At 38.4% G+C, this 288,358-nt stretch overlaps 3 long non-coding RNA genes across 3 annotated transcripts; 2 read left to right on the top strand and 1 right to left on the bottom strand.

The window, feature by feature from the left end:
• The first annotated feature begins 41,048 nt into the window (after positions 1-41,048).
• LOC309659453 lies at positions 41,049-66,694 on the top strand. Its single transcript, XR_014262818.1, has 2 exons — positions 41,049-45,813; positions 45,919-66,694. It is a non-coding gene; the product is annotated as an uncharacterized lncRNA (long non-coding RNA).
• Positions 66,695-80,103: 13,409 nt separating this feature from the next.
• Positions 80,104-205,716, top strand: LOC309659456. Its single transcript, XR_014262821.1, has 2 exons — positions 80,104-94,786; positions 194,929-205,716. It is a non-coding gene; the product is annotated as an uncharacterized lncRNA (long non-coding RNA).
• LOC309659449 lies at positions 189,923-224,362 on the bottom strand. Its single transcript, XR_014262814.1, has 2 exons — positions 219,338-224,362; positions 189,923-206,575 (listed from the first exon to the last, which is right to left on the bottom strand). It is a non-coding gene; the product is annotated as an uncharacterized lncRNA (long non-coding RNA).
• Positions 224,363-288,358: the final 63,996 nt, after the last annotated feature.

Raw genomic sequence — 288,358 nt, 5'->3', positions numbered from 1 at the left:
CATTGATACCAGCTGTTCTTGCTACTGTAATTATGGAAATTAATTAAATATCATGGGAACCAATGAAATATTAGTGTGAAAAGGAAAAGTTGTTTATATGAAAACTGAGCCAAGTGCTTTGAAAAAATTGATAAGGCTGAGATGCTTTAAAAAATTCTGCCCATTTAGATGTAGGTGAGAGAACTGTAGAAAATTGTAAAACAAACAAACAAACAAACAAATCACAAAAAAATATTAAAGGGTTTAAATTTTTCTGTGCTAAAAAAAAAACAAACCCAATAACCTAGAAATCATATAGGATTTATCAAAGATGTGCTTTTTGCAAGAAAGAGAACAAAACATGTACCTTGGTCTCAATCCAAAGACTGCCAAGTGATTGTCCTTTTAATACATTTTAGCATCAAATAAAAAATTTAAAATATAATATATAGGTATCTTTTTTTTTTTTAGTGATGCTTAACTCTGATTTGTTTTTTCAGTTAATGGGTGAAATACCAGGCTTCTACTGTAGATGATAAATGATCTAAATTCATCTGATAGTAATATCATTGAGTACACAGTTATTTTATTCAAAATGGTACCATGGACAGGTGTTTCAGATGCTTACTGATATCAAAATACAGATATAAGTTCTCTAGTATTTTCCTTGCTCTTAGTAACTCCAGAATTGGGGATGTTGCAGCATGGTCTGTTCTTTGTAAACTCTTTTGTTCTGATTGATTTCTCCTTTTTTTTCTAAAAAATCACTTTTATAATGTGTCGGGATTTTCAAATCCTTCTAATAGAAATTATTCTAGTCTGAGATGCTAGGCTTCCAGTCTAGAAATTCTTCAAGTCTGGGATGTTGGGCTTCCATTCATTGGTGTGTCCTCCATTTGTGTATAGTAATTGGTGACATCTATATGAAGAAGTTACACCAACATGTTTGGACTAGTATAACACCAAGAATGCAATTGCAGAGGAAAGGAGATGCACTAAAATGCAAGCTCTATAGGGCAAATGATTTTTCCCTGGAACTTGACTGTACATAATGTCAAGCTATTGGTGAGTAGATACTTAAGTGTGTCTTTTAACTTAAAAAAAAATTGGAATAGTATTTACTTGTTTTCATTCTTCAGGTCCCCATTTCTAACATTGAAAGTGACCCTGAAATGATCCTTGCCTGCCTATAATTCAGGATTTGGAGACTTGAATTCAGATTCACTAAAGGACCTAGGGCTTTGTTGCTATTTCCTAACTCATTCTAGACATAATTACTTTGTGATGTTTCTTGCTTTTCACTTTCCATTTGAAGAGAATTCCACTTTCTGGTCACTTTGAAAATAAAACAGACGGTGTGATACAGTGGAAAGAGTCAGGAATCAAGAGTCAGAAGAAATGAGTTCTATTTCCTGTTGTTTTTGACCATGAAAATTTCCCGGTAGGGCCCAGAAGTTAAGTGTCCATGCCACCGCTATGATTGCGGGAACACACTTCATGAACAAAGCAGGCATGGCTCTCCTTCAGATTTTCTTCTTTTGTTCTCCTTAAGAAGACCCCCAATCTGTTGTAAGCTCCCGTTCTCTCAGTAACTACTGGCTAGTTTTCCCCCCCATGTTCTGCCACTTCTGTATTCTTTGGCCTTTTTTATTACCTCCTTTAAATTAGCTTATCTCTGGCTTCCATTCTGGCTATTATTATACTTCTTATTGTTTTCAATCTTATTATAGTGGAGTGAAGTGAGCAAAACTTTACATTTTTTTCAAGGAAGAGATAATGCCATGTAAAAGATATGCACTTACACTGTTTCTCTGATGTATATTGTCACCTCTTCTTTCTTTCATTCTTTTTTCCCCTTCTTCCCTCCCTCCCTCACTCCCTTCCTCTTTCTTTCTTTTTTCTTCTTTCTTTTTTCTGTCTTTCTTTCTCTTTTTCTTTCTTTCTTCCTTCCTTGCTCCCTCTCTCCCCCTTTCTTCCTTCCTCCTTCCCTCACTCCCCCTTTCTTCCTTCCTCCCTTCCTTCCTTCCCTCCCTTCCTTCTTTCCTTCCTTCCTTTTATTTTTGAGAAGAATGACTTGAATGCCTCCTATAGTTTATTCATTCATTTAACAACTATTTACAGAGTTCTTCCATGTGCACAGCCTTGTGCTAGGCACTGTGATTACAAGAGTGGATGAGACAGAGCTAACCTTCATGGGCAGAGGCAGATAACAAAGTAAATAAACAACATAATTACAAAACAAGATGACCTAAAAACATGAACACAGGACTGTGAAAGGTGGGGTGGAGCAAGTCCACTTTAGATGGCATGGCCCATGTAGCTGGACTGAGAAGGAGATGAGATTTAAGGTAAGAAAAAGTCAGCCATGTGAAGAGTATCCAGGTAAAAGGAATACATTGTGATGTCCTAGGAGGGGAAAGAGGTAGATATTTTAGGAATGGACCCAAGACTGATGAGGTGGGAATCCAGTGAGTAGAGTGGGAGACAAGGCACAATGATGTGAGTGGGGTAGAAAGATAGGGCCAGATAAATCAGGGCAAGACCATATTCATATCCCTGAGGTATACATAGACACCTGTTACATTCCTAGTGTATCACACAAGAACAGCTAACGTTTAATAACAGCTAGTGGCAGTGGAGCTCCTCATGATGTGTGTGGTGTTGTCCTAAGAGTCCCTATGAGACAGGTACAGTCATTATCCCCATTTTGCAGATAAGGAAACTGAGGCATAGAGATAACTTCCCCAAGTCCTACTGCTAGTAAGATTAACAAGTGAAATTCAGACCTAGCCAGTCTAGCCCCAGGGCCTGTGCTCTAAGTTACTTTGTTCTACACTACAGCTTCTGAAGGGGTCAGTTGCCCTGCCCAAGTGGTTAAGAATGACTTTGACCAAGTCAGTTGCATGTGGGCAGCATGGGACTGGAGGTTAGATTTTAAAATTTGATGATTCATGTTAAAGAATTTAGGCTAGAATGTATCACAGGTGATATATTCATAGGGGAAAAGTTCCTTGACATTGGTCTTGGCAATGAGTTTTTGGATATGACATCAAAGACAAAGGCAACAAAAGCAAAACTATACAAACAATACTACATCAGTCTAAAAAGCTTCTGCACAGCAAAGAAAAAAAATCAACTAAATGAAAAGGCAACCTGTGGAATGGGAGAAAATATTTTCAAACCATGTATCTGATAAGGGGTTAATATCCAAAATATATAAGGGACTTATACAACTCATTAGCAAAAAACCAAATAATTCAATTAAAAATGGGCAAAAGATCTAAATAGACATTTTTTCCAAAGAAGACATATAAATGGCCAACAGGTACATGGGAAGGTATTCAACGTCACTAATCATCAGGGAAATGCAAATCAAAACCACTATGAGAAATTACCTCACACCCATTAGCATGACTTTTATCAAAAGACTAGAGATAACAAGTGTTGGGAAGGATATGGAGAAAAGGGAACCCTTGTACACTGTTGGTGGGAATGTAAATTGGTATGACCATTATGAAAAACAGTGTGGAAATTCTTCAAAAAATGAAAAATAGAACTACCATGTGATCTAGCAATCCCACTTCTTGGTATACACCTGAAGGAATCAAAATCAGGATCTTGAAGAGATATCTGCATTCCCATGTTCATTGTGGCATTATTCACAATAGCCAAGATATGGAAACAACTTATGTTTGTCAATGGATGAATGAATAAAAAAAGTGATATATATATATATATATATATATATATATATACACCATATATAAAAAATGTGATGTATATATCATAGAATTTTTTATTGAAATATGATTGACTTATAACATTTTAGGGGTTTTAGGTGTACAACATGATTTGATATTTGCACATATTGCCAAATGATCACCACAATAAGTCTAGTTAACATCCATCATCACACACAATTACAATTTTTTTCTTGTGATGAGAACTCTTAAGATCTCCTCCCTGAGTAACTTTCCAAATATATGACACAGTATCATTAACTGTAGTCCCCAGGTTGTACTAACATGGAATATTATTCAGCCACAAAAAAAGAAGAAAATCCTACCGTCTGTGGCAACATGGGTGAACCTAGAGGGCACTATGCCAAGGGAAATAAGTCAGACAGAGAAGACAAATATTGCAGGGTGTCGCTTATATGTGAGATCTAAGAAGAAAAGTTAAATTCAGAAACAGAGAGTAGAATGGCAGCTGTCAGGGGCTGCGGTTGGGGAAAAGAAGGAGATGTTGGTCAAAGCATAGAAATTTTCAGTTATGAGTAGCTCTAAGTTAACAGTACTGTACTGTATTTCAATATTTTATTGAAATTTCCGAAGAGAGTAGATCTTAAGTGCTCTCACGATAAAACAAAAACAAACAAACAAAAAAGGTAACTAGGTGAAGTGATGGATGTGTTATTTAACTTGATTGTGGCAATAATTTAACAAAGTATACATATATCAAATTATCACATTGTACAATTAAGTACATGTAATTTGTGTGGTGAGGGGGGCGGAAATCTTCTCTGTCCTTAGATACCCTGAGTTTTCATAAAAGCTGCAAGTCTTTTTAAAACTCCATCTAGTTCCCACTTCCTTCCCCTGAACCACCCTCTCCAGCCTCCCCTCCAGCCTCTTCCCAACAATACTGTTGTTCCTACTTCAAAATTTATTCTGTTTCCAGTTCAGGATTATTCAAATATTTACCTAAATCCTCCTCCTTGGTTGTGAGTTATGACTGTGTCTTCTGAAATTTAAGAAAGATAGGGACTTCCCTGGTGGCGCAGTGGTTAAGAATCCACCTGTCAGTGCAGGGGACATGGGTTCGAGCCCTGGTCCAGGAAGATCCCACATGCTGCAGAACAACTAAGCCCATGCGCCAGAACTCCTGAGCCTGCACTCTAGAGCCCGCGAGCCACAACTACTGAGCCCACGTGCCACAACTACTGAAGCCCACGCACCTAGAGCCCATGCTCTGCAACAAGAGAAGCCCCACAATGAGAAGCCTGCACACCACAATGAAGAGTAGACCCAGCTTGCCGTAACTAGAGAAAGCACGTGCGCAGCGATGAAAACCCAACACAGACATATATACACTAATATGTATAAAATGGGTAACTAATAAGAACCTGATGTATAAAAAAATAAATAAAATTTTAAAATTCAAAAAAAACTGAACAGAAAAAAAAGTAAATAAAAAGACCAACAATACCAAGTGTTGGTGAAGATAATTTTTTTAAAATTAATTAATTAATTAAAAAAAAGAAAAGAAAGATAATATGGCTCAACATTTAATCTTTCATTATTACCCAGTAACTCATTTTTCTCTTAGAAAACATATGTCTTTTCAGTTTAGAGATTTAAGTAGTTTGTTATTACTGTTATAAGTGAAGTCTGAATCCTTAAAGAACATGTGTCTAAATCCACACCCAGTCTCTTCTTTACCTTCCCTCTTTAAATGTGCTTCCTATGCTGTTTTGTGTGTGTAGATGAATGTGTTTCTTAGGGCAGCGACACCCCTCCATTTTCTGGTTCCTGAGGACGGCAGGGAATTCTAGTTAGTTAAGCCTTTCCAGGACATGCTCTCTCTTTTTCCTGGGCCCAGGGCTGCAGGGCCTCTGGTGAAGGCTACTAAGGAAACTCCATAGAGAATTAAACTGAAGGAGCCTCGGACTAATGAGCCTGATCCTGAGACTCTGTTGGTCTTCATCACCAGCACCTTAGGGGTGATGTTTGATGGGTGGGTTGAAGTTGCCAGGGGGCTGTTTCACTAAACTTAAAGAAGTACAATGGATTACAACTGGACAGACGTCTTTAGCAAGACCAAGTAACACTTCTGGGGATAATGTATCTATTAGGAATTTTGCAATTAATTAGTAAGGGTCTGGCATACAGTCTGGACTAGGAGCAAGAGTTAGAGGGGCCAATAATAAGTGTGGAAAAAGACGTAGGTGAGGCCAGCCCTTCTCAAGATTGCAGCAGTGTAGGTGTCTGTAGTGGGAGAACACTACTCTCTCGAGTACTATGACTACCTTCACTGTATCCATCAACTTCTCTTTCCTCTCTAATCAATCACCTTTTTGGCCCATGCCTTAAATGTCAATCCCTAGGTGTTGTCCTCAGGCCACCTGTATCCTTAGTCTGCACACTCTCCAGGGGCTCTTTATTCACACATTGTTTCCAGAGCATGCTGGTGACTGTTATATGTTCCACTGCCTGCCAGACTGCTCTTCTGGTTTGCCTCTGTACCTTGACCTTAGGACATCAAAAGCTAAGCATGTTATCTGCTCTTCTCTCCTCCTCAAATCTCTGTTCCTCTTGTATTTTCTATCTTGGATAAATGGCACAAGCCTCTACCTGGTTGCCTAAGCAACGGTCTCCTTTACTCCTCCTTCTCCTGTCCCGCAAGCTGTCTATTGTGCCTCCTGTTTTACCTTCTTAACCTAGAAGTCACTTCTTCTGTGAAATCTTCCTGAATTACTGGTTGCTTTCAGAGTTAATCGCTTTCTGCTCTGCACCACCTGTATGACTTGTGCACATTTTTATTATACAATTAATTACACTATGTTGATATTGCCTACTTACTTTTTTGTTTTTCACAATAAACTTTGAGTTTGAGGCAAGGGACCCTGCTGATTTATCTCTGATATTCCAAATCACACAGGTACAGAGGAGATCCAAGGGGGCCAACCTACAAAAGCAATTCAAGGAAGCCATAAGAACTGAATAGAGATATATCAACTGTAGCACGTAGTACAAGATACAAAGTTTGCAGTTTGAGTCCAGGCATAAATGGACTAATGAAAAAAAAAAAATCCAACAATTTCCAACTCAACCAAATCCAGAGTTGCTATAATGTATTATTTACGACGTCCAGTTTTCAACCAAAATTATGGAAATGCAAAGAAGTAGGAAAATGTGGCTTGTACTGAGGAAAAAATAAATAGAAATTGTCTCTAAAAGGGACCAAATATTGGACTTAGCAGACAGACACCAAAGCAGCTATTATAAAGATGTTCATAGGATCAAAGAAAAACATATTTTAAAATTTAAGGAAAAATAGTTTTTTAAAAACATTTTTATTGGAGTATAGTTGCTTTACAATATTGTGTTAGTTTCTACTGTACAGCAAAGTGAATCAGCAATACGTATACATATATCCCCTCTTTTTTGGATTTTCTTCCCTTTTAGGTCACCACAGAGCATTGAGTAGAGTTCCCTGTGTTATACAGTAGGTTCTCATTAGTTATCTATTTTATACATAGTATCAATAGTGTATGTATGTCAATCCCAATCTCCCAATTCATCCCACCTCCCCCTTTCCCCCTTGGTATCCATGTTTGTTCTCTACATCTGTGTCTCTATTTCTGCTTTGTAAATAAGATCGTCTATACCAATTTTTTCAGATTCCACATATATGCATTAATATATGATATTTGTTTTTCTCTTTCTGACTTACTCCACTCTGTATGACAGTCTCTAGGTCCATCCATGTCTCTACAAATGACCCAATTTCATTTCTTTTTATGGCTGAGTAATATTCCATTGTATATATGTACCACATCTTCTTTATCCATTCCTCCGTTGATGGACATTTAGGTTGCTTCCATGTCCTGGCTATTGTAAATAGTGCTGCAATGAACATTGAGGTACATGTGTCTTTTCAAATTATGGTTTTCTCTGGGTGTGTGCCCAGTAGTGGGATTGCTGGGTCATACGGTAATTCTACTTTTAGTTTTTTAAGGAACCTCCATACTGTTCTCCATAGTGGCTACATCAATCTACATTCCCACCAACAATGCGTGAGGGTTCCCTTTTCTCCACACCCTCTCCAGCATTTATTGTTTGTAGATTTTTTGATGATGGCCAATCTGATGGGTGTGAGGTGATACCTCATTGTAGTTTTGATTTGCATTTCTCTAATAATTAGTGATGTTGAACATCTTTTCATGTGTTTGTTCACCATCTGTATGTCATCTTTGGAGAAAAGTCTATTTAGGTCTTCTGCCCATTTTTTGGTTGAGCTGTTTGTTTTATTGATATTGAGCTGCATGAGCTGTTTGTATATTTTGGAGATAATTCCTTTGTCAGTTGCTTCACTTGCAAATATGAGGGTTGTCTTTTCGTCTTGTTTCCTTTGCTGTGCAAAAGCTTTTAAGTTTAGTTCCCATTTGTTTATTTCTGTTTTTATTCTCATTACTCTAGGAGGTGGGTCAAAAAAAATCTTGCTGTTATTTATGTCAAAGAGTGTTCTGCCTATGTTTTCCTCTAAGAGTTTTACAGTGTCTGGCCTTTTATTTAGGTCTTTTAATCCATTTTGAGTTTATTTCTGTGTATGGTGTTAGGGAGTGTTCTAATTTCATTCTTTTACATGTAGTTGTCCAGTTTTTCCAGCACCACTTATTGAAGAGTCTGTCCTTGCTCCATTGTATATTCCGGCCTCCTTTGTTGTAGATTAGGTGACCACAGGAGCATGGGTTTATCTCTGGGTTTTCTATCCTATATCATTGATCTATATTTCTGTTTTTGTGCCAGTGCCACACTGTCCTGATTACTATAGCTTTGTAGTATAGTCTGATGTCAGGGAGCCTGATTCCTCCAGCTCCAATTTTTTTTTTTTTCTCAAGGTTGCTTTTGCTATTCGAGGTCTTTTGTGTTTCCATACAAATTGTAAAATTTTTTGTTCTAGTTCTGTGAAAAATGCCATTGGTAATTTGATGGGATTTGCATTGAATCTGTAGATTGCTTTGTGAATGAAAATATCCCAATATTAACAGAGAAATGGAATATATATGAAAATTTAGGAGATGAAATTACAGCCACTGAAATGACAAATTCACCAGATGGGCTCAACAGAAAACAGGCTCAACAGACCTGTGGGAGAATATAAAGTGGTACAATACATGTCATTGCAGCCCCAGAAATAAAGGTTAGAAAGAGACAAAATATTTAAAAAACAATGACTAAAAAAGTTCCCAAATTTGATGGAAAATACTAATTCACAGATGCAAGAAACTTAACAAACCACAAGCAGGATAAATACAAAGAAAACTACTCCTAGGTACATTATACTTAAACTGCAAAGATAAGAGAAAATTTTCATGGCTGCTAGAGAAAATGATCCATTACATAAAGGAAAATAATGGTATGACAAAGAGCTGACTTCTCATCAGAAACAGAGGCCAGGAGATATCAGAATAACATATTCAATGTACTGAAAGAAAACAATATTAATTAAGAATTCCATATCCAATGAAACTATTCTTTAAAAATAAAGGTAAAACAAGGACATATTTATCTAAACAAGAACTGAGAGAATATACTGCCAGCAGACCTGTACTCTAAGAAATGCTAAAAGAAGTTCTTCAGGATAAAGGGAAAGTACACTAAATCTCTGGGAAGTAAGAGAGAAATGAAGAATGTATATATATATATATACACATATATATATATTTAATATATATATATATAATAATATATATATATATTTAATGTACCATTTTTTCACCCTAAAAGTTGATAGGAACAGAAGATGCCCCAATAGGTTTTAAGAGACCTTGTAATCGGATTTATTCCAATTTTGTATTAGATGTGTTTATCTGGATTAAATGTTCTTAGATTTGAACATAACAGAATAATTTTTTAAAGACTATTTGATCTCCACAGTTTCTTGAGGGAGCAGGAGAAAGAGAGGAATAGGGATAAAAAAGGAGAAGTGAGAGAGAGCTGGCTACAAACAGATATGGAAGGTGCCAGAGAAGTCTTGGATGCAGGAAAATATATTTTCACACACATACACACATACACACATGGGGTGGGCTGTGTGTGATGAGACAGAGAGAGAGAGAGAGAGAGAGAAAAGAGATTGAAGCTACAGCTGATTTAAACAACTCAGGACCTTGATAATTCCATGAGGACCATATGAATAAAAGCTGATACTTACTATTTCCCAAAGGAGGGTGATCTTTTATATTAAAGTGATATGTCTTTTAGTCAAAGCAGAGAATTTCCTCACAGGGGTTTCTTCCCTTTTGTAGTAAGGCACCCATTTCATTTTTGGGTCTCCTGAGAAGCAGGCAGCAAAACTGACTTAGATGTGAAAATATTTATTGGTAGAAAAGTCCTTAAAGGGAGAGCAGGCATAGACAGGGAAAGCCTTCAGACTGCAGTGTAAGTTTGACACATGTGAAGAGAGGGAGGGAAGGTGGGAAAATTGTGTATAAAGAGCCTCACCCCACAGTACAACTCTAAGAGAGTGTCAGCCAGGCAATGGGGGTGTCCCAGAGCAAAGATTGCCTGTTAGAGGAGTCCTATGTTGGGCAGGAATTTCCCAGGTATCCTACCTCAGCAGTTCTAAGTTATTGGCTAGAAACTACCTAGGGAATGTGGTGGATCTTGAAAGTGGGGCAGGTCAGTTGATTGCATTCCTTTCAGAAGTTCTGTCTTAACAGGAGATCTGAGCAGCTCACTCTCATGTCTGCTGCAGAACCTCTCCAGTGAATAATTTTGGTTGCCAATGCAATTACAAATTGTCCTTGGTGTACTTATGACATTTAGAAAGATAAATGCAAGACTTAGAATGCATAAGCCAAAATTCTTCCAGGAGGTAGCATAGTTTACTAAGACATGGCTGACAGTTGGTTTGACCCTAAGGTCAAGCTCATCTTAACTTCTGACTCAAGAAATCAGCAGCCCTTTGCAGGTCAGAGTGTATGGAGAGAAGAGCTCTCCCAAAGCCATAGTCTCACATACAGACCAGAATGAGAAATGTTCTTAATAGCTTTTGATGGTGACCCAAGGCAAATTTTGTCTTAAAAAGAATGCTAGGGCTTTCCTGGTGGCGCAGTGGTTGAGAATCTGCCTGCCAGTGCAGGGGACACGGGTTCGAGCCCTGATCTGGGAAGATCCCACATGCCGTGGAGCAACTAGGCCCGTAAGCCACAACTACTGAGCCTGCGCGTCTGGAGCCTGTGCTCCACAATAAGAGAGGCCGTGACAGTGAGAGGCCCGCACACCGCGACGAAGAGTGGCCCCCGCTCACCGCAACTAGAGAAAGCCCTCGCACAGAAATGAAGACCCAACACAGCCAAAAATAAATTAATAAATTAAAAAAAAAAAAAGAATGCTAGTCTATCAAGACCTTTTACTCAGTGGTTTTCAGGGCCAGATTGGAAGACAGAATTATGAAACCTGTATCCATTTTCTACTCTCTGAACTCCTTATAGACATAAAATAGTGTAGATAACAGATGGGCATACAGAAGATTAATGGCAAATTATGGCTTTGGAAGACCTTTACCAATAAAGGCTGTTTAAAGTCAAAATTTTCCCTATACTTTTTCAAAAAGTTTTAGTTTTGAACTTTATCTTTAATTCACCTTGAGTTTTGTGTATGTGCAGCTAGGGATTGAATTTATTTAATAGTACTTCCTTTCCTTAGTGATTATCAGGGCCATCTTAATCATATACCAAGTTTCCATGTATACATTGGTCTGTTTTTGACCTTTTTCTTTTGTTATACTTGCATAGCTGGCTGTATCTGCACCAATACCATATTCTTTCAACAATTCTCATTTTAGAATCTTGAAATATGATAGAGCAAGTCATTCTACCTTGTTTTTTAGAAATGTCTTGGCCATTTGTCATGATCATTTACTCTTACATATAAATTTTGATTGAAGCAATTATGTTTCTTGGAATTTGATTTGAAATTTAATCGAATCCATCGATCAATTTTGGGAGACCTGGCATCTTTACAACATTTAATCTTCCTATCCATGAACATAGTATAACTCTACATTTATTTTATTCTCCTTTAATGCCTTTCAATATCATTTTATAATTATCCATAGACAAAATTTTACAAGTCTTTTATAGGATTTATCCCTAGCCTCACTCTTGTTCTTTCTCTCTCTCTCTCTCATTTTCCTTTCTTGTATTTTATTTGCTTAGTTTTAATATCAAATAATCTCACAAAATGAGGTAGGAAGTATTTCTTCTTCTTCTAGTCTCTGGAAGAATTTGTGTAATTGATCTGTTCCTTAGGATTTTGTTAGGCGTGAACTATAAAATCATCAGGTCTTGTGTTTTATCTGTGGGAAGATTTTAAACTATTGATTCAATTTCTTTAATAGATATTATAAAGTCTAACCAGGTTTTCTGGTTCTTCTGGAAACTACTTTTAAAAGTTATAGTTTTGAAAAATGTGTAAATTTTAACTCAGCTTACTAATTTATTGGCATAAACACATCAATGGTATATTCTCATTATTTTAAATCTCTGCTGATTCTATTGCATCTTCTTTTTTATTACTAATATTTAATACTTGTGCTTTATTTCTCTTCCCCACCCCCAGATTAATCTTACCATACATTTGTTCTTGATTAGTATATTCAAAGAATGCATTTTTGGCTTTGTTCATCTTCTATATTTTATTTTCCTTTCTATTTTATTATTTCTGCTCATATCTTATATTGTATCATTCCTTATACTGTATCATTCCTCTTTGAATTTATCTGGATGTTCTTTCTCAAACTTCTTAAATTCTTAACTTTTAAGTGGGATGCCTATTGCTTTCTACTTTTCTAATATAAGCATTTAAGGTTACAAAATTTTCACTTAGTACTGCTTTAGCTTCATCCGATAAATTTGATCTGTAGTTTTTACATTATTATTCAATTATAAATGAAGTAAAAATCACATTTCTATTATGATTTTTTTTTACCAAGGAGTTATTTATAAGAATCTTTGTACATTTCCAGGTGTATTTTCTTTTGGTAAACTGTCTTATGTTATTGATTTCTAACTTAATTGCATTGTGGCTAACAATGTGGTTAAATGGTATTGATTTTTTAAAAAAATTGTTGAGACACTATCACCTAGTATATGGTCAGTATTTAAATATTCCATGTGTTACTGAAGAGTAGGTGTTCTAATTTTGAGTGCAGGGTTCTATATATGTCTAATGTTAATTTTATTTATTGTGTAGTTTGTATCTTTTGTATATTTACAGATGTTTTAATCTGCTGACCTGTCTTTAATTGATAGATGACATAATAAAGGCCATATATGATAAGCCCGCAGCTAACATCATACTTAATGGTGAAAAGCTGAACGCATTTCTTCTTAGATCAGGAACAAAACAAGGATGCCCATTGTCACCACTTTTATTCAACATAGTACTGGAAGTCCTAGCTACAGCAATCAGACAAAAAGAAATAAAAGGAATCCAAATTGGAAAGGAAGAATAAAAACTGTTATAGTTTGCAGATGACATGACACTACATAGAGAAAGTCCTAAAGACACCACCAAAAAGCATTAGAACTAATAAATGAATTCCATAAAGGATATAAAATTAATACATAGAAATCTGCTACTTTTCTATACACTAACAAACTATCAGAAAGAGAAATTAAGAAAACAATCCCATGTATAATTGCATCAAGAAGAATAATATACCTAGGAATAAATCTATCTAAGGAGGTAAAAGACCTGTACTTGGAAAACTATAAGATATTGATGAAAGAAACTGAAGATGACACAAACAAATTGAAAAATATACCATACTAATGGATTGGAAGAATTAATATTGTTAAAATGACCATACTCCCCAATCTACAGATTCAGTGCAATCCTTATCAAAATACCAATGGCATTTTTCACAGAACTAGAACAAATACTTCTAAAATTTGTAAGGAAACACAAAAGACCCTGAATAGTCAAAACAATCTTGAGAAAGAAGAGCAAATCTGGAGGTATCCCATTCCTTGGTTTCAGACTATATTACAAAGCTAGAGTAATCAAAACAGTATGGTAATGTACAGATTTAGACACATAGATCAATGGAACAGAATAGAGAACCCAGAAATAAACCCATGCTTATATAATCAATTAATCTACAACAAAGGAGGCACAAATAAACAATGGGGGAAAGAGAGCCTTTCAGTAAATAGTGTTGGGAAAGCTGAACAACAACATGCAAAAGAATCAAACTGGACTACTTTTTCACACCGCATACAAAAATAAACTGAAAATTGATTAAATACTTAAGTGTAAAACCTGAAACCATAAAATTCCTAGAAGAAAACGTAGGCAGTACACTCTGACATCTTCCATCTTAGCAATATTTTTTTGAATCTGTCTCCTCAGGCAAGGCAAAAATAGCAAAAATAAACAAATGGGATTACATGAAACTAAAAAGCTTTTGCACAGCAAAGGATACCATCAACAAATGAAAAGCCCAACTACTGAATAGAAGATATTTGCAAACAATATATCTATTAAAATTTAATATCCAAAATATACAAAGAATTCATACAACTCAAATTTTTAAAAAATCTGATTAAAAAATGGGCAGAGGACCTGAATAGAGATTTTTCCACAGAAGATTTACAGATGGCCAGCAAACACATGAAAAGATGATCTACATCATTAGGCATCAGGAAAATGCTAATCAAAATCACAATGAGATATCACTTCAGATCTGTCAGAATGGCTATTATCAAAAAGACAACAAATACCAAGTGTTGGTGAGGATGTGGAGACAAGGGAAGACTCATGCACTGTTTGTGGGAACGTAAATTGGTACAGCCACAAAGGAAAACAGTATGGAGGTTCCTCAAAAAATTAAAAATAAAACTACCATAAGATCCAACAATTCTACTTCTGGGTGTTTTTCAAGAACAAACAAAAGCACTAATTAAAAAAGGTATATAACCCTTATGATGATTGCAGCATTAGTTACAATAGTGAAAATACAGACGCAATCTAAGTGTTCATTGATAGATGAATGGATAAAGATGTGGTATATATCTACAATGGAATATTACTCATCTATAAAAAAGAATGAAATCTTGCTATTTGTGACAACATGCATGAACCTAAAAGGTGTTATGCTAAGTGAGTAAATCAGCCAGAGAAAGACAAATACCATATGATCTCACTTATAGGTGTAATCTAAACATCAAAACAAATGAACAAACATAACAAAACAGAAACAGACTCATAGATACAGAGAAAAACTGGTGGTTTTTAGAGGTGGGGGGTGGGGGGGGAGGAACAAAATAGGTGAGGGAGATAAAGAAATATGAACTTCTAGTTATGAAATAAATGTCACTGGGATGAAATTTTCGGCATGAGGAATATAGTCAATAACATTCTAATAATTTTGTATGGTGACAAATGGTAACTAGACTTACGGTGATCATTTTTTAATGTATAGAAATATCAAATCACTATCTTGTACACATGGAACTAACATAGTGTTGTAGGTCAAATAGACTTCAGTTAAAAAAATTGATAGATGTGTAACAAAATCTTCCACTGTGATAGTATATTTGCCAATTTCTTTTTATAGTTCTATTAGTTTTTGATTTATATAATCTGAGCATTTTTGCTATGTTTATTTATGGTTAAAATTATTATATATCTTCCTGCAAAATAAAACCTTTCATCATTATGTAGTGATCTATGACCCTAGTAAATTTTTTTGTGTTAACTTCTATTTCATTTGATATTACTATAACTAACTCTGGCTTACCTTCATTTTGAATTTTCTTGTAATGCCTTTTACCATCCTTTTGCTTTCAGCCTTCTAGAGCCATATGTATTGCATTTCTTCTCTTGTATTTAATACTGGTAGACTTTCTTTTTATTTACTGTGATAATCTCTGTACTTAGCAGATGAATTTATTTATTGTGATTACTAACATATCTGGACTTATTTCTGCTGGGAGACAATTCTTTGTAAGTTTCTTCTGTTTCTGCAAATCTTTCAAGAGAAGTACTGAGTGCCTTTTGTTCCAAACTAGCTTTTCAAGGATGTTTGTGTAGTGAATAGCCTTAGAAGAGAGAGATAGTGTCTCCCTCTGGAGCAAAGGGCAATTTTACTTACAGCCTTGGAGGTTAGAGATGGAGTCTCTCTCCAGAGCAAAGAGCAAGAATGCTTACTATTTATCATCAAAGATTCAGGTTTCCTAAGCTCAAGGATCCTCTCCTGTAACACAACCCACTTCAAGTGCAGGTGTCATCTGGCCATCTCCTATCACACTGTGGGAATTGTGGTTTGGAGAATAGGTACAAAAATGCTGACACACTGGCTACTGCTTCTGCTGTGAGTAATAAATCGTCTCTTGTCTTGGACCAAGGATTCTTGTGTCTTCTACCAGTATCCATGAAACTGGCAGGCTAACTTGTTAGCTTTTAAATAGGGTAAAATCTCAGTCTCTTCACTATCCTTGACAATTTTTGCTTTATTATTTAGTTTTTTCGCACTTGCTTTTCCCATCCTATTTCCCTTCTTCTTTGCCTTCTTTTGGATCAGTTAAGGTATTCCCCCACTCCCCCACCTTCCTTCCTCTCCACTGGCTTGAAAGCTAAATTCTCCATTGCTATTCTCTACTCTCCTCCTGGTACTTAGAATAATAACTCTGATCATCCACTCCTGACATGTATACTATTAATGTTACATATTTAATTATATTTTGTGTTTTTTCTCAACCTCACAAATTAAACATCATCATCATTTCACAGAGTCAGTATTTGTTTAGGTCTATTAACACGTTAACTAATTTATTCACTCATCATTTCATCCTTCATATCAGGTCTTCCTTCCTATCATCACTCCCTAGTGAAATTACAAAACATCAAGGATAAAAATTTTAAAAGCAGTCCCAGAAAAATGGGAGATAACCTCAAAGTGAATTAGACATGAATCCATAGACATAGGCAGAAAACCCAACATATTCCAAGCCATACAAATGAAAAGAAGTCCTTGCTTAGACATGGGTCTGAAAATGTCTTTTCAAAAGTCTTTATTTGAAAATGTCTTTGGTCCTCATTTTTGAAATAGTTTTTTTTTGGCTATTCATTAATAGATTGATAAATGTTCTCTCTGAACACATTGAAAGTATTGTTTCACTGCTTTCTGGGTTAATTATTGATGTTTAGGAGTGTGCTATTTGTATAATTGTAATTCTTTTGAAGGTGATCTCTCTTTTCTTCTGTTGCTGCTTTTAAGATCATCTCTTTATCTTTGGTGTTTTATAATTTCACTATAATGTGTTGAAACACAAACTTCTTTTTTATTTATAGGCTTTGGTATATGTTGGGCTTCCTGTATCTAGATTCATGTTTGATAACAGGTCTGGAAAACTCATGTCTTTGATTTTTTTCCATCTCTCCCATTCTGTTTTCTCATTCTGGAACTCTGGTTAAACATTTTCTCTCATATAACCTCTCTTTCACAAGTTCTACTTCCTTTGTTTCTCTGTGCTGCAATCTGGGTAATTTATTTTGATCCATCCTCCTATCCATTTTCTTTTCAGCTGTGTCTAATCTGATTTATAATCCGTCCAGTGAGTTTTCAAAAATGATTAAATTTTAATGTTTTATTTGATTCCTTTATTAAATCATTTTTAATAGTTTTTTATTCTTTGACCATTTAAAATTTCTGTCTGATTTTTTAAACATTTCATATAGAGATACCTCATAAACATTATCCAAAATTTCAGTAACTGAGGTACCTGTGAGGAGGGATGTCTAAATTTGTGGTTTGTTTTTTTTTGCTTCATCTCCCTCATGGTGGCTCATTTCCTTGTGTAATGCTTTCACCTTTAATTGTGAGTTCATGTTTGATCCAACTTAATCTGTGTGATCCTGAGCAGTTAGGGAGTGTTCACCTTTATTTTTACCAGGTGCCACAGGGTTTTATTAACCTTGAACTACTTTAATTTCAGACTGAGTGGATTCCTGTCCGATGAGTATCCTACATTTGAACTCTAGATCTGAGTGTGAGGGCCTAGGATAGCAAATTTTCTGGAGAGACTAGTATAATTACTATGATTATTGTTATTGCTGCTGTTATGGTTCTTTTCTACATAGAACCATCAGAGCAAAAAGAATTCCTCCAGTCTCCCATTACCGACAGGTGGATAATTTACCCCTTATTTCACCGATGGTGCTACTCTTTTCAAGGGTTTTGGCTTGGGATGAGAAAATTTGGCATATTTCCCACATTTTTCTTGAGCCCAAGGTTTATTCTTCCATTTCCCTGCATAGTAGTTAATCCCCAAGGCTTTGGTTCCTGAATTCGCATTTTCTTTTAGGGCCTCACAAGATTTTGTTCTTCGTTATCATTTACGTTTTGTTTTCATTTTCAAAAAATTTCAGCTTGTGCTGTTTTGTTTTGACTTTAGGAAGAATTTCTCTTTACTATTAATTTTTTAAATTGAAGTCTTGTACAGCACAGATAATTTCTCTTTATTTTTAGCTCAGATGTTAAAATATATGTTTGTTGGAACATATTCAGGATCTAGGCATGTTATTAAAATGGGAAGGCATTTTGGAATTTCTAGTATTCCAAGCGGTCAGAAAGGAAATATCTAGCCTTAGACTTTTTCATTTAATAAACCATATCTCCTTTATTAGCTTCTTTGTTGAAGCTAAATAACAATCTAGAATCTTCGTGTGTGGATGAAAGGCAGGGGAGAAACCATTTCCAAATAACCAATTTGCAGTTTCCAGAATCTATTTTTTTAGTCAAAATTGAGACCATATAAGTCCATCTCTATTTAATCTCTTGACAACTTTCCTAGTTTCCATAAGTCCATAAAAATTATCAACTGGTAAAATTGTTTGGCATTTTCCTCTCTGTTTTTTTAAGCTCCTTCTATGTAATTCATTTGGATCTGGAAGCATCCTCATGCTACCTCTCACCCCTCTTGGAATTCAGCTTTTCTTACCACCTGATTGAAGATTATTTCTTTTAATAGAGAAGGTAGAAGCCTTGTTAATACGCAAATTGTAGAAGAGTTGGCAGGTGAAGGATTACCTTATGAGTGGCTTATCTTGTCAATAAGAGAAATCCATAGGCTATGAGTCTTATGCTCACATGGCTCTAAGTCATTTAATTTGGTGTGTGTTCTTCCTACCTTGACTTTCTGCATGATGTGGACATGTGGGTGCTTTTCAGGGGCATCTGCTGCTTCACGGCCTCTCTTTCTGGGCTTTCCCTGCTACTCTTGGGTGAGTTTCTCCTAAAGGAATGTGTGCTCTATTCTCCTAATGCCTGAGCCCCATTGCCAAGCTCTCTATTTTATTGTAGTCATGGAGGCTCTTGGATCTGAGTTTTACAAACTGGGGATCCTGCTAAGTATTACAAGATCCTGGTCTGGGGCATATAGTTGAAGCTTTAGAGGTAAAATACTGGTGTGTGTGGGCAACTCTGGGCTGGCTCTGCAAAGCTGGGCAGCAGAATAAGGATGAAGAAGTCAACCTATGGTCCTGGACTCTGAGGTTAAGCCCCACCAGATTTCAGGGAGAACCAGCCACGGAGGTGCCTGGATACCATAGTGATGCCCTGAAGTTTGAAGTGATAGTCCATTGTCCAAGGCAGGAGCTCTGTGGTTGGTTGAGGCCTGCTGCAGCTTTTAAGCTAGTGTTTTTTGGTTTTTGTTTTAGCTTTATGCTTCACCCATGTGCCTCTAGTTTAAAAGCAGTGGCCACACTGGTTTCCTCACGGCCATCACTCCTTGGCAAAGGCAGCCAATGTGGACTGAAGGGAGGGTCAAGAGGCCTCTCCAGGGACCCTGGCCTCCTCCTGTCATCTTGTTATTATTGCCACATAGAATTGGGCAGGGATCCTGCTCACGGGCCCCCAAGGGACAAAGGTAGATCACATTTAGGTAATGGAGGGAACATTTGCGTGAATTCTGTTGGGAAGTTATGACATCAGTAAGGGGAAGGAAAAGAAGAGGAAGTGTTTTATCCCACTGCATGTTTTTGCAGCTGCAGCAGTAGATGCATGCTGGCGTCTGGGTGCAGCGCACACGTCCAGCAGTACATGCCATGGTTTCAGATTTTCTGTGTGCTTGTCTGTCTTCCCCAACTAGAGTAAGAGTATTTTTAGGGCAGGGACACTGTTTTATCTTTAAATCCTGACAGCCCCACTTAGTGGGTGTAGGGCCTTGGGCAATTTCCTTATTCATTCCAAGTCTTTGTTTCCTCATCTGTAAAATGGGAATGATAATAATAGTACCTACCTCAGAGTGTCATTTTGAAGGTCAGAGCATGTCAAATGAATGCACAATGAATGAAGTGCATTTTCCTTCCATTTTTATTCCCTTTCAGGAAGTTCAAGCCAAATGGTGTTAATGTTGTTAAACGGTGTGGGATTGTGTGTAATGGTCCAAGTTCTCCCATCAGGAGTGCTTGGAAAGAGAAGTCAGTAACCCATCCTCCCTTGACCTCCCCACTTCCCCTCTCCCACCTGGATTCTCACGGGTTGGGAGTTGGGTAGGGATGGGGAACCCCATGCTGCTGAAAAACTGCCTTTAAAGTCTTCGGAATCAAAGGCAAGGAGCCAGAATCAAAGATTACCTTGTTTTTTGGAGTGTATCACTGGCTATTGTCCCCATCCAACAAAGCCCTTTCATCAGAGGTTCTTAAAACACTTTTTTCCCCTCCTTTATTTTGCTTTGAAATAAGCTGGGCAACAATTAATTTCAGAGAGAGAGAGAGAAAGATAATTCAACAAGGATCTATGACTACTCTCAGCTTCTATTGCTGTAATGAAAATCTATTTCCTTTCCCTTTTGTGTCCCATATAATTTAATGCCCATTTTATTAATGGTCTGAAATAATTATGGAACCCTTTGTGATTCTCAAGTATGTTTCATTTAATTGTGCAATAAATGCCTAATCTCTTTCTCCATCTGAAGCTATTATGGCGTTAAAATTAACAATTATGCAGCAATGCGCCGGGGTCCATAGAAATCACTCCAGATAACTAGACATATATAAATCATTCATGAGAACAATTTCTGAAAAGAGACGGAGGGGAAAAAAATTGTGTTGAAAATGACATTGGGAAGCCAAGGGCCCAGCCTGTAAGAAGATAGCAACACCTTTAAAAAATCTTTTTTCTTTCCTTTTTTGTTATTATTATTTTATTAATTGTGTGGCACAGCCCCTACCCCCCCACTTCTATTAGCCTGACAGATATTTTCAGAATTAATTAACTGTTAGCTCTGAGGATAAATTGTTCATTATCAATTTCCCCCCCTCTTTCTTTCTTTCCTTTTATAGTTTTTCTTTTTCTTTCAGGCCAGCAATTACATTCCCTGCCTTTCTCCAACAGCTCCTGTTCTTCACAGCTATCCAAATGGGGAAAGTGCTTTTTCTTTCAGCCCCATTCACTCCTCCTCTTCTCCCTTTTGTGGGATTTAATAACCATGGCTGATAGGCTCACGCTGGACCGAGAGGTTAAGTTTGTTGTCTCAGCACTTTGCTGACAGGGGACAGTGCCGGAATTCTGTAACTTCTAACCAGCCCTGTGGGGCTGCCTAAGGCCTGGCCCACACTGGCATAGCCTGTAAACAGTGTTCAAAAACCCTGCAGCCCCATACATCCTGCTTACCTAAGAGCACTTCCATTGACGCTGCTAAAGCCCGCCTCCATCTTTTAAAACATTCTTGAATCCTAAGAGATTCCCAGCAAATATCCTCCAGCCCACGTCCTGCCCCAGGGCAGGTATGTGCATACGTGCACATGCACATACACACACAGAAATGCTTGCTGTGGAGCAATGGGCAGGGTCAGAAAACCAAGTGCCCTCAGGGCTAGGTAGGAAATATAGGTGAATGAAGTGGGTGGAATGGGGAAAACTGGGCAGAAAACTGCCCTGCCTGAAGGGGGCAGCTGTGACCCAGCTTCCAGTGATTGCTGCCTTCTGGGAATGTGGGCTCGATGTGGCCAACTCTTTTGATACTTCAGGAGAAACCTGAAATTTTAATGTGTCAACTAATTGTTGGCAACCAATTTAGAAAAATTTAAGACAGCATAGGCTAAATGGGCAGGATGGATTCTGGCTGGGTCTGCTACTTTTGGGCCCCTGCTATAAAGGATTGATGCTTATTTCCCGAGTTTGGTCCAGCAGAAGGTTCCTGGAAGGGACAGGCTGAGCACGCTGTCCCTTGGCTGTCCACACTTCACAGGGTCCAGGCTTGGGTCTTTTGGGTCTGAGGTTGCTCTGAAGGTTGAGCTCCATAATGAAGAGGGTATTGGGGGAGGGGAGGGGTCACCTTTGATTTCCTGTCAAGTGTCACCAATTCTAACTCATCAGTTTAAGTACTGAAGAATCATCAGGGTGGTAGTTAAGTGTGGCAAGTCCATCTGTGCTCCTGTTCCTGGTGACTTCACAGGTGATTTGGCTCCGTATTAATTGAGGGCTCATGGGATTTAGAGTCCAAATGTGCTTGGTGTGATGATGCCAGAAATTTGGGCTCTGTTGATGATAGTTAACATTTATGGAGAGCATACTACCTATTAGGCCCTAATCCATGTAATTGATATTGGATTAACTCACTCAATCTTCTTTGTAACCTTATTAGGTAGGCATTATTATCATTCCCATTTCTCAGGTGAAGAAACTGAGAAGTTAAGGAACATGCACCAGACAGTTTAGCGTAAACAGCAAAGGCAAGATTAAAGTCATGGCCATCTGAGCCCAGAGCTTTCTTGGCACTTGGTAGAACTAAGCAAGATCGAACACAAAGGTAGGACATGACTGGAGCAAATTTAGTAAATGATAGCAATCAAAGCACATCTACACAGAACTAAACAGTTCATAACATGTTTTAATGTTCATTATCTAAGTGGGAGACAAGTTTTAACTACTATGGACAGCACACTGATAAACATCTCAGTATCATTGTACTTCTTTTCTTTATAGACTGACAAGATCATTTTCTTAAAATTAAGTCATGGAGATGGAATTCTTTTATCAAAAGATATGGAAATTTATAAGGATTTTTAATATTGTTGTTGAATTGCCCTCCAGATTATTTGTATGTACATCCCCACCAACAGGTCTGCCATCATTTTTATTGGTTGCATAGCATTCCTTCACAAGGTGGAGCTATACTAATGTCAGACTTCAGGTTTTCATCTAACTTTTATTTAAACCTTTCTTCTAAAACAAACTCTGATTCTTGCGCCCAAGGTTAAGTGAAAAGCCAACTTGATTCATGCTGACACATCCTCATAGAATAAAAACATTGACTGGGCTGGCACTTTGGGACATCAGGGAAAGTTTGACACCCAAATCCCTAATAAGTGTCTTTCTACCATGTCAATATTCTTTAATTAACTGCTTATATGAATAAAAGAGCAGGAGTTAGTTCTTAGTACTTCCAGCTGGTTGTTTTACTCAGTTTTGGTCTCTTTTTATAAGTACTATCCCTGGTTTTCTCCTCCAGCAAAAAAAGAAGCATCCTGTTTGCAATTTGCATGTATGTAGCCTGAAACCACCTGTCGCAATGTTTCAATTCAGAATTTTGTGATTTTCCTGGTCAGTGGCATCTAGACTACTCAACAAACAGCACTACTCAATTTTGTTACCAAACTCCTGACTCAGATTTCTAACTCTGTAAATTTAGCTTGCAGATAAAATGTCTTTTAGGGAAACACATTAAACATTTAAACAGAATATCCACTTCTAAACAATAAATCACCTGGGACCTGCTTTCGGTAGTAGAACATCTATCTCACCCCTGAAGACCTTTAAAAAATAGGATAATAATAAAAGCTGACATTTATTGAGCACTTATGATCTGTGAGGCACTGGGCTTTGCAAACATTAATTTATTTGCTTTCACAGTAATCTTACCAGGCAGGGTTTTTGCTATTTTTCTTTTTTTTACCCTATTTAACAGATAAGGAACCAAAGCTTAGAGAGTTTAAGTAATTTGCCCAAGATCACACAGGTAGTAAATGGAAGAGCCTGTATCCCCCCACAAGCCTGTCTCTTAATCACTGTGTTACAGCAGTGTCTTGATTGGTGTGGAAACTGTCCCAGGAACAAAGACATCAGGACTCCAGGCCACAGAACATTCTGAAGTGAGTGCAGAGGCCCTTACCTATGTGTCGCCCATGCATTTTGAGGAGTAGATATGTGGTTTTGAGGTCATTTAACAGCTTGACGGGACACCAGCGAATGGACATTAGAGCCACGGGGCCTGCCCATCCCAACGCTGCAAAGCCCTGGTGTCCAGAGGGGCTTCTCTGGGCCTGCTGTGATCTTGGGGATGGTAATATATTTCTCTTAGAGGCAGAATTCAGGGGTGACACGTTATTACCTTTCCTTGCAATTGTTTTTTTTAAATTTCCATTTGAAAATTTATTTCCTGTGAGAATGAACTGACTAGAATTCATTTGTGCCCGGGAAGGAAGGTGAATTTCTTATTAACTCTCCCAGGTAATGGACAGCTGCAGCTTGGGCTGTGGGGCGGACTGGAATTGCTCAGGGCTGGGGAGGGCGAGGGAGGGCTTGTGTCGGGTGTGATGGATGCCAGGCAGCCCAGAGGGGAAGCAGTGTGCTGTGGGCCTGGGTGGTGTGGTCTGCAAGGCAACACACTGGTTGAAGTTTCACACAAAAATGTAGAGGAGGCAACTCCTTCAAATGGGAAGAGAATGTTGTCTTTTCCCCTGGCTGAAACAGAGACCATATTAAGGAAAACAAACAAAATGAATGTTTTTAAGCAATTATAAAAATCCTTTTTTGAAACAAAATTTATTTCCCTTCCTATGGTTGGCAAATGTGAAGCTGGTGTCGATTGAGACTGACATATACACACTACTATATGTAAAATAGATAACTAATAAGGACTTACTGTACAGCACAGAGAACTCTACTCAATACTCTGTAGTGACCTATATGGGAAAAGAATCTAAAATAGAGTGGATATATGTATAACTGATTCACTTTGCTGTACACCTGAAACTAACACAACATTGTAAATCAACTATACTCCAATAAAATTTTTTTAAAATTTTCTCCAAAAGAGAAAAAAGGAAAGGAGTTTTGTAAAGCAGCAAACGCAGGGAAAATGTCAGGACATCTTGCTCATGCCTTTGTCTGTGAACATGTCTGAGTGGGACCCTGGGCAACTGGACGTTTATTCTACAGTGGCCTTGGCACTCCTTTCTCTGATGGCCTTATCCTTGGACAAGCTGGATGGCTCAGACCTTGCATATTGAAAACCTCAGAGCCTACCCTGTCAGCACTGCCTGCCAGTGAATGGCCAAGTGCCATCCACCCTCCCTCCCAATGTACCTGGTGTCCATTGCTTCTGCATCTACTGCCCGTGCTTTGTTTCAGTCTCTCATCCCCTTGTTCAAGAGACCCCATTCTGAGCCTCCTGCCTCCGGTCCATGGCCTTTGAAACTGTTTTACATGCTGGCACTAGATTCATCTTTCTAAAGCGTGACTTTGGTGATATCATGCTTCTTTAAAACTTTTGATAGCTTCCCATTGGGTAAAACAAATGTCTTATCTTGGTATCTAGTGATGTTTCAGCCATATTTCCCCATGATCTAGACTCACCTGACTCAAAGCAGCTGCTCCTCTTGCCAGCATCCCTGAAAATGCCCCTGGCTGTCATCCTCTTAAGCCCAGAGGCAGAACTGAAATATCTTCAGGGGCCAGGCAGACCAGATAAATGGTATCTAACACTTGGTCTCATGTTAGGGCAGAAGAAGAAAAGCTGTTGTGGACTCTGGAGAATTAAACAACACACATCCCACGTCAGGGGGGGCAGCTGCTACTCAGACCCTGGTAGTCTTTCCATGTAAGTATTTTTTTCCAGCTTTTCTTAGAAAATGTACATGTTTCTCTGGATCCTGAATCCTGAGAAAAATCAGTCAAAAAATCAGGAAAATAAGAAAAAGTGTTAGAATTCTTCTGCAAGAATTGAAGTTAACAATCAATATGGAGACATAACTGGTTCAAAGGAATCCACTTTTGGCAAGTTGAAAATAAACAAGAAATGGTGACATGTGGAATTGAGGGTTAAGTGTGTGTTGGCCCTGTCTGCTGCTTAAAGTGTGTCAATTTGGAAATAAAATAAATATTAAATTTATATGAATTGTATATTTAATACAAATCCTATGAATGGTGTTCCAAACAAGAACAAACTGAGAACAAAGTCAATTCTAAAACTGGCAGTTTTGACATATGATTCTGTGTAGTGTCAGTAACCTTGATAGATCTACTTGAATACTACCAATGATTTCAGCTGCTCTTTACCAGTCTTTATTGTGGCCTACATTTATATGTAAATATTGCCAAGCTTAATATTTATTATTTATTGAACAAAATGTTTTAAAATATCCACAATAATAAGTAGTGATTTTGAAGAATTGTGAAGATATTTTAAGGTTAACTTAGGAGTTAAAGGAAATAGTCAAGAATTCCCAGGGATTCTAATTTCTCCTGTTCTTGAATCCTGAAGATTAATATCTATAGGGAATTTTGAAACCTAGACTCAGCTGATTGTTGCCAGATCGAATAAAGTGTGGGCTTAGTGCTGTTGGATCTCTCCTGACTTTATAAGAGATATTAGAAATATGGACACTTATGTAAAAATATTAAATCAAAATATTTTACAATGTTCAATTTTTATGATCTAAGCTGTTGATCTTGTAGACTTAAAGAAAAATGTACAACGTGAGAGTTATGAGTTTAAGTTTTATTCAAGGTCTTACTGAGGACTATAGCTGGGGAAACAGCTCTGAATAAACTGCTCTGAAGAGGTATGGGAGGAACCAGTATATGTATGAATTTTTTGATTAGAAAGTACATGTAGTCAAGTATACTTCTTGATAAAAGATTATTGCAGGATACTATAAAACTCCTAGAGGGAAAGATGGGCAGAACAGCCTTTGACATGAATCGCAGCGATATTTTTTTGGATCTATCTCCTAGAATAATGGAAATAAAAGCAAAAATAAACAAATGGGACCTAATTTAATTTAAAGCTTTTGCACAGCAAAGGAAACCATAAACAAAATGAAAAGACAACCTATGGAATGGAAATATTTGCAAACAATGTGACCGACAAGGGGTTAATTTTTAAAATATACAAATAGCTCATACAGTTCAATATCAAAGAAACACACAACCCAATCAAAAATGGGCAGAAGACCTAAATAGACATCTCTCCAAAGAAGGCATATGGATGGCCAACTGGCATATGAAAAGATGCTCAACATCGCTAATTATTAGAGAAATGCAGATCAAAAGTACAATGAGGTATCACCTCACACCAGTCAGAATGGCCATCATTAAAAAGCCTATAAATAATAAATGTTGGAGAGGGTGTGGAGAAAAGGGAACCCTCTTAAACTGTTGGTGGGAATGTAAATTGGTGCAATCACTATGCAAAACAGTATGATGTTCCTTAAAAAAACTAAAAATACAGCTACCATATGATCCAGCTATCCTACTCCTGGGCATATATCTGGAGAAAACTCTAATTCAAAAAGATACATGCACCCCAATGTTCATAGCAGCACTATTTACAATATCAAGAAGTGGAAGCAACCTAAGTGTCCAGGGATAGATGAATGGATAAAGAAGATGTGGTGTATATATATAAAATGGAATATTACTCAGCCATAAAAAGGAATGAAATAATGCCATTTGCAGCAACATGGATGGACCTAGAGATTATCATGCTAAGTGAAGTAAGTCAGACAGAGAAAGACAAATATCATATCAATTATATGTGGAATCTAAAAAAAATGATACAAATGAACTTATTTACAAAACAGAAACAGACTCACAGACATAGAAAATAAACTTATGGTTACCAAAGTGGACGTGGGAAGTGGGGAGGGATAAATTAGGAGTTTGGGATTAACATATACACACTACTATATATAAAATACATAAACAACAAGGACCTACTGTATAGCACAGGGAACTATATTCCATATCTTATAATAACCTATAAAGAATATATATAAGAATATATATATATTAAACTGAATCACTTTGCTGTACACCTGAAACTAATACAACATTGTAAATCAACTATACTTCAATTAAAAACAAGTAAAAATAACAAAAAAGACTACGGCTAATCACAAAGAACAGATACCTCAAGTTGATGATTTTAGTACTTTTCTGTATATGGGAAGATGCAAGACTCTGGGGTCATTGAAATTTTTCCTGAGATAGGATAAGGGGGCCTTTTATCAAAGGACAGAGTGCCGCATCCTGGTTTTCATCCTGAGTTCCCCTCAGGGTGCACTGTCTGTAGGTGACTTCTGTGGGTTGAGACTTAACCCTTGTATAACTGGTTGATGAGTGACGTGCTGTTCTTTTTTTGTTCACAATCTCAACTTTCCCTCTACTTAGTACATCTTTTCTCTCTCCACACTTCTAGCCCTACAGACAAAATCCTCCCCATCTTTCAATCCCTTTCCTCTCAACTGTCACCCTCTTCAGGAAGGCTTCCTCTTTACCCTCCACCCCTCAACCTTTAGAGCTACCTGGGCAATTTCCGTGGTCCCACAGGGCATTGCTGATATTTGGGTCCACATCTAACAGCAGGGTTTAGATTCTTACCTGGCTGGAACTGTGCTGTCTTTGTATTTGGATAACCCACAGGCCCAAACACTGCAGGGGCTCAATAAATATTTGAGTAAATGGGTGAAAGAATATACGAGGCTTCCGACTGCCCCCCCCCCCCCCGCAGGACTCATCATCAGACAACATATAATATTTCAATCAGTGACCTCTTCCAGGGAATGAAGATTGGCCAAAGGCCAAACAGGGAATTGCAATTAACAAACTCATGAATATCTTGTTGACATTTCAAACAAGCTCATAGCTTGGTTTCTGCATCTAAAGGATTGTGCTTTATTTATAGACAACTAATGACTATTAATAAGTGGAACTGTGGTTGAATTTCACAAATGTTACAAACATTGAGAACAAACTCAATCCACCTTGTTGTATGGAAATTACTCTGATTAGAGCATAATGACTAACTAAAGAGTTATTTGTCTATTCAATTGCAGGGCAGAGAAGGGTAATGAGTTTACTGGCTCAGGCTCCATTCTTCTAGGAGTCAGTAGGAGGGAACTTTTGGTCTTCAGACACAATGGTCCAATTGTTGAGAAGTCTCAGCTGACTTCCCAAGAATCCACTTCTCTGGACCCTCTCCCTATAGGAACAGGAGGTTGATCATCCTTGTGTTTCACTCACATCCATCACAGAGCCTTGAACTTAGTGAGTGTTTAAGAAATGTAGGAAAGAATTCCAGAATCTTATATTCTCACCCCCATTTATTTGGATCAAGCATTTACTATGTCCATACTGAGTATAATGGGCTAGGGATACAGAGAATAACAGGATATGTGTTCCTTGCCTTAAAAAGTTTACACTCTCGGGGCTTCCCTGGTGGCGCAGTGGTTGAGAATCCACCTGCCAATGCAGGGGACACGGGTTTGAGCCCTCGTCTGGGAAGATCCCACATGCCGCGGAGCAACTAGGCCCGTGAGCCACAATTACTGAGCCAGCGCGTCTGGAGCCTGTGCTCCGCAGCAAGAGAGGCCGCGATAGTGAGAGGCCCGCGCACCGCGATGAAGAGTGGCCCCCACTTGCTGCAACTAGAGAAAGCCCTCGCACAGAAACGAAGACCCAACACAGCCATAAATAAATAAATAAAATTTAAAGTCAAACTAATTGAATAACAGACATTAAAAAAAAAAAAAGTTTACACTCTCATATGGGAACGGACAGATAAACAAATGGTGGTATGTAACTCAGTGAGGTAAATGTTAGGACTGTTCAGGACCTCATAACTTGGGCATTCCTCACTGTATCTTGTACATAACTTTAATAAGACCTTCAACTGCTCTGTACTTCAGTTTGTTTTCTCATTTGTTTCCCCCACTACACCAGGAGCAACTTGAGGGCAGAGAACGTGCCCTATATCATAGGCTTTCCCTAAGAGTTGAATGAATGGATAAACGAATGGGAATGTCACAGAGCTCTGACACGGCAAGCTCACAATGCCTGCAGAGCATGGAAGGAGCAGAGCAGCCCTCCTAGAAGTCTGCCAGGGATTGTGTGTCGGAGGCGGGGGTGGTCTATCAAGGAAGCATGCTTGGTCTTACAAGGAAGCTTCAGGGCCCGCTGCTGAGAAGTGGACATGACCGCTAGCTTGCTGTAAGGCATGTGCCTCCAGACTGGAAGTCCTGGCCTGAAATGACTCACTGTAAATTAACATACCAACATCCTAGGGACTCTGTGTCAGCTGTGACATGAATTGGTTTCCCTGAAGCCCCTCCACTTCCGACTCTGATCAGGTCAAGTATCCAGGCTGGCAAAGCTAAGGACTAGGTTTTGGACCCAGAAGAATCATGGGAGCTGGAATTGCTTATATTTCATCTCACATTGTTGCCTGAAGAAGAAAACCATTTGCAATAGGAAGGAATGAGGTCAACAAACAAAGAAAAGAAGAATCAAGAGTTGGCTCCTTGATAACATTGTTCCTGCATCTAGGTGTGCCTGAAAATAGCTATCCTCTGGATTCTTCAGTTATGGCAACCAATAAATTCCTCCTCCTCCTTTTTTTAGTTTGACTTTCTGTCTTCTTTGACTTCTTAGAAAATACCAGTAGAGGACCTGTGCTTTGGATTGAGACAAATCTGGTTTCACCCTCTGACCACTGCATTGTTGAGTCGCTCTATTACAGCAGCTCAGCCTCTTACCCTAGCTAAATACACCAAGTGAAAAATGATTCAGGCCTGAAGTGAGGTGGTGGCAGAGGACAGAAAGAAGGAGCTAGATTTGAGTGCCTTTAAGGAGTTAGAATTGACAGAACATGGAGTAGTAGTTTATTATATGTGTGAGAGTAAAAGGGTGAGGGGAGGACTTGAGGAGAAGTCTTGGCTTGAGTGACTGGTGGACAGAGTGCCCAGGGCCACTAACTCCATGGGCATGTTTCTTTCTTTTTTTTAATTGAAGTACAGTTGATTTACAATTTTGTGTTAGTTTCTGCTGTACAGCAAATTGATTCAGATACACACACACACACACACAGAGGTATATATATATATATATATATATATATATATATATGCACAATCTTTTTTGTATTCTCTTCCATTATGGTTTATCACAGGATATTGAATATATTTCCCGGTGCTATACAGTAGGACCTCGTTGTTTGTACATTCTATATATAATAGTTTGCATCTGCTAACCCCAAACTCCCAGCCCATCCCTCCCCAACACCCTTTCTCCTTGGCAACCACAAGTCTGTTCTATATGTCTGTGAGTTTGTTTCTGTTTCATAGATAAGTTCATTTTTGTTATATTTTAGATTCCACATATAAGTGATATCATATGGTATTTGTCTTTCTCTTCCTGACTTACTTCACTTAGTATGATAATCTGTAGGTCCATCCTTGTGGCTGCAAATGGCATTAGTTTGTTCTTTTTTATGGCTGAGTAGTAATCCATTGTATACATGTACCACATCTTCTTTATCCATTCATCTATTGATAAACATTTAGGTTATTGTGAATAGTGCTCCTATCAACACAGAGGTCCATGTATCTTTTTGAATTATAGCTTTGTACATGTATCTTTTTGAATTATAGCTTTGTACATGTATCTTTTGTATTATAGCTTTGTCATGGGCATGTTTCATATACTCCTGATCGGTCCTGTTGTGACAAACTTCCTGATGAGCTACTTTGCTCCTTCCATTCTCTAAACTCTTGAAAAGTCCGAGTTCTGGAAGGCCCATGATACTCTTGCTCTTTCTTTTCATTCATTCAACTCTTATTGAATGCCTACTGGGTACTGGTTTGAGCTTGCACCAGGACACAGAACCGATTAAGGCATATTCTCTGCCTTCAAGTAACTCACAGGGTAGTGGAGTCAACTGATGAGAAGACAATAAACTCCAATAACAGAGAAGGTGAAGGTCATAATTAAAGTCACAGGGCCTCACACTTGGTTTAATGCTCTGTTATTCCTGTCTTGAAATTCCTAAAAGTTTTTGAAAGAGGGGCCCTACATTTTCATTTTGCACCAGGCCCCACACATTATGGAGCCCATTCTGGTGTACCATTCACTTGGAAAGGGCGTGATGGCAGAAGAACAGTTTAGGGGTGAAAGATACTGGATTTGGTTTGGAAGTTTAAAGGTTAGAGGCTGACAGGAGTGGTCCGGGATGGCTGAGTGAGGAGAAAGGGCAGCAGTGGGAGCGGTCAGACTTCTAGAGCTTGAGGGGCAAGTGCTGTGAATTTCATGTGGGCCAAGAGGATGTGGAGTCCCTGAGCTGTTGTCTTGGAAACATGGGGATCACAACCCCTGTGGCTCCTGAGAGTGCTTCCTCCAGTTTCTGAAGACCCCATGGACACGTAACCAGACATGCTTATGGGAGGCAGATCAAGAGACTGAGGACAAAAACAAGGCAGCTTTCCGGATGAAGGTTTATAGAATGAAGGTTAATAGTCTCAATATCTTGCTCATACAGATGCTGTGAAAAGAACAGAAATGACTGCTCTTAATCTGCTGCTGTATTCCTTGGCAGATAATATTTTGTTTGTTTTTGTTCCAGCAATTTGACAGTTTGACTGTGGATAATGTATCTCTCTGGCAGCAGGGCTGGAAGCAGTCCTATGCAGCTCATGGGGGAGTGTCCAATATTTTATCTTGAGAATTTTTTTTAAAAGCCTTTTGACTGATTTAATTTGATGTGAGTCAGAACGTTCTGAAGCATAGTGCAAAGGGTCCTGGCTCTGAAGTCAGACATCTCAGGTTCAAATTCAAGTTCCACCAGGTGCAAGCTGAGTGAACTTGGGCAAATCTCAGAGCATGTTTCCTTACCTGTGAAAAATACACACCTTGTGGGGCGTGTGAGGATTGGAAGTGAGAGTGGCTGGATGTTGAATGGTTGACAAAGCTGGGGAAGATTTTAAGTGATCTTAAAGATCTTAGAGAGCCCTTAGCAGAGAAGGGCTTGCTAAGAGGTGGCCAAACTGATGCAGTAACCATCTCCTCCAGTAGCCTAAACAGTAGAAGCTTGGAGGGTGCATTGTGGGAGAATCTTGGAGGGGAATTTGTAGGCATAGAGGATGCAGAGGGGAGGGTCAGGGTGCTTTTATCCTACCTCAGCCAAGTGAGGAGCACCCCGAAAGAATGACTTAGCAAGATTGGGGGTGCCGAAGAGGAGGGGAGACCCTCATTTCACTCCCTGCACTGCTGGCAGAGTGTGGCTTGAGAGAGTTCTTGGGAGACCCTCATAGGTCACCTGAAGTTCAAGGGACCTGGAAACTGCTGGCTGGAGAGAGGGCAGCTGAGGGAGGGATTTTCACCTCACATGATGGCCAAGGGTTAGTGAGCTTCCTTATGGGCTATGAGGATGCCCCAGGAGGTGACCAGGCAAGAGCTGTCTTGAAAAGACTACAGCAAGAGAGCTATTTTCTAAAAGGGGAGTCCCTTGAACACCCTAATGCTTTACCATTGAAGCAAGAGCTTAGGATGTTTGCAGGCGGTCAGGTAAAGAGGACATCATCCTCATCAGGAAATGAGATGGTGCACAAGTCCTCATCTGTGTGCTGAGCACTCTCTGAAAAAGGGGCAGGACTTGGACTCCTGCATTGAGAAGGAATTGACAACAAAAGGAGATTTACCAACGGTCCCATGTAAGGTAGAAAGGTATTTGCCTATGTTTCCTCTAATTCCTCCTCCCTGATCTGACCTCAGGGAGGTTTGAAGGTGGAGGGGATCAAAGAAAATGTTTTAAAATATCAGAACTTGGACCTAAACTTGGAAGTTGGGAGCAGGGAGGTAGAAGAAAGGGTATAAATGAAATAACACTTAAGTTGCACTAAAGATTTTATTTAAATTGGACTTGACTTCTTTTCATTTTATTTTTAACTGTGGAAAATTTCAAACATATACAAAAGTAGAGTGAAGAGTATAATAAGCTCTCAAGTATCTATTTCCCAGCTTCAATAATAATCAATTTGTGGCCAATCTTGTTTCATTTATAATCCTAAGTACTCTCCATCTCCTGTATTATTTTGAAGCAAATCCTAGACATCATACCATTTCATCTCATAGTTTTCAAGTATGTCTAAGGTATAAGAACTCTGTATTTAAGCATTACGACAATATCATTATTATACCCAAATATTTGACAATAATTCCCTAATGTCATCAAATATCCAGTCAGTGTTTAAATCTCCTCATCTGTCTCATAATATTTTTTATAGTGAGTTTGTTTGAATGAGGATCCAAAATTCATACATTGCATTTGGTTTATTGGTCTCTGTATTGGTTTCCTAGGTCTGCTGAAACAAAGTACCACAAACTGGGTGGCTATAACAACAGAAATTTATTCCCTCATAGTTCTGGAGGCCAGAAGTTCAAATTCAAAATGTTAGCAGGGCCCTGCTCCCTTTGAAGCCTTTAGGGGAGGATCCTTCCTTTCCTCTTCCAGCTTCTGGTAGCCCCACGCTTTCCTTGGCTTTGGCAGTTCAACTTCAATCTACCTCTATCTTTGTGTGCCTTTCTTCCCTCTGTGTGTGTCTGTCTTTGTGTCTCTTCTCATAAGGACACAGTCATATTGGATTAAAATGACCACATCTTAACTTGATTACACTGTAAAGAACCTATTTCCAAATAAAGTCACTTTCACAGGTACCAGGGGTTAGGACTTCAACATGTTTTTGGGAGAGACACAAGTTAACCCATAATAGTCTTTTAAGATATTTTAATCTATTGATTTCCCATCCCTTTTTTTCTCCCCCCTTGAAATTTTTCTGAATTTCTCACATTCCAAATTTTACTATACATTCCCACAGTGTCATTTAGCACATTTCTCTATAAACTACTTTTTATTTTTTATTTTATTATTTTATTTATTCATTTTTGGCTGCGTTGGGTCTTTGTTGCTGCACGTGGGCTTTCTCTAGTTGCGTCGAGTTGGGGCTACTCTTTGTTGTGGTGCGCGGGCTTCTCACTGTGGCGGATTCTCTTGTTGCAGAGCACGGGCTCTAGGTGCGTGGGCTTCAGTAGTTGCAGCTCGTGGGCTCTAGAGCACAGGATTAGTAGTTGTGGCTCACGGGCTTAGTTTCTCTGTGGCACGTGAGGTCTTCCCGGGCCAGGGATTGAACCCGTGTCCCCTGCATTGGCAGGCAGATTCTTAACCACTGCACCACCAGGGAAGTCCCTAAACTACTTTTTAGATCTAGAAGCTTGATCTGATACAAGTTTGATTTTTCCCAAGAAGTGTTGTATTGCAAATGTTGTATTCTTCCATCAGGTGCCATGTAACTTTTAGTTTGGACTGGACTTTTCAATGTTGGAAAATAAGAATTTTATTATGTGAAAGAGACTAACAAAGTATAGAATTTGCCTGTAATGTCATCCAGAGGCTGGGAAGGAAGTTCTGATATGGAGTGTGAGGGAAGTGGTACAAAAAGAAGTGTAGCAGTAGCCTTGCCGCATTAGACCAGGGTTCTCACCTCAACTCTGTCATAATCTACGTTAGTGCTCTTGGGTAAATCCAGGCAATTCTGTGTTTTTGTCCTCATTTGCAAAATGACAGAGTAGCATAATTTCCATTCTAAAAATTAAATGCCTTATCAAAAAGCCTGTAACAGATCCTCACTCTGAACAAGCCTCATGGTAGACTAGGAAACTTGAATAGTCACCTTAGACATACACCACCACTTCCCCATTAAAATATGGCTCTTCCTCACGCCTGACAATTTCTCTACCCTCTTTCTAGGATGACTCAGATCTCCACTTCAGGTTGGTAGTGATGTCAAGACCTGGGAAGAAGAGGAGGTAAATATCCCACATAATGATCTAGTCTGAATGCTAAAAATTGATTTCTAAAGCCTTTTATTTAAATTTATTTAATAAACACCTATGTTACATTTATTTTCTTCCAACCATGATTCAAATGCTTTACAAATATTAACTAATTTAATTCTTACAACTACACTCTGTGATAGGTACTAATTCTAATTTTACAGATATGGAAACTGAGACACATAGATTTTTAACATGTAAAGTCACACAGCTAAGGTCAAAGTATACTTAAAAACGGTTTAAAATATCTCATATAAATATAAAGTGGATATGTATCAAAATTGGACTCATTAATGAGGAGAACAGCAGGATGGTAAATGTAGTTCAAAGAGCATTTGGAGAAGAGTTATTTATATAATTAGTTGGGAAAGCCCAGCTAAAGTAAGTTTGCTAAATTACAGACAAAGCTGGTTAATGTCTTATAGGGCAATAAAACTGTAACCTTTGGAGTTATCTTCTATAAGACAGAAATTGTTTGCATCTCTGCTGACGATTTGTAAGTTAGCACATAACACAGAGAGTCTGGGTCCTAATAAATAAAAAATAGTACTTCAAACAATGGTTGTTCTCCTGAAGAATTAAATAGTCCTCTGGTCTCCTGTTAGGTGAGGCTCCAGTGTCATATCAAAAAGAAATGCATTTCTCCTTATGTCTCAGTTCCAAGTTTTGGATTCAAACCCAGCAGTTTGGTTATTAGAGCTCAAATTGGAACCACTGCATTGCATTGCATTTCTAAATGACAGGATTCCCCTCCCCAGTTAAGTCATGGCCAATAAGAATATGTATGGTATAAAAAAGAACACTATTTTGTTTTTATAATCTTAGTATTGTAAAAGCACATCCATGTCCAAAGACCTGCATTTTTAAGAAAACTCCTTTCTCCTGTGATTCTTCTTTTCCATTGGGAGGGGAAATGTAGGAGGGAGGTGGGAAAAGTCTGTTCCTGGGAAGATTAACCATTCTGTAAATTCATGTTGGCCTCTGACTGGAATAGAAGCTGGTTGTCTTGGAAGAAAATTTGGGGACAGAGAATCTACCTAAGGGTCCCTCATGCCTGTCAAAATTATCCTCTTCTATCTAGAGAAATGGACACTGACCTTCAGTTTCTTAAAAATATTTATTGTGATTATAACATTGCATAAACAACAAATTGATAAATATTATATAAAAGTATCTTGTTGGCTGAAGTTTGACTGGTGGGAGTGATGGTAGATGATGTGAGTATAGAGTTGTGTACTAAATAACAGTGAATTATTTATTTGTGAGAAAAAGAGGTCCACCGAGTACCTTTCAATATGCTCCATTCCCTAGAGATTTTTCTAAACCCAGACTCCTTAGTGAGCTGCCCTTTATCAGCTTAGTTGTTTAATTCCTGCTGCCCTTTTATTGATTCTAGGCATGAGTTATCTTCATAAGAGCTGATTTCTGTCAATTTCTTCTCACTCATTGTTACTGGGACTATATTTAAGATCTTCCATTTCTCTGGGCTTATTTGGGACCCACCACCAATTTCATGGAATAATTATCCCTTTCTTGACTTCTCTGTTGCTAAGCGCCTAACACAGAAAGGTAAGTGTTCTGTATCTCAAAAAGGGGGTAAGTCACCACTGTTCATTGCCATATTTTCCAGGGACCCTGATTTCATATTACAATTTAGTCTTGAAAATGTTTCCTGACAGAAGTGCAGATAGACAAAAAGATGACTTGATCCATTTGTAGAGGCCTGGAAACCAAGGACATAGAAGGAATTAAAGTTAACTTAAGAGGGAAAAAAAATGAATAGTAGGTGAAAAAAGGATTTGAGGAAAAAATGTAAAAGATGAAATACTGTAATCATGGGCACAAGTTAAGTTATAGGACTCTAAGCAAAAATACAGAAAAGGTTCTCTGTCCCTTGGTAAATAGGTAGCCGTGGTAGAGCTGTACTGTTTGTAAAAAAACAAGCAAGAGGTGAGCATGAGCCATTCTTCTTGCCTTGATTTGGGCTCACTCTATTTATTTCTCATTTTATTCATTTTTCATTTATTCATTCATCATATATTGGGCATTCAGGTATAGTGCTAAATTCAGAAGGTAGCGATGACCCTTCTGCCCTCATAGAGCTCATGGTTTGCTCCTTCTCACTGAAATTTTCATTTTGTCCGTGCACGGCAGAAAATAATTATCAAAGAATTGGTCAACCTATATTTAAAATAGATAACCAACAAGGACCTACTGTATAGCACAGGGAACTCTGCTCAATATTCTGTAATAACCTAAATGGGAAAATAATTTGAAAAAGAATAGATACATGTATATGTATAACTGAATCACTTTGCTGTATACCTGAAACTAACACAACATTGTTAATCAACTGTACTCCAATACAAAATAAAAATTAAAAAAAAAAAGAATTGGTCAACAAAATCCTATTATCAGGCTCAGTAATTTTGCTGAAGTATTACTTCAGCGAAGTAATGCTGTATATATGTGTATCTATGAGTACATAGATACACATATATATATATGTGCACACATATTTATAATGTATAAATATACATTTATAACATATAGTGCTTTATAAAGTTGTAACCTTGCAATGAATTGAATTTTTATTGAATTATTGATTATTGTTCCCATTTGCTCCCCATTAATTCACTCTGTTAATCTCCTGTGATATGACCATTGAGAGGTCATGACTTATTTCCTGGTTGTCAGATGCAATGACATTTTCCAGTTTTCTACTGTCCTTGAATAGGGGACATGTTCTCTGAAATGTTTTCGGAGCATTTGACAGTGTTGAATACCCGTCCTTCCTAACCCCTCTTCTCCCTTCCTTGCGTTCCTATCCTGGGCAGGATCCTGGGCTTTAGCGTCAGGCCAAACACACTTTGAGTCCTTGCTCTGCCACTTTCTGACTTTATGACCAAGGAAGCAGTCACTTCATCTCTTGTGCTTCTGTTTGCTCATCCATCCAGTAGGAATGACATTACTGCCTATGTCACAGGGCTTCAGAGGGTGAGGATGAAATGAGATAACATATATGAACAATATAGTGAGACCTCTGGCTCAGTCTTCTTTCTTCCCTCCAAGTGCGTCCTTTGTCTAGGTCCTTGAATTTGAGCCTCAGTCATCAGTCAACAGCCTGTCTTTCAGATCCCATCTTTTCCTGTGGCTTTGTTGCCTGCCCCCCCCATATGAATGAGAATGACTCTCCAATCATTATCTCTAATTCTAACCTCTATCCCAAGAGTCAGTTTCCACCTCACTACCCAGAGTGCTCAAAGATAAGGACACAACCTCCATTTTTCAGAAACAACCTAGGATAGTGTTAGGGTTTCACCCCCATTGTACAATGATGGAGGAGGGGAAACCAGGCTGAGTATGATGGGCTAAAGCTAGGGTGGCCATCTGTCCCAGTTGCTCAGACCAGTCCTGGATAATGCATGTTGTCCCAGTGTCCTGCCCTGTCCTTCCACTCTCACTCTCAATAGCATCACAGTTAGGAGAATAAATTATTTGGGCACCTTAGTTAAGAGGCTAATGTTTGAACATAAATTGCTGGTTGAGTCACTCATTTACTTGCTTATTCATTTGGTCTTTTACTCAACAAATATTGAGCTTTTCCTCTGGGTCAGGCCCTGGGGCCAGAGAACTGAATGACATGTAATCCCCACTTAAGAAATTCACAGTCCAGTGGATGGGACATATAGTAAGGCAATGATTATAGAATAGTGTGATCAGTGCTGTGACAGGGCTTAACCCAGAATGCCACAGGAATGTGAAAGAAGGAGAGACAGACAGACAGACATAGCCTGAGGGGTGTGTGAGGGGACCAAAGGGTACCGATGGGTCTGGGGAGGGGACAGACCTCTTTCCAAAAGAGGTCCCAGGAGAACAATGGCATTATGAGGTTGATATACTAGAGTAAAGGTTTAGGGAAGGGAGATGGGAGAAACAATTTGGGCATTTACAAAAACTGGGGTTTTACCGAAATCACATCCCAGGCTGCAGAGAATCCCTTAGCAAAAGAAAAAGATTGCCACAACCCCAGGGATGTTTCCTTCCCTTTACAAGGCTCTTCACTTCCTCCTGCTTGATAGCAATGCCCCAAAGAGCTGCCTTATAAAGAGAAGTTTAAAAATGGCCTTCCAATTAAAACATAATTTCCACACCATTTGGAATTTTTTGTTAATTTTTAATGTAGTTTGTCATCTAAGGGATTTTATTTTGCCAGTTTTCTCTTCAGAGGGAATAGGTGCAGCAAAATGTCTTCAGCCATCCCGGGCGTTGGTTGGGGGATGGGGTAACGAATGAGGTTTTGTGCTCCAAATTGGCCACTATCTCACATGTGGGTAGAACCCCATGAACTGGTGCTTTAGAGGCCAATTAGTCAGCGCTGCTCCAGCAGCCTCCATCCCCACCACACCTCAGACAGGCCTTGCATTAGCTGCCTCCAGCCACAAAGAAGCCTGGGGAAATGTTTGAGAAATGCTTGAATTCCACTGAATGAGGATACGTGTAACTCGCCAGCTTTCAGTGGGCATGCAGTTTTCTTTACTGACATTTTGTGGGGTTTTGATCTTGCTGCTTTTACCAGACAGAATTCTTGATCTCAAACAGAACCTGAGTTAACTGTAGCAGAAAAAGAAAATTTATTGGAAGGATATTGGGTAGATCACAAAATCTATAAGAAGGCTGGAGAACTACACTGAAAACTTGACAACCAAGGCCACACTCATGAGTCTGCTAAGGACACCACCTGACATAATGGCTAACAGCCAGCTAGTCTGTGCCATTGGATTGCCCTGTCCCAGAAACTCACCCCTGTACTTCTGGACCCTTGGCTCCCTCAGAGTCCCGGTGAACTCTCTCTGATTCTCCCTGTGCCCTTGTGGCATTGCCAACTCATCTCAGGCAGGATCATCTGACTGACTAAGCCTGGACTGCTCATGTTGTAGCTGTAAGCAGGCTGGTAGAAGAAAGATTTTCTCTTCCTTAAGATCTATCACCCACCTGCCTTGGGATTTCTCCCCCCAATAGGGCTGTTTGTGATGTAGTAAAAAGAAAGAGAAAAACAAAAAAAAGATAATCCAGATGTATTACTGACCTAAATATGAAAGGTAAGACAATAAGCCTCCCAGAAGACAATTTGTAAAAGTTTCTTCATGACCTTGGAGTAGATAAAGATTCCAAAATAGGACACAACAAGCAGTAACCATAAGAATAGGTTGATAAGTTGGACTTCAATAAAATTAAGAACTTCTGTTCACCAAAAGACATTATAATGAGACTGAAAAGATAAGCCACAAAGAAGAAGTAGAAGATATTTGAGATATTTGCTATATATGTGCCATATATATAATACATATATAATACAAATGTATATAGCAAATATCATCTATCTATCTATCTATCTAACATATGCAAATAACAAATAAAAGAGAGACAAACAATTTTTTTTAATGGGCAAAGATTTGAACAGGAACTTCACAGAAGAGGATGTCCAAGTGCCCAGTAACATATTAAAAGGCGCTCAACCTCATTAGTCATCAGAGGAATGTGAGTTCAAACCACAATGAGATACCACAATATATATCAGAATGGTTAAAATAAAAAAGACTGAGAGTCGTGGGTGTTGGTGAGGATGCTGAGAAACTGGAACACTCATATATTGCCGATGGGATTGATACAACCATGTTGAAAAACAGTTGGCAGAATCTAACGTTCACCTACCTTATGACTCAGCAATTTCACTCTTAGGTGTAGAAATGATGTGTACAGATGTCCACCAAAAGACAAGTGCACGAATGATCACAGCAGCTTTAGCAGCATTATTCATAATCACCCCAAACTGGAAACAACCTAATAATGTCCATCAACAAAACATAAAAATACATTTTGGTGTATTCATACAATGGAATGCTGCTTGGCAACAGCTACACACACGACATGAGTTAATCTTACAGACATGATAGTAAGCCCCCCCCCAAAAAAGCCAGAAACACAAGAGTATACACTATATAATTTCAGTGATGTGATTTTCAAAAACAAGTGAAACTGTTCTATAGTGATGGAGGTCAGAAAAGTGGTTCCCTTTGGGGTATTTGAGAGAGGCCAAAGGGAAATTTCTAGGGTCTTGGAAACGTTTGCTATCTTGATCTTGAGTTGTGCACTTGAGACTTGTGTACTTTATTGTATGTTAGTTACACTTCCATAAAAATATTTTAAAAAGTTGGCTCACAAAAATGACAATGCTCTGTTTGGTTTTTGTCAAATAAATATGTCCACATGGTAATAACTAAAATAGGACAGAAAAATCTACACTGAAAATTGACAGTCTCTTATCCCCAACTCTCCTTTTTTCTAGTACTTATGGCCAGATTTAATTTTTAAGACAATTTCTTCTTTTAATTCTTCTGCCATAAATATAAATAAGTGCTTACACTTTAATTTCTTGATTTATATACTTTAGATAAGATATATGGATATTTCACTGTGAATAAAAGATTTGGATCACATACACAATTTCCTCCTTCACTCTACCTAATATTTTATAATTTCAATATTATTATCTCTTCTTGTATTATAACTTTAAATAATATAGTAAACTGTCATATCTTGTCCTGTCAGCATTTGACAGCATCTCTCTACTACCAACTTTATAAGATAAGGATAATAACAGCCTACACTTTCTTTTATACTTTCTCCCCAATTCTACCTCCTTCCATCAGCTCACTTTTTCTTTTTTATTGTCAAGGTTGCTAAGGTTTACATTCTGTCCTGCAATCACAAGCAAGTCTTCTGTGCTTTGTTCACAGACAGACACTAAACATTAAGCAATAAACATTATTAATATTATTACTACTAGCACAGGAAATTATAGCTATTATCTTGTAACAACTTTTAATGGAGTATAATCTGTAAAAATATTAAATCATAGTGCTGTGCACCTGAAACTAATATATTCTTATAAATCAGCTATACTTCAGTTAAAGTTTTTCAAAAATGTTACTACATAAATATTGAACTTTGATGGTCCAAGTAGTGGGCTAGAATTTTATTTCCTTCTGTATAGGTTCAATGCAATGATCACTATTGAATTAGATGAAGGATGAAGGATTTTTGGATGAAGGGTACTTCTAGCATTAAGATAAAAACAAATGATTACACTCTATCAATCGCTTTAAAACATGCCTCCTTATTCAGAGATCTAAGAGCTAAAAAAACAATATGTCCTCTGCTATGCCCAGTTAACAATGATGACACACATATAGGATAATCAGAATACAAATTGCCATTCAATAAGAGGAAAATTGGGAGCACAGCAAACACAAGTCTATAGCAATCCTGAAATCCTGTTGGTAGGTGCTGCATGGGATCAGACTCCTGGGGGGTGAGTATGTTCCTGATCCTGTGCTTAGGGAGGAGCTCCCAGCCACTTTTCTCTGAGGTTCTTTCCCTTCCTCTATCCTTCTTGGCCACATCTGAAGTGGGCATTGGAGAATACGTCCTCCTTATTCTTTCAGCAGCTTTCTCAACCCACTTCCTTCTATAGAATATTGGAAACCCAAGTGTTGATTTAGGTCTTTAGCAACTCAATATTTTGATCTAGCACATTTTGGGGAAGGGGGAAATAAACACAGCTCTCTCAAGAATTTAGTCAGTTTCTTATCTATTTGATTCTAATTAGCATTGTACGCCAATACCTACACCCAAAATTAAAAAAAAAAAAAAGTTTTCTCCGACCTCGTCCCCCATGTCTCTTTCTCTTTCTCTCTCTCTATTTATGGGTGGGTATCTTGAATCTATCAGGCTTAGGTGGGAAAACCTTACCCTTGTCATCTCTCTGAGTCATTTTGACCAACTGAAAGGATTTACTGGTATCACAGTCTTGACTGGGTATTTGCTGTCAGACATAATCCGTTCAGAGGTTAACAATGGGTATGACAACCATATGTTTTGATTTGCTTCTCTCTTCTAAGCTGCTTGTTCTCCTCTTTGCCTGGAGGTCTTTGTCTTTCTGTTTGTTCCAACAGGAAACCTGACTAGGAGCTCTGAATGTGGTGGAGGATGATGGCCATTCCTACTTCACTTTAGGAATTCCCTATCATTCCCAAAGGGATTGACAAATCAAGAGATATAATAAAACATTATTAAGAATACTTGAAATTCTGCACCCAGAGCAGTAAAGTCCATGGGGATGATACATGGGATGTGTGTTTATGGTCATAGTAGCAGTAAAAATGCCACCTCTGATGTGGTCCCTGTTTCTTTGTGTTTCAGCAGGAGCCCTGGTTGCCCACTGACCTCTGATTTGGGGCAGACAACGAGGCAGAAGGGATAAAGATAGGTCAATAAGCTGAAGGATGGTTTGGCACTCTGGTAGTTCAATACAACCCCACAAGAGAGAAAAGACATTGTGATACAGTGGTTCTGTACCAGGAACAACAGACCAGAGAGAGTGGTGGAATTTACACATTCTTGACACTGAAAAGAGACCCACTGTTTAGGGATAGCCTGGTGAGGATCTGTGCTAGTTTGTCAGACAACCAGAGACTGGATGTGGTGGATGGGGACCCATCAAGGTAAGGTGGTACATCACAGTAATCTCTCCACTCAGGAACCAGTGGGAGGAAATCTGCCTGCCGTGGGACACTGCCTTTGAAACCCAAGACAGAATTTATAGGCAGTATCCTAATGGAACCAAAACACAACTCCAGGGCCAGACACAGGGAGGTGAGTTGAGAGTGGAGGGCAGTGATGGGACTGGCCACTCTTGGAGGTGGGGGAGGCAGTGATCTATGAGCTGGGGGGTTGCAGACTCTCTTTTGTGGAACTATGTCCAGAGGGAGTAGTATTTGAGTCCATGGGACACGGCCAGTACTTGTCCAATGAGGAAAAGGGTATTGTTGAGGAACAGATGGTACTTATCTCTAAGCAGGGGTTGATCCATCTCCTGAGGGAGAGGAACAAGCATCCACTCCCCACTGGGGGTACTGGGAAATCCACCCCGCCTCTCAGGGGGTGTGTGACGTCATGGCCAGGGTGGTGGGGGGCTTTCAGGGCCATAAACTGCCTGGTGTGTGGGAAGCAATGGAATAGACTCTCGTCCCCCACCTGTGGTGGAAGAGGCTGTGTATCAGCCCCTACACCATCACTTGAGTGTGGTTGGATGGGATTGTCACTGTCAGGACAGAAGAGAGGAAGAGAGTGATTTGGGGTTGGGCAGCCTGGCTCCAATTCCAGTTTCAGGCCTTTCTGGTTCTGTGGCTTTGGGCAAGAAGCTGAGGTCCTCTTGGCTTCCTGTTCTCCACCAGTGAAAAGCAGATAATAATATTAGTACCTAAATCATTTCACAATATATACATTTATCAAATCATCACATTGTACACCTTAAACTTAGTGTTATATGTCAATTATATCTCAATAAATCTAGAAAAAAATAACAGTACTTACATCCTCAGGATGTAATGAAGGTTAAATGAGGCAGTCAATGCAAAGTTCTTGGTACAATGCCTACCACATAGTAAATACAAATTAAATGTTAGCTGTTATTAATATTTACCCCCCTACCTCCTGGAGCTGTGTATATCCTAGGCTAAAGCAATGAAAGGGTGCTGTTTGTAATTCAATTCAAAGCTGAGAAGGAGACAGTTACTCTCTTGGTAGGAAGGCAAGTCGAGATGTCATGGTTTTTCAGATGTGCCACTGGCTCACTAAGATAGCCTCCCTCTATTCCTCTCTCCCACTCTCCCCTTAACTGGCAGAGGAACTAGTAGGGGCAGAGAATGGCTGACAGCCCTTTCTGGGGTCTGTGGCACAATTGGAGGTGGGAGCTGGATGCAGGGGTTGGAGAAGGGGTTTGGGACTGGAGGGCTGTGGGACAAGGGAAATGACCCAAGGAAAGGATTCATGAGTGTGCTGAGTATCTGACATCTGAAAGGGTGGCCACAATGCCTGTCGGGAGGCCCTGAGCCTATGAATAGCACACTGAGGCAACCTGCCTCTGCCAGGGACAGTACTCAGAGGAATAGTATCCAGAGGAACAGTACCCAGAGGAACAGCACTCAGAGGAACAGTACTGAGAGAACAGTACTTAGAGGAATGGTACCCAGAGGAACAGCACTCAGAGGAAGAGCACTCAGACGAACAGTACTCAGAGGAATAGTACCCAGAGGAACAGTACCCAGAGGAATATACCCAGAGTATCAGCACTTAGAGGAACAGTACTAAGAGGAATAGTCCTCAGAGGAATAGTACCCAGAGGAACAGTACCCAGAGAATCAGCACTTAGAGGAACAGTACTCAGAGGAATAGTCCTCAGAGGAATAGTATCCAGAGGAACAGTACCCAGAGGAACAGCACTCAGAGGAACAGTACCCAGATGCAGCCAACCTCTACCAGGGTGGTCCCCAGGTTCTGTTACCCTTGGGTCTCAGAATGCAGTGAGGTATATAACCTGTATGTGAAGGAAATCACTGATGGGACATTATCGTGGCTGTCACAGGACACGTTGGTGCAGAGTGTGGTTCGGTGGCTGCTCTTCCTCCTCAGATTCCCCCAGCCACCTACGAGGATTTCTCTCGGGTGGAAGGCAGGTTACAAAGAACCTGTATGGGCCGACATAATATCTATTTAAGTTACTGGATCTACCGCCACGTCTTCGTACATGAAAGGAATGTTGAGTTAACACAGGGAAAAGTACAGTCAAGGGAGCTTAATAGAGAGTGGGGACCAAGAAGGGAAGGGAAGCTTCACTTAGGAATGGGACGTGGGGAGAGAGAAGGGCAAGCAGGAGTGAAGTGTGAGGTAGGCGGGGAGTCTTATGTCCTCACGGGGGTGTAAGGGACCCACCATCCCTGTGTGTTTCCTGCCGGTTGTGCTTAGCAAACATGTTAGCTTCAGGGCCTAATTTCTGCAGCAGCTGAGCTGCCTGGAACCACTACTGCTATTTATTTTCTTTGAGCCTGTGTTTAAGGTGTGATGAAAAACAACTTAACGGCCCAAGCACAACTGCCCCATATTGAGAGACCATTAAGATAAAGTCTCGCGTAAGTGGCCCTAATAAAAGAAATTCATCACAAGACATGGAGAGGAAGGTGTCTTTATTCACTAGGTGAATAACACCAGGCATCGTCAACGTCGCTTTTCAAGGCTCAGAAATTATCATTCATTCTCCAAATTACCAACCGCACAAAAATTACTAAATGGTGCGTTATCAGTCCCTCTCAGCGAGAGAATGTCTTTGTTTAACGTTTGATTACAAATGGCTTTCCTACGATTATCATCAATAAATCACAGGTAAGCGTAGCCGTGGCTGGGACCGAGGCAGAAAGACTTCATAAGCTACTGGGAGAAGGAAAAACAAAAAGCGTGCGATAGCTGACACTTCAGGGAGGGCTGGATATCTAGGACTGACTTTTTTGGGGGCCTTGTGTGGGTATCTCAGAAGCAGAGCACTGTGTCTATTCAAGGGAGGTGGGAGTTCTCTAGGGGTCTGATGATGTGCTTTGTGGTCCTACAGCATTTGGAGATGGAGTTTCATCTCTGAGGAGGAGAGTGTATGCAGAAAAAAGTACACAGAAGGGAGAGAGGTCTTCTTCTGTGCAAGAAAGAGGGGACCTGGTCATTAAGAATCTTTGAGAAGAGAGAAAATTAAAGCAATGGAATTATGATCTCTATTGTTAGGAAGGAGAGCGATTAGAGAATGTTCCATGATTTCATTCATTCCTTCATTCTTCCAGTCTTTCAGTCAGCAAATATTTATTGAAGTCCTACTATGTGCCAGGTACTGTTAAGGGGCTAATATGGGAAAGTAAGGAGACAGTCCTTGCCTTCATGAAGCTCATGCTTCTGGAGAGAAATAAACAAATGAGGTAATGGTAGTTTGTAATAAGTGCTATGGAGAAAATAAACAGGTTAAGGATAAAGAGTAACTGGTGTATGGAGAGCTACTAATACTTCGGTTACAGTGCTCAGGGTTTCATGTCTTTAGAGAGGTATAATATTTGAATGGAGACCCTAAGGGTGAGAACAATGAATCTTCCAAAAGAACATTTCTAAGAAGGAGTCTGAGGACAGAGAGAGATGAAAGTTTCTAGCAATAATCTAGATGAAGTGATCAGCTTTGGACTCAGGTCCAACACTGTCACTCAAGTGTCAACAGGCTATTTGGGAGACAAAACTGAACATGGAATGAAATGGAATGAATTCTTTAACTCCTCACCTGGATCTGCTTACAGTGCCTCCAACTGGAGTGCCCACTTGGCCACTGCTTTTTACCCAGGTTTCTCCAGACCTTCTTGGAACTGGGACGGTACCCATGTGGTCTCCCGGTGCAGGTATTTAACAGACGGGCTTCACCCTGATTCCGCAGTGCCTGCTGTTTGACTGGCTCTCTTGTAAACGTGTTGCTCCCAGGCCTGGTTCAGGTTGTGTGACAGACACTACCAACCAGGACACTAGCGAAGGGGAGACAGTTATTTTGCTGAATTAGCAAAATATACGCATCAAGGATCAAAAAAGTCACTCTCTTCCCTTTTGCCACATACATTTATCTTAAGCCTCTGCTTCTATTTGTGAAAATTTGCCAAAGTGTAATTTTACTTTCTTAACAATTTCAGAGGTTGTTGACAATGAATTGAGAACTACCGACATGTTAAAATTAAATGTGGCCTAAACTCTCCGGGAACTCTTGAGAATTTAAATCTGATGGATGTTGGGACTTCCCTGGCAGTCCGATGGTTAGGACTCAGAGCTTCCACTGCAGGGGTCACCGGTTTGATCCTTGGTCAGGGAACTAAGATCTCACATGCCGCGCAGCACGGCCAATAAATAAATAAATAAATAAATAAATAAATAAATAAATAAATAAATAAATAAATTTGATGGGTGTTTATGAGAAAGACAAAGGAACAAGAGAGCTAGAAGGATGGAGAGGGAGATCCAAGACCCTACAAAGAGTGAAGGAAGGAAAGAACCAGGCTGTGAAAAAGAGACAAAGGGAGGTGGCCACAGAGAAGTACAAAAACGGTACAAAAAGGGGTCAGGGTGGAGGGAAAAGAGATGGAGAGAGACAGAGCCAAGAATGGGGAAGGAGGGGGTGGGCAGCAGGGCTGCTGCCGTGTGAAGGGGACAGTGTGGAGATTAAGATCTCTATCTGAGCTTGTGGCTGGAGCGATTACAGTGTATTAGGGTCCTGTCAGTGTTGACAAACACTGCCCCAATTAGGAATTAGTTCCACAAGGCATCAGATATCAGGCTGCTGTTGACCTGTAAATAGACGGGTCCTCCCTTCTGCCTCTCTTATTCAAATAGGCGCAGCTGTTTCCTAGAATAGCCCAGGAAGCCCAGCCCTCTAAGGCTCCGCCTACAGCAGTCCCCAGGGAACTGAAGTGAATATCAATCACCTGGTATTCAAAAACAAAATTTTTTTTTTAAACACTGATATTCTGGTAAATGCAAGTTCTTTCCCTAAGAATGCGTGTTCAACACCGTAAGAGTTCATTCTCCCCACACTTCATCCAGCATCAATCACAAGACCCATCTTTTTACCACAGTTTCAGGGACGTGGAAGTACTGTCTAGGGGAGGTGCCTATTTCATGGCCAATAGTCAGTAGGCAATTTTAAATTAATTGCCAAAGACTGGATCAAGAGGGCAGTTGAGCACACACTGCAGACTCATCCTTCCCCAAATCTGAGAAAATGATAGAAAAAGGGTATAGTTCTTGGAAAAAACACCCACAACCAGAGTGGAAAATAAGAGATTTCATGGATGCATCCAAAACTAGAGGGGAAACTCAGAGAGATGAAAGGTAGGTGAAATCAGACAGAAGCAGGCAATGTCTGCAGAAAAGCATGGCAGCAAAGGAGGGTGTGGCTGGTGGGGAGCCCCAAGCCTCCTGAGGCCAGATCCTCAGAACAGGAGTGGCTGCTGGGTCCAGAGTGGGAGCCTCACCTGGCAGGAGAAATGTCTTCAACTCCCTACCCTTCTCTCTTCTGTCAAGGCAGGCAGCATGGGGAGGGTGGGCTTTTGCCCAGAGAGGAAGGACAGTGACTCAGGAGGTTGGTGCTCCCAGAGAGGCTTCAATATTCAGGAACCCAACTACTGGGTCACACTGCCCAGCGTGTGTTCCATGCCTCTCCAATAACCTTTGGAGGCAGGCTTTCACCTATAGGCTAAAGGGAATCGAAAATACAGACATGAACACACAACCAAGATTCATTAAATATCTGAGGGAAGCCAAAACTATGAAAGTGAGTACCAAACTCAACAAGTGGATGAGCTGATATCAGGAACTTGGGCTAATTAAGAACAAAATGAATAAGATGTTAGAATAAGGATAATTAAAATCATTAGAGAGGCATAAAGGATATTACATTCATGATAATCACCTAGAGATTTGGAAGTTAAAATTTTGATTTTTGAAATAAAAACTCAACAGACTGAATAATAGGATGGAGACAGCTGAAGAGCAAGTGAGTAAGCTTGAAGACCAAGCTGAGAAATTCTCCTGGAAAGCAAAAATATGAAATAAAAATTAAGATGCATGGCACATGTGCCAACACACATCTAATGGAAATTGGGGGATAGGTCATTAGCATTAGCTCACAGCAAAGAGAAAACAAACAGAAACACAAGGATCAACTTTAATCCTTGTAATTATGATAAATCCATAATTACAGTGAGAAACCTTAACTTACTGTGCTCACAATCATTAGATGTCATAGAAAAAAAAGAAATGAAATGAATTAAAGTATGTAGAGAAATAGAATAACATAATTAACTGTATATCTTAACTTACTCCAACAGAGAAAACATATTTTTAAACACAAAAAAATCTTTCATAAAAAGTGATCATGTTTTAAGTTATAAAAGAAATCTTGATAAACTCCAGAAAACAAAAATCATGTGATTTGTATTTATTGATCACAAGGCAGTAGAAATATAAATTAACAACCAAAAGAAAGCTTTGTCCAGGAAATTAAAAATCATGCTTCTAAATAATTTTGTAACAGAAAAGGAAGTAAAAAATGGTTATTACCAACTCTGCAAATGCACAAAATTAAGAACACACCTATCAAAGTCTATGGATTAGGCAGAGACAGAGGAGTAGGCATAGTATTACATGCATTTACTAGAACACAAAAAACATGAAAATCAATTAACTAAGCTTTCAGTTTAAGAAGCTAGAAAAATGATAATAAAACAAAATGATCTCAAATAAATTAGGAAAAAATAATTAACAAAAATAAAAGCAGAAATTATTAAATTACAATATCAAAAATAGAGGAGATGAATACAAACAGAAGCTGATTCTTTGAAAAGATTACTAAAATATACAAATATTTGGCAAATCCTGTAGAGGAGGAAAAATAATTTTCCTTCTGCCCAGTTAAGGAAAACAGAGAGAAGGTAAAATTGTTTATTTAAAAAATAAATTTAAAAGGGATATGGCTACAGATATATAGAAAATAAAATTATAAAGCACAACTTTATACCAATATATTAAAAATACTGTAGACAAAATTAAAAATGCTTGGGAAAATATAAATCATAAAAATTTGCTTAGAAAACAGAAAATCTGACTATAATGATAATCATAGAAGACTTTGAAAGAGTAATAAAACAATTACCTATTAAAAGGGCACCAGGTCCAGACAATGTTAAGGATTAGACTTACAAACTTTCAAGGAACAGATAATTTTCATGTCATATAAATTATTCAAAAACATTGGGAAGAAAAAAAGAGATACTGTAAGAAGCCACCCAATTGTTTTATCAGACTAGCAACCCTAATCACAAATAAGTATTATTCAGTGCACAGCACACTCCCACTGGCCCATGCAAGGCCCCTCAATTTGTCATTTGTTCTCACTTTCATTTTTTCCCTTTGCCCTTCAACTCTGCTGCCTGCATCCTGTCCCCTCCCCAGCCCTTGTCATGGGTCAGTCAGCACTCTAGTATATTTGCAACCTTGTAAAAGGCTTTTGTATGCCTATGTTTTTAAATTTGGCAAATGACATGCTGTAAATTTTTTTTTCAAAAATTGTACTGTAGGGAAAGAAAAAATTACTGGCTTATCTCATATCAGAATTTAGACACAAAATTCTATCACAACTATTTTTCCAGTACACACCCTGGTATATTACATCCACTATTATGCTCAGATGTCCAAGACACAGTTCAGCAAAAATGTTGCAGAAAAAGTGCCCAATATTATCCAACTTTTTGTGTGTGTATCCTTGTAAATTTGTAAATTGCCCTTAAATTACCAGAAGCCTGCTCAAGAAACTGTTAGTAGAGGTTGCTTTGGGGCAGTGGAAATGGAATATTGGGTGGGGTGGGGTATTTGGGAATATTTCTTGTCACTTGTGTTCTTTAGAACTTTTTTTCTTTTTAACCATAAGTGTGTTTACTTTTAAATTTTAAAAAGAAAAAAAGGGGGGGGGGAATACAATGGTTTTTATTGTTCACTGATCTAAAGTCTGATTTCTAGAACCCTCTCCAAGACTTAATGATTCTTTCATTTGTGGGGTTGAGTTCCCCTAACTTGGAGAAAGAGGCATATTTTCTGGGATCCCAAGGAGCAGATCTAGGACGAACGAGCGGGGACTGTAAGGAGAGAGAGATGTCAGCTCCCCTTGAGGAAACTTTCTTCAAATTACAGAGAGCCAAAGATAAAATGGACCTCCCTGTTTCTTTTTGAAACAATTGTTCCTGTCAGGCAGAAGTTGGATGAGGCCAGCTGGGAGTAGTCAGTTTAACTCTGAGGTTCCTAGTTCTTTCCTTAAACCTGATTATTCTGATCTTAAAAAGTAGGTAAATATTTGTTTTGCCAGTTCTGTACGCTTGAAATTCCTCACTATACATACCCATATATATGACTACTCTGTGAAACTTAAAGTGCTACAAATCAAAGATAACGTTATTTTAGCATATTAATCAGTAAGCGCCTTAATTCCCCCATTTAATTCGTGCTTACATTACATTATTTGTAGGTTTTGAAAACGTACAATTTTTTTTTTCTGTCATAACCTTAAAATCCTTATAACAATCTTGTTAGGCAAACAGAATGAGTACCATTACTGCTTTTTTGGAGTCAAGCCGCTAAGCTGCTCGGTCAGGTTCACCCAGCCCAGTTCTGGCTAGTTTAGGGAAGGCCACCACATTCTTAACTCTAAACTCAGGGTTCACGTAAATTGCATCATTAGGTCGCAATATGCAATCTCAGTCAACAGAATCAAACAGACTGTCACAAATGTATTGAGTTGGTGGGATACTTGGAGCCAAAGAAAATCTGTTTTTGTTTGTTTATCCGTCTTCTTCCTGAATGATTTACCTGGGCGAATAAGGAGGGTTGTTGCCTAAGTTTTCTAGGCATTTCTTCGAAATAACGGTGGTTTACTTTGTACTGTGTAGACCTGCGCTGGCCAAGCTGCATTTCCGAGAGGCACGTGAGTCCCCGGGTCTGGTGAAAGCCAGGCTGTTTTGATCTACTCCTGTCGTCCTGGAGGTTTCAGACAATCCCCGGCTCCGCTTTTGGAGGATGAATCACTCATTGGAAGTTGCTAATGGGCTGGGAAACAGCAACCGGATCCGGTAAACGGTTGAGTGGTGTTATTTGCTCGTTGTTTACACTAGACTGTAGAATAACTCAGGGGCGAATTGGCCTTAAGTGAATTACTGACACAACCAGCGCTAGGCCTGAGGGAGCTGCAATTAACGCATTAATCACAAGGAGCCACCGGGGCCGGCGTGTTAACACACGGGATTTAGTAGCACTCCACTAAGTTGTTGATGAGGCCTGCGGCGGGCTGAAAACCCTTAGAATACAAATGTGACATCCCATGCCCCTTTATTTGTTAGTCAATAATCTGAATAACCCCCGTTTCACAGCTTCTGTGTTGGATTTGCTCTTCCTTTCTCTCCTCCGCTAATCGCCAGCGTGGCGCGATACGGTAGACTTTAACTTTGATTTGAACCCCCTCTCCCTCCCCCTAAATAAAAGCACAGGTTTTTATCCACATGCGTATATTGCATAGACATCAAAGAAAAAAAAAAAGCCTCATGCATTTCCATTAAAGCCGCGCGGACCAGGGGGAGGCACCAAGCTGGGTGCGGGCTTTTGAGGCGGTGGAAATTGATAAGGTTCATCTGCATACAAAAGACTGAATGGAGAGGCAGCGGGGTGAGCGAGGTCGGACACCCAGATGGATTTTTTAATTCTGGGGAAAATAACACCACGCTCACAAGTGATAACTGAGCCTTTCTTCCCAACTCAGACCAAAATATGATTTCCATTTGTGCATTGGAGGAGAAGAAAATTATACAGAATTTCATTCTGCAGCATAATAAGGCTTCGCACTGAATAATGCTACCATAAGGCAGTGTAATTACTGAAGGGCAGAAAATACACTTTCAGTTTATATCTAATCACAATAACACATTGTCTGCTTCGGAAAAAAAAATCTGGGGCGGGGGTGCGGCGCGTTGCTAGATTGTGAGTGGGACCGAGGGGAAGTTGTTGGTCTCGAGCTTATCAGAGTGCTGAGAAAAGGTGATAGTGGGTGCCTTGGCATCATCTAAGACTGTATGCATCCAGGAGGTATGGGCTTCTTTCCTCTGAGGATCTCTAGATGTTTCTCCTCTTCTAAAATGAATTGTCCTGCTCTATGCTGACCCATTAAGACCATGGGTAGTGCACACAGTGATCAAATAAAGAGCTGAGACTCTTCAGGGACTGAAAGAGACAGAATCAGCCAAGTTATTATTACTGTTTGATTGTCCTGATTATTTGAAATAGCTGAAGAGGAGTTTTGGTTATGTGTTTCTCATTGGTACTTGACCCACTACAAATTGTTCCTTCCATTTTGCGATCTATTTCTTATCCACTCTAAAGTAATATATGTTTATTATAAAATATTTTGAAACATAGAAAAGTCTAGTGGAAAATACCATCAATTTTTCTACCAGGTAAAAAAATAAAACTGTTAATATTTTGGTGAATTTTTCTTCGTGGTGTGTGTGCTGTGTTTTGTTCTGTTTCATCCTGGATAATAGAAAAGAGTTTTCACAGTGACAGAACTTGTTTGCACAGTAGATATTAAAAGCAATTCTGGTTTGAAAGCAATGTATTTTAGAGTTATATTTTAGATGCAGTGTAAGAAACCTCTAGGCTTAATAGTTTCCAGCCCAGTGGTTCTTAAACGTGTATACATCAGAATCACCTGGAGAGCTTGCTAAAACATAGATTGCTGGGCTCCACCTACCCAGAGTTTCTGAACCTGCAGGTCTGGGGTGGGGCTGAGATTCTGCATTGGTAACAAGTTTCCAGGTGATGTGATGCTGGTACTGATTTGGGCGCCACACTTTGAGAAGCACTGCCTTTGACTGGTTGAGGGTGTGGTTGGGAGAACCACAAAAATTGTAAGCTCCCAGGGCAGAGAAATGCACAGATTTGGGGGAGGACTTAAAATATTGAGTAACTGTTTGTGAAGCAAATTTATTGAAATAATCTCATTAGTAGTGTGGTAGACAGAATAGTAGTTCCTCAAATATATTCGCATCCTACTCGCCAGAACTTTTGATTGGCAAGAGAGAATTAAGGTTGCAAATGGAATTAAAATTGGTAATCAGCTGACCTTGAGATGCGGAGATTATCCTTGTTTATCTGGATGGACCCAATGTAATCAAAAGGTCCTTATAAGTGAAAGAGGGAGACAGGAAACTCAGTGTCAGAGTCAGAGAGGGCTCTGAATATGCTGTGATACTGGCTTTGCAGATGGAGGAAGGGGCTACAAGCTAAAGAATGTAGGTGTCCTCTCTTGACTGGAAAAGGCAAGGTAATGTATTCTCTATTAGATGCTCCAGAAGCAATGCAGCCCTACTGGCACCTTGATTTTAGCCCAGTGAGACTCATTTAAGACTTCTGACCTCCAGAACTATAAGATAATAAATTTGTGTTGTTTTAAGCCACCAAGTTTATAGTAATTTGCTGTAGCAGCAATGGGAAACTCATACCAGTAGCTATCCACTCACATACACACATACACACAAATGTGCTATGACACATGGATCCCATCATTGTTTCCTGAGCAACTTTCTTCAACAGTTAACATTGTTTAGATTCACCTAGCACCTGGACTGGCCAGACCTGCGGAATCACCATTGCCTCATGCCAGTTATAAGGAAGGCTCAGAAGGCGTAGGCCAAGCCAGAGACCCTTACTGAGACCTGGTGTTCTTGGCCTGGTCCCTGCGCAAGTCCAGTTGATGTGCTCAAAGACTGAAGACTCCTCTGTCACCACTAGGGAAAGTGCTGAGTCCTAACCACTGGACCACCAGGGAACTCCCTCTGTCACCACTAGGAATAAGCAAGGTGTTTATAAACATTTTCTTACTTAAGGGACACAAAGATTGGTGGCAGGGATCATTATAGATGGTACATTAAGAAATTGGGGCCAGATTGTACAGAGTTTGCTAAGGACTGGGGGGAGGAGAGGGTATCATTTATTTTGGTCTCAGATTCCCCCTAGAAACCTTTTCCAGCACTGGTTATAGCAACTAGACCTAGCAGGTCCCATAGATCTATGTGTCTATCCCTCCCCTCTGCCAATACCAATCTTGATTACTGTAACTGTACAGTAAGTCTTAAAATTGGATAGAGTGGTTCCTCCTGCTTTATTCTTCTTTTTCAAAATTTTTAGCTATTCTAGTTTCTTTTTCTAAAATATGACTTTTAGAGTGGTCTTGTCTATAACTACAAAAAATCTGGCTGGAATTTTGATGGGAATTGCACTAAAACTATACATTGTTTGGGGAGGATTGACATCCTTTCTATGTTGAATCTTCCAAGCTATGAACAAGATTTGTCTCTCCATTTATTTGTCTTTTGTTTCTTTCATCAGCATTCAAGCCGTGTACATATTTTGTTAGATTTACACTTAAGGATTTTCTTTTATCTTGATTATAAGTAGAATTGTATTTTAAATTTTGGTTTCTATATGTTCACTGCTGGCATATAAAAGTACAACTGATTTTTGTATCCTGCACCATCCTGAACTCACACTTATACATCTAGGATTTTTTCTTATTTTGTAATTTTTTTGTTGATTTTCTTTTTTTTTTCAATTAATTAATTAATTAATTAATTTATTTTTGGCTGCGTTGGGTCTTTGCTGCTGCACGCAGGCTCTCTCTAGCTGCAGCGAACGGGGGCCACTCTTCGCCGCGGTGCGCGAACCTCTCATTGAGGTGGCTTCTCTTGTTGCAGAGCATGGGCTCTAGGTGTGTGAGCCTCAGTAGTTGTGGCTCGCAGGCTCTGGAGCACAGGCTCAGTAGTTGTGGCACATGGGCCTAGTTGCTCCGTGGCATGTGGGATCCTCCCAGACCAGGGATCGAACACGTGTCCCCTGCATAGGCAGGCAGACTCTCAACCACTGCACCACCAGGGAAGTCCCTTGGTGATTTTCTATGTAGACATTTATGTCATCTGCATATAGGGAATTTTATTTCTTCCTTCCTTGTTTTTGCTTTATTGCCCTGGCTAGGTGTTCCATGTTGAATGATAGTGGTGAGAACAGACATCCTTGCCTTGTTCCTGATTTGGGGGAAAAGTATTCATTCATCATTAAGTGTGAAGTTAGCTATAGGCTTTTGTAGGTGCTCCTGGTCCTTTGACTAAAGAGAGCAGGCTTTTGTTGTCATTGTTGTTGTTTTTTTTGTCTGTGCCCATTGGCATTTATGGTTTGTTGGCTTCTTTAATACCCAGTGGGATATATGAGGCAAAAAGAAAGTCCAAGGAACTTACCTCCTCAGGTCCCAAGATCCTTAGCCAATTCTCTTCCTTCTCTCCACCTTCCATGGCCTACTTATCATTGTTTTATGTAATGTCCAGGGTGTTTGGCTGTAGTTAGTTGGGGGAACAGAAAAAAGTACACCTACTCTATCTTCCCAGAAGTAGAAGTCTTGGCACATGTTTATAATAGTCATGGTCAGATAATTCCAACCTCTGTGCCATCTGACGTTGGTTTTGTGATTTTCTTTTTCCATGTGAGTTAAGATTTTCCTTGTTCTTCTTGTATATCCTGGACATTTTAATATTATGTTTTGAGATTCGGCATTTTGTCTAAATTATATGGAGAGTGTTGAAACTTTTGTCTTAGCAGGTATTGAGGCCACAACTTCAGATCTACCTTCTATGGGTTCCAATGTCAGTTCAATTTACAAAGCATTTGTTATGCTCTTCAGATCTGCCCTGTGTGTGTGCTTTTCAGTGGCCAGTCTGGGGTCTGTGTAGTGATCTATCCTGTAATTCAGCTGTCAAAGTCTAGGTATGTTGTTTAGGGTCAAATCAATGCATGCATCACTCATGGAAGCCCAGGATTTCATAAACAACTTTAAGAAGTCAGTTTTCTGAGCTCCTCTGACTCTGTGATCTCCCTGGTATTTTCTGGTTTCCCAAGGCTATCCCTTTTTGACCCTCTGGCCAGAAGGTTGCAGCTTTATAATCCCGCTCAGATGTCCACTTCCAATGATGATGTCACGTCTCAGGCCAAATGGTAGGATGATAGGGAGAGGAGAAAAGTTTTGAGAGTGTTCTTACTCCCTTGGGGAATCTCTTCTAATTGGAGAGGAAGGTCACCCTCAAAATTTTTGCCATTCGACTTCCCCTTAATGCCACTGCTGCTGCCACTGTGAGATAGGTTGGTAGTGGGGGCACAGAGAACACAGAAAAGAAGGGAAAAAATTGGAGCTTCTTCTACTGTCCCTGAGTTTTAGGAGTTCCTTTATCCTGTTCTTTGAGCCGGAGATTGAGGAATTTTCCTGAAGCTTTCTCTGTCTGTGCCCTGGTGTCCACTTCTAGGTTTTGGGCTATGTTGAGTTCAGGCCAAAAGAAAAACAAACAGTAAACTTACTGCTGCTTTGGTGGTATTTTGAGTCTTCTTCCTCAATCTGCCTATTACTTAACTAGTTTACAGAGACCACAGATACCTGCTCTCCATTCATTCTATTCAGGTTTTCTGATCATTATAGAGACAGGAGGAGTGTACCTATTCCATCTTACCTGGAACCAGAACTCTTCCTCTAATTTTATTTTGATTAATGATTTCTGAGCTCTCCAATGATTTAAAAAAATCAAACCAGGATACATGGTGTTTTACCCCTCAGCTTTACTCTGACCATCTTGTGAAGCTTTCAGTATTTATTACTCATAGTTATAATGCCGTGTTTATCTATTGTTCTAGATATCAGTGAGGGTCAGGTTGAGGGTTACAAGATAATGCTACAGCAACATTTCTGAGATATAAATTATCCCTGGACTCCTAAGATACTTGTTTGCAAAGACAAGCAGGGAAGAGCTTAAATAATCAATAAAAACAAGTCAAGTTCTTTCTGGCCTTTTCTATGAGCCACTACTTAACATCATTAAATTGTGACTGGAGGTGTAGGTGAGTTTGACCATGTTTTTTTCTCAACATTAGTATTTTCTAAGCATATTTGATATGATGTTAATAGGCTGTATATAAAAAGGGAACTCTTGGGTTATATAAATTAGTCAACGTTGGGAGAAATAAAGTTAAACAAATTTCTTTACTGAGAACTTCTAAAAACATTTCATATGTTAAATGTGAATTATGTACCTTCCAGAGGCAAAATTGCAGTATGCGACATTGCCCTAAGAATGGAACAAGATGGCTACTTCCCTGGGTCCCCTCTTAGAGGGGTAAGGAGTCTCCAGAACCAAGGTTGTGTGCCCACTCACAGCCCACTCCTCTTTCTAGACCACACTCCAGTTACTTGGACCCTGGAATACACCACTCAGGTGGTCCAAACTAGCTTCTAGAACCTGAATGGCAACTTCAGAGAGCAAATTTCCCCACCAGTGGGCCTGAGGGAAAGGGCGGCTGTTTGGAGAAAGGTGTGGATGGGATATGAGTGCACAGATTGGAATGTCTGTAGGTCCTTTGGCCTTGTAGGATAAGAAGGGTGGGGGGGGGGGGCGGGGCGGTAAGGCCACAAACTGGGGACTGCCTCTCTTTACCCAACCATGTTCTGCTGTAAAAACTACCAGTAGTCCAGAATTTCTAAATGTGAATCTGGCCTTCTATGTCATTTTGAGGGTATCTTTGTCAAGGTGAAAGCATAGAACATACTATATTTAACAGTTTATTAGCTTGATTATAATCTATATTTTTAGATATATGATATATTTCATCATTTAGGGTGACCAACTGTCCCAGTTTGCTCAGGACTTTCTCATTTTAGCACTGAATGTCCCATGTCCCAGGAACCTGAAAGAGTTGATCACCTGCCCCAGTTCTTGAAAATGTTAGAAGTGGGTGTGGCTGTATAAAGCATTTCCCATACTTACCTGATTTTGAAATCCTTTCCTCTTAACTCCCACCCAACCTCATGTGCATCTTATATAAGAGTAGAGACAAGTTAAATCTGTCATAACGAAGCACATCTTATAGAGAAATTTTCAATCTATATTTTCCATTGATTGAACTTTGGCAACACTTTTCTAGTCAGAGTATTTAAGGCTCATGTAATTATTTTTTAGTTAATAGGTTTATTTTTATTACTATCATTATAACTAATAATAATAACAATAATGTAAGATCTACCATTTTTATAAGTGCTACCAAGTGCTAAACACTATGCTAGGTGTTTTACATGCATAACTTCTAGTTCTTATAAACACCCTATAGGGCAGGTATTATGGTTCACGTTCTACAGATAAAAAACTAAGTGACAAAGATGGATTTGAGCCCAGATTTGTCTTTCACTTAAGTCTATATCCTTTTAATTATGCCTGCAGGATGAAAAATAGTAGATGAGATTCTTAAATTGGATCCTGAAATCTAATGGTTCCACATTGACTATGATAGTAGCAATGTATGCTTTGAAAAATATCAGCTCTGACTTATCCAGGAACTACACCAAGGTGAGGGGGATCAAGTGCTTGTTATGTACTTACAGTTACTCATAATTGCTCCTGCAGTTATATTTGAGGTCTGTGAAGGTAGTTTGCCCTTCTTCTCTTCTAAAATTTCATATTTAGGGCCAAAAAAAAAAAAAAGTGCCAAAAGCTTTGAACTTAAGAAAATTTGTTCTCTCCAAAATCTTGTCTCTTCTAAACAAATAATGTCAAAATACAAGAGATTTGTTATTCAGGGCTTTCTATGTATCTGTCAGTGAAATGTTCAGAGTTTTGTTATATGGCTCTTACACAGGTTGTTTATAGTTATTTTATTTGTTCATGTTGCTGTAAAAAAAAAGATTTCCATTACATATATTTTTTCTATTAGTTTTTTTTATTATTTTAACCTAAGTTTTCTTTTTGTTTAACATCTTTATTGGAGTATAATTACTTTACAATGGTGTGTTACTTTCTGCTTTATAACAAAGTGAATCAGCTATACATATACATATTTCCCCATATCTCCTCCCTCTTGCATCTCCCTCCTATCCTCCCTATTCCACCCCTCTAAGTGGTCACAAAGCACCAAGATGATCTCCCTGTGCTATGCAGCTTCTTCCCACTAGCTATCTATTTTACATTTGGTAGTGTATATATGTCCATGCCACCATCTCACTTAGTCCCAGCTTACCATTCCCCCTCCCCGTGTCCTCAAGTCCATTCTCTACGTCTGTGTCTTTATACCTGTTCTGCCCCTAGGTTCTTCAGAACCATTTTTTTTTTTTTTTTAGATTCCATATATATGTGTTAGCATATGGTATTTGTTTTTCTCTTTCTGACTTACTTCACTCTGTATGACAGTCTCTAGGTCCATCCATCTCACTACAAATAACTCAATTTTGTTTCTTTTTATGGCTGAGTAATACTCCACTGTATATATGTGCCACATCTTCTTTATCCATTCATCTGTCGATGGACACTTAGATTCCTTCCATGTCCTGGCTATTGTAAATAGAGCTACAATGAACATTGTGGTACATGACTCGTTTTGAATTATGGTTTTCTCAGGGTATATGCCCACTAGTGGGATTGCTGGGTTGTATGGTAGTTCATTTTTAGTTTTCTAAGGAACCTCCATACTGTTCTCCATAGTGGCTGTATCAATTTACATTCCCACCAACAGTGCAACAGGGTTCCCTTTTGTCCACACCCTCTCCAGCATTTATTGCTTCTAGATTTTTTGATGATGGCCATTCTGACTGGTGTGAGATGATACCTCATTGTAGTTTTGATTTGCATTTCTCTAGTGATTAGTGATGTTGAGCATCCTTTCATGTGTTCGTTGGCAATCTGTACATATTCTTTGGAGAAATGTCTATTTAGGTCTTCTGCCCATTTTTGGATTGGGTTGTTTGTTTTTTGGTATTGAACTACACGAGCTGCTTGTAAATTTTGGAGATTAATCCTTTGTCAGTGGCTTCATTTGCAAATATTTTCTCCCATTCTGAGGGTTGTCTTTTGGTCTTGTTTATGGTTTCTTTTGCTGTGCAAAAGCTTTTAAGTTTCATTAGGTCCCCTTTGTTTATTTTTGTTTTTATTTCCATTTCTCTAGGAGGTGGGTCAAAAAGGGTCTTGCTGTGATTTATGTCCTAGAGTGTTTGGACTATATTTTCCTCTAAGAGTTTTATAGTGTCTGGCATTACATTTAGGTCTTTAATCCATTTTGAGTTTATTTTTGTGTATGGTGTTAGGAAGTATTCTAATTTCATTCTTTTACATGTAGCTGTCCAGTTTTTCCAGCACCACTTATTGAAGAGGGTGTCTTTCTCCATTGTATATTCTTGCCTCCTTTATCAAAGATAAGGTGACCATATGTGCATGGGTTTATCTCTGGGCTTTCTATCTTGTTCCATTGATCTATATTTCTGTCTTTGTGCCAGTACCATACTGTATTGATTACTGTAGCTTTGTAGTATAGTCTGAAGTCAGGGAGCCTGATTCCTCCAGCTCTGTTTTTCTTTCTCAAGATTACTATAGCTATTCAGGTCTTTTGTGCTTCCATACAAATTGTAAAATTTTTTGTTCTAATTCTGTGAAAAATGCCATTGGTAGTTTGATAGGGATTGCACTGAATCTGTAGATTACTTTGGGTAGTATAGTCATTTTTACAAAGTTCATTCTTCCAATCCAAGAACATGGTATATCTCTCCATCTGTATGTATCATCTTTAATTTCTTTCATCAGTGTCTTATAGTTTTCTGCATACAGGTCTTTTGTCTCCTTAAGTAGCTTTATTCCTAGGTATTTTATTCTTTTTGTTGCAATGGTAAATGGGAGTGTTTCCTTAATTTCTCTTTCAGATTTTTCATCATTAGTGTATAAGAATGCAAGAGATGTCTGTGCATTTATTTTGTATCCTGATACTTTACCAAATTCATTGATTAGCTCTAGTAGTTTTCTGGTAGCATCTTTAGGGTTTTCTATGTATAGTATCATGTCATCTGCAGACAGTGACAGCTTAACTTCTTCTTTTCCGATTTGGATTCCTTTTATTTCTTTTTCTTCTCTGATTGCTGTGGCTGAAACTTCCAAAACTATGTTGCATAATAGTGGTGAGAGTAGGCAACCTTTTTTTTTCCTGATCTTAGTGGAAATGGTTTCAGGTTTTCACCACTGAGAACGATGTTGGCTGTGGGTTTGTCACATATGGCCTTTATTATATTGAGGTAAGTTCCCTCTATGCCTACTTTCTGGAGATATTTTATCATAAATGCATGTTGAATTTTCTCAAAAGCTTTTTCTGCATCTATTTAGATGATCATATTTTTTTTCCTTCAATTTGTTATTATGGTTTATCACATTGGTTGATTTGTGTATACTGAAGAATCCTTGCATTCCTGGGATAAACCTCACTTGATCATGGTGTATGATCCTTTTAATGTGCTGTTCGTTTCTGTTTGCTAGTATTTTGTTGGGGATTTTTGCATCCATGTTCATCAGTCGTATTGGCCTGTAGTTTTCTTTCTTTGTGGCATCTGTCTCTGGTTTTGGTATCAGGGTGATGGTGGCCTCGTAGAATGAGTTGAGGAGTGTTCCACCCTCTGCTATATTTTGGAAGAGTTTGAGAAAGAGAGGTGTTAGCTCTTCTGTAAATGTTTGATACAATTCTCCTGTGAAGCCATCTGGTCCTGGGCTTTTGTTTGTTGGGAGATTTTTAATCACAATAAATTTCAGTGCTTGTGATTGGTCTGTTTATATTTTCTATTTCTTCCTGGTTCAGACTCGGAAGGCTGTGTTTTTCTAAGAATTTTTCCATTTCTTCCAGGTTGTCCATTTTATTGGCATGTATTGCTTGTGGTAATCTCTCATGATCCTTTCTATTTCTGCAGTGTCAGTTGTTACTTGTTTTTTATTTCTAATTCTATTGATTTGAGTCTTCTCCCTTTTTTTCTTGATGAGTCTGGCTAATGGTTTATCAATTTTGTTTATCTTCTCAAAGAACCACCTTTAGTTTTATTGATCTTTGCTATTGTTTCCTTCATTTCTTTTTCATTTATTTCTGATCTGATCTTTATGATTTCTTTCCTTCTGCTAACTTTGGGTTTTTATTGTTCTTCTTTCTCTAATTGCTTTAGGTGTAAGGTTAGGTTGTTTATTTGAGGTGTTTCTTGTTTATTAAGGTAAGATTGTATTGCTATAAACTTCCCTCTTAGAATGGCTTTTGCTGCATCCCATAGGTTTTGGGTGTCGTGTTTTCATTGTCATTTGTTTCTAGGTATTTTTTGATTTCCTCTTTGATTTCTTCAGTGATCTTGGTTATTAAGTAGTGTATTGTTTAGCCTCCATGTATTTGAATTTTTACAGATGTTTTCCTGTAATTGATATCTAGTCTCATAGTGTTGTGGTTGGAAAAGATACTTGATACGATTTCAATTTTCTTAAATTTACCAAGGCTTGATTTGTGACCCAAGGTATGATCTATCCTGGAGGATATTCCCTGAGCACTTGAGAAGAAAGTGTATTCTCTTGTTTTTGGATGAAATGTCCTATAAATATCAATTAAGTCCATGTTGTTTAATGTATCATTTAAAGCTTGTGTTTCCTTATTTATTTTCATTTTGGATGATCTGTCCATTGGTGAAAGTGAGGTGTTAAAGTCCCCTACTATGATTGTGTTACTGTCAATTTCCCCTTTTATGGCTGTGAGCATTTGCCTTATGTATTGAGGTGCTCCTAGGTTGGGTGCATAAATATTTACAATTGTTATATCTTCTTCTTGGATCGATCCCTTGATCATTATATAGTGTCCTTCTTTGTCTCTTGTAATAGTCTTTATTTTAAAGTCTATTTTGTCTGATATGAGAATTGCTACTCCAGCTTTCTTTTGATTTCCATTTGCATGGAATATCTTTTTCCATCCCCTCACTTTCAGTCTGTATGTGTCCCTAGGTCTGAAGTGGGTCTTTTGTAGACAACATATATTCGGGTCTTGTTTTTGTATCCATTCAGCCAGTCTGTATCTTTTGGTTGGAGCATTTAATCCATTACATTTAAGGTAGTATTGATATGTATGTTCTTATTACCATTTCCTTAATTGTTTTCAGTTTGTTATTGTAGGTTTTTCCCTTCTCTTGTGTTTCCTGCCTACAGAAGTTCCTTTAGCATTTGTTATAAAGCTGGTTTGGTGGTTCTGAATTCTCTTAGTTTTTGCTTGTCTGTAAACGTTTTAATTTTTCCTTCGAATCTGAATGAGATCCTTGGTGGTAGAGTAATCTTGGTTGTAGGTTTTTCCCTTTCATCACTTCAAATATGTCCTGCCACTCCCTTCTGGCTTGCAGAGTTTCTGCTGAAGGATCTGTTGTTAATGTTATGGGGATTCCCTTGTAGGTTATTTTTTGCTTTTCCCTTGCTGCTTTTAATACTTTTCTTTGTATTTTATTTTTGATAGTTTGCTTAATATGGGCCTTGGCATGTTTCTCCTTGGATTTATCCTGTATGGGATTCTCTGCATTTCCTGGACTTGATTGACTATTTCCTTTCCCATATCAGGGAAGTTGTCAACTATAATCTCTTCAAATATTTTCTCAGTCCCTTTCTTTTTCTCTTCTTCTTCTGGAACCCTATAATTCGACTGTTGGTGCCTTTAATGTTGTCCCAGTTGTCTCTGAGACCGTACTCAATTTTTTGCATTTTTTTTTCTTTATTCTGCTCTGCGGTAGTTATTTCCACTATTTTATCTTCCAGGTCAGTTATCCGTTCTTCTGCCTCAGTTATTATGCTATTGATTCCTTCTAGAGAATTTCAAATTTCATTTATTGTGTTGTTCCTCATTGTTTGTTTGTTCTTTAGTTCTTCCAGGTCCTTGTTAAACATTTCTTGTATTTTCTCTGTTCTATTTCCATGATTTTGGATCATCTTTACTATCATTATTCTGAATTCTTTTTCAGGTAGACTGCCTATTTCCTCTTCATTTGTTTGTTCTAGAGGGTTTTTACCTTGCTCCTTCATCTGCTGTGTGTTTCTCTGTCTTCTCATTTTGCTTAACTTATTGTGTTTGGGGTCTCCTTTTTGCAGGCAGCAGGTTTGTAGTTCCCGTTGTTCTTGGTGTCTGCCCCCAGTGGCCAAGGTTGGTTCAGTGGTTGTGTAGGCTTCCTGGTGGAGGGGACTGGTGCCTGTTTTCTGGTGGATGAGGCTGGATTTTGTTTTTCTGGTCGGCAGGACCATGCCTGGTGGTGTGTTTTGGGTTGTCTGTGACCTTATTATGATTTTAGGCAGCCTCTCTGTTAATGGGTGGGGTTGTGTTCCTGTCTTGCTAGTTGTTTGGCAAAGGGTGTCCAGCACTGGAGCTTGCTGGTCATTGAGTGGAGCTGGGTCTTAGTGTTGAGTTAGAGATCTCTGGGAGAGCTTTCGCCATTTTATATTACATGGAGCCAGGAGGTCTCTGGTGGACCAATGTCCTGAACTCAGCTCTTCCACCTCAGAGGCACAGGGCTGACACCCGGCTGGAGCATGAAGACCCTGTCAGCCACATGGCTCAGAAGAAAAGGGACAAAAAAGGAAAGAAAGAAAGAAAAATAAAATAAAATTATTAAAAATTTAAAAAAATAAAGAGTAAAAAAGAAAGAAAGAAAGAAAGTAAGAAGAGAGCAACCAAACCAACCAACAAATCCACCAATGATATCAAGCCCTAAAAACTATACTTAAAAAAAAACAAAGAAAAAAGAACCGGACAAGCAGAATCCTAGGACAAATGGTAAAAGCAAAGCTATACAGACAAAATCACACAAGGAAGCATACACATACACACTCACGAAAGGAGAAAAAGGAAAAATATATATATAACTATATATAAAAAAAAAAGGAAGAGAGAAAATAAATCAATAAACAAATCTACCAATAATAATAAACTCTAAGTACTAAACTAAGATAAGCATAAAACCAGAAACAAATTAAATGCAGAAAGCAAACCACAAGTCTACAGTTGCTCCCAAAGTCCACTGCCTCAATTTTGGGATGATTTGTTGTCTATTCAGGTATTCCAGAGATGCAGGGTACATCAAGTTGATTGTGGAGATTTAATCCGCTGCTCCTGAGGCTGCTGGGAGAGATTTCCCTTTCTCTTCTTTGTTTTCATAGCTCCTGGGGTTCAGCTTTGGATTTGGCCCCGCCTCTCTGTGTAGGTCACCTGAGGCATCTGTTCTTCACTCAGACAGGACAGGGTTAAAGTAGCAGTTGATTAGGGGGCTCTGACTCACTCAGGCCAGGGGTAGGGAGGGGTATGAAATACGGGGCGAGCCTGCGGTGGCAGAGGCTGGCGTGATGGTGCAACAGCCTGAGGCATGCTGTGTGTTCTCCCAGGGATGTTGTCCCTGGATCACAGGACCCTGGCAGTGGCAGGCTGCACAGGCTCCTGGGAGGGGAGGTGTGGATAGTGACCTGTCCTTGCACACAGGCTTCTTGGTGGCTGCAGAAGCAACCTTAGCATTTCATGCCCGTCTTCGGTGTCTGCGCTGATAGTCGCGGCTCTCCCCTGTCTCTGGTGCTCATTTAGGCGGTGCTCTGAATCCCCTCTCCTCGTGCACCTGGAAACAATGGTCTCGTGCTTCTTAGGCAGTTCCAGACTTTTTCCCGGACTCCCTCCTGGCTAGCTGTGGCACACTAGCCCCCTTCAGGCTGTGTTCATGCAGCCAACCCCAGTCCTCTCCCTGGGATCTGACCTCTGAAGCCGGAACCTCAGCTCCCAGCCCCCACCTGCCCTGGCGTGTGAGCAGACAAGCCTCTCAGGCTGGTGAGTGCTGGTTGGTACTGATCGTCTGTGCGGGACTCTCTCTGCTTTGCCCTCTGCACCCCTGTTGCTGTGCTGTCCTCTGTGGCTCTGAAACTTCCCCCCTACCACCCCATCTCCACCAGTGAATGGGCTTCCTAGTGTGTGGAAACTTTTCCTCCTTCACAGCTCCCTCCCAGAGATGCAGGTCCCATCCCTATTCTTTTGTCTCTATTTTTTCTTTTTCTTTTGCCCTACCCAGGTACATCGGGAGTTTCTTGCCTTTTTGGAAGTCTGAGGTCTTCTGCCAGCGTTCAGTAGGTGTTCTGTAGGAGTTGTTCCACACGTAGATGTATTTGTGATGTATTTGTCAGGAGGAAGGTGATCTCCACATCTTACTCCTCTGACATCTTGAAGGTCTTCTCCTCCATTATATTTTAAAATGCAGTGGGTTTTAAATCATACTCCATGAGGCCCTGTTTTTCTTAGGAGTCCCTTGGAGGAAGGGACAGGGCAGGAGCAAGCAGGCTGGACTCTGGGTTCCTCACACCTGCTTCAACCAAGCAGTGCCATGTTTCTTTACATTCTGAGAGTTCAGATAAACTTTTGTTTAAGTTCTTTTTTGGAAGAACTATAAGCAAAATATAGCTTTAATTCATTATAAATATTTATTACATTATACCAGAAAGCTATTGCCTTTGAGATGTTTATTCCTTTTAATCAGCTTTATTGAGATATAGTTAATATCCACTCATCTGAAGTATAAAATTCAATGGCTTTTAGTGTATTCACAGAACTGTGCACTCATCACCACAATGAATTTTAGAAGATTTTCATTACCCCAAAGAGAAACCCCATACCTCTTGGCCATCATTCTCTAATCCCTCCATTTCCCTCAGCCCTAGGCAACCACTCATCTATTTTCTGTCTCTATATATTTGCTTGTTCAGGATATCTAATATAAATAGAATCAAACAATATATGGTCTTTTGGCACTGGCTTATTCTACTTAGCATAATGTTTTCAAAGTTCATACATGCTGTACACATATCAGTACTTCACTCCTTTTTATTGCTAAATAATATTCTATAATATTAATATGTCACATTTTATTTATCGGTTGTTTCCACTTTGGGGCTATTATAAATAATGCTGCTGTAAATATTCACGTATAAGTTTTTCTATGGGCATATGTTTTCATTTCTTTTGGGCATATGTCTACAAATAGAATTCTTAGATTTTATCGTAACTCTATGTTTAACCATTGAAGAACTGCCAGACTGTTTTCCAAAGCCAGCTGTACCATTTTACATTCCCACTAGCAGTGTATGAAGGTTCCAATTTCTCTGATTCTAGTATTTGACTATTTAGGTAAGCTGCCATACTAATTGTATTTCAGTTATTGTATTCTTCAGCTCTGTTTGTTCTTCTTCATATTTTCCAAACTTTTGTTAAACTTCTCACTGGGTTCATCCATTTTCTCCTGATTTTGTTGAGCATCTTTATGATCACTACCTTGAACTCTTTAACAGGTAGATTGCCTATCTCCATTTTGCTTAGTTCTTCTTCTGGGGTTTTGACATATTCCTCTGTCTCCTTATTTTGCCCAGTTCTCTGCTTTTATTTCTATGTATTAGGTTGGTCAGTTATGTTTCTTGATCTTGAAGAAGTGGCCTTATGTAGAAGATGTTCTGTGGGGCACATTCTCCTCTGGTCACCAGTGCTATATACTATAGTTGTGCCCCTGTGTGGGCTGCATGGGCCCTTCTGTTGTGGCGGGGCCAACTTTTCTGGGTGCACTGGTAGGTGGGGCCTGGCTTCAGCCCAGTCAGCTGCCAGGACTTGCTTGATGTGGTGGCTCTTGTCCATCTGAGGGTCCCTGGTCTGGTGCCAGCCCACCTGTAGGTAGGGTCGGGTTCCAGGGCACAATCATACTAATTTTAATAGTTCATCAGTTCTCTTGGCTTTTATAGTTGACAGTGATATCAGCTCTAAATAATATCCAAATTCATGTCTTATTGCATTGGACATAAATTTTATATTAATTTTAAATAATAATGTTGTTAGAATACCTCTTAATCTTGTTCCTGATTTTGCTGCGATTGCCACTAGTGCACTGGTCCTCAAACTTGGGTGCATATTGAGATCATCTAAAAAGTTAAAAAAAAAAAAAAAAAAGCGCTAATGCCTAAAAACCGTCTAGGTGATTCAGTGGGAGGCAAAATTTGAGAACCACTGCTCAAGTGCACACAGACCTTTGTCATATCATTTGTCATATTAAACTATAATTATTGATTTCTTTTCTTTTGTCTGTTTTTCCCAGGAAGGTCCTTAGGGGCAGAATTTATGTTCTATTTAACTTTCAGGTATACTTTCATTTGATTATTTTCTCTATCACTGATTTTTAAATTATTGCTCATGTCTTATTTGACGTTGTACCTTTGATATCAGCACAGTGCCTGCAAAGTGGTAAGAACCTCATAAAGGTAAAAATTTCAAATATGAAGAGAAGGGTCAAATAATATCCTTAATCTTGAATAGTAATGATTGCAACAATACATTTTTAGGGCAAGTCTTAAAGGAAAGGGCAGAGAGTAGTTTTGGGGGGAGGATCAGATGTGAAAAAGTTTGACTTTAAATGTCCTTGGTGTGGTGTGTCTGGTCAAAAAACCATAGGCTTCCCACTGTGTTTCCCTCTAGTCAAGCATGTACAATTTCTCCTATCTGTAAGTAAGGAGGAGTCACAGTTCTTTCTTCAGATGCAGCCTCTCCACTTACCCTCCTTGTCAGAAAACACAGAAAACTGTTCCTTAGGTCAGCCTCTATGGGCAATGAACATTTGATTATTGAAAAGAGACTAAGTTTTGAACATTTGGTAGCAAAACTAAAAAAAAAAAAGTTCCTTTATCAAGGAAGATCAGATGAAAACAGGAGGATTGTGTTTGTTTTGTTTTGTGCTATTCTTTTATTCTTTAGTATGAACTGGGAAAAAAGAGAAAAAGTACTTCAGAATTATGCAGACTTTATATTTTCTACTTTTCCAAAATCAAGTACAATTATATTTATAGTGGAGAAACCATTTTAAGTTTATATTTAAGGTGGAAATTTTATTAATTAGAAATGTGTTCAACTGAAAGTATAGAAAAGTCCACTATAGTGGCTAGAACAAAAATAGCTTTAATCTTCTCATCTAACAATAAATCTGGAGGTGGGTGGCTGTTGACATTTGTTGTGCTGTTAAAAGTTCCATTGATAAAGTATCCAAGCCTTCCTAGTTTTAGTGAGTTGACTTTTATTTCTATGCATATTACCTCAGGGTAGCAAGGTGGCTGCTGAAAATCTGGAGAGCTAGTCTGTCTTCAAGACAAGAAGAAGCAAGGACAAAGAGCAGCACCAGCAACATCTGAAGCCCCTTTCCTTCTTTTAAAAAATCAGAATACAACAGCTTTCCAAAAAACCTGCAGAAGACTTCATTGTCATGGGCCAGAACTGTGTTACATGGCTACATATAAGGGAGATTAAGAAAGTGGGTATCTCACTTGGGACTGGGAACATGGCTACTCCAAACCAAGCTGAGCTTTGTCAGCAAGGATTAAGTAGGGAACCAGTGTTGAGAAAGCAAATAACAGTGTCTAACTCAGGCATTCTGTTTAGTTGAAATACATATTAGAAGTTTTCTCCTACTTCTCTGACAAGTTCTTCTTAGTTTCTAATTTACCCTTCTCTACCAGACTTTTAAATGTTAGGATTCCTTAAATATTGGTCCTAGTCCCTCTTATATTTTCACTTTATACTCTCTACTTAGGCAATAGCATCCCCTCCCATGACCTAATTACCCTATAACTTAATGATTCCCAAATTTATGTCCTCATTCTTGAACTCTCCTATAAGCTCCATAGTTAAAAATATATTTATTTTAAAAAATGAATGGAATAATTACATGCTTAATATCTGTCTCCTCTACTGAAAGGGATAATACCAAGTCTCTTTTAATCACTGCTCCATCTCAATGCCTAGCCAGTAACTTCTATATTGTGGGTACTCATGAAATATTTCATAAATAAATGAGAAAATTTTCTAAGCTACTGACCATGGGCTGCATCCCTAGCCAGCAGCTGGCATGTATGGCATGGTAAGGAATGCCAGTTGATTTCTGCAGGAGCCAGTAGAGTCCTGAGTACTGCAGTCATGCCACTTGGAGAAGGGGGAGAACAACATCCACTAGTCTCTGCATGGCTACTCCACACCACATGGAAAAGAAACCCCTGGAGAACAGCTCTCGCCATACCTTTTATGGCCATCCCTTCCTTCAAATATTACAGTGAAACTCCAGAAAATGTCTCTCACAATGTCTGAGACTACAATAATATAAACAGGCTCCTCTGAAACTGACGGAGCCCATTTGCACTCACAATATTGGACAAACATAAACCTCATCTTGGTAAGAGTGAACAAACAAAATATCACTAGAGTTATGAAAAGACCTATCATTACATAAAAAGGGGACCAGAGCAGAAGAACAATTTGATATGGACTTGTATCAAGATATAGGAGTAAATATCAGAAAATTTTTATTTTAAATTGCAATGAGATTAGAGAGAACATTATGTTTATAAAAAGGCACCAACAAGTTGAAGTCTTTCTCATAATTGAAATTCAAATGTTCTGGTGAAATTTTTAAATTACAAGGATTAAAATCTACCCTTTAATATATAGTCAGAAAAAAATACATAAAAAGGAAAATAAAATCTTATTATCATTGGGATTTTCATTGATTTCATACTAAATACCAGGAAATGGTAGACCAATATCTAAAAAGTTTTGAGAGAGAGTTTGTGAACCAAGAATTTTCTATACCCTTCAAATAAGAAAGAAACAGGAAAGGGTTATATTGAAGATTCTCAAACAAGACACTTGTATAGCCTGAAAAGAAGTGTTGCCATATGATTCAAAATCAAGATCTCAAGTATGGGCAGAACGTTTACCCATTCACCAAACATTTACGGACAGCACAAATTGACATAGTGATTTACATTCTTTTCTTCCTTTCTTTCTGCCCCATCTCCCAAATCTTGGCCCTCATTCCTCTTCCAAACAGGTATCCATAATTCTTTAATTTTCTTTCCTTAGGATTTTAAAAAGAATTTTCTAAAGTTTTTCTAAACTTTTCTAAATTTAGTTCTGTACAGATTAGTCTATTTAGGAATTAACAACCATGAGAGTATTACAAATTAAATCTATGGGACATGGCCAAATCTGAACTTAAGGCAAATCCACAGGCCTAAATAGAACTAGAAATGTTTTAGAATTTGAGAAAGTTTGAAAATAATAAGTTTTCAATTCTAGAAATTAGAAAAAGGGCTGAAAAATTAATTGTAAAAAATAAGGAGAAGAAAAATGAGGGCAAAAATTAGTGAAAAATTAAAAAAATACAACCATTAAGAACAGGGACAGAAATTAGTTTTATTCAAAATACTACTGTGTATAAACTCAACCAGTTATACAAATTTAACCAGATATCCAAACCTGGTGATAATTGTGGTAGAGAGAAAAAGAGAGTTCATACAAATACACAATGTTAGGGAATACAATCATGTAAAAAGAAGAGACCAAAAATTTTTAAAGAAATCACCATGTACAACTTAATCCTAATAAACATTCTGGATAAAATGGATGATTTCCTGAGGAAATAAAAAAAATTATTAAAATGGACTCAAAGAAGGTGAAAACCTGAATGGAAAATTACTATGGAAGAAATTATAATAATAATAGTATTAAAAATTGTCACAGGGAATTCCCTGGTGGTCCAGTGGTTAGGACTCAGTGCTTTCACTGCTGTGGCTTGGGTTCAATCCCTGGTCGGGGAACTAAGATCCCACAAGATGTGTGGCATGGCCAAAAAATAATTGTCACAGAATTATTCATAATAAGCATGCTAGACTCAGATGATTTTTGATGAAAATTTCAGCACACTTGCAAGAAACATACACAACTTTCTTTGTTATTTAAACTGCTCCAAGCAAAGAGAAAAGGGTGAAATTTCCAATTAATTTTACAAGGTTAACAGGAACCCAGTGCAAAGCCTAATGTTAAAAGGGGTATACATAAATACAAAAACTACAGAACAACAGAAGTTAACAGTGTATAAATAAACCACTGGCAGGTACACTCAGGAATGTATTAAAAGTGCAATACACCTTGTATTAGTTAGGATTCTCCAGAGAAACAGAACCAATAGGATAGACACACACAAACACACACACATTTATCAAAAGGGATTGGCTCATGCAATCATGGAGGTTGACAAGTCCCAGGAACTGCTGTCAGCAATCTGAAGACCCAGGAAAGCTGGAAAGTGTAGTTCCAGTCTGAGTCTGAAGGCCCAAGAACCAATGCTGTAATTTCCAGTCTGAAAGCTAGCAGACTCAAGACCCAAGAGAAGCCAATGTTTCAGCTAGAGTCCGATGGTAGGAAAAGACTGATGTCCCAGCTCAAGGCAGTCAGGCATGAGGAGTTCTTTCTTGGTCAGCTGGGGCTGCCATAACAGAATACCATAGATTAGGTGGCTTAAACAACATAAATTTATTCTGTCACTGTTCTAGAGGCTCGAAGTCCAAGGTTAAGATGCCAGCATGGTCTGTTTCTGGTGAGACCTCTTTTCTTGCCTTATAGACAGCCACTTCCTTGATGTGTCCTCACAAGGCAAGGAGAAAAAGACAGCAAGCTCTGTGGTATTTCTGCTTATAAGGGCACTAATACCAATATGAGGGCGCCATTCTCATGATCTCATCTAAATCTAATCAGCTCCCAAAGGCCCCATTTCCAAATGCCATCACACTGGAGGTTAGGGCTTCAACATATGAATTTGAGGAGGATATAATACAGTCCATAGCACACCTTAACTATGTAGGATTTATGCCAGGAATGTAAAGATGATTCAGTAGTTGGGATATTTTGATTAAATTTATCAAATTAAAAGGTTGAAGTAGATAATCTCAACACAGGCATAGTAAGCTTCAACATCTATTTCTTCTATAAGATGATAGAAGTGCTTTCTGAAACCAAAAGCACTTGTTATCTTAAGAGTACAACAGAAAATGACAAGGATACTCACTATTATTGCTATTATTCAAAAATTTTTGAATGTTCCAGACAGAGTAATAAGAAAAGAAAAAGCAGCAAGAGAGCTAAGAAAGACAAAATTATCATAGTTCGCAGATTATGTAATTATCTAACAGGAAAATACTAGAGTCAACTAAAAATCTATCGAAATAATACCAGTTGAGTATGTGACCAGTATACGGATAAATGGAAACAAAAATCAGTAGGTTTCCTACACCAGTGGTAACCAGAAAATATGAGAAAAAATAATTCTATTTATAATAGCAACAAAAATATAAAACACCTAGGACTAAACTTAGCAGGAAATATGTAAGACCTACATGAGAACACTTCAGAACTACTGAGGGCATAAAAAGAGATCATGTTTTCAGAAGGAAAAACTCAACACAGAGACTCTGAGTTAAATGTAGAAGCTGCTCTCCGGGATAACACATTCTACAGCAAACAATCTTACACAGCTTTTGAGATCTTCTCTTTCCTTTGGTATTCTGAATTCCGCAAGGAAGTGTCTAGGTGAGATTCTATTTTTTGTTCATCTTGCTCAGCACTGAGTGGGCTCTTGCAATTTAAAGATTGTTGTCTCTTTTAGAAATTTTATTCTTCAGTAATTTCCTCCTCTCTGTTTTTTTCTATTTTCATTGTTGGAGAAATTTATTATTTGGTTGCTGAACCACCTGAATTAATATTCTATGTTTCATCATTTAGAATAGCAACACAGTAGATAAATTATCTAGGAATAAATCTAACAAAAGATTTATGTATGGTATTAACATTAGGGGTAACCATACGTGGGGTAGACTCAGCCCTTTTGTGTTATCTTTGTTACTTTTCCGAGAATCTAAAATTATTCCAAATAAAAGCTTTCTCATCAAAGATGTGAAAGAACTATATGGGGAAAATATAATACTTTACTGAAAGACATTAAAGGAAGCTGAAACAAAGAGAGAGATACATCATATTATAGAGGACCCAGTAATGTAGAGATGTCAGTTTTCCATAGATTTGGTGCAATTTCAGTAAAAATCCCAACAGGGTTTAAAAAAGAAATTTGATAAACTGTTGCTTAAATTTATATAGATGAGCAAAGTCCCGAGAATAACCAATACACTCTAGAAAAAGAAGAAGATGGAGAGGGTGGACTTGCCTTTCAGATGTCAATAATTATTATAAAAAATTAAAGCATCTGAAATTAAGACAATGTGGTATTGGTTCAAGGATAGAAAAACAGATGAATGGAACAGAACTAAGGGCCAAGAACTAGACACTTCATCATATTTAAACTTGATATTGACCCATTGACCTCAGAATGTGACTTTACTTATAAATCAGTAATTTGCAGACGTAATTAATTAAGGATCTGGAGATGAAATCATCCTGAGCCCTGAATCCAATACCAGTGTCCTTACGAGAAGAAGAGAGAATACATGCACAGAGAAGAGGGTAATGTGAGGAGGCAGATATTGGAATGATGCATCTATAAGCCAAGGAACACGAAGGATTGCAGGCAACCACCAGAAGCTAGGAGAGAGGGAAAGGGTGATTTCTCCCTCAGAAACTACAGAAGGAACCAACTCTATTGACACCTTGATTTCGAACTTCTAGCTTCCAAAACTGTGAGACAATACATTTCTGTTGTTTTGAGCCACCAAGTTTGTGGTAATTCTTATGACCCTAAGAATCTAATATACTCATATTGCAAATCAGTAGAGAGAGCAGAGTTATTTGATAAATGATGTTGAGATATATATTAGGAACTTGGAAAAAATGGAATTATATCTCTTAGTTACACTATATATATATAGTTTTAAAGTCCCTGATGGATTATACTTAAAGGTGATTGCAAAACTTTAAAAAACTTTATCAGAAATGCAGGAGATACTTTTTTACCTCAAGATAGAGAAAATACTAAATAAAAATTTGATAAAGTTGATCATTTTAAATTTGAGAGCCTCTGTTCATCGAAACACACCATTAATAAAGTGAAACGATCAGCCCCAAACTTGGAAAAGATATTCACATGGCATATTATTGACAAAGTGTCATTTTCTAGAATATACAAAGAACTCTTACAAATCAATAAGAGTAGTAAGCCAAAACCCAATAGAAAACATGAGCAAATCATATAAGCAGGATTTTATAGAATTAGGAAACATAATTGATGAATATGTTGAAAGATACTCAACTCATATGAAAACATAGAAATGCAAATTAAGATAGTGAAGTATCATTTTACTGTCATTGAAGAAGAAAAAATTAGGAAACCTGACAATACCAAGAGGTTGAACTCAACGGAAAGTTTTACATCCTGTAAAGTGTTTATCATTTTGGAAAATAATTTGGTGATTTGGTCTTATCATGTGAAGTTGCACATTCTTCTATGCCCAGCAGTTCCACTCCTAGGCATACGAATGTATGTTCTAGAGAAATTTTTGCATCCATACACCAGTAAACAGGTATAAGAATGCTTATAGCATCATAGATTTTAATAGCAAAAAAGTGAAACAACCTAAATGTAGATTGATAGAATGAAAAGGTAAAATACAGCATATTCTTATAATATAATGTTATGCAATAGAAAAAAATAATGACAACTACATGCAACAAAATTGATAAATCTTAGAAACATAAAATTGAGTGAAAAAAAGTCACAGAAAGCAAAGTACAAAACAATAGTGACAATGGTTAATATCCACATAGTAGTTACTCTGTGCCAGGCTCATTCTAAGCATTGTATGTGTATTACTTCATTCAATCCTCATAACAGCCCTTTGAAAGAGATATTATTATCTTCATTTTGCAGGTGAGGAAACCAAGACTTTAAGAGGTATGTAACTTGTGTAAGTTCACCTCGCTTGGGAGTGGTAGAGTTGGCGTGAAATGGCACTCCAACCTTTAATCACTGTGCTTTGCTGCTTCTCAATCTAGCCTTATGTCTGTCTATCTTTCTATATCAATCTGTCAGTATGATGCCATTTTTATTAGGTTCAAAAACAGGTAAAACTATTGTTTAAGGATACATTCATATGTGCACAAAATAAAATTTCAAAAACAAGGTCATAATCAATAGAAAATTCACAATTACACTTACCTCTGGTTGGGAGGCAGGAGATGGGACCAGGGAGGGAGTAAGTGGTTGGTGATGCTTTGATTCTTGAGTTGGGTGGTGGGCCCACTGCTGTTAATTTGATTATCATAACTTATATCTATGTTACATATATTCTTTTGTATCTGTCAGATACCCTATGATACAAATTATAAAAATAGTCTCTCTTGCCTTTTCCCTCATGCTTTCAATGTCTGTCTTTTTGTTCTACTTTACAGGAGATTCTTTTTCTTCCAGTTGTTCTGTAGCACTTTTAATTTTGGCAATCATATTTTTAATTTCCAAGATTTCTTTCTTGTTTCCTAGTTGCTCCTTCAACATTGCAGCCTAAACTTACTTTGCAGCTGCAGCATCTTGTCAAATCTCTCTAAAAAAATTCACTGGGACTTTTTTTAAAGCTATTTACTGTTCTCTGAATTGTGTCTACTTCCTCTGGGGCCAGTTGTTTGATTTGTCAATGTGGTCCTCTTTCATGCATGCTGTTGTTTTCCTCATAGGTTTGGTGGACTTTGGTTATGAATGAAAAATTAGGTGATGCATGAGGGAGCCATTGTGGGCCATTGCTTCTTAGGGGCAACTTGTTTAGGGCTCATTCCTGGGATCATGGGAAGTGTGTATCTGTTCAAGGACAGGACAGCTCTTTCTTGAGACTTCTGTTTTAAACTTTATTCCCCTGGCAGGCTCAAACCCAGACCCAAAAGTGAGCATGAACTCCCATTTTCTTCTTATTTATGGTCTGTAAAAATTTTTCTTTCTTTCTTTCTTTCTTTTGAGCTTGGCTATGTATTTTAAAGTTTATTTTTAACAAAAATTTTACCTATATGTCTGTATTTGGAGTGGTGGCAGGGGTTCTCTTATATAAGTTCAGTAGACTATCTTGACGGGAAATCTGTACTATGACCTCTGCAATCCTATTAGAAAATGCCTCTGCTTATGTGATATTTAGTCTGTCTCCATGCACAAGGAACTTTGGTACACATGGTGAGAGAACACATCAGAAAAAGGCAGGATCCCTACCAGATCCTCTAGTTATAAATCCCAGAGTTATCTACCCAACCAGAAGCTAGGTTTCACTCTTCTTCTGAAAGCAGTCCCTTACTGTCTAGAATGTAGCTTGTCTCTCTCTTCCTAGTTCATGGCTCACAGTCCCCTATGTTAGTTTGTGGTTTTATATAATAATGCTGAAACTCTAAACATAGAGACTCTCCAACCCTCACCATTGGCTCAGACCTGGCCCACACTTTGCTCCACAGGCAAATAAAGAGTAGATGTGGTTGTGCCACCTTTACTCCCCTTGTCTGGTGCACTGGGGACAGATGCTACCAGGGCTATGGCCACTCTCTAATGTCCACCTTGCCAGTCCATCCACAGGTCTAAGCATATGGTCTGCTTTCCCATCCTCTCTGACTTGAACTGTCTCCTGTGACACTTGGCCTACATTTTCCAGCCCCTTCTTGAGGCTAAATATTGTACGTCATATCCTCGGCTCCTGAATAGGTTACTGTTGAAAACTCGATAGTTTTTATCTTCACTTATTCAGAGATGACTCCCAAATTGGTATCTCTAGCCCAGCCTATTGGATTTCTCCAGTAGCCTACCCAAGAGGCCCTCAAAATCAGCATTTCAAAAACAGAAGAATAGTCTTTTTCCAAGCACTTCTCTTTTCTGGTGTCTCTGTATAATAATCAGATTTGCTCAAGCCAGAACTGTGGGAAGTATCATAGACAGTCCTCTTATTCAATCCTCACATCTAAGCAATCAAGTCCTACTGAGCATAACTCCTAAATATTTCTGTTTGTCTCTTTATCTCCATCCTTACTATTACAGCCCTTGCTGAGTCATCTTACTATGACAGAAGTCTCATCTTTTCTTGTAGAAAGTCTGAAAGGCTCCCCACTGCCTACAAGTCAATGCCTGAGCTTCCTGTAATAGGATGAATGGTAGCCCTCCAAAAGATATGTCCACCCAGAACTTGTGAATGTGACCTTATTTGGCAAAAAGGTCTTTGTGGATGTAATTAAGTTAAGGATCTTGAGAGGGGAAGAAACCACGGAGGAAAAGATGATGTAAAGATGGAGGTAGAGGTTAGAGTGATGCTATCTACAAGAACACCAAGAGTTGCCAGCAGCTACCAAAATCTAGGAGAGAGGAATGGAACCGATTCTACTTCAGAGCCTCCAGAAGGAATTAACCCTGATTTCGAACTTCAGGTCCTCAAATTGTGAGAAAATAAATTTGTTGTTTTAAGTCACCTAGTTAGTGGTAACTTTCACAGCAGCCCTAGCAAACTAATGTACTCCCCAATATGGTGAACACGGCCCTCCAGTTCAATTTCTGCCCACTAACAAGGCTCAGTACTCCTTGTTTTTTATTTGAATTAACTGCATGGTCTATGCTTTTCCACTGCACAGACTACGTTCTTGTTTGTTTCCATAATTTTACTCACTTCTTCACTTCTTACTGAAATCCTGCTGCCCCAACAATAACCCAGACCCATTTTCTGGACTCACATTCTTCCTTCAGGGTTTGTCTTGGGCACTTTCTCCAGGAAGCCTGCCGGGACCTCCTCATGTTGGTGCATCCGTCCCCTTCTCTTCACATTCATGTTTGGAGCTCATTCTCATTTAAAAACTAATAATGAGAATTCAGGAGGCAAAGGAAGATTACTTTTTCCTCTTTTGAAAGGCCAAAGTAGGTTTCTGCAAAAAAGAAAGCTAGCAGCCTTTTGGAAATTACTCCAGTGTCTGACAAGGGAGAGATTGAATCTGCAGACAGTCACCCCTGTGAAGAAGCCTCTGATAACTTTAGTTTCCAATGTGAAAAATAATATGACTGCAAGATAAGTAGGTGAGGGAAAGACTCAGAGATTTACTTCCCTTTGTTAAGAAGGGGAAAGAACAAAAAAAGGAATGGTGCATCAGAGCACTGATTGACACTAGATATTTAATTTCTTTAAATGTTATTCTAAGTTATGTATGCTCTACTTCTAGGGTTTATGGCCCGGGGTTCTGGGCTGCTGTAATAATTGAAAACTATGCTTATCTGTCCCATTGGTTCTATTTCTATAAGAAATACACAATTGGGAAGAAAAGCATGCTCTTCTTTTAACTCCATTTGCCACCCTTAATGAGAAGAATGGCTGATTAAAAAGGTACTATGCCACCTGTTACTGAATTTCCAATGTATAAAGAGAATTTGGATGGAAACAAATAGATTTCTAAATGTTTCCTTCCTGGACAATACTCAGTTGAGTTGTGGCAGATATCATGGTGGTCATACTTATAATAGCAAAGCTGGGAAATATAGAAAGTGGGACCAATATCTTGTTTTTTTTAAGGTAGCCATGTGATGGTATAACTTTGGTGTACTGTCACTTGGTACTCAAAAACACAAGTAAATATATGGTGTGGCATAATTATTTTGGAATTTCTATATTTTAATTGCTCCTTGTGCAAGATTACCTTAAAGCCATGTCCTGAAACAAACAGGAGTGCTCTTTACATTATGAATCCGTGAGACCTGAAATTAAACATGGCACATCTTGGGGCATCGATTTTCCTCATTTATTTATACCACAAATATATTTTGAAGTAAAACCAACAGGATTTCCTGACAGGCTGTATGTGCATTGTGAACAAAAGTGTGGAATCAAGGAGAACCCCAATCAGGGAATAATAATATTATTTCCTGAGATCAGGAACATTGTTGGGAGAGGATGGTGAGAAGTCAAGGGCTTGTCTTCTGCATTTTAAATATGAGTGTCCTATTAGATATCTGAGCAAAGATGTCAAGTAGGCTGGCAGATATATAAGTCTGGAGCAGTTGGCCTGGAGATTAACACCTGGAAATCATCAGCACAGAGTTGGCTGTTAAAGTCAGGAGACAAACGGAAATTACCTACCAAGAGTGTGAGAGTAAATAGTGACTAGGACTGAGCCCTGCAACATCCCATAATTTAGAATAAAAGGGGAAGGATCTAGCAAAGGAGAACTAGAAGGAGGAGCCAGTGCCAGGAGAATGTGGTGTCTCTGAAGACAAGTGGCAAAAGTGTCAAACGCTGATGAGAAGCTAAGTTGAGACCTGAAGTATATTTGGCCAGGTAGAGATTACTGGTGATATTGACAGGAGAAATTTCAGTGGAGTGGTAAAATAAAAGCCCAATTGGAATGGGTTCAAGAGAATCTATGCAAAGAACTAATGGATATAATGAATATAGACAACTTTAAAAAGAATTTTCCATAAAGAGAAGTGAGAAATGGAGCAGAGGTGGAGCAGAATGTGGGGTTAAGGAACATAATGCAGCATGTTTGTAAGTTAATAGGGATTTTGAGGCTACTTACGATTGTAAGAAACAGTAGATTAAAACCTCAAAACATCAAAGCAAGAATTCCAAAGAAATTCAAAGCATAAAACGTTCATTCTTGATGGCAAAAAGTTAGGCATATTTCTTTTAAACAAAGATGCCTAATTCCACAGTATAACAGAAGTCCATGCTGCAGACAATGTGATTTCTATATTCACAATCTACAAAGTTACAAACCATTGGACTTAAAGAGTTCAGTAAAGTTGTTGGATATAAGATCAATACACACAAATCATTTGTGTTCCTATCTGTCAGTAACAAAAATACTGGATTTTAAAATCCATTTTAAAATGGATTTTTAATATGTAACACCTAAAAAAATAACAAAACAAACAAACAAAAAAACCCTAGAAAATAATTCAGAATTTATGCAACAAAAGATGTATGGAACCTGTATGTACTGATATAACATCAAATTTGCCCAAAAGACATAAAGGATCTATACAAAAGAGATAAATCTTGTTCAGCCCATTAATGGAATGATTTAGTTCTTGTAAAGATGGCAATTCTCCTGAAATTAATCTATTCATTCAATACAATTAAATACTTCCTCAGATGTGTGTGTGTATATGGAACTTTACAAAGGGTCAATAATAGCCAAGACAGTTTTGAAGTAAAATAAGAATAGAGTAGGTTGTCTTGCCCTATTATAAAGCTGTAATAATTAAGGTAACATTGGCACAAGGATGATCAAATAAAACAATGGACCAGAATAGAAATCCCAGAAAAGGTACTATGTATATATGGAAAATTGATATGTGGCAGAAGTAGCATTTATAATTACAAATCTTTTTGGAAATAATTTTCTAATGATAATGCTTATTCATATGGAAAAATAAAACATCCCTACCTCACACCATATGTAAAAATATATGATTATATACCTAAAAGAGAAAAGCAAACAATTTTTTTAAAAAGAAAAGATAATTATGTATTATTCCTACCATAACCAGAATCTAACCCTGAGAAAACATCTGACAATTGAGGGACATTCTACAAAAATAAATGACCTGTACATGCAGCAAAAAAGAGTCCATTTCAGTAAAGACACATAAAGGCTGAAGTATTACAGATTTAAGGAACTTTAATAGACATAAAATTAGATGTAATGTATTATCATGAACTGGATATTATACCAGAAAAAAATTTCCCAAACTTACATCATTATAAAAACGGACAAAATTTGAGTATGAACTATAGATCACAGTTTTTTATCAACGTTAAAATTCCTGATTTTGATAGTTATACTGTAGTTATGTGAGTGAATGTCTTTGTTCTTGGGAACTATGCAGTGAAGTATTAAAGAGGCATGATGTGTACAACTTTCAAATGATTTAGAAAAAGTGTACTATCAATAATGCATACTAATTAAAATAACAGTGCTTAATATAATTATATAATGTGAATTATATAATTTATTATTTTCTATTATATGTAGTATTATATAATATACAACACATAATGTGCAATAAATTAATTATGTATATATAGAGAGAATAATAAAGCAAATGTGACAAAATGTTGGCAATTGTCGAGTCTGGATAAAGAGTATCCAGAATTTGTAAGTTCTCTGTGTTTGAATTATTTTAAAATGAAAAGTTAAACAAAGTAAATATAGGAGAATATTGTACTTATAAATCCAAATATCAAATATACATCATGAACAGAAATATTCAGAAATTTGACTACATTAAAAATTTCAAAAAGCATCTGTGTGAGAAAAGACCAAGAACAAAGTGCAAAGATAAGTCACATATTGAGGGATAGTTGCAAAACTTGCAACCAGTTAGGATCTAAAATATATTAAAAATCCTAATAAGTTAGCAAGAGAAAACTAACAAGCTTAAGGATATAAACAGGCAATTCACAGAAGAGGAAAGCTTAATGGCTACTAAATATGCGTCATTATTCAACCTATTCAGAATAAGGGAAATGAAAACTGAAGCAACAATTTCACATCAACCGTATAGGCAAAAAACTTAAAAATCGGGCCATGCCAAATATCAACAAGGATACTGAGTAGTGTGAACTCTAGGACAGGACTGGTGGGTGTTTAATTTATTATTACTAGTTTCGGAGAGCAATTTGACACTAATCCTACAAACCCAATCCCCATATTCCTATGTTAACACATCAGACAAATGATCACACAGGTGCACAAACAACATGTAAAAAGAAGTTTATTGCAGCACTTTTTGTGATGATAAATTACAGAAGCAACAAAATGCCCATAAAGGAGAATGGATAAGTAATTGCAGTATGTTCATACAGTGGAATACTATACTATACATTTGTTAAAATGAACAACTTACAGTTACATGTTCTGAGACAGATTAATCTCAAAATTATTAGTAAAAGAAAAAAAGCCAGTTGCAGAATAATATCATTTATGTAAGTTTTAAAACATCCAATCAATTCCAGGTATTGTTTATAGATACTATTATGGATTGAATTGTGTCTCCCAAAACGATTTGTTGAAGTCTCAGAATGTTATCTTATTTGGAGATAGTATTGTTGTTAGTCATTATCCAATATGACTGGTGTCTTTATAAGAAGAGAAGACAGAGACACACAGGGAGAATGCCATGAAGGCAGAAATTGATGTTAAAGCTACCACAAGCCAAGGAACACCTGGGGTTACCAGAAGCTGAAAGAGGCAAGGAAGGATTCTCCACTAGAAGTGTGGAAGGAGCACGGCCCTGTTAACACCTTGATTTTGGACTTCAAGCCTCCAGAACTGTGAGAAAATAAATTTCTGTTGTCCTAAGCCACCAAGTTTATGATACTGTGTTACAGCAGCCCTCAGAAATTAATACAGATAAATTCACGTCTATGGATATAAAATGGAAAATGTATATATAGTCACACATGCAAGGGGATAGTAAGTACCAAATTCAGGATGGTGTTTATCTCTAGGGAGCAAGGAGAGTTTCACAGATGGCTCTAATTATAACCAAAATGTGTTATTTCTTTTAAAATATAGAAAAATAAGGTTTGACATAATTTGGTAAAGGGTCTAAAAGGGTTTGTCATATTTTCCTGCATGTATAAAGTACTGTATAATACAAAAAGAAAAAAATTGTAAATTTTAAGAAGTACCTGGGGCATGTGTGAGTGGGGCATGAGTTCTTCTGGAGTCAGTCTAGCAGGGTTGATGCCCATTTGGATGGGGATAACTGTTGGGAGGATGTGGAGGGGAGGAGTTATTGGATATAGTGGTTTGGCGCCCTTTGGTAGAGGCTGGGCAGTGACAGAAATTCAGTGATGTTGGTTACTCTCCAAGACTGGCATTGCCTTTAAGATACATGCAGCCCAAGTGAAGGTAGATCTTTCTCAAAAGAATTATCAGAAATTAATTTTTATTCATTACCTTAGGAGAGAGGCTGCCTCATTGTTGAGAAGCTCTTGTTAATAATAATAAATTTTAACTGTACAGTTCTTTAAAGTTTAAAATGTAATTAGAAACCAGTTAAAATATATTAAACTGGATTTTTCTCGCCTGCAACTTTACCTTGCAGTCCAGATTCTGTCTTTATAAGCAGAATCCTTCTTTGCTATCACTTGATCTCGCTAGATCTTCTCTCCCCAGACTCAATGCCCCTACTCATTTTTTTTTTAAAGACAGCCTCTAGGACTTCCCTGGTGGCATAATGGTTAAGAATCTGCCTGCCAGTGCAGGGGACATGGGTTCGAGCCTTGGTCCAGGAAGATCCCACATGCCATGGAGCAACTAAGCTTGTGCACCACAACTACTGAGCCTGCGCTCTAGAGCCTGCGAGCCACAACTACTGAGCCCACGCGCCTAGAGCCCGTGCTCCGCAACAAGAGAAGCCACTGCAATGAGAAGCCCGCGCACTGCACTGAAGAGTAGCCGCCGCTCGCCGCAACTAGGGAAAGCCCGCGCGCAGCAACAAAGACCCAACACAGCCAAAAATAATAATAATAAAAGAGAATAAAATACCTAGGAATAAGCCTACCTAAAAAAAAAAAAAAAAGACAGCCTCTAATGTGCAGATCTATCTTCAAACTAATAAGACTATAGGTGTGTTCAAAACTTTCAGCGTGCAGCTCAGAAGCACAAAGAATTTTTCAGCTTTCTTTCTGACTTATGGTTGTTTGCTGAGGTGAGGACCCAGGGGTCTGAGCTGGCAGTGCCACTGTGAAGAGTGCTGACCCTCAAGTCATACAGGCTCTGTGGCCTTCATTCTCCTCATCTGCAAAATGGAAATAATTCTAAGCTAATAGGGTTGCTATATGGATTAAATGAGATATTGCAAGTAAAGTGTCTGGTGTCTAGGAAGACTTAGTAAATGTCAGCCACTGTTATTTATTTTACTGGCCCCTAGCTCCACAGAAGTGGGTGTTCCTATAGTATTGGCAAGGTCCTCATTAACCCAAGTGGACCATCCTAGGAAAAATATCACAGAGGAGTTTTGGTTTCTACAAATGAATTTATCACTTAATTTCATGATTCAAAATATCTCACAGCATGAAAATTTCTTTTTTTCTCCGGGTTTATTGAGATGTAATTGATGTATAACATTACATAATTGACATTTAAATTTAAGGTGTACAAGGTGTTGATTTGATACACTTACATATTGCAAAATGATTAACACCATAGCATTAGCTAAGACTTCCATTAGCACAAAAATTTCTTATATTGAGGCTAATGCTGAAATAGCATGATTTCGTTCTTGTTCCTGTTTTCTTTCTCTGAATTATCTCACCAGGTGTTGGTTCTACACACAGAAAACCAAGAGGATGTGGGGTTTCTTATTATAACTGAAACCTTAAATTCTACCTTCTCCTTCAGTGTTAGATTAGGGGAAAGTTTTTAATCCTCTCTCCTAGGGGAAATGGCCAGCATCTTCTAGCTTCTATGGGACTTTCCTTAGGGACTAATATTCCTGTCACCAATTTTGAAAAATTTGAAAAAAATCCATAATTTGGGGAAAAACTGATCCATTTTACTTTAGGCTAGTTTAAGATTATTTTTTATAATGAGAAAATCCAGTGTCAGCAGGATGACACTGAAATGAAATAGTCTCATATACTGCTGGTGACAATATGAATTAGAAGACTTTCTGGAGAGTAATTTAATAGCTCGTGCCAAATGCCTCAAAAATGTTTTGACTGTTTGGCCCAGCAATTTTATTTACAGGAAAATTGAGCTTTCTAGGGAAAGATCAATGAACAAATATGTTTAAAATAACATTATTTATAGCTGGGGAATTTTTTAAAAAAGAAATGTTCAAAAATACGGCATTAGTTAAATTGTGTCCTATCATCAGATGGACTATTATACAGCTAATAAAAATGTTTATGAAAAGTATTGAAAAGTGTGAAAACCTCTGCTTATAAAATATCAGGCTAAGAAAAGATATAAATTATATTCAGAGAATGGCTTATGTTGTGGAAAATGATACACACAGGAATAAAGAATGGCTAGCAATAGATGACACTGGATGGATAGTTTTTAATTTCCTTTTCTAAATTATTATGTATCTTCCAAATCTTCAATAAGCCTGCATACCCTTTGTTATCTGAAAAAGTCCATATAAAAAAGAGCAAAAAAATGTGTCACCCAAACTTAACTTTTATGTTTATCAATATATTACCTTAAATAGTCAAATAGTGCTAAAAATCTTATAACAAAAAATAGCAGTCACCTGCCCCTCTCCTCACCTTCCTCCTCTATCCTGTAAAGAAGTAACCACTTTAAAATTTCTAGCTTCTTTTTATGGCATTTAATCCATATACCTACAGAGATTCATTGTTTCATCACATTTATACATTGAATTTTTATTACAGTAGATGAAGGTTTTAGGATGGTCAACTATTCCCATTAACCATTCCCTTTCTTCCCTGTGTATATATACCAAAATTTTCAGTTGAATACTTTCTATTCCTATAACTGTGGAAATACTCTTCTTTGCTTTGCCAGGCAGGGTATTATAGTGTATCTTATATTACAGTTTTATAGTGTATTATAGTATATAGTGTATATGTTCCCTTTCTTGTATGACTTATGATTTTTCTTGAAATTAATTATTGTCTTATTTTTTTATTTGCTTAATTTTCTTTGGCCTAATGGCTGTGTTCTTCAACACCCTCCAACTACTCAGTAAGCTATCTCTAAATACAGCTCTTCCCATGAGAAATATTTTTAGATCATCTCTTTGCTCATCCTGCCTGACACCTACCTGAGACCTACATCCTACCTGAAGATGAGACATCCTACCTGAAACCCTCTGTTTTCCAGCTCACCCTGGACTGGTTCCTCTGTAGTCCTCTTGTGCATCCTGGCAGTTTCTATGCTGTTATAATGGATATTCATGCTCTTATATTAGATACCATATTTCTAGGATCTGATATCCTCCCATATCTTTTCTTCATTTTGTCAAGGTACATCCACCAGGGAAAGGCTTCATGAAAGATAAAAATGTGATACATTACATGTGTAAATATACTCATTCTATCTTCACTCATAATTGACACTTTTGCTGGGTATAGAATTCTATGTTGAAAACCATATTCAATCAGTTGCTGTTGAGAAGGCCTATGGCTTCATTTACTTGATTCTTTGTAGGTAATCTGCTTTTCCTCTTTGGAAATTCTTTGGGTCTTCTCTGTATATTCTTGAATTTTATAATTATGTACCTTGACATGGGTCTAATTTTGTTTATTGGGCAAGTACTGAGCAGGCTCTTTTAGTCTAAAAGCAAGTGTCCTTTATTTCTTAGATACTTTCTTGTATTAAAAAAAATAATTTCCTCTCCACCATCTTATTTGGTCTCTCTTCTTTAAATTATTCTTATTTGTATATTAAAGCCCCAGAGTGATTTTCTAATTTTCTTACTTTTCACATTCATTTTTCCTCTTTCTTCTTTTTAGTTCTACTTTTGATCACTTTACCCACTTTTAAATTTTGACTAATTAATCATATGTGTAATTTCTAAGAGCTCTTTCCTTCTCTGATTATTCTTTTCTAAAGTTTGTTGCTTTTATCTCATGGATGTAATATTTTCTCTTTAAGGATATTAATTATGGTTCTTTGGGAGTTTTCATCTGTTTCTAGCATTGTCTCTGTTTCCTTCAAATTTCCTTTTGTTTCTTTGTTTTTGATCCCCCCCTTTTTTTTTTTCATGGTAAAGTGTTGTTATGCATTTATATCTAAGAGTGAGTTTCCTAAAACCTCACTGAAAGTTCTGTGGATATGGGTAAGGCCTTGCATCTGGAGTAGTTTACTTTCTCCAGAGAAGAGTCCTTCAGTCTTTTGCCTGCATGTATGAGCCTAACTGATAGCATTCTGTAACTGGGTGGGAAAGAACATTGGAGAGGGTTTTCTCTATTCAGTGGTTTTCACTTAATCTTGCCTCCTGCATTCTATCTGAGCCAAGTCCAGAGTTCTCTTGTTCAAATTTTTCAGAGAATATATTTCTAGTACTCTAGAGGTAGGGGATTGATCACTTGACTATGAAGTGACATGAGCTTGGAGATTCTAATTGTTTCTTATACAGACTAAACAATCCCTGTTTTCAGGTCCCCCTCCACCCTATCTTCTGAAGTACATGATACTTACTGAGCCTTTCCAGGGTTCTGTGGTAGTTACTCTGTGCAAGTAATTAAATTGACCTTTCCATTCCTCAAAGTAATTTATTTTACTTACCCATTGCTTTCCCTCTGTCTATATATTCTACTTCAAGTGTCAATGAAAATGAAGTTTGTTTGTTTACTTATTTAATTTTTCTCCTTGGTATTTGGAAGTGATTTTCAAGCAGGAAGAGAAGTGAAAACATCTTAATTTCACTTTTAAATGTAAGAAAATGTATCCTCAAAATGGACACCAAGTTAGCCTCTTTCCTCATGCCTCCTGCATCTTCATGGGGGCAGTAGAGGACCAGCTAGTGCAGGGTTGAAAGGAAAGAACAGGGGCAAGCTCTCTGCTGACATGTTCCTAAACATAATGAGAATATGCATCCAGTGTTGGACAAAACCTGTTTTTCTTTCTCTCTCTCATTTTTTGATTCTCAAATTAAAAGGAACTTGTATCCCAGGTTTGCATGTACCCTGCAATATATAACTGATTCTGTTTAGGATGATTCTTATAAACAAAGTGAATAGGGCAAGCAAAGTGATTTTTGTAGATGAATTAACATTTTTAGATGCCCATGGGAACTTGCTTTAAGAGTAGTAAATCCTTGCAGAGCATGTAGATGGAATTTTTAAAGGAAAGATTTTCTTTAAAATATGCTACATTCATGCAGGTACAGAAGAAAGACCCAGTAGCCATTCTCTTTCTTAACAAAATTCCAAGCTGGGATTTCTCTTTGCTTCTAAAGCAAAGACTATTCATTAATAGGATGTGCATTTGTCCCACATGGGAGATTTCCCTCAGGCAGACACTTCCCAGTGACTGTCCTGCATGGATGCTGTAGTCAAGTGTGTCCCATATGATTTTCTCATATGAATATTACTAGCAGTCTCATATCTGTGTTGGGGGTTGAGAGTCTTTATTTTGAATAATCTTGATACAGTTTGTAATAGGAGACCAGTAGAACATAGTACAGCTCCTAAGCACTTTCACATTTATCTGGAACTCAAAATATGGATGTTAAAACAGATCTCACTGTCTTAATTTACTTCTTATTTCTATACATGTGATTATCAGATCATGTCTATTTGCGTCTTTCTATCTTGAAAGACCATCTAGGTATTTTGAAAACTCTGAGTTAAGAGAAAGGGTTAGCGTCTTAAATATCTCTAAATAAAATATTTCCATTAATGCCTGTAAACAAAATCCCACATTCCAGCAGCAAAAATAAAGAGGATGGAGGCAGGAAATAATGGAGAAAGGGAGAAGAGAAATCCCTTTCTTGGGAAACAAATTGTTTTGTGCCTGGGGGCAGAGACTGAGGAGGAATGGATATTTGGCTGATTCCCACCCTGGGGCAAGCACTCCTCTCTTCACTGTATAACATTAAATCACTACATCCACACAGGAGTTCTGCAAAGCAGGTATCGGCATCCCCAAATTGTAGGTGAACAGACTGAGGCTAGATATTTTATGTAAACTGCCTATAGTAATTCAAGTAGTAAACAAACCTTCTATGTAAGTAGTAAAGACAAACAAATAAAACAACAAGAGCAACAACAGCAACAATACCAGTCAAGTTTCCCTAAGACTAATCATGAGAGCTCGGAGGAGCAACTTGGATAATTTAAACCATATTATTCAATGAACACCTTAACTGTTTAGTGCTAATGCTATGTTTATACACTCCCTAGTACAAAGGAAAATGGAGAGGTTGATGACATTGAGGTTGACAACGAATGTTTTCTTGACTAAATGTTCACTTTATCACTGAGCATAACTTAAAAAGATTTTCAAACCCATGTGGAGTTTGTTATAAGTTTACAGCCCTACAGCATTAGGATCTCGCTGTCATGGAAGACACTTGAACCCTGAACAAATCTAATTATCTATGAATTCCTGTTACAGAAAGGGGAGAAAAAAATTACTGGGTCATAGTCAGGACATCTGGATTCAACCTTGACTCTTACATTTAATAGCTACATGATTATTATAAAAAATAAACAAGACCACTTTGGGTCTTGATTTCTTATCTGTATGATGAAGACATTGTAATATGAGATCTGTTATAATTCCTATTCTGTTAGAGTACATCCTTCCTGCTGGACAACTTTCCATCAGAAAGAGTTCATGGATGATAAGTTTGTCCTTAACTTTCTGAAGATGTATTTATTTTGCCGTCACTCTTAAATGATAGTTTGGGTGGGTGTAACATTCTACATTCAAAAGTATTTTTCTTTACAACTTTGAAGACACTGATTTACTGTTTCTCTCCATCCAGCATTCCTGATAAGTCTCATTTCAATTTTATTTAACAAACAATTGTATAGAATATACTATGTGCCAGACATTGTTCTATGTGCTTTCTAAATATTAACTCATTTACTCCCTTAACCACCTTAGGAGGTAGGTATTATTATTATCCAATTTTACAGATAAGGAAAATGAAGGACTAAGGATAAAGAGCTTGTCTGAAGTCCCACTGTTTGCAAATGGTAGAACTAGGATTCAAATCCACACATTTCAGCTCTTAACTAGCATGCTTTTTTGGCTCTTTTTATTTATTTATTTATTTATTGGCTGTGTTGGGTCTTTGTTGCTGCATGTGGGCTTTCTCTAGTTGCAGAGAGTGAGGGCTACTCTTCATTGTGGTGAGCAGGCTTCTCATTGCAGTGGCTTCTCTTGTAGCACGAGTTTTCCATGCGCAGGCTCAGTGGTTGTGGCACACGGGCTTAGTTGCTCCGCGGCATGTGGGATCTTCCCGGATCAGGGCTGAAAGCTGTGTCCCCTGCATTGGCAGGCAGATTCTTAACCACTGCGCCACCAGGGAAGTCCTTTGTTGGCTCTTTTATTCCTGTTTCTTTGTACATCATCTGTTTTATTTTTTGTAAAAGCTTTTAGGATCTTCCCTTTTTCCTTGGTGTTCTGAAATTTCACCATGATATGAATAGGGGTGTATGTACATGTGTGCGTGTGTGTGTTTAATCTTTATTCTACTTGCTAAGCCCTTTTAATCAGGTGGGTTTAATAATTTTTTTTAATTTAATTTTTGGAAATTTTATCTATACATTCATGTATCTACTCCCTTACATTCTCATTATTTTCTTTTTTGGAACTTCTTTGAAACAGATGATGAAACTTCTGGCTCTTTTGACCCTGTCCCTTCATTTTGTTTTCATACTCTTACATCTTCATTTCTGCTGCATTCTGGTAAGAGTCCTCCACTTAAACTTCCAGCTCATTAATCATTCTTCTGCCAAGTGCATTTTGCTTTGTAGACCGTCTATTGAATTTCTTCAACAATCTAATTTTTAATATCTAGTACCTTGAATTGATTATTTTCACATGCATACATAAGTGTGTATATACATATATACATCCACAAGCACTATACTTTCCACATGTTTTTGAGGAAATTAATTGAAGTGAATCTACTGTCCTGCTCCACTAATTCTATTAATTATTCTTTCTTAGGTAACATTTCCTCCATTTGTTGAGGTCACTGGCACTCGTGGTGTTGGGTTTCATCAAATATTTAGTGATTTTTGTTTGAGAACACATTTTTATAGTGAAATAACATGTTAGTAGAGTATCTTCTAATAGCCATACTGGAAAAAGTAAGATTCCCTTGGTACATTAGAAACCGTGAAAGATTTCTTGAAAGATGCAGGTCCCATGAGAACATACTGAAAGCAAACCATGCTCCAAAAATATGTACAGAAGAGACAACTGCAAAAAGTAGGCGTGACAGGCACTAGGAAGGCTCTTCATGCAGTGGGAATAAGAGGGATGCCAGGGAAAATTATAGGAAAGTGAATTTCCCACTGGGGTCTTGGTCCTCCCTGGGATCTTAGGATGACATTTTAATGATAACATCTCTGGTATCTTGTCCTTGGACCCTGACTTAATTCTTTGTTTTTTTAAATTTAATTTTATTATTATTATTTTTTGGCTGCATTGGGTCTTTTTCGCTGACCCTGGGCTTTCTCTAGTTGTGGCGAGTGGAGACTACCTTTCATTGTGGTGCGCAGGCTTCTCATTGTGGTGGCTTCTCTTGTTGCAGAACATGGGCTCTCAGTGCATGAGCTTCAGCAGTTGTGCCTTGTGGGCTCTAGAGCACAGGCTCAGTAGTTGTGGTGCACAGGCTTGGTTGCTCTGCAGCATGTGGGATCTTCCTGGACCAGGGCTGGAACCCACGTCCCCTGCATTGGCAGGCAGATTCTTAACCACTGCGCCACCAGGGAAGTCGCCTGACTTAGTTCTTAATAACGTTTATTGCTTCTTCTCTCCCAAGCTTCTCTTTCAAATCTCTCTTGCCCTTTTTGGTGATTGCCCCACACCCCTCTGCCCACACCCTCAATGATGTTCATTTCACTATGTGATAATTTTTGGGGCAGCTGCTGTATAACCAGAGTAAAGATGCACAAGTGTTTGACAGGGAGGAGAGAGAACTGGACTGAGAGCCACAAGACCTAGTTCTTAGTCTCAGAATTGACTTGAATTTTTGTTAGGCTTTGAGTTTCTGATTTTTTAAAAAATAACTTTATTTATTTATTTATTTTTGGCTGCGTTGGGTCTTTGTTGCTCTGCCCGGGCTTTCTCTAGTTGCGGCGAGCGGGGGCTACTCTTCGTTGCGGTGCGCGGGCTTCTCATTGCAGTGGCTTCTCTTGCTGCAGAGCATGGGCTCTAGGCACGCGGGCTTCAGTAGTTGTGGTACATGGGCTCAGTAGTTGTGGCTCGTGGGCTCTAGAGCTCAGGCTCAGTAGTTGTGGCGCATGGGCTTAGTTGCTCTGCAGCATGTGGGATCTTCCCGGGCCAGGGCTCGAACCCATGTCCCCTGCATTGGCAGGCAGATTCTTAACCACTGTGCCACCAGGGAAGCCTGATTTTTTTTAATTGTAGTAAATATACTTGGAGGATGAAGATTTATATAAGTTTTTATTTTAATTTATCTATTTATGTATTTATTTTTGGCTGTGTTGTGTCCTCATTTCTGTGTGAGGGCTTTCTCCAGTTGCGGCAAGCAGGGGCCACTCCTCATCGCGGTGCGCGGGCCTCTCACTATCACGGCCTCTCTTGTTGCGGACCACAGGCTCCAGACGCGCAGGCTCAGTAATCGTGGCTCACGGGCCCAGTTGCTCCGCGGCACGTGGGATCCTCCCAGACCAGGGCTTGAACCCGTGTCCTCTGCATTAGCAGGCAGATTCTCAACCACTGCACCACCAGGGAAGCCCTTTATTAAGTTTTGCATTCAGAAATTTTGAAAACTGTAATGTCAAAGTTCCCTACTTCGTTCCAGCAATGTGAGACTTAAAATATATGTTTTGCTCAAACGGACCATTAATATCTTTAATCCAACATATATAATGAGGTAAATGTAAACATAAAATTAGAAAACAATGAGCTGTGCATTAAAATTAATTACAGCTTCTTCAGAAGCATGTCAGTTAAACTGTCAAATTATCAAGGATTAATCATATATGAGCTAAAAATTGCTAAAGAAAATTTAGGCATTACAAGTAAAATTATGAAGATAATCAAATAATAGTCTTTAAAGGGAAAAGTCACTCCAGCTCCAGATTCTGAATTTACAAACGGAACAGATTCAGGTCAAGTCCTCTGAAGGGAAGAATGAATGGCATGATGAGCTTGGGGGAGAATCTGGTGGAGGGGAGAATGCAGAGAGCAGAAGCCCTTTACAAAAGACTCTGCCCCTGATTCAGTGGAGTTTATTTCTGCTTCACTTTCCAACTTCACACCCATAAAGGAAAGAAGCTTCTGTGGGTTGTATATAAGGAAGCTGGTTGTGTCCTGAAGAGCACTGGACACAGATTCCGGAGCTGGGGTTCCAGTTCTTATTCCTCCACGTGATTGCAGAGGGAGCCTGGATGCATCCTAACGTCTTGGGACTTATGTTGCCTTAAGCACAGAATGAGAATACAGGGCCATGTGACTTTCCTTCTAGGCTTGAAAAGCTGGGAATAACCAAATGGGAACATACTTAAACATTTTAGACAACTTATGAGATCCAATCTTTCCTTTTAGTTTAAGTGAAATTACAAATGAAAGAAGTCAGGCAGTGTCCCAGATTTCAGAAAAACAAAATTATTTCAACTCTCCTTCCCCAGCTCTGTCAATGTGCTGTGTCTATTTCAAATCCCAGGTCATTTTTGGCAACCCCTAGGAGAGAGGATTAAACACTTTCCCCTAATCTAACACTGACAGAGAAGGTAGAATTTAAGCCTTCAATTGTAATAAGAAACTCCATCCAAAGTTGATTGTATGTAGAGTGGTATGCTGTATAAAAGATGATGGTGACTATACTTTGGGTGATAATGATGACTGTTCTTTCTTTCCCATGTTTTCAGACCTCTCTCATGCCTCCACACCAGTCATTCTTCTCTGTCTTCCCCAAGACATATCTTTCCACCTCACCTCACCTTCGTTTAAATCTCCCTCCCTTTCTGACAGATCCCAAATTTCCAACACACACATTTTGCCAGGATCAAAGGCAAACACGTTTCCATAGCAGTCGAACCCTGCTCAGTGAACTTCACAGTGCATCCAAGTTGTTTAGCTGGAGTGGAGTTCCATAATGAGCATGGTGCTGGAGATCTCACTCTCATTGTGCAAATGCTAGAGCAGACAGGGAGCTGACAGCTGTATAACTCTCATTGAAATGGCACGTTTTTCAAGGCTGCTCTGAAGCTAATAGAAGGAATGAAGAAACAGTACAAACGTGCTGCCTTTGCACAGTTCACCTCAAAACATTAGATATTATTATTAGTGGGGTTAGCGAAGAGAGAGAGAGAAAGAGAGATAGAGAGCACGCAAGCGAGAGAGAGAGAGAGAGAGAGATCTCTAATGGAAGGGATTTAAATATTCTATGTGTTAATAAATAAGGGGGATTAGAGGGTCCTCAAACTCTGCCATGAAGACTGTAGTTATAATTTAGCTTCCTACTGTCCTTTCCTCCCTTCCATGTGAAATGCAATAAGCACACAATTGGGCTCTCATTTTTTGTTTTTGTTTTTTTTCTCCTGGGTTTGACTGCAAATGGCTAACAACATATAAAAAGAGATTCAACTTTAATGACTATTTCACTAACCAGGTTGGCATACCTTTTTAAAAGTGTTACCCAGTGTGCATGAGGTACAAGAAAGTAGGCATTTTTCATGCAGTGCTAGTGGAATTCCAGATTGTTATAACATTTTTGAAGGGCAATTTTGCAGTTTGTGTCAAAAGCCTTACAGGTACTCACACAGTTTAATTCAGCAGTTGTACTTAAAAGTACAAATATGCACAAAGATTTAACTTTAAGAATGCTTATCACAGTATTGTTTATAGAATTTAAGCACTCGAAAACAAAGTGTATGTTCAGCATAAGGGGAATAATTGAATAAATATATTTCATACACAAGAGGAAATGCTTTGCTACCATTAAAATAATGTGATGACAAGGAGTTCTTGTTGACACTGATAATATGCCTGATACATATTTAAGTTTTAAACACAGAATATGATGCCATTTTGTAAAAAATTGAAAAGGAGTGCATTAAAAACATTGGAAGGATAATACATCAAAATATTAACAGTGGTCATATCTGATGATAGGCTTATAAGAGGCATTTACTGTTTTCTTTTTTATATCTTTATTTTTGAAATGTCTAAAATAAAATGGATTAATTCAGTAATAAAATAAACTGTTTTATAAATGAAAGATTGAGCTGGGCAGAAATATAAGATAAATCAGAGAGGACGGAGATGAAGGAATACAGTTAAGAAGATGTTACAAAAGCACATCATGCTGATGGCTTGGGCTAGCCTGAGAGTAGGAAGGAGGGGTGATGTTACAGATATTTTTTAAAGGTAGAATCAACAATATTTCATGACAACAATGAAAGAGTGATGAGGAATGGTGACTTTTTGAGATGTATGTGTGTTTATATGTGTGCTTACTATTGTGAGAAACAACAGTTTATTGTATCGATTTGAGGTGGTAGAGAACATCTAAGGAGATGTCCTACAGATAGTGGAGGAAATGAGACTGTGTTAGGTGTAATGTCAAGGGAGGAGGATTTATTTTATCAGCACACAGCTGGAATGGTAAGAGTTAACAAACGAAAAGACTGTAGTCATTAAAGACCCGTGTATAGGGAGATTAGTGAGCATGGAGATGAAGAAAAGCCAGTAAGAGAAATAGATGACTGCCTAAAGAAATAGAAGGAAAACAACCTAAATGCAGCATAGGGGAGGGGACTGTAAGGAAAATGAGGTGGAAAACAGAATACTTTATTTCAGAAAGATCAAGGAAAACAATGACAGAGAAAGGGCCACTGAATTTGAGAAAGTATTCTTTTTAGAGCCATTAGAAGAGAAATAATCCATCTCTGGAGACTGATGGAAAGAAGATATCAAATTGTAGAGAATCATTCATTCAAAAACTGTGCCAGTGAAAGGAAAGAGAGAAAGAGGGAGGTCTTTAGAAAGGTGAGCAGAGCCAAATAAAGCAGAGTTCTCCAAGATAGAGGAGAGCTGTGTGTCTTTGAAGGAAAGAGCCTGCAAAGAGAGCTGGAAATAATGAGTGAAGATGATTTGAGAACAAGTTTTCTGAAGAGGAGGGAATATTCGGGCGGCAGAGTACAGATTTCACAATTCATATGATCGTAAAGAGACCATCTCTTTCTATTAGAAATCAAGGAAAGATAAGAGAATGAATGCGGACAACCACAAATGTTGAGGGATGAAAACATTGGGTGAATAAGTACAACTTGGATAGCCTCAAAGTAGGATTTGGGATCCTTTATTCACCTGTAGTGAGGTCCTGAAATGTGGGCCCAGGAAAGCAAAGGTGGCTTAGAGTGTTCGTTTTAAGTAGGGGAAAAGGAAGAGATGAATAAAATGTTTGCCAAGCATCACACTTGAGGAGAGAGTGGCTGGTGTTGTTTGACTTCATTGTCATCTTCTGCAAGTCTAAGTCGACTTAATCTGTCTGTACCCAACGGTATCATGCAGAGCAGGAGGAGGGAAGAGGGCTGTGAATCATGGTTTATGAGGGAAGAAATATGGGAATCTGGTGTGGCTGAGGGCTGCCCCAAGAGTGAAGACTAAGCATTGCCAGAAGGGGGCTCATGAAGTTGGTGAAATCAGATGAGATGGTAAGTCAAATGAGTGGAGATCAGGGAGGGGCATAGGAGGGAAGAGATGGTGAGAAAGGCTTCGTGGAAATGGGGAAGTAGGAAAGGTGAAAAGGCTGTGGTCAAAGATAGCACTAATTTAATAACTGGAGGATGGAGCAGTGGAAAGAGATGCAATAATATTGGTGGGACACATGGGAGCACAGAGAAGCAGAGAGGCTGATTTGAGCAGAGGGTGGATGTAAAACTGGGAGCTAAGTGAATTGAAAGGCCATGGAGGTGAACGTAAAAGTGGATGTGAATCAGGGGTCTACCTCATGAGGACAAAAACTCATCATAGGGCTAGAAGTAGTGTAGCTAAATGATATATGAGCATGGGCTTTCCCACCTCCATAATATCCAGGTTATATGACCAGGTGGATGGAAAAAAACCTCTCTAAACCTCAGTTCCATCATCTGCAAAACAAAACTACCGATCTCGTACTGATCTTGTGAGGATTGAATGAGATAATGTAAGTGAAGTATCTGATATAAATGTCAGCTATGCTGATGGTGATGATGATGACAGTGGTGTTGAAAGTCTTTTGAGTCCCAGATATTGACACCTTTGAAGACACTTGGTAGAGTGTCCAAGTCATTTAGGAGTTCCTAGGATATGGGGCTGATTATCTGATTCCTCAGCCACTTAAAAAGGTGGCCTTAGCACAGGTAGGAATGTTTATTGTTGTGAATGGCATGGAGGAGGAGCTGTCCGTTGTACTCAGATAATCTCTGCTTCAACTCTAACCACTCTCCACTTATTCTCTATCCCATTCCCCACTGCTCTCAACACAATTAAACTTAATCCGGCTGCAGATTTCTAGTTTCTGCCCCCATTATGTCTACAAAATGCCACTTGTCTGACTTTCTCTATGGATTTCATCTCCAAACTATTGTCTTTGTTCTGGCCTTAATCCTTGAGAAATTTTTTGATTGCAGCCATCTTTTCTTTTTTCGTTTTTAAAAATAAATACTGCAATAATGAATGATAATAATAGTAGTCCTGAGTGTTGTAGAAGTTTTCTCTATTTGAGAAAAGTAAGGAGGTATATAAGATACTATAGGCCTTTTATTTCATTGCAATAGTTGAGAGAAATGATACTGAAATTATTAGGAATAATAAGTTTGAAAATTGCTGATAATTATAAATAGAAAAGGTGTTGTACCAGTGTATTCTTAAATTAGGCTCTTATTTTTAGTATGACTTTTAAATTTAGTCACTTAAGTAAGATCACCCATGTTTTGTCAGATTTTATGAAAATTACCTGGAAAAGCAGTTCAGGTAAGAAATACAAATTCTGTGCCATTCACACATAAATATAAATTTAAGCATCTTAATTCTAGTAATTATTGCTGCCTGACAGTAATAGAGGATGTAGATCACACCTCAAAAACATGAGTATTTTCAGGGGTTAAAGTGTAAAGATGATAAATAAAATACTTATAGTTTTTTCTCATTCATGGACATGATTCTGTCTCCTATATACATATAATTTATAATTAGCCATGGACTACATATGCATGTGTTGAGGGAGCTTAATCATAGGTCGGGCTTGGCATTAGGTTTGAGGTTATAAGAAAAAAGAAAGAGTATTGGAAGCTATTGAGAGTTGGCATGGCTGGACAGGAAGTAAAGATCAAAGCTACTCAGCATTAAGATCAGGTTGATTTATTAGACGGGAAAACAATGAAGGCTGGACTTTCTCTCCACTCCCCCCTTTTTACTCCCCAGCCTATTAGATAAATTATTTGCATAACTAAATATCTAAGATCAGCTAATATCCGCAGAAATGAATAAAAATGTAAACATGAATGTCTTATGCCTTTATATTCACTTTGATCCACAAATCTCCTTATCAGTTTCCTTAATTAATATTTTCTTTTGACTGGAGACATCAACACAGAAAAGTATTTGAGTCTTGTTTCTTGAAGTGAAATGAAACACCTTAAGATATGTGGAAATATAAATACAATTTGTGAATTTATTACCTCACTCTGATGGAGCAGGCTGTATACTCTCAAGGGCATTATTGACAAATGAGGACTTAAATGTGCCCATGAGTCTAAAAGTTCACGATTCAAGTACAAGAGAAAGTTAGAAAGTCATTACTCTAACAAAGCATTTATGAAAATTGCCAACTAATTTATTATGAATTTAAAATACTTTTGGATTCAAATAAAAGAGAAGTTTGGAGCCATCACTAAAACAAAAGGATCATTGATAGATGAAAATATAACCACTTAAAATCCTTTTGGTTCAAAGGCAATGCAAGTTTGCTATCTCCCCCTGAATTTGTGTGAAATTACTGGAACCAAAAGAAAGTTATTAAAGTAATGAAAACATCTAACTTATTCTTTAATGTTTCTATTCTGTCAGTCCATTTGGGGTGTGTTTTGATTCTCTCTGGAACCTATACAAATGGAAATGTACGTGTGCACCAACGTGCTTTTGGGTGATTTGTAGTCTTTCATTTTTTGAATTCCCATTACTGCACCACCCAAACATCTGTTTTTACCTTTATCATGTCTGCTGCCTGTATTTGGCTAACCCCTAACCGCTAACCATTTTCAACTCAAGTGCCTCTGCTTGGTACTAAGCAGCTAGCTGAGAATATTCTTCCCTCCCGATCAACACAACCATAGCACGAAATGAAGACACGGAATGAGGTAGAAAGAGAGGAAAAGAAGGGGAGGGGGCACTATTTCTATTTTAAAAATCCTCTGACTTCTTATGTGTTCTGGAAGGACTATTAATATTTCTTCCTAACTCCTCCTGCACTGCTAGGCTTCCCTTCTCCCCCACCCTCACACCTCCCCATGCAGGCAAAGTCTTGAATCAGCAGATTCAGTAAAGAGCTATTGAGGGACACACTCTGATAGCATTACGGCCAAACATGGAACCATTTTCTGTGGCGAATCGCTGAGTTCTACCTGGTTATCTCTTGCCTTGCACATCACTTCCAAATGACATGCTCTCAGTCTGGGCAAAAATGAGAGTTTTTTAAAGAACTGGGATTTCAATAATATGTGACGAAAGGATGAGATTACTTTCCGAGGTAGGGAAAGGCAGGGAGGAATGAGGGAGGCGGGGAAGAGGGAGAGGGAGAGAAGTGGGGGGAGCCGAGAGAGAAAGAGGTAGAATTGTGTATCCCTTAGGGCACTTCATACATGCATTTCTCTAGTTCTTACAACCAACCTTTCTGTAACTTCAGGAAGTCAAAAAAACAAGTCATTTTAATTTTCTTTATTTGTCTTCTCTCCTTCTCGTGCTTCTCTCACTGGTGGCAACCGAATGTCGTAGATACTTCAAATATTCGAGTTATTTACAGGAATTACTGTAATTTGACTGCTACACAGTTAAGGATGAAACTAGTACTACTATGCATTCTCCAAAACACAGAGAGTGAAATAGGCAATAGAGCCCTTCAGGAAAATATATCCATCTGTGTTGGCCAACTGGGAAATTTTAAAACCAGCAGTTTGAAAAATAAAATTAGTAGCCAGCTCTCCTCTCTGCTTATAAGAAGAGAAAGGCAGTCCTACAGTTCCCAACACCCTCCACTGTCCTGAATGCCTGCCACCTCATTCCAAAGGTTTCTAGAAGAAAAAATGGAGACACATTTGATTGCTTCGTATCTGTAATCAATTGGCATTTTTATGATGTGAATTTCTTTTCATTTTAATTAAGAAACATAGAGAGATGATGAATGAAAGAAACATTTTTTTGTGTATCCTTGTGAGATTTTTTTTCAGAAATCAAACATGAAAAAGGCAGTCTTTGACCATAAAATTTGCTTCCACATATTTCCTGCAAAAGAAGATACATTTTCATCTGAATTTGACAGTGACATATATTTCTCTCAGTTAGGGATATAGTCTTATGGCCTGAGATGGGGTTTACAGGGTCTAAACTGAGGCTCTTCCTAACAGCCTTCAGAGATGCAGTAAGGAAAATAAGGACAAGCAGTGAAAAGGATTCCTAAGGTTTCTCTAGAGTCTTCAATGGACTCATATCCTGGGAGATGTATACAACAATAATAAAAGGACCCAATAGAAGAATGAATTAGAAACAGGAGCAGAACCCTATCAAAAAGCATTACAGAGAACACACTTCAGAATGGGTCTTATCCTTTAATCCCTAACATATTTTGAGTAATGTGCATTACTTAGGGTTGCTAGTGCAATGTTTACAAATGACAAAGAGAAGTAAAATCTATTGTTCCAAGTACGTATATGCATATTAATGGAAAAATCACTCAAAGCAAGTATAGCAAAGTGTAAAGGTTTTACTTCACCAAATCCTTCACCTCCACCCCCGATATAATGTCCTTTCCTAGGAAAAAACTACAGTTAAGATTTCTATGAATAGTCTACCCTTGAACAACACTGGTTTGAACTGCACGGGTCCACTTATATGCAGATTTTTTGCAATAGCAAATACTACAGTACTGCATGATTTGTAGCTGGTTGAATTCACGAATGCAGAACCAGGGATACAGAAGGCCCATTATAAGTTATACACGGATTTTCCACTACATGGTGGTCGAGCCCCTAACCCCTGTGTTGTTCAAGGGTCAACTGTATATCTTTTCAAATTATTTTCTAGAAATTTGTTATATAGAGTCATATAGAATTTTTTTCTTTGTTTTCACATAGATGGATCAGACTTGGCATGTTGTTATATAGCTTGCTTTTTAGCAATGTATCCTGAAGAACTTTTCTCATCAGGAAAGAATGAGCTACATCTTATTCTTTTCAAAGTCAGCATGATATTTCTTAATTTGAGTGTACCTATTTATTTAAGACCTCTCTTAAAGATGCCTACGTAGGTCATTGTGAACTTTTGCTCATAAGAACAAACGTTTCAATATCCTTTTTACAGATACTTATGCTAACAAATGGCTTTACCACAATTTGTCCATTCATAGGAATTTTTCACCTTTTTATTTTGAAATAATTTCAAATATATAGAAACGTGTTAAGAATAGTACAAAGAGCTCCTACAAGTCTATCAAACCTGAACATTTTTCTGCATTCTCTCTGTCCATATATATAATGCACACGCATTATTATTATGCTATTATTTTTTCTGAATCTTTTGAGAATAAGTTCCAATCATCACACATTTTCCTTCCCAAATTCTTCAGTGTGCATTTCCTAAGGACATGTATATTCTCTTTCAGAGCTGTAGTACAATTGCTAAATTAAGAAAATTTAATGTTGATACAATACTGTTATCTAAATCATACTACTCTGATTTAATTTACAGTTTCACCAATTGTCTTAATAATGCCTTTTATGCCAATTTTCTTTTCTGATCCAGAATCCAATTCAGGATCATGCATTGCATTTAGGTGTCATATTTCTCTCTTTCTCTCTCTTTTTGCTTTGTTCATCTTATTGAGGCATAATTGACATACAATAAACTGCAAATTATCTGTATATAAAGTATATAATTTGATGAGTTTTGACATATGAGTATACATCTAGCAAAGTCTCACAGCAATTAAAATAATGAACACATTCATCACTTTCCAAAGTTTCTTTGTACCCTTTTGTAATCCTTCCTTATTCCCTTCCCTTCCTCCAGATCCAACCCCAGGCAAAAACTGCTCTGCTTCCCGTTACTATAGATTAGCTTGCATTTTCCAGAATTTTACATAAATATAAAAACGCACTATGTACTTTTATTTTTTTGGTGGGGGGGTCTGGCTTTTTCACTTAGACTATTTTGAGATTCTCCACGTTGTTGCATATATCGTAGTTCATTGCTTCTTAATACTGAGTAATATTCAACAACTTGTCCATCCACTCATTGAAGGATATTTGAACAGTTTCCAGTTTAGGAACATTACAAATAAAGCTGCTATGGATGTTCATGTACAAGTCTTTGTGTGGATGTATGCTCTCATTTCTCTTGGGTAAATGCCTAGGAGTAAAATGATGTGTCATGTGGTTGGTTTAACTTCTTAAGACAGTGCCAAACTCTTTTCCCAAATGGTTGTACCAGTTTACGTTTCCTTCAGCAGTGCATAAGAATTCCAGTAGCTTCGCATCATTGCCAACACTTGGTGTGATCAGACTTTTTAATCTTTGACATTCTAACAGGTATGAAGTGGTATCTCGTTCTGGTCTGGCTCTTCACTTCCCTAATGACTAATGATCCTAAGCATCTTTTCATGTGCTTATTTGCCATCTTCTTAGATTAAGTGCCTGTTAAAATCTATAGCCTATGTTTTCTTTGGACATTTATGTTTCTTTTGTGTGAGTTGGTTGATTATTTTTAATAGGTTGATTATTTTTTATTGACTTGGAATTTTTTAATGTGTTCTCAACAGTAATCCTTGGTCTGCTACATGCATTTTATATGTTGTTTTCTCCTCCACTACTTATATTTTACCTTTTAACATATAGAAAATTCTAATTTTTATGCGGTCAAATCTGTTTATTTTTCCTTTAGGCTTCTGGAATTTTCTTCATATGCATAAAAATCTTCTCAATCCCAGTAGTTAAAAAATATTCTTCTATATTTATTACTTGTACTTTTCTAATTAAAAAAAGATAGATCACTAATCCATCACTGGTATATTTTTATATGAGATTTAAGGTCTTATTATTTTCCTAAAGGCAACATATTTTTTGTATTTCCAGTTATGGATAAATTTTATGTTCTAGAACTTAAATATGGGATCTTAGAACCATCCTCTGATTTTTAGAAAATTATAAAAAATGGCAGATGAATAGAAGATTGGAACCATGCCTTAAAATGATGATATCAGGGTAACCTACATCCAAGGGAGTAGAAGTAGGAGAACAAGAACCTTGGCAAACTAACTTATAAGATGCATTGATTAGGATGTTTTTGGAATGACATTGGCTTAACTAAAAGGAGATTATCTTCCTCACATAACAAGAAGTCCAGAGATGGACAGTTACCACACATATTCAGCAGCTTAAACCTGCCGCCAAGGCCCAGGCTCTTTGCCTATGTCTGTTCCTCCATCCTTAGCATCCTCACAACTAGTGCTTCATGGTTGTGAGACAACCACTGTGGCTGCAGGCATCACACCTGAGTTAAAGATAGGAAGAAGAGGAAAAGTGAACAATGTAGGTGGATATAGCTCTTTTACAAAAAAATCAGAAGTCTCCAGGTGAATTTTCCTTGTGTCTCCTTGGCCAGAACTTGACCACTTGTTTATTTCTAGATGCAAGGGAGGCTGGGGAAGTGAACATTTGGTGTCCTAGCATCATAGTGGGAGGCAACAAAGAAGAAAGGATGAAAAAATTTGGGATTGTTTGCTGGGTTAGCCAACATGTGGAGCTTAGCACATATGACAAATGTGAAGAAACATGTCTGGCCGCATTTAGAAGTATTTTATTTATTTATTTATTTCTACTTGAGGTATAATTAATATTGGAGAAGTATTTTAAGAAAGAAATTCTAGATGTGTCTTTCAATATTTAAAGTATTGGCATATGGAAAAGTCAATATTTTCTATTGCCGAGCGGGCCAATGCATGGACTTTTATAAGGAGGCAAATTTCAGCTGAATGTACAGCACAGAAGGGGGTCTAGTTTTAGCCTCATAAGCTAGTAAACTTTTGCATTTATTTAATTATTCTATATGCTTTCAATATTATTCATTCAACTCCATGAGGTTGGGACTGTTATCTCCTTCATATAGATGAGAAAACCAAGGTTGGAGATAGGATTATCTTTCCCAAGGTCACACAGCTAGTGAGTGTCAGACTGGGACTTGAAGCCCAGGCTACCCGGGTCCAGAGTTCCTGTTCTCACACAATGTACCATACTGCCCTGGGGGAAGATTAGATCAGATCACAACAGTGTGGTCTCTTCACAACACTCTTAAAGTTAGGTCCCTCTTCCTTAGGCGTTAGGTATATGTCTCATTAAGCCACACCTATTATTTATCATTATTTAATAAATTACTTTCCTTACTCAGCTCAAGAGAGAAACCTTTACTCTCAGCTCTTTTTTGTAGATATGTTAGTATATAACTCTGTGTAATTATTTCAGCGTATCATATATGCTTAATGTCAAAGCTCCCTCACCTACCTCTTTGTAATTTAGCAGTATAAAGTACTCATTTACTTCCTTTACTACCTCTTGATAGCCCCTTTTTAAACAATCATTGTCTCAATACTGTTTGATATCACTTCTCTGTGGAATCTATTATGACACAAATAAACTTATCTATGAAACAGAAACAGACTCACAGACGTAGAGAACAGACTTGTGGTTGCGGAGGGGGAGGTGAGATGGAGGAGGGATGGATTGGGAGTTTGGGGTTAGCAGATGCTAACTATTATATATAGAATGGATAAACAACAAGGTCCTATTGTATAACACAGGGAACTATATTCAGTATCCTGTAATAAACCATAATGGAAAAGAATATGAAAAATAATATATATATGTATAACTGGATCACTTTGCTGTACAGTAGAAATTAACACAACATTGTAGATCAACTATATTTCAAAAAAATAAATTAAAAAAACAATCACTGTTATTTAGGGAGCAAAACAAAACCATTTCAGAACCAAGATATTTACTAGTTTCTTCTCAGGTGGGAGAAAAAAGCAGACCCAGAATACGTGTAGTTTTGCGATACGTACGTCATAGGTACTTCAGCCTGAGATAAGAGTGCTGAGTCCTTCACAGTCCTGCTTCTTCCAGCCAGGGCTCTACAATTGGTCCCAGGTAACAGCATCAAAGAGACCACCTGCAAATCACTTCACTTATAAAACTTCTCCTGAAGAGATGCAGTCAGGGGGGATTACAGACTCTGGATTGATTTGCAGCTTCTACTTAAGGTTAGTGAAAGGTTGCAAATCCTGCACTTCCTACTGTCTGTTGAAATGATGTCTTTCAGTGGTTGCCTTTCCACTGCCCACAGGAGAACAGGGCAGCACAAAGGCCACAGGAGAACAGTGCCCAGCATGAGGATCTGGGCCACAGCCAAGAAGGCGCTCAGTTCAAGGGCGGCAGCAGGCCGGGGTTCTGCGTGGCGTCTGGAGGGAGGGATGGGGCTTCTCTAGTGTCAGAGGGCTAGAGAAGCTGGGTCACAGGACAGGGACAAGGCCGTTCCCAGGAGACTGTGGTGCCAGATGGGGGCAGTCAGTCACAGCAGGGCAGTCCACACCTCAAGGGCTAGAATGGGCTTTTGAAAGAAGGGAGGTGTTCAAACTTAAGAGAACCAACTTCAGTTTGGGAATACCTTAGCAAGAGTAGCTTCGTGTGAGATTTAGAGTATGGAAAGAAGGGCCTCCCAAATGACCACTGGGTTTATCCCTCCTCTCATAGTTACCAAACCCCTTTACATTTATTTTCATTTCCTCTTAGTGTTAACTTCTTGGGAATGAGTCTTCTAAGTTTGTTATCTGCTGTGTGACTGCATCCTTTTTTATTTGTTTCGAATTCTTTTTTTTTTTTCAAGTTTCCAAGGGGCCTCTTTATCCTAACATTTGGGAGAAGGGTGTCTCACGGGGACAAGGACCAGCCCTGCAGATGCAGCCACAGGTGGAGGTGAGCCAGGCAGCCTGCTTGTGTTTATTGCACTCGTTTCCTAATTGGGAAAGGAAGTGAACAACAGCCTGCAGGGTGGTTTCAGGATGCAATGAAGTGCCGGCTATGAACGTGATTTGTAAACGTTGAGCACCACGCAGCCATGCACCACGCTGCTTCTGTTGAAACAAACTATGCCCTCAACAGCCCTGAGATTCATCCTGTAAAGACAGCTCTTCTCCCTGTGAACTGCCTCAGTGGGCAGGCGAATTAGAAGGAAGGATTTGGGTGCAAAGTTAGAAAGAGTGTTGTTTTACATAGAACATTTCTTTAATTGGAGCTCTCCTTTGTTAGGAAAACTTGCCTTATGTATGCCTACAGGTATTGTCCATCTACCATTTTTCTGTCTATTTAAATACTCTAAAATACTTTTAGAATTTTTCTTCATTAGTATGTCTCTTTAATAATCAGAACTGTTTAGAGACTTGCTGTTTGCTTCCTCTCTCAACTCATTTACAGAAATGTTAAATTAAACCAGTAGGCCTGGAACCAATCCCTGACACACAGTGTTTTTATACTTCTCCTGCCTAAAATAGTCTCCCTGTACTCCCTTTCCCCCAATCATGATTCAATTAAAATGTATTCTTGGTTAACCATTTTTAATGTATCTATAACTAGCATACACACCTGACATCAAAAATGGCAATGCATTAATTTGCTCACCCATTCATAAGCCATATCCTCTTCCCTCCTAGTGGGTTTTCTTTTTTTTTTAAATGTATACAGTAAGCCTCTGTTTAATTATAGTCCTCCTGCCTCATCAGAAGAGAAATGGGTCTCAATATTTCTAACACTGAGGCCATCTATAATGACACTAGGTACACACTATAACAAAAATTGCTCTATTCTTTCTTTGAGTATTTTACTCCCCAATTCTCCAAATTATCTACATTTGCTTTGGTACATTAGCTTATCATTCTGCTTCATGATCACTATTTGTAGCAGTCTTAATTCTTACCTGGATTCAGAGGATATTTTAGAAGAGGAGATCTTTCTGGGTAGACAAAGTCTTTATCCAGGCTTTTGCTATCTGTTCTTCTTTTTGTTCAACTTTTGTGACATTATTTTAAAGAGATGCCATTGTTTCTCATAATGTCTCCCTTGCTTTGATAGATTTAAGGAATATCTTCCCAATCCTGTTGGAAACCTCTATAAGAGGTATCACATATTTTGTTTTTTTGGTTTATCTCATTTTGAAGTTTCTCAAAACCTGCCGTATTTTGTGAATTTACCTGTTTTCTTTTCCTGGCTCTTTTTCTGCTTTATGAAAATATCTCCCTTCTTGTTCTCCCAACAGTTGCATTTCTGACTCTGTCAACTAACCACTGAGGATTATTATAACCTCTCGGATGTTTTCTTGGATTACTAAATTGCTTTGAAAATATTCCCTTGGTTTCTTTCTTGTTTGTTATTGAGTTTTAAAATTCTAACTTTCATTTTTGTCCTAGGACATTTTCTAGTATTAAATGGACATGTAGTCGATTTTCATTTACCCACAAGTCTGTGGAATTCAATTGCATGGTGGTCACTGTTAATGAATTTGTATCACCTCACAGACCAAGTTCCATTCACGGTCAGAGACCAGTCTGGTATATTTCCCTGCTGCACAGCCCCCTTCTCTACCTTTGCTGGGAAGCAGTAATTTATCTAAAAATCTCCCTTCTAACCCTTGTCCCAGTGAGGCATTTTGCCAATCTATGATTGAGTAATTAAAGTCTCCCATTATTACTACCTAGCCTAATTTTGCAGCTTCCACAATCTCAATTAACATTTCTATCTTGGTTTCGTGGTCAGGTGGGCTGTAACACATCCCTATTATGACTTTTTAATTATGTGAGAATGGAATTTCTACCCACAGAGATTCTACGGAAGTCCCTTTTTCTGACAAGATCTTTATCCTACTGCTTTGTAGAACTATCTTTCACACAGTACTATTACAAAAATGTATTTATTTATATCTGTCCTCCTTGCAAGATGTATTTGAAGCAGCTCACAAAAATACACAAAAAGATTAAAAAAAAAACACTAGTCAGTGAGAAAATAGGGGCAAGGTAAAATAAGAGTAGAAAATAAGAGGTAGCCACATGAGCTAATGCAGCATACATGTTGGGTAGTTGTTAGAGAATGCCTCAGAGTGTTCTCATGGCCAGCACGAAGAAGGAAATGGGATAAATTGCATGGTTACGTATTTTTAAGGTAGAAATAAACCAGTTGCTTAGGAAAGTCACAAAAATTACTTCTTCAGAGATTAAAACTTTCTCCTCTTGGTCCTGACAACATCCTCATTAACATTCTTATAGTAATGTGTTTTACCATTTAGCTTCCTAGTGTGTTTCCCAATGTAGGATGACTACAGAAATGGCAATGAAGAGTTTGGTAAGAATAGTTCTGCTCATGACTCCAGTGAGTTTCTAGTAAGTATTAAGCACTTATGGGCTCACGAGTATCCTCCCTGACAAATGACTGGCCTGCAGATATTCTGTGTGACCAGTTAAATGAGGCCCCCTGCTTTTGCAGTCCACTGAACAAGAATTGATGTTCTGTCATGACCATGGAGGAACACTGATGGAACCTCAACTAAAAGGAAACCGAATACTCCTCCGCATGGAATGCCTACAAATGAAGACAAGGCTTTGCACAGAAAGCAACTTGGGTCAGAGCCAATATTTGGGTGGGCAGGTGATCACAAACACACCAGTTTGGCTCATGAATGTCTCTAAGGGCATGTTGATAAATGCAGGTCTCAGACAGCAAAGCACCTCTAACTTTAAGCAACATACTTCCAGGTCAACTATCCAAGATAAGCTGATGGCAAAATATTTGCTCTATCAGTTTACAAAGTCATTTACAAAAAATATTTAATTACTAGGCCTGGAACCAATCTCTGATACAGGCTTTTTGCTTAGGCATTTTAGTGACAGACCAGTTACAAGATGAAAAATATTCATCAAAATCAATGGCTTTAATTTTAGAACAATTGATCTTGTCATTCTACCTGGTAGTGGTTAGAAAGCAAGGGTAAGTCGACAGAGGACTTTCCTGTTTGTGGTGATAAAATAATACTTTCTGCACATAGGATTTTACCAATTTTTCACTTTTTCACATTGTTTTCAAGGTTCATCTATGTTGTATCATGTATCAAAATTATGGAAGGATAATATTCTGTTGTATAGTTATATTTTATTTATCAATTCATCAATTGATGGGTATTTTGTTTCTTGTTTTTAATATTATGAGTAACGCTGCTATGAACATTTATGTACAAGTTTTTGTGTGGACATATGTTTTCATTCTTTTGGATATATACTGAGGAGTGGAATTGCTAGGTCATGTAGTAACTGTGCTTAACTTTCTGAGGAACTGCCAAACTGTTTTCCAAAGCAGCTATATTATTTTACATTCCCACCAGCAACGTATAGAGGTTCAAGCTTCTCCACATTCTTGCCAACAACTGTTAGTATCCATATTTTTCGGTATAGCCATCCTTGTGAGTATCTCCCTGTGATCTCGATTTCCATTTATTTAATAATTAATGATACTGAACATTTTTTCATGTGTTTATTGAACATTAGCATATCTTCCTTGAACAAATTCTATTTGACTCCTTTGTCCATCTAAGAAATTGGGTTATTTGTCTCTTTATTGGTGAGTTGTAAGATTTCTTTGTATATTCTGGATAGAAGTCCCTTATTTGGTAAATGGCTTGAAAAAATTTGCTCCCATTCTGTGAGGTGTCTTTTACTTTCTAATAATGTTCTTTGAAGCACAGTTTTAATTTTGATGAAGTCCAATTTATCTGTTTTTTTTTCCTTTGGTTGCTTTTGCTTTTGGTGTCATATCTAAAAAACTATTGCCTAGTCCAAAGTCATGATGCCTTATTTCCATTTTCTTCTAAGAGCTTTATAGTTTTAGTTCTAAAATTTAGGCCTCTGATGCATTTTGACTTAAAATTTGTATATGATGTGAGGTAGGGGACCAAATTTATTCTCATGCATCAGATATCCAGCTGTCCTGGCACCATTTCTTGATAGACTGTTTTTCCCTATTGAATTATCTTAACAAACTTGTTAAAAATCAGTTGACCATAAATGTAAGTGTTTATTTCCGGACTCTCAGTTGAACCCCATTGATGTATTTCCTTATGCCAGTAATACCACATTGTCTTGATTACTGTAGCTTCATAGTAAGTTGTCGGTTTTTGGTTTTGTTTTTTTTTTGCACCTCAAGGTTTATGTTATTTTATTTGTTTTCTTTTTTATTTGTTCCATAATTTTTACAAATATTAAGACTTTTTTTTAAAGAGCAGTTTTAGGTTCAAAGCAAAATTGAAGGGAAGGTACAGAGATTTCCCATATATGCCCTGCCCCCACATATGCATAGCCTCCTCCATTATCAACATTTCCCATTAGAGTACATTTGTTACAATTGATGATCTTACATCGACACATCGTAATCGTTCAAAGTTGATAGTTTACATTACAGTTCACTTTTGGTGTTGTATATTCTATGGATTTGGTTAAATGTATAATGACATGCATCCAGCATTAGGGTATCATATCGAGTATTTTCACTGCTCTAAAAGTCCTCGGAGCTCTGCCTCTTCATCCCTCTCCAACCTCCAACCCCTGGCAACGACTGATCTTTTCACTGTCACTATAGTTTTTCCTTTTCCAGAATGTCATGTGGTTGGTATCACATATAGCTTTTTCAGGTTAGCTTCTTTCACTCAGTATACATATATGGCTCCTCCATATCTTTTCATGGCTTGAAGGCTCATTTCTTTTTAGTCCTGAATAATATTCCATTGTTTATATACCACAGTTTATTTATTCACTTACCTACTCAAGGGCATTTTGTTTGCTTCCTAAGTTTGACAATTATGAATAAAGCTACTATAAACTTTCAAGTGCAGATTTTTGTGTGAAAATAACTTTTAACTCCTTTGGATGAATACCAAGGAGTGCAATTGCTGAATCATATGGTATGAATATGTTTAGTTTTGAAAGAAACTGCTGAATCTCCTTCTGAGATTCCCATTGTGTATATAATGGCATGCTTGATGGTGCCCCAGAGGTCTCTGAGTCTCTGTTTATTTTATTTTGTTCTTTTTGTTGTTGTTTTTTCCCAGACTGGATATTCTTAATTGACCTGTCTTCAAGTTTGCTAATTTTTTCTTCTGATTTCTCAGATTTGCTGTTGAGCCCCTCTAATAAATTTTTTAATTTTAGTTATAGTACTTTTCAACACCAGAATTTCTATTTGGCTCTTTGTTTTACAGATAAATTCTATTTTCTTACTGATATTCTCTATTTGTTGAAACATCATTCTTATACTTTCTTTAATTCTTTAGACATAGTTTCCTTTAGATCTTTGAACATATTCATGCTAGTTGATTTAAAAATTTTTGTCTGGAAAAGCCAACTTCTGGTCTTTCTTAGAGACAGTTTTCCCACTCCCATCCCAACCCCCAGTGTATTGGCCATAGTTTCAAGTTTCTTCGCATGTCTTATGCATCTTTTATGGAAAACTGGACATTTTAAATAATATAATGTGTCAACTCTGAAAATCAGACTCTACTCCTACCCAGGTTGTTACTATTTATTATTGTTGTTGTTGTTTGTTTAGTGATTTGCCTGGACTAATTCTGAAAGTCTGGGTTCTTTCCTGTTTTTGGCCACCAGTTTGCTTACTTGTCAGGTAATGATTAGACAGAGATTTCCTTAAATACCCTGAATCAATAAGTCTCTTAGCCATTGCTAAGGGGTCCTGTGTATGTGTTGGGCGGTCTTTCAATACTTCAGTGGAGTTAGAATTTGTGCAGACCCTCAAATAAGCCAAAGGTGAGAATTTAGGGCCTCAGGTTTTTCCTGAGCTTGTACTCAGTCCTATGCATGCAGACAGGTCTGCTTGTGCATGTCACAATCACATGCAGCTGTGATGTTAAGCAATGACAGCTGTTTCATTTTGACAAATGCCCTGTGGGTAGGGCTGTTCACACAGTGTGAGTTCTGGTTCAAGAGAAATCAAGACAGACCCTGAGAAAGAAGTTTTCAACAAGCTGCTAGACAGGTCTAACAGTGACAGTTCTCTGGGGAAGGGATTTTTGGAGAGCTCCAAACCAATCTGTGTATTTATCCAGGGGCTGCTAGGCTGCTGGTTCTCACGGCTACTGTATTTATGAGGCTGTTAGCTTTCAGAGCTACCACAGAGCTGGAGAGAGAGGCATGGGAGTAGTTAAAACACTATAAGGTTTTCTGTTCGTACAGAGATTCAGTCATTCAGCCTTGAATTAATACTCCTCAGATTGTTACAATCCTTTAGTTAAATTTCAGAATTCTGAAAAAGTTGATTTTGATAGTTTTTTTGCCAGTATTCTCATTGCTTTTATGCAGCAGAGTTTTGGAGGTCCCTACTCCAGCATTCTTGAGGTCAAACCTCATATTATTTCTTTTTGCTGTAGTCCATCAACATTACAATTAGCCAAGCACATTGTTGACTGGAATAATTTCAGGAGTAATCCCCTATTTTTTTCTTTTTCTTGGTGCAAATACAAGTTTTAAAGCTAACTCTCTTTCTCTCAGGCTTACGAAGAAGTCAGGGAAATGTCAAAGGAGCTATTGATGCTTTCAAGGCCATAGGTATATTTGGAGAAACATGTGCTTACATGGTGATAGAAAACAGTAAGATTTGAACACACTAGGAAGGTAGTCACTCTGGTTAAAAAGGGAAAATATAAGAAAGTAATAGGTTTATAAGCCCTTCATGATTTTGGATACTTTTCTCAAGTGGTTGCTGAATTATCAAAAGACATGAATTTTAAGACAAATTATTGAATTTCTAAACATTTGGAATGAAATCAGTGAAAGAGTAGCTTTAGGACTCTACTCTCAAAAAAAACTTGCAAACTAAAAGAATTTAAAAACTATATTTATATAAAAACGCACTCAACAGAGGGAAAAGGCAACCCATAGAATGGGAGAAAATATTTGGAAATCACATATGTAATAAGGGGTTAATATACAGAATATATAAAAAAGTCCTATAACTCAGCAACTAAAAAACAAACAACCTGATTAAAATAATGACAATGGACTTGAATAAACATTTGTCCAAAGAAGATATACAAATTGCCAATAAACACATAAAAAGGTGCTCAACATTACTAATCATTAGGGAAATGCAAATCAAAACAGCAATAAGATACCACTTCACACCCATTAGGATGGTTACTGTTATAAACTGATCATGTCCTCCTCCCCAAATTCATATGTTGAAACCCTAACCCCACCTCCCCCTCCCTGACCCAGTACCTTAGAATGTGATTGTATTTGGAGGCAGGGTCTTAATAAGGTAATCAAACAAGTTCATAAAGGTGGGGCCCTAATCCAATAGGACCAGTGTCCTTATAAGAAGAGGAAGAAACACCAGAGATGTGCACGTACAGAGAAAAAGTCATGTGGGAACATAGTGAGTAGGTGGCCATTTGCAAGCCAAGGAGAAAGGCCTCAAGAGAAAAGAAATCAGCTGAGACCTTGATCTTGGACTTCCAGTCCCCAGAACTGTGAAAAAATAAATTTCTGTTGGTAAAGCCACCCAGTCTGTGGTACTGTATTATAGTAGCCCTAGCAAACTAACATAGCTACTATCAAAAACTAAGACAAAAACCAAAAAAAAAACACTGAAAATAACAAGTGTTGGTGAAGATGTGAAGAAATTGGAACCCTTATACACTGTTGATGGGAATGAAAATGGTGCAGCCACTGTGGAAAACAGTATGGTGTTTCCTCAAAAAAAAAAAAAAATAGAATTTCCAAATGATCCAACAATTCCACTTTTGGACATATTCCCAAAAGAACTGAAAATTGAAAGCAGAATCTCAAAGAGATACTTGTACACCTGTTCATAGCAGCATTATTCACAATAGCCAAAAAAGGTGGAAGCAACCCAAGTGTCCATCAAAGGATTAATGGGTAAACACAATGTGATATATACATACAATGATATATGATTCATACTTGAAAAGAGGGTAAATTTTTACACATTCTAAAACATGGATGAACCTTGAGGACATTATGCTAAGTGAAAGAAGCCAGTCACAAAATACAAATACAGTATGATTCTACTTATATGAGGTCCCATAGAGCAGAGCTCTATGAGCAAACTCATAGAGACGAAAAATAGAGTGGTGGTTGCCAGGGGCTGGCAGGAGGGTGATAGGGAGTTGTTGTTTAATGGGTATAGAGTTTCAGTTCTGCAAGATGGAAGGAGTTCTGGAGATTAGTTACACAAGACTATGAGTATGCTTAATTAACACTATACATTTAAAAATGAACTGTACATTTAAAAATGATTAAGATGTTCAGTTTTATGTTACATGTATTTTACCACTGTGTGTGTGTATAATTTAAAAGTGTGTAAATACACCTGCCAAAACCCTATTGGGGAATACTTCTACTGTATAGTCAGGGACCAATGGCTAGGGTGAGTGGGAAGGCTTACACAAGGATGACTTTGAAAGGGTGTACCACCTTGACCTGTGGATTAAAGAGGGAGCCTGTGCATGTGGGTATAAGAATGGTGCAGTGTAAGGACTTAAGGGAGAAACTTCTGCATTGTGGATGCATGGGTTCATATGCACTGAGTAGCGGTGCTTTTTAGCAGCAGGGAGATGAGATAAGATAAAAACAGACAGTGTACTGAGGAGAGTGTTGGGTTTGGTTTTCCCAGGGATTTTCTCAGCTGGTTCCATGAGTCAGGGCAGTAAAAGGCCTGATTCTGGACAAGGTGAGCAGTACTTTAAAAATTGATCATTTGTGTTGTCAGTTTACTTTTGTCACTTGGGAAGAATATGTAAGGTGAGACAATGTGAGCCCCCATCTAGGCAGAAAGGCCAAGGTTCTTTCATAGGGAGACTAGTCCTTTCAGCAAGTCTAATTACATGAGTTTATTGATCACACACATTCTGCTATCCACATCTACTCATTTGCACACTTCAAATGAAGAGAGTAGCCAGGGAACTCTGTCCAGGGCAATGAGAAAACCACTGCCATGACACTCAGATAGCATCTCACACTTGTCATTGGGAGTCTTCTGCCATCTGTCCAAGGGAATAATCTGACAGAGCACACAGGATGAAATTTTGCTAGCTTCTGTCTTTAGATAAGGACACTATCACTGGCTGAACATATTTTATGTATAACCTACCAGCTGCAAAGACCACTCAAGCATCATGTTTAAATATATTTGATAGTATCTGGAATTCCTGTTAACTCTTGCCAGTGTGTGTGGGCTTTAAAAACCATGTAATAATATTCAATAGCTGCTCAGATTAAAAACAAAAACATATATGAACAATGACTGTGGCGTTGAGGTAGAGAGGAACCTGTATGCTGAGCAAGAGAATGGAGGTAGACATGGATGGTGTTTGTGCACAAAGACTATTAACGGAGCATGTTATAAGTCATCTCTTTTCTCTGTCTCCTGATTCCAAATGGGACCAGATATGGGGATGCCTCAGTATTACAAAGCTTTTCTTTCCTTTGTAGCTCAACTAAGCTGTCACTGTTGGTTGATTTCAAGACTAATTCTCATAGTTTAGACTACTTTGAATTAGGCCAGGATCAGTGTTTAGAAAAATTAAAATGTAAATTCAGGCTTATCTGTGACATTATTTTTATTATACTCAAGAATTTTTACAAATTAATGGTAAATTTTACACCCCACATATGTCAACCTAAAGCCTTGGAAATGTCAGGATCCTCCCAACGCAATAACATGGTATAACTTTGTCCTGAAATCACCTTGGGTACTTTATCAATAATAATAACAGCAAAATAACGATTCTTCACCATTGGTGTGGTGTTTTTTCCCTTTTGTACCCAAACACTTCCTTGTGTATTTACTAGAAACAAGAAAATTCTTTAATATAACTACAGCAGTTATTGAAATCAAGAAATCTAACACTGATACAACATTATTATATAATTCATAGTCTATATTCAAATTTAGTCAGTTGTCCTCAAATGTCCTTTTTTCCCAAAAATGTCCTATGATTCTTCTTTCTGGTTCAGGTATTTGACATGTCTCTTTAGATTCCTTTTATATGGAACAGTTCCTTAGATTTCCTTTATTTTCTTAATAAATTTTTGAAGAGTACAGTCAGTTAGTTTTGCAAAGTGTCCTTCAGTTTGGATGTGTCTGATATTTCCTCATGATCAGATTGAGGTTGTGCATTTTGGGCAAGAAAATTACAGACATGATGCTGGGACCTTCTCAGTGCATCATATGCAATCAGGAAATACATGATTTCAGTTTGTCCCAATACTGGTAGTGTTAGCCTTGATCACACTGTTTGGGTTGTGTCTCCCAGGTTCCTCTACTTAAAATTGCCATTTCCCTTTTGTAAATAATATGTAATTTATGGGGAGATAGTCGGAAGATATGTAAGTATCTCATCCTCATCAAAATTTCACCCAGTACTTTTACCATCCATTAATGACTTTCTAATTCATCATTCATTATATATAATCATTAGTTGGAACTCTACTGAGAAAGGAAGAATTTTCCCTTCTCTCCTTTTCTTTCTTTTATGTGTGGATTTATTTGTATCACTATGATTCTTGAATTCTTATTCTAGTCAGTGAGTTATAATCCAGTATCTTCAAAATGGCGTATCTTTCTGACATGTCCCAATGATTTTTTAACCATTACTCTTTGATTCAATAAAATATTCCAAGTTCATCTTGTATTTTCCATGTCTTAGTGTTGGAATTAACTATTTCTCCAAGAACATTTGTTTCATTATAGTGGAGAATGGTATTTAGAAAGCAAGATCTCTGTGCTAGGTGTGTTCATTGCTTCTAAAGTTTCAAAGCTAGGGCTAGGAAATACATGTACCAGCATGTATGCCCAGGAGTGGATACGCTGGATAATATGGTGTCTATTTTTAGTTTTTTAAGAAACCTCCATACATTTCTCCATAGTGGCTGCACCAATCTACATTTCCCCCAACAATGTACTTTTCATTTCAGTTACTGTATTATTCAACTCTGTTTTGTTGTTCTTTATATTTTCTAACTCTTTGTTAAAACTTCTAACTTCTTGCTCTGTGCATCCATCCTTCTCCAAAGTTCTTTGGTCATCTTTACAATAATTAATCTGTACTCCTTTTCAGGTAGATTGCCTATCTCCATGTCACTTAGTTCTTCTGTGATTTTATCTTGTTCCTTTGTCTGGAACATATTCTTCTGCCGCCTCATTTTGTCTAAATTGCTATTTGTATTTTTATGTATGTGGTAAGTTAGTTATGTTTCTCAACCTTGTAGAAGTGGCCCTCTGTAGGAAACATCCTATGTGTCCCAGCAGTGCACTCCCCTTACGTCACCCAAGGAGCCAGCTTGACCCAGGGTAGGGTCTGGCCTGCGTTTGAAAACTCTGCAGCCTGCAGGATCTTAGTTTTCTTGCTCCTGGTGTCTGCCCCCTGGTGGGTGAGGCTGTTCTAGAGGCTTGTGCAGGTTTCCTGGGGGGAGGGGCTGGTGCCTGTCCATTGGTGGGTAGAGCTGGCTCTTGGTCCTCTGGTGGACAGGAACATGTTTAGGGGTGTGTCTAGAGGCGGCTGTGGGCTCAGGAAGTCCTTAGGCAACCTGGCTGCTGATGGGTGGGGCTGTGTCCTTGCCTAGTTAGTTGTTTGGCCTGAGGCATCCCAGCACTGGAGCTTTCAGACTGTTGGGTGGGGCCAGGTCTTGGTCCCAATGCATGAGCATGCTATATCTCTCCATTTATTTAACTATTCTTTAATTTTGCTCAGAAATATGTTTTAGTTTTCAGAATACAGGTGTCACAAATATTTTGTTAAATTTATTCTTAAATATTTCATATTTTAATGATATTATAGTTATATTGGGTTTTTAATTTTTAAATTTTTCTTTGCCAGAATAAAAAACATAATTGATTATTAACATATATTGACTACGTACCTTGTGATAAATTCACTTATTAATTTTAGTAGCTTTTAAAAAAATAGATTCTTTTAGATGAAAACAGTATTGTTAATACATTAAGGAAGCTTTACTATCTTTCCAGTCTGCAGGGCCTTTATTTCTTTTTCTTGTCGTATTGTACTGCTTAGGGCCACCTGTACAACAACAGTGAAAGCAAACCTTTTTGCCTTGTTGGGTAATCCTGGCCTTATAACATGTATTAGAAATGTTCCTTACTTTTTTATTTTCTGACAGTGTTTGTAGGAGTTAGTAATATTTCTTTCTTAAGTATATAGTTCACAATCCACCAGTAAAGCTATCTAACAGTGCAGTTTTCTGTGTGAAAATGTTTTAAATTATGAGTTCAACTCTTTAACAGTTACAGTGCTATTTTGATTTTCCATTTCTTATATCAGTATGGAAATCTGTTGTTAACTTTATGGGCACACATTTGTTCATAACATTTTTATTGTTTTTTTACACAAATATCTATAGCAGTTTTATTCTTAATCACGTAAAACTGGAACAACGCAAATGTCCATCAGCTGGTGGGTAGAGTAACAAACAATGATTCATCCATACAATGGACCACTACTTGGCAGTAAAAAATAACAAACTGCTAATACACCTCAAAAAGCATTATGCTACGGTAAAGAAACCAGAGAAACAAATCAATACTTACTGTATGATTCTATTTATGTGAATTTCTAGAAAAGGCAAAACCAAAGTTATAGAAAACAAACCAGTGGTTGCCAAGGGTTGGGAGTCAGGGAAGCAAATTGACTACAAATTGTCACGAGTAAATTTTGGGGGTGAAGGAAATGTCCTATATCTTGATTGCGCTGTTGGTTACCTACATGTATGCATTCATCAAAACTCATTAAGCTGCATTCTTAAAATGAGTGAATTTTCTTGTATGTAAACCACACTTCAAGAAAACTATTTTTTTTTAATTGAACAGATTGTTTTTAAAACACAAGACTTTTCAGAGCCTTTAATATGCTGATGTGCATTTTAAATCCTCAAGAAGGAGTGGCAATGTCCAAGGTTTCTCAAATTCACTTGACAAAAGATTTATCAAATGTTTTAGAAAACGTCAGTTAAAATTTTGAGGAAACAGGTAGAAAAAATTGCATCAGAGGATCATCAATCTGGATAAAGCATTGCCCTCTTCATTGTCTTATTTTAAAACTCAACCCCCCTTGAGAAAGGAAGCACATTCAGCACGACATCTTCATGGGAGTTTGTTTAGTAGGTAATTTCCTCCAACCACAGTGGTCACCAGCTCTAACCAGCAGGTTATCCCAGGCTCACTGATCACCAGAAGGAATTCAGCACTGGCCCTGGAAAGTTCTGGCAGATGGCAGTAAAGAGAGAGAGTCTTCCACCTCATTTCATCTCAAGCCTTGTCCAAATTCTTCCTATCCATCATTGGGCCTGCCAGTAGCTCTCATTTTCTTGAGGATATGTCCATTTTAAACCAAAAACTTGCTGGGAGTTGCTATCTTTCCTCAAATCCTTTACCTTTGATGTGACCTATGGAGATGGGATCCGTTGAAACCAGAAAGTCCCTTGAATAGGAGCTACGTCCAAGAGTTTATCTTATCCCAGCTCTGGAGTTGCCAGTCAGGCCAGCTGGGCCAGGAGGAGGTCAGGGCTCTGCTTCTCTCTGAGCCCAGGATTGAAGGTGAGCCAAACTCCTCCTTTATTATGGTTTTAATAGCAGTAGAATGTATCATACTGTCCTATCTTCTTTTTCCGATATTGATCATTTGTGTTTTCTCTTTTTTCTTGATCTGTCTAGCTAAAGATAATTTTAATCAATCTTTTAAAAAGTCAGTTTTTGACTTAATTGATTTTTCTCTATTATTTACTATTGTATAATAAAGAATTAACTGGCCTTTGTCCCTGGTTCCTGGGAGAGAGTCTCTAAATCCTTGGAATTTCTCAAGTAGCAGGATTATCTTTGTTATGCATAAGTCCCTTGATCATACCTGTTTTATGCTAATAAGATGACTCATGGTGGATCCCTAGATAGTTTCAGGATGGGGTCTGGCCATGCCAGAAAGACTATCCATGTGAAAAGTTTAGGGTTTTGAGCCAGTCTAACCTCCAAAGAGGGGAGGCGAGGATGGAGATTGAGTTAAATTATGTGGCCAATATTCAATCAAATATGCCTACATGATAAAATCCCAGTAAAAACTCTGGACACTAAAGTTCGTTGGAGCTTCCTGGTTGGTGAACACAGTGATGAGCACAAGATGATAATGAGAGGGCATGGAAGTTCTGCATTAAGGACCCTCCCAGACCTTGCCCTATGGGTCTCTTCATTTGACTAGTCCTGATTTGTGATAAAGTTGTAATTATAAGCATAGCACTTTCCAGAGTTCTGTGAGTCATTCTAGTGAGTTTTCAAACCTGAAGGAGATCATGGGAGTTTCTTGGATCTATAGTCAGTTGGTAGAAAGTGTGGGTGTGACTGAAATATGAAGTAAGGACAGCCTTTTGTGGACTGGGCTCTTAAACCTATGGATTCTGATGCCAACTCCAAGTGGTTAGTGTCAAAATTGTATTGCAGTACACCAGTTAGTGTTGGAATATTTGTCATTTTATATTTAATTGATTTCTGCTCTAATCTTTACCATTTCTTACCTTCTCCTACCTTACATTGATCTTCTTTTTGTAATTTCCTAAGGTAGAAGCTGAAATCATTAGCAGTATGATCTACTGCTATAATCATTTGAAATCAAGCTGATTTCAAACCTTTCTTTCCATCTTAATATAAGCATTCAAAAGCATAAATTTCCTTCTAAGCATCATGCACATTTTGATATTTCATATTTCATTACAACTCAATTCTAAATAATTTCAAATTCTTCTTGTAATTTCTTCTTAGACCCATGGATTGTTTAGAAGTTAGTTACTTATTTTCCAAATATTTGGGGAATGTTATTCCAAATATTATTTTAGTAACAATTTGTAATTTAGTTACATTTTTTTTGGTCAGAAAACCTATTATGTTTTATTTCAATCCTTTAAAATGTTTAAGACTTGTTTTATGACATGCCTATCAAGGTGGATTTTTCCTTGGCACTTTACAAGATTATGTATTCTGATATTGTTCGATGGAGTGTTCTATAAATGCCAAGTATGTCATTTGGTTGATTATGTTGGTGAAGTCTTCTATATCCTTACAGATTTTCTGTTTGTTCTAACAATTATTGAAAGAGGATTGTTGATAACTTTGACTGTAATAATGGATTTATCTACTTTCCTTTCAGTTCTGTCAGTGTTTACTTCCATTATTTTGAAAGTGTGCTATTAGGTGCATACACAGATAGGATTGTTATGGCCTCTTGATGAATTGATGTCACTATGAAATGATCCCTTTTATCCCTGGAAACATTCCTTGTCTTGAACTTTGTCTGATATTAATATAGCCATCCAGTTTTCTTATATTCAGTGTTTGCCTAATATAGCTGACACCCCCCTTTAATGAGATTCCAATTACATGTATGTTAAACTTCTTAATGTGGTTGCACAGGTCACTGAGGCTCTACTCACTTTATTTTATTTTATTAATTTTATTTTTTGTCTTTTTTCTCCTTGCTTCAATTTGGATAGTTTCTATGTCTATGTTCATTGATCTTTTCTTCTGTATTCTGATATTGTTCTGTGTTCTGATATTGTTATCTATTAAACAATAGATGTTGTCTAATCATCTATTCATTGCATGTATTTCATTTTATATTTCAGATACTGTATTTTTCAGCTCCAAAAGTTCCTTTTGGTGCTTTTTAACACCTTCCATTTTTCTTCTCCCTGTGTTCTTTTTTTCCTCTTTAAATCCTTGATCATATTTATAATATTTATTTTTACAATAACTGTAACAAAGTCTTTTCCTCTATTATATCAAGGTCTGTTTATTGATTGTTTTCTCCTTCTTTTGTATGGTGTATGGTGTTTCCCTGCTTCTTCACACATCTAGTAATTATCTATTAGATGCTTGACATTAAGAGTATTATTGTGTTGAAGTCTGGACTTTGTTGTCTTTCTTTTAAGAGTGTGATTTTTGTTTTAGCAGGCAGTTGATTTACTTGTGGTACAGCTTGGTCTTTTTGAGATTTATTTAAGCATTTTGGGGAATAGACCTTCACTTCAGGACTAGTTTAGCCCAACTAGGCGGATGTGATCTTTCTGAAGTCTGATGCCCTGGGCATTCAACAAAGTCTCTTCACTTTGGCTAGTAAGAACTTGAACAACTCCCAGCCTTATGTGTGCTCTAGGAATTGTTCAGCTTTCAGCTCCTGGTAGTGTTTTTCTCAGCCTCATAGAGTTTCATCTCATGTATTACAGCTTAGTATTAAAAACATTCAAGGGGACCCACTATGGGGACTTCTGGAGTTCTTTCTTTTTGTATTTCTCTCCTCTCCAATACTCTGCCTCACACATACCTACTGCCTTAGCCTTTCCCAAGTCCAATCTTTGTCTTCTCAACTCAGTGATCACTATGCTCTGCTATGTTCCCCATCCCTGCACCACAGTCTAGAAAGTGCCTACAGGGTGTACATTGTGTCTTTCTTTCAGGGATCAGAGTCCTGTACTACCTGTTGTGCAAAGTTGGAAACAATTTTTATAAGTTTTGTCTAGTTTTTCATTATAAGAGTTCATCTCCTGTACTGATTAATCTATCATGATCAGAAGCAGAAGAGTATATGAGGGGTTTTTATTACAAAATTAATTTCTTTAATAGAATTAGGTCTATTCAGATTTTTTATTTATTTTTATGCCAGTTTTGAGAACAGTAGCTTCCTATGTGGTGTTTTTACATCTGATTTTTTCCTAATTCAGTTTCACCTTTATATCCAGATAATTCTTCTGAAAGCTTGGTTTTCACTTGTTGTTGCCAAAACCTTCAATGTCTTCCCTTTGCTCACAGTATAATCTTCTATTTCCTGAACAGCTACAATTCAATACCTTCTATAATCTGGTTCCAAACATTGGCTTAATTACTACCCTTCTTATATGTTTTTAAAAAATGTTTAAGTAAAAATAAACCTGTCAGAATCATATCAATAAATACTTCCTTCTCTGTGCTTCAATAGCCTTTTAAACACACATAAATATTCTGTATATTATGTACCTCTTCTACCAAGATCAATCTTCCTTATTCTTTATAGAAACCTAGTGCCTTGAACAATACCTGGGCATGGTAGGTATTCCATGATTTTTTTATTCTCTCTTTGAGAGAGGGGATCCTGGACCCTTGAAAACATTAAAATGTTTATAAGGATGAAGGGGTATTGGAAAAGTTAGAATGGAGGAAATAGAGGCAACCAACAGCTGAAGATATACCATTGTCTCTTCACAATTTTTCCAAAGGTCAATATTCATGTTTTGGGCTGTGCCTCTCCAGTAGTTCATTGTTTAATGCCATCATACTGTGAGTTGGATAGTTGAAGAGAGTGAAGAATCCAATAATTTTATGATCACTTACAGTCTGGTTAGTAATCTAAACACACACAAATAAATATGAATGTGCCATTTATTTTGTTCAACTCCCTTTCCTCTGTGTCTTTCTTCCTCTGCTCATATGCTGCTTTTAATTTTGGTAGAGTGCTGAGTTAAATATCATCTACCTGACAAACCAAGACCATTTATCTTAGACATTGAAAGAATAATGAGAAAGTTATTTAACCTTTCATGAGACGGCTTTGCATAGAAAAAAGAGGCATCTTACTTAATATGGTAACTTTTTCACTAAATTTAATAAATTGGTTTGTAGTCTCAATAATTTAGGAAACTTTAGTGACATCATCCAAATCATTATAAAAAAAAAAAGAGGCATTTTAGTGTTTTGTTGACTAAGTGCCATGATCTGTATGATTTAAAACTCATACATCAAGTTCAATAACTTGCAAGTGAGTGTTAATCAATTTTGTGTAAATTTACTTGGATGGTGAGCACATATCATGTCTTGGAGACTCTAGGATGAGGAGTGGCCCTAGTCACGGGATGAGAGAAAACCGAAGTTCTGCTGTTGGCCCAAGTCAATCTTCATGAAGAGCTGTTTAAATTAAGCCATCTGCACAAATGAGACACTGTCATCTGTCGCCTCTGTTGTCCCAAAGAGGATTAGGAGAGAAGCAGGGCAGTGCTGTTTGAACTTAATCCTTTTCAAGTCAGAGACTTTACTCAATCAGGAGCCAAAGTCAACCTGGAACTAAGAGTTGAGGCTAAGATGAAAGGACGATAATGCATTTTATTTTTTACCTAATCATATGCCAACCAACTTAGGCACACACTTTCTTTTCCCACTAGATTGTCAATTTTGAGATCTCAGGAAAGAAGTCTGGGCCATGTACGGAGAAGAGATGTCTAGTAAATGCTCATTAGACAACTTAGAGTTATCCAGTAACATTTCTGTTCAGCGGGTATAACTGAAGCTTTGTTCTCCCTATCTACTCATAGACATGGAGAAAGCTTTTAAGGCTCATACTTGCTGACTTTTTTACACTAACACTCACACATAAGCACCCTCACACAACTTATTTGAAAATAATGGTGAATTTAGACAAGCAACTTATTCTTTGGTGATTGGCTCTCTGGAGGTTGACTTAAGTAGATCATCACATTTTAAAAATAATCAATGAGTGCTTGAATGAGGATGTTGAGTTTCTTTTTGATTTATTTGGTAAAATAGTGTGCACTGTATTATGTACAGTGCTAGAACAATCATCTTTGCAGATATTTCATGGCGATACAAGCAGACAAAGAGCAGACAAGGAGTTAAAGTGATTTTTTTGGACCCTTGGAGTTAAAGGTGACTTTTATTTATTTATTTATTTTTAAATTTTATTTTATTGCTGTATAGTTGATTTACAATGTTGTGTTAATTTCTGCTGTACAGCAAGGTGATTCACACACACACACACAAATTCTTTTCCATATCCTTTTCCATTATGATTTATCACAGTATATTGAATATAGTTCCCTGTGCTATACAGAAGGACCTTGTGGTTTATATATTCTATATATAATAATTTGCATCTGCTAATCCCAAACTCCCAATCCATTCCTCCCCTACCCCCCTACTTGGCAACCACAAGTCTGTTCTCTATGGCTGTGAGTCTATTTCTATTTCATAGATAAGTTCATTTGTGTCATATTTTAGATTTCATATATGTGATATCATATGGCATTTGTCTTTCTCTTTCTGACTTACTTCACTTAATATGATAATCTCTAGGTCCATCCATGCTGCTGAAAATGGCATTATTTCATTCTTTTTTATGGCTGAGTAGTATTCCATTGTATATATACACATATATATACACAATAAATATATACCACACCTTCTTTATCCATTCATCTGTTGATGGACATTTAGGTTGTTTCCTAAATATTGTCTTGACTATTGTTAATAGTGCTGCTATGAACATAGGGGTGCATGTATCTTTTTGAATTATCGTTTTGTCCAGATATTTGCCCAGGAGTGGGGTTGCTGGGTCATATGGTAGTTCTATTTTTAGTTGTTTGAGGAAGCTCCATACTGTTTTCCTTAGTGGCTGCACCAATTTACATTCCCACCAACAGTGTGGAAGGGTTCCCAAAGGTGACTTTTAATTTTCAGTTCTTAAATATTAAACTTGACATAACTCCTTGATAATAAAATCTATTTAATTGTTATCACAAATATGTATATTTGAACTTGGAAATACCATGTCTCATAGAAGGACTGAGAAAGAGAGAGAATGTGTATAAATCACTGAGCAGGTCATCTAGTCTATACCCATCCATCAACAAAAAATGTATTGAGGGTCTCATGCATTGCAGGCACTGTTATAGTTCATTTTAATAAACAAAACAAGTTTCTGCCATAAGGACTTTGGGGGAAGGGTGTGAAGGCAAGAGATATTAGAAAGAAAGTAACTATGTAGCATCTCATGTAATGATAAATACCAAGGAGAAATCAAAGCAGGGTAACGCAGATGTGGAGTGCCAGGTGGTTTCAGAGTAAGGTTCACTCTATGGGATGGTCGCGGTGGGCTTCATTGACAGTGTGACATCTGAGCAGAGATCTGAAGGAAGTGAATGAGAGAGCCAAGTGGATATATGGAGGAAAAGCATCTGGATAAAGGAAACAGCAAGTATAAAACCCTAAGCTGCCATCATGCCTGTATAGTAGCAAGGCAGCTATGGCAGGGTGGATTAGAGGTGAGGGAGATGTGAGAGATAAGTCGAAGGGGCAGCAGGGGCCAGATTGTAGGCTTGTTGACTTTTCCCTTGAATGAGATGGAGAGCCATTGGAGAGTTAGGGGCGAAGGAAGGACATGATGGAATTTACATAGTAAAAGGGTAGAGAATCAGGAATAAATGGGAGTTTTGTGGTGGAAGTATGGTGTCATTGTGATATAATGGCTGGAGTTTTGGACTCATAGTTAGAACATCAAAATTGCAATCACACCCCTCCCCTGGGACCTCAGGGAAACTTCACATTTTGAGAATATCAGTTTCCTCCTCAATGAAACAAAGATGATAATACCAGTCACACTAAGCCTCTTTGAGAATTACCAGAGATGTATGATATGTAGGTTATTTTAAGTGAAAAGCAGCCTATGAAGTAGGGTATAAAAAATAATCTTGATTTTACAAAATAAAATTCCTAGTATGTTGTAGGAAAATAACCCTTCTAATATGCTAAGGAAAAGAATGGAAAATGGGTTATCTCTGATTGATGATACTTACAAATTATTTCCACTTTTGTCTTTACACTTTTTTTGTGTTTTCCAGATTTTCTTGTTGAACATGTGTAATTTTTAATTATACTCCAATAAAGATGTTAAAAAAAAAAGAAAGGCAAGTGCGCAGTAATATAGTGATAATTTTGAGAATAGAAGACTTTAGAGCTCAAATAAATGTTAAGCAGTAAAGAGTGTTTACATATGCATATTACATATATTAAACGTGGTATATAGAATTATTTGTGAGAATAATTAGAAAACTGGATGGAGATTTGGCTAATTCAATATATGCCTCATCAGTGACCCTAAAAGAAAATAGTGAATGCAAAACTGTTGGGAATTCTCAAGAAGTGTGCAAAGGTGAGTTGTAATGGGATGAATAGCACAAATAATCCTTTCCTTCTCCAGCTTCTCTTGAGAGTCAACTTCAGGGAGAAGACTGTAGGCAGATGACCAAAGGAAGAGTTTGAGCAAAGGGTCCAGGATTCCTGAAATGGAAGGAGTAGAGTTTCAGCTTTTAAATTTTTTTAAAGAGAAAACAATAAGCTAAGTTGGGATCAACCTGGGATTTGCCAGAATTTGTGCTTAGAAAAGAAATAGAAGGAAAAGCTACTGGAAAAGGCGAGCATCTATCCATTCTTGCCCCTCCCCTTTACCCTCCATCTCCAAAAGGACTTTTAAAATAAAATTAATACCTTTACCCTGCTGCATAAGGCTCTATATGACCTGATGCCTGTTGCCTACCCAGTCTCATTTTCCATCCTTTCTCCACTACTTTCATCTTGTTCTGGACATTCAAGTCTTCTGTTCTCTGGATGAAAATTTATTCCTGACTCAAGGTTTCTGCTGCAACTCTTCCCTCGGCCAGAACCACTGTTACCCTCATTTCTAGGTGGCCCACTCCTTGTCATTCTGATCTCAGACTAGACATCACTTCCTCATGACCTCACTCTCTCAAGTAGCCCACCCACTTCATCAGCACACCCTATCTCATTACCCTGATTGTCTCTTTATACTGTCATCACCTAGAGTTTTTTGATATAGAACTTATTTTTTAGAGTAGTTTTTGGTTCATTGCAAAATTGAGCAGGAAAAAAGGGGGTTCCTGAATACCCCTCCACACATACAGCCTCTCCCACCATGAACAGCCCACACAGGAGTGATACATTTGTTATAGTCAGTGAAGCAGTATTGACACATCATTATCAACCAAAGTCCATAGTTTACCTTACAGTTCACTCTTGGTGTTGTACATTCTATAGGTTTTGATAAATGTATAATGTCATGTATCCACCATTGTATTATCATACAGAATAGTTTCACTGCCCTAAAAATCCTGTGTGCTCCATCCATTCATCTCTACCTCCTCCGAAACTCCTGGCAACCACTGATCTTTTTATTGTCTCCCAAGTTCTGCCCTTTCCAGAATGTTGTAGAGTTGGACTCATTCAGTATGTAGCCTTTTAATATTGGCTTCTTTCACTTAGCAATATGCACTTAATGTTCTTCATTGCCCTTTTGGAAAGCTTGATAGTTCATTTCTTTTTAGCACTGAATAATATTCCTTTGCTTGGATGTACCACAGTTTATTTATCCATTCACCTATTGAAGGACATTTTGGTTGCTTCCAAATTTTGGCCATTATAAATACAGCTGCTATAAACATTTGTGTGCACAGTTTTGTGTGGGTATAAGTTTTCAGTTCATTTGGGTAAATACCAAAGGGCATGATTTTTAAATCATATGGTAAGCATATCTTTAGTTTTGCAAGAAACCAACAAACTATCTTCCAAAGTGGCGTACCATTTTGAATTCCCATCAGCAATGGATGAGAGTTCCTGTTGCTCCACATCCTCACCAACATTTGATGTTGTCAGTGTTTTGGAGTTTTGCTATTCTAAAAGGTGTGTAGTGGCATCTCATTGATTAATTTGCTTCCTTAATGAAGTATGATGTTGAATATCTTTTCATGTGATTATTTGCCATCTGTATTTGCCAAGGTATATCTCCTTTGGTGAGGTGTCTGTTCAAATATCTTGCCTATTTTTTCATCAGGTTGTTCATTTTATTATTGTTAAGTTGTAAGAGTTCTTTGTATATTTTGCATAACAGTCCTTTATCAGATATGTCTTTTGCAAAGATTTTCTTTCAGTCTGTGGCTTATCTTCTTATTCTCTTGACAGTGTCTTCCATCATCTAACATTTTTTTTGTCTAATTATTTATGTTTGTATTTTGTTTCCCCCAACTAGGATATAATCTCCACGACAACAGAGACTTTGTTTGCGCCTTGCAAATAGTAGGTAGTCAATAAATATGGTTGAGGGGAAACAGAGGGTATTAGTTAAAGGGTACAAAATTTCAGTTGTGCAATATGAATAAGTCCTAGAGATCTACTGTACAGCATAGAGCCAATAGTTAACAATACTGTATTAAACATTTTAAAAATGTGCTAAGAGGGTGATCTTGTGTTAAATGTTCTTAAAACACACAAAAAAATAATAATTATAAAGAGGGCAGATGGAAATTTTTAGAGGTAGTGGATATATTTATGGCACAGATTGTAGTGATGGTTTCATGGATGTATACTTATCTCAAAACTCATCAAGTTGCATACATTAAATAAGTACAGCTCTTTGTATGACAAGTATACCCCAATAAAGTGGTTTAAATAAATAAATTATGCTGGAATTGTTTAGAAGAATTGAGTTTTTTCTTTTTGTCTTTTTTTAAGTCTAACTTACAAAGAGAGGCTTTTAATTTTGATTTACAGAGAGAATAATAACAATGAAAACAAATCTATGTACAAATACATAGAAAGAAAGTTATGTAAACTATATTCCTACAAAATTCCTGAGTGTTATACTCAGAAATTCATTTTTTTCAGGACAGTTATTGTGCATGTAATTATTCATAAATTATCATTTTTCAAATCATTTCAATTTATTAAAGTATAGTTAACTGTATATTAAAAGATACTAATTAATAGAAGTGAAAAAGGAAGTCACAGAGTTGGAGAAGATATGAGCAGTACACATACTTAACAGAGGGCTTGTATGCAGAATGTAAAACAAATGAACAATAAAAATTCAGACAACCCACTGTAAAAGTGGGCAAAAACCCTGAACAGGTACTTCACTAAAAAGATACTCAATTCATTAACCCTCAAAGAAATACAAATTAAAAACTACAATGAGATAGCTTTGTACTCACCCATCAGAATGGCTAAGATATGTGATTGATCAAACAAAGTGAGGGTGAGGATATAGTACAGCCATTTTAGAAAGCTGTTTAGTAATATCTATTAAAAATATTCACATAACCTATGTGAACTTCGATTTCTAGATATGAACCCAACAGAAACATCCATGAATCTTCACCCAGAGGTTTATTAGAACATTCAGAGCAGCACTGTTTATTACAGCCAAAAGCTACAAACAATCTGAATGCACATCAACATGGATGAGTGGTACAGTCACACAATGGAACATACACACGGATGATAGTACAATATGCAACAACGTGGATGAATCTCACAAACATAATGTTAAGCAAAAGAAACCAGATACCAACAAAACAAAACAAAAACAAAAACAAAGATCCACCATTTATAAAGATTCCATTTATATGTAATTCAAAACAGTCAAAACTAATTTGCAATGTTAGAAGTCAGGATGGTGGTTACCCTTGGGGAGGGTTGGTTAGTGGTGACAGAAAGGGAGTTCGAAGGGGGCTTTTGGGATGCTGGTAATGCTCTCTTCCTTGACCTGGGTGCTAGTGACTCAGGCGTATTCACTTTGCAAAATTCATCAAGCTCACACTTAGGCTTTTGGTACTTCTCTGCATGTATATTACATGTTGGTTAAAAATTTATTTACAAATATATTCAATTATGCTTCCACTAATTACCACCTTTCTTAGATGATTCAGAAGGCACCTTACAATGTTCTGAGATATTCTGTCATTGTTATGAACTAGGTTTTATGGGTAATAGCACTATCCTTAAATACGTGCGTGTGTGTTTTGGGGGGGAGTACATCACACTGTGTCTCTAACTCTTTCCAATCCCCCTAATGTATTTTTTAAATTATTGTATTTAATATTTTTAGAGTAAGTAATATAATACAAATAATTAAAAATTCTAAAGGTACAGGAGGGTATTCTAAGAAGAGTCAATCTCCTTCCTAATCCTGAACCCTAGACACCCAATTTGCTACCTCAGAGGCAACTACTAGTAATCTAATTTTTTGTGTGTCTTTGCAGTTTGGGGATGCCTATACAAGCATATATATACATATATATATCTGCCTTATTTTTTAAGTGGCTGCATAGTATTTCATTGTATGTGATATACCCTAATTTATTTAACTAGATCCCTATTCATGAATGTCTGGATTATTTCCAATCTTTTGCTATTTAAACAACATTGCAATGATTACCTAGTGTTTGCCATATTCTGTGGATGTATATTTGCAGGATATTTGGTGAATAAATCTCCAGAACTAGAATTGCTGGGTCAATTAATTTGTATTATTAATCAGTGTTATCAAATTATCCTCCATATGGGTTGAATCAATTTTTACTCTCACAAGAAACATAAATAACTATACTCCCACTAGAGATTCATTAGCACAATGGGCTGTTAAACTTTTAAATCTCTACCTATCAGATAAGGAAATAATAGTAATTTGGATTTCCCTTGTCACGAGTGAGATTGTGCCTCTTTTCACACATTCAAGGGCCATTTGTACCACCCTCTCTGTGAACTGTTTATATCATTTGCACATTTTTTTCTAAATTTCACTGTTCTTCTCTTTCCTATTGAATTGTAGGAGTCCTTTGTGTATTAAGGAAGTTCTTTTTTTCAGTAAGTTGACTTGAGATATTTTCCCAATTTATCATTTGTCTTTTGCTTTTGTTTTTTCCTTATAGAGATTTTTGATTTGCATGTGGTTGGATTTATCAATGTTTTATTTTATGGATAAAACTTTATGTTAAGTTTGAAAGGGTCTTCCCCACCACAGTGCATAAGTTTAGGTTATTGACTGATTCTCCCAAATTTTCATTGTGTATTTTTATAGTTTCATTCTCATGCTTAAGATTTCATTCATCTGGAATTAATTTTGGTAAAAAGCATGAGGTAGAAACCCAACTAAATTTTCCATAGGGCTTCCCAGTTGTTCTAATACCATTCATTGAATCATCCATTTTTCTCTCAATAGTTGGCAATACTGTGTTTACCAAATACTAAATTTCTATGTGTATTTGAGTCTCTTTCTACATGCACCAGTATGTTTTAATTATTGTAATTATAATACATCTGACTGGTTTGTTGTGATGGTAACATTTCCTCAGGTTTTTGGGAGGAGGTCTATTCTTATTTATTTATTCATATGAACTTTAGAGGCAGTTTATTTACTCCCAGAAAAAAAATTTATTGATGTTTTGATTGATTACCTTCAAGATTAACTTTTGGAGAAGTGATTTTATAATTTTTTATTCTTTTTAACCAAAAATATGGTATACTTTTCTATTGAAGTGTTTTTTGTGTCCCTCAGTAGCACTTAATGTTTTTCTTTGTTTTGATCTTGCACATTTTCCTCTTTTATTCCTAGGTACTTTTCTCTTTTTTTAATGTTATTATAAAGTAGGGTCCTTTTACCTCAAGATCTTCTAAGTGGTTGTAGTTTGTACATATCATGACTTTTGGTTTCTGGATAGTAATTTTCTGCCCAGCTACTTCATTCAATTTTCTTATTATTTATAATAATTTTACTGAAGATTCTTTAATTTTTTAGGTAAAAAGAAATATATCTGTAAATAATGATTATTCTATGTAGAATTTTTATATTTAGAATTTTTTATATTCAGAATTTTTTTCTCTTGGCTGTCATCAAAGAGACAAAAGATTTAAAAAATGCTATCATGGATGTGGAGAAAAGGGAACCCTTGTTCACTGTTGGTGGGATTGTAAATTGGTTAGTATGGAGGATCCTCAAAAAATTAAAAATATAGTTATCATATGATCCAGCAACTTCACCTCTTGGAATATATCTAAAGGAAACAAAAACACTAACTCAAAAAGATACCTGCACCCCTATGTTCACTGTAGCATTATTTACAATAGCCCAACTATGGAAACAACCTAAGTGTCTCTTGATGGGTGAATGGATAAAGAAGTAAAGAAGTTGTGGTATATATATATAAATGAATATATAAATATATGAAAATAAGTATATAAATATAATATATATGATATATGTATATAATTCAACCATAATAAACAAGGAAATCCTACTATTTGTGGCAACATAGATGGATCTTAAAGACATTATGAAAATGTCAGATAGAAAGACAAATATAGTATGATCTCACTTATATGTGGAATCTAAAAAAAACAAAAATAAACAAAAAAACCCCAAACTCATCAAGAAAGACATTAGACTTGTGGTTACCAGAGGTGGAGAGCGGGGGGGAGGGGGGAGGGGAGGAAGGTGGTCAAAGGTACAAACTTCCAGTTATAAGATAAATAAGTGCTAGGGATGTAATGTACAACCTGATGACTATAACCAACACTGCTGTATGATATACAGGAAAGTTGTTAAGAAAATAATCTAAGAGTTCTCATCATAAGGAAAAAATTTTTCCTTTTCTTCTATCTTTTCTTTTTACTCTATATAAAAAAAATGTATGTTAGCTGAACCTATTGTGGTAATCATTTCACAATGTATGTAAATCAAACCATCCTGGTGTATGCCTTAAACTTATACAGTGATGTATGTCAATGATCTCAATAAAACTGGGAACAATTATTTTTTCTCTTACCTTATTATACTGGCTAATACTTCTGGGACAATATTAAATAATAGTGGTGATAAAGAACATCCTTTAATGAGATATGCTTAAATGTTTCTTTATTAATAATAAGGTTTGCTTTTAGGCTGACTATATATGTTAACACATAAATGCATATTTCTAATAATGTTAATGAAGGATTCATCTACTTCTATTATATCAAGTTTTTTTCAAAATCAAGAATGGATAATAAATTTTATCAAATGGTTTCTCAGCAGCTATCAGGGCTCATACATTTTTATCTTTTTTTATACTGCATGGTTAAATTACTTTTTTAAAACTAATTGTTTAAAACATGTATAAAAATAGAGAGAATAGTTTAATTAAGCCCCACATACCCATCACCTAGCCTCAATAACAATCAACTCATGGACAATGTCATTTCATCTAGATCCTGCCTAATTCTCTTCCTCTCCACAAATTATTTTCAAACAAATCCAAGATATGATATCATTCCATCTGTAAAGATTTCCATATTAAATGATAGGCTTTCTTTTTTATAAATATAACCATATGTCATGAATTCATACTGATACTTCTAATTCAAAGTCAGGACTACAGAGTTTTTACTTAATTTCATTGATCTTACATTCATGGGTCCTTTCTTCTACATTGAAATCTCTGTACTTAAAAACACCAATATAACAACTCATTTTCCTTTTACCACACTAAGCACAAAATAGTCTGAGGGTAACACTACTCCCCAAAATATGATTAGTTTAAAAAGTTTAAAATTTTGTGCAGTTCTTTTTATAATTAGGGAATGTCCCAAAGGAATGAACAGACACATTCTGATGTTTTAAAGTCAGTTGGAATTATTTATTTCTCTTTTGATCAGTTTATATCTTAATATTGACCAGTCTTTGAATTTCTAAAATAACCCCATATGAAGAATCCTGTGTAGGATTTTTGCATCAATATTTAGTGATTTGATCTATGGGATGTTTAGGGAGCTGTATTTGTTCATTTTGCTCTCAGTGTTACTATAGCTTCATTCAAACAAATTTGGAAATTGAACATTCTCCTTTTTCTATGCTTAGAAACAGTTTAAATAACATCAGAAAAAAATGCAAAGGTAATTCAATGGATGAAAGATACTCTTTTCAACAAATGGTGTTGGAAAAAATTGAACATTAATAAGCAAAAAATTATTTTTTTATCACATTGATCACACCATTTATAACAATTAACATGTAATGAATAATAGAATTAAATGTAAAACCTAAAACTATAAAACTTCTAGAAGAAAACACAGCAGAAAATCTTAGTGAACTGGAGTTAGGCAAAGATTTCTTAGAGACAACCATAAAAGCATGATCCATAAAAGATTTAAAATGTTAAATTGGACTTTATCAAAAACTTAAAACTTCTGCTCTTCAAAAGACACTATTAGAATGAAAAGACAAGCCATAGACTGGGAAAAAAACATTTATATAACACATTTCTGATAAACAACTTGTATCCATAATATATAAAGAATTTCCAAACTAATAAGAAAACAAATAACCAAATTAAAAAATCTGGCAAATGTACTTACCATTATTTCACCAAAGGAGAAATATAAATGGAAAATAAACACATGAAAAGATATTCAACAACATTAGTTATTAGGGAAATGCAAAACAAAACACAATTAGAACCATTATTAGAATGCCTAAAATTAAAACCACAACAACTCTGACAATATCGAGGGCTATAGAGGGAATTCAGCAACTGGAACTCTCATCCATTGTGGTAGGAAAACAAAATGGTTCACTTTGGAAACATGTCTAGCAGTTTCTTAAAAAGCGAAACATACCCTTACATAGGATCCAGGCATCCACTAGTAGGTATATTTACTAAAGAGAAATGAAAACTTATGTTCATGCAAAAACCTTGTATGCAAATATTTATGGCAGTTTTATTCATAATCGCCAGAACTCTTGACTGCTCCTTCTCCATGAGTAAAAGGGTTTATTCTTTTATCCCCCCAGCTGCAATGGGTTTTCACCTTGAAGCAGGTAGGAGAGGTTCAGGTGGGGCTTTGCGTGCTTCCCCCAGTAACAGCCACTCCTCTCTTCCAGGCTGTATCAGGAAGCTCTCTCCCATCTCCTGCCCTGCTTTTCATTGTTTTCTGTGTGTGTGTGTGAGACCCGGTGGAGGTTGGTGCATGATGGCTTGTGAATGAGAGCTCCATTCGTATATGCAGTTCCTAGGGATTCTGTATCATCACAGTAGCTCACACTTGGCCTTCACCTGCCTTCTTTTTACCCTCTTGGATGGTTCCTAGTGTCCCTTCCTCCCAGGCTCTGCCATAGATGACCCAGTGCTCATGTTTGTTTCTCCTTGGATGGGTCCATTTTTAGTTGGATTTCTGGATACTTTTTGCCTTGGGATCTCAGCTCTCTGTTAGGTTAAATAAAAGCTATGATTTCGTGGTTTATCTGATTTTTTGAGCTGGTAGTGTGGGAGTGATGCACAATTTAACTTCCTACATTCTAGACAGTAGTGAAACTCTGGCTGTTTGTTTTGTTTTGTTTTAACATCTTTATTGGAGTATAATTGCTTTACAATGGTGTGTTAGTTTCTGCTTTATAACAAAGTGAATCAGTTATACATATACATATGTTCCCATATCTCTTCCCTCTTGCATCTCTTTCCCTCCCACCCTCCCTATCCCACCCCTCTAGGTGGTCACAAACCACCTAGCTGATCTCCCTGGGCTATGTGGTTGCATCCCACTAGCTTTCTATTTTACGTTTGGTAGCATATATATGTCCATGCCACTCTCTCACTTTGTCACAGCTTACCCTTCCCCCTCCCCATATCCTCAAGTCCATTCTCTAGTAGGTCTGTGTCTTTATTCCCATCTTGCCACTAGGTTCTTCATGACCTTTTTTTTTCTTTTTTCCTTAGATTACATATATATGTGTTAGCATACTGTATTTGTTTTTCTCTTTCTGACTTACTTCACTCTGTATGACAGACTCTAACTCCATCCACCTCACTACAAATAACTCAATTTCGTTTCTTTTTATGGCTGAGTAATATTCCATTGTGTATATGTGCCACATCTTCTTTATCCATTCGTCTGATGATGGACACTTAGGTTGCTTCCATGTCCTGGCTATTGTAAATAGAGCTGCAATGAACATTTTGGTACATGACTCTTTCTGAATTATGGTTTACTCAGGGTATATGCCCAGTAGTGGGATTGCTGGGTTGTATGGTAGTTTTATTTTTAGGTTTTTAAGGAGCCTCCATACTGTTCTCTATAGTGGCTGTATCAATTTACATTCCCACCAACAGTGCAAGAGTGTTCCCTTTTCTCCACACCTTCTCCAGCATTTATTGTTTCTAGATTTTTTGATGATGGCCATTCTGACCGGTGTGAGATGATATCTCATTATAGTTTTTTTTTTTTTTTAATTATCTCTGTATAACATATTTTCCTTACCACTTGCCTTATTTATTTATTTATTTATTTATTTATGTCTGTGTTGGGTCTTCGTTTCTGTGTGAGGGCTTTCTCTAGTTGCAGCAAGCAGGGGCCACTCTTCATCGCGGTGCACGGGCCTCTCACTATCGCGGCCTCTCTTGTTGCAGAGCACAGGCTCCAGATGCGCAGGCTCAGTAATTGTGGCTCATGGGCCCAGTTGCTCTGCAGCATGTGGGATCCTCCCAGACCAGGGCTCGAACCTGTGTCCCCTGCATTGGCAGGCAGATTCGCAATGACTGCGCCACCAGGGAAGCCCCCTCATTATAGTTTTGATTTGCATTTCTCTAATGTTTAATGATGTTGAGCATTCTTTCATGTGTTTGTTGGCAATCTGTATATCTTCTTTGGAGAAATGTCTGTTTAGGTCTTCTGCCCATTTTTGGATTGGGTTGTTTGTTTTTTTGTTATTGAGCTGCATGAGCTGCTTGTAAATTTTGGAGATTAATCTTTTGTCAGTTGCTTCATTTGCAATTATTTTCTCCCATTCTGATGGTTGTCTTTTGGTCTTGTTTATGGTTTCCTTTGCTGTGCAAAAGCTTTTAAGTTTCATTAGGTCCCATTTGTTTATTTGTGTTCTTATTTCCATTTCTCTGGGAGCTGTGTCAAAAAGAATCTTGCTGTGATGTATGTCATAGAGTGTTCTGCCTATGTTTTCCTCTAAGAGTTTGATAATGTCTGGCCTTACACTTAGGTCTTTAATCCATTTTGAGTTTATTTTTGTGCATGGTGTCAGAGAGTGTTCTAATTTCATACTTTTACATGTACCTGTCCAATTTTCCCAGCACCACTTATTGAAGAGGCTGTCTTTTCTCCACTGTATATGCTTGCCTCCTTTATCAAAGATAAGGTGACCATATGTGCGTGGGTTTATCTCTGGGCTTTCTATCCTGTTCCATTGATCTATATTTCTGTTTTTGTGCCAGTACCATACTGTCTTGATTACTGTAGCTTTGTAGTATAGTCTGAAGTCAGGGAGCCTGATACCTCCAGCTCCATTTTTCATTCTCAAGATTGCTTTGGCTATTCGGGGTCTTTTGTGTTTCCATACAAATTGTGAAATTTTTTGTTCTAGTTATGTGAAAAATGCCAGTGGTAGTTTGATAAGGATTGCATTGAATCTGTAGATTGCTTTGGGTAGTAGAGTCATTTTCACAATATTGATTCTTCCAATCCAAGAACATGGTATATCTCTCCATCTGTTTGTATCATCTTTAATTTCTTTCATCAGTGTCTTATAATTTTCTGCATACAGGTCTTTTGTCTCCTTAGGTAGGTTTATTACTAGATATTTTATTATTTTTGTTGCAGTGGTAAATGGGAGTGTTTTCTTAATTTCACTTTCAGATTTTTCATCATTAGTGTATAGGAATGCAAGAGATTTCTGTGCATTAATTTTGTATCCTGCTACTCTACCAAATTCATTGATTAGCTCTAGTAGTTTTCTGGTGGCATCTTTAGGATTCTCTATGTATAGTATCATGTCATCTGCAAACAGTGACAGCTTTACTTCTTCTTTTCCGATTTAGATTCCTTTTATTTCTTTTTCTTCTCTGATTGCTGTGGCTAACACTTCCAAAACTATGTTGAATAATAGTGGTGAGACTGGGCAACTTTGTCTTGTTCCTGATCTTAGTGGAAATGGTTTCAGTTTTTCACCATTGAGGATGATGTTGGCTGTGGGTTTGTCATATATGGCCTTTATTATGTTGAGGAAAGTTCCCTCTATGCCTACTTTCTGCAGGGTTTTTATCATAAATGGGTGTTGAATTTTGTCAAAAGCTTTCTCTGCATCTACTGAGATGATCATATGGCTTTTCCCCTTCAGTTTTTTAATATGGTGTATCATGTTGATTGATTTGTGTATATTGAGGAATCCTTGCATTACTGGAATAAATCCCACTTGATCATGGTGTATGATCCTTTTAATGTGCTGTTGGATTCTGTTTGCTAGTATTTTGTTGAGGATTTTTGCATCTATGTTCATCAGTGATATTGGCCTGTAGTTTCCTTTCTTTGTGACATCTTTGTCTGGTTTTGGTATCAGGGTGATGGTGACCTCGTAGAATGAGTTGGGGAGTGTTCCTCCCTTTGCAATATTCTGGAAGAGTTTGAGAAGGATAGGTGTTAGCTCTTCTCTAAATGTTTGATAGAATTTGCCTGTGAAGCCATCTGGTCCTGGGCTTTTGTTTGTTGGAAGATTTTTAATCACAGTTTCAATTTCAGTGCTTGTGATTGACCTGTTCATATTTTCTATTTCTTCCTGGTTCAGTCTCGGCAGGTTGTGCATTTCTAAGAATGTGTCCATTTCTTCCAGGTTGTCCATTTTATTGGCATAGAGTTGCTTGTAGTAATCTCTCATGATTGTTTGTATTTCTGCTGTGTCAGTTGTTACTTCTCCTTTTTCATTTCTAATTCTATTGATTTGAGTCTTCTCCCTGTTTTTCTTGAGTCTGGCTAATGGTTTATCAATTTTGTTTATCTTCTCAAAGAACCAGCTTTTAGTTTTATTGATCTTTGCTATCGTTTCCTTAATTTCTTTTTCATTTATTTCTGATCTGATCTGTATGATTTCTTTCCTTCTGCTAACTTTGGGGTTTTTTGTTCTTCTTTCTGTAATTGCTTTAGGTGCAAGGTTAGGTTGTTTATTTGAGATGTTTCCTGTTTCTTGATGTAGGCTTGTATTGCTATAAACTTCCCTCTTAGAACTGCTTTTGCTGCATCCCATAGGATTTGGGTCGTCGTGTCTCCACTCTCATTTGTTTCTAGGTATATTTTGATTTCCCCTTTGATTGCTTCAGTGATCACTTCTTTATTAAGTAGTGCTTTGTTTAGCCTCCATGTATTTGTATTTTTTACAGATGTTTTCCTGTAATTGATATCTAGTCTCATAGTGTTGTGGCTGGAAAAGATACTTGATACGATTTCAATTTTCTTAAATTTACCAAGGCTTGATTTGTGTGACCCAAGATATGATCTATCCTGGAGAATGTTCCATGAGCACTTGAGAAAAATGTGTATTCTGTTGTTTTTGGGTGGAATGTCCAATAAATATCAATTAAGTCCATCTTGTTTAATGTATCATTTAAAGCTTGTGTTTCCTTATTTATTTTCATTTTGGATGATCTGTCCATTGGTGAAAGTGGGGTATTAAAGTCCCCTACTATGATTGTTTTACTGTCGATTTCCCCTTTTATGGCTGTGAGCATTTGCCTTATGTATTGAGGTGCTCCTAGGTTGGGTGCATAAATATTTACAATTGTTATATCTTCTTCTTGGATCGATCCCTTGATGATTATGTAGTGTCCTTCTTTGTCTCTTGTATTAGTCTTTATTTTAAAGTCTATTTTGTCTGATATGAGAATTGCTACTCCAGCTTTCTTTTGATTTCCATTTGCATGGAATATCTTTTTCCATCCCCTCACTTTCAGTCTGTATGTGTCCCTAGGTCTGAAGTGTGTCTCTTGTAGACAGCATATATATGGGTCTTGTTTTTGTATCCATTCAGACAGTGTATATCTTTTGGTGGGAGCATTTAATCCATTTACATTTAAGCTAATTATCGATATGTATGTTCCTATTCCCATTTTCTTAAATGTTTTGGGTTTGTTATTGTAGGTGTTTTCCTTCTCTTGTGTTCTTGCCTAGAGAAGTTCCTTTAGCATTTGTTGTAAACCTGGTTTGGTGGTGCTGAACTCTCTCAGCTTTTGCTTGTCTGTAAAGGTTTTAATTTCTCCATCAAATCTGAATGAGATCCTTTGCTGGGTAGAGTAATCTTGGTTGTAGTTTTTTTCTCCTTCATCACTTTAAATATGTCCTGCCACTCCCTTCTGGCTTGCAGAGTTTCTGCTGAAAGATCAGCTGTTAACCTTATGGGGATTCCCTTGTATGTTATTTGTTGTTTTTCCCTTGCTGCTTTTCATATGTTTTCTTTGTATTTAATTTTTTTTTTTTGTATTTAATTTTTGATAGTTTGATTAATATGTGTCTTGGCATGTTTCTCCTTGGATTTATCCTGTATGGGACTCTCTGTGCTTCCAGGACTTGATTAACTATTTCCTTTCCGATATTAGGGAAGTTTTCAACTATAGTCTCTTCAAATATTTTCTTAGTCCCTTTCTTTTTCTCTTCTTCTTCTGGGACCCCTATAATTCGAATGTTGGTGCATTTAATGTTGTCCCAGAGGTCTCTGAGACTGTCCTCAGTTCTTTTCATTGTTTTTTCTTTATTCTGCTCTGCAGTAGTTATTTCCACTATTTTATCTTCCAGGTCAGTTATCCGTTCTTCTGCCTCAGTTATTCTGCTGTTGATTCCTTCTAGAGAATTTTTTATTTCATTTATTGTGTTGTTCATTGTTTCTTGTTTCCTCTTTAGTTCTTCTAGGTCCTTGTTAAATGTTTCTTGCATTTTGTCTATTCTATTTCCAAGATTTTAGATCATCTTTACTATCATTATTCTGAATTCTTTTTCAGGTAGACTGCCTATTTCCTCTTCATTTGTTAGGTTTAGTGGGTTTTTACCTTGCTCCTTCATCTGCTGTGTGTTTTTCTGTCTTCTCATTTTGCTTATCTTACTGTGTTTGGGGTCTCCTTTTCACAGGCTGCAGGTTCGTAGTTCCCATTGTTTTTGGTATCTGTCCCCAGTGGCTAAGTTTGGTTCAGTGGGTTGTGTAGGCTTGCTGGTGGAGGGGACTAGTGCCTGAGTTCTGGTGGATGAGGCTGGATCTTGTCTTTCTGGTGGGCACGTCCACGTCTGGTGGTGTGTTTTGGGGTGTCTGTGGCCTTATTATGATTTTAGGCAGCCTCTCTGCTAATGGATGGGGCTGTGTTCCTGTCTTGCTAGTTGTTTGGCATAGGGTGTCCAGCCCTGTAGCTTGCTGGTCGTTGAGTAAAGCTGGGTCTTGGTGTTGAGATGGAGATCTCTGGGAGATTTTCACCATTTGGTATTATGTGGAGCTGGGCGGTCTCTTGTGGACCAGTGTCCTGAAGTTGGCTCTCCCACCTCAGAGGCACAGCTCTGATGCCTGGCTGGAGCACCAAGAGCCTTGCATCCACACAGCTCAGAATAAAAGGGAGAAAAAATAGAAAGAAAGAGGATAAAATAAAATAAAATAAAATAAAATAAAGTTATTAAAATAAAAAATAATTATTAAGAAAAAAAATTTTTTTAAGTAAAAAAAACAAAAACAAAAAAACGGACGGACAGAACCCTAGGACAAATGGTGAAAGCAAAGCTATATTGACAAAATCTCACACAGAAGCATACACATACACACTCACAAAAAGAGAAAAAGGGAAAAAAATAATATATCCTGTTCCCAAAGTCCACCTCCTCAATTTGGGATGATTCGTTTTCTCTTCAGGTATTCCACAGATGCAGGTACATCAAGTTATTTGTGGAGCTTTAATCCACTGCTTCTGAGGCTGCTGGGAGAAATTTCCCTTTCTCTTCTTTGTTCTCACAGCTCCTGGGGTTCAGCTTTGGATTTGAACCCGCCTCTGCGTGTAGGTCGCCTGAGGGCGTCTGTTCTTTGCTCACACAGGACGGGGTTAAAGGAGCAGCTGCTCCGGGGGCTCTGGCTCACTCAGGCCGGGGGGAGGGAGGGGTACGGATGCGGGCGCGCCTGTGGCAGCAGAGGCCGGCGGGACGTTGCACCAGCCTGAGGCGCACCATGCGTTCTCCCTGGGAAGTTGTCCCTGGATCACGGGACCCTGGCCGTGGCGGGCTGCACAGGCTCTCGGGAGGGGGGTGTGGATAGTGACCTGTGCTTGCACACAGGCTTCTTGGTGGCGGCAGCAGCAGCCTTAGCGTCTCATGCCCGTCTCTGGGATCCGCGCTGATAGCCGCAGCTCGCGCCCGTCTCTGGAGCTCGTTTAGGCAGCGCTCTGAATCCCCTCTCCTTGCGCACCGCGAAACAAAGAGGCAAGAAAAAGTCTCTTGCCTCTTCGGCAGCTGCAGACTTTTTCCTGGACTCCCTCCGGGCTAGATGTGGTGCGCTAACCCCTTCAGGCTGTGTTCACGCCGCCAACCCCAGTCCTCTCCCTGCAATCCAACCGAAGCCCGAGCCTCAGCTCCCAGCCCCCGCCCGCCCCGGCGGGTGAGCAGACAAGCCTCTCGGGCTGGTGAGTGCTGCTCGGCGCTGATCCTCTGTGCAGGAATCTCTCCGCTTTGCCCTCCGCACCCCTGTGGCTGCGCTCTCCTCCGTGGCTCCGAAGCTTCCCCCTGACCCCCGCAGTTTGTAGTTGTTTTTAATCAATCAAAAAGCTACAGTTGTTGTTTCAGAGAAAGCACTTATGGTTTGTCTTTGTTACTGTTATTGTTTCTTACAATACAGAGAAAGCTTCTTGATTAGAGTTTACCTGCATCAATTTCAATGCTATCACATTTATAGCTCATTTATTTTGAAAATCTTTCCACTAGAATAAGAATTTTCTTGCAATCAGAGCTTTTCTTGCTGACTGTCCTATTATTTTGCCTTTTGAGGACTATGAAAGTATAGAAGAACACTTTTCAGATGAATGTTCCTTTGTTCGATTTGAAATTCAAATACAGTGTAACCTTTCAGTACAGAAGAGTTTTGATCAGCATAAGATTTTTGAAATACATTTGTAATTGTGTATTAATATTGATCTCAAAAGTAAATGATTTCAATTTCAATTTCCAATTTAAAAGAAAACAAAATAATGACCTCTCCCCTCTGGTCGCTCCTGGCTCAGATGCTTTCCTCCATTTTATCCCTTTTGCTTTAGGGCTCTCAACGTTGTCACTTCTGATGAGGTGGGTCCATCAGTGTGGCTCCCCTCCCTTCCTGCCTTATTCAGTTCTGCTGAGTAGAGCTTCCATAAACATGGCCTTGATAGCCCTTCTCCTCAGCCAGCTGGTTTTTGTTTTTCCTTTCTCTTTCTTCTCAAGTTCTAATGATAGCATTTAATTGCATCCCTGAGCTCTTGCATCTTCATTTTGTGCAATTGCTTTATAAAGCATCTAGGCTCTTTAAGATTTTAATTTTTGTCAACATGCTAGTCATTGTTTTCATCCTACTCTGTGGCAAAGTTTTATTGAGTTATTTTTCTTTGCCGTTGTTTTTTTCTTTTCTCTGACCTCCCTTTCCTTTTGTACCATTTCTACTTAGGTCCTATTCAAGTTCCCTTTATATCATTACTAATCTTAAATATAAAGACTCTTCCATATCAGCTATTTGCTAGAAGTTTGTGTAAGGAAAGTTCCTGGGCTGTCTTCCAGGCTTGTAAGAACGCCCCTATATGGCAAGATTGGGTCTGAGAGTTCTTTGCCCTTTACTCCTCCCAGCCCACTGAGACTGGTACTGCGAGGCTGCTCATTGAGTTCCTCTCCTTCACCTCACTTCACGGGCAATTTATATCTTGCAAATATAACTTGCCTATATGAGATCTTTTCCCTGCTTCTTGAGAACTTGGGGCTAAACCTGACTCAGGAAAGCCCTGGCATCACTCTGCACACCCATTCTCAATACTCTAAAAAAGGGCTTGAAATATAGGGTATGCCATCTGCTTTGGAGAAACAACCTCTGGCAGTTATGTCTGACACCTGCAACCATCAGAATTCTTTCTTGGCATCTTTCCACATCTGCACTTGATTTTCACAGCATTATTTTCCCATATATTGTGATTGGAGATTTAAGTCGTTCTCTAATTTCATTGAGAATGGATTTGTGTTTCAATTTCCCATTTTCCTATTGCTTCTAAGTGATTTCCTATATTTTAAAACTAGAATTTCTCTTTTCCTCCTCTTACTTCACCCCAGCATTGTCTTTTTTAATACAACTTGTCCTACTTAATAATACAGTGTATGGAATATCTTTTGATGTTGAGTCACTTTTCTAAAATAAACAACCTTGTATATTTGACAGGTTATATTCCTGGGAAGTTGTTACCAATTACATCGTGACAAGGATTCCAAGATTGTCCTACTGAAACTATTTTATGAATGGAGTTTTCATTCTAACCTAACTCCTGCCTCTTACCATTTGATGGGAATGTTCTTAGATTTGGACAACTATGGATAATACTGTGTATAGATAGATGGCTGTATAAGAACAACAACAAAGAAACAAGTTTTAAGTGCAGGTGAAGTGACTAAATAAGAGTATGAAAACGACTCTTCTTAATAAGTTTTGAGTAGATATGTAAATGAAGGACAGGATATGAATTTGTAAGAAGTTGGCATTAGAGTTGATTGCCATCTGAGCCAAACAAATCAGCGGGCCAGTATATTTGACCAGTAGCCAGTTAACCAGTAACTGATCCCACAAAAGTGTCTTCTAAAATAACGGAGGAGCCTGGTGTGGCACACAAGAAGGAGAGGAGGGTGCAGCTGCTGTTTAGGTGGGGAAGGTGGTCTAACTGCCCTCTCCCCTGTAAGCATCACCTTGACCATCCTGGGGTTCTCACAGCAGTTTCCCTCAGTCATTGCCTTGGCGACTTCACTGCCCACCACCCCTCTCTGGTGTCTGTGCTCCCATAGCACCTGCCTGTTCTCAGTGCCTCTAATTAGCCAAACTCTTGTCCAGCTTAGGAGCTTCACATACATTGTCCCCTCTGCCTGGCGTGCTCTTCCTCTGCTCCTTCTTATCAACTTCCATTCCTTCCTTAAATGCTCCCTCCTCCACGAAGCCTTCCCTCAGGGCTCCATGGAACTCTTATTTGCCTTGTCAATCTGCCCTGAAAATGCCCGTGTCCCTCAATCCAGTGAAAGTTTCCTAAGGCAAGGATAATGTCCTAGTCCTCTTCATATATGTTTATTTAGTTTAAAAAAAATTTTTTTTGGTCACGCCTCACAGCATGCATGATCTTAGTTCCCTGACCAGGTATCGAACCCGCGGCCCCTGCAGTGGAAGGGTGGAGTCTTAACCACTGCAGGGAAGTGCTATGTTTATTTAGTTTTAATTGATCTGCTCACTTAAAATTTTTGTGAGGAAGCATTAGATTCTGAAAAAAATTCCCATGAGTGATGTCACGGTTAAAATGAAGACAAAAGGACAGAAACCATAAGAAATAGTGGAAATAACTGTACCTACTGTGAAATCATTCGTGAAAGTGAATTATTTACCCTTGTCTTCAGTACAGCATTGACATAGGGTTCTTATACCAACTTAATATTAATTAATAAGGATTTAACTGAGTTGCCATTTCTAAAAGCCAACTGAGAGCAACTCACTCACCAGCACAGACAGCTAGATGTTCTGAAATCCCCACCTGTTTTAGTTGCCTGAATTTCTTTCCTTTTGACTTGTCATCTAGAAGTTGCTCCTGAGACAAATGTGAGAAAGCTATGGCCTCAGAAAAGGTTACCCTGGGCTAGCTGGGTCTCGAACTCCCCACACAAAGCTCACAGGTGCAGTATGTGTGTGTGTGTGTGTGTGTGTGTGTGTGTGTGTGTAGGAGGGAGAGGGGGCAGTCCTGCAAGGCTTTCTTTCCTGCTTCTCTGGGGGAATGCAGCCAACCCAGGCTCCTGCTGGTCTCACTGTGGAACAACCTGAGCTCTCCAAGTTGTGTCCCCTTGAGTCTCACCTCTAATGTAATGGCTTTTTTACATTTCTTATCAGAACCATCATGGGAGCAGTGCCTTTTCCTTTTTATCTGCCACTTTTAAGTATTCGAAAAGATTGAATGCAGTCCTTTTTCTCTTCAGCTGCCCTCTAATCTCCTTCTTTTCCCTCACACGGGTGTTGTTCCACCCACGGTGTGCTGCTCCCTGCCTGGCAGGTGATCCAGTCAGCAAAGGCAGCCACGATGCCACCTGCATAGTTGTGGCCACCTGCACAGGTGTGGTCATCTGTGGGAAGCCAAAATCATCTAAGCTGACCTCTTGCCCGCTTGCAGCATATGACAGATATGATAAAGGAAGACATATGGATAAAAAAGCTATTTAAAATTATTTCTAATTCCCCTGCCTCATGGGCTGGGGTATTTCCTGGTAATAGGAAGGCCCTTTGTAAGCTACATGCTCTCAACAGTAGAGGATGCAAGTTCAGAGCAGAGAAGCAGGGCCAGAGTTACATTGCTCTGCATGATAAGGGGGTGAGAGTAAATGAGATGGGAATAGCGAAATCCAGGAGGAAGGAGGCTGGGATGCCCCACCCCCAGCAAAGACATATGCAAAGGGGATTTTTCCAGGAAAATGCCATGTATTGTGAAACCATGTTTGGGAATTTTCATCAAAATTATTGAAAGCACGGTATGCTTGTAGAGTTGCATTTTTTATGCAAGAGAGTGGTGATGAGCATGGGTTGCCAAGTTGGGAGGGTGGGGCAGAACAAAATCAAACCTTGATTCTGACTTTGACTAGTAACACTCATGCATGATGTTCACTCCAGGCATCAGCCCACGTCTCCCAGTCATGATTGTCCTACATGGTAAAAAGCTGAAGTCCCCAACTCAAGATGCCTTTCTTTTGGAGAGAAGTATTTTCCAGAACTTCTATGGCCAAAAGGCAGAAGATGGAAAATTATTTGTTTCAAGTGGAAACATAAGATAATTAACAACAATTGCTATACATTTTAAAGCACTAAAGTCAGATTGCTAATTTATGAATGGCATATAGTACAAGTTTTATATGCATAAAACTTGAAGTGTTCATAAAGTTATCATAATCTTAAATGTGTTTATTCAGCCAGTTATTCCAAATGTATTTATTAGAATTAGTTGAAGTTTTTGTTTGAAGTGAAATTATAAGCTCCTGAACTCAAATACATATGGCAGCTCTTGATTTTTTTTCCAGTTTGTATAAAAACACTATAGGAAGCATGAGAAGCAATTACAGTTTTCAAAACTGTATCGTCCATGATTTCCAGCAGATGACATAAAAATTTAGCCTCTTTTGAGTTTAGAATTCTTGTGTAGCTTTCTGCAGACCTTCAGAGCATACTGCTGAAATTCTAAGACTACACAGCTGAGACTCTTGGCATAGGTTCACGAACCCATGACATTTCTGCAAAGCAGAATTCACTTTGTATCTGAATGGTAGGGGATGTTCATGTCAGTCATCCATCAGAGGGATTTAAGACAGAATTAAGGGTCCATCTTTTGGGAAAACAAGTTATTCTCTCTCTGAGTAACTGAGAATGCATCCTCCATCATACCATAAAGGAAGTATAATGTCCAGGCCCCATGAAACCAGAAGATGATGCTCCAAATCCATGACAAGAGAGAGCGTGGGGAGACCAAAAGACCCTCAAAGTGGTGGAGCCCTTAACTCTGAAGATAAGGGTGTCTGTGATATTCTGCCAGAGCCTAGAAGATGGAAGCCAGCATTTGTCTCACCGTGTATGGTAGAGGCTATGAAAAACTGTAATGATTATACACTATAAAATAGGATCATTATGTTATATCTGGCATCAGTATAATAATAGAAAGTTTGTAACAGACACAATTATCTCATCTTTAGAGGAAGACAGAACTCAGTTAAAATAAAGATATGGCTCTGCCCCATCTCTGAGGGAGGGATGATGCTTTTACAATATTTAGATATACTGGTTGGGGCTGGAGCAGGACAGGGAGAGGGGAGTAACTGGATTTGGTCATCCTGTCAATTAATTAATTGTTGCATTTTAAAATACATTAAAAAATGAGACATTTTTGACTAAATTTACATGTGTAGATTTGAAGGATGAGCTGAATTTGGGTAGGCAGATATTAGGGAATGGGAAGGGTGACATTTCCAGGAAAGAAAGCAAAATAGGCAAAAATTAAGAATGGGAATGGGTGTGATGAGTGCGATGATGGAGAAAGCAAGCTATAATGTTGGAACAAGAAGGCAGAAGCTCTGTAGTGTGGTTCTTGGAGCTAAACTCAGAAGGATGAACTTAAAGGGGCAGAGAGACAGGAATGGATGGAGCCAGGGAGCTCCACAAAGAAGACTTTTTTATTTATTTATTTATTTTAAAGAAGCCTTTTAAAGTGAGGACTGAAGTGGTGTGAACTTGGGCTTCGATGCTGACAATGGGAATGGAGAATAAGGGGTATATCCAAAGGGGCATTTCAAAAAAGGAGTGATGTGATTTGGTGACAAATCAGTCATAGGGGTTGAATGAAAAGACTAAAGTGAAAGATGTATTCACATTTCCTTAACTGGGAGACCAGAAGATTTCCGGTGCCCTTGAGTAAAATGGTAACGTTGAAAGGGAATTCAATTTAAAAGAAAATGAAGAAAGGGATTAAAGCTGTGTTTTGGTCCCACTGAACTTGATGTGACAGTTGAGTATCCAAGTGGAAAGTGTTAAGAGACCTTAAAATGGGGTGTTCTGTTGAAGTGAGAAGTCAGGATAGAAGTTGTAGATCTAAAAGTTATTAGCATTGATTCCATATAGATAAAAGTGAATGAAACCTCAGAGTGAAAATAAAGGCATAAGTTCTGACGCTAAGAATTGGGAATTGGTGCTGCATGAGTTTTTTATGTAGTTATTTTTGGCAGCCAGTACTACATTTCATTCAATTGATAACAGTAAGATCAGGGAAACCTATTTCCTGGTTTTCTATAGGTTTTCCATGATTTCTCTAGTCAAATTTATCCATTAACATCAAGAAGCTGTATTTGTTTCAGTGATGAACCTTCCTCTAGCAAGCATTAAAAAAGAGTCCTGTCTGGCTGCAGATTTTTTTAAATGACACAAACACTACCCATTTCCCTCCCTTAATTTTCAATTCTGAGGTTTCTGACGATGAACTGCACTGTGGTAGAAGAGAGAGGAGGAAGGCAGTGGGTCGAGACAGATCTTTTTATAAAGATTAGCAATTCTCCATGCTTTTATCCCAGGCAAAGATTACATTTAACACCCAGGTCTCAGCTGCCTCAGATCCTTTTCAGAACGAGGAACTGTGGCACTGCAGATAGTTTGGGGTGTCCTTTCATTTTTTGACAGTATTATATACCCCAGTGAGCCATAAATCAGTGACTTATCTAAGAATAAATCATATCTCTAATAAGGGACCACTTCTCTTAAATGGGACAGTGCATTATATTAAACAGACAGACTTTCTCAAAAATACAAACTGTGTCAGCCAGCCATTTTTAATGAATATGACTGAAATTTTCTCTTTCTTTAGGAGAAAGCGATTTCCCTTCAAAAGGGCAAATCAGGGGTATTTGCTGAGTTTTGCTGGCTATTGTGTACACTTCAGTTAATCTTTCAGCTACAGGGAGAGTTAAGATTCCTCCCAGATTTTTCACTGTGGAGGTTGCATTAGGGAAAGGGAAGGAAAGAAATAAAGGGGAGACCCCGCTCAGGAGCTAAACATGGTGGAAGTGCCATGGGACAGGGCCCCACGTGGACTGCTTTTGCTTGTGTGTGTGTTAGTATTTCACACCACACATGCTCAGTGTCATCCTGGGAAGTGTGGGGGGGGGGTGTAGGGCTCACTTGCTGTGGTGTCCCTGGTGCTTAGCAACTATCTACTGAATAGATATATTTTATCTGCTGAAATGATATGATTATTTCTTAAGTATTCAGATTCTATCTTTGGCTATTCTGATTTACCAGAGATGTGATCCGTGCCTTTACCACTATTAGGCTGAAAGCAGAGCTGGAAAAGGGAAACGATTTTAAATATAAAAATGCACCCTTTATTTTCATCAATAGCATAAGATGTTTTGTAAGCATTTATATCTCTGATGGAAGACATTGCTGTGTTCTGTTTAGATTCATTTTAATTAAGAAATTTAATTTAGAAATTCAGTGGTGGGCAGTGAAAAGAAGGAGAAGGGTATGGGCATGGGCAGAAAGGAAGCTGAGTCCTTTAAAGAGCTATAATCTATGAGAACTGGCTATGCATAAAAATAAATAAGTGGGTCAACTGTATACACATGTGAAATTTGAACAACTGGAGACAGAAATAAACACAATGGAGACACATGTTTCTGGCTATACAGTGAACTAAAATATTCTGAAAACCCCTCTCATGTAAAATACCTGAAAATGCTGGATAAAACATTTAAATATACATAGGTTTAATTCATAGCTAAGCTGACAAATGGAAGGAAAATACTTAAGGCTGAAAATAATAATAAAGAAATAATCCAGAAAAATAAGTGGGCAATGAGCCAATGGCTGCCCTGGGATATCTGCCTATTCCAGGCAAGTTAGAGGTTCCATTTTCAAGGGCTGATCTGGGAACAGGGACAAAGCTTAAAGTTAGCACAAGGAGGGAAGTCAGATCAGAGCTCCCTCCCAAAGGATGACACTCAGGGAAAAGACAAATTAGGGGTGGGGGGAATTTGCCCTACAAAGGGAGGCAGGAAGGACACTTTCCTTAGCTCTAAATGAAAAGAAAATGCTATCTTCCTTGGGAATTTATAACCATAAACTCTCATGAGTTTGGGACCAAATTTTACTTTACATACCTAAGAGTGCAACTGCTGGGATATATGGTAACTGTATGTTTAACATTATGAGAAACAACCAAACTCTTTTCCACAGTGACTATACCATTTTCCATGTCATCAGCAATGTATGAGTGTTTCAGTTGCTTTGAATCTTTGCCAGCAATTTGTACTGCTAGTTTTTCTTTTCTCTTGTTTTTGTTTTTAGCTGTTCTATTAGATGTATAATAGTATGTCATTGTGGCTTTAATTTGCATTTCCCTGTTAATGATGTTGAACACCTTTTTATTTGCCTATTTGCCATCCATATTTCTTCTTTGGTGAAGTGTCTGTTCAATTGTTTTGCCCATTTAAAAAACTGGGTTGTTTTTTTAACATACTGTTGAATCTTGAGAGTTGTTTATGTATTTTGGACATCAGTCCTTTGTGAGATATGTAATTTGAAAATATTTTCTCCCACTGTGTGGCTTGTGTTCTCAGCTCCTTAGCATTGTCTTTTGCAGAGCAAAAGTTTTCAATTTTGATAGTAAATTTTTCTGTAATGGATCATGCTTTGTATTTAAAAACTCTTTGTTAAATGGAAATCATGCAGATTTATGATGTCTCCTAGAAATTACAAAGTTTAATCTTTTGCATTTAGGTCTAGATCCATTTTGAGTTAATCTTTATATAAGATTTATAATATTTAGGTCAAGGTTTTGTTTTGCATATGGATATTCAGTTGTTTATCACCATTTGTTGCAACTACTGTTCTTTCTCCATTAAATTGTCTGTGTATTTGTCAAAAATCAGTTGACTATATTTATATAGATCTATTTAGGGGCTCCTTCTTCAGTTTCATTGATCTATGTGACTGACCTTTCACCAGTACCACACTGGTTTGATTACTATAGCTCTACAGTAGGTCTTGAAGTTGAATAGTGAAAGTTCTCCAACTTGCTCCTTTTCAAAATTATTTTGGCTATTCAATTCTATTGTTTCTGTATATGCATTTTAGAATTACCTTGGGAATACCTATATGAAAGCCTGCTGGGGTTTTGATTCGGATTATGTTGAAACTATAGACCAAATTAGGGAAAATTAATATTTTTACCATATCAAATCTTTCAATCCATAAACATGTTATATCTCTCCATTTATTTAGATCTTCTTTGATTTCTTTCATTTATATTTCTTAGTTGTCAGCATAGAGGTCCTGTATGTAATTTGTTACATTCATACATAATTAATTTTTCAGTTTTTGGTGCTATTGTAAGTAGTAACTTATTAATTTTAAATTCCAATTATTCACTGTTAGTGTATGGAAATATAATTGAGTTTTGTTTATTGATCTGTATCCTGAAAAAATCAATTACAGTTTTCAGATTGTTGTGTGTATATGTTTGTGTGTGTGTGTGTGAGTGTAGATTCTTTGAGATTTTCTACATAAGAAATCTTGGGATCTGTGATTAAAGACCATTTCCTTTGTTTCCAATCCTGTGAGTGTACTTTCTTTTTTCCTTTCTATCTTTACTGGCTAAGACTATCAGTACAGTGTTGAATAGGACTAGCAAGAGAGAATATCTTTGCCTTGTTCCTGATGTTGAGGTGAAAATATTCAGTGTTTCACTATTAAATATGATGTTAGTGAAAAGTTTATATGTGTCCTTCATCAGTTATGTAAGTTTTCTTCTTATTCAAGTTTGGTTAGAGTCTATCATGAATGGTTTTTGAATGTCATTTAATGCTTTTTCTGCATCTATTGAGATAATCACAATTTTTTTTCCTTTAGTTTGTTAATGTGGTGAACTGGATTTACATTCCAGAAATAAACCCCTCATGGTGTGATGTGTTATCCCTTTTACAAATTGCAATACTTGATTTGTTAATATTTTGTTGATGGTTTTTGCATCTATGTTTATGAGGGACCATGGTCTCCAGATTTCTTTTCTTGTAATTGTCTTTGCTTTTGGAATTAGGGTAATGCTGGCCTCACAAAATGAGTTAGGAAGTGTGACCTTCTCTTCTATTTTCTGGATGATGTGTAGAAATGATATTATTTCATCCTCAAATATTAGTTGAATTTGCTAGTGACACTATCTGAGCCTGAAATTTTTTTGTTTATTGTTGATGGAAGGATTTTAACTACAACTTTAATTTCTTTAACAGACATAAGACTCTTTCAGTTATCTATTTTTTAAATTGAGTTTTGATAACTTGTGTCTTTCAAGAATTTGGTCAATTTCATCTTAGATGTTGAATGTATAAGAATAAGATTTTCATAGTATTCCCTTAGCGTTGTGGACTGTGCGTGTGTGTGTGAGAATGTCTGTGGCGTCTACAGTGATATTCCCTCTTTTATTCATGGAATCAATAATTTCTGCCTTCTCTCTGTTTCCTTGGTCAGATGGGCTAAGGGTTTATCAGTTTCATAATGATATTTTTAAAAATGGCTTTTGGTTTCATTGATTTTTCTCTGTTCTTTTTCTGTTTTCAAATTCATTGATTTCTGTTCTTTACTATTTCCTTCCTTCTGTCTGCTGTGAATTGGTATTTGCTTAAGGTTTCTTGAGGTAGAAGCTTAGATTAGTAATTTGAGACTTTTATTCTTTTCTAACAATAAGCATTTAATGGCACAAATTTCACTCTGAGCACTACTTTAGCTGCATTCTATAACTTTTGATAAGTTGTATTTTCATTTTCATTCAGTTCAAAATAAATGATTCATAGCAAAATATAAACTACCAATTCTGACCCAAGAAGAAGCAGGAAACTTAAACCAATTACAAAAGAAGAAATTGTAAAGTTGGTAAGAGATCTGTCAGATAGTTTAAAAGCTGAGCTCTAGCTAATAAATTTAGCAATCAGATAATTTCAATATTATTAAAAATTGTTCTAAACCATTTAAAGAAGGAAAGCTCTTACGATTCATTTTACGAGATGAATAGATCCTTGTCACAAAAACTTTATAACGTGGCAGAGGGGAAAAAAACATACTAAAGACCAATCTCATTTGTCTCAAGACAAATATAAAAATATTATGTAAAATAGTGCCTGAGTCCAGCAGTATAAGAAAAGAATAATATGTTATGATCAAGTAGAGTTTATTCTAGTATTATATCTGATATTTATAAATGTAACTGATTAATGAATAAAGGAGAAAAATTGTACGATGATTTTACTAAATTTCAAAAATCAGTTGACACAATTTAGCAGTTATTTTTAATAAAAATTATTGTTAAAGCTAATAATAAAAGGAAACTTCTTAAATATTTATAATAAAAATAATTTACCAAAACTTAGCACCAATATCACTCTTACATGACAACACTAAACCCATTCCCATTAAAATCAATATTTTGGGGGGAGTTCCTTGGTGGTCCTGTGGTTAGGACTCAGTGCTTTCACTGCCATGACCCAGGGTTCAATCCGTAGTCAGGGAACTAAGATCCTGCAATCCACACAGTGTGGCCAACAAAAAAAAAAAAAAAAAATATATATATATATATATATATATATAGTGTTTTGAAAGTTCTAGTAAACTTAAAAGTAAAATAAATTTGCTTTTATTGTTAATATTATTGCACATATAAAAAACAGAGGTTAAAAGAACTACTATAATTAATAAGAATAGGTAGGGTAGCCTAATATAAGATAAATATACAAAGTTAATAGATTTTCTATATACCATCTATAATCAACTAGAAGAAATAAGAAACTATTCTATCCACATAGAGACAAAGATTATCAAATTCCTGGAAATAAATTTAACATGAAAGGTATAGTATGTATGTTAATAGAATGATCAAATCTTAATAAAAGACATAAAATCTGTTCAAACTGAAAGATATACCATGTTCTTGTATGAGAAGACTTAATGTCACCCCCAAATATCAATTCAACCACTACCAATATGTTTTTGTTTTTGAGGTGGGTGTTATGAGAATCATGTTAACATTTTTATAGAAGAAAAAATATCTGAGAATGGTCATGATTATTATGAGATTTGAGGCAGTTCAGGGAGTTTTCCCATACTGGTTAAAAAAAAAGTAAATAAATCGTTGAAAGGTAATTAAGGGCCCAGAAATAGATCTTGATATGTGAGAGAATTTAATACATAAAAACAGTGACATTTTAACCTAGTAGAAAAAGAATGGTGTCTTTCACGAATAGTACTGGCACAACTGGCAATCCATTTGGGGAAAAAAAAGTAAAGTTGGACTTCTTTTTTACACAATATAAAAATAACAAATGGAGAAAAGACAAATGTAAAATATAAAGCTTAAAAAAAATCTTAAAAGAGAAATAGGTTACATGTGTAACCTTGGGTTGGAGATCCCATGTTAACCAAGACAGCAAACTCAGAAATTATAGAGAAATAATAAATAAACATATTTTATTACATAAGGAATTTTAAAAATTATGGCAGGAGAATATTATGTTTATATATTCCAATATATTTACAGAACTATAAACCATATGAATAGATAAATGGTGGATACAAAAGTGCAGAAAAACAAGAATTCTGTTTAAAAATGGCCAAAGAAACTCCAATATGTTCATATGTATGAATATAATTATATATGCATGGAGAAAGTTCTGGAAAATTCATACTCAGTTTCCATTGGTTATGTGAGGGGATAGCAGAGAGAAAGAGTTTGTGGGGATGGAAAAGATAATACAAAAGCAAAAGACTATATAAAATGCGGTCATGATAAAAAAATTGTATGTAGAATGACCAGTTTACTAAAATTATATATTTGTATGTAAATTCATAAAGATATATATTAAAAGAGGGCTAACAAAATTTTGTTAATGATGGATACCTCAGAAGTTGGGATTTCATGTGATTTTTTTCACCTACTTCCCTCATACTTTTGTATATTGTTCATTATTTTCGCAATGAAGACACAGTATTTATTTAATCAGAAATATAAAGCAGTTCCACTGTGAGAATAAAAACAAAGCAAGATATATTCACCAATCCAAAAGAATTTATTGAAAAATTTGAAATCCAGATGAGAAGGTGGAGACTTGGGGTAGCCCTGGAAGCAGTGGGAAACAAGTTTTATTTTAGTCTTGGCATTGGGGTCAAGGTAAATGCTATGAATAGGGAAACTGTTCCCGAAGCCCCAAATTACATTTAAGTCATTTGTTTGGTTTCTTTATCTTCAACAGAAAAAACACATGAACAAACAAAAAACCCCAAACTTTATTATAAAGTCCCAATTCTGGGGCTGAAGACTTAGGAAATATTTCAAAGAGCAAAATTTTTCAATTTATGCTCTAGTTTTTGGACAAAACGTAGTTCTGAAGGAGAAACGAAAAAGAGACTATTTTGTCCCCATTCAAGAAGGAAAGAAAGGTTTAAACTAGTTATCATCTTGTTACAGAATGAAATAACTGATTTCAGACTCTGTTTTTGCAATAGGACCTGTGCCATCAGTGAGAAAGACTTGATCAGTTCCCCAGAGATGGTGTCAAAGAAAAGTTGTACTGTTACATTCTGCAAGAATTGTTGCATTGAGATGATTTTCAAAGAAATTCTCAAGAAAGGAAAATTACAGCATTCTGTCCTCCAGGTGATAAAGAGCTGCATCCCAGCCTGAACCCTGGCTTTGGAATCAGGTGCTCAGAACGCACAGTTTTTATCTAAAACCTATTTTCGCTTACCAAGTTAGGTTATGCGAGCTTTTCATTCTCTCTGACTCTTAGTTTTTTCATCTATAAAATGGGAGCGCTGATAATAACACAATGTAGAAAAGAAAACTTACTTGATTTATTTTATGTGTCAGTAGCATAATTCAAATGCAAGCATAATCATGGAAATGTTCATTCGAATAGGTAAAGCTCACAAATGCCATAACCAAAGTAGCTTAAATAAATGTGAGATTTTTCCCCTCTGAAGCCATAATTGATAGCTGCTAGAGATTACTGAGGAGGCCTCTTAAAATAAATAGCAGCAGAGAAGATTTTTAATGTGTTCTCTGAAATCATGAAACACAGAGCAATGTCAGAAATCATCTGGCAGTATGTCTTGCTCTAGTTGAAACAAGACTCTAAGTGGTAAAGTGAGTGGATCAAGGTTGCATGGCTTCTCTGTGATAGTTTTGGGACTGAAATTGCTTTGATTTTCCACCTGGTGTTTTCCTTCTCACAAGTGAGAGAGGATTCACTCTTTACTAGAGACCCCCACTTACAAGATGTGATCTTTATAAAAGCTTTCTTGACCACTCCCCACTACCTCCCTATCCACAGAAATGACCTCTTTTGTCATCCTGCTTTCCTGTATCCACTTTTAACACTGCACCTCAAAGACTTGTTGCATTGATCTGTCTTCTCCACTAATCTGATAGTTCTTTAAGGGCAGGAGCCATGATATATGTTTTTTCTTCTCCTTTCTTTCCTTCTTTCTTTCCTTCTTCCTTTCTTCTTTCTTTTTCTTTCTTTCTTTCTTTCTTTCTTTCTTTCTTTCTTTCTTTCTTTCTTTCTTTCTTTTTCCCTCCCTCCCTCCCTTCCTCCCTCCCTTCCTTCCTTCCTTCCTTCCTTCCAGGGTACCTCAGTCCTTGCTCTTAAGGCCTTCCACTGATTGGATGAGGCCCACACACAATATGGAGGGTAATCTGCTTTACTCAATGCCTACCGATTTAAATGTTAATCACATCTAAAAAGTACTTTCATGACAACATCTAGGCTGACATCCATCTAGGCTGTTGCCAAATAACTGGGCACCAGAGCCTAGCCAAATTGATACATAAAATTAATCATCACAAATGGTGATGAAAGGAGAGGAGATTGTGGTCAGAAAGTTGGATGTGTGAATTAGTGAATTTGGAGGTACAGCAGTATGACAGAGTCCATGAAGTGATCACGGATATGGATAACTAGGGTAGAGATGTGAAGGTCAAGGAACAGACAGATCAGCATAATGACTGGACTCATCTGCTTGGACCATGAAGTCATCGAGGATGCTGTCAGATAAGACAGAGAGGAAGAATTTGAGCCGTGAACTAAAGTATTTACTAAATGATGGATAATGATCAGGAGGAAGAAAGGTGGCCAAGAAAGGGGAGAGAGGGCGATATGGTCAAATGGCATGAACCTCAATGAAGAGAATTCTAACCTTCAGCTCCACCACTGGATAGTCTTAAGCAAATTATTTAATCCTTCTGTGCCTGTGCTTCTTCATGTCTCAAGCAGAAATTCCAATCCTACTTTTCTGTCCAAGGACTGTTGCAGGAATCAAGTATGGTGGTAAATGAAAAAGCAGTTTGAAAAACTGAAAGGCAGCAAAGCTGATTAGAGAGAAGATAGGTAGGATTTCTTGATAATGATAGTTATTAACATTGGAGTATGTCTCCAAACAAAGTTAGGGAATTTCTGGTTTTAATTCAATGGAATTGAGGTAGCCAGCCTCCAAATAACCCCAACCTCTGGTATTCACACTTTTATGTAGGACCCTCCCACATTTAATAGGACTGACTCGTATAACAAAAAGAATGTGAGAGAAGTGATGGTATGTGACTTTTGAGACTAGGTCACAAAGAGCACTGTGGTTCCCACCTTGCCCTTGCATCACTTGCTCTGGCAGAAGCCAGTTGTCATATGTACTAGAAGCTGAGGCCTCCTGCCAACAGCCATGTGAGGGAGTCATGTTGGACACAAATCCTCTTGTCCCAGATAAATATTGCTATTTACTGATTGTATCAGACACATCTTTTGTGTCTCCTCAGATTCCCTCAGCATTGTCACCTCCAGGCCCTCAAGCTGCTTGCTCCTGCCTACCAAGCCCACCCAGACCCCACATTCCCCGCTGCCTGGGGCCAACTAATTAGTTGCTTGTCTGGGGATGCTGGGTCCTCCCCCTTGGCCGCTGCTGTGCAGCCAGGCTAACCAGATGCAGGTCTAGTCTCTGTCCTCTTCTGCCACTTCTAGACTTTAATGAGGTGCCATGCCACAGGCATGGGAACTGGACGAGGGAGTCAGATTTCCCATCCTGGAAGTCCCAGGTGGGAGTGTTACCGAAAGTGGGGTCCAGCTGCTCACCGCTCAAAAGCCAATAAAGAGGCAAGGCTGGTGGAAAGGAAAGTTTGCTTTATTTCAGAGGCTGGCAACCTGGGCAGGGGAAGGCAGGCTCCTATCCAAAGGCCAACTCCCCCGCCGACAATCAGTGGGCAAGAGGGAAGGGGCTGAATGTAGAAACAGCACAGTCAGCTCTGACAGTCATCTTGGAAGTGGTCATGTGGTGGTCTGATCAACGTCATCTTGATTGTTTTAAGCTCAGTTAATCTTCAGTTCCAGGGTTGGTTCGTTCCCATTTCTTTGAGGCCAGTTCTCGGAATTGTGGCAGCTTATGCTATGGCTACAGTCTGGTCATTATGTAGTTAACTTCTTCTACCTGGTGGGGGTCTCAGTATCTATAAGACAGCTTACAGGATGTGGCTCAGAATATTATCTATAGTCTTTGAGGAGGAACTAAAAGTCCTTGACTTTGCTTAATGACTAAACTATTATTGTTTTGTCCTATTTGACTGCTTTTCTTTGCTTTTGTATTTTTTCACTTCTCTGATTAAACTTATTTTTTGGCTGAAGTTTTTTTACAGACAAAAGGAAGGGGAAGGACATGGTGGGGATGGGGGGAGTCATAGCGTCCTGCTCCATTTCAGGAGTGGGGGGTGGGTAGTGGTGGTTACCTAACTGCAGGATGACATCTGACCAATGGGAAACAGGTGATGACAGGGAGCCCAGCATTAAATTTCCTCTTCTTTCTCCCTCCGATGGACTGGACTGAACACAGCTTCTGGAGCTGCCCTGTGTGGCCCTGCAGACGCCACTGCGAGGTCACCTACTTGTCTCTTCCTGGCTCCTGAGAAGACAGTGACCAGAGTCACACATCATCTTGCCCTGTTTCCCCTCCTCCCTGCCTCACTTCCCTTTATTTTCTTTTTTATATTTATTTATTTTTTTATTTATTTTGGCTGCACCGTGTCTTAGTTGCGGCACATGGGATTTCGTTGCCGTATGTGGGATCTTTTAGTTGCGGCATGCATAAGGGATCTAGTTCCCCAACCAGGGATTGAACCCAGGCCTCCTGCATCGGGAGTGTGGAGTCTTACCCACTGGACCACCAGGGAAGTCCGTCAATTCACTTTATACGCTCTCTGTCCTGGGATTTTACCCTCCAGAAACTCAGCTCTTCATTGCTGACTCGGGCTTTGTTTTCTAGGGAACCTGGTCTAAAAGACAAACTATTCCAGTACTGTTTTTTATAGTAACACATTTGTACACCTTTCCTGTCTTTCTGCTCAAAATCCACGTATGGGCTTTGGGGATCTGCCTGCCCGTGTGGGTCTATATTCAACTTTCACTAATGTTTACATACACGTCTACTTAGATGATAGAATTTCTCTTCTATAATTAGATGTACTTGAGCTACCCTGACTTTACTGCTGGTTCTTAGACTGTCAGGCACATTCCCATCTTTGTATTTGCTTTTCCTCCTGCCTGGGTGACTTTTGACCCAGATGACCACATTCCTTCACCTCCTTCCTGTCTGTGCTCGTGAGTTTTCCCCTGATCTTTCTATGTAAAATTGTAGCCCTCCCCTCTTCTACCAACTACCTATCTCCTCTCCTGCTTTATTTTTCTGTACAGCTTTGCTTATCTGTCTCCCCCAACTAGAATATGGGCAACACAACGAGGGCACATGTTTTCTGTATATTTTCTTTACTGCTATATACCCCAGTGCCTAAAACAGTGGCTGGCACATAAAAGTGCTCAAAAGTGTTTGTTAAATGGGTGAATGAATTAATCAATCAATTGCTCAATCAATAATATCTATTAGAGAGCAACTTACTAGTGTGTAAGCATTGATTCATTTGGTTCAGTTTTCAGGAAGAGCCGGATACTATGCAGCACTAGAACACCTAAATTGGGTTTACATGGTGGTTGAGTGATTACGGTGAAAATGATCAAGTTCACAGGGAAAATCCATACCTTTATCATCAAGTAGGCACTGAGAATCTACTGTGTACCTATCCCAAATGAGAACCTGGGGAGATACAAACAAACATGAGATATGGTTGTCCTTTTCACAAAGCTTTTCACTTTATTTAAGGAAATTGATGCTGTCATATGAAATAAGCAGAAAACTTTAAACCATTAACCCATGTGAGTTTTGACTTTAAGTGCATTCACAGGTAGGGAACAAGAGAGGATGCAGATGTTAGAACGCTAACCCTCCAGCTCTCCCACTCAAGCCTTATTCGACCTTTGGCAATCGACTTAACCTTTCCCTAGTCCCAGACCTCACCTATGAGCCTGGGATAATCTACTAGGGATTATTAAAATGATTAAATGATACAACGCAAGTAAATTGCTTAACACACTGGAATTGCTCCATAAATATTCACAGTTTTAAGGTTTCATTATTATAATTTTTAAGAAGCTGCATAAGGATACTATCACAGAGAAGTTGGGACTTGAGGAATAAATAGTACTCGAGGGAAGAGGGAAAAGTAGAGGGAATGAGGGACAAACAAGTCCAGAAACCCAGAGGCAGGGATGCACATGGTGGGTTGGAGGGAGCAGTGCCACAGGTGATGGAGTGAAGAAGGAATGGGGCAGGCAGGGATGTGCAGACAGGTTATGTCGGGAGCTTGAACTTTAAATACTTCTCTCATTACTGGGTTTTGAGGATCTTGGGAATAGAGAAAAGAGGGGAGGGAGGGCAAGTAGTGTAAAGGGGAAGAAGAAGGGAAGATGGAAAAAAGTTGAGAAGGAAAAGTAAAGGCTGGCCATTAGCCAAAAATAGCTTTCTCACATGTAATATTCTCTTAGAATGTATTTAAAGCATTAAGATGAGAGGGCAGTTCAGAGCACTGGATTAATTCCCTTTTCTCTCTCCCCCTTTCTTTCTCTCGCCCCTTTATTAAGAAAATAAAAGAGACTTTGAAATATTAAGAGATAGTGGGATTAGAACCTTCTCCTGCCAGCCCCAGTCTTTCCTCTTCTATTAATTTCCACTTGATTATAATTCTTTTTGAAGTGTTTAAATATGGACAATAGGAAATCGAAGGGTGAGTTATTGAATATCAGTTAGACAGTATTAATATAATCGCAGCTCCCATTTTTTATATAGACACTTCATCTTTATGTATAGTTTCCATTAGGAATAAAGTAGACACCCCCTCTCCCCTAGCTCAAGTAATTATGATTTTTTAACTATAATGAAACTCTTAAAAGTTAATAGCTGATTTGTAAATCCTCAGCTTAAAATCTTTAAAAAATAAGTTTTAGAATTCTAGAAAACTGAGAATTATTTTTTCTTTCTTGCTTTAAAAAAAAAAAAAAAAAAAAAAAAGACATAGGAACTTCCCTAACGCTAAACTCTCTTGAATCAGTGAGGGCTTTTAGCACATGCACATTTTATAAAGGAGCTAGGACTCTTTGGATGGAAGCTGTGGGTCGCTGAGAAACCCTCTCCACTTAGGGGCTGCATGAAGAGGATGAAACTGGCGTTCAAAGTTCTCCAGAAACACATAGACAATGTCTCCGTGCTAAAAGCAGCCGCTTATTCGTCCTTTAATAACAGGGGCCTCACCATTGTCTAGTCCTGACATTGGCTTTCACGCTGAAAACTTGATCTGAAGACCCTCGAGGAACAAAACAGGGGTCTCAGAGTCTCTTTGATGCATGGCGTTGGGGCATTCTGAGATGATCATTATGAAATTCCTGGGGTTTTCTAGCACCAAAGACCCACAACTGCTTAAAAATAAGTTCTTGATAAATGGCAGTTCATAAATCTTTTTTGAAAACCTAGAAATGGCATTCGATTTATAAATTGTATCTTTTAACGTTAGCATTAACTATTTGAGGTCCCAAATGTTTAACTGACTTACAAGAAAAACGTTCTTTACAAATCCTTCCACTCAAACACAAACTGCGCTAATACATTCTGTTATATTAAACATGCTGATTTGTGTATTTCCTTTGGCACGTAGGAAAACTGAGTCCCTGTCACTGGGGTGGGAAAGGCCAGAGACACAGGGCTAATTGGGAAGAGTTCAGACTCCTTAGGAATGTAAGCAACAGTGAGAAAATATAAACCAATGAGAGAGATGGGGAACCAAGGCATAAAAATATAGATACAGAAGAAGTTCAGCAAAAGCTCTCTATGTCAGACTAATTAGGAGATTACCAGTCTGAATAAGTAAGATGTTTGACTCACATTCATCCCTGAGTATTTTAGAAGAATAAATTCTCAGTCCCTTGTGAATCCCCACCTTGTAAATACTGCTGCACCATAGAATTAGTCCCACGAACTACATAGGTAATGATAAAGGAAGTGATCCAAAGACCCAGCGAAAGGCAGATGTGGACAAGTGGCTGGCTCCTCCACCCCAGCCTGCTGCCCTGAATCAACTTTGTGCTTCAGCAAAGGTTTTTTTTGTTTGTTTTGTTTTTTTAATTTTTTTTTTTTTAATTTATTTATGACTGTGTTGGGTCTTTGTTTCTACGTGAGGGCTTTCTCTAGGTGCAGCAAGCGGGGGCCACTCTCCATCGCGCTTCGCGGGCCTCTCATTATCGTGGCCTCTCCTGCTGCGGAGCACAGGCTCCAGACGCGCAGACTCAGTAATTGTGGCTCACGGGCCCAGTTGCTCCGCGGCACGCGGGATCCTCCCAGACCAGGGCTCGAACCCGTGACCCCTGCATTGGCAGGCAGATTCTCAACCACTGCACCACCAGGGAAGCCCAGCAAAGGGTTTTAACTAAAATATCTTAGGCATCTTTGGGTCCCTTTCAAATTACCAAACTCCTGAATGCTAAGCCTGAAAATGTCACAGGTCTGATCCACGGACTATTGTTAAGGAAATCCATTTGTTGTGTCCAGATATACCAAGTTGTACCCTCTGATGACTGATAAAGTATCCCTATGGAGAGGGACTTCTGGGTTTGCTTTGATCAGTGGATGAGCTTCGTCACTCCTTGAAGGCCAGGGCAATGTCCTCAGCACCGCTCTCATCTTCTAGTACAACATAGAATATCAATCCGATACATGCTTTTTGTATTGAAATAAAAGGACCCAGAATTTATGAACATTCTTTATATATTTGATGTCTGTGTTTTCTGAGCAACAAAACAACAAAAGATAAACCATGAAATATAGTCAGACAATGGGCAATAATACTGAAGAATGCTTTTAATTATAATCACCCAGAAAATTTCAAGCTTATACTCACCCTGTGTCTGGAACCCAGTCAACTGGATGCTAGACTGCGTTCATTGCACAAAGTAAGCAACGTGACCTCTCTGGACTGTCTTCATTCTGCTGGCCCAGCAGTCACCTCCTCCGTGAGGGTGCCCAGCAGGGCCAACTTCAAGGGGGTGTGACCTGTGTGGTAGCACAGGCCCCACCCTTACAAGGGGGCCCCAGGCTTGGTTTAATGCTCTGCTGTTGCCAGTTGAGATCCATAATCAGTTCTGAACAAGGGACTCCATATCTTCATTTTTCACAGGACCCCACAAGTTATGGAGCTGGTCCAGGCCTCAGGTCCACCGTTTGATGGGCCGATTGTTCTAAAATGAATTAGAGCTATAGATTTCTTTGCCAGATTCACCTGAGATTCCTTTCCTGTTGCCCCAAACCCCTGAATTTAAACTATAGGAATTTTATTCTTAGGCTCTAGTCCCATATTTTCCTTTCAAGTGAGGCCATACATGACAGGACAGCATGCACTGTAATAATGGCTAAGGCTCTTCTTGGAATCCTGTGGCTCTTTTCTGTGACTAGAAATCTCCAATCCTAGGTGCCTTCTTTGCCATTACCTACTGGCCACACCAGAACGGAGGGTTTGAAAATCCTACTGGACCTTTGTGTAACTCAGGAGGGAGTGTTTGTACTTTCCACCAGCACCTGGTATATCTCACTACATGGCCCAGAACCTATTACATTTTTTGTGTTATTAATCTATTATTGATTCACCTGTGTTAATTTTGGCCCAAGCTTACATTCTGGGAGATTAGCAACCAGTTCTTGTACATCTTCTGGGTCTGAGCAAGTACACTTGTTCGCTTGATTCACCCATAGAAATGGCTTCAAACAATGAGAGAAGAGCATGACCGAAAAACAGCCTGGGTTGACAGATGTTACCTTCTTCCCCCTGCCCTCTCCCCACTGCCCCCGCACACACTTTGAAGGAACTTGTTCTCTGGTTCACAGTCAGAGCTCTTCTTAGGCCTTAACCTACACCACTTCTCCTAGAGTCTAAAAGTGAGAGAGAAAAACAATGGGGAAACTCCAACTGTGTTGTCCCAGCCCCCAAGCTGTTCCATGGCACCTATTCTGGTTCTGCCTTGACCAGGCAGGAAATCTAGGCTTCTAGCCACACTGAGAAAGGCAAGCTAATAAAATCCCTCCCCTATCTCTGCTCCCTCTTATCTCCAGGTTACTTTAAGATAACTTGCCTTTGGACTGAATTCACATCTTTTGTCTTTTTAAATTGCGTTTGCTGAAATGACCTGAATTTCTAAATTTAGTGAACCCTGGAAATTTGCTTTCATCAAATCATAGCTGAGAGATAGACGGAGAGAGAGAGAGAGGGAGAGAGGGAGAGAGGGAGATTGAGAGATTGAGAGGGAGATTGAGAGATTGAGAGAGAGATCCCAAAGACAACAGACAACAGGCAGGAAAGTGAAAACAGAAAAAGAAAAAAATACTGTAAAAGAATGGCTGTACATTTTTTGTTTGGGGTTTTTGTGAAAGGTTTTTAAAGACAAAGAATAAGACAAGGTATAAAATTGTATGGACCAACCACACAACCGGAGAAAGGGAAGGGAAAGAATACAATTGTTCCTTCTCTGGTTTTCTCAATACAAAACAGAAAAAAAAAAAAAACCAAACAAACCTGAATGAGAAAAGCAGAATTATTCTCAAAACCTCTCATCATATAAAATCAGTTGGTGAGGAGTATTACTAGCTTGGAGCTAGGGAAAAAAATCATTTCTGAAGTGCATGTTTAGAGAGTGGTTTTTTTAATGCAATAAAAATGGAAAAGAATTTGGGGGCGGGGTGCCGGGGGAAGGCTTCCAGCAGCAGCCGCTGCTTCTGTCTTCAGGCTCTGGGCAAGAGGCCTCGGCCCATGCTTTCAGTAACCCATTATCGGTTTCCCTCCTCTGCATTCTTCTCCAGTAACCTTATCAGACACAAGCATCGGCCTCAGATGCTGCGACTGGAGTCTTGTAATTGTCCCCGGTTAGAGCTCAATAGCACCTTGAACCATTAGAGCAATCTCAGCTTTTAAGAAAAGGTCTCCACAAGGAGATGCGGTGAGAGAATTTGCCTGTGGCTATGTGAGTTCTTTAATAGCGAACTCTCCTCTGCCAGGCCTCGCTGCTGAGTCTGTGGAGAGATGAGAAGTCTCTTTATTTATCACAGGGCTCTTCCGAGTGCCTGTTAGGCAATGATCACATTATTTATCACCAGGTGTGTGGTGCTGTTGGGGGCAGGGTGGGAAATGATTTTTTTAATGGGCCTTCGGCAGAAGCGGGGGCCCAGGAGATCAAGGTGGGGAAGGGGAGGAAGAAAATTCGAAGACATGGGAGGACCAGAAGTGGTTCTGGGGCAGCTTAAAGGTGATACATAAAAGCCTGCACAGAAAAACATAATTTATAGCAAATATACATTATATATGGTTAATTATGTTAATTCAGGAGTAAAAGGGGAGGACGAATGGCGTTCTTCAAGTGTCACCTAACGCTTGCAGAAAGTTTGAGGAAAGCTTTTAACTTGTAACAGCTCTACTCTGTTTCCTCCCGTCATCCCTCAACCCCACAAAGCAGGACTTTTCCTGCTAGAGAACTAACAGGGCTGGATTGGGGTCCTGAGAACTAAATTTTCAAAAGTTGGGAAGACCCAGATCTCAGGATGTGATCAGGAAATATCAGGCCCTAAGAGGCGCACACTCTCCAGGTTAGGGGTTTTTAATTTAAACAAATCAGCCAGTTTCCCCCCCACCCCAATACATAATTAATATCAAAAGACTATGGAACACAGACTTTGGAGCCTTGGAGAAAAGGATTTTGTCAGAATTCCTTCCGAGTGTGAAAGTTCATCAGGTTCAATGGGATCTCGGAGCAGCAGACTTCTCTGGGCAAACCAAGGGACAGGCAGCAGGCAGGTGGTGAGTTCTGGATGGAGATGCCAAGGCAGTGTCTGCTTCTGCTTGTTCTATGCTGGTTGTCTGGTCCTCCAGACATTGTTTTCTCTCAGATGCCTGCCTCCTCCCAGTCCCTCTGCTGGAAAGTACAATTGAGTCAAGGAAGTCCTCACTGAAAACCATGTCATCCATCCACGGGAACCAAATGCAACAGATCTCCTAAAGTGAAGGAGACACTTCCTCCCTCCATCCAACTTCCCACCCCAACCTAAATGGTCCAGCTAGAAGATACATACCCTAATCAGGATAAGGTTAAGCTGCCAAGTACAGATGCCCAACTACAGTGACTTTAATAAGATAAGAATTTAGTCTTTTATGTGAAGTCTGGAGGTTGACATCTAGGACCGTTGTTATTGATGCTCTGCAAACCTTAGAGCATGGTTTCTAGCCTCAGGGTTGCCTCATGGTTGCAAAATAATTACTGTGGCTCTGGCAGTTACATCAGAGTTCCAGGTAGGAAGCAAAAAGAAGGAAGAAGGAGAAGTAGTCAACGGAAAAAGAGAATAGGGAAGGAAAAAGTTAAGGGGTAAAGAGAGGTATGTAAAAAGGTACATGCCCAACCAGTCAGCCTCCCTTTTAAGTCACTTTTCTAGACGCACAATACTCCTCAACTTCCAGTGCTCAGGGAATCTTGCCCTAGCAAGATTATACCTCATTTACCAGAACATCATATGGCTACTCCTATCCATTAAGGAACTAGGAAATGTATTTTGTTTTTAAGCCGGGCACACCATTAGCCCCAATAAAATCAGAGTTTGCTAGTAAGTTAGAAAGGGAGAGTGGATATTAGGAATAACTAGCCATTGGCCATAAGACAGAAATCCTGGCCCAGATGAACTAGTCTAGAACATGAGATCTGGGAACTAAAGGCTCCTGGCTGGATTTGGAGGACCATCTCTTCCAGGAGATGCAGAGCATCTTTGGCTACCCCAGGCCTAAGGTGCCTGGAGGAGGGTTCCCCCAAGGGCAAGGCCAGAGCTCCATGACAGAAATAAACACCTCAGACCCCTTGAGTTCTTCTTGGCATCAATCAGTTCCAGTGGGGACCCTTTTTGCCCCTCCATGACACGTCTAACTTAACCAAACCTGTCCAGCCTCACTCTGATTGTTTTCCTGACACTGACCTTCTAGCCACCGTAGGGCCTGCCCCTGCTACACCAGCCTAGGCTCATCCTGTGTGACCATTTCTCCAGAAACAATTGAGGCTTGAAAGCCCACCTTTAGGCAAATTATCCTCCCAGCTCTCTTTCAAGGCTCAGGACTATCTTTGCTCTGTACCTATCAGGCTCCAGCAGTCTCCCAGATGTCACATCTTGTGGAATTTGCTGCTGTTTACATTCTAGACTGAAATCCAGGTTCCAGGACTGCAACGCTAACTTTATTTTCTGTGTCGGAACTCTCACCTCACCCAAGAGCCCTAATCTCGTTCCATGGTGCCTGTGTCTTTGTCTGAGCTTCCTTCCCAGTGCCTGCCGCCTGCCCCAACCCAGTCATACCCAGCCCCTGAGGTGGGAGCTCTCTGGCATCAGAACGTGTATGTCCGCATCCCTCCTCACTGCCTGTCTCTAGACTCTAAATACCACGCCTTCACATTGGCCCACGAGGAACTTGAGATATCTGTCCTGGCGTGGGTAGCCATTGCTACCTGCCTTTAGATTCCTCTAAAGCCACATTCTAGTCAACTTCTTTTATATTACTTACTGAGGGACTTTTTCTGACTATCTGCCCCATCGAGATGTGTCTAAGATGTCTCTAGGACCTGAGCCTCAGAAGCCTGGTGAGTCACTTCTGATGGAGAAGCAGACTCTGAAGGTTGGGGGTTTGATGATTTCCTGAAATCGGACAATAGCTGCTGATCTGGGCCATTCTTGGCTGTAGCCACTTAGAGCCAGCTGTGCATATCCTGGTACCACCAAGTGCCTGGAAAGTCCTGTTAATTAAGGGCCCTTGCCTCTGAATTCTGGTGTGTACATGGTCCTACAGTTGACAAACTGTTCATAACTGGTATTTCGTTGTAACCATCCCAATTACCCTGTAACATAGTGAAGGTGAAATCCTTTCCTTCATTTTCCTTTAGTGTCAGAGACTTCCTAGTGTTTAGAGATCATCATAATAATGTGAAAAATAATAGTATAATAATAATATTACAGGCACTGGTCCCAGTGAGGGCAAAGCGGGGTCCCTACTGAGTTGGAATTGGTGCCAACAATTCCTTTGTACATTATAATTTTAAAAGCTCTGTCCACAAAACCCTTGTGAAGAAAGTGGAACAGTTTTTATTCCCACTTTACAGAGGGCTTGCCCGGACTCCCAGAGGAGTTAAGAGGTCTGCCTCGGGTCACCCCCCTATGAAGTGTCAGGCCAGCCCTCAAGTGAGGCTATGACCACCAAGCCCGTGGTTCTTTCCACTCCTCCAGGGTGGTATGCATGGAACCCAGAAGCTTCAGCACTAGCGTAATGGTGGTCCATGCCTTGATTCCTGAGGTGATAAGTGAGTGTTTTCAAATCACAGCCAAGGGCTAACCACAGATCCTCCAACACTTGGTTTGGAGTGTTCTGAACCATCCTCATTAGGAAAAAGGCTGTTGGGCTTCTAGGAAGAGGTCTGTTCTGATCTGATGGGCCTCTGGTACCTACTCAGAAGAATATTAGGTGAGAACTCTTAATGGTCTCAGAAACTGATAAATGGACAGATATTAATGTGTGATGAAAAACGCTCAGAGGAGAAACATTGTATATAATCATATGACTTTGCATGTCTACCAATAATACTGTAATAGAAGTTATCTTTTCCCGAAGCCCATCATCCCTATATTATAAACTGAAAAAAAAAGTGTCCACCACATCTGAGATTTTGTATGATTACTCCTGACTTAAGCTCTCTATAAGAAGTTAATACTTTAGACAAGTCTTTGAACTTGAAATATCCAAATTGTGCCTTTATATCTGTTTCATTGTTCACTAAATTTCCTGAGGAGACCAAGATTCTCTCTTTTGGCTGACAAAGTAGATAACATAGAATTGAGGATTAACTTGTCTAACACAGAAATCTGGAAAATGCGAAGAAAACTTAAGTATCAAATAGCATTGTTATCTTCATGTAAAATTAGTTATTAAGCTCTTACTTAAATATAATACCTTGCATGTGTGTAGTACTTTACAAGACTCCTTTCCATCCATTATCTTACTCAATCCTCAGCACAACCCTAAAACACAGGTCAGTGTCATTAGCTCCATCTCCCTCATAGAGGAAGAAACTGAGACTCTGGGAGGTCACGAGTCATGCATCTAAAACTAGGCATCAGCAGAAGTTAGGGACCAAACTACAGGGACGTGGAGAGGAATTATGTTCAACAACCCCACGCCCTCCCCTTGACACTGACCCTGCCTCCCTTGGGCTCCAGTGGAATCTGGGGACACAGGAAAAATCTCACCAATGTAGCCACGATCTAGAAGTGTCATCTTAACTTCCCTGCTCATCTGAGCTATTGCATTATGAGGAGTACAGATTCCAAAGGCAGGGGTGACGGTCCTGTGTCCACTTGTGACCACAATCTTCAGGTTTCCCTGGTTATTGCTAAGATCCACCTGGTGTGGCCCCAGTGTTCTCTTTCGACCCTGAAGGCATCCAGTAAGGATTCAGCAGTATCGACCCCTACAATTTTTCCTGCCCCTCTGACTTAAGGATGATGTAATCTAATTCATAGTTGAGGATGCAGAAAATCAGGCATTTAGAAAAGCCTCCACCACCTCCTTCAACTGCCTTTCTGAGGAAAGTAGCCCAGAAACAACTTGAGAGTTGTGACCTGAAGGTAAAAACTCATGACCAGAAGGACAGCTCCTTGTAGCCTGATAGGCCATTTCTTCAACAAATGTCCAGTGTGTTCCAGTGTTCAAATGTGCAAAGTTTCAAATAGTAGGCCCTGAGATTGGAACCCCATGATCCTGGTGAACGAGGAGAGTCTCCTTGGTTGCCACCCAATCATGTGAGCCCTGCTCTTGGAGGTAAGGGGGTGGAAATCCCCAAAGAGGACAGATTCCTTTGACAGCATTGGCTCAGTCTGGGGCTCAGCTATAGCTACAGGAAAAGCATTGCAGTCCCAGAACCAGCCCCAAGAATGCAGGGTTCCATAGCTTAGTAGAGAGACCAGAAGTGGAATGGTGGTTCTTTCCTGTTTAAACCCATTCTGGCAGTTTACTAGTCAGAGAACAGGGGGCTATAGATGTGTCCACAAGCTCGGTGCCTATCACAGCTCTTCCTCTCCCAGGGTTGAGGGCTACCATAAAAATACCCCCTGCCTGCCCCCTCCCTCTAGCTTAGCCCCTTCCTGTGGGTGGCTTCTGTGCTGTTTTCATTTTCAATTTTCCCCCAGACACAGTCTGTCAGATTACCATTGACTCCATGTCCATAGCCAGGCCCAGTAACCCCAGCCCAGCCCAAGCCCCCAGGGCTCAAGACCCCGGCCTCATGGATTTAGGAAGGAGTTTAAACAGAGTAGGGTTTCAAAACAGGTAACCCAAATCAGAAACGAAAATTAAGAAAAGTCAAATTGTGAAGTGAAGGCAGTCTCAGAACAAAGGCAGATTAGGTAAACTGGAAATCGAATTCAGGGGCCCAGAATGAATGCAGCTGGCAGTGGACGTCCTAGCGTCATGTGGGCGTGGGAAAGCTGATGGTGCAAAGGCAAAAGCCATGGACCTCAGAGGCAGTCACTGGTGGCGTGGTGAGGGCTGGCTGGAAGCAGCTGCAGGCCATCAGCCTGTCTACTCTCCTCTGTCCTGGTCCCTACTATTGTCAATGGCCTTGACACACCCGTGATGGCACCTGTAGTACTGCCTGGCCCTCTGGCACCTGAGCCCCTACTGTCATTACGTGGCATTGCAGTTTCTAACTCCCTCCTGATAGGACTGTTCCCCTGTCCCATCCCGTCAGCCCTGTCCGGTGGACCTAGGGTCACCCACACCCATCAGATGCCCTACTGGTATCAGAGGATTGAGTGGTGGAGGTCACTGCAGACCTCCTGACTCTTTGGCTCCCGGATCCAGTTTCTCTTGACAAGGGAGACCTGCCACCTCCTGATTTAGCTCCTCCCCAGACTCATGTAGGCCCACACCCTGAAGCACAGCTGTCTGAAAAGTAAAGCAAAGACTGAGCATAATACCAAGTTCTTGGGAGCCCTACCAGAAATAACCCAATTCCCCACTCCATTGCCCACAATAAACTTACATTTCTTAACACTTGAGGACAATCACATAGAGCTCAGGTAAAATAAGCAATTTATAAAAATAACATTGGCACTTATTTGAAAAAGACAGAACAAACATTTATTGGGCTTCCAGAAAGTTCCAGGCAGTGTGCTAGACACACTGGTTAGAGTTTATGATTTAATTCTTATAACGACCCTGTGACTTTGGACTGTGCTCTTCCAGCTGACTGATGAGGGAACTGAGACTTAGGGAACTTAAATAATTTGCACCACCAGCTCACAAGCTAGGAAGTAGCCAGGATTCAAAATAAGTTTGGCCTAACTTAAAAACCTATGTCTGTTCTATGATTCTCTGTATTCTGTGATGAATATGTATCAATTCCAGGTTGATGTTATGCCAATGACACCCACCCATGTTTGTCTGCCTGCCTGTCTCAAGCATTAGACTATAAACCACTGGAGGGTAGAGGTCTGCCCTCCAGGCAATCTACATCTAGGATGCAGGTAGGAATCTGGCACCAGTGGAGCTTAGTAAGTATTGATTGATGTGTGACTATCCACGGGAGACCACATCTGTGTCCAGCAGATGATACATCTTGTCCCTACTCTCAAGGAACCCCAAATCAGATCAAGAGCAGGTCCATAAGAAGCTTAACAATTGCAATTTAATCCCCAAGATCTGCAAAAGCCACCATAGAAAACATCTTTGGAAAGAATTGATTCTTTTTGTGCAAATAGCTTGTTCTTGAAAGATAATGACTTTTGTTGCTGATGGTGGTTACCAAACACTTCTTTCCCTTTTGCTAAATTTGTGAAAGATAAACATCTGATTAAGGTTCCAGTGCTGCTCTTCTGATTTTCCAGATTAAGACAGAATAGGGCTTCCCTGGTGGCGCAGTGGTTGAGAATCTGCCTGCCAATGCAGGGGACACGAGTTCGAGCCCTGGTCTGGGAAGATCCCACATGCACCGGAGCAACTAAGCCCGTGAGCCACAATTACTGAGCCTGCGCGTCTGGAGCCTGTGCTCCGCGACGGGAGAGGCTGCGACCGTAAAAGGCCCGCGCACCGCGATGAAGAGTGGCCCCCGCTCTCCGCAACTGGAGAAAGCCCTCGCACAGAAACGAAGACCCAACACAGGCAAAAATAGATAGATAAATAAATTTAAAAAAAATAAATAAAAAAAAAGACAGAATAAACGTGGTCAGCATTTAGGAAGTCCCTGCTTGCCTCAAGCACAAGAATATAGATATTTGGAATCTTCTCACTTTTCAAAGAACAATTCTCATATCCTACTCTAACGGATAAGTGAGATGTAGCATTCAACTTGGCCTCCTGAACAAAGAATCTTCTTTCCTATAATAATGTCACCCTCTGCTGAAAGTTTAGGATGTTGCTGCTCCTATTTCTTAAAGGCAAGGTGCTTGGCACTGAGAAAATACCATTGCTAGTATTCATGCCCAGGAACAAATCTTCTCTGTTTTTCTTAATCTCCCACCACTGGGCTTAGAATAGGGTTGTGTGCGTGCTGTGTGTTTTATAAATGTAGTTAGCTGATTAATTCAGGAAACTCTGTGTCCTCAGAAAAACTGCTGCCTGGCCTGAAAATGTGCAAATCATAGCCTTTGAGCTCTGTGCAGGGCCAGCACCCACTGTCCCACCCATGGAATTCAGGAAAGTGGGAGCAGATCTGGTTTTTCTTCCTCTCTATATGTCCAATGCCTAGAATAGCGCCTGACATACAGAAGACTGATCTCAAATGCTTGTGAAGCAGGTTTATAAGTGAATGAGAAATCAGGTTTACAAGCATAGAAGCTTTTTTTCCCAAAATGAAATTATTTCCATCTATATTTGCTCACACTGCCATAATAAAATACCATAGAATGGGTGGCCTAAATAATAGAAATTTATTTTCTGGAAGTCTGAGATCAAGGTGACATCATTATCAGGTCCTGATGAGAACCCTCTTTCTGGCTTGCAGATGGCTGCTTTTCCACTGTGTGCCCACATGGCCTTTCCTCAGCCTCTTCCTCCTCATGTAAAGCCATCAATCCTATCAGAGTAGGACTCCACCCTTATAATGGCATGCAACCCTAATTATCTCCTAAAAGCCCTATCTCCAAATACAGTCACATTTAGGGTTTCAATATATGAACTGGGGGGGGGGAGGGGGGGAGGGGGGAGGGGAGGAAGGGCAGAGGGGCCACAATTTAATCCATGCCACCATCTCTTCTGTTTTCAGGCTCTGAGCCATTGTCTCTGCCATGATCACTTACTAGATAGTAACCATAATCATTCTAAGACATGGGTCAGCAAGCAGTGTTCCAAGAGCCAAATCTGGCCTGGCAGCTGTTTTTGCATGGCCTGCAAGCTAAGGATAGATTAACATGTTTAAAGTTTGCCAGAAAATCTAAATTAGAATATTCCACAACATGTGAAAATTACATGCTATTCCCATTTCAGTGCCATGCTCATCCAATTAAATATTGTCTGTAGCTGCTGCTGCACTACAATAGCAGATGGAGTAGTTGGGACAAATCTTATGACCCACAAAGCCTACAATATTTACTGTCTGGCCCTTTACACAAAAATTTATGGACCCCAGTTCTAGGCTAATGGTCCTCTGGGGAACTTGTTAGAAATTTCAATTATCTGGCCTCATCTACTGAATCAAATTGTGGATGTAACGTCCCGCAATTTGAGTTTTAATAATCTTCCCGGTGATTCTGATGCGCACTGGAGTTTGAGGAACACTGGTCTAGACGAATGAACCACGTTCTGAGATAAAGGCAGAAATCGGTCTTTATTAAGCACCCACTGTGTGCCTGGTCCCAAGCTCACAGGCTGTGATTTGGTTCAATTAGAGAGAGCCCAGAAAAAAAACGATGCTCAGGAAATCCCTCCGGAGTAGCGGTTGTGTCCACTGCAAAGTAGCCGCCTGTCGTAAAAGAAGCAGCATAAAGCGATCCCAAACGCGATAGGCAAGCATCCTGGGGCGGGGTGGGGGGGGGGCGTGGGTGTTCAGGCAAAATGAGTTCTTAAATATTTGATTTTCTCTCCAGTCACTGGCCGCCTTTCTATTTGGTTTGGGGCTGAAATAAGACAGCTTGTAAGTAACTGGAGAGGGTGTTTACCCAGTGAATTAGTTCGGCTTTCATTGTGCAAGGGATTAGCGCGAAGCAGTGGATGCGGCTCCGTTTCAGGTTAGAGGGGCTCGCCGTTCGCTAGCTCCAGGCCAGGACTAATTATCATAGGACTGAGGCCATTAAAGGGCTTAACTACCAGTGCCCCCTTCCAGGACTGGATTAGCCGTTCGCCTGCAGCTCTTGGCCGATAACCATTCCCAGTTCCGTCTGCTCTCTGCCGTGATGTGAGCCGGAAAATGCGGTGGACTCACAGCTCGGAACTGCCGGGCACGTGGGCTCCCGGCCTGGAAAGCTCTGCGGCTTTCAGGGGCCAAGGATACACTCTCCCTGGGGAAAGGCTGGAGACCGCCTGAGGCCTCTCTCGTATCAGGATGTTTCTGGGAAGATGGACGGGAGAGCCTGGGCGAGAGAGGGCTGGGAGAGGCTCCTGCCAGGCTCCAGGAAAGCCCAGGCGCTGTCCAGGGTCCCCGGGAGCCCGGAGGGCAGAGTGCGGGGCTGCCCTGTCACCGGGGACTCTCAGGACGGCGGGACAAAAGGATCGGGGTGTTCACATGCGCTACCACAACGCCACTCCTCCGTCGCACTTTTTCTTTCAGAGTCAGAGGGGGAGTCTGCACAATTGTGGGAGGAACAGAGTTGTTTGGGGATATTTCGCCCCCTCTGTGGAATGGGGCAAGTAAGTTACCTCATTTCCTTAAATCTCGGTTCCTCATCTATAAAATCAAAATAAAGTAGTGCCTAGTCAAAGGGACGTTTGTGGGTTAAAGTATAGGGAGCGCTGGTTCGTTTCGAGGCTCAATATGTGAGTGCGCTTAGGCTGATCGCGCAAGAAAGAAAGAACCCTTTCTCTCTCTCCTAAACCTGCTGCGAGGAAGCACCCCTTCTCTAAACCTGCAGGGAAGAAGGGCCTTTAAAGATTTTCTAGTTTTCTACTTCCTAAATTTTCCAAAATGAGAACTATTTTAAATGTTGGTAACACTTGTGACATTCTTTGAAAGAGCAAATAAAAATATATATGGATCTCACCAAAAATAAAAATAAAAAAAATGTGAGGTGTTGGATGTGTTAATTAACTAGATGAGAGGAATCCTTTCACAATGTATCCGTGTATCAAACTATCACGATGTACACTTTAAATATATCACAATTTTGTCAATTATACCTCAATAAAGCTGAAAAAAAAAGTCTATTAAAGGAGAGACCGTCCATCTGAAAGTAGTAATAAAACTGGTGAGTGGAAAAAAAAATATAGATACACATATATGTGGATCTGAAGACCCCTCACGATCACTGCCTGGGCCCCAAGGGGTCCAAAGCCTACAGGTTTGGAAGGGCTCATCTGTTCAACTCCCCACCTTGACAGAAAGGTCAGCTGCTGTTTGCACACCTCCAAAGGTGGGGTACCCCAACTTCCCACACAGCTCAATCCATTTCAGTGTTGTTCCGATGAAAGAAAATTCTTTTTTAAAACAGCAATTGTACTCCAACTAAAACAAACAAACAAAAAACAGTACATTTATGATAGTCACCAAAATAACAGTGATTATTTCCGGTTGATGGGATTATGAGTGACTTTTTTTTTCCCCAGATTTTCCATATATCTACAAAAAAGCCCTACATTTACTATTAGAAAAAAGTCTATGAGCATAATTAAAATTTTTTGTAGTCATATAATTTATAATAATTAAATATCTTGTAAAATATTAAATCAAAAATTTTGTCCCTGTAACTTTTACCATATGGTTCTCATTTTAGCCCTGGGTCTATACAGACAAGTCTAATATTGCCCATGACCACTCTTCAAGTATGTGAAATCAGCAGCCAGGTAGGAGCCCCACAGAGAATGTGTTAGTGAGAAAAATTGAATCAGAAGTGACTGCATTCTTCAGGTGCTCATTGTTGCTTCCTTTCTCAGTGGAGGCTTCTAGACTGCTTGCAAGGACACTTTAATAAGTCACAGCCAAATCTACCCAAGCCACTGGCCATAATTTTTCCCAAATATATCAGTTGAGGTTTTTTTAAAAAATCAATTTCAGTCCTTATTTGGAAACCAAATAAATACCAAGAATCTTTTCAGTTGCCTAATTATTATTCTTTTAGTTTTTAAAATGTTTGAAGGTCATTTGGATATAGAAGGAATTTAACAATAAGTGGAAAATATGGATTTAAGTTGTAGCAGAATGGAACCATGACAATATCTTTAATTTGTGGTTTTAAAGAAAACTTCTCAGACTCTACCTTTGACATGGGGTTGGGCACAAATTAGGAGTCCTCTCTGGCTATTTGCTGAGTGATTAATCCTTTATCATAGGACTTCCTAACACACTTGTTTGATTCTGGTAAATGGGACCAAGAGTAATTCAACTCCATTCATTAAATACTAATTGAGTGCCTACTACATGGCACACTGCACCAAGAGCTGATAAAGCAAAGAATTTCCAGAAATCACAGTGAATAAGAGAAAGCTCACCGTGGAAGATCTGGAGCATTTATAAGTCAGTAATCTCCGTGACTTCACAGAACTCTTCACCACTCACCATTGGGCTTTGTGGAGGGTTAGGTTGATTGAGTTCAATGCAGCTAAAACAGGCAAGGCAACTATTGGTGTATTTGGAAAGATGTCAAGCTCTGAGATTTGTTTTAATTGTGTGTGTATTGTTTTAAAAAAAGAAAGAAAGAAAGAAAGCAAGAGAGCAAGAAAGAAAGAAAGGAACTGAAAGAATGGAATGTTCTCAGAAAGCAAAGTGTAATAATCAGGTCAAGGTAGAGAAATCAAAATTGGAATAAGAGTTAGTGTTCAATATTGAACATATGAACATAAACACATTTGGATCACTTCAACAAATATTTGGTGAGCAAATTCCATGTACAAAGAATAGTGCTGGGAGCCATTAAGGACCAAAAGAAGAGTAAGAGGGGGTCTTTATACATAAGGAACTCACAATTTAGGTGGGAGGGGTACATATTAATAATTGTAATAAAAGTAGACTATGATAAGTACTGAACTACAAGGAAAGTACTATGGGAGTTTGACGGAGAGACAAATAAGGGAATCTCAGGTTTCTTGGAGGTGGAATAATTTGAACTGGGCCTTGAAGATTTGTTATTACAACCGTAAAACCTAAGCGAATGTATGTTTCTACAGCACAGTCAGTGTATCCCAGCTCTTCCTTTCCTGCAAGGTACACACAGAGTGAAATGAATGACATCAGAATTTCTCACTAATCACCTGACACAAAATGTTATTTGACCCGGAAAAATTGGCAAGGGATCATTTCTGAAGTTATATTGAAGACAGACTCAAAAGGTATGTCATTTTATTAGGAGTTAATTCAATTACAGGTTAGGTTATGGTAGGCAGATTGAGTCAGAGGTTTAAGAAGAGAGATGGAAATTCTGCCAAACCATTTGACTACCTGAGTGGTGCATGAGGACTCTAGTGATGACTGAGCAAGAGGCCATCTATTTATCCCTAGAACATTCCCAGAGATGACTGAGAACTCAGACTCAGTGACTTATAGTCTAACCTGGAAAATGCAGGAGCCCCCGGATAATCTTAAATGCACCTCCAGAGCAGGGCATCTCTCTTATAATTATACACCCTGTTGGAGGCTAGTGGGAGGCGGTAGACAAACTGTGCTTGACTGTGATCCAAATATAGTTCTCTCAGTTACTGGTTGTGTGGACTTGGCCACGTTACTTAGCCTCTTTGAGGCTCAGTTTCCTGTTCTCTAAAATGCCTACTATGCAAGCTGTTTGTTAGGAGGTTTAAAGATGAAGATATTTATATATCTAGGCACTTGGCACGGTGTCTTGTATATACTACACACTCAACATATTAGAGCTACTTGGACTATTATGTATTATATCTTGCCAACATTCATTCAACCACTGATATTTATTGAGTCCCTCCAATGTGCAAGGCCCTATCCTAGGTAAGAGACTGAGATATTGGTAATTGGCAAGTTGAATGTCTCCACCCACACATTCGGACTCCTACTCAGTTGGGTGAGAGGTCGTAAAGCTTAGGTCAATTAGAGAGAGATGGATGCTACATTTTCATTACACTTGCAAATGGTAGTGGGTTCAAATTTTGATTGCGTGAGGGTTAAATGAGGATTTAAATAGGATTGTGTGTTAAATGGGATTGTGTAAGGATTGAGTGAGATAATATAGCTAAAATGCTTAGCATGGTGCTTGGCAAGAATAAGCACCAAACAAATGTCAGCTATTATTATCATAGGTATATAATTTCACATTTGTTTTTTCTAGACATAAGTGCATGTTGCTTGAGCAGGCCTTATTCAGGGGCTTATTTTGGTTTTATTAAAAAGTGGTACTGATTTCTAGTTATAGCAAAAATACATATTGCCATATTTTATTGATTCTAAGAGGCATGTTTTTCACATTTTAACACTGATGTCTGAAAATGATGGCGTTCTCATTGCCTGCGCATGTACAAACTTGGTGGATATCGCTGATGATAGGACTGGTAACTGTAGTCCCTTAACATTTTAATCAGAAAACGGTTTAAGGACCATCTCGGGAAGGAAAATGAGTCCCTGTTATCATCTGCAAACCTTCCTTTAACACATTATGGTAAGATCAAGAAACATCAGTATCAAAATTTGCACAGTGGACAGCAGCAACTTGGAATAAAAAAAGAACTGATAATAAATTGCTTTCTAAAAACTGTTGCATCATCACCTCTACTAATAAAAGAAAATAATGGTGTGAGAAAAAAACACATGTATTAATAATTCTGAGTCAAAAGGTGATTAAGAAGCATCAGACTCTGAGTGTAAAATTGTTTCAGGACTACCTTGACTGATTTATTTTTTTTTTACTTATTTTCCTTTTTTATGTATGCACAGGAGTGATAGCTGATAAAATTCAATATCTAAATAAGTCTAAATACAGAAAATTCTAAGCCATAAGATAATTTTGTGTAATAGTTTAATTGACAGTGTTATTATTATCATCCCATCCTGGTGCCGGTACAAAAAGTAATAGCGTACCTTATAATCAGTAGCAATTTGAATTCAATGAAAACTTTCCCATGACAAACATAAAGAAATGGTGCATAAAACATTCACTTCATTGTGAAAATGAGTTTGCATTAAAGAAAGAGAAATATCTAAGTGCAACAAGCCAAGAAGAAACTTGAAATGAGAGGGATTAGGAGGTGAATTTATGTTGGGTTTGCCTTATGTTGAGGGAAGGAAGTGTTGGTTTTAAGAACCTTGAAACTTGAGTTCGACCCAATAAGGGAGCATGAGATGAGACTCTGGTGCTGTGTCAGGTAGAGAGTTAGACCTAAGAACCCCTCATAAATTCAGGATCCATGAAGGGCTGTATTCTAAGGAAATCAGGAAAATAATCTACTCACTGGCACAGAAAGATGATAAAGATTTTTCTCTCTCTACATGCAGGGAGTCAGGGACGTGAAAATTCCAAAGCATGAGCTTAACCTTATGTGGCTATGGGATTTGAATTTATACTGTCAACATTTTCTTGGAACTGAGCCTAGAAATTGACATAGAAATTGGTCCTTTGGGGATCTTGAGAAAAGCAAATGCAAAACCACTCTGGAGGAAAGTTCCCACAATGCAGGCCAGATAGGTTCCTCACAGAAAAAAGAAGGTACCTTGTTGTGGATTGCATTATTGTTTTCAGTTCTTTACTCTTCCCTATTAATACCCCCCTTACATTGTGACTTTGCAGTTCTTTCAGTTAGAGGTGAAATATATTTCTCCACCTCGTTAATGTTGGGCTTGGCTGTGTGGCTTGCTTTGGCCAATGGATTATTAATGGACTTGAATCAAGCAAAGGTTTGAAATGTACTTGACTAGCGGGGCTTGCTCTATGAGGAAATCATCTCTTGGGTAGCTGCTGCCATTTCAGCTTATGCCTCAAAATAAACAGATAAGGAACAGATATGAAGACTCATATCTGTTCCATGTCTGTTCCAGACTCACATCTGGTCCCAACCTGAAGCTTAGAGCCAAACCTAGCAAGAGCCCAGCCCAGATCACCCAAATTCCAGATGACCCATAGACCTGTGGACAAAATTAAATGCTTAACAATAACCATTACTGAGTCTGCTAAATACTGAATTCTAAAATGGTTTATTATGAAGGATTACTGTGACAATAGTTAACTAATTATAACTCAGTAATAAATGAGCTTACAATTTAAAACAATTAAGAACATGAGGAAACAGCTTACCATGAATAAGAATAAGCAGAAACAACACATAATATGGTTAGAACACCAAGAATCTGAAATAATAGAACAATCTGAAGAATAATACAAAATATGTATGTTTTAAATGATTAAAGATATGAAATAATGACTCATTCTAAAAAAAGCAAGTTTCTATGAAAAAAAAGTCAGACAAATTTGAAAGAAGACAAAATAAACTTTTAGAAACTCCCTAGGATGTTGAACATAAATTAAAAATAGCTAAAATAAGAGCTAGAACAAGAAGGTTGATCTGAGGAAAATATCCAGAATTTAGTAGTAAGAGACAAGAAGAGATGGGGAAAAAATGAAAGAGGTAAGATGCTTGTAGTATACAACAGGTAGATTCATCACTGTCTCAGAACAATAGTACAGTCAGTATAAGAAGAGACACTATTTTAACATAATGGGAAGATCAAAGATGAAAAATTTTCCAGAATTTATGAAGGACATACATCCTCTGATTGAAAAAATATTGTGAGTCTCAACCAGGATAAACACAAAGAAATCTCCACTTAGATATATGGTAGTGAAATTACAGATCACTGTAAATACAGAGAAAACTGTAAGAGCAGCCAAAGGGAAAAGACAAAATATCTAAAGAGGTATAACCATCAGACTGTCATGAGCATTTCACAATAATGAGAGCTTGAAGAGAGGAAAATAATAATTTCAAAGCAACAATATTATACTCAGATAAATTATTATTCAATAGTGAGGGCAAACTGAAGAAACATTGTAGAAAAACAAAGATGGCACACATTGAGCTCTCCAAGGCTCCCTCTGAAAGAGTAAAGGATATATTTCAGGAAGAAGGAACTTAAACACAGAAAGAAATGCGTGTGATGCAAAAAGCAATGGTGTTTGAAGGAAATGGTAATTATTGGGGAAAATCTAAACAGCATTGACTAAATAAAACAATAATAATCATACAGACTAACTTGGGGATTTTACAGAAAAAGATGGACGCAAAATACAAGACAACAATAATAAGGTGGGGAAATTTGAAATCAGTGCATTTTTAGCAGATTTGTATTGCTTAGAGAGAACTAGAGGTATTGCTTAGCTTTTGTCCTTGTTGGATACAGTAAAAGAACAGGAATAGAAGGCAAAACTTTCAAAACAGTAGAAGGAAAAGGGAATTTAAGGATCTCAATGTAGGAAGGAAGAAAGAGAAACCAAGGAAATTAAGCAAATATAAAGGACAAAATAAGTTGTAAAACATTCAGGTATTTCAAGTAATAACAATAAATTTAAACAAATTAGATATACCAGTGAAAGGAGAGAGTCTCAGATGGGATAATTTTTAAGTCCATATATGCAGTTTCAAAAAGATACCCTAAAACATAGTGACAGAAATGTTGACAATATTAGGATGGAAACAGACATTCTAAGTCAAATCCTGGATAAATGAAAGCTGATATAATTTTATTAATATCAGCAAAATAGACTTTTAGGCAGAAAGAAATAGAGCGAAATAAAGGGCAAATAGAAAGTGATACAAGGAATAATTCACTATGAAGATAAAATAATCCTGAACCTGCATTCAATTACATATATTATATGTTAAATATAATATAATAAACATATAAAGCAAATTAATAGAATTAAAAGGATAGATTAAAAATATCCACTATTATAACTCTCAGTAATTAGTAGGTCATCTGCACAAAAAGTAAAGATACTGAAGATTTAATAATACAAAATAATCCTGATTTAATTGATATATAGAGTTTTATACCCAACAATTAGAAAATATATCATCTATATGATATATATATTTTATGGAACACATGGACACACATGGAACACATAAAAATTGACTATTCATAGGCTACAAAGTAAATCATAATATATTTCAAATAATCAATACTATATAGAAAATATGCTCTAAAAGTTAATAAAATAAGAAATCAATAAACAAGATATAATCAAACCTCAAATATTTTGAAATTTCTGTAAGAAGCTTAAAAATAATGGAGAAATGAATACATTTTAATAAAATTTTAAAATATTCAGAACTAATAATAAAAATACATCTTGAAACTTATAGGATACAGCTAAAGTAATATTTAGAGAGAAATTTGTTGCCTTAAATACATGTATATTTTTATAAAATAGTTAAAATTAGTTAGGAATTCCTGGGCAGTGATGGTGAATTGACCATTACACTCTCTTTAAAACCTCACTAAATCTGACCCATGAGATTAAAGAAAAAACAGGAAGCAGCAATATAAAGTGACTAGCTGGAAAGTAGTTGAACAGTACTAATAATTTAGCAAAGTCAAGAAATTTGAATTATAAGCTGTCAGTGAAGAAAGTAGAGAAGAAACTTCATTTAGACCACAGAGGCACAGAAAGTTCAGGAATGGGAAGAACAAGTACATCTAGAAATGAAGCTGAAGATGAAGTTAGAAAAGAATTGCTTATAAATGTGTTCAAGATGTAGTTTGATATTGAGAGAGGTTTTTACTATTGGAAAGGTAGATTAGAATGGACTAGTTTTGGACCATCACTCTCAATGAGAAAAAAACAGAGAAGCTAGAATATCTATATGTCTATCTCTCTATCTATCTATCTATCATCCATCCATCTATCATCTATCTAATCAGTATGAAGCCATCATAAAACCACAAAGACAGTGAAGAAGTAAAGATTTGTAAGGCCAATATCTCAAACTGAAGGAAAGTCCGGGGAGGTAAGCCTTACTTTTTGCACTGCTTTTTCCCTTGTGATATTTGCTAATTGGAAATAGTAACTGAAAGATTGAAAAGAAAAAAGATAAGTAGTTGAGAAGATGAGCAGAACTTCTGGCAGTTTTATGGGGGTCACATTAGATAAAAATTGTAGTTCACTGAAGATGAAGGACCCTAGTAAACACTCCAGATTTTCTGTTGGAACTCAAAGGGTTACTTTTTAGGAGTAAAGATGAATCAGAAATATATGAGCCCTTATGGGAACTGAACACGAGGGAAAAATGCCACAAAATTCTGAAGGAAAATTATTTATAACCTATAACTTATTTACCCTTTCACACTATAAATTAAATATGAGATTAGGTTAAAAATATTTTTAGACATTCAAGGCCTCAAAATATTTACCTACCTGCACTTTTTCTCAGAAAGTTAATGGAAGATGTGTTCCACCAAAATAAGGAGATGAAATCAGGAAACAGAAGATTCACACAGGGTTAAAGCAAAAGAAAGTCCTCTAGGTAATGGTAGAGTTCCTAGGAGGACAACATGACAGTCACAGCAACATGTTCAGATTGGAAGAGGTTGGAAGTCTCTAGGAAATATTACTCAAGAAGATGAAATTAGTATCTGATGTGTCTAAATGTACTGAGAGTAGATTTAGACAACTGGTTCAGAGTATGAATTAGTGATAAGTACATAGACAATCAAACAACTGAAAAAACAAAAGCAATCATAAAATCCAGATTGAAAAAGTTTTGCAAGAAAAATTTATCTGGTATACTACGAAATAAATACTTGATTCATTTATTAAGGATATGTAATCATAATAATGCAAACACTGAATAACGATTTAACCAAATTAAAATAGAGCTGTGTATGGAGAATTGGGTATGGAGAGCAGAAAAGTGTGTGCATTTAAAAATAATAAAATTGTAAAACTTTCAGGAGAAAGATGGAAGAATATCTTCATGACATTGAGGGAAAGAAAGATATCTTAAAGAGGACAAAAAAGCATAAACCATAAAGAAAAATATTGATAAATTTGAATACGTTAAAATAAAAAACATCCGTGTGGTAAAAGAAACCATAAAACTTTTACAAAACAAGTCATCAGCTAGGAGAAGATATCAACCATTGATATAAAAATAAGTGGTTAAGGGCTTCCCTGGTGGCACAGTAGTTAAGAATCCACCTGCCAATGCAGGGGACATGGGTTCAAGCCCTGGTCCAGGAAGATCCCACATGCTGCGGAGCAACTAAGCCCGTGTGCCACAACTACTGAGCCTGCATGCCGCAACTAGAGAAGCCACTGCAATGAGAAGCCCACACACCGCAACGAAGGGTAGCCCCTGCTCGCTGCAACTAGAGAAAGCCCACAAGCAACAACGAAGACCCAATGCAGTCAAAAATAAATAAATAAAATAAAATAATTTTTAAAAAAAGGGGGGTTAGTTTCCAGAGTATGAAAAGATCTCTTACAAATCACTATGGAGAAGAAAAACAGCCCAAAAGAAAAAGTGAGCAAATAGTATAAATGGGTAATTGGGAGAGGACGGAACCCAAATAGCTAAGAAATATGCCTGATCTTTACTAGCAATCAGGTAGATGCAAATTAAAACAGAGAGAGAACATTTTACCAACAATGGAATGTGAAAAATCAGCACGTATAAAAATCAGGTAATGAAGAGAAGGTGGAGAATATAAAGACAACTGTTGTGCACTACCTGTAGTGCATTACTGCACTAAGTCATTCATTCATTCATTCATTCCCTCATTCACCAACTATTTATTTCAGTGCCTCCTGCTTGTCAGGCACTGTTAAAGGCATTGAGGATACATTACAGGTCTTGAGGGGTTGTAATTTTAAACAGAGGCATCAGGGTTAACTTCACTAAGAGGGTGACATTTAAGCAACGATGTAAGGAGAGGAGGAAGTAACCATGAAGATGTACAGGAGACCAGGGTTCCCAGGGCGAAGGCCTGAGGCAGGTGTGTGTCGGCAGAAGAGTAGTGAGTCTGATGTGGCTGGAGCATAAAAGATAATTAAAGGTATATAATGACATACAGGCATACCTAGGAGATGTTGCAAGTTCATTTCCAGACCACCACAATAAATTGAATGTTGCAACAGAGTGAGTCACAAGAATTTTTTCCTTTCCCAGTGCATATAAAAATTATGTTTATGCTATACAGTAGTCTATTAAGTGTGCAATAGAATTGTCTAAAAAAACAATGTACATACCTTAATTTAAAAGTACTTTATTGCTAAAAATTGCTAATCATTATTTGAGCCTTCCTCCAGTTGTAATCTTTTTGCAATGGTAACATCAAAGATCACAAATTACAGATCACCATAACAAATACAGTGATAATGAAAAAGTTTGAAATATTGTGAGAATTACCAAAATGTGATACAGAGACTGGAAGTGAGCAAATGCTGTTGAAAAAATGCCCCAATAGACTTGCTGAATGCAAGTTACCACAAACCTTCAATTTGGAAAAAAATAGTATCTGCAAAGCACAGTAAGCAAAGTGCAGTAAAACGAGGTATGCTTGCATGTTTAAATTTATATACTTAAATCACATGAATATAGCATACTGTACATGTCTGTATCTTTCATTTCTCTCAATAAAACTTAAATACCATTGCCTATTGGCATATACAGATCTATCACATTTTTTTTTAATGGCAAAATAGTATTCCATTGTAGAGGTTTGCCTTACCTTATTTACCAGTCATGTAGTAATGGACATTTAAATTGTTTGCTTTTTTTTTGCTTTTACTAATGATGCTGAAATAAACTTTCTTCTATGTACAGGTTTACATAATGTGCAAGTACATCTGAAAGTTAATTTTTTTTTTTTAATTTATTTTTGGCTGCATTGGGTCTTCCTTGCTGCATGCGGGCTTTCTCTAGTTGTGGTGAGCAGGGGCTACTCTTTGTTGCAGTGCACGGGTTTCTCATTGCAGTGGCTTGTCTTGCTGCGGAGCATGGGCTCTAGGTGTGCAGGCTTCAGTAGTTGTGCAACGCAGTCTCAGTAGTTGTGGCTCTCGGGATTAGTTGCTCTGCGGCATGTGGGATCTTCCCGGACCAGGTCTTGAACCTGTGTCCCATGCATTGGCAGGCGATTCCCAACCACTGCACCACCAGGGAAACCCCTGAAAGATAAATTCTTAGACTTGGAATTGCTGAGTTAAAAATTGCCAAACTTTCCTTTAAAAAGCTTTCCTTAATTTGCAATCTCACCAGTAATTGTGAAAATATCTATTGTGCAACTATACAGTGTATTTTAAAATTTTGATCTGATAGAAAAACATCTTGATTTCATTTCATTGCATATTTTCATAATTATTACTAAGGTTGCATAAGTATTACAAATAAATTCCCTCCTGTTATTTATTACTTTTTATGATTTCATTTTTCATGTTTAAATTTTTGATGCAAATAATTCATTTTTGATATAATAAATAAGGTAGTGATTAAGGTTTATTTGTTCCAAATGGCTAGCCCGTTGCCACGACATAATTTGCTTACTAATTCATCGTTTTCCCACTGAATGGTAATGCCACATTTCATAAACTTAATACCCATATGGGCTTGGATCTATTTCTGAACTCTCTTTTCCAATGGTCTGTTTGTTCATGTGCCAGTACCAGATTGTTTTAATTACTGTAAGTTTATCATATGTTTTACTATTTGGTATACTGCCCCCTCATGATTTTTGTTTTACAGATTTGTTCTGGCTATCCTCAAATATTTATTTTCATCTGAAATTTGGAATACTCCTGTCTAAAAGAAAAATCGTTTTGCCTTTTCATTGCATTTTTATTGAAATTACAGATTAACTTAGAAATAATTAACATTTTTATCACATAAAGTCCTTGTAAGCAAGAACACAGTAAATCTCTCATTTAGTCAAGTATTCTTTGCCTTTCAGCAAAACTTAGAACTTTTCTTCATGTAAGTGTGGCACACTTCTCAAAGTTTTTCTTTAGTAATTCATACTTCTATTTTAAGTAACATATTTTTCCATCAGCATTTAGAGCTTACTTGGCCACTGAAAAGCTATTTTTGTGCTTAATATTGTAGCTGGTCACCTTATTGAATTCTCTCTTTTCTTAAAAATATTTTTCAGTTGACCTTCTTGGATTTTCCAGATTAAAAGTATATCATGGGCTGAAAATAATTGTTTTGCCTTCTTTTTTCTAAATTTTATACCAATTATATTCCTTTTCTGGATGAATTCCATTACCTGAACTTCCAGAGCAATGCTAACTAAAGTTGTTGATGGTGGCTTCCTTTTCTTGTTTCCTACTCTAATGGAAATGCTTCTAGTGAAATTAACCATAGAACTGTATACATAAAATTAATGATACTATTGTATATATAAAATTATAATAAGAATGTTTCTATTAATTTTATTATAGTAAGACATTTCAAATCAGGAATGTATATTATGTTTTATTTTAAAAATACTTGGATCATCTCAGATTTTCTCCTTTTGTCTACTAATGTAGATCATTCTATTAAAATGTTTCTAGTAGCAAAATACTCTCATGTTGTGGTACATTATACTTTTATTTTGTTGCTAAATTGTATTTTAAATTAGGCAAGTAATATATTATTTATGATTTTTATGATGATATCCTGAGTAAGTTGATATGTAGTTTTCTATTTTTGTGCCATCTTGGTCAAGTTCTATTGTTGACATTATTCACATTTTCCAGACAGAGTTTGGAAGAGTTATTTTTCTCTTTATGGCTTAAGACAGTTTGCATAGTGTTGAAATTTTATCTGTCTCAATTATTTGATTGTCTTCACCTCTGAAACCATTTCAGTTATACATTTTCTTTGAGGTAGAGTTTGGAAAGTGAGTTTTCATAGAAAAATCATCATTTCATTCAGGTGTCTTATTTATTTGCGTAGTGTCAAAGAAAGCACATGCTATACGTTGCTGAGTTCCTTCATTATTTGAGGTCACTTCCTCACACTCATTTCTAATTTTGTGCTGGCTCCTGATTACCTAACTACATTACCTAGCATCATTTATTTCATAGCCCTTTAAAAAAGACTGGCTTTTAGATATCATTTTAATCAGGGTAAAAGCTAAGCTGATATAACAAAAAGACACCAAAGTATAGTGGCTTAAACCAGATAGAAGTTGAGTTCTCTTTCACACAACAGTCCAGCTGGTCCAGAGTAGTCAGAGGTCTGTTTCACAAAGTCACCCCAAGACCCAATTTCCCCATCGGGAGCTCCACCTACTCCAAGGCTACTTTCTTCATCTGTATGGCCAAAGTGGGATCACTGCCAAGTCTGCATTCCAGAATAGGGAAGGGAATGGGGAGGAAACCCTAAGCCATACATCTCCTTTAAAATAAATGACATAGAAGGGGGCACCCATCGTCTCTGTTCACATCCATTAGTGAAAGCTTCAATTACATGGCCCACAGAGCCACAGATGAGACTGAAAATTGTGGTCTTCTCAGGGCTTACAGGTACCCAGCTAAACTACTGCTAGGAAGGATGGAGAAATTAGATTTGGGGGAAACTCAGAGTCTGCAACAGACATGTGTATTTATTTCTATTATTGTTTCTGTTTGTTTTTAATTAATCACATCAGTCTGCCTTGCTTAATTTTTGTTATTGTTGTGACTCTCTTGCTAACTTCTGGAGTTGAAGTCTGCTTATAGCATTAGGATTGTTTAAAATGTGCTCCTTATGGTAGAACTGCATCTCTCCATAACCATGCAAGTATAAAAATGTGATTTGCTCTGCACAATGAAATATGAGTAGAAGTGATGTGCCTCACCTTTTGGGGTAGGGGGAGTTTAAGAACCAGTGCACACTTTTTCATGTCTTCATCCCTCTCCCGTGGTGATCATGCACTACCCTCCCAGAACCTCCATGTGTTCAGCAACCTAGAAGTTCCCTGAACTCTGTACTTTGGGGATTTTTATGGAGGCTTCATCATGTAAGCATAATCAATCATTAACTCAACCTCCAGCCCCTCTGCCCTTCCCAGACAATAGGGTGAAGCTGAGAATTCCAAGCTTCTAATCATGGCTTTGTCTTTCAGGTGACCAACCCCCATCCTGAATTTTTTCAGGAGCCCACTGACAGTCACCTCATTAGAACAAAAGACACTCCTATCATCCAGGAAATTCCAGGGTATTTAGAATCTCTGTGTCAGGGACTGACTGATTTCATCATCATGCCTTCACTACTTCATTCCCAATGATAGGTAATGAGGCAAATTTTTTCTTTGTCAATTAGATGTCTATTTCAGGTAACTAATCACATGACTCTAGATTTAAGCTCAGTCAACTGGGAAATTATTCTGCTTCCTTCTACTCCTTCCCTTCTTCCCAGAGGTGATCTAGGTCCTGTGGCTATGTGATGAGGGAGAGGGGAGGGGAGAGTGCATCTTACTCTTCCACCATCCTTTGATCCTCCATGCATTATGTTGCCAACCTGTCCCTGGCTAGTGCTCCTTGTGATCTGTTCTCCTTTCACAGTCAAGTCCCAGTGCTGCTTATTTGTTTACTTGGTCCTCAGGTCAGCTTTCTGTTGATCCTCTGAGAAACAGTGGGATTCTTGATTGGTCACTAGCTTGGGTTGTCTCATCCTAGCTCATATTTTGTGACACCGTTATTCACCCTCATGGGCTCACCAGTCAACACCTTTAGTTATTTTTCTGTACTCTTCCGTTCCCACCTACCAGGGCAGGAAACTTCTGGGTCATCTACCTGACACTTGCAGGCCATGGCTATAGGGCTAGAGAGAGCAAGTACAATGTATTAAGTCTATGCTGTTTGCCTAGCCTCTCCCTTAATAGTTCTGTTCTATTGCTCAGCATGATGTGTGATATAGTACCATGCAGAATATGGTGATTCTTGGAGTCTTTCCAGGCCATTCCAAAAAAGCAAATAGTTCATTCTCTTAGACGTTAGCATCACATACCTCTCTAGATCTTTTTATAAATTCTTATTTTAGAGGGGCCATAGTTTGTTTTTTTTTAATTTATTTATTTATGTATTTATTTTTGGCAGTGTTGTGTCTTCGTTGCTGCACGCAGGCTTTCTCTAGTTGTGGCGAATGGGGGTTACTCTTTGTCATGGAGTGCGGGCTTCTCATTGTGGTGGCTTCTCTTCTTGCGGAGCACAGGCTCTAGGCACGTAGGCTTCAGTAGTTGTGGCACGTGGGCTCAGTAGTTGTGGCTCACAGGTTCTAGAGTGCAAGCTCAGTAGTTGTGGCGCACGGGCTTAGTTGCTCTGCAGCATGTGGGATCTTCCCAGACCAGGGCTTGAACCTGTGTCCCCTGCATTGGCAGGCAGATTTTTAACCACTGTGCCACCAGGGAAGCCTGAGAGCCATAGTTTTTGTTGTTGTTGTTGTTATTGCTTTCTTTTCTTGTCTGTATTTTACTTTCATGAGAAAATATCTATATCTGATTTTCGTTTGTTTCTGATATAATTTTTTGGTGAGTATTATATTTTTTTGTTTTATTAGTCATTTTTCCTTTTTCTCAGTATTTTTGTATGAGAGATTTTGAAATTGGGACCTGATACTTACTGAGGAAGAGTGGGAAGGAGGGTCAGGAGAGTGAGCTGGGCAGTGGCAATGTGGATTTCATTCTGTTGTCTGGGGACAGGTCTGCCTGGTTCAAGTGAAATTCTGAATATGAAGAACCCTTTGGATGATGAATTAGAGCTGTGGTTCTCAAATTTGAGTTGCATCAGAACATTAATGGGCTTATTAAAGTACAGGTTATAAAAAGCTTCACCCTTCTGATTCAGTCGGTCTGTGGTGGGGCCCGAGGATTTGCATTTCTGAAAAGTTCCCAGGTGATTCTGGTAATGCTGATCTAGGGATCACAGTTGGAAAATTGCTGGTTTAAAATTTTTCTTTGGCTGACCAAGATCAGCCACCACAATGTCAATGTCACCTGCCACTCCTTCAGCAGATTTCCTGCAAATACAGTGCGTCTGTGTTTCCATGTTCAGTCCTTCCCGCACCTAAGCCCATGTATCAGGCTGGGTCCAGAGATGTCACCACAGACTGTCTGTACACTTGAGCTTGTTTTTCCAAGGAAGGGAGTGGATTTTGGTTTTGTGGGATGGACCACCTCTCTTAGTGTCCCAGGTACTGCCTGAGATCTTCAGAGGCATAGTTTCCTTTACTCGGATCTAATTTTTAAGACATCAGGCAGCCACTTTTTATGGCTTTGCTTCAGAGTTGTGTCTCTTCCAAGTTTCATCTAATTTGAAAGATTAAAAAAATCTTTTTTTAATTCCCTGTGTTATTTTCAACTGACTTCATAAAGGGAAGTGAGCCAGAAATACCTTTCCTAACAGGAAATGCAGTTCTGAATATCTTGTTCCCAAGGCCTATTTTAATTTCAAATATATTTTATGTTTAAATATTTCAATCATTTGCCTCTCCTAATGTATTAGTCAGGGTAGGTTAAGATATACACAGTAAAAAACATCCCCGAAAATCTCAGTGACTTAAGGCGACAAAGAGTTTTTCTCATTTACTTTACGTGTTCATTGTAGACTGGCAGAGATCCAGGCTTCTGAAGGAGCTACATCTTAAACATTGCTGCTCACCATGTCAGATGGAAAAGCAGAAGTACACACTGATTCTTAAAGTTTCTGCTCACACCTTACTCAGCAAGCAAATCCCATAGCCACCACTGACTTCAGGTAGCTAAGGAAATACAATCCTATAATATCCCCAAAGAGGATAGCTCTGGTGATTTTCACATGTGGATTTCCCTAAGGTAGATCTTAGCTTCACAGCCTGGGTTTACCTAAGGATCTGACTTTGTTTCCATTCTGAAGTTTCTTTATCCCTTCAATACTTGCTCCCAGGTTCTCAAGAAGTCTCACACATTTCCACAGCTCTGTTCTATCCCATCTCCCACCCAAACCCCTGGTGGTAGGACGCATATCCACATCTTCAGGTCTCATTCTTTTCTCAGACAAAATTCTTTTTTAGAGCTGAATCCAAATTATTGTCACGTGGTCAGCAGGGATGCTTTTAGAACTTGAAAACAGTTCTTTGCGTCTTCTGAGTTTTGCTGCTCCTTGGGCAACTTTAAGAGCATGTCCTATGTGATGGTCTTGCTCTTTCTGGGTTAATTCTAGAAAACTCAAATTTACATCAAAGTGAAAAATATTCTCAAGTCAGAATTCTTAAAAATGACTATGGGCAGGGGGTAGGGGTGGGAGGGATGTGAGTAGGGTAATAAATTGTATCCCAAGTGTGAGGTCTTGTCTGAAGGAGACCATCAAAGGGGCCAACTCATCAAGAAATGAATTATCATGTGCATGGCTGCCTCTGGGATAGATTTGCTAGTCTAGATCATAACCAGGAGATCTTCAGTCAGATAAAGTCAGTCCCAGATTCCTTATCCTCCACTATTCAAAATATATTTTCCCCCTGGTTTTATTTTCCATTCACATTTAACTTTATTACATGTAGGCTCTTGTGTGCAAATACTCGGTAAACGTAAATATGATGCCTGTAAATCCCATTTCATATTCTTCACAAAACCCCTAATTCAAATGCCGCTTCCCCTTAAAGTCTGGGATAAGTCCACTGTGGAGATTCTGTGTGCTCAACTTTATAAAGGGATGAAAATCAGGCCAGTAAAGCTGTCTGCATGTCTCTTAACTTAAGGCCAGTTCAGGAGCATAAATTAATCCTGACCTTGGGTAAAGTAGTATTTCAGCTGAGACTAAAGGGGTTTCTTGTCAATTCATTTATGTATCTAAGCATTCTTGGCTATTAAAAAAAGTCAGTCCTTGGGACTATTGGGAAAAAAGCAGCATGCAGACCCAGGAAGCTTACTGGAGATTGCAGATCCTCACAATCCCAGAAATCCTGATGGCAACAGTGAAGATGTTGCTGTGCTTTTGATATATTTACCTGGGTTATGGGGGCTTGTTTGGAGGCAGGAGAATGCCACTTGGCACCTCAGGGCCTTTACCCATCACCGTGGACAGGAATCACAGCCATCAGTCTGACCTGTACTGCTGTCAAGACAATTCTTTGAGCCATGCTACCAATGATGCAGAAACTATCTTAAGCTATTTTTATTCATGGGAAATAAACTCAGAGTTTACATAAAAACTCAGCTTTGAGAATATTAGCTGTTTAAATTGCAATATTTTTTAATAGAAAAGCCAAAGAAAGCTTTAGATGGAGGAAAAATGTTCAGTTTTAGGATTTCAAGAAGACAGTATTGCATAGTGGTCCTAAACATAGGATCTGGAACCAGATTGCCAGGGTTCAAACCACAGCTGTGTTCTGTAATCTTGGGAAATGTACTTAACTCTCGGTGCCAGTTTTCTTATCTGAAGAATGAATGCCATAATCTTACCTATCTCATAAAATTGTTTGATAATTAAATGAGTTAATACGTAAAAATCAGTTATGTATAAAATAGTGCCTGACTATTTAATACATGCTGGCCATTATTATTATTATTATTATTATTACTACTACTACTACTGCTACTACTGTTTCCCACATGTAGGACTAGAAGCAGACTAATGACATGATTTACAGTTTGCTTTCCTGCTGGGCACTACCTAGAGTTTATTTTATTTAATCCTCTCAAAAATACCATGACATAAATATTGTTTATGTGCTCATTTATCCGAGCTTGTTTGTTTTAGTTACTTATTCAGTACATGTTTATTGAGTGCCTATTATATGCTAGGTACTGTTCTCAGTGATAAGAATAGGGCAGTAATGAAAACAGGGAAAAAATAGGCTCTCTCTTCATGGAGCTTATGTTCAAGGAGTGGAACACAGAGACAAACTAAAAAATAAACAGGTAAAATACAGAGTGTGTCAGATCATAATAAGTGCTCTGAAGAATAATTAAGCAGGGGAGGTAAATCAGAAAGGCTAAGGGTGAGGGTGTCCAAGTAGACTGGTGAGTGAGGCCCTCACTGGAAGATAAAATTTGAAGAGAGACCTGAAGGATGTGAGGGCACGAGCAAGAATTGATCAGTGGTACTGGCATCCCAGCCAGACAGAATTTGGAAATCCAAAGTGACAGTGGGCTTGGGATATTTGAGAAAAAACACCAAAGTCAGTGTTGCTGGCCTGAAGTGAATGCAATAATGTGTACGTAATGAGAGTGCTTAGGGAGTGGCAGATTATGTATGTCTTTGCAAGAATATAAAGATTGACTTTTGCTCTGTATAGCTAGAAAAGCATTGTCTTTTTTTTTTTTTAAGGGAAGAGATTTGTTCTGATAAAGATTCAAATATGCTTTTCAAAAAGGTTTATCAAAAAAAGTTATGAAACTGTCATTTCATGTATTTTATCTTGGTTTGGGGTTTTTTTTTTTTTATTGTTTTAGGCAGGAGGGTAAATCTGGAACCTATTGCTTGCTCTTGGTTGGAAGCAGATGTTTGCCATTATGCTCTTGCCTTCTCTAATATTTCATTAAATACAATCATATGTTTGATAGTCTTTTGCATTCTGCTTCTTTCACTCAGCATAATGCTTTAGAGATTCATTCATCCATGTTGTGCATCTCAGTTTGTTCCTTGTTAATGCTGAGTAGAATTTCATCGTATGGATGCACCACAGGTTTTGTGTTTTTTTAAATTAATTCTGAGTCACCAATATTTTTAAAACTTCACTAAGGTATAATTGACATTCAATAAACTGCGCATGATTAACGTTACTCATTTAATAAGTTTTGACATATGTATATACCTGTGAAATCATCACCACAATCAAGATAATAAACGTCCATCACCCCTAAAAATTTCCTCATACATCTTTCTAATCTCTCCCTCCCACCTCTCTCCATCTTCGGGCAACCATTGATTAGCTTTCTGAATTTTCTAAAATTTTATATAATGCAATCATACAGTATGATTGTCTTTTTTGTCTGGCTTCTTTCATTCAGAATGAAAGCATATGTCAATTCAAAGCTTGTGCATGAATGTTCATACCTGCTGTATCTGCAATAGCCAAAAACTGGAAGCAACTCAAATGTCTATGACCAAGTGAATGGATAAATCAATTGTGGTATGTCCATATAACAGAATATTACTCAGCAATAAGAAGGAATAAACTCTCGAAACACCTAAAACACGGATGAATCTCAATATAATTATTCTGAGTGAAAGAAGCCAGACAAAAACCAACGTATATTTTATGATTCCATTTATATAAAATTGCAAACTACAGAAAATAGTTTTCTAATTGCAAACGATATTATAGAAAGCAATACAGTAGTTGCCTGGGGATAGGGAATGGTGAGGAGGGGTGGGAGGGAGTGATTACCAAAGGACATGAGGAATCTTTCAGGAATGATAGATATGATATCTTGCATGTAGTAATGGTTTCATGGTTTACACATTTGTTAAAGCTTACTAAATTGTACATTTTAAAAATATATGTTTTATTGTATATCCATTATATCTCAATAAATCTGTTAAAACAAATCAAAACACCAACTAGGGAGCATTTACTCAATAAAATTGAATGAAGAATCAATCAATTTGAGTGAATGAAATAAAATATTTCAAAATTACATTCAGAAATTTTGAACACACACAAACACACACACACAATATATATGATCCATGATTGTCAGGAACCAGGGGAGGAGTGGGATTAACTGCAAAAAGGAAGGAGAGAAGTTTGGGAGGATGGAAATGTTCTGTATCATGATTGTGGTCACAGTTACCTAACTGTGCACATTTGTCAAACCTACTGAACTATGCTCTTAAAATAGGTGAATTTTTTTGTATGGAAATTACACCCCCCCCAAAAGCCTTATAAAAAAACAATCAAATTACTCAAATAATAGTGCCAGGCATTAATCTAGGTGCTAGGGACACAGTCAACATATGGCCAGAGGTATAAATTCAGTGGAGGAAACAGATGATTAACATGTAAACAAATGCGATCAGGTAATTTCAACAGGAGATAGACTAAAACTGATGTGTGTGTGTGTGTGTGTGTGTGTGTGTGTGTGTGTGTGTGTGTGCAGAAGGTCTACTTCAGCCTCAGAGTTCAGGGAAGCCTTCTCTGTGGAGGCAATATTGGAGCTGACACTGGAGTGACATAAAGAGACAACATATTAAGAGCACAGGTGAGAGCCTTCCAGACAGAGGAAGCAGCTAGTACAAAGGGTCTCAGGTGAAACCTACTTGTCACCTTCAGGGAACAGGGGGAAGGCCACTGGGGTTGGAGGAAGTGAGTAAGGGGGAGAGACCAGCATCGTTGCAATCATGCAGATCCTTGAGGCTCATGCAAGGAAGGCTATGTGGCCCTACGGTCCTTTCTTCTTCCAAGATTCTACTGCATACATTTTGTCTCTCTAATTATATTGTAAATGTTTGAGGTCAGTGGCCATTGCTTTTGTTTTTTTCTAGGTCTCAGATGACTTCGTATTGGATGCTTGGTTTAGTGTTTGATAATGAATTTATTTGCTTACTACATGAATTATACCTAAAATATACTGGGTTTACTCTCCTTGAAAACTATTCTATGTTCTTTCTTAAATCAGATTCATTATTCCTTCCCATCACAATAAGAGATCCTTTGACTTTAAGGAATGAACTCTTGAAACACCCAAGTGATGAGGTTCCTTGTGTCACTGCTATTTTTGAATTCTGGAAGTTTTGCTTCTGACTGTCTGACAGGCAAAATAATGTTTAGAAAGGAAAACTGAGACTTGTTGGGAAAGATCCCCTTATAGAACCTGATCCTAGAAAATATATCACCCATCTCATTGAAATTCACGAGACATATATTGGACGCCTGCTGTGTGCCAGGCCTTGGGCTAAGCCATAGTGGCATTATGTTACTGGGTTATAAGCACAGGCTCTGGAGTCAGATTATCAGAGTTCAGATCCTGGCTCTACCAATTTTAAGCTGCAGGATCTGGGACAAGTTAACTGACCAGTCTTATCTCTCATGTCATTTTCTGTAAAATGAGGATGGTTTAAAACTTGCTTTAGAAGTAGTAGTGAGGATCAGAAGAGACACTGTATAAAAAGCACTTGGAACAAGGCCTGAAACAATTGCATAAGCACTCAAAAATTTGGTTATGGGAATAAGCATTTGAGATATTCGTGTTGAATTCAAGGATCCCAGGTAATGGCAGCGGCCCTCCAGAAGGCAAGGGTCTGCCCATGGTGGATGTGCTCCGGGGCCCAGGGGCTGGGGGCGGGCAGGTGGGCGGGCTTTGCAGAATGTCAGCATGAGCTCCAGCTGCACAGAAACAGCTCTGCACGGTGGGACATCTCGGAGCGGTATTGACCTGAGCCCTCATTACTTGCCCATCTTTTTGTTTGACATTCGATTAAAATCATGGCAGGAAAGAACTAGAGGTTAGGGTTTGTGTCAGTCCTTACTTCTCTATCATCACATTATACTAGCACCCTGGGACTAGGGCAATAGAAAGACAATTTTTATAAGACCAGTAAATAACCTTCAAGCCGATGAAGAATTATTACGTAAGGACTGGTGTATCGTTAATTATTCTCCATCTCTACAGGGGACAGACAGTGGAAGTTGGTTTGGCGTTCCATGGGAGAGACAGAGTTCGCTAATGGGAAGAACTTGCTATCAAGGGGGTTATTAAATGTTGTTATTAATGATGGTGGAGAATTCTCTTACTAGAGAAAAATATGAATTAGCAGAGCTAGTTGCCTATCTGGAATGGTTAAATCAGTCCTGGCTGGTGGCAGTGAACAAAGAAAGGTTCCCGGCAGCCTATGGATGCAGTGAAATGGACAGTGGTACTTGACAGATGTTTCCTGAGGTCTCACTCTCTGCCAGAAGGTCTGGGTGCTGGAGATACAGAGCCCAACTGGGAAAAGGACCTGCCCTCGGTGAGCTCTGAGTATGGAACCAAATGTCCCAGGGACCGAGGGGTCCTGGGGTCAATGGAGGTTGGTTGAAGACCACAGGGAACCACAAGTGACTGACCACAGATTTCCATACCAGACCTTACACACCTGATAGATGCTCCCCAGGGCTGAGAGCCTAAGAAGAGTCTGCCCATTCAGCATGCCCAAATGAATGAGGCAAATCTTCCTGGTTCCTGTGGAATAGGTGGCCACGAGGTGACCCTTTGCTGGTCAACACCAGTCTCTGGACTGTGGACCTGTGGACTTCCATCACAAACACAGTTCAGCCCAGACAAGTCCCTCTTGCACTTCCACATCTCACAGTATGAGTCCTTAAGATCTAAGATTCCCCACTTCTACCCTCTCATCCCTGTAAGAGTTTAATGAACCTAAGAAAGAGAGCAGCATAGCACAGGGAGATCAGCTCGGTGTTTTGTGAGGACCTAGAGGGGTGGTTAGGGAGGATGGGAGGGAGGGAGGTTCAAGAGGGAGGGGATATGGGGACATATGTACGCATATGGCTGATTCACTTTGGTGTACAACAGAAACTAACACAGTTTTGCGAAGCAATTATACTCCAATAAATATCTATTAAAAAATAAAAAGACTTTGCTGGACAATCTACTTGGCTCTGAGGATGAACAGTCCTGAAAACACCAGTCCCTCATCTTGCAGGGACAGTACAGTCCTTGTTAAAAGCACACACATAGCTAGTAGGCAGAAGAGCTGTAAGTCCCTAACTTAGAAACTGGGCCCACTTATTTAACTCCCCAAGCATCAGCTTCTGCATCTGTAAGGCAATGAGATGTGATGGCACATATTACAGAACCTGGCAAATAATAAAAACTAAAGAAATTGTAATTATATTATTACTGTTATCATTGTTCCATTAACTAACCAAGTGAGGCCCATGGAATCCTTCCTTCCATCTGATTTGGCTGTGGTGTCTGCTGGCTCAGTATTGGTGTAGGGGTGCGACCAGCTGCCTTAATTTGCCATGGAACACAGCATTCCATATCCTCTAAAAAACAAAAAGACAGGACAGTTTTGTGGGCACACTCCACAGTGGCCCCTGAGATGTCTCGCCCCCAGGAGAATGAACCCACAGAATGGGATATCCAGCGAATGAGTGGAACGAGAAGAAAAAGGTGTGGAGCCCCAGGGATGCCAATATTTTATAGACAAGTTTGATAATAAAAAATTTTTTTACTCGAGTTGATGTGTGCTTAGTACCAATTAGTTATTCATCTGTACTACAAACTCTAATTATTAGAAATACTTCACATCAATAGCCCCCATGTCTGTGTGTGTGTGTATGTATACACACACACACACACGCACACCCTTTGACCATTTAGCGATGTCTTGCTAAGAAGACGTCTAGAAAATGGAACAGTGATTAAAATCCCAAATGTAATTTTTTTGGACTCTCACAGCAGAGTTATTACCCGTTCTTGGTATTCTACAAGCCACGCAATGCCTAGTTGCAACATTTCCATTGCCCTAGGTGCACACAGAACTTGTCAGACAGGCAGACCGATAGACTCTCCCTGGGAATAGTCTGTTGGATTCCAGCGCTTCTTTAAAGCCACTTCCACCTGCTGACATGTTTTCCCACGTTCCCGCTGGAGATCTGGCCACAGCCTCCTCACCTCCCTCCTCTTCGTGTGTGGCCCCCTCTCATCCCACTCTTGCTCACACAAGACTTTCAGTCCTGCAGACACACACCCTGCTAGCCCTTCTTTCCGGTCATTATAGTTTCCTCCTGTTTCCCACCACTTCTTATCCTCAGTACCCTGAACATTAGTGGTTTGAGTAGAGCCTGGAAAATCAGGAATATTTTATCCCGGGATGTGAGTGTGTAGACGGGGTGGGCGGTGTGGAAGAGGGACGGGGGTGTGGTAAATGGGGGCACAACACCAACCCAGGCAACAGCCACAGATGGAGCGACGCGGGGTGTTTTGTTCTCTATCCAGCTGCTCCTTCCAGTAACATGTGGAACAAATATCTCTTTTGGACCATGATGAGGTAGCATGGTTAGGTCTGTAACATCATTGCTTTTGGCCTCTCAGCTGGTTTTATTTCCTATTGAACCTTTAATGGAAACGCATACACAGCAAGTCAAGGCCTGTCCCTTTTCCCTTTTTTCTTCTTTTTTTTTTCTTTCTTTCTTTTTCTTTTTTTTTTTTTTTTTTTTTATTTCTTCCAGGAGTGCTGATGATAAGGAAAGCGATGTCTAAATCTTCTTAATGGTGTTTATGCAAGCAGTTTTGCTCAGCTGCGGACTGCACAGCCCCTCCCCATCCCCCCTCCCTTCCCATTGCCCTGCTAATATTGCTGCTTCATTCCTTTCCCTGTTGGCTATTACTATGGACTACAGCAAATCTAAAACTAAATAATCCCTTTAGTGTCAAGTTTTCGGGACTGAGCAAATAAATCTAACGAAATGCATTATCTAGGCAGAAGAGGCTGGTGTAAGGGGGAAAAGATGAAAGCTATTTTATTTTAAGGCAGAGAATAGACTGTCGATCGTTTGGGGCTCAGTTGTAATTTTAAGTATTGTTATTTTACTTAACTACTGTACATGCCCTGTTTTGCTTGTAATTAAAAACCCTGCAAAGCTTCTAAAGGCCAGAATTAAAGGGAGAATCTAGTGAGGGAATTAATGCAGATTCCTTCCAGTCCAGAGAGTTTCAATGTTCTGATGAGGCAGGGGGTGCTGTGAATAAACAATGGCTTCTGCTTTCCTTCTCCTTTGTACCCTCTGCCATCTCGGGTGGGGATGCGGCAAGGGCAAAGATATTGACACAACAGAGAAATGGGAAGTTTTATTTATTTAAGAGGAGAAATCCCAGTCTCTGTATTGCCTGCGCACGAAGCAGCTGTTCATGCAGAAAGAAAGGAGGCGTTTCATTACCTGCCTGCCCATGTCCTGCCAGCTTCAGGGTCTAGCAGGGCCATGGGTGAGACTCTGGGTGAGCTGGGCTGAGGTCTTCCCTACCAGGTCACTCCTGGTCCCTTCTCCTGTTGACTCTTACTAGCTTGGCTTTTTCTTTTTTTTTTTCTTTTTTTTTTCTTTTTTTGGCTTTTTCTTAAATACCCCCAGAGAGGCCCAGTTCAGTGAAGCTTGGTCTTGCACATCTCTACAACCAGAGTTGTACCCAAGATGGGTGGATATAATCACCAAATATCCTCTGTCTATTTATTTGTTCACATATTCATCCATTTATTTATTAATTCATTCTTCAAAAAATTTGACTGAACATTAACCCTGTTTCAGGCATTATTCTGGGCACAGGGGTTATATAGCAATGAATAAAACAAAATTCATGTCCTCATGGAGAGGGGAGACACAAAAACAGATAAATATGGAGTCTGTCAAGTGGTGACAAGTGTTATGAAGAAAACTTTAGTAAAGTGTGATAGGAGGAGACAGAGAGGTCAGGAAAGGCCTCCCTGTCTCATTCATTCATTCATTCACTTAACAAATGTTAACTGAGCACCTAGTAGCACCAAGCCCTGTTCTAGGCTCTGGGGGTGCAACAGTGATCAAAACAGACAAATTAAGCTTCTATTCTACTAAGGGAAAATATCAATAAGCAAGGCAAGTAAAATAAATATGTGCTAAGAAAAAATGTCTGAAAACAAAGGGGACGGGGCATCAGGGAAATTCAAATTTTAGCCAGGGTGACATTTGAGCAGAAACCTGAAGCAAGTGAGAAAGTGAACTGCATGACTACCTGGGAGTAGAATGTTCCAGAACAAGAGAACACCCAGTTCAAAGGCCCCAAGGTGGAGCCTGAGCTTGGCATGTTGGAAGAAGTGCAGAGAGGCCAGTGTGCCTGCGGCAGATTGAGTGAAGGCAAGAGAATGGCACTAACACGGCGCTCTGCTCGGCAAAGCGAGGATCCCCAGCCTCCGTGTTCCCGGGGCCTCGGTGCTTTCTTCTGTCCTTGCGGCCATCGCTTGTCCCTGACTGTTTACACATCTGCTCCTATATTGCAAAGAGAAATGTCATTTTATCTTCTGAATCCTCAGCACTTGGCACACTTAGATAAAAAAATGTAATGAGTGAATGACATCCAGCCTTTTTTTCTGGCTTCAAATTTTTAATCTATTCTTTTTACGAGAAAAAATTGTTCTCTACAACCTATCTAAAAATCCCTCTGTACAGTGAAGCTTCAATTTCAACCTCCCTCACTCTTGTGGGTGGAAAGGCCCCTCCTCAAAGAAGGAAACCTGGTAAAAGAGAATTACTGACTTCCTGCAACAGAGGAGAATATCACCACACAGGCAATCCCCAAATAGTGTCTCGTTAGGAAAACTGGGTGCACGATTTTTATTGCTTATGGGTCAAGCTCAGAAGTTCTTAGGTTGGGATATCAGAGGAGGGTGAGTCTCTGGGTTAGTTGTTTCCTTAAGATGAGGATTGATGCAAGCAAAGTGAGGTTCCGAGGGAAGAAGGAAGAGTCACGAGACGTTCTGCAGTCATCATGGCATAAGCGACGGGTGGGGGTGTTACGGTCCTCTCCTCTTTTACAGGGTAAGTGACCTCTAATTACTTTAGCTTTTGTTCTCATCTCTGTTTACTATCCCTTTAGGCCCACTGAGAGCTTTGAAGAGAAGTTGCAAGAGTTCTCTCCAAAAGCTCTGGGTGCAGAATTCTGAGATGGACACAGCCCAGGTAGAAATTTACAGATCTGCATTTCCTACATGATGACAAGGCCCCCTCCAGGATTTCTGGGAGATTTAAACAGATCATTTGGCCCAACAAGCTGCACACAACTGCCTGGACAATTTTCCAGGAGAAAGATTGCATTTAACAGATGCAGCCTTGGAGGAAAAAGAGAATGAGGCATAGAGAAAAAGACTTCTTTTTTATCCTGAAATAATTTTAGACGTACAGAGAAGTTGCAAAAAAATAGTTCAGAGGTTCAATTATATCCTTCATCCAGCCTAATGTTAACAATTCATATAACCATCGCACAGTTATCAAAACTAGGAATTCACATGGGTACAAAACTATTAACTAAACTACAGACCTCATTTGAAGGGAATTTCTTTTTAAGGTAGACTCTAGCTTCCCTTTGATAAGTGTGAAGCTCTGGCAACAGCAAAATTCGGCATTGTAGTAAAGTTCTATAAGTATCTATTGCTGCATAGTAAACTACTGGAAATGTAGGGACTTAAAACAACAGTTGTGTATTGTTACATCCTGTGATTCTGTGGGTAAGAAATTTGAACAGCGTATAATGGGGATAGCTTATCCCTGCTTCATAATTTCTGGGGTCCCAGCTGAGAAGACCCAAATGTCAGTGGGCTAAAGCAACTGGGGACTGGCTGTGGATCAGTTTCTCTATTTTCACATGGCCTTTCCACATGGCTAGCTGGGGCTTCCTCACAGTGTGGTGGCCTTGGGATAGTTGAGCTTCTTCCCTGGTGGCTCAGGGTACAACATAAGGAAGCAGAAACCGACATTCCTCTTAAAAGTTGGGACTGCGTCTGGGATTGCATCACTTTCACCTTACTCTGTGGGTCAAAGCAGACACAGGTGAGCCCAGATTCAAGAGGCATGCTTGTACATCTCTTCCTGATCAGAGGAGTGTGAAAGAATTTGCTGTGGCAAACAATTGTATCAGCTAATTTCACATTTTGGAGAGGGGCAAATTATCTTAGTGCAAATTCCCTTTGTTCTACGAGTCACCTGGGAGGTCTTGACCCCTTACTGTGGGAGAAGAAATGTAACAATAGCTTTCTTCCTCCACATGGTTTAACAAAATCTGTCCCACCCCTTGATATCCAGATCTCTGTAGAAGGGCCACACAAACCTACATAAGGAAACCAGGGGCTTTCTGGGAAGTCACTTTCACTGTTAAAGGAGACTGGAAGGGATGATGGTGTACCAGTCTAAGTCTACAGACAGAAAAGGACACCAAGATCCCTAGAGAGGAACTTACTGTGAGGAAGGGATATTTGGACTAGTGACCCAGACCACACATGAGCCTACAGGTTTGGGGGAAAGAGGTGGTTCTGGCATCCCTTCTGGACCCAGCTATCCCAGCATAACAACCTTGCTCTGAAAATAAAGGTTAACCACGTACACGTGACATAGAGAGGGCGCCCTGGCCTGTGTGGCATCTGTACCAGCCAGAGCATCAGGGCAGCAGTGGCCAAGGATCCACCGGGGACAGAAGCAATGGCAGATTACTGAGTACCCTCTGCCTGGAGATTAGAAGCAGGACTTATTCCTCAGGGTTTTTGGACAATTCTGGGGAAGGGAAAAAGGTCTTAGGAAGGAGATACCGCACTTCCTGCTCATAAGAGCCCAACGGTTATGTGTATAACTAACAGGAAAATTTGAAAAGGTGTGATCTTTTTCTGCCCTAAGAAAGTGAAGTGGGTCAATCAATTATAGTAAGTGGGCGGGGGGGACAAACTTTTTTTGTTAAGGACTAGATAGTAAGTATTTTAAGCTTGTGGGTTATATGATCTCTATCATAGCTACTCAACTCTGCTGTTGTAGCATGAAAGCAGCCGTAAACAAATGGGTGTGACTGTGTTCCAATAAAACTTTATTTATGGACACTGAAATACAAATTTCATGTAATTTTCACATGTCACAATATTTTCCTTTTGATTTTTTCTGCAACCATTTAAACATGTAGAAACCATTCTTAGCTCATAAGCCATACAAAAATGAGGAAAGGACCAGATGTAGTCAGTGGGTCATAGTTTGCCAACTCCTGAGTTATAGTAGCAACATATTATTCATTTGGATGTTTTTTGACTTAATAGGGTGTTAAACAATGTATTATTATCTCATTCAATAAGTCTAAAGGTAGGCAATTCCTGGGTTGGTTAATTCAGATAAAAGGATTCAGTGATGTCATCATGGGCCAAAGAAGCTGCAGTGGCTCCAAGCATCACCTAGCATATATCAGAATCATCTGGATCCCACATTTAGAATTTCTGTTTTAATAGGTCTGGGGTGGGACCTGAGAATTCACTTCTTTTTTCATTACTCATGACTGAGATTTATTATAGTAAAAGGATACAGAGCAAAATCAGCAAAGGGAAAAGGCACAAGGGGTGGGGACTGCAGTCTGGAGGAAACTAGGTGCAAACTTCCAACAGTCCTCTCTCAGAGGAGTCACACGGGATGCATTTAATTCCTCCAGCAGTGAGTTGTGACAACACATGTGAAGTGTTGTCTATCAGGGAAGCTCATTAGAGACTCAGTGCCCAAGGTTTTCACTGGGGGCTAATTACACAGGCATCCTCTGTCTAGTGTTTAGCAAAATTCTAGAAAACAGGTGTTGAGCATAAATGAGATTATTTTGATGAACAGTCTAGGTACAGTGAACCATTCTAATCAGAGAGTGGTGGGAACCCTCCTGAAATCCAGTTTCCAGATGCTACGGAGGACCAGCCTTGCAAGCAGGACCTTCTAAGGAAAGCAGTCCCAGGCCTGCTATATTAACTTTTGAGAATTTACATTTTTAACAAGTTTCCAAGTCGTGCTGGTGTTGCTCTTTGGGGACCACACTTTGAGAAGCACTGGTTTAGAATAAGCCCCAGAGAGGAAGCAGTCAGGTGTGGGGCAGGGGCTTTCTCCTTGTGGCCTTTCACTTTTTATAGGGGAGGGAAATCTTTCTTGAAATCCCCTATAGACCTCTCTTTATGTTCCTTTGTCCGGAACTTGTTCACATGCCCACCGCAAAGCTAATCATTGGCTTAATGCACTATGATTCACCTCCCGAAGGTGGACAAATGACAATCCAACCAAAGTTAAATTTCTGTCACAGAATCAATACATAGAGTTTCTATCTCCAGAACTTAGCCAAGTCTGTCTTCTCTCTTCAACCTCACAACCTGTAAGGTGAATGGGAGCAGGAATCTTTAGGTTGACAGAGCCCTTTCCAGTGTCTGTTGTGATCTCCTGACAGTTGGCAAAGTATTCTTCCCTGATCTCACTGCTGGCCTTGCTCTTCTACCTGGGGGAGAGGGTCACATCTGAACCATCTGAGCAATTGGCTCAGCCTTTCTTTAATACTTTGTTTAACAGGACCTGACTTAATGGTGGAGCTCCTTAACTAAGTTTTATTCTTCTCTAGAAAGGTTTCTGTGAACACATAATCACAGTTAAATATTTACTCTCTCTAAATATTAGAATTGAAATGAGTCCAGCCCACGAACCTCAGCTTCCAAATTAAGAGAGTAATCTGAAATAATTAATGACAAATGATCTCAGTCTCTTATTTTTATCATTTACCAACATGTTTCAAGTGCTTCACTAACATATTAATATTTTTCATATCCTACCTCAGTTGCATTATATTGGGTTTAGTAGGGTGGGGTAGTTTCCTCAAGGCCACACAATGAAGCAAGAGTCATGAAGTTTCAGAATGCCTACCCCAGAAATATTCTATAGGGATAAACCATGTGTGTCATCACTCAGAGAATCTGAAGATCACTTCCCTAGCAAATAACCACTCCGTAAATTAAGAATCAATACCACAGTAGCTCTAGCCTTTATATTGTGATTCCTAGTATGAACTGAGCTGCCAAGAAATAACCCAGAAACACTGTAAAGTCCTAGAAAGGCTGATCCCACTAAATTATCCTGACTGCCCTTCCAGTCTCATTCTCTTGGCCTCCTTTAACTTGAAGACAAACATTACTCATTATCTCTAGTAAAGTGGGCCTGGGGATATGAATTTTACAATGTCAGAGATTACTCTATGACTTCCCTCAAAGACAAAGATATTGAAGGGATAGGCAGCATGGAAGGTAATGATGACTGCTCGTATTTTGAAAAATAGGTCTAGTTGTACAGTGTTATAATAAAACAGACACAAATTAACTCCTGAAGCCTCTGAAGAAGGGAAAGATTATACGGTCACAGACTCAGATAAATGTTTAGATAACTAGGAAGGAATATACTTTGCTTACCAAAGATGTACCTCTTTTTAAAGAGAATCTGATTAATTCCTTAAAAACTCTTTCTAGCTTATAACAAGAGGCCACAATGATCAAATTAGAGGTGTTAACAATAAAAATAAAACATCCTAAGTCAATTTACTTTTTTTCCACTTGAATTTCCAAATATACAACTGAAAGCTGAACTGGTGTTTGCTCTCTGTCCTCACAATGAAGTAGGCTGCTAAATCAAACCACAGAGAAGAAACATGGGCTTCAGTTCCTAGGAGAGATTCTTCTTTTTTTTTTTTAACATCTTTATTGGAGTATAATTGTTTTACAATGTTGTGTTAGTTTCTGCTGTAAAACAAAGTGAATCAGCTATATGTATACACATATCCCCATTCTTGCGTCTCCCTCCCACCCTCCCTATCCCACCCCTCTATGTGGACACAAAGCACCGAGCTGATCTCCCTGTGCTATGCAGCTGCTTCCCACTAGCTATCTGTGTTACATTTGGTAGTGTATATATGTCAGTGCTACTCTCTCACTTCGTCCCAGCTTACCCTTCCCCCTCCCCGTGTCCTCAAGTCCATTCTCTACATCTGTGTTTTTATTCCTGTCCTGCCCCTAGGTTCATCAGAACCATATTTTTTAGATTCCATATATATGTGTTAGCATATGGCATTTGTTTTTCTCTTCTGACTTACTTCACTCTGTATAACAGACTCTAGGTCCATCCACCTCACTACAAATAACTCAATTTCATTTCTTTTTTATGGCTGAGTAATATTCCATTGTATATATGTGACACGTCTTCTTTATCCATTCATCTGTCAATGGACACTTAGGTTGCTTCCATGTCCTGGCTATTGTAAATAGTGCTGCAGTGAATATTGTGGTACATGTCTCTTTTTGAATTATGGTTTTCTCAAGGTATATGCCTAGTAGTGGAATTGCTGGGTCATATGGTAGTTCTATTTTTAGTTTTTTAAGGAACCTCCATACTGTTCTCCATAGTGGCTGTATCAATTTATACTCCCACCAACAGTGCAAGAGGGTTCCCATTTCTCCACACTCTCTTCAGCATTTATTGTTTGTAGATTTTTTGAGGAACTCCATTCTGACTGGTGTGAGGTGATACTTCACTGTGGTTTTGATTTGCATTTCTCTAATGATTAGCAATGTTGAGCATCGTTTCATGTGTTTGTTGGCCATCTGTATATCTTCTTCGGAGAAATGTCAATTTAGATCTTCTGCCCAGTTTTGGATTGGTTTCTGTTTTTTTGATATTGAGCTACATGACCTGCTTGTATATTTTGGAGATTAATCCTTTGTCAGTGGCTTCATTAACAAATATTTTATCCCATTCTGAGGGTTGTCTTTTTGTATTGTTTATGGTTTCCTTTGCTGTGCAAAAGCTTTTAAGTTTCATTAGGTCCCATTTGTCTATTTTTGTTTTTATTTCCCTTTCTCTAGGAGGTGGGTCAAAAAGGATCTTGCTGTGATTTATGTCATAGAGTGTTCTGCCTATGTTTTCCTCTAAGAGTTTGATAGTGTCTGGCTTACATGTAGGTCTTTAATCCATTTTGAGTTTATTTTTGTGTATGGTGTTAGGAAGTGTCCTAATTTCATTCTTTTACATGAAGTTGTCCAGTTTTCCCAGCACCACTTACTGAAGAGGCTGTCTTTTCTCCATTGTATATTCTTGCCTCCTTTATCAAAGATAAGGTGACCAAATGTGTAGGTTTATCTCTGGGCTTTCTATCCTGTTCCATTTATCTATATTTCTGTTTTTGTGCTGATACCATACTGGCTTGATTACTGCAGCTTTGTAGTATAGTCTGAAGTCAGGGAGCCTGATGCCTCCAGCTCCATTTTTCTTTCTCAAAATTTCTTTGGCTATTCACCTGTGAAGCCATCTGGTCCTGGGCTTTTGTTCGTTGGAAGATTTTTCATCACAGTTTCAATTTTGGTGCTTGTGATTGGTCTGTTCCTATTTTCTATTTCTTCCTGGTTCAGTCTTGGAAGGTTGTACTTTTCTAGGAATTTGTCCATTTCTTCCAAGTTGTCCATTTTGTTGGCATATAGTTGCTTTTAGTAATCTCTCATGATCCTTTGTATTTCTGCAGTGTCAGTTGTTACTTCTTTTTCATTTCTAATTCTATTGATTTGAGTCTTCTCCCTTTTTTTCTTGATGAGTCTGGCTAATGGTTACCACTTTTCTTTATCTTCCCAAAGAACCAGATTTTAGTTCTAGTGATCTTTGCTACTGTTTCCTTCATTTCTTTTTCATTTATTTCTGATCTGATCTTTGTGATTTCTTTCCTTCTGCTAACTTTTTTTGTTGTTCTTCTTCTTCTTTCTCTAATTGCTTTAGGTGTAAGCTTAGGTTGTTTATTTGAGATTTTTCTTGTTTCTTGAGGTAGGATTGTATTGCTATAAACTTCCCTCTTAGAACTGCTTTTGCTGCATCCCATAGGTTTTGGGTCGTCGTGTTTTCATTGTCATTTTTTTCTAGGTATTTTTTGATTTCCTCTTTGATTTCTTCAGTGATCTCTTGGTTATTAAGTAGTGTATTGTTTAGCCTCCATGTATTTGTATTTTTTCCTGTAATTGGAATCTAGTCTCATAGCGTTGTGGTCGGAAAAAATACTTGATACGATTTCAATTTTCTTAAATTTACTGAGGCTTGATTTATGACCCAAGATATGATCTATCCTGGAGAATGTTCCATGAGTACTTGAGAAGAAAGTGTTATGTTGTTTTTGAATGGAATGTCCTATAAATATCAATTAACTACATCTGGTCTAATGTGTCATTTAAAGCTTGCATTTCCTTATATGTTTTCATTTTGGATGATCTGCCCATTGGTGAAAGTGGGGTGTTAAAGTCCCCTACAATGATTGTGTTACTGTCGATTTCTCTTTTTATGGCTGTTAACATTTGCCTTATGTACTGAGGTGTTCCTATGTTGGGTGCATAAATATTTACAGTTGTTATATCTTCTTCTTGGATCGATCCCTTGATCATTATGTAGTGTCCTTCTTTGTCTCTTGTATTAGTCTTTATTTTAAAGTCTATTTTGTCTGATATGAGAATTGCTACTCCAGCTTTCTTTCGATTTCCATTTGCATGGAATGTCTTTTTCCATCCCCTCATTTTCAGTCTGCATGCATCCCTAGGTCTGAAGTGTGTCTCTTGTAGACAGCATATATACAGGTCTTATTTTTGTATACATTCAGCCAGTCTGTGTCTTTTGGTTGGAGCATTTAATCCATTTACATTTAAGGTAATTATCAGTATATATCTTCCTATTACCATTTTCGTAATTGTTTTGGGTTTGTTTTTGAAGGTCTTTTCCTTTTCTTGTGTTTCCTGCCTAGAGAATTTCCTTCAGCATTTGTTGTAAGGCTGGTTTGGTGGTGCTGAATTCTCTTAACTTTTGCTTGTCTGGAAAGGTTTTAATTTCTCCATTGAATCTGAATGAGATCCTTGCTGGGTAGAGTAATGTTGGTTCTATGTTTTTCATCACTTTAAATACGTCCTTTCATCACTTTAAATACGTCCTGCCACTCCCTTCTGGCTTACAGAGTTTACGCTGAAAGATCAGCTGTTAACCTTATGGGGATTCCCTTATATGTTATTTGTTTCTTTTCCCTTGCTGCTTTTAATATTTTTTCTTTGAATTTAATTTTTCTTTTTGAATTTAATTTTTGATAGTTCGATTAATATGTGTCTTGGCATGTTTCTCCTTGGATTTATCCCGTATGGGACTCTCTTCACTTCCTGGACTTGATTGACTATTTCCTTTCCCATGTTAGGGAAGTTTTTGACTATAATCTCTTCAGATATTTTCTCAATTCCTTTCTTTTTCTCTTCTTCTTCTGGAACCCCTATAATTCGAATGTTGGTGCATTTAATGTTGTCTCAGAGGTCTCTTTGACTGTCCTCAATTCTTTTCATTCTTTTTTCTTTATTCTGCTCTACAACAGTTATTTCCACTATTTTATCTTCCAGGTCACTTATCCATTCTTCTGCCTCAGTTATTCTGCTATTGATTCCCTCCAGAGAATTTTTAATTTCATTTATTGCATTGTTCATCATTGTTTGTTTGCTCTTTAGTTCTTCTAGGTCCTTGTTAAACGTTTCTTGTATTTTTTCCATTCTATTTCCAAGATTTTGGTTCATCTTTACTATCATTACTCTGAATTCTTGTTCAGGTAGACTGCCTATTTCCTCTTCATTTGTTTGGTCTGGTGGGTTTTTACCTTGCTCCTTCATCTGCCACATTTTTCTGTCTCCCTATTTTGTTTAACTTACTGTGTTTTGGGGTCTCCTTTTCTCAAGCTGCAGGTTCATAGTTCCCAGTATTTTTGGTGTCTGCCGCCAGTGTGTGAGGTTAGTTCAGTTGGTTGTGTAAGCTTCCTGGTGGAGGGGACTGGTGCCTGTGTTCTGGTGGATGAGGCTGGGTCTTGTCTTTCTGGTGGGCAGGACCACGTCTGGTGGTGTGTTTTGGGGTGTCTGTGAACTTACTGTGACTTTAGGCTGCTTCTCTGCTTTTGGGTGGGGTTTGTGCTCCTGTCTTGCTAGTTGTTTGGCATGGGACATCCAGCACTGGAGCTTGCTGACCATTGGGTGAAACTGGTTCTTTGTGTTGAGACAGAGATATCTGGGAGAACTCTCGCTGATTGATATTACGTGGGGCCAGGATGTCTCTGGTGGTCCAGTGTCCTGGATTCGGCTCTCCCACCTCAGAACCTCAGACCCGACATCCAGCCAGAGAACCAAGACCTTGCCAGCCCACAGCTCAGAAGAAAAGGAAGAAAAGAAAAAAACAACGAAACAGATAGAACCCCAAATCAAATGGTAAAATCAAAACTAAACAGACAAAAATCATACAAATAAACATACACACACAGACTCTTAAAAAGAAAAACAAACAAACAATAGCAAAAAGACTAACAGACAGAACTCTAGGGCAAATGGTAAAAGGAAACCTAAACAGACAAAATCACACAAAGAAACATACACATATATACTCACATAAAGAGAAAAAAGGAAAAGAAATTTTTAAAAATTTTTAATTAAAAATAAAAATAAAAAAAGGAAGAGAACAACCAACCAATAAACAAATCCACCAGTGATAACAAGCACTAGAAACTAAACTAAGATAAACATAAAACCAGAAACAAACCAGACGCAGATAGCAAACCCCAAGTCTATAGTTGCTCCCAAAGTCCACCGCCTCAATTTTGGGAACATTCGTTGTCTATTCAGGTATTCCACAGGTACAGGGCTTATCAAGTTGATTGTGAGGATTAATCTGCTGCTCCTGAGGCTGCACGGAGAAATTTCCCTTTCTCTTCTTTGCTCGCACAGCTCCTGGGGTTCAGCTTTGGTTTTGGCCCTGCCTCTGCGTGTAGGCCGCCCTCAGGCATCTGTTCCCCACCCAGACAGGAGGGGGTTAAAGCAGCAGCTGATTACAGCTCTCTTGCTCACTCAGGCCAGGGAGAAGGAGGGGTATTGTAGTCATAATTGGAATGTGGGGCGAGCCTGCGACAGCAGAGGCCAACATGACTTTGCAACAGCCTGAGGTACACCGTGTTTTCTCCTGGGGAAGTTGTCCCTGGATCATGGGACCCTGGAAGTGGCAGGCTGCACAGGCTCCTGGGGTTTGTGAGTAGTGACCTGTGCTAGCACACAGGATTCTTGGTGGCAGTGGCAGCAGCGTTAGCAGTTCATGCCCAACTCTGGGGTCCGAGCTGAGAGTTGCAGCTCATGCCCATCTCTGGAGCTCACTTAGGTGGTGCTCTGCCTTCTGTGGGCACATGGGGAAGGAATCCCCTCTCCTCGTGCACCCCGAAACAGTGGTCTCTTGACTCTTCAGCAGGTCCAGACTTTTTCCCAGACTCCCTCCCGGATAGCTGTGGTGCACTAGCCCCCTTCAGGCTGTGTTCATGCAGCCAACCCCAGTCCTCTCCCTGGGATCTGACCTCCAAAGCTGAGCTTCAGTTCCCAGCCCCCACCCCCCCTGACAGGTGAGCAGACAAGCGTCTCAGGTTGGTGAGTGCTGGTCAGCACTGATCCTCTGTGTGGGAATCTCTCCGCTTTGCCCTCTTCACCCCTGTTGCTGTGCTCTTCTCTGTGGCTCTGAAGCTTCCCCCCAACCCATGCCCCGTCTCTGCCAGTGAAGGGGTTTCCTAGTGTGTGGAAACTTTTCCTCCTTCACAGCTCCCTCCCAGAGGTGCAGGTCCCATCCCTGTTCTTTTGTCTCTTTTTTCTTTTTTCTTTTGCCCTACCCAGGCACGTGAGGATTTTCTTGCCTTTTGGGAAGTCTGAGGTCTTTTGCTAGCATTCAGTAGGTGTTCCGTAGGAGTTGTTCCACATGTAGATGTATTTCTGATGTATTTGTGGGGAGGACGGTGACCTCCATGTCTTACTCCTCTGCCACCTTGAAGGTTTCTCCTCCTAGGAGGGATTCTTCTAATACAGAGAAACTTTCTGCCAAAGTTAGCAAGTTTTATCTGCTGAGGAAAACCTACTTCAATACCCCAAATCCATAAACCCATTATTTTTCAGTGAAAACTGAGATCTTTCTGCTGTTACCCCAGCACAAAAACTTAAACTTGAAATTAGACTAAACTGGGAGCCTAACCAGAGTCTTGGCTGTGACCTAAGCCAGATTGACAAATACAGAGTGGCACACTTAGGGGTATACTCCTTAAGTTTGTCCATGCAGATATTGCTAATCAGTCAAAGAACTCACAATCCTTCTCAACACAAGGCTCTAGTCATGCATGTGCTGTTCAGTTTGGTAGCCACTAGCCACATGTGGCCACTGAGCACTTGAAATGTGGCTGGTCTGAATTGAGATGTGCTTAAATGTAAGTAAAATCAAATTTTGAATACTTTGCTTTTAAAATTTTATTAATAATTTTATATCTTTTAAAAAAGCTATTTTATTGAAGTATAGTTGATTTACAGTGTTGTGTTAATTTTGACTGTATAGCAAAGTGATTCAGTTATACATATATATACATTCTTTTTCATATTCTTTTCCATTATGGTTTATCACAGGATATTGAATATAGTTCCCTGTGCTATATAGTAGGAGCTTTTTGTTTATCCAGCCTATATATAATAACTTGCATCTGCTAATCCCAAACTCCCAATCCATCCCTCTCCCACCTCTTCTCCCCCTTGGCGACCACAAATCTGTTCTCTATGTCTGTGAGTTTGTTTCTCTTTCATAGATAAGTTCATTTGTGTCATATTTTAGATTCCACATGTAAGTGATATCACATGGTATTTTTCTTTCTCTTTCTCACTTACTTCACTTAGTATGATAATCTCTAGTTGCATCCATGTTGTTGCAAATGGCCCCATTTCATTCTCTTTTATGGCTGAGTAATATTATATATATCTATATATCTATATATCTATATATATATATATCTATCTCACATATTCTTTATCCATTCATCTGTCAATGGACTTTAGGTCATTTCCATTGTGAATAGTGCTGCTATGAACATAGGGGTGCATGTATCTTTTTGAATTATAGTTTTGTCTGGATATATGCCCAGTAGTGGGATTGCTGGATCATATGGTAACTCTGTTTTTAGATTTTTAAGGAACCTCCTCCTTTTCCATAGTGGCTGCACCAATTAATTTTATGTCTTAAAGGTTTCAGATATATTGAGTTAAATTATACGTATTTAATATATATTGAGTTAATTTATATATGTATAAATTAACCTGTTTCTTTCTACCTTTTTTTTAAAAATAATGACTTCTAGAAAATTTTAAATTATATATGAAAATGAATACTCACGTATATGGTCAAATGATCTTTGAGAAGGCTGCCAAGGTTCTACAATGGGGAAAGGACAGTCTTTTCAACAAATGGTGCTGGGAAAACTGGATATCTACATGCAAAAAAAAAAAAAAAATAAAGAATGAAGAAGGACCCTTACCTTACATCATATCCAAAAATTAACTCGAAAGAGATTAAAGACCTAAACAAAAGACCTGAAACTGTAAAACTCCTAGAAGAAAATAGAGGAGGAAAGCTTTATGATATTGCACTTGCCAATGATTTCTTGGATATGATACCAAAAGCGCAGGCAACAAAAGCAAAAATAGACAAATGAGACTACATCAAGCTTAAAAATTTCGGCATAGCAAAGGAAACAACAGAGTGAAAAGGCAACCTATGGAATGGGAGAAAAATGTGCAAATTATTTACCTGATAAAGGGTTAATAAATATCCAGAATATATAAAGAACTCCTACAACTCAACAACCACAAAACAAACAATCCAATTTAGAAATGGACAAAAGACTTGAACAGACTTTTCTGCAAAGAAGATTTGCAGATGGCCAAGAAGTATATGAAGAGATGCTCAACTTCCCTAATCATTAGGGAAATGCAAATCAAAACCACAATGAGATACCTCCTCAAACGTGTTAGGATGGCTACTGTCCAGAAAAAAATAGAAAATAACAAGTATTGAAGATGATGTGGAGAAATTGGAACCTTTATGCACTGTGAGTGGAAGTGTCAAATGGTACAGCCACGGTGGAAAACAATATGGAAGTTCCTCAGAAAATTAAAAGTAGAATTACCTTGTGATCCAGCAATCTCACTTCTGAGTATATATCCAAAAGAACTGAAAGTAGTATCTTGAAGAGATATTTGCAGACTTATGTTTATTGCAGCATTACTCACATCAGCCAAGATGTGGAAGCAACACAAATGTCCATCGATGAATGAATGGATAAAGAAAATGTGGTCTATACATAAAATAAAATATTATGCATCTTTTAAAAAGGAAGGAAATCCTGTCACTTGCTCCCACATGCATAAACCTCAAGGATATTATACAAAGTTAAGCAAGCTGGTCACCAAAGGACAAACACTATATGATTCCACTCATAGGAAGTGTCTAAAGCAGTCCAAATAATAGAAACTGATAGTAGAAAAGAGTTTGCTAAAGACTGGAAGAGGAGGAAGGGGGAATTAATGTTCAATGGGTATAAGTTTCAGTTTTTCAAGATGAAAAATTCTGGACATCTGTTGTAGAAGAAGGTACATATAGCTTACTGTACTGTACACTTAAAATGGTTAAGAGAGTAAATTTTATGTTACATGTTTTTTTACCACAAACTTTTCAAAAGCACATATGGCTCACATTTATGTCTCTCTTATTTCTATGAGACCACAGTGCTCCAGATAGCCACTGCCTGTCAGTCAGAGCTGGCACACAGGATGAAAACTAATAGCCATGCCAGCCCTGAGCAGGGGTGCCCTGTTTTCCAAGATATGGATTTAAATTGAGATTTTCCACTTGACTTTTCAAAGCATGTTTTATTAGAACAGCTGGTTACAAAGCATTTTTCGAATCTAAAACTGAAGGATAACAGCTCCATAGCAAATAACTTTGTAATTTGGGGACCAAATCATAGATTACAGGGACAACAAAAAAGACGTTAAGGTTCATTAGCCAGAGACTTCATACTTTATTGACTAGGGAGCTTAGGCCCAGGCAGTGAGAAGCTTTCCTAAAGTCACACAGGGCTCTGAGAACCCAGAAACCCCATTCCCACTATTCCCACTGCGACCCCAGCAATGCATCACTGTCTTGCTTCTTTCTAATTGTTCACCAGGTGGTTTTGTAACACACTGTACTTTTCTCAACTTAGAGCCAGAGTCCTTCCCGTGGGCTTTGCTTAATCATCCTGTAGCCCTTTCACTCTCTGAGTCCTTTTAAGGAACCAAAGAACAGACGCAGTTTATCTTTCTACCATCTCTTTACCTTCCTGCCTCCCTGGTAGTAAAAGAAGGAAATTCATATAGTTGTGTCCCTTTACAGACTTAGAGCATCAATAGGGACTGTTATGTTTTCCAATAAAATATTTTCCCTGCAACTAAACCATATTAAATGAAAGGGGAAATACAGGTCTCATTCCTTAACGTTTTTCCCTTCTATCAGAATAAGTTTCTACCCATGCAAGTGAATGACCTACTGCAATGTTTCCAGTGGTTCCCTCGGCAACAACTCTGTCGCAAACTTTCTTCAAACACAAACTTCCTTCTATTAAAGGGACTGTGTCCATTTCTATCAAAGAAAACTTTTTATAGTAACATTTTAAACAGCTTAGAACAGGTTTGGGACTAGTTTTTTTGGTTGTTGTTGGTTTTTTTTTTTTTACTGGTTTCATCCCATTTATTTTGTCAGGACCTGGAGACCTGAAGATCTGTATTCCTTAGAAGAATAGAGACGTTTCTCTCACCTTGTTTCCCTTTGGACTAATTATCTAGGACGGTCCTTTCTGTGCCAAATAAGGCTTGATCGGTTTGGCAGGAGACACTTGGGACACTGTTGGCTGGGACTCAGAAATGGAGTTAGGAGTAAGGGGCAAATTTTTTTTTAAAGGAACAAAGCTTAGGTATTTTTTAAGATGCTGATTTAGTGGGTTATTGAAAATGCTGCCCACATAGCCTTTTAACCCTCAAAGATATCAGATAACTTTTTTCTTGCAGTGAGATGAAGTGGCTGTCATTATCTCCGAAGGTCTGTATCATATTGGAATCTGTCAGTGCAGGTCAGGGAGTCCGCGGTGCTCTGGGCCCAGCTCCGGGACTGAATTACATTTCTCCGGCACAATGGCTGCAGAATGGGTGGGTGCTTTGTCATTTAAACTGCATAAAGAGGCAGAAATTGATTTTTATTGTGGATCTTCATATCTAATAAAGCTCCAAGGGGCTCTTTTCTTCTCCGATTGAATAGCCATTGAATGCTTTCAATCTAGTTCTGTGTTTCATGCCTAAACTGAATAGCGGGAAGGCAGAAAATAGATGGGGGAAAAGAGGCCAAGTCACTTTCCAGATTGAAAAGGATATGGCAGAGAAATAAATAAAAAAAAATAAAATAAAATAAGACTATTTGGAAGAGCATTTAAGTGGAAAGGGGAACTTTCTTGATGCTCTGGGGGGAAAATTGCTTTTTGACGTGTGTGTTCGTGTGTGTGTATGTGTGTGTGTGTCTGCATACACACGCACACATGTGCAAATCCACTTATAGATGTGTGTGGGCAATTGGAGTACTTTATGCGCACCTGTAAAAACCTATTTGGGGTCAACTGGACCAGAGCTAAAGTGCAAACCACAGTTTAGCTCTTAAAGCCCACACTGCCTGTCTCCAGGCCCCTGGCCCAAAGAAATCTCAGCCAGAAAAGGCTCCTGATGAGGAGGCTTGGCTTGCGGGGGCGGGGGTGGGAGGGGGGCGAGGGAGGAATGTGCTATTTTCCCTCCTGTGAAAGATCCCCCACTCAAGATTCTTGTCTTATGCATGCAGAAGTCAGGTAATCTTGTAATCTAATAATCCATTTCCACTGCTGAATCCTGACTTCCCTCCTTGCAAAGGGCTTTCTAGGACCCACAGTCACTAGGGCTTCTGAATTGTCACCCAAATCAATCTTTTAAAAGCAGCCTGCATCTTAAGAGCTCTGTGAGTATTTGTGCTTTCCACTGTGGACCTCAATATCCAGCTCAACAAATGTGTACTCGATGCCTTCTCTCTACACGGGTCTACACTAACGATACAATCCTCTCTGGTGTGGATATCCAACTTTTGATGTTTGCCTCCCAGAATCCATTCTACTTTCTTTTGGTGAGAGCCCCCAGCGTTCATTCAGGGATCTGCCTCCTCTCTCAGGACAGTGATCTGAATGTGATCTCTTCTGTCTCCAACCCGCAGAAAAGTAGCCAATTATTTTCCCCAGCCATTTTGATGGGCCAGGGGGAAGCCAGTGACCTAAACTCATCTAATCAGAATAACATATTTTCAGGAGGGAGAAGAAAAAGAGATGCTCTTGTTCTGAACTAGAATCTGGGACACTGGGAGGCTGGAACTGCTGCCACCAAGTTGACCCCACAAGGGGAAAGCCTCCCTGAGAATAGAACCATCACACAGAGGAGAGCAGAGCCCAGCTGAGAGCTGGAGCAAAATCAGGAATCCCTGGATCCAGCTTTACCTGAAGCTAACATATCTCTACACGTTCTATATAAAAGAGCTGATATGTTTCATTTGCACCCAATTCAGTTTGCTTTAGGTTTTTATCCCTTGCAAAGAAAAAAGAAGACTATACTTATAAACTAGGTAACTACTATTTGTACAAAGTTTTTAGGATTCAGTTTAGAAAGTCCTTTTCACATACATAACCTCATTTAATGTAATCATGTATCAATAAATATCTTCATGGGGTAGAATTTTTATACATATAAGCCTCAAAAAAATCTCTTTTCAGCTAAAACTGCCACATTTCAGAAGTGATTCTACTGAGATCTAGAGAGAGGTTAAGTGACATCCCAATTTGGAGCATCAAAAAATTCAGCATTCTAAAACCAGACTCAGTCCCCTCAGTCTTGGCCCTGCTCCTGTGAGCTCTATCTCAGATGGGCACACCCAACCACCTAGAAGCCTAAGTCAGAAGCCCAGGAGCAAACCAAGACTCCTTTTGGGGCATCTCCAACGTCCAAAGGTCACCAAATCCCTAGGTTCTACCTCCTTAATGGCCCTGGGATCTGCCTCTCCCTTCATTTTCACGATCACACAGATGCTTTCTTCCTGCTCAGATTCCACGGGTGACCTTCGAACCACCGTCCTCTCTCCACCTCACCCCCTCTGCTCCATCCTTCTCACTGCTTTTGGAGAAAGGTTTCTGCAACTGAACCCTAGTCTGGTGACTGCTGCACTTAAACTCCTTCCCTGGCATTTACCTAAAACTTACTCCCTGGCACAATGTTTTTCTAACTATCATGCCCCAGCACACACACACACACACACACACACACACACACACACACACACACGCACAGTCATTGAATCAAAATATTCAATATAATATTTCTTGCTATGTGAAATATTCTCTGATGTTTTTCATTCTACTCCATTCTATACTTCCCTTTAAAATGTTGTTCATGGTTCTCTCAATCAGGGGTTCTTAACACGAGGCCAAAGGGTACTTTCATGGGGGCTGTGAATATAATTCGGGGGGGGGGTTATACTTTATAAGAGGAAAACTTACATCTTCATTTTCACTAGCTGAAACTGAACTGTAATGTTTCCTTCCATTACTAATGCAGATGGCAGACCACAGTAGTATTAGCCGTACCTGTGACTGTGTGACTCAGAAACTCACAGATATGTCTAGAGCATTGAATATATCTTGAAATAGTGCTCATGCTCATCGCTACTTTAAAATTATGCTCCAGTCTTCCCAGAAAATTCTTCCCTCCCCTCGGTACCTATTGTTTCCCTTTGGCCGTGCCCTCTCCCATCCTCCCTGTTCTGTGTATTTCTGGACGATGACACATCTGTATGCATCATTCTCAAACTCACACACAGATACATAATGAAGTACATACACGTACATAGTTTTGAGCACATCACCATATACACTCACTTGTATTTTCAAACTCACACATATTCATGGTCACACACCCGCTTACAAGTATAGGCACCCACAAACATACCAATACCTACAATGTCCTAGAGGTGCTTCTGAGAAAGAATCCTCAGCTAGTCTTCTCTCTTTGATATACCCAGGGACTTGGGGCCTTCCCAAAGTCATTTTGAAGCTGAATCCGGCCTCTGTACCCAGAGTTAATTCTCAGAGACAGAGTTTTGGGTGAAGCAGTTAAGAATAGCTTTATTGCTTTGCCAGGCAAAAAGGGCCACAGCAGGCTAATGCCCTCAAAACCGTGTGTTCCAACCTGGAGCGGGTAGTGAGGAGTTTTACAGTAATGGTTCAAAGAGGGCGTGATCAGCTCATGGGCATTCTTCTGGTTGGTTGGTGGGGAGGTAAGTGGGAGTCAGCATCATCAACCTCCTTGTTCCAACTGGTCTGGGGTCTACGTGCTAGTGAGCAGCATACAGTTAACTTCTCCCACCTGGTGGGGGTTTCAGTATCTGCAAAATAGCTCAAAGATATTGTTATGCATCTCCCTTGAGGGGGAGCCAGGACCCTGCCCCAAGGCCACACTATTGTTTCTTTTGACTGTTCCATCCTTGTCTCCACATACCCTCTCTTCCCTATTTAGCAACTGTTTGAACCTGCCCATTGGAACTCAGAGAAGGTCATAGAGGCTGAATGAAACCTATTTCCTGTAATCAAGAAATGGGGGACACAGAAAGGCTTTTGTGCCCCAGAGCCCCACAGGGTCCTGCTCAGTATCAATTTCTCCTTGTTGGTGGGCAACAGCCTGGAAGCACCCAATGACCATGAATAGTGAATGGTCCAGAGAGGCATATGACAAGGTCAGTGTGAAGGGACCTTGGGGCCAACCAGCCAGACCAGGTCTACCAGCCCTCACTTTATTTATTTGTGTTTTGGCCATGCTGACTTGAGGGAATCTTAGTTCCCCCATTAGGAATTGAACCCGGGCCCTCAGCAGTGAAAGCACAGAATGCCCTTCCAGGGGATTCCCCCAGCCCTCACTTTACATGCTTGGTCCTAGTGTTACCAAATCCAAGCTCAGTCTGCTCACTGCATGACAGTCCAATAATTGGGAGATGAGGTGTTGAGGCAAGGAACAGCGACTTTATTCGGAAAGCTGTGCGTCCAAGAAGATGGTGGACTAGTGTCCTAGAGTACCATCTTATTGGGGTCTGGATTAGAACAGAGAGGGGGAGGAGGTGAGGAAGTAAAGTAAAAATGCCATAAGTCTTGCAAAATATCTCCTGGTTTTAGCCAGCCTCGGGGAGGGGATGTGGTAATTTCTTCTTTTCTGCAGCCATTCACAGGTGGGCAGTGTCAGGGTGTTTCCCTGTGAGCTGAACAAAGGCACCTTAATTTAACATTCAGGCAGAGGGGCAGGGTTCGCCAAGGCAGGCCATTATGTATGCCTATAGCTATAGACAGAACAAAAGCAATAGAAAGCAAAGATCAAAAAAAGAAACAGATCCACCATGGAGTCAGATTTCGTTTTTCCCTGTTACACTAATTTATTATAACTTTTATGTTGTAGACATCTTTGTAAATAATCTTAAGTTTTTTGGAACAGGATAGGGTGAAAATATGTACAGTTCACAGTCATTAATTTTTTGGAACATAGATGATTTTAAAAATCTAACGAAAGTTATCAACTGTCTTCTCAAAAAACAGACAAACTTCCTCTTCTTCACGTAAGATGTTGTATGTAATTTCAAGGTGTTCAAACCTCCTAAAGCTATAGCTGAATTCTAGGAAATTATTCTCCACAGTCACATTAAGATTTGTGGATTTGACATTCATGAATGAGACAAGCCTGCCCCCAAATCCGTGGTGTCTATTCAAGTCTGAGCTACAGTCTGTAACAGTGGATGCTGTTCTGTACAAAGATGGCCTTGACAAGTCACTATCCCCAGGATCACTCAGCTGCTGCCCACACCCACCTACCCACAGTCCTCAGCTTGTCTCTACTCCAAGTCCAGGACATGATAACCCTCAAGAAGTGATTATACACTTTATTTCTTATGAAGGTGGCCCTGAAAAGAGAGCTAGTTGCTAGAGCTGATGATGGAAATGAAGAGATGAGAGGAAATGATGACTTCTGACTGAGACTAGGCAATTTGAGGGGAGAAATATATGCTGTCATGGAATATCCCATCATGGTATTGATACCAAGCAGGACCCTGTGGGGCTCCTGGGCACAAAAGCCTTTCTGAGTCCCCCATTTCTTGATTATAGGAAATAAGTTTCATCCAGCCTCCATGACTTTCCCTGAGTTCCAACGGGCAGGTTCAAACAGTTGCTAAACAAGGAAGGGAGGGGATGTGGAGACAAGGATGGAACAGTCAAAAGAAACAATAGTGCGGCCTTGGGGCAGGGTCCTGGCTCCCCCTCAAGGGAGATACATAACAATATCTTTGAGCTGTTTTGCAGATACTGAACTCCCCACCAGGTGGGAGAAGTTAACTGTATGCAGCTCACAAGCACGTAGACCCCAGACCGGTTGGAACCAGAAGGTTGATGAGGCTGACTCCCACTTACCTCCCCACCAACCAGTCAGAAGAATGTCCACGAGCTGATCAGGCCCTCTTTGAACCATTACTGTAAATCTCCTCACTACCCCCCTCCAGGATGGGACACACAGTTTTGAGGGCATTAGCCTGCTGTGGTCCCTTTGCCTGGCAAAGCAATAAAGCTATTCTTTTCTACTTCACGCAAAACTCTGTCTCTGAAAATTAATTTGGTATCAGGGTTCAGAGGCCAGATTCAGCTTCAGTATGGTTAGTTGCCAAAGAGCTCAGGGTCTCAACCATATTCATGCCTAGGGATTATAAAAACAGATGCCCACAGGGACCAGGCAAGTACCACACATGAGTGAGGCATGCTGGCCAAACATGCAGACTTCCTGGTCTCTCATTTACCCCAAGAGAGAGACAGAAGGAAATAAGAGTCAATTTCTTCTTTACTGTAAGATGGACAACAGCACAAGCAGAGCAGTGGCGGCAGCACAAGTCGGCCTCACAGCAGTGTGTGCCCCCACCTAGCTTAATGGGCACAGCTGCCCCTACTCTCCCAGGGATTGTCACCAGGCAGAACGCAGCCCAGAGTTACTGCAGCTCTCAAATTTTCCACAACTCAGGAACTCAAGAATCTAATTGTTATGTGAAGGGTACTCTTCCCCCCTCCCCCAACGTTGTATGAGCTAACTCAGTGCTGAGCAAACAAACATATATGTGAGCTGGAACCCCCTTGCAGGCAGCTGTGGTGGGTTATTTCTGCACACACACCCCCACCTCCGCAGTCAGTTCCCAGGGAAGAGAGGGTTCAGGCGTGTCCCGGGAAAGGAGTTGTTATGCACAACTAAGTCTGAAGCAAGGCTGAAATAGATGTGGACACGTTTACCCAGAAAGCGTGTTCAGAAAGTGATTCATTCTCAGGGACTGGTGCTACCCAAGCATCCTCCCAGGGCTTCAGGGGAGCAGGGCTCCATTCTACCTCAACCAGTGCTGTCCTGGTACCACTAGCAGCCCTGATTCTAGAAATGAGAAAAGAGGCAGCCACTTGAGCCTGCCCTGGAGCCACAGATTCTTTAGAGACCCAGGCTCAGCACAGTGTAACGGGGCCTGTCCCCTTCAGGGTTGCACAGACTTGGCAGGTGTGTGATGCCATTTCTGTCTGAGTCCTGTGTGCAGAGCTGATGGGTCTGGACAACTACTCCTCCCTGCCTGGCCTGGGGACCACCTGTCTGCAGAGCTAAAGCAGTCCTCCCGTAGGTGGGCGCAGAATCAGCCCGGCACACACTACACACATCTCAGCAACTCACCGTTACCCCCCACCTCAGCCCTGTTGTGGTCACCTTTCTGATTTGGATTAGGCTGTTAGATAAAAATTGAGAATATTATCAGAATCCAACCATTCTCTTCTCTCTTCCCATCTCTTCCTCGTGTTTTCTAGAAGTTGCTTTATTGTTGGAACTCTTTAATTTTCCTGAGCTGTTTCTTCAAGGGTGCAGGGAATTTAAAATCTACTCGATCTATATGTGTGTTTAAAATCATAAAATGTATGTAATTGAAGTTGAAGATAATTGCAAACTAGTCTTGATTTCACTAGTGTTTTATTAACAGATCTGCCTTAATCCAGGATTAAAACCGAGTGAGATTAGAGGATTTCTCTCATCTGCCGCTTGGAGCAAGAGACTCTGCATAATAGAAGTGCCTCCTTGCTTCCCATAAAGCTGTCCTATTATAGTCACAGCACTGCTATGTGCAGCCCAGAGCCTACCTGCCCCTGTGATGCACGTGTGCAGTGACAGGTGTCCAGCATGGTTCAAGGCCTCCCCATGTCCCTCAAAAAAGGTGACAGGACAAAATCCACATTCTCTTAACCTCTGTGTTCTGAGTTGCCTTTTCAGAACCATATGGCCCTTCCTCTAAATGAATTTAGCCTTTAATTTCGACATTACATCACAGAACACATTATTCCAGGAAAACAGGCAATGACTAGCGTATAAAGCGCCCTGTGCCAGGCATGGCTGGTTCGCTCCATTGATCAGAGCTCCATTAACAAAGCGAAGGTCACAGGGTCTCCTTTCTCATGGGAGCTGTTCAGTTTCCTCCTGCTCCAAGGCCTCTAGCTGCACCTGTAGTCTGGACCAGCTGCCACTGTGAAAATGTCATCATCCAAAGAATGATGGGAACTCAGAGGGCTTCTCCTGTGGGCAACGGGTAGTGGCGTTATATCCATAGACACAGGATGTCACTTGATCTGTTGAAGGTCATCATTGCAGGGAAAAGGTCATGCCAATCAGAGGTGACTAAGGAGAAAGCAGGTCTAAGTCATCCCGAAACACTGTGACTATACACATAGTTCCTTTCCTGGCCCTAATTACAGTCTGAACCTCCTTGGGAAGATGTATCCTCCCTCTACATTCATTTCAATCACCCACACAGCCCCCTCTGTCCGTTTGATTCTGTGTTTCCTGTTTTAATGTCAATAGTTATTATTGGGAGATGGTGTGTAGGCACATGTGTGCACAGGTATATGCACAGTCTGTGTACCTGAGCTCATTCTTTTACCCCTCCCCACAAGTGGGAGTTCAGGAATGATCCCAACATCCAGTAATTAACCCAAGAAGGCACACTGGTTGTCACATTCTCTATTACTTTCTGTCCTCAGCCCTCTGTATATACAACTGATCTCAAAGTCCTGTCAAATCTCCCATCAAAAAGTCTCTCCCTCTCTCCATTCCACTATTCCAGTTCAGACCACAGTTTCCAGTTGGTCTTCTGCTTTTGAAACGTCCCTCACTCTTGTCCACTCTCACCATTGCAGCTTCACACAAATCTGACCCTTCTACTCCCTTGCTCAAAACCTTCAGCAGCTCCCATTGCCCTAAGAAAGGAGTTTAAATTCCTCAGCGTAGAACGTAAGAACTGTCAGGATCTGGCTCTGGCCTCCACACCGGCCTCAGCTCCTGCCTCCCCATTACCCAGCATTCCATGCTCGGCCGTTTCAGACTACTCGCCATTCCCAGGACATCCCGGGACCTCTCACGCCTCCAGATGCTTACCTGTATGTCCCTGCCCTTTCCCATCTTGTCTACAGAGTGGATTTCCTTTTTCTTTTTTATTGAAGTATAGTTGATTTACAATGTTGTGTTAGTTTCAGGTATACGGCAAAGTGATTCAGTTATACATATACATACATATACATATATGTATATATATATATATATGTATTCTTTTTCAGATTCTTTTCCATTATAGGTTATTACAAGATACTGAATACAGTTCCCTGTGCTATACAGTAGGTTCTTGTTGTTTATCTTGTTAACAGTGTGTATCTGTTAATCCCAACCTCCTAATTTATCCTTCCTCCCCTTTCCCTTTTGGTAACCATAAGTTTGTTTTCTATGTCAGTGAGTCTATTTGTTTTATAAATGAGTTCATTTGTATCATTTTTTAGATTCTACATATAAGTGATATCATATGATGTTTGTCTTTGTCTGACATATTTCACTTAGTGTGATAATCTCTAGGTCCATCCATGTTGCTGCAAATGACATTATTTCATTCTTTTTTATTGCTGAGTAAAATCCCATTGTGTATTATACCACATCTTCTTTATCCATTCATCTGTCGATGGACATTTAGGTTGTTTCCGTGTCTTGGCTGTCATAAATAGTGCCACTATGAACATTGGGGTGCATGTATCTTTTCGAATCAGTTTTCATCTTTTCCAGATATATGCCCAGGAGTGGGATTGCTGGGTCATATGGTAGTTCTATTTTTAGTTTTTTAAGGAACCTCCATACTGTTCTCCATAGTGGCTGCCCCAATATACATTCCCACCAACAGTGTAGGAGGGTTCCCTTTCCCACAGAGTGGATTTCTAATCCTCCTCTGAGACCTGTCTCCAAGTGACCCAGGTAGAATCAGCCAGGCCTGCCTCTGTGAGGCATGGGTCCTGTCTTCCTCACTCAGCTGAAGGATGAGACCTCACTCATCTTTGCGTTAACAAGGACCACCAGCCCATAGTAAGGTCTCACTCATCCACTTTCCAATTATATATTGAGTAACTATACCATGTGCTACAAACCATGAGGGAAGCTAACAATACAGGAACAAGTAAAGAGAGGCATGGCCCCCATTACGGTGCTAAGTCATGCATAAATGATTATTAAATGAATAAGGGTATGTGTGTTTTGCCTGTGTAGTGAGCAAAGTTAAACTTTAAAGAAAAGAGAAGTAGCAATCATCAGGAAAGAAAATAAAGTCTCCATTCCCAACCCCCTGATTTTCTGTTTGTAATTTAGCAGATGAAATATACTTTAATGAAAAGGGATTTGTTCATTTTTAATGAGGATACCCAGTTATAGATTAGTAATAGTAATAACAATAATAATAATAATAACAGCAACTAACTTTTTTGGAGTGCTTACTATGTTCTGGGTCCCTTTCTTTACACATATGAACTCATTTTTTTCCTTACATCAATCTTAGGAAACAGGTTCTATTATTATCCTCATTTTAGAAAAAAGGAAATTAAGCCATTGAAATGTTTAGTAACTTGATCACAGTTCTACAGTTAGTAAGTATTGGAGCTGAGTATGTGCCCAAACAGTCTAACTCCACAGCCCACACTGTGCTCTGTTTTCCTACTTCAAGTGGGGTGTCTACTCATACATGCAATACTGAGAGGGTATGGTCTGTGATATATCTAAGTCCACATAACAAGAAGCTACCTGAATTTTTAAATAAACTGGAGAAAAAAATTTTTTCATGCACCCCAACGTTCATAGCAGTACTATTTACTATAGCCAAGACATGGAAGCAAATGTTCACCGACAGATGAACGGATAAAGATATATATATATAGTGGAATATTACTCAGCCATAAAAAAGAATGAAATAATGCCATTTGCAGCAACATGGATGGACCTAGAGATTATCATACTAAGTGAAATGGGTCAGACAGAGAAAGACCAATATCATATGATATCACTTATACATGGAATTTAAAAAAAGATACAAATAAACTTATTTATAAAAGAGAAATAGACTCACAGACATAGAAAACAAATTTATGGCTACCAAAGGGGAAAGGGGGAGGGAGAGAGAAAAATTAGGAGTTTGGGATTAACAGATACATACTACTAAATGTAATAATAGTGTAATAGTAGCATGGGGAAATATACTCAATATCTTGTAATAACCTATAACAGAAAAGAATCTGAAAAATAATATATATATTCATATATATATGAATGAATCACTTTGCTGTACACCTGAAACATTGTAAATCAACTATACTTCAATTTGAAAAAAAGAAATTCAATCAATAAAAACTTCCAAAATGTTAAAAAATAATTTTAAGCATCTGTAAAACTGTATGGATGGAAAACAAAGCAGTGGTTGCCTTAGATTGGGGGAGGGGGAAGGGCTGATTACAAAGGGTCACACAAGGGAATCCAGCTCTGTACAGCAGTGGGTGGTGGATGCATCTGTCAAAACTCTAGAACTGTATACCACGAAGTGTGAAACTTCACTGTACGCTAATTAAAAAACAATAAACCAGGATGTTGGGGGAATCCCAGAGCAGAATGCAGACTGAGACAAGTGAATCTAACTGTGTGACCTGCATTTGACACAAGCTCACTGAAGCGGGTGGAGTAAAAAGGAGCTGACCTGAGTAGCTTTGGCAAATGGTGTCTGTGCTGGATACAAAGCCATGGGACAAAAAGTATCATACATGAACACTGTACTCTAGTTGATAAATTTATTTCTCATAGGTGTATGGGTTAGCAATCATGAAAGTACATATATGCAAGGACTGAACAAATAAGTAAATACAGTGTAGATAATAGAAGCCAGTTTTCTCACTGTCAGAAAAAGGTGTTACAAATAAGCAAGAAAGGAAAGCAAGAACAGATCCTGTGGTGCTGGGTTAGAGGTTATCAGTGTGAACTCTTATTTTAAGAGACAGAGAGATTTGTATATACACATGGGTTAATATGTACACATATATTTCCTAGTTCTGTCCCCTAGTAGGCATAGGGAAAAAAAAAAAGCAAAGGATGCAGTCATGTCAAAAGGACCAAGGAGCCAACCAGAAAGCTCCCAGGGACCAAAACTGGAACAACAAACTTTTCCTGTTGCTTTGTTTGAGCAATAAAATTAATTACACTAGTATTGGATTGTAACCCAAAGACTAAAATAAATATCTATGAGTCCATACTGATATAAACAAATGATTGAATACATAAATAAATGGGGGGGATAAGGGACAAATTTCCCTTCCAAAGAATTTCAAGTAATATGTGTCCACTCTCCTAGAGTTGGGGCTGGACTCAATGACCTTGGTCCAAAGGATGGAGTATGGAAAGGAAAAGATAACAAATTTACAGAGAAGAAACCTGAGAGGCAACAGACACTCCTTAACCAAGTGATGAATGTTAATATGTTATGTACCTCTGATCTGATGCGACAGGAATGGCACTTCCTCTCTGGGGAGACTACCCCCAAACCCATAAGCCCAGTCTGATCACAAGAAAACATCAGACAGACCCCAACCGAGGGACAGGCTACAAAATATCCAACAAGTGTTCTTCAAAACTGGCTAGGTCACAGCAAATAAGGAAATACTGAGAAACTATCACAGATCAAACTAAAGAGACACGACAACTAAATGCCACGTTGTATTCTGGATCGCATCCTGAAATAGACAAAAGGACATTAGTGGAAAAACTGATGAAATCTGAATAAAGTCTGTATTTAGTCAATAGCATTGTACCAATGTTAATTTCTTACTTTCGACAAATGTACTATGGTTATATAAAATGTTGACATTACAGGAAGGAGGGTAAATGGTATATAAAAACTCTGTACTCTGTTTGCAACTCTTCCAGAAATCTAAAATTACTCCAAAATAAAAAGTAAAAAAAAAAAAAAAAAAAGTATCTGAGATTGTTATTGCTTCAAATACATACATATTTATTTTATTTTTAAAACATGTAAAATATTACCTATTCAAAAAAATCAAATTTAAAAACAAAATAAGCACTGCATCATTACATTATGCTTCTGAAAGTGGCAGAGTTATAAATTTGCTGCCTTTCTTACTCTGCATTATTTTAATGCATTGTTTTTGTTTCCATAATAATTTGGGTTTAAATCAGGGAAAACTCAGTTTGAATTTTGTGCAAATGTTTAAGTTTCTCTATTTCTCTTTTCTGGTCTTGAGGGTTGAAGTCCAATTTGGGGTAGGTTCAGAAGTAATAGAAATGAATCCTCTCTAGTTGAAATTCATCTGCAGTGCCTGAATTAGGCCTGTCCCCTGGGTTTAACTGAGCCCAAAGGCTTGTGTCTGGGCAGAAGAAAGAATGGAAACAGGAAACAAATACCCCAGGTGAACTTGCCACACAGAAACTTTCAGCACACATGCCTGTTCTCCTTGTGAAAGGTTGGTCAGAGAACTAATTTGGATATCTACTTCCTTCCAGATTTGTTTCATGCCCATTTCAGCTGAAACATGCAAATCACCGATGGCAGACAGAGGTGTGAGCTGCTCTGCCATAATAGGTAATTCTAGGTATACAATCAGGTGTTTTGTGGCTGTCACTTAAGCAGCCCCTGACAAACGTCACTGCTGATGAAGCTTGACACAAATACATGAGGCACCTTCTGTCCATCTCTTGTGCCAAAGCATCAGGCGAAACACATCATCTGTGACAGGACAGCATTAAGCAAATTAATGTTCAGGAGTTTTTAAAATAATCATTTTTAAGCAAGGAATTTATTTTTCAGGCACGATTAGGGAGAAAAATTGTGGCAATCAAATGTGGTGATAGCTCTCAGCGCTGTAAACAGGTTCCACGGGGCTGGCTCACTTCTTGCAGCCGTGTCTTCCATATTCTGGAATTAGGGGAAGAGACCTGGAGTGGGAGCGCCATTCTTCCCTTGCAAATTCTGAGATGTGCTGTAGGAGGAATACTCACATCCCTGCAGCCCAGGCCTCACTTGTATGGATGGTCCAGTGAAGGACCAGGAGAGTGGCTCTGAGGGGCAGAAAGGTCTAAACCCCTGCTACTCATCTCTGGGCTCTCAGGGCAGGAAAAGAGGACACTGGACTGTGACCCCTGCTTAACCTTTGCCCTCTACAGTCTCTTCTCAGAACAGCCAAACCGTCTTTTAAAAAATGTAAATCAAATCACATCATTTCTTTGTTTATAAATCCTCCTTGGTTTTCCATCACACTGGAGGGTTTAATGCCAATGAAACATGTCAGACAGAGAAAGACAAATACTGTATGTTTTCACTTATATGTGGAATGTAAATAGTAGAACAGATGATCAATTACAACAAAACAGAAACAGACTCACAGATACAGAGAACAAACGAGTGGTTACCAGTGGGGAGTAGTGTGGGGGGGAGGGGCAAGATAGGTGAAGGGGATTGAGACACAAACTACTAGGTATAAAATAAGCTACAAGCGTGTAATGTACAGCACAGGGAATATAGTCAATACTTTATAACTTTGTATGGAGTATAAATTATAAAAATATAGAATTACTATGCTGTACACCTGAAACTAACATAATATAATAAGTCAACAATACTTTAACAAAAATAAATAAATAAAATAAAAAACAAAACAAAATTCACAATACTTATCTGGCTTCTCCCTCCCTCTGTCCACAACCACCATCCCCCTCCCTCACTACATTCCTGACTACTGGTCTTCCTGTCTGTTCTTCTAACACTTGAAGCCCATTCCTACCTCAGGACCTTGGCACTTGCTGTTCCCTTCTTCCTAAATTGTTCTTTCCGTACATCTTCCTGTAGCTCGTTTCTTCACTTCAGTTGTTGGCTCAAATGCCTGCTTCTCAGAGAGGTCTTTCTGAACCACCTTATCCAAAAAAGCTTCCTCTACCCATTGCTTCCATCACTCTCTACTCTTCTTCTCCTTTAATTTTTCATAGCACTCAATTCTGCTTAAAATTATTCACAGATTCATTCACTGCCTGCACCACTAGAATAAGGACTTTCCAATGTCACAGTGCCTAGAATACTCATGGCTGTCAGCAAGACTATTCACAAATACCCCAGTTCATGTCCTTCAGGATACATCTGGCACGTGACTTGCTTCAGCCAATGAGATTTAAGTAGAAGTGCCACATATCACTTCCAAATAGAACCCTGGAGAGCCAGTGCATGATTCATGGTGTTCGAGTCTCCCTGCTGCAGAGGTCAGGGAAGCCCAGGCCAGGATGGAACCTGAGCACAAGCCCTGTGACAGCTCCTAGTGGACACATATCAGGGGAAGAGAAATGTGCACTGTTTCAAACCCCTGAGCTTTGGGGAGTGGTTTGTTAGTTATTTCAGTGTAACCTGACCTATCCTGACTAGCACAGTGCCTGAATGGATAAATGAATGAGTGAACACAGTAAATAGTCAGATGATCTGCTCATCCAGGCAGCACACCACTCTGGCATCAGCAACCACAGGCCAACTCAGACTTGCCCACAGCCAACAGGATAACAAGCCCAAGGCCAAGGCCAGGACAGTGTGCCCAGGAGAGAGGATGCAAGGGAAAGTGAAAGACTTATTGACGGTATCACAGGTCCAGTCTAACTCTGTAGCCAGGAGTCACACCCAGTGTACTCCCTCTCAGTCTGAGTTATTTGTTTAGAAAACAGATCTCCCAACAGAGCCGTGGTAGAGGGGTGTCTCTAGTGCAAGAGCCTGGGTGGGACATTGGGAAGAAGGAAGCCTGGGACTGCCCTGGCTCCACCCACTAGTCAGCCCCTTCGATGGTTCTAAAAGTGTACCTTTGGGCAGCTGCTCGCTTGGGCTCAAATCTCTACCACTCTCTAGCTATGTGACCTCTGGCAGTTTACTTAACATCTGTGAGCTTCAGTTTTCTTGTCTATTAAATGTGGACAATAATAACCCCGATCTCCTAAGGCAGTAAGAATTAAGGAACAGAATGCACTTACAACACTTGACTAAGTGTTCGGCACAGAGTACGTGCTCAATAAATGCTAGCTACTGATAGGAGTATTTTCTGAAACTCTAGAAACCTCTCAGGTAGGAGCTACAGGAAAAAATCCCAGGAAAGGAGGAGCCACCTTCTCAGAATGGATCAAACATGGTAGAAACAAGTGAATAAATATTCTCCTAAAACAACCAAAATGACCCAGAGTCTAGAATAATTTGAATTCAAATGAAACCACAGAAGGACACAGAGAGCATCCCAGGCGCAGCCACTCCACGCGATTCAGCACGCCACTAAGGAACATTCACACTTGTCATGTTTGTTGCTTTTAGTGTTATCGTATTTTTGCACAGACCTTTTAATCTCAGAAATTAAATGACTTAGAAGGTTACGGGACTTCTTATCCTCCCTCCCTCTGGTTGTATTTCCTTTTGAGACATTTTTAAAGTTTTCAGTAAAAAAAAAAAAAAAAAAAAATGCTGTAAAAGACTAGGTTGAATTATATGATACATTGAAATTAAAATGAAATTTTAAATTATCATGCAGTTCGGGATGGTGTAGAATGAGTGATAATAAATAAAGGTTAAAAGGATGATGGCAGATCCTTTTTCATGGTTTTAATTTTTTTTCTCTTTCAGTTGTTTATAAAAAACCTTCTCAGAAGATTAAAAATAATATTTCTTGCCCTATTGATTTTTTCTTTTCCCATTTGGCAAACATTAATTTATTTCCTGTGTTTCGAATGGAGCTGATATTAATAGAGTTTTATTTATTTATTTCATCCCCTGGCCGTCAGCATTACTGATGACAGTCCATGCCTGAGGACAGCAGCCCTACTGCTCCGGAGGTGACAGGGCATTCCTGGGGGCAAGAGTGCAGGATCCTGTGCCCACCAGCCTCTCCCAGTGTCTGTATGGAAAGGCCTCTGGCCTACATCAAGGCTGTTCCAGAACCAGTCCAAAGCCCTGCTCACATGGTTCCCTCTGCTTGGAATTCCTCTTCCCTCTTCTCCTGCCTTCCTTAAGGTCCCAGCTCAAATTCTGTCTTTTGAGATGAAGATTGCCCTGATCTTTATTTTATGTGGGATGCCAACCTCCCCACTGAATAAGTTTCTAATACATAACACACTTTGGTATGCTAGACCCCGGGCTGTGTGCTGGGGATCCAACAGTGACTAAGGCATAGTTCTTGCCCTTGAGAACAGCCATCTACTCCAGTTGGCGAGACAGTCATTGTGCTACGGGGCAACGCTCCTCTGTGGGAGTGTGGAGGAGGGGCACAGGTGCTTAACCCTTACCAAGGTACTTAACCTAGGCTGGGGTCAGGAAAGACCTCCAGGAGGAGGTGACGTTCAGATGAATCTTGAAGACACAAAGGAATGAAAGGAGGAAGTTGGAGAACAGAGCACGAAGGACTTGCTCAAAGTAACCATCACACTGGGTAAGTTGGGACTGAAACAGGTTCCCAGTACTGGCTGATCCCAGCCTCCTCCCAGTTCGTAGCTTCTCATATGGCAGATATTACCTGTTATTTAAACCATGCTCTGGGTTTATTAGTTACGATGTTTGATCATTTACATCTAATTTAACAGAATCTTCTGGAATTGATGCTAAAGCCCAAAGAAACTACTCTAATAGTGGAGATTTCCAGCACGTGACAGAGAAAATTTTAAAAGCACAAATGCCTTACTTTAGGTGTGACTATTACCCACCTGCACACTGTCCTCGGTTCATCATCACGAAGACACTGAAGTTCTCCAGAGAGCTAAGACTCCCTGGTCACACAGAAGGGAGGAGAATCCTACTCCTCACTCCAGAGTATCAGCTCTCTCCAAAGGGGTGGAGTTGACCCAGGGTAGGGTCTGAGTATCCAGAAGAGAATTTCTGCTGTTCTTCTAGCCCTTCTCTCCTACAGTCCTTTTCTTTAGAACCTTCTGCCAAACTTTGCATGCAACTGTCTCCTCAGAGGGCCTCTTCTTCAGTTCACCAAGACCTTGTGTAAGACATCAGTATTAGTTAAGGAAACGCTGGCTGCTGTAGTAATTAAACCAAAAAGAATAATGATTCAAAGATATTAGACATTTCTTTTTTGCTCAGGTAAAAATCTTAAAAGCCTGTTCCTGATTGGCCAGTAGCTTCTTTCCAAGCCATGATGTAAGAACCCAGGTTCCTTCTATCTTGTGGCTCTGCTGTCCTCAACACATGGCTTCCAAGGTCACCAAGGCTTGCCTGTATTAAGTTTGTAGGAGAAAAAGCACAGAGGATATAATAGTCCAGCCTGAATGGGATACACATCACTTCCATTCAAATACTAGAACTTGGTTATATACCACATCTAACTGTGTGTAGTATGGCTGCGTGCCCAAGAAAAAGAGAGAACAGTTGTGTTAACAACTAGGCAGTCTTTGCTAAAACATATGAATTCTACTCTTAGAATTTATGGGAACTCAGTAAAAAAATAGCTATTATTTTCTGGATACAATTTTGGGCTGTGGAAGATTGCTAGGAGATAACATGATCCATTTTTTCCCTAGGAAAAACAAATGGTTCACACAACAAATAAATCATGCAGCCTAGTCTATCTGATCCCAAAGCCACTAGGCTATGTCATGTCAATGAGAAGGTTTAGATACAATCCCTACAAGGAGCTTATAGGTGAGAGGTAATGGAGAACAATTAGATGCTTACTGAATCAGAGTTTACTATTTATTTCCAACTTGAAAATGATCATCACTTTCACTTTTTCACCAACATAAGACCTTTTGCACTGTCTGTAGGTATCAGCTCTTACCCAAGCCCCTAATGGTAGTTATTGGTGCATCTCACCAAATATTTTGGTTCCCTTCACTTCCAGACACATGACAGAAATGTACTTCCCAGACCCCATGGAACTAGTTGTAGCCACATTACCCACTTCTTTTGGTAATAAAATGCAGATAGAAGTGACATGTCACACTTCTAGGAGCAAATTTTAAGAACCATGGCACAATTTGACACAGCCCTCTTTTCCTTTGAGGTGACTACCAGCAACATTCAAGATGTTGGATATTCCATCAACTTGGGCTCTGAGGTGACGATTCAGTGGGCAGAGCTCCCAGCCAGCCTGCAGTAGACCACACACCTCCTGTAGAAGGAGTGTGAAAAAGCCGTTTACTACTAGGAACCACTAAGCTTTTGCTGTTTTTGTTACTGCTGCATAAACTAGCCTATCCTAATACACCCCTCCCTGGGAAGTATGACACCCAGATATTTAAATGCATAATCACTTATTTAGTGGAATTCTTGGCTTAAAGAAAAAAAGAGTCTTTTAGGGCAAACAGATTACTCTCAAATTTATCACGGAAGTACAAATAGACTTCAAATTTAAGAATTTACTCCCTTGTGGGATGGTGGTGTCTCCTTCCATCTTATAGCCATCAGAGAACTCCAAAGCTTAAGATAATTATAGTGATGTTCTGGTCTGTACTGTTAAAAATGCCAAGGAAGAAAAACAAACTTGACCTCTTTAAGGACTGGATTGTAGCAGACTGCAGAAATGGAAACATACCAGGCTCAAAGCAATAAGAATCCAATTCATGACTAATTGTGTGTAAGAAGAAAGTGAGCAGGTGGAAGTCAGAGCAAGGCTGAGGGCCCTTATAAAGCAGTGGTCCCAACAGCCAGTTCCAAATAGGAAGTGAAGGATGTGGCAGAATTCCGGGAGGCAGCGGGCAGACATCTTTTCCCTTTGGCTTTCTTTTTGGACCAGGCAGAAGCAGCAGAGTCAGAATTCAAGTCAGTTAAAGAAACCGAGGTGAGTGCCGGCTAGGAGCCCCAGGTAAATCAGCACTATAAATAGATCAACTGAGGCAGTTCATCCAACAGGGGTGAAAGGCCCTGTGGGGAATCTGTTTAGGAAAAGAGTCATAAAAACTCAAATCTGGCCACATAACAGGACAGGTCAACCATAGAAGTCCCCTCTCAGACCAGACGCAAGCAAGTTGAAGTTTGAATCCCAGTCATCAATGACAAGGAAATAATCTTAAATAGTGACCAGGTACTGCTGAAAAAGAAAAGGCCCTATTTATCACTTTAAACCTCAGCAATTTCTACCTGTTTTGGAGAAGGGGAGAAATAGCATGTAGTGTTGGATTTTGGAGTCTACTCTCCCTAGGTTAGACTCCTGCAGAATCAGCTAGTGAACTTGGGCAAGTTTCCCAACCTCTCTAATGCTTAGTTTCCTTTCCTGTAAAGTGAGCATAATTATATGAGGATTAAATGGGATGAAATGGAGTGTTTTTTGCTGGCCTGTGGTGAGACTCAGTACCTTTAGATCGATAGTGACATCCCCTCCTACAGAATCTTTTTGCAGGAGGGAGCCTCTGCATTTGTTTGGCAGAAAAACGAGGAGGAGAAAGGGGTTTTTCAGTGTAGAGAATCCTAGCAGGAGAAGACCCTGGGGAGGATGGCCTGGTGGGTAGTTTGAGATGTTGTCTGTTCCCTTGCTGGTCTGGAGGATGGAGAATGAAGGGAACAGAAGGAGCTGCACGTAGGAAATCTGTGCAAAACTGGCAGCCGCTGTGTTTTGGCTGTTGGGCTTGGGTCATCTAGGGAAGCCTAGGTTGGAGGCAGGTGGACCATTCTCTTCCTGATGCCCCCCAGGCCCACTCTGCCACGTTGATACCCACAGAATGGTAAACTTCAGAAATTCAGATCAGAGAGACAACATATGTAAATCACTAAGATTGTGGCTGCGACAGTCCTTCCTCAGTATGCCTTCTTATTTCATTAAATCTTTGTTCAAGAAATACTCCCTTTGATATGTGGACTTGGTGTCTCATAAACAGATTCTAATTTCTTAAAAATCATTTCTATTTAACTAGAAAATAAAATATGATCTGGAGGGCATCCCTAACTACTTCCAGTGTTCTCATCCTGCAGCAATTCTAACAGTGGCGAACTGCTACTACAACCTGGTGTTTCCCAAACGTCAGATCGTGTCTATTTGCCAGGCTGCCTGCCTAAGAATTACTTGGAGAATTTGTTAAAATAGAGATCTGCAAGCTCTCCCTTGAGAAATTCAGATTCAACAGATCTAGAAGATTCCACAAGTGATTCTGACATGCATTCTGGGATGAGAACCACTGTTTCAAGCAATTCCATTGCCCATCCACCTATGGCAACCAGTAAAATTGCAGACATAAAAACATAAAAAGAACCATATCCTAGGGACATAATTGGCAGTTTTTTATTTCCTCTTTGATTTCTTCATTGACCCAATGGTTGTTTTGTAGCATGTTGTTTAGACTCCATCTGTTTGTGTTTTTTCCAGTTTTTTTTTTCTTGTAGTTGTTTTCTCGTCTTACATCATTGTGGTCAGAAAAGATGCTTCATACAATTTCAGTCTTCTTTTTTTTTTTTTATTTCAATGTTCTTAAACTTACTTGTTTCATGGCCTAAGATGCTATTCAAAAAGATAGATGCACCCTATGTTCATTGCAGCATTATTTACAATAGCCAAGATATGGAAACAACCTAAATATCCACTGAGAGATGAATGGATAAAGAAGATGTGGTATATATATATGTATATATATATATAAAATGGAATATTAGTCATAAAAAAGAATGAAATCTTGTCATTTGTGGCAAAGGAACTCTCAGAGCTATTTCATGACATCAAGAGCAAAAAGGATAAAATATTGGAAGCTTATCCAAACTTAGAAAGGAGTATGACAATTTGTCAAGACATTTAGAAAATTCTCACTTCATTTTGTAAGAAGAAGACAATCACTATTAAAAAGTCTCAACAATTTTTTAAAAAGGAACAAAACACTTTAATTTTAAGTGTTTCTAATATTTTAACTAATATTGTCTAAATCAATATTAGTTTTACTATTTCTTCATTTCCCGATACATTTATAAACAACAATAAAGTTTTTAATGTTTTCACAAAAACTTAGAGGTCATGGAACAAATGTATTTTTCCCATTGATAATTAAGATCATTTTGTATGAGTTCAGCTTGTAGAGTCATTTTTTTCCTTTTGGTCCTGAAGTACCGTACAAAGCAAGAATTGCCTGTACTTATATAACTTTAAAAAGATATACATAAAATTATATTTCTTGTTTTATCAATTTTAGATAATATCGCTTAATACCCCTCAGGTTGGATAACTAAATTAATGCTCCTGCTCTGCCCTCAACATCTATTCCCCTTTTCTTCCCTGACAGATTCTAAAAATTGAAAACCAGTAAATAATATTTGTTTTTAAATTCTTTTTTTGATGTTTTTGTTGCTGTTTTGAGAAAAGAGATATGACTTTTATATATTATGAGAATCCTCTAGCTTCTTAATCATAGTGTTTATTGAGTAGGATTCACTTCCATACTGAAGACAATCTTTTTGGAGGCTTCTGACTTCCTATTCTAGTTTAGATCAGTTGATTTATGATCTACTGCATGCTCATAATTCTGGATTATTTATCTTTGGTTAGTTCTGGTTTCTTTGAGCTAATGTCTCACTTTCTTTTGATGGACTACACATTTTTTTAAAGAAAAGTTACATGAATGATAGTTTTTCTAGGTATAAAATTCTGATTCAAAATTATTTTTTCTCGAAGTGTGAAGGTATTGCTCCACTGCCTTGTAAATCCAATGTTATTGATGGAAATGTGATTTTTATAGATGATTCTCTAAATTATAAAGATTTATTGTCTTTGGAAGCTTTCAGGGTCCTTATCCTTCAGGTCCTGAAACAAATCAGGATATGTATAGTTATCATATTTAGCACAGATATCATCTTAATGAAAACTCATATTTTAATTCAACTCTGAGATATTGTTTTTCATTATTTCTTTGAATATTTTCTCCTATATATAGTATCTCTTCTTTTCTTTATTGAATTCCTAATACATAGATATTGCCTTTTCTAGACCTGTCCTCTTGTCATTTAACTTTTCCCTAATACTTTTAGCTGTCTATATCCTGCAAGTACTTTCAGCTGTTCTATATTCTATAAGATCTAATCTATTTTTTATTCCATACTTTTAAAATTTATTTTTATTTTTATTCAGGCATAACTTGCATAAGACAAAGTGCAAAAGTCTTAAGTATATGTAGATACATGCATATACACCCATGTAACCACTACTCAGATCAAGCTATAAAACATTTCCAGCACCCAGTAGATTCCTTTTGGGCCCTACCAGTTGATGTTTTCAAAGTAACTACTATTCTGACCTCTATCACCATAGATTAGTTTTGCCTGTTTTGAACCTCGTATAAATTGAATCATTCAGTGTGGTAAGCAAAATAATACCGCTCCCCAAAGATGGACATATTCTAATCCCTAAAACCTATGAATATGTTACCTTACATGGTAAAAGGAACTTTGAAGATGTAATTAAGTATCTTGAGAGGTGGATATTATCCTGGGTTTTCTGGATGAGCCCAACGTAATCACAAGGGTCCATATAAAGGAAATAGGGAGGCAGCAGAGTTAGAGAAGGAAATGTGACAACAGAAGCAGAAGTCAGAGAGAGAGGGATGGGAAGACGCTATACGCTGCTGGCTTTGAACATGGAGGAAGGGACCAGGAGCCAAGACATGCAGCTAGCTTCTAGACTCTGGAAAATGTAAAGGAACAGATTCTCCCCAAGAGCCTCCAGAAGGAACACAGCCCTGTCAACATTTTGATTTTAGCTCAGTGAAACTGATTTGGACTTCTGGCTCCAGAATTATAAGATAATAAATCTGTGTTGCTGTAAGTCATGAAGTCTGTGGTAATTTGTTACAGCAGCAATAGAAAACTATTATACACAGTATGTACTCTTTGTGCCTTGCTTCTTTTGCTTAACATCATATAACATCACTGAGATTCATCTATTTCATTGCATGTATCAGGAGGTTTCATTGTCGTGATTGGGCCATAATTTATCAACTTCAGTCAGAACTTCAGGTTCTTTTCAGTCATTAATTATTTTGAATAAGAATTTTATAAACATTCTTGTACATGTATTTTGATGGTAAAAAAAAATTACTAATTTTCTTGGCTATAGATGCCCAGGTATGAAATTGCTGAGTTTTATGGTTATGTAGTATATAGATAGGGTATGTACCACTTGGTAGTATGTAGATGCGGCTGGAGAGTTTTCCAAAATGATTTTATCAATTAACACTACATCTAGCAATGTATGAGAGCTACAGTTGCCCTACATCCTCACCAACTTTAGATTTTTGTCACTCTTTCCATTTCAGCCATCCTAGCTGGGAGTAGTCTTAACTCAGTATGGTTTTATTTTTATTTCTCTGATAAGTGTTGAGCTACTTTTAATGTGTTTATTGCCCATTTGGATATCCTCTTTTGTGACGTGACCATTTACGTTTTTACTCATTTTTTCTTGGGTTGTCACTCTTTCTTACTAATTCATAAAAGTTATTCATATATTGCAAATATGAGTCCTTAGGTGATATGTATTGAAAATACCTTCCTCCTGTCTGTGGCTTGCTTCTCTTCGCTCTTCATGTTGTACTTTGATAAACAGGAGTTCTTAATTTTAGTGACATTCAATTAATCAATCTTTTTTCTTTGTTTCTATGGCCTTTTGTGTCCTATTTTAAGAAATATTTGCCTTCCTTCAAATTCTGATGATATACTGCTATGCTTTCTTTGAGAAGCTGTATTGTTTTACCTTTCACATTTAGGTCCATGATCTACCTTGGATTCAGTTTTGTGCATGGCATGAGGTAAGAAAAACGATTCATTTATTTCCATGTATATACCTCATTGATTGAGCACCATTTATTGGAAAGATCATCCCTTATCCACCTAATTGTAATGGTACCTTTGTTGTACATCAAATGGCCATATATCTGTGGGTCAGCTTTTGGATTCTTTATTCTATTAGTCTATTTCTCTAACTTCACACCAACACCACATTATCTTAATTACTGTAGCTTTACAATAAATCTTGATACATGTTAGTGTAAGCGCTTCAGCTTTGCTCTACTTCAAGATTACTTTGGCTATTCTAGAACCTTTGCATTTTCACATATGTTTTAGAATCAACTTGTCAATTTCCATTAATAAAACTGCTGAAATTTTGATGTAAATTCTGTTGGATCAATAGAGTGGATCTATATTGGATCCAGAGTAAGGGGAACTGGTCTCTTAATATTAAATCTTCTAACCCATTATTAATTTTTTTTTCTTATTTTGGCCTTCTTTAGTTTCTTGCTACACTATTTTATAGTTTTCAGTGTAGAGGTCTTGCTCATATTTTCTTAGATTTGCTTCATTTGATGGCTACTGGTGCTATCATATGGTATTTTTTCTTTCATTTTCCTATTTTTTTTTAAACCAAAAAAAAAAAAAAAAAAAAAGAAGCCTGCTGGAGTTTTGATTGTGATTGCACTGAATCTATACAGCAACTTGGGGAAAACTGACATCTTAATAATATCAAGTCTTCTAACCCATAAACATAGCAGATCTATTTATGGAAGTCATTACTAATTCCTTTCAGGAATGTTTTGTAGTTTCCAGTGCACAGCTTTTAACATCTTGTGTCAGATTTATCCTTAAAGTATTTCATATTGTTCATGCAAGATATTGTAAATGCTATTTTAATTCAATTTCTAGTCGATTATTGATAATATATAAAAATATAATTGATTTTTTCATATAGAGCGTGTATCATGCAATCTTGCTTAACTCAGTTATTAGTTTTAGTAGTTTTTTCTTTAGATTCAATCACACTTTCTATATAGATGATGATGACATCTGTGAAAAAAGACAGCTTTATTTCTTCCTTTTCTATCTGGATGCCTTTTATTTCTTTTTCTTGCCTTATTACAAGCCTCCTATAGTGTTGATTAAAAGTGGTAAGAGTGAAATCCTTGTCTTTTTCCTAGTCTAAAGTTGGGGGAGGATTCAGTTTTTAATCATATAGAAAAATATTAGCTGTGACTTTTTGGTAGAGTCCTTTATCAGTTTGAAGAAATTTCCTTCTATCTCTACTTTGTTGGGGATTTTTATTATGAATGATTTTAGATACTGTCAAATGCTTTTTCTGTGTCTATTGAGATAATCTTCTGGCTTTTCTCTTCTACTTTTTTAATATGGTAACTTACATTGATTCATTTCCAAATGTTAAACCAACTTTGCACCTAGGGTATACTGAACTTGGTTGTGGTGTATTATGTTTTTTTGTATATTGTTGGATTCAATTTGCTAAAAAATTTTTTAGAATAGTTTCCTCATGTTCATGTCATGTATTTATCTATATTTCTCCTTTCTTGTAATGTCCTTTTCACATTTTGGAGGCAGAATAATGAGTTGGAAAGTATTTCCTCCTTTTTAATTTTCTGGAAGAGTTTATATAAAGTGGGTATTATATGTTTGGTATAATTCACCAGTGAAATCATCTAAATCTGAAATTTTCTTTGTAGGAAGTGTTTTAACTACAAGCTCCATTTAGTTAATAGGTATAGGACTGTTTGTGTTGTTTATTTTTTCTTGTTTGAACTTTGGTAATTTGTGTCTTTCAAGGAATTTGTCCATTTCACCTGTTATTAAATTTATTGGCAAAGTTGCTCATAATATTCTCTTATTATCCTTTTAATATCTGTAGAATCTGTAATATCATCTCTTTCACTCCTGATATTTTTATTTGTTTCTTTTTTCTTTTCTTCTTGATCAGTCTAGCTAAACATTTACCAATTTTTTTTAATCTTCTCAATTAACCAGCTTTTGGTTTCATTGATTTTTCTCTTTTCCTCTTTCCTATTTCATCTGATATATATTGTGATCTTTATTATTTTGTTTCTTTTATTTACTATGGATTTAATTTGTTCATCTTTTTCTAGTGTATTAAGAGAGAAGCTGAGCCATTGATTTGAGACCTTTCTTCTGCTTGCTTTGGGTTTAATTTGCCCTTTACTATTTTCTTCAGGTGAGAGATGAAGTTGTTGATTTGACACCTTTCTTCTTTTCTACTATAGGCTAGTTCAATGCTATAAATATTGCCCCAAGTACTGCCTAGCAGCATTCTACAAATTTTAATATGCTGTGCTTTCATTTTCATTCAGTTCAAAACACTTTCTGATTTCCCTTTCTATTTCTTTGACCCATGGATTATTTAGGAGTGTGTTATTTAGTTTCTAAATATGTAGGTATGTTCTGTGCACCCTTGGAAAGAATGTGTATTCTGTTGTTTTGAGGCGGAGTATTCTATAAATGTTAATTTGTTCAAATTGGCTGACAGTGTGGTTCAATCTTCTGTATTAATATTTCTATTATTGTTGATTGCCTATTTCTCCTTAAAGTTCTATCAGTTTTTGCTTCATGTATTTTGAAGCTCTGTTGTAAGGTATAGAAAGATTTAAGATTATTATGTCCTCTTGATGAATTGACCACTTTTCCATTATGTAATGAACTTCTTTATACCGGGTGATATTCTTTCTCTGAAATCTACTTGATCTGATAGTCACATAGCCATTCTAGCTTTCTTCCTATTACTATTAGCATGGTATATCTTTTTCAGTCCTTTTGCTTTATTTGTGTCTATATTTAAAGAACATTTTTCATAGGCAGCATCTTATTTATTGACTTAATGTGATTACTGATATAGTTTTCCTGCTAATTATTTTCTATTTGTCCTTCTATTCTTTTCTTCTCTTTTTCTGCCTTTTAAAAATTAATTGAATATTTTTTATGATTCAGCATTTCCTTTGTTGGCTTACATTTTAGAGATTGTTTTAGAGCAGAGTTTCTCAACCTTGGCATTCTCGACCTATTGGACCAGAAAATTCCTTGTTGGGGTGGGGGGGGGCTGTGCCTTGCAGGATGTTTGACAGCATTCCTGGCCTCTACCCACTAGATAATAGTAGCATTCCCTCATTCATGACAATCAAAGGTGTCTGCACACATTGCCAAATATTCCCCCAGGGAAGGAGGGAGTCAAAATTGTCCCAGTTAAAAATGCTTGGGGGAAAAAAAACCCTTGGGATTATAGTATACATCTTTAACTTATTATGGTCTACTTTCATATGATGTTATACCACTTTACATTTAGTGAAGAATCTTATGAAAGTATACTTCCCTTTTTCCTTCCCTAACTTTGTCCTATTGTTTTCCATATCTTTACTTTTACATATGTTATATTCCCCACACTTCATCTTTTTGTTGTTTTGTCATTTTTAAAAGAGATTTAAGAAAGATACATTATATTTACCCATATAGTTACCATTTCTTTATTCCTTTGTACAGATTCAGATTTTCGTCTGACATCATTTTCTTTCTGCCTGAAAGACTTTAACAGTTCTCATAATGCAAATCTGCTGTTGGCAAATTCTTTGAGTTTTTATATGCCTGAAAAAGTCATCTCAGCATCATTTTAGAAAAATATTTTAGCTAGGTAAAGAATTCTAGGTGCAAGAGAAACAGTCGTAAAGAGGACAATATTCTGGCTCTCATAAAATTTATATTCTAGCAGAGGTGGATAGACGACAACATGTTAGAAAAAGTAAGTAAGAATGATAACAGCTAATGATAAGAGGTGTGCAGAAAATTATAAATAGGGGTGGTATAATAGAAGTGATTGGGTGGATGCTTCAGGTAAGTTGGTCAGGGAAAGTGACATTTGGGTGAGGAAGGGAATCAGATATATGATATATGACCAGAGGAAGCACATTGCAGGCAGAGGGAGCCATAAGGATTGCTTTTCTGTCTCTCAATGATATGTAGGATATCGATGTAATCAGCAGTGTTAACCTATTGTTAGTGTCATTTGTTTGAAGAATGGTTTTCCTTGCACTTGATCTTTTGTATGTTGTATTTTGCCATTCACAATTTTTTTTTTTACTTATTTAAATAAATATTTCCTTTGTGGTGACTCCTATCCTCTCTCTTTCCCTCTCACTGATTCTTCCACACAGGAGGAGTGTGTGCCTATCTGATGGATGAGATCGGAGTAAGTACCACACATGCTTTCTCAGCCCCTCAGGACTACTGGCTCCTTTCTCATCCTGAGTTGGCCTCAGGACACACATGCTCTTCTCTGGCAAGTCATGTGCTTCATCTGCCTGTCCCTGCTTCTTTCTCCAGCCTCAATACACACCTCTGACATCTACAGTGGAAAATCTCTTACATTGTTTAAATAACTCCACTCATGGATTTAACCAAGTGACAGATGCTGCAAACAGACACTCTGGGAACAAAGAGCAGTCATTCCTAACTCTGTAATGAAGCATCCTGCTTTCTGTTCCTGCCCCCCATCTCTGATCTGGGACTTTTTCTGGGAAGTCACTAATTTGGAAATCCTTTGCTATTGCATTTAATTGTGGATTCCTCAGCTCTGTTGAGTATTGCTAACAATATGAAATTTTCATTTTAGGTTTTACAGTAATTTCTTAATTTTTTAATGTGCTCTTATAGCTCTGGTACCTCTTAGAGCTTTGTAAGATTCCAGAAATATTGTGAAATATTTTCCCCCATTATTTCATTGAAGCATTGGGAGGAAGGAGCAGTAAATGCCTCTGCTTAGTTACATAAATGAGAGTTCTCATGTGAACATTAGGGTTATTTTTTCAAATTAAAGTTACGGATTAATTTGGAGAGAATTGACATTTTTCAAAAAGAAGGCTTTGCTACTGTCTGGTCCATATGTTACTATATAGCTTGTCATTTACTAAAATTGTACTTTACTCTGTTTCCCCATGCAATCTAACAAAAAGTTATATCACTATCAAGATATAGCCTGAATCCAATTACTTATCAAAACCTTCTCTGCTATTATCATACCCAAGGGTCATTTTAAGTTCTGCCTTCAACGGGTGACTGTTGAATTATCGGGAAATTGCTGATGTTTGTATAGTTTATAAATAAGAGCTATGTAGAAAATTAAAGTTCATAAGACCACTTTTTTTTTAACATCTTTACTGGAGTATAATTGTTTTACAATGGTGTGTTACTTTCTGCTGTATAACAAAGTGAATCAGCTATACGTATACATATATCCCCTCCCTCTTGCGCTTCCCTCCCAACCTCCCTATCTCACCCCTCTAGGTGGTCTCAGAGCACCAGCTGATCTCCCTGTGCAATGCAGCTGCTTCCCACTGGCTATCTATTTTACATTTGGTAGTGTATATATGTCAGTGCTACTCTCTCACTTCGTTCCAGATTAGCCTTACCCCACCCCATGTCCTCAAGTACATTCTCTACATCTGCGTCTTTAATACTGTCCTGCCCCTAGCTTCTTCAGAACCATATTTTTCTTTAAATTCCATATATATGTGTTAGCATACGGTATTTGTTTTTCTCTCTCTGACTTACTTCACTCTGTATGACAGACTCCAGGTCCATCCACCTCACTACAAATAATTTTGTTTCTTTCTATGCTGAGTAATATTCCACTGTATATATGTGCCACATCTTCTTTATCCAGTCATCTGTCAGTGGACACTTAGGTTGCTTCCATGTCCTGGCTATTGTAAATAGTGCTGCAATGAACATTGTGGTACATAATTCTTTTTGAATTATGGTTTTCTCAGGGTATATGTCCAGTAGTCGGATTGCTGGGTCATATGGAAGTTCTATTTTTAGTTTTTTAAGGAACAACCATACTGTTCTCCATAGGGGCTGTATCATTTTACATTCCCACTAAGAGTGTAAGAGGGTTCCCTTTTCTCCACACCCTCTTCAGCATTTATTGTTTGTAGATTTTTTTGATGACGGCCATTCTGACGGGTGTGAGGTGATACCTCATTGTAGTTTTGAGTTGCATTTCTCTAATGATTAGTGATGTTGAGCAGCCTTTCATGTGTTTGTTAGCAATCTGGGTATCTTCTTTGGAGAAATGTCTATTTAGGTCTTCTGCCCATTTTTGGATTGGGTTGTTTGTTTTTTGATATTGAGCTGCATGAGCTGCTGGTAAATTTTGGAGATTAATCCTTTGTCAGTTGCTTTGTTTGCAAATATTTTCTCCCGTTCTGAGGGTGGTCTTTTCATCTTGTTTATGGTTTCCTTTGCTGTGCAAAAAGCTTTTAAGTTTCATTAGGTCCCATTTGTCTATTTTTGTTTTTATTTCCATTTCTCTAGGAGGTGGGTCAAAAAGGATCTTGCTGTGATTTATGTCATAGAGTGTTCTGCCTATGTTTTCCTCTAAGAGTTTTATAGTGTCTGGCCTTACATTTAGGTCTTTAATCCATTTTGAGTTTCTTTTTGTGTATGGTGTTAGGGAGTGTTCTAATTTCATTCTTTTACATGTAGCTGTCCAGTTTTCCCAGCACCACTTATTGAAGAGGCCATCTTTTCTCCATTGTATATTATTGCCTCCTTTATCAAATATAAGGTGACCATATGTGTGTGGGTTTATCTCTGGGCTTTCTATCCTGTTCCATTGATCTATATTTCTATTTTTGTGCCAGTACTATACTGTCTTGATTACTTTAACTTTGCAGTATAGCCTGGAGTCACGAGCCTGATTCCTCCAGCTCTGTTTATCTTTCTCAAGATTGCTTTAGCTATTTGGGGTCTTCTGTGTTTCCATAAAAGTTATGAAATTTTTTGTTCTAGTTCTGTGAAAAATGCCATTGGTAGTTTGATAGGGATTCACTGAATCTGTAGATTGCTTTGGGTAGTATAGTCATTTTCATAATGTAGATTCTTCCAATCTAAGAACATGGTATATCTCTCCATCTGTTTGTATCATCTTTAATTGCTTTCATCAGTGTTTTATACTTTTCTGCATACAGGTCTTTTGTCTCCTTAGATAGGTTTATTCCTAGGTATTTGATTCTTTTTGTTGCAGTGCTAAATGGGAGTGTTTCCTTAATTTCTCTTTCAGATTTTTCTTCATTAGTGTATAGGAGTTCAAGAGATTTCTGTGCATTAATTTCGTAACCTGCTACATTACCAAATTCATTGTTTAGCTCTAGTAGTTTTCTGGTAGCATCTTTAGGATTCTCTATGTATAGTATGGTATCACCTACAAACAGTGACAGTTTTACTTCTTCTTTTCCAATTTGGATTCCTTTTATTTCTTTTTCTTCTCTGATTGCCGTGGCTAAAACTTCCAAAACTACGTTGAATAATAGTGGTGAGAGTGGGCACCCTTGTCTTGTTCCTGATCTTAGTGGAAATGATTTCAGTTTTTCACTATTGAGGACGATGTTGGCTGTGGGTTTGTCACATATGGCCTTTATTATGTTGAGGTAGGTTCCCTCTATGCCCACTTTCTGGAGAGTTTTTATCATAAATGGGTATTGAATTTTCTCAAAAGCTTTTTCTGCATCTATTGAGATGATCATATGGTTTTTTTCATTCAATTTGTTAATATGGCTTATCACATTGACTGCTTTGCGTATAGTGAAGAATTGCTGCATTCCTGGGAGGATAAACCCTACTTGATTATGGTGTATAATCCTTTTAATGTGCTGGTGGATTCTGTTTGCTAGTATTTTGTTGAGGATTTTTGCATCTATGTTCATCAGTGATATTGGCCTGTAGTTTTCTTTCTTTGTGACATCTTTGTCTGGTTTTGGTATCAGGGTGATGGTGGCCTCATAGAATGAGTTTGGGAGTGTTCCTCCCTCTGCTATATTTTGGAAGAGTTTCAGAAGGGTAGGTGTTAGCTCTTCTCTAAATGTTTGATAGAATTCGCCTGTGAAGCCATCCAGTCCTGGGCTTTTGTCTGTTGGACGATTTTTAATCACAGTTTCAATTACAGTGCTTGTGATTGGTCTGTGTTTTTTTTTGGTTGTTGTTGTTTTTCTTCTTGGTTCAGTCTTGGAAGCGTGTGTTTTTCTAAGAATTTGTCCATTTCTTCCAGGTTGTCCATTTTACTGGCATATAGTTGCTTGTAGTAGTCTCTCATGATCCTTTGTATTTCTGCAGTGTCAGTTACTTCTCCCTTTTCATTTCTAATTCTGTTGATTTGAGTCTTCTCCCTTTTTTTCTTGATGAGTCTGGCTAATGGTTTATCAATTTTGTTTATCTTCTCACAGAACCAGCTTTTAGTTTTATTGATCTTTGCTATCATTTCCTTCATTTCTTTTTCATTTATTTCTGATCTGGTCTTTATGATTTCTTTCCTTCTGCTAAATTTGGGGGTTTTTTATTCTTCTTTCTCTAATTGCTTTAGGTGTAAGTTTAGGTTGTTTATTTGAGATTTTTCTTGTTTCTTAAGGTAGGATTGTATTGCTATAAACTTCCCTCTTAGAACTGCTTTTGCTGCATCCCATAGGTTTGGGGTCATCGTGTTTTCATTGTCATTTATTTCTATGTATTTTTTTATTTTCTCTTTGATTTCTTCAGTGATCTTCTGGCTATTAAGTAGTGTATTGTTTAGCTTCCATGTGTTTGTAATTTTTACAGTTTTTTTCCTTTAATTGATATCTAGTCTCATAATGTTGTGGTTGGAAAAGATACTTGATATGATTTCAATTTTCTTAAATTTACCAAGGCTTGATTTATGACCCAAGATATGATCTATCCTGGAAAATATTCCGTGAGCACTTGAGAAGAAAGTGTATTCTGTTGTTTTTGGATGGAACGTCCTATAAATATCAATTAAGTCCATGTTGTTTAATGTATCATTTAAAGCTTCTGTTTCCTTATTTATTTCATTTTGGATGATCTGTCCATTGGTGAAAGTGGGGTGTTAAAGTCCCCTACCATGATTGTGTTACTGTTGATTTCTCTTTTTATGGCTGTTAACATTTGCCTTATGTATTGAGGTGCTCCTATGTTGGGTGCATAAATATTTACAATTGTTATATCTTCTTTTTGGATTAATCCCTGGATCATTATGTAGGGTGCTTCTTTGTCTCCTGTAATAGTCTTTATTTTAAAGTCTATTTTGTCTGATATGAGAATTGCTACACCAGCTTTCCTTTGATTTCCATTTGCATGGAATATCTTTTTCCATCCCCTCACTTTTAATCTGTATGTGTCCCTATGTCTGAAGTGGGTCTCTTGTAGACAGCATATATACGGGTCTTGTTTTTGTATCCACTCAGCCAGTGTCTTTTGGTTGGAGCATTTAATCCATTTACATTTAAGGTAATTATCGATATGTATGTTCCTATTATCATTTTCTTAATTGTTTTGGGTTTGTTATTGTAGGTCTTTTCCTTCTCTTGTGTTTCCTCTGTAGAGAAGTTCCTTTAGCATTTGTTGTAAAGCTGGTTTGGTGCTGCTGAATTCTCTTAGCTTTTGTTTGTCTGTAAAGGTTTTAACTTCTGTGTCAAATCTGAATGAGATATTTGCTGGATAGAGTAATCTTGGTTGTAGGTTTTTCCCTTTCATCACTTTAAATATGTCCTGCCACTCCCTTCTGGCTTGCAGAGTTTCTGTTCAAAGATCAACTGTTAACCTTATGAGGATTCCCTTGTATATTATTTGTTGCTTTTCCCTTGCTGCTTTTAATATTTTTTCTTTGTATTTAATTTTTGATAGTTTGATTAATATGTGTCTTGGTGTGTGTTTCTCCTTGGATTTATCCTGTTTGGGACTCTCTGTGCTTCCTGGACTTGATGACTATTTCCTTCCCCATATTAAGGAAGTTTTCAACTATAATCTCTTCAAATATATTCTCAGTCCCTTACTTTTTCTCTTCTTCTTCTGGGACCCCTATAATTTGAATGTTGGTGTGTTTAATGTTGTATCAGAGGTCTCTGAGACTGTCCTCAATTCTTTTCATTGTTTTTTCTTTATTCTGCTCTGCAACAGTTATTTCCACTATTTTATCTTCCAGGTCCCTTATGCATTCTTCTGCCTCAGTTATTCTGCTACTGTTTCCCTCTAGAGAATTTTTAATTTCATTTATTGCATTGTTCATCATTGTTTGTTTGCTCTTTAGTTCTTCTCTGTCCTTGTTAAACGTTTCTTGTATTTTTTCCATTCTATTTCCAAGATTTTGGATCATATTTACTATCATTACTCTGAATTCTTTTTCAGGTAGACTGCCTATTTCCTCTTCATTTGTTTGGTCTGGTGGGTTTTTACCTTGCTCCTTCATCTTCTGTGTATTTCTCTGTCTTCTCATTTTGTTTAGCTTACTCTGTTTGGTGTCTCCTTTTCACAGGCTGCATGTCCATAGTTCCCGTTGTTTTTGGTGTTTGCCCCCCGTGTGTGAGGTTGGTTCAGTTGGCTTTGTAGGCTTCCTGGTGGAGGAGCCTGGTGCCTGTGTTCTGGTGGATGAGGTTGGATTTTGTCTTTCTGGTGGGCAGGACCGTGTCTGGTGGTGTGTTTTGGGGTGTCTCTCAACTTATTATGATTTTAGGCAGCTTCTTTGCTAATGGGTGGGGTTGTGTTCCTGTCTTGCTATTTGTTTGGCATGGGGTATCCAGCACTGGAGCTTGCTGGTTGTTGAGTGGAGCTGGGTCTTAGCATGGAGATGGAGAACTCTGGCAGAGCTATCCCCAATTGATATTACGAGGGGCCTGGAGGTCTCTGGTGGACCAATGTCCTGAACTTGGCTCTCCCACCTCAGAGGCTCAGGCCTGACCACCGACCAGAGCATCAAGACCCTGTCAGCCACACGGCTCAGAAGAAAAGGGAGAAAAAAGGAAATAATAATAAATAAATAAAATAAAATAAAGTTATTAAAATAAAAAATAATAAAGTAATTTACAAAAAAGAGAGCAACCAAACCAATAAACAAATCCACCAATGACAACAAGCACTAAAAACTATACTAAAAAATCCAGACAGATAGAACCCTAGGACAAATGCTAAAAGCAAACTTATACAGGCAAAATCACAAAGAAGCATACACATACTCACTCACAAAAAGAGAAAAAGGAAAAAAAAATTAAAGGAAGAGAACAACTAAATCAATAAACAAATCTACCAATGATAATAATCTCTAAATACTAAACTAAGATAAACATAAAACTAGAAACAAATTAGATGCAGAAAGCAAACCTCAAGTCTACAGTTGCTCCCAGAGTCCACTGCCTCAGTTTGGGGATGATTCTTTTTCTATTCAGGTATTCCACAGATGCAGGGTACATGAAGTTAATTGTGGAGATTTAATCTGCTGCTCCTGAGGCTGCACAGAGAGATTTCCCTTTCTCTTCTTTGTTCTCGGAGCTCCTGGGATTCAGTTTTGGATTTGGCCCCACCTCTGCATGTAGGTCGCCCTCTGGCGTCTGTTCTTTACCTTTTGGGAAGTCTGAGGTCTTCTGCCAACGTTCAGTAGGTGTTCTGTAGGAGTTGTTCCACATGTGATGTATTTTTGGGGAGGAAGGTGATCTCCATGTCTTACTCCTATGCCATCTTGAAGGTTGGTCCAGGCCACATTTTTTGAATTCATAATTATTCTAACAGTTTTTTAATTTGATTCTTTCAGGTTTTCCAAAGAGAAGTCATCACCTCCAAATAATAAAAAATTTACCTCTTCTTTCATAGTTATTATTAAGGTTTTCTACCTCTAATCAGGTAAATTGTAATTACTTAATATTGTACTAGGAAAGTATCCAGTTTATTGAGTGTTTCAAATGTATTTGTATCTGTTTTTTTACTCTTCATTAATAATGAGGGAATGTGGTTTGTGAAGTTGAGGCATTCTGAATGGCTTCAATGTCTTATTTTAATTAATACTCTTTCTCATGTTAAGGAAAAAACTTCCTAATTTTTCTTGCTTTTAACACAAAATATACATTGAGATTTATTAACTTCCTATTCAGTGTCTTTTAAGATGACTGTATAATTTTTTTAAATCCTCAAAAAGTCCTTTGAGAAATTTCCTATCTTTACTTCCATTTTTAAAATCAAGACACTAAGACCCAGAGAGGTTAAGTAATTTTCCCAAGGTCACACAACAAACAAATCATAATTCCAATTCAGATCTCTCTAAGCCCTTGCCCTCTTAACCACAACATTGCATTGTAGTTTGGAGCATGTACATACAACACACACATATAGATTTTATATTGTATCTCCACTTTGATGCAAAAGAGCTTGGAGAAAAGAAGCAGATGAGAATTCAGGATATTGAGAGGACAGTGTCCATATTGAGGTTCTTGAATGGGTAGAAAGAAATGGAACACAGAGTAATTGTAAGTCCCCATTTGCCCCCACCATATCTATACTTGTCTGGGAGCAGGGGTGGAACCAGGATGTATTTGACCATCCTAGCTTCTCCTATTGGAGTTTCCTCTCTACTTACCTTGCCTGTTGCTCATGGCTTCATCCAGAGCAGAGGGCCTGGGGTATCCCTGGTGCTGCTCCCATGTTGGTAGAATTCATTCAGATTCTTCCAAAATGTCCCAACATCAGTGTACTGGGTTGCACAATGTCCTTCCAAAATTAATGTCCTCCTGGAATTGGTGAAAGTGTCATTATTTGGACATAGGGTCTTTGCAGATGTAATCAAGTTAAGATGAGATCATACTGGATTCTGGTTGACTCTAATCCAATGATTGGTATCCTTATAAGAACAGGGAAATTTGGAAACAAACACACACAGAGGATAGAAGTCCATGTGAAGATGGAGGCCAAGACTGGAGTTACGCTGCCACAAGCCGAGGAACACCAAGGATTGCTGGCTCCCATCAGAAGCTAGAAGAGGAAAGGAAGGATTCTTCTCTAGACACTTCAGAAAATGCATGCCCTGCCAACACCTTGATTTCAAACTTCTAGCTTCCAGAACTGTGCAAGAATAAATTTCTGCTCTTTTAAGCCACCTAGTTTGTGGTGATTTGTTAGGAAACTAATACAAGCAGGAAGCTTCCCAGAACCACTGCCCCAACACCCCCACCTGCCTAGCACAGCTACACAAACCATTTCTCTTTCTAAATGTGGGGAAGAGTAAGGACAAAACTCCACTTTTATTTGGGGCTTACATGTAAAGTACCATTCCTCAACCCTCAAAAAGAGACATTAAATGGGTCAGTGGGAAGATAGCTACACTTCAGTAATTCTACATTTTGTTTTATAGAGATTTTTCAGACCAGGTGCATGCACCTGTAGGAGCACATGCAAACACACACACCATTTCAAAGTCCCTTTTTTCTTCAAAACCTGAGGATTGAAGTAATTAAGTCATGCTTATTCTTAGGCCTTTATATGTCAATTCTCAGAATAAACATACAAGTCATCTTGTCTTTCATTTTGTTTCTTGGTGACTTCTCTTTGGCTCTCATGTTTCAAATAGGGATGTTTCTTTGAGGACTATTCTTAAATGGAATTCTCTGGACCTTTATAATTTATATGATGAAGTTTTTTTCATGTAATACGTTTGTTGTGTCCTTGTATCCCTGATTCTACTATCCACAGGACTGGTCTTTCTTATTTTCTCCAGTACCTCTTTTATTTATGAATTTCCTCTATTTACATGACTTTTCACCTCTCTTCATGGGATATTTAGACATCCTTGATTTTCTGGGCTTCTGTATTAGATTTTTCTCTTAGCCTCCTGTGACCCTTTTTCACTCTTTACAGTATTTCCACATTTTTTTTTTTTTTTGCAGTTCTTCAGTTTTGTAACTTGTTTCATTTTTAGCAATCATTGTTTATTTCTTTTAAACTTATCAACTCATTCAAACCTCTTTCAGGAGTTAGTCCTGCCTCACTGGTACCTTCTTCAGCTGGTGTTGCAGAATTGCTTAATTGATTCAGGGCCATTGCATTTACTTAGATTTGTTCATTGTTCCTAAGCTTACACTGGGAGTTATTGCTTTTCTTTTTATCAGACAAGGCCATTGTTTTCCTGTTACTGTAGCCAGGAGGAAGAATTTGGGCCTGTTTTTAATCCACCATCTTCCAAGAAGTCCTCGATTATCTTTAAACCTTTTGTGCCAGTCAAAACTCTTGCTCTTGAAACCACTTCATTTCCTTAAGTTCCTTTTCAGAGGCCAAATGTCTCACTTGCAAGTTCAGCTTTGCATAAATTTGGAATCAATTCTTTGTTCTAAAAAATCATTCCATGTGATAGCAAGAAAAATAACATATTTACTTTTTATAATAGCTAGAACAGGATTGACTTGTTTACTCATATCTAATGTTTTAAAACAGTCCTTGTTAAAGTACTGTCTTTATTAAAGAAAATTTGGAAAACAATCTTGTATACACTTTCCTATCAACTTTATTACAAACATCTCTGCATGTTATTACAAGGATGTGCATAAACCCACTTTTTTTTTTAAAGTTTTTATTGAATTTATTACAATATCACTTCTGTTTTGTGTTTTGGCCTTTTGGCCATAAGGCATGTGGGATCCCAGCTCCCCAACCAGGGATTGAACCCCTCACATTGGAAGGCGAAGGCCCAGCCACTGGACCACCAGGGAAGTCCCCATAAACCCACTTTTAATGGCTGAATAATATTCCATTAAGAGACGGCCCTTCTCCCCCACACACAGATATTTAATTTGTGAAGTTGATGTGTATTGTTTTGGTCTGCTAAGCATCCTTTCCTCCTTCTCCAGGTAATTACACTCTCACTGTCCTTCCCTTTCCTCACATGTGGTCCTGGTGGCATTAATCTCAGCACTTGTGCCTCCAGCCTCCCCCCTGCCTCCAGCCCCAGTGACAAGTGGGCACAGGTCTCAAGCCTTGTTAATCCTAATTTCTGTGGCAGTTTGGACCTAGTCCCAAGAACACTCTTGAGACTCCAGGCCTTCCCAGGTTCTATCACTTTGAATGCATTTGCTGCTAGTAACATAAAACCTAAAAAACAATGGCTTAAGCCTTTGGGACATTTATCATTTTACTTAAGAAGTCTAGAGGTAGTGATTGTTATGGGTTGATTTGTGTTCCCCAAAAAGATATGTTCAAGTCCTAACTCCAGTTCCTGTCAATGTGGCCTTATTCGGAAATAGAGGCTTTGCAGATGTAATCAAGTTAAGATGAGGTCATTAGAGTGGGCACTAATCCGATATGACTGCTGCCCTTATAAGAAGAGGAAAACCAGTGTGAAGACAGAGACACTCAGGGAGAAAGCCATATAACAACAGAGGTAGAGACTGGAGTGATGGGGCTGCAAGCCAAGGACAACTAAGGAGTGATGGCCACCACCAGAAGCTAGGAAGAGGCAAGGAGAGAGTCTCCCCCTGGAGAATGGCCCTGCTGACACCTTGACTTGGACTTCTGGCCTTCAAAACCATGAGAAATTTCTTGGTTTCAAGCCATCCAGTTTATGGTAACTTGTTATGGCAGTCTTAGAAAACTAACACAGTGATGCATCAAAGATCCCAGGAGACATACAAGAAACAAAAAGAAAACCTGTCATCATAAGTATAGAGAGACAAACTGGTCAATAAAGTCAGAAGATATGTAGGCTCGTTTTCATTCATTCAAAAAAATGATTTACTAAATGCTTACTATGGGCCAGAAACTGCAAAGTAGAAAAAGGCAGCATGACCCAAATCACACAGTACATGAATTTGTTATGATCACTACTATTATTATTGTGGCTTTTAATGTGTCACCTTTCACGGAATACATATCACATACCCAGCCCAACACTTGGTACTTTCAAACATTATCTTATTCAGTCATCTGAACAACCCTGTGAAATGGCACTATTATCCCGATCTTCCCCTTGTTTAATAAAGAGAAAACTGAAGCTCTCAACCAATGATGCATTTTATGGACTGTTGAGTTTAGGGGAACATACAGAGAACCTAGTGACAGCCATCTGCATCTCAGTCTTTGGAAAAAGCCCAAATAGTTCTCCCTGTTGTAAATGCATCAAAGACTCACACCAACCTACCTGGCCACTGTGGGCGTGGCCCAGGACGTTTGGCTTCTGCATGACCCCACACCACGGGATCACAGTCTGTGAGTCATTCTCACAGCAGATTCCCTTCTAGGTCAGCACAAGGGCCCAGCCTCCATCACCTGTCAGTCAACAGGTGTTTATGAGGGTCCCACAGTTTCTACTGACATTTCTAGTATAGTCTGAAATTTTCCAGTCCCCAGAGACTGCACAGCCCAACACAGGTTGTGGTCAACATTGTTTTATATATGAAAACACCAATTAGAAATATACTTTGAGGTAGAAAATGAGTCAAGGATGTTTATGCTTAAGAGTTGAAGAGTGCTTACCAAACTATGGACGGGCACAGTATTGTAGGAGCTGTTAATTGGAGCCTCTCCAAAATGGTTTCCTTATTTCAATGAATAAATAAACACAGGAAACACTGCATAGTAGGGACTCTATGAAGTACTGCTCTCCAGGAACCAATTTCAATAGCATTTTCCATGCTTGTATGACCTTGCCCCCACCCCTTCCCTCTCTGTCAATTACCTATTAATGTTCTATAGAACTGTGTATGTAAGACATCCATTATGAAACCCTGAGTTAAAGTACATTGTAAAAGTGCCCCAGAGATGCTCACATGAAAGTGAAAAGCAGGGTAACCACACACGTGGGGGTTCTTGTGGGATTCACTGAGGAGGTGTTAATGGAGCTGAGCCTTGAAGGATGCCCAACAGGAGATGAAGAAAGAACATATTCAAAGGCACAGAGACCAACAACTAGCTCTGTGGGGCTGAGGCACAGAGTGGTGGGTGTACAGGATGGGGCAGAGAATGAGAAGGAGGCTGAGGAGTAAGTAGAGACAGACTTAAAAAGCCTGGTAGAGGATCCAGAGCCGCCATTGAATTGGCTGTGTGACCTTCATTAATATGTCATCTGCCCTTTCTGGCCCTCGTGTATTTCATTAAAAGCAGTTTCTAGGGACTTCCCTGGTGGCACAGTGGCTAAGAATCCGCCTGCCAATGCAGGGGACACAGGTTCGAGCCCTGGTCTGGGAAGATCCCACATGCCGCGGAGCAACTAAGCCTGTGGGCCACAACTACTGAGCCCACATGCCACAACTATTGAAGCCCGTACGCCTATAGCCCGTGCTCCACAACAAGAGAAGCCACCGCAATAAGAAGCCCACACACCGCAACGAAGAGTAGCCCCAGCTCGCCACAACTAGAGAAAGTCCAAGCACAGCCACGAAGACCCAACGCCGCCAAAAATAAATAAATAAATAAATAAATTAATTATTTTTAAAAAAGCAGTTTCTAGAGGCAGATTCTCACTCTGACACTTACTTGTGTGATCTCAGGCAAGTTACTTAACCTTTCTTTGCTTTAGTTTCTTCAACTATAAAATAGTACCGACCTTCAAGGGTTGTTGAAGGGAATAAATGTAAGGATATCTGTGCTTCATAGCACAGATATCAGTATGAGCATGTATCAGTGTCTGGGATTATTGTTGTTATTGATGATATTATTATCACTCTCATCATCATCTGGAAGGATGTGCTAAGATAATATAGGTGAAAGTGCTTGGTAACTGAAAAGTAAAATATAATAACTGTTATTACCACACCAAGTGATCTGCTCATTACCTGTATACTAGTGTCCCTTCACCAGAGCTGCCTGCTGGGCCACCATGAATGTCCCCACAGATGGTGCAGAGCTTCAGGAACACCAGTCATATATCAGGGTTAGTAGAGATGTTCTATGCATCTATTGGAGTGTTGATCACACAAGTATTTATATATTTCAAAGCCAATAAAACTGTTCATTTAAGACCTATGCATTTAAAAAAAATTTTTTTTTAAGAACAAAATTTTGCTGTCTCAGGATCAGGGAGACTAAAGAGATTTGACAACCAAATGTTGTACCTGACTCTAGACTGGATCCTGTGCTGGTGGGGAAAAATGCCAGAAAGGACATATTTGGCTCAATTGATCACATTGGAATATGGATCGAATATGGATTAAATTCTTAAATCAAAAAAAACTTTTGCCATATGCAGCAACATGGATGGACTTGGAGGGCATTTGGCTAAGTGAAATAAGATGGAGAAAGACAAATACTGTATGACATCACTTATATGTGGAATCTAAAAAATACAACAAACTAGTGAATATAACAAAAAAGCAGCAGACTCACAGACATAGAGAACAGATGGGGGGGGCAATATAAGTGTGGAGGAGTGGAAGGAATAAACTATCGGGTGTAAGGTAGGCTACAAGGATGTATTGTATAATGGCAAATGGAGTGTAACCTTTAAAAATTCTATAAAATTTTTTTTAAATAATAAAAATTAAAAATATTTTTTTAAATCACAGCTTAGAGTCAAAAGTACTTCCTGGCAGTTCAGGCTTCTTTCAGATCAAAGAAGCCTGGAGACTGGTCCTTCCTCTCTGATTTGGTGCTGGCACAGAGTCATTTCATTATGGGATGGAAAGACCTCAAATGACCTTTCTCTCTCTATTTCTACCAGTTCTCTGTCTCTTCAGGTGAATAAATGAGGCAGGGAAATTCCGCTCTTTGCCCGCAGGTCAAATGTGCGGTTCAATCTCTTCCTCAGAGTCTCCCTTTCCTCACAGCTGGCTGGGGGCACTCAGCTTGGCTGATTTGCCTTGGGACAAGTTTTAAGTTCCCAAACTGCCCCAGGTTGCAGAATGCTTTTTGGAAAAGCCAGTTTCTCTTACACAAAACAACACCTTTGAAAATCCAAGAGATTTATTTTTAACAGATTCTTAAAGCCCTCTACAACACCAGTACATGCCAGCAGGGCACGACCATCATTATCAATCAGCGTGTGGGATCTGCAGTGAGCAGGACACGGAACAAAGCGAGAGGCACAAATTAAGGATGCTTTCTGGGCTGAGCCTCTGGTGGGCAGGGGTCCTGTCTGGCTAAATTGCTTTGTGCCACACTGACGAGAAGAAAGGAATGGTTTTTAATATTAGTGATGGCTATGTGCTTGCTGCAGGCCTACAGAAGTGAGCAAAGGCCAGAGCTGTCTGAGGTGTTTGACAGAAGATTTTCTTGGGGGAAACACAGGACCTAAATTCCCAAGCAGGTTGAAATCTCCTGGTGCAGGAATCATGGAAAAAAGACTGGAATTGCCTCTGAGTTCCAAATGCCTCACAGGACTCCCACTGACTTGTTTATGATTCTTGAAAGACATGTCACCAACAACTCAGAAAAACTGGGGACCAAGTGTCTGTTTCAGAGGGGTGTGCTAAGCAGCTTCCCACGCCCAGGGCCCCCGAGGAGACCACCGTCCCTCCGCTCACCTTCTGAGCCTCTTTCATCCAAACTGCATTTTCCTGCCTCTGCTGGGGTGTGTTTGAAGAGAGATCACCAGCAAAACAGCTCTGTGGGTCTTGCTTTCTCTGTCTTTTCTTCTCTCCCTCTTCTCTTTTCCCTCCCTCTATTCCTCTGTCTCCTCTCCTCTCCTCTCTCTCTAAACCTTTTACACTGCAGTTGAACAAGCCTCTGGATAAAGACTTTATCCAAAAACCCCCTCTTTAAAGTTATTTCAAATTTCTCTGCAAGGCTTTCAGAAATCTGTTTGTTTGAGGGCAGAATTAGATGTGACCGGCGTTTTATTGTGACATAAAACCATATTTCTTCCCTGGAAGATTAAAAAATAAAATCGGTTAATAAGAAAAGCTGTCAGCAACAGAAAATGGCTGACATAATCCGTTTATCCTCCGAGCAATAAAGATATTGGTCCTTGGGAGTCTATCCTCTCTCTCATGTTATTTCGCCCAAAACATTATCTTCCCAGCATTCTGATGGATTAAGAAGTCATATGGGAGATAGCAGGGAAATGACAGATACAAAAAAATATATAATATCCTTTCATTTCCCCTCCTCCTTCCACACTCACTCATACTCCCACCTCCCTCCCCCACCCAAAACATACACACACACTTTATTTTCTGTCTTTTCCCTCTCCCTGACGCCCTCCCATTTTTCTCACCCTTTGGAAAAGAAATAGATCTTCTTTTACCCACAATTCCAATACTCTGATAATCCTAATAGGGGTGACGATGCAAACTGGCACTGAAGTCAGTTCCTGCTGTGTGTGTGTGTGTGACTTGCACACATCTACATAGACACAGATCGCCAGCTGAAGAGATGGACCCTTGATAGGGGCGTTGAACACCTAGAGAGAAAGAGAGTTAAGTATATCTAGTCACACCACTAGATTTTTAATCTGGGATTTCTGACAATAGCAAAAATTTCAGGAACAAGGTTGAAGGCAGCACAAGCTAAAGGAAACAATAAAAGGAGCTTTGGAGAGGCAACAATTAAAATACTGTTTGGGTTTTAGGGGATTAAGAAAACCACTAAAAAAAAATACATAAACTTGTTTTCATCTTTTCTCAATTAATGGTACCAATCACCATCTTTTCTCCTATGCATGCAGGTTGTTCTGGGGCAAAGATTCTTGAGATAACCCTTCACAACCCTCAGGATACTTTAAACTGCTTTGCAAATAATCCCTAGAATCCCTTCCTGGGATTCGAAGGAGGGCTAACAGGAATGCAAATAGAAACTAAGCGTGTCTCTCAAATGTATTCTTCGGCTTCTCTTTTCCGGTCGAACCTCACCACTCTCTTTCCTAACTCAGCACTTCTCTCAGGTAGAATCCAGCCGTTTGGTGAGTCATATGAATTTTGTACGAACAGCTAAATGGTTAGAGAGTCCTACTGACCAAGCCTTAGATGTGTTTCCTAAGAATTTGAACAAATGAGTTTACTGCTGACATGTGTGCTCTTGGGTAAGATGACAGGAAGCTGTAGGAGGAATCATAAACACCATTAGGAGACGGTGAGCCCAATAAATGGCTGTAGAATGGAGGATTTCTGGAAATGATTTTCAGTGTTTCCATGAGAGTGGACAATTGCATAGGCATATGTATACTTATACACATACATTTCAATATCTAAAAATCAGCTAAAATATACTGTTCCCAATTATTTTTTAAGTTTATCAATCTATCCTCACCTAAGTTACCAGAAATGGAAAATAGTAAGGTTTTCCACTTTTCTAAAAGCTAATCCTCACATACTTCTGTGACTACAATATCCTCACATGGGTTCAAGGATGAGACTGGACTAGGTTAAGGGTTAAGGGTCAGAGAGGAGGTGGGATAAGGGAGAAGGAGGATGTGGTTTGGGGATTCCATTCTATAAATTACCTTTTTTTTTCAAAGCATTTGACAGTTTGCAAATAATATAACAGAAATACCATCAGTGTTCCAAGGAGAAAATAATTTTGATTCCTTTCAATTCATATACTTCTATCTGCTCACATCTTTCTACAGCAAATGTCTTTGTGGATTGTAACTTTCCATACATTTTGAGAGCCAGTTGTTATAGAAGCCTTTAATTGCATTGTATAAGATAAACTCCCATAAAAAATGATGTCACCCACTCAAAACAAATATACACAATTTATTATAGCAAAACCTGTTTACTTAAATGGCTATAAAACCAAATGTTGAACAAATATCTACAGCAATTAAAAACAGGGAGTAAATTCATAAACCACACTTACTGAAGCTAAATGTTTAACTGAAGAAGAGGCTGTTTCTCAATTAAAGGGCTTTAGTAAATAAAGCTGCTTGAATTTTAAGTGTGTTTAAATTCTATAGCATGAATCTGAGCTCCTCAAATACTTCCATGTGATGGTATTCATGATTAAAAGAAAAGCTCTGAATTATATTAATTCCTAGTTTGACCATTGACCATGCCTAAAATACAATTCATTTATTACTTCATTGAGTCTGTTTTTGTCGTTGTATTAAATAAGGCATCATAAATCATTCAAGGTTTAATATGGCCATAAGCCACAGCTAGGAATTGACTAAGAATTAGCTTGGAGTTGATTACAATCCCTGGATTATACACTTTGCCTATAACATTTGCTCATTCTTTCAACAATCATTTATTGAGTGCTCATTGTGTGCCAGGTGCTATGCCAGGCATCGGGGATCTGCAGCTCAACAGGATACGGTCATTGCCCTCTGGAAGCGCCATAGTCTGGCAAGAGAGGCAGACTAGAGACAGGCAGTGACCCCTCAGTGTGGTGGGTGGTCTGACAGAGGAGGTGGGAGGCTGGGGGCTCACCCATCATCCTGCAGATGTAGAGGCTACCGCCCAGCCTGGGGGTAATGCCAAGGAAACCCCTTCTTCACACATCACTGGACTGCTCAGGTGCCCAAAACCAGTCTGATTCTGGGAGATAGAAACCAGTGTCTTATTCCCAGAATCCTTCCACAACTTTTCTGCAGGGGAGTTTATGGGAATCATGATGGTAGTCACACACCGTACCCATTGCTGTGGGTTACCTGCCCGTCACTTATCTAATCTAGTGGCCCTGAAATAATTATAGATGGCTAAAATGGAACAGGTTAAACATAAATATGAATATTTTCTCCAAAAGCACTTTAAAAATCGAAGGCTTATCAGATTATTCTTATTACAAAAATTACAAAAGTAAAGACATTTCTAATATTTGTGTTGTGACCATCATAACACTGATAACACTGTATGGAAATTCTAAATGATCTGTCTGTCTCCCCCATGATATTCCGAGATCCTTGGGAACTGGGATGGCTTAGGGTGTATCTGTCAAATCCAATCAAATGGAAATATTTTTTAGTTAATGGAAGGTATGAGCCGTCAAGGTTGAAAGTAATTCAGTTTGTCAACAATGAAGTTACTTTTTCCCCAAAGGTTGTCATAGCAAGATTTCTATAGACAGTTGGTCTACATAACTCTTGACTTGATGGACTAGGTTGTTCTCTTTAATTAAGAAGTATTCAGTTTTACAGAAAGTTACCCAAAATACTTTATTTGGGTTACCAATTTAGAAAAAAAAATCTTACAATACAATATACTTGACTTGACACTGCAACTAAATGGACAGGATTAAATTGTTGATGAATCAGGAGGCAGGTCACTGTGAAGATCAAGTATCGCTTGCTTAGAGGGTGCAAATGCCAGTTAACAGCATTCTTTCCGTGAGTTACCACTGGAGTGAGAGATTATTTTAAAATGAAGCCCCAGATTTGTTCAGGTCTAACAGTACTCTTCTGGATGCTGGTTGGCGATTTGATCTTAGGGTCATATGAATTGATCAAGCACACCTAATCGTGTGAGGTGTGGGTATGTGTGTGTGATTTATAAAGAAGTCACTGTGTCTGGAAACTTTATTAGGCACTCATCTAGCCCTTACAACAATGCTCTGACCTAGGTACTATTATTAGAGCCAAGTTACAAATAAAGAAACTGTGACTTAAAGTTTACCTGCCCAAGGTATAAAACTAGGACTTTGCTGAGCCAGAGCTAGGATGCCTGTCTGCCTGATTTCAATGTTCATACTCTTAATTACTTATTCCATACTATTTCCACTGAGCTGATTTACAGAAGTATTAGGTAAAGCATACAGAATTTAATAGTATCTTCCTGGCTGAATAACACTTGAGAGGAAAAATGCAACCCTCAGAGTCTTTTCTCAGGCATTTGGTCTCAGTTTTTTTCTCATCTGGATCTTTCAGTATCTTTGTCATCCACTTTCCTTGCTAATCTGCCAGTATCCTTTTTTCTCCCCTGAAGTGTACAAGTCTAGGGTCAGGCAAAGTTTAGTCCTTGAGGTCTAGTCATTCAGTAAGGACCTGCCATATGCTTAGGCATGCTAGGTGAAATAGGGAGTAAATATGAGTGCCTAGGAAAAGTCTAAGTAAAGTGCAGTTCTAGGAAAACTCCAGGTCATGGATATGAAGCTAAAATGAGGAAACATGGACACTAGGCTGGTTTCCAGCCTTCTCTTCTCCTTCATTCTTCTCAGGAATGTACAATGAATAGCTAGAGGAGGTCTGCATTCTACAAGGAAAGTTCTTGGAAAGTTCCTTCTGCATCCCTTAGCTTCTAGTGAAACTGTGGAATATCTCATATGGAAAGAATTTATTTTATGTATATTTGAGAAATTAAAGCAAGTTTTCAGCTTGGAAAGAGATGTGTAGGTAAGTAAAAGTCATCTCCTGATTAGGAAAGATAAGTTCTTTCTACTGTTATGCATGCATGGCTAAATATCTCAAACAGAAGAATCTCTTTTTCTTATTGAGAGGGACCACTTGGAACATAGAAAAGCTTCTTGCAGAGAAAGTAGTTCCCTCATGTGCAAAGAAGGTACAAGAAATGTAAATCCCTCAGATTAGTTTAAGAAGCCTAAAGATAAGGCTCCTTTATAACAGCAATTAGAGGCCAGTACATGGCAATTAATGCTGACAGGTAAGGAAGTTGTCAACCTAAGACCATTTTGGACAAGTTTTTGATATGTACATGAGAGGAAAAAAAGAGATACTTTTTAAAGCAGAATAAGAAATTTAGGATTAGATGAATAAATGATGATACTTTCAGTTGATAATGAGAAAAGCCTGTTGCTTATATTTCTTTAAATCTTGCTCTAAATGGCATCTTCCTTAAATTTGGTGTACAGAATCAATCATCAGAAATAGCTAAATGGTTAGCAATTTTTTTTCTTTTATTTAAAACATATATATATATTTGCAACACATAGACAATATCTTTTCTGTAAGAGCTCCTGCAAACTGGAAAGAAAAAAATTGCTATAGAAACATGGGCAATGGATAAAAAAATAGGTAATCCACAAAAGAAAAACTCAAATGGCCAAAAAGAAATACACGCAACAATGTTAAAATGGAATGAATAAAAAAGCAGGTGCCAAAGATCCTCAGATTCCAAAGAAATGCTAGACATGCTGCATGATTGTGAAATCTATTCTGCCAGCTCAGGTGATCAACCACCTCCAGGCTATAAAAAAACAGAGGCTGAAGAGGCCAGTTGAAAAGAGTTGTCAGTATACTGTGCTTTCCCCTCCTCCTTTATCTCACTCTTCCTCCTCATCTCCAGCCATTTGGGAGGGCCTTTAATGGAATTTCTCAGCATGAAGTATGGTCCCCTAAGCCTGCAGTAACACAGGGACTGGATATTATGTGTCTGAGAATACTAAAGGTGGAGAGTTGTGTCCAGAGTTCACAGAGTGAAAAGACATATCAAGAGCTAGTTTATTCCCGCAACAGTAGGGTGTGCCTGTGGGTTAAATAAATCCAAGGGAAGGAACAAAAGAATTTTTGTAAAAGACTCCATCCAAGTGAGCTTCTTGCCAGAAGCTGGACAACCTCATCAGAAAGAGGTTTTGGATGCAGAGGGAGGTGGGGTACATAAGAGGCCAGCCAGTGAAGAGGCACTGTCCATGAGAAGGGAGCCCAGCAAGGCATCTCTGAGGAGATCAGGAAAAAATCAGCACTTAGGTCATGTCTGCCTCCTCTGGAGTCATGGGGAGACCGAGTTTGAGACAAACTACTTTTTACTCATTCATTAAAAATACAAAACAAACTGTAGTTTTTACTAAAAACTTTACTTTTAAAGTTTACAAGGTGGAAAACCAGACACAAGGTGGGAAACCAGACACACCTTTCTCCTTATTGCAGACTTCCAAACCTAGAGCAATTCCAAGGTGAGGAAGGTGAAGTTTTAAAGAGGAAAGGAGTACATAGAGTTATATGATGTGACACTGGATCGGAGATTTTAATTTGTTCTATGAAGCTGTTCTTGGAACAGGGAGTGACAGAAGAACTGTTTGAGATGTTATAGAACCTGCTAGAGGAGTCTTCCGTGGTTCCTAGAAGAATGTGTCTGCAATGGTTTGAATGGACAGTAGAGAAATGAATGAAACTGCTTTTGCTTATACCCTATTGGGGCTATTTGCTCAATAAATTGGTTGCACAGATAAAAATTTCCAACCTTGGAAGAAAAGAAGGAAGGAAAAGAGGGAGGGAAAAAGAAAGGAAGGGAAAGAGGGAAAGAATAAAAGAAGGAAGGGAGGAAGAAAGGGATAGATGGAGAGAAAGAAAAAGAAAAAACAAAGGGAGGAAATGAATGGAAGAAAGAAAGGATGGAGGGAAGGAAGGGGGTAAGGAAAATATATGCTAATAGAAACAAGCGAATACCCATTCCCATGTACCAATTTGGCAAAGATGTTTTCTAATAACCAGAGAGGGTGCTGTTGACGAGAACCAGCCATTATATACTGATTGTGGGAGAGTTAATACAACTTTCTGGAGGGCTTTTGGGGAAATATGTATCAAAAGCTTTTAAAAACTTACCCTTTGAGGTAGATATAACTCTACTCCTGGGAATTTGTTCTAAGAAAATAATTATGGAGGTGCACAAAGATTTTGCTACAGAGATATGCATTGTGATGTGTTTTATAATAATAAAAAAGAAAGGAAGAAAACAGCAGAGTAATGATCAAGTAAACTATGAAATCCTATAGAAAGAATGTATGTACTATATATCTTTTTAGAAATATCTTTTAGTTTAAAAAATTACCCTTGGAAATATCTTTTTAGTTTAAAAAATTACCTTATAAGAGTGAATATATATATATATATATATGTGTGTGTGTGTGTGTGTGTGTGTGCGCGCGTGTGTGTGTGGGGGGGGGCAGCTTCATGCCAGCTATTGGCCAAGTCCAGAGTATGGCCATGCATTATGTACTGAATGTTGGTTTGCCTCCAAAATTCGTAATTAGAAACCCTAAATCCCAGTGTAGCTTAGGAAAGGAAGTACTTCACGTTAAATGAGGTCATAAGCGTGGAGGGTGGGGCCTTAATCTATAGAATTATTGTCCTTGTAAAAAGAGACACCAGAAAACAAACTCCCTCTCCATCCCCCCGCCACTCCATGCTGATAAAAAGCCCTGTGAAGAAAGACATAGCGAGAAGGCAGCTGTCTGCAACCCAGAAAGAGAGGTCTCCTCAGAAAGTGACTCTACTGGACCTTGATCTGGTATTTGTAGCCTCCAGAACGGTGAGAAAATAAATTTCTGTTTGTAAGCCACTCAGCCTGTGGTACTTTGTTCTGGCAGCCTGCTGACTGGTATAGATTTTGGTACCAAGAAGTGGGGTGCTGCTATAACAAATACCTAAAAATGTGCAAGTGGCTTTGGAACAAGGTGATGGGTAGAGGCCAGAGAGTTTTGAGGTGCATGCTAGAAAAGCCTAGATTGCCTTCAATTGACTGTAGATGCAATGACATGAAAAGCCTCTCTGGTGAGGTCTCAAATGGAAATGAAAAAGTTTATCAGAAACTGGAGGAAGGGCAATCCTAGTAATAAAGTGGTAAAGACCTTGGCTGAATTGTGTTCTAATGCTTTGTGGAAGGTAGAACTTGAGAGGGAATGAATTGGATATTTAGCTGAGATTTCTAAGCAAAGTGCTGAAGGAACAGCTTGTTTAGTCCTCACTCCTTATAGTAAAATGTGAGAGGAGAGAGATAAATTGAAGGAGTTGTTAAGCCAAAAGGAACCAGAGGTGGAGTTATGGAAAATTCTCAGCCTATCCATGTTGCAGAAAATGAGAAAGCATGTTTTGAAAAAATGCTGAGGGTGCGGCTGAACAACAATTTGATAAGGAGATTAGTATGAGTATGAACCATGGATTTAATCAGCCATCTCAGCAGAAGCCAGGAATAAAGATGGGTTGATACCATCAGAAACACTGCCAGTTTGGACCAAAGGGAGCAAGATAGCACAAGAGAGTTATTTGGCTGAGAACACACTTTATACTTCAAGAAAAAGGAAGAAGGACCCCAAAGGTGATATAGAGATGATCAGAGATGGCACTCCTACCACAGGCCCAGGGGGCAAGGCTGTTTCTTCCTCAGTCTTAGAGGGTGGGTCTCCCTCCTTGTTTTAGCATGTATTTTATATCTCTACTTAAAAGCTCAGCTTGGTTCTGTTCAATGTGATTTTAAAGTTATATTCTGGTGTATGGATGAGCTTCTTTGATAATCTCAACTCTCTTACGAGAGAACAGTTTCATGCCTAATCTTTTGAATGTGGGTAGTTGCCAGAGAATGATTAAAATGAAGACCGACCAGCAAACACCGAGCATCTAGATTCCTAATATAACAGGGAACTTAGTACAATTCAGAAGTCAGGAAAACACTTCTGGTGGGATGTCTGGAGGGGCACAAGATATTGTGCCTTGCTCTGTGGTCTCCATCATTTTTATTTAGCAGCAAGGGCTTGCAGCGGTCTCTTAGGCTCACCCTCACGCGAAGCCTACAATTTATGAATGTCTTTCAGTAGGAAGCTATGCAGAGGGCCTTCCTCCACATCAGCTGGCTTGTTGAGGAAGCCCCTTAGCTGTTACTAGTCCCTGGGTCTATCTTCTGAGCATTATTGCCTAGAGTCTTGTACACTGCTGTGTTGCACAATCGGTGACTATCATCATGTTCACTTGCCTTGTAAGGTATTTATCAGAGAGCTGCTTAGGGTTCATCCTTAATTGGAAATAAATTAGTATTAGTGGATAAGATAGCAGAATGCATTTAGGTCTGTATGGGGTATGGCTTTAGATTACCAAGAAGGATTTTCTCATGTATAAACCTGGAACTGTCAGTGGTCACCTTCCTCAGCTTTGAAAAATCACACACAAAGAAGAAGAGCTAAGGTCTGGAAAGGTGGAAGGTCCTTAAACAAACTGATGTTGTTTAAGCTCTGGATCCCACTTACCAGAATTCAAATTTGCTGGGTTAGAGAGAAATGAGTGTCTGTTGCATGACACTTAATGAGTTCAAAGTAATAAGATTCTAAGACCTTTTTCTTATACTTAAATATGTACATATATCGAATATATAAAATAAACATATGCATATGCATACAAGAATAACACTGTATTATTATTCAGTGATTTTTTTTTCATTTAACAATGAATCTTAGAGATCTTTCCAATTCAAAATATACAGATCTACTTCATTCTTCTTAAAGATCATATAACATTTTATACTATGTGTGATGGTTAATTTTCTCTGTCAACTTGACTGGGCCATGGGTTGCTCAGATATTTGGTCAAATATTATTTTCAGTGAATCAGTAGACTGAGTAAAGCAGATTGCCCTCCCCAGTGTGGATGGTCCCCATCTGGTTAGTTGAAAGCCTTAATAGAACAAAATGGCAGAGTAAGAGAGAATTCCTTCTGCCTGGTTGCTTTCAATCTGGGATATTGGTTTTTTATCTGCCTTTATGAGTCTCAAGCCTGTCAGTTTCCAGACTGGAACTACATCCTCAGCTCTCCTGGTTGCCCAGCTTGCTGACTACAGATCTGAGGACTTGTCAGCCTCTTTAATCATGTGATCCAATTCCTTATAATAAACCTATATATACATTTATATGTAAAGAGATTTATATTGGCTTTTTCTCTGGAGAATTCTGACTAGTAAACTATGGATGGGGCATTACTTCTTTGACCATTCCCCAATTATAGGTCATTTATATTGTTTTCAATTTGCCTGTTTTAAATAATGCTAAATCCATGTGGCTGGAATGGACTTATTTCCTTAGGAGAGATTCCTAGAAGCAGAATAGCTGAGACGAATTATAAACATTTAAAATCTTACCTTTTGATCTATATTTCAAATTTCCCCTCCAAGAAAGGCTTTTCTAGCTTTCATTCTAATCAACAACATATCAACAGTGGCTATTTGCCTATACGCACATGCACATTGGATATTAAAAATATTTTTAATTTGATAATTAAAAAGTAAAAGACTGCCATGTCAATATTACTTTAAATTGCATTTACTTGCTTAATTTGAATTTACTGAGTTACCCACAATGTTGTTTTTTTTTTTTTAATGTCTTTATTGATCATTTGTGTTTATTGTTCATTGAAATATTTTACCCATTTTTCTATCAGGTAATGCCTTTGTCCTGCTGATTAGTAGTTGTTATTTATATACCATTGATATTAATCTTATATTTGTTATATAGATTGCAAATATTTGCTCCTGGTCTGTCACTTGTTTTCATTATTGTTTATGACATCTTCATAGCAGGAAGGTCATGGAATAGTGGTCGTTTGCTCTGGAATCAGACAGCCTAGGTTCAAATCTTGCTTCTACAACTTACTAGCTATATAACTTTGGGAAAAATCACTAATGCTTTTTAAGACTTAGTCTGAGCTCTTAAAGGAGGGATCTGTTACAGTGGTACCCAGATCTTGAATTATTGTGAGCATTAAATGAGACAGTTTATGGAAAGTCCTAAGCACATATCCAGTCCTTTTTGTAGATTTGGGAAGCAACTAATTTTCTACATTAAATTCTTTCCTGCTTAAAATAACTAGTGTGGTCTCCATTTTCTATGGTAGAATACTGTGCTACACCATTCAAAGATTGTAAAACTGTTCTCCTATATTTTTGAAACTTTAAATTTTTGTTTTTGATATGTATTTCTTTAGTCCATCTAGAATTAATCTTGACTATTGTCTGAGAGAGTAATCTAACTTAAAAAATAATAATCCATTGTCCCAATATCATTTATTAAATAGTCTCCTTTCTCCACTACTTTTTAAATGACATATTAATCATATACTAACCTCTCTTATGGAGGGGATCTGATAAATTGAAGAAGTATTACTGTATTAGAATAAAAATTACAGTAGTATGTAGTGAAATGCATATGACTGCGTTTGGATGAAAGAGCCTTTCAACAAGGGGAAACACATTTTTTTGGACATGGTTGCTTTCAGTCACTCTGTGTAGTTGCCTGGTATCAAGATATAGTTGAATGACAGAAATAAGATAATGAGGAAGAAGACCACATGATGTAGTGTACTTACAAACACAGAAGACTGAGCCAAAAGCCGACACTACCTAGTGAAAATGTCCACTCTTATGTATGTCCACTCTGATTAGAGGCAATCTTCTTCATTCATAACTATATTATAATTAATAAGAAGACCACTGAAAAATCCAATGAACTCTAACAAAGAACACATTTCTGTGTAGGTTAGTCACTTTTACCTTGGGGAAAGTACTGAACACATTTGGGTTGTACAGTAAACAAAGAAAGAATTTACAAGTAGATGGACTTTGGTGGTATTTAGAAGTCTGGGATACTGCATATACTTACTATTTTCCTTCTGACTTGGTCAGGATTTTCAAATTCACCTGTTGCCTCATCTGCTTTCCCTACCAGCATTTCTTCAAGGAAGACAGTAGAACTCATTCTCCCCATAGGATATGGGCACTGGTCAGGAATTGGAGCAATTGAATTCTGCTTGAATTACCCTCTATCTTTCCTGGTGCTGACAAGGGGTGTCAAGTTCAATCCAAGGCCCTTAGAAGGGGTTAAAAAGACTGTCAATTATAATGTCCCTTGGTTTGTTGCTGTAGTCTTTTATAAACTTGTCTACTTTAGTACCAACACCAAAGTGTTAAAATTGCTATGACATTATAAAATATGTTAATATCCGGTAGGCAAAACTCCTTCATGGGTTTCCTTCTTAAAATTCTTTTCTTGGTGCCTTCATGCATAATTTCCTTGCTAAGTAAACTTTAGAATCATCCTTTCAAATTTCATAAAGTATCATTTTAAGCTTTTGATTGGCATTTATTTGCACTTACAAATTAAATTTCTGGAGAATTGCCCTCCTTACAGTTTCAAGTCTTTCCTTTCAAATTATGGTATGTCTCTATTTAGCATTTCTTTCAGTTTTTCAGTAAAGTTTTATCTTCTGTTTTATATGAATGTCATACATTTCCCATTAGGTCTACTGCTATGTATCTGGTTGCTATTGTGAATGGCAGTTTTTTTGCACTGCATTTTCTGTGGAGTCATTGTTAATCTATAATGAAGTTGCTAGGTTTTCTATGTTGATTTTACATCCACACCCCTTACTGAACTTTTTTAATAGTTCTAATCATTTTTACATTGTTTTTCTTGGATTTTTAGGGAGACAATTATTATATTTCCAAATAATAATAGTTTTATCTCTTCCTTTCCAATAATTGTACCATTCTTCAATGTCTTGTTGCATTATGTAGTACCTCCAGAATAATGATAAAAGGTGGCACTAATAATCCTGTCTTCTCTTGTTCTTACCTTAAAGAGAATACTTCTAAATCTTCACCATTGACTATAATACTTGCAATATTTCTATTGGATATACCTTATCAAATTAAAAAATTTCCATCTATTAATATTGCCACCTTGCCATGAGTATTATACTGATTTGTTTTATATTTATTTTTCTTTAATAAAAAATGTGCTGAATTTTTATCAAATGTTTGTTTTGGCATCAGTTGGAATGATTACATCATTTTTCTTCTTTAACTTCTTGATAAAATGGTCTTCATTAATAATTTCTAAAGAAAATCCAGGCTTACATTTCTAGAATGAACTCTACTTGGTCATAATTGATCATTTTGCATAGTGGCCCGGTTTGGGGTTTATGGATGTAGGGCTCTTAGGAATCTCTGTTAGAACATAGCCTCAGGGACCTGTGGGACTACAACAAAAGTTTTAACATTTGGGTCATCAGAGTCCCAGAAGGAGAGGAGAAAGATGGCCAGGTTGAAAAAAAAATACTTGAAGAAATAATGACTGAAAACATCCCAAATTTGTCAAGGGACATAAACCTACAGGTTCAAGAAGGTGAGTGAACCACAAACAGGATAAATACCCAAAAAATCCACACCAAGACATATCACAATTAAACTTCTGAAATAAAAGACAAAGAAAAAATCATGAAATCAGACAGAAAGGCATATTGCATAAAGGGAAGTAGCAATTAGAATGACTATTTCTCATCAGAAACCATGGAGGCCAGAAAGAGGTAGCATAATAATTTCCAAGAGATGAAAGAAAATAACTGCAAACCTAGCATCCTATACCCAGGGAAAATATCCTTCAGGAATGAAGGAAAAATCCAAACATTCTCAAAGGAAGGAAAACTAAGAGAATTTCTCATCACCAAACCTACGCTAAAGAAATGGTTAAACAAGAATCCAACAGCACACTAAAAGGATCATACACCATGATCAAGTGGGGTTTATCCCAGAAATGCAAGGATTCTTCAGTATACTCAAATCAATCAATGTGATAGATCATATTAACAAATCGAAGGAGAAAAACCATATGATCATCTCAATACATGCAGAAAAAGCTTTCAGCAAAATTCAACACCCATTTATGATAAAAACCCTCCAGAAAGTAGGCATAGAGGGATCTTACCTCAACATAATAAAGGCCATATATGACAAACCCACAGCCAATATCATTCTCAATGGTGAAAAACTAAAAGCATTTCCTCTAAGATCAGGAACAAGACAAGGTTGTCCACTCTCGCCACTATTATTCAACATAATTTTGAAAGTTTTAGCCACAGCAATCAGAGAAGAAAAAGAAATGAAAGGAATCCAAATCAGAAAAGAAGAAGTAAAACTGTCACTGTTTGCAGATGACATGATACTATACATAGAGAATCCTAAAGATGCTACCAGAAAACTACTAGAGCTAATCAATGAATTTGGTACAGTAGCAGGATACAAAATTAATGCACAGAAATCTCTTGCATTCCTATATGCTAATGATGAAAAATCTGAAAGAGAAATTAAGGAAACAATCCCATTTACCATTACAACAAAAAGAATAAAATACCTAGGAATAAAGCTACTTAAGGAGACAAAAGATCTGTATGCAGAAAACTATAAGACACTGATGAAAGAAATTAAAGATGATACATACAGATGGAGAGATATACCATGTTCTTGGATTGGAAGAATCAACATTGTGAAAATGACTATACTGCCCAAAGCAATCTACAGGTTCAGTGCAATCCCTATCTAACTACCAATGGCATTTTTCACAGAACTAGAACAAAATATTTTACAATTTGTATGGAAACACAAAATACCCCGAATAGTGAAAGCAATCTTGAGAAAGAAAAACGGAGCTGGAGGAAACAGGCTTCCTGACTTCCGACTATACTACAAAGCTACAGTAATCAAGACAGTATGGTACTGACACAAAAACAGAAATATAGATCAATGGAACAACATAGAAAGCCCAGAGATAAACCCACACACATATGGTCAACTTATTTTTTATAAAGGAGGCAAGAATATACAATGGAGAAAAGACAGCCTCTTCAGTAAGTGGTGCTGGGAAAACTGGACAGCTACATGTAAAAGAATGAAATTAAAACACTCCCTATCACCATACACAAAAATAAACTCAAAATGGATTAAAGACCTAAATGTAAGGCTATAAAACTCTTAGAGGAAAACATAGGCAGAACACTCTATGACATAAATCACAGCAAGATCCTTTCTGACCCAGCTCCTAGAGAAATGGAAATAAAAACACAAATAAACAAATGGGACCTAATGAAACTTAAAAGCTTTTGCACAGCAAAGGGAACCATAAACAAGACGAAAAGACAATCCTCAGAATGGGAGAAAATATTTGCAAATGAAGCAACTGACGAAAGATTAATCTCCAAAATATCCAAGCTGCTCATACAGCTCAATATCAAAAAAACAAAGAGCCCAATCTAAAAATGGGCAGAAGACCTAAATAGACATTTCTCCAAAGAAGATATACAGATTGCCAACAAACACATGAAAGGATGCTCAACATCACTAATCATTGGAGAAATGCAAATCAAAACTACAGTGAGGTATCACCTCACACCCGTCAGATTGGCCATCATCAAAAAATCTACAAACAATAAATGCTGGAGAGGGTGTGGAGAAAAGGGAACCCTCTTGCACTGTTGGTGGGAATGTAAGTTGATACAGCCCCTATGGAGAACAGTATGGAGGTTCCTTAAAAAACTACAAATAGAACTACCATACGACCCAGCAATCCCACTACTGGGCATATACCCTGAGAAAACTATAATTCAAAAAGAGTCATGTATGACAATGTTCATTGCATCTCTATTTACAATAGCCAGGACATGGAAGCAACCTAAGTGTCCATCGACAGATGAATGGATAAAGAAGATGTGGCACATATATACAATGGAATATTACTCAGCCATAAAAAGAAAAGAAATTGAGTTATTTGTAGTGAGGTGGATGGACCTAGAGTCTGTCATACAGAGCGAAGTAAGCCAGAAAGAGAAAAACAAATACCATATGCTAACACATATATATGGAGTCCAAAAAAAAAAAAAAAAAGGTTATGAAGAACCTAGGGTCAGGACAGGAATAAAGACACAGACGTAGAGAATGGACTTGAGGACACAGGGAGGGGGAAGGGTAAGCTGGGATGAAGTGAGAGAGTGGCATGGACTTATATATACTACCAAATGTAAAATAGATAGCTAGTGGGAAGCAGCTGCACAGCACAGGAAGATCAGCTTGGTGCTTTGTGACCACTTAGAGGGGTGGGATAAGGAGGGAGATGCAAGAAGGAGGAGATATGGGGATGTATGTATATGTATAGCTGATTCACTTTGATATAAAGCAGAAACTAACACACCATTGTATAGCAATTATACTCCAATAAAGAGGTTAAAAAAAAAAAGAAATGGTTAAACAAAGTTCTCTAAACAGAAAGGAAATGAGAAAGAAAGAAACTTGGCACATCAGTAATGAAGAAAGGGCACAACAAGCAAAAATACGGATAAATGCAATAGGCTTGCCTCCTGCTCTTGAGTTTTCTAAATCATGTTTGAGGATTGAAGCAAAAATTGTAATACTGACTGATGCAGTTCTAAATGTATATGAAGGAAATAATTAAGACAACTATTTTATAAACAGGGAAGGGTAATGGGATATAAAATGAGGTTACATTATTATATTTTACTTGAACTGGTGAAATGACAGCACCAGTACACTGTAATAAGATATATATATATATATATATATATATATATATATATATATATATATATATATATATATATATATACAGGCATACCTCATTTTATTATGCTTCACTTTATTGTGCTTTGCAGATATTGTGTTTTTTTTACAAATTGAAGGTTTGTGGCAATCCTGCATTAAGCAAGTCTGTTAGTGCCATTCTTCCAACAGTACTTGCTCACCTCATCTCTGTATCATATTTTGGTAATTCTCACACTTCAAGTTTTTTCATTATTATTATATTTGTTATGGTGATCTGTGAGCAGTGGTCTTTGATGTTACTACTATGACTAGCTGAAGACTCAGATGATGGTTAGAATATTTTAGCAATAAAGTTTTTTGTAATTAAAATATGTACATTTTTTTAGACATAATGCTATTGCACACATAATAGATTACAGTATAATGTAAACATAACTTTTCTATGAAGTGGGAAGCCAAAAAATTTGTGTGACTTTCTTTATTGTGATATTTGCTTTATTTTGGTGATCTGGAACTGAACTCAAATATATCTGAGATGTGCCTGTGTGTGTGTGTGTGTGTGTGTGTGTGTGTGTGTGTATAAAGATATATAATCTAATACCTAGAAATACTACGAAAATAAGCTATACAAAGTGATATACTCAAGAATACTATCAATAAATCAAAGTAGAATTTTTTTAAAAGTGTTCAACTACCCCATGGAATGCAGGAAAAAGAAAACAGAAAAACAAAAACAAAGAGAGCAAACACAAAACAAAAAAGTAAAACAGCAGAATTAAACCCTAACTTAATAATTACATTAAGTGTGAATGGCTTAAATACATTGACTAAAAGAGATTCTCAAAGTGGATTAGAAAACATGATCCAGCAATACACTATCTATAAGAAATTAACTTCAAATATTATGATATAGGCAAGTCAAGAGTAAAAGGATATAAAATGATATATCATAAAAATATAAACCAAAGGAAAACAGGAGTGGATAAATTAATATTGGCGATCAGAGAAAATAGACTTCAGAGCAAATAAAATTACCAGAGACAGAGAAAGACATAATATAATGATAAAAGAGTCATCCTCCAAGAAGACACAGCAATCCTAAATCCATATGCACTAAACAACAGAACCAACATATACAAAGCAAAACTTGACAGAAATGAAAAGAGAGTGAAGTAAGTCAGAAAGAGAAAAACAAATATCATATATTAACGTGTATATGTGGAATCTAGAAAAATGGCATAGACGATCTTATTTGCAAAGCAGAAATAGAGACACAGACGTAGAGAACAAATGCAGTATACCAAGGGGGAAGGGGGTGTGGGAGGAATTGGGAGATTGAGATTGACATATATACACTATTGATACTATGTATAAAATAGATAAATAATGAGAACATACCGTATAGCACAGGGAACTATACTTAGTGCACTGTGGTGACCTAAATGGGAAGGAGATCCAAAAAAGAGGAGATATATGTATGTGTATAACTGATTCATTTTGCTGTACAGTAGAAACTAACACAACATTGTAAAGCAACTATACTCCAATATAAAATTAATTTTAAAAAAGGAGAAATAGATAAATCAACAGTTGTATTTGGAGACTTCATAAACCCTCTCTAAGAAACTGATAATACATCTCCACAGAAGATGATCAGGGGTATAAAACTCAGTAATATCATCAACCAACAGGCCTTAATTGACATTTATAGAACACTCCACCCAACAAAAGTATAATATACATTCTTTTCAAGTGCCTACAGGACATAAACCAAGATATACCATATCCTCGGCCATAATACAAATCTCAACAGATTTTTTAAAATTGGACCCATATAGAGGGTGTTCTCTGCCACATGGAATCAGACTTGAAATCAAAAACAGAAAGATAATAGTAAAATCTCCAAATACTTGGAAACAAAACAACACACTTCTAGATAACCCGTGGATCAAAGAGGATATCTCAAGAGAAATACTGTACAAAAATTTACTGAACTGAATGAAAATGAAATACATCAATAGTTGTGGGGTACAGCTAGAGCAGTGCTGAAAGGAAAACTCATAGCACTAAATTCATACATTAGAAAATCGAACAAGTCTCAAATATCAATAATCTAAGCTCCCACCCAAAGAAATGAAGAAAAAAAGAGCAGATAAATCCAAAATGCACAGAAAGAAAGAAATAAAGAATATAAGAGCAAAAATCAATGAAACTGAAAACAGAAAAGCAACAAAAAATTAATGAAATAAAAACCCAGTTCTCTGTAAAGATCAATAAAATTCATAAACCTTAGCAAGATTGCCAAAGAGGGGGAAAAAGGAAGATGACACAAATTGCCAAAGAGGTGGGGAGGGGGGGGGAAGATGACACAAATTGCTAATATCAGCAATGAAATGCAGACTATCACTACTGACTCTGTAGACATCAAAGGGTAACTGGGTAACATTATGAACAACACTACACCCGTAAATTTGACAACTTAGATGAAATGGACCAATTCCTCAAAAAGTGCAAACTACCCAACTCACGCAATAGAAACTAGATAATTCATATATCATACAACTTACCCATTTAAAGTGTACAATTCAATGGCTTTTAGTACATTCATAGAGTTGTACATTCATTGCCACAATCAATTTTAGTATATTTTTATTACCTCAAAATGAAACCCTACTCACTTTAGCTATCACCCTGCATTCTTCCAATCCCACCTAGCCCTAGGAAACTACTAATCTACTTTCTGTGTCTATAGATTTGCCTATTCTGGACCATCCATGTAAATGGATCATACAATATGTGGTCCTTTTTGACTGGCTTCTTTCACTTAGCACAATGTTTTCAAAGTTCATTAGTACATCTTTTATTTTCATTGCTGAATAATACATTTAATGCACAAGTTTTAATGCATATGTTTTCATTTCTTTGGGTATACACTTGGTAGTACAATTGCCAGATCATATGGTAACTCTGTGTTTAACTATTTGAGGAATTGCAAGACTGTTTTCCAAAGCAGCTTCCTCATTTTACATTCCCACTAGCAGTGTATGAAAGTTCCAAATTTTCTAATATTTATTATTATCTATCTTTTAAAACTATAGCCATCCTAGTGAGTGTGAAGTAGAATTAACCATTCCCTGATAACTAATGATGTTGAGCATTTTTCATGTACTTTTTAGCCATTTGTATATCTTGTGTGGGGAACTGTCTATTCAGTTACTTTGCCTACTTTTAATTGGGTTATTCACATTTTTATTGTTGACCTGTAATAATTCTTTACATATTCTGGCTACTAGATTTACATCAGATACGTGATTTGCAAATGCAATATTTTCTCGCATTTTGTGTGTTATTTTTTTAATTTACCTGCTAGTGTCCTTTGAAGGACAAGTTTTTAACCTTAATTAAGTTCAGTGGGTGTCATGTCTAAGAAAGCATTGCCTAATCCAAGGTCACAAATATTTACACCTATGATTTTTCCTAACAGTTTTATAGTTTTAGCTCTTATATTTAGGTCTTTCATCTATTTTTAGTTAATTTTTATACATGGTGTGAGGTAGTGGTCCAACTTCATTCTTTTGCATGTGGATATCCAGTTGTCCCAGCATTTGTTGAGAGATTATTCTTTCCCTATGGAATTATGTCAGAATTCTTGTTGAAAATCAAATGACTATAGACTCATGGATTTTTTTCTCCTGGGCACTCAATTCTGCTCCATTTAGCTGCGTTTCTATTCTTATGCCAGTATCACCTTATCTTGATTACTGTAGCTCTGTAGTAACTCATGAACCCAGGAAGTATGAGTCCCCCAACTTTGTTCTTTTTCAATATTTTTGGCTAGTCTGGTTCCCTTGAATTTCCATATGAATTTTAAGATCAGCTTATATTTTGCAAAGAGGTTAGCTGGGATTGTGTTGAATCTGTACATCAATTAAAGAGTATTAATGCCTTGACAATATTAAGTCTTCTGATCCATAATCATGGGATATCTTTCAATTTATTTAGGTCTTCTTTAATTTCTTCTAACAATAGACGAGTATAAGCTTTGCATTTCTTTTGTTAAATTTTATTTCTTTTGTTTTATTTTATTCTTTTTTATGCTATTGTAAATGGAATTGTTTTCTTAATTTTATTTTTTTATTGCTCATTGCTATTGTACAGAAAAACAGTTGATTTATGGGTATTGATCTTGTATTCTGCAACCTTACTGAACTCATTTATTAATTATAGTACTTTTTTATGGATACTTTAGGGTTTTCTACACGATATGACAAGATTATTTCATCTGCAAATAGAGATAGTTTTGCTTCTTCCTTTCCAATCTGGATGCCTTTTATTTCTTCTTCTTGAACTGACTAAATCTCCAGTATAATATTAAATAGAGGCTGTAAGAGTGGACATCCTTGTCTTTTTCCTGATCTTAGGAGGAAGACATTTAACATTTCACCATTAAGGATGATGTTAGCTCTGGGGTTTTCATAGACACCCTTTATCTTGTTGTGGAAATATCATTCTATTCTTACTTTGTTGAGTGTTGTTTGGTTTTGGGGTTTTTTTAATCATTAAGGGGTATTGAATTTTGTCAAATGTTTATTCTGCATCTACTATGATGATCACGTGCTTTTTGCTTTTTATTCTATAGTGTATTACATTAATTGATTTTCAGGTGTTAAATCAACTTTGCATACCTGAGATAAATCTTACTTGGTCATGGTGTACAATCCTTTTTATGATTACTGGATTCAGTTTGCTAAAATTTTGTTGAGGGTGTTTGCATCCATATTCAAAAAATATATTGATGCCTAGTTTTATTTTCTTATAATATCTTTGTCTATTTTTTTTTGTATCACAGTTATACTGGACTCATAAAATGAATTAGAATGTGTCCCCACATTTTCTATTCTTTGGAAAAGTTAGGAAATTTTTTATATTAATTCTTCCTTAAATGTTTGGTGTAATTCCTTTGTGAAGCCAGCTAGTCCTGGGCTTTTCTCTGTGGAAAGTTTTTTGATGACTAATTCAATTTCTTTATTTGTTATAGGCTTATTGAGATTTTCTATTTCTTTTTTTTTTTAATAGAGCTTTATTGGAGTATAACTGCTTCACAATACTGTGTTAGTTCCTGTTGTACACAAAAGTGAATCAGCCATATGCATACATATGTCCCCATATCCCCTCCCTCTTGAGCCTCCCTCCCATCCTCCCTATCCCACCCCTCTAGGTCATCGCAAAGAACTGAGCTGATCTCCCTGTGCTATGCTGCTGCTTCCCACTAGCTAACTATTTTACATTCGGTAGTGTATATATGTTGATGCTACTCTAACTTTGCCCAGCTTCCCCCTCCCACCCCGTGTCCTCAAGTCCATTCTCTATGTCTACATCTTTATTCCTGCCCTGCAACTATGTTCATCAGTACCATTTTTTTTTTAGATATCATATATATGTGTTAGAATACAGTAGTTTTTCTCTTTCTGACTTACTTCACTCTGTATGACAGTCTCTAGGTCCATCCACCTCACTACAAATAACTCAATTTCATTTCTTTTTATGGCTGAGTAATATTCCATTGTATATATGTGCCACATCTTCTTTATCCACTCATCTGTCAATGGACATTTAGGTTGGTTCCATGTCCTGGTTATTGTAAATTGTGCTGCAATGAACATTGTGGTACATGTCTCTTTTTGAATTATGGTTTTCAATTTCAGTAGTCTGTGTCTTTCTAGGAATTTTTCCATTTCATCTAAGTTATCTAATTTGTGTCATATAGTTATTCATAGTATTCTCTTACAATTCTTTTTGTATCTGCATGGTCAGTAGTATTAGCCCCTCTTTTATTCTTGATTTTACTGATTTGAGACATCACTCTTATTTTTCTTGGTTAGTTTAGCTAAAAGTTTGTCAATTTTATTGATTTCTTCAAAGTAACAACTTTTGGTTTCACTGATTTTCTCTAGTGTTATTCTATTCTCTATTTTATTAATGTTTGCTCTTATCCTTATTATGCCCTTTCTTCTGCCTGCTTTGGGTTTACTTTGCTCTTCTTTTTCCTGTGTCTTAAGATGGAAGTTTAAGTTGTTGATTTGAGATCTTCTTTTTAAGCGTATAATTTTAATTGTGATTTCAGTTTTTAATTCATGGATTCTTTAGAAATTATTTCTTAACTCTCAAGTAGTGAAAATGGACATGAATTTTCCAAATACACTTTTGTTACAATTTTAAGTCTAATTCCATTGTCATCAGAAAACAGATTCTGTATGACTTCAATCCTTTGAAATTTGTTGAAGTTTTCTTTATAGCCAAATATACAGTCAATTTTTATAAATGTTCCATGGTGATTTAAAAGAATACCTATTCCACAGCTGGTAGGTAGAATGCCTATACATGTTCATATTTTCTA

Source organism: Balaenoptera physalus (assembly GCF_965194825.1).
Source record: "Balaenoptera physalus genome assembly, chromosome: 4".
NCBI classification, from domain to species: domain Eukaryota; kingdom Metazoa; phylum Chordata; class Mammalia; order Artiodactyla; family Balaenopteridae; genus Balaenoptera; species Balaenoptera physalus.
The sequence above is the reverse complement of the archived record's forward strand: the minus strand, read 5'-3'. Positions and strand labels throughout refer to the sequence as shown.